The sequence below is a fragment of the Muntiacus reevesi genome, chromosome 3, assembly GCF_963930625.1.
Source record: "Muntiacus reevesi chromosome 3, mMunRee1.1, whole genome shotgun sequence".
In the NCBI taxonomy this organism is placed as follows: domain Eukaryota; kingdom Metazoa; phylum Chordata; class Mammalia; order Artiodactyla; family Cervidae; genus Muntiacus; species Muntiacus reevesi.
This window is the reverse complement of record NC_089251.1, coordinates 10,967,491-11,255,848: the sequence shown is the minus strand read 5'-3', so window position 1 is coordinate 11,255,848 and position 288,358 is coordinate 10,967,491. Positions and strand designations below refer to the sequence as shown.

The 288,358-nt window shown below is 48.0% G+C and overlaps 2 protein-coding genes and 1 non-coding gene across 6 annotated transcripts; 2 read left to right on the top strand and 1 right to left on the bottom strand.

Annotated features, from left to right (window-relative positions):
* Positions 1–131,012: 131,012 nt before the first annotated feature.
* Positions 131,013–215,856, top strand: NEK6 (NIMA related kinase 6). Of its 4 annotated transcripts, none has more exons than XM_065928473.1 (10): positions 131,013–131,034; positions 174,230–174,348; positions 184,310–184,450; positions 185,845–185,907; positions 189,168–189,278; positions 193,169–193,277; positions 194,310–194,417; positions 204,015–204,109; positions 210,944–211,057; positions 214,328–215,856. In XM_065928473.1, exons 1-10 carry the CDS (start codon positions 131,025–131,027, stop codon positions 214,436–214,438), a joined length of 981 nt encoding a protein of 326 aa, XP_065784545.1. In that variant the 5' UTR covers positions 131,013–131,024; the 3' UTR covers positions 214,439–215,856. The 4 variants fall into 4 exon arrangements, with proteins under 4 accessions (XP_065784545.1, XP_065784549.1, XP_065784548.1 ...); XM_065928477.1 differs by lacking the exon at positions 131,013–131,034 and adding an exon at positions 131,304–131,460; XM_065928476.1 differs by lacking the exon at positions 131,013–131,034 and adding an exon at positions 134,541–134,663.
* An 855-nt stretch (positions 215,857–216,711) lies between these two features.
* PSMB7 (proteasome 20S subunit beta 7) lies at positions 216,712–273,102 on the bottom strand. The gene is made up of 8 exons (XM_065928478.1): positions 272,966–273,102; positions 272,432–272,525; positions 271,559–271,656; positions 270,220–270,360; positions 264,591–264,706; positions 245,316–245,374; positions 219,776–219,927; positions 216,712–216,940 (listed from the first exon to the last, which is right to left on the bottom strand). The coding sequence occupies exons 1-8, from the start codon at positions 273,025–273,027 to the stop codon at positions 216,829–216,831; spliced, it is 834 nt and encodes a 277-aa protein (XP_065784550.1). The 5' UTR covers positions 273,028–273,102; the 3' UTR covers positions 216,712–216,828.
* Positions 247,776–247,882, top strand: LOC136165627 (U6 spliceosomal RNA). Its single transcript, XR_010662632.1, has one exon. It is a non-coding gene; the product is annotated as a U6 spliceosomal RNA (small nuclear RNA).
* Positions 273,103–288,358: the final 15,256 nt, after the last annotated feature.

Sequence of the window (288,358 nt, the reverse complement as noted above, 5' to 3'; positions counted from 1 at the left end):
CGAACAGGAAATGGAAGTGTGGGTGAGAGAAGGATGTTGGATTTCTCTCTGTCAAATGCTTTCTTGTCACTTCTAGACACTAAGCATTTTCATGACTCTACTCCAGAGACCTCCAAAGACAAGCCCCCCTTGGGAGCTCTCCTATTTCTCTTGAACCCATTCACCTGGGCCTTTTTTCAGGAGGTGAATCAACCTCCCTCAAAATCATCAAGCAAGGGGCAAGGAATGCCTGAAATCCAGCCTTCATTCTGCCTGCCAAGCTGCATGCCTTGATAAGAGCTTCATCCATCAGTAGGAAGAGGCATTTTCTTTACACACAATGTGTTTCTCCCAGCCAAGTTTGAAGGGCTGTGATGGCTCAGAGGGGTGCCTTTTCCTCATTTAGATGAAGACAACTGTTAGGTAACAGGTGGCTCTGTCTCCCCACTGGTTCTCCCTCTTCTGTCTTAATTCTCTTCCTTTCTTGCTCTTCTCCCTCCTCCCTCTTCCCCCACCCCCCACCCATTTCTTCTCCCTTCTTCACTCTTTCCTTCTACCACATGGCTGGGGAAAAGAGCCAGAACTGGGAATTTAGATCAACTTTGGTTTTAAGCTGCTATATTTTGATCGAGAGCACCTCTCTGAGCCTCAGTTCCCGCATCTGTAGAATGGAGCTAACAGTTCCCAACCATCAGGGTTGTGTGAATTAAATGACATAATGTGTGCAGAGTGTCCCATAACAGGGACAGCAAAATGGTAGCTATTGCTTTTATCAATATGATCATCATCAGCCTCTCTTATATCTATAAAAATATCACACTGGAGACCCAGGTTCCATTTCTGGGTTGGGAAGATCCCCTGGAGAAGAAAATGGCAACCCACTCCAGTATTCTTGCCTAGAGAATCCCATTGACAGAGGAGCCTGGTGGGCTACAGTCCATGGGGGTCACAGGAGTTGGACACGACTTAGCAACTAAACCACCAACCACCACCACCACCAAAAAAAAAAAAAAAGACCTGCCATTTATATATCATGGCATGCTAAACATCCATCTATTGCATTCTTTCTACCCTTTACCTGGAGCTCTTTTCTTTTTAATTGAACCTTTAATCTCTCACAAGTGTGTCTCTTAAATAAAATACCTAGGCACAGGCTCACAGAGGTATCATTTAAATAAATTAATTGATTAAATAAACTCTGCTTCTAAGTGTTTGCTATCCATTCACTCAACCAGTGATCTACTCTTCTAAGTGAAGTACAGTCATGAGAGCCTCCCCAAGTGTAATTTCACGAGGGCGGGGCTCTGGAGCTCTGGTGTGCCAGACAGGACCTGCCACAGAGGAGACTCCTATAAGGATTTGTTGAATGAAGGAATGGACGGTGTGGCTATTGGGCACATGTTGCCAGTGCCTTACCCATGTCCCTTCAGCCAAGATCACCTGCAGGCAGTTCCCTACAAGTTAGGGCCTACTGTATCTCTCCACCTGAGGGTATTCTCTGGCCATGCTCAGCCCACCTGTGGGCGGTCAAAAGTGCCCTAGCAGAAATCCTCAACAAGGAGGGCAGGGAACTAGAGCCCCTCAGCTGGAAACTTTTAAGGCATATCCTCTTTAGGATCCTCAGTGGGATTCAGCTCCAGTTGACCATAGTGATCACCCCTGCCTCGATAGACAATTTATCAGCCTTTTATTTTCCCTATGTCACTTCCCTACTCCCTCACCATCTCTCCTGGGATCATGTCCCAGATAAACTGCTGCTGCTGCTAAGTCACTTCAGTCGTGTCTGACTCTGTGCGACCCCCATAGACGGCAGCCTGCCAGGCTCCCCCGTCCCTCCTTGTGCCCGACTCATTGTCTTGAGGAATCCAAACTAAGACAAACGATATGAGAATTTTGTCTTTCAGCACATGAATCATTCAGTAGGAAAGCTAATTTATCTGAGTAGTTACGAATCAACTCATTATTCTGGAGAACAAAAATAGTTACGGTGTTTTAGCCTTTCTTTTAATTAATGAACTAACCGGCTGTACTGCACAGTGTGTGGGATCTTAAATTTCCCAACCAGGGTTCGAATCTGTGCCCCCTGCCGTAGAAGCACAGCGTCTTAACCACTGGGCAGCCAGAGGAGTCCCAGTAAATACTCTTTGAAAGCTACAAAAGAGGATTCTATATTTGTTGAACGTCAAGACAATAATACAGAGAGCAATGGTGAAGAACATGGGCTTTGAATCAGATGAGTGCAAATCTTGGTTTATCACCGAGTAGTTGGGAGACTGATGAAAAGTCCCAATGCCTTCTTAAACCTCAGTTTCCTCTTTTGTAAGGTGGAGATAATAACTCTATACAGTGGATCTCATTTTGGTCTCTGGATTCCTTTACACTCTTAAAAATTATTTTCTTCCCAAGATTTGGAAATTTCATAGTTGATTGTTTGACACTTTCATTCAATTAACAGATATTTATTGATCATCTTCTATTATTATATTAAAATTATTGCTTTACAAACAAAAAGAGTTTTAATTTATGTTAGTTAGTTGTTGTTGCTGTTTAGTCGCTAAGTCGTGTCTGACTCTTGTGACTGCATGGACTGTAGCCTGCCAGGCATCTCTGCCCATGGATTTCCCATGGAAGAACACTAGAATGGGTTGCCATTTCCTTCTCCAGGGGATCTTCCCAAGCCAGGGACTGAACTCATTTCTCCTACTTTTCAAGGTGCATTCTTTACTGCTGAGTCACCAGAGAAGTCATGTTAGTTATATGTATTGATATTTACTATATTATTAATAATATTAAAAGTAAAAACTTAAGAATATTTATTTATTGAAGAAGAACAGCACTAAATCCATTATCTATTAACATAAATAACATAATTTTGATGAAAAATATGTTTTCCAAAACAAAAATATGTTGAAAATATGGCATTCTTTTACATTTTGCAAATCACTTTAATGTCTGGCTTAATAGGAAAAAACTAGATTCATATTTGCTTTGGTAGTCAATGTGTTGTGATATGTTGTTTTGGTTGAATTATATAAAAAAATCTGATATGCAAATACATAGTTGAAGAGAGGAGTATTTTAATAGCCTTTTTAGATAATTATGGATATTCTTCTTTGTTACTACACCAAAACTTGACAAGTAGTCATTTTCAAAAGGTTAGTTGCAATGTAAACTCTGAATCATATTGATAAATGCTTTATATTCTGTTTTATAAAAGTCTGTTGGCTGGTCTTGCATTTTAAATGGATCTATTACCTACACATGACTTTGTAATATCATGCATCATCATTTGGAAAATATTGGCTGACTGTATTAGGCATATCTTCCAAATAGTGACATAGCTCAATATACAATATCAAAAAGTTATAGTTGACAACATCTCAATAGTCTACAAGTGTAAGGAGGCTATCAAACTCAGCTTTTCATTGAAAGCTCAATTTTATCATTCGCAATAAATGCCAAGAATTGTTGTCCTGGAAGTGACAGGCTCATTTCTTTCATTTTTGAAGAAATGTCTGTCAAATGCCCAAATCTGATTAACTAAAATTTATATATCATGTGAAAGAACTTTCAAGTGAAAATAGTATTCTATGAAAAAATGTGGGTAGTTGAGCTTGCAACTCAAATAGTCATACATTGCTTTTCCTTGTACTGAAGCATGCAGCAGAGGGAATTCCCTGGCGGTCCAGTGGCTAAAACTCAGCACTCCCAATGCAGGGGGCCCAGGTTCAATCCCTGGTCAGGGAATTAGATCCCCCATGCCACAACTAAGAGTTTGTATGCTGCACTAAAAGATCCCACATGCTGCAACTAAGACCTGGCGTAGCTAAATAAATAAATATTAAAAAAAGAAACATGCAGCAGAAGGGTTTCCTGGGTCCTCCCCATTTTTAGTGCTTAGTCACTCAGTAGTGTCTGACTCTCTGTGACCCCACAGACTGTAGCCCATCAGGCTTCTCTGTCCTTAGGGATTCTCTAGGCAAGAGTACTGGAGTGGGTTGCCATGTCTTCCTCCAGGGGATCTTCCCAAACCAGGATCGAACCCAGGTCTCCTACACCGCAGGCAAAGATTCTTTAACGACAGCCACCAGGGAATCCCATCCTGTTTTCTACACAGCAAATTAAAAAGATATTTACTCCAGGGTTGAAACTTAATAATATCAGTAATTTTTACTGATTCATCAGGTTCACTTTTTAAACTGCGGTATCTGGTAGTAAAGAATACAATGATCATTAGTACAGTTTTTGACACGACCTTGATTTACCTTTGCTTGTTCAATGTCAGTGCTAATGTCAAACTGTGGGAAAGAAGTACTTAACTTCTAAGTACTGCTATTAACATATTTGACTTGCAAAATCTCTGAAAGAGTCCTGGGGATGTCTGGGACCTGCAAATCACACCTTGAAAATTGCTGACCCTATTTAGTGAGATGTTGTAATAACTGTGAACATATATATATATATATTTAAATGGCATCATATAGGTTCTCAACTCAAATTGTTTCCTTTTCTTCTCCAGTTACGGCCCAATGACCCCTTCTTTAAGAAGGCTATTCATCAACGCTTTCCTTCACTCTGTTACTTAGAAATAAGGATATCAGTCCTGTCATTCACTCTCCCACATTTGGGAGGCCCAGGGAGACCTGGGAAGACCTAAGTCTGAGACTGTTTGACTCACAGATATATAGAGAATTCATTGATCACATAGTGATCCATGTAATTGGAGCTGGTCAATGTCTGAGTCCTAACCTGATTTTGAGTCCTAACCTAATACTTTGGCAAATATTTTGTAAGTCTCAGCCTTATATTCTTTAATCCTCTCCCAATTCTGCCTTTTTATGACCATGATGAGCTACTTCAAAAGAGGAAGAAGGAGGAACTTCTCTGGTGGTCCAGTGGTTAGGATTTCTCAGGGGTCATGGGTTTGATCTCTGGTTGAGGAATAGGGATCTCACATGCTTTAAAAATGAAAATTAAAAAGGGAGAATGAAAGAAACTCAAAAGAGGCAGGAGGAGAGCTTTCTATTCCTATCTTGTCCAAGGGCATTACCTATGCTATACTCTCAATAAGTTAAAAGAAAAATTAGTAAGATAATAAGTTTTCCATAAGTTAAAGTAAGCACTGTTGAAGATTCCAAGGATTATGTAAACTTTACATATCAAAGAGACTGGTTTCTGTCAGAAGGATGCCAATGACAGTGATATTTTAAAGCAGTCAGATGAGATGATAGAAAGAGTAAAGGAACTATAGAGCATCTATTGTGTAAATTTCTGGCCATTCAAAGCATTTGTAAACAGGAAAGTGCTCCTTCTCTGAGTTCACTTCCAATTCGTTTTTTTGTTAAATCCCTTTATTACTAATATTTCTCACTCCTTTTTTCTTTGCAGAAGATTTCTAAGAAGGATGAACAAAGTCCTACTTCTTCACATATCATTATGAGTCAGGTTGCTTTCCCATCATCCAAGACAATCCATCCCAATGAGAATAATGGAATTTTTCTGGAGGATAAGGGAGAAATAAGTAATTTAAGAACCTTGGGGCACCAAGAAAGAGCAAGCCTGGTGGATGCTTTAGGTATCAGTGAGGTAGCAGGACTGGGTGTGAGTGGAGCTGTCAGACAGTGGGAGGGGTGGCCCAGAAAGGGTAGAGGTAAAATCTTAAAGACACACTTGGCTGAATTGTATGAATTGCTCATGGATAACTTCTTCATTTGGCCTGGAATTCAATGCTATGCCATTCTTTATTTCACTTCTCCCTAGCCTTCTGGGCCAGGGTTTCTGCCATGGCCCATCAGCAAGTCACTGTGTAGGGGCATTCATTCAATAAACATTTCCTCAGAACATTTTTAATTTCAGGCTCTGATTTGGATGTTGGTGTTAGACACTGCTCAGCCTCTGTTCCTGTCTTTGATTGCTCTTCATCTTGTAGGGAAGTCAGACCACTATATTCAACTCATTGTGGTAAGATTTATGACCAAGGGATTTCCAAGAGGTGGTGAGTCCAAGATTAGCTACTCTGCCTGTTCCATGGTATTAGAGTAGGGTCCCGAAGGATGAGTAGAAGTTTGGCAGCAGAGAAAGGTCTTTCTATACAAAAGCATGTGCAAAAACATACAGAGGTGTGAAAGAACATGGCTTTCTCAGGGAGAATGAGAAACTACAGTATTACTGGTTAGTGGGAAGAGATGGGGATGAGCATGGGAAGGTGGAAACAGGCCAGGTGGTGAAAAACCTTGAATGTCACTGGTAAGAGTTTGGACAGGGAGGAGAATCAGGGAAGTGTCAGACTCAAGCCTGGGCTTGCTGAACACTCAAGGCACCAACTTAAAGGAGTGAGACGTTCCCAGCCTGACCAGGAGGATCTTATCTACTTCTTGCTGCAGTAGAAACTAAATCCAGGATGTCACAGACTCCAGAGAAGCTAGATAAGGCACGCACATGATATTCCTGGCTGTGAAAGGCAGAGATGAGAAAATCATTCATTGTATTTCTGAGCCATTGAAAGCAATGTAAATCTCATTAACATGTATTTGTTTAACTCCTAGTGTATGCAAGATAGAGATGATCAGCATCAAAAAAGGGTGTTAGTCATTCAGCCCTGTCCAACTCTTTGCAACCCCATGGACTGTACCCTGCCAGTCTCCTCTGTCCCTGGAATTCTCCAAGCAAGAATACTAGTGTGGGTAGCCATTTCCTTCTCCAGGAGATTCTCCCAATCCAGGGATTGAATCTGAGTCTCCTACATTGCAAGCAGATTCTTTACTGTCTGAGCCAAAGGGGAAGCCTGATCAACATCAAGTCTAAGGTCAAATACCCATGCCTGAGAGCTTGGTTCCAGCCTTAGCTCTGCCATTGATTTGCTGAATGAACTTGGGCAAATTGCTTCTCCTTTCTGGGCCAGTTTCCCCATTGGTATAATGTGGGAGTTAGATTTGAGAACTCTAGCCATGACTTCTAGCTCTTCCGTTCTGTGACTCTGATTTGTTCTCTGATCTTGGGCAAGCCCTTTCCCCCCTTTCTAGGCCTCAATTTCCTCATCTGTAAAATGGGAGGCAGGCCTAGACTTAGCTCAGGATATACAGATCCAGGGCAAATGACACCCAAGTCTCCCCTTCTCCCAGCCCAGGGTCCTAAGCCATCCCTCCAGCACACTTTAGCTTCCTCTACATTTCTCATCAAGATGCAACATACTTTAAATAGCATCTGCATGACTGGCTGGTTTTTTTTCTTCCCAGAGAAGCTCTCTACAAAGTGTGCCAAGTGGCAGCTGTCAGGGCCGAGGTGGCATTTCCCTCAGTGATGCTGACAGCAGCTGTCCCAGCGCAGGCTGAATGGAATGGAAATGACATCATGTTTATTCAGGAAAGATGTTCCCAGACCCAGATCAGTGTCAGCAAGATGCCGGGACGCTCGAGGACGGAAAACATGCCCGAGACCAGTCACTGGATCTCTTCTCCTGGAGACTCCACTCCACTCCACGCACACTCCACTCCCCTCCTCCTCTCTCCCCTCACAGAGGCACTGCACACCATGCCCTGCAGACCCACACCACCCCATGCAAACAGATCTCCACACATGCCACCCACCCCCACACAAAAACACCCACCACACACACTTCCCCCTCACACATCACCCAAACACATATCAACACACGCCACAGTGGCAGCACACACATATGTACCATGTGTTCACGGATACACAAACACCCAGAGGCATACACAGACACACTTGGTCACTCCCAATCTCAATGCAGACAACCACTCCTCACATATACTTTCAGGTAGGGGCAGAGCAGCTGGGATGCAGAAGAAGCTACAGGTGCTAAAGTGTATAATCTGAACTTTCTTCTCTGTTGCTTTTCGACAATGGGTACCATCTAGTCCTTCGCACTATTTCAAGGAATGAACAGCAGAGGCAATATTTTGTGCTAAGAAGACTTTGGAGTTAGGCAGACTTTGAATTTAGTCAGGACCATGAGTTCTGATGCTGAAGCTGAAGCTCCAATACTTTGGCCACCTGATGAGAAGAGCTGACTCTTTGGAAAAGACCCTGATGCTGGGAAAGATTGAAGGCAAAAGGAGAAGGGGGCAGCAGAGGATGAGATGATTAGATAGCATCACCAACTCAGTGGACATGAATTTGCACAAACTCCAGGAGATAGTGAAGGACAGGGAAGCCTGGTTTGTTGCAGTTCATGGGGTTGCAAAGAGTCAGACATGAGTTAGCAACTGAGCAACAACAACATGAGTTCTAACTATGATACTGGGCATGATCTTTAATTACTCTGAGCCTCAGCTTATACATCATGAAAATGGGATATTTAAAATAATCAGGATGTGTAGAAAGCCCTAAAGTTGCCACCAAAAATACTGTTAGAACTAATAAACAAATTCAGTAAAGTTTCAGGATACAAAACCAAAATATCAACACACTAACAATGAGCTATCAGAAAAATAAAGAAAACAATCCCAGTCACAATAACATTAAAAACAATAAAATACTTTAAAATACTTAGGAATAAATTTAACCAAGAAGGTGAAAATAAAAGCTATAAGATGTTGGTGAAAGAAATTGAAAACACCAATGGAAAGATATCCTATGTTCATCAATTGGAAGAATAAATATTGTTAAAATGTTCATAAAGTGAAAGTGAAGTTGCTCAGTTCTGTCCGACTCTGCGACCCCATGGACTGTAGCCTACCAGGCTTCTCCATCCATGAGATTTTCCAGGCAGGGGTACTGGAGTGGGTTGCTATTTCCTTTTCCAGGGAATCTTCCTTACCCAGGAATCGAACCCGAGTTTCCCGTATTGCTGGCAGACGCTTTACCCTCTGAGACAATTTAGAGACACGGTGCAATCTCTACTAAGATTCCAATTGTATTTTTCATAGAAATAGAAAAAAGAATCCTAAAATTTGTATGGAACCATAAAAGATCCCAAATAGCCAAAAGCAATCCTGAGAAAGAGGAACAAAGCTAGAGGCATTATTCTTCCTGATTTCAAACTATATGACAAAGCTATAATCAAAATAACAGAGTCAAAAGCCCAGAAACACACTCACGCATATATGGTCAACTGATGTTTGACAAAGGAGCCGAGAATAATACTTTTCAATGGGGAAAAGATAGTCTCTTCAATAAAAGATGTTGGGGATATTCACATGCAAAAGATTGAAACTAGGGACTTCCCTGGTGTTCCAATGGTTAAGAATTCAGCTGCAAATGCAGGGGCCGTGGGTTTGATCCCTGGCCTGGGAAGATTCCACATACCTCAGGGCAGCTAAGCCTATGAACTGCAACTACTAAAGCCTGAATGCTCCAGGGCCCATGTCCTGCAACTACGGAGCCTGTGCACCCTAGAGCCCATGCTCTGTAACAAGGAAGCCGCTGCAACAAGAAGTCTGCACACCGCAATGAAGAGTAGCCCTTGCTTGCTGCAACTAAAGGCCCAATAAAGTGAAAGGGAAAGTCACTTGGTCGTGTCTGACTCTTTGCGACCCCATGGACTATACTGTCCATGGAATTCTCCAGGCCAGAATACTGGAGTGGGTAGCCTTTCCCTTCTCCAGGGGATCTCCCCAATCCAGGGATTGAACCCAGGTCTCCTGCATTACAGGTGGATTCTTTACCAACTGAGCTATCAGGGAAGCCTAAAGGCCCAGTAAAGTCACAAATAAATTAAAAAAAAAATTTTTTTTTTAAAGAAAGAAACTATACCCCTACCTTCCACCAATCACAAAATTAACTCAAAATACATTAAAGACCTGAAACCGTCAAACTCCAAGAAGAAAACATAGAGGAAAAGTTCCTTGATTTCTACGGAAGTTCCACTCCAACTCTAAAGGACTCCCCTTAGATGGGTTCATCCCTGCTTCCTTTGCTTACCCAACACCACAGCCCCTGAGTTAGATTAACTTGTAGGTTCTACTGCCTACCTTCCTTTCCATATGACTTTTCTATTGCTAAACAAAACAAAACAGAAAAACTGAACAGCTACCAACTGTGGAACACCTGCTATGTGCCGGGCACTTTTGTTATTTGTGTCAGTGAAATCTGACAACAATTCTGTGAGGTAGGGAGTCTTATTCCCATTTGACACGTGAGGAACTTGAGGTCAAGAGAGGGACAGTGACTTACCCAAGGTCACAGAGTCAGTGTTAGCACACCTCCTGCTCCTGACTCTGCTATTTCCACCCTGGCACTGACAGCACTTAGCTTCCCTGAGTCAACACTCATCCCAAGATGGGTGCAGGATGGCAGGAAGCGGTTTAGAAATGGGGGTTGTTTGGGGGGGGGATGGAGACATCCTTCTCCTATTTTACACACAGCTATGGCTAATATAAAACACAACGCCTGGAATCAGATGGCCCTGGGTTCAAATTCTAGCATTGCCACTTCCTTAGACAAGTGACCGCATCTCTCTGAGCCTCAGTTTCCTCATCTAAAAAATGGGGATGATCAGAGTACCTATCTCATGGGTTTGTTGTGAGAATTCAACAAGGTAAATACTATATGTGTAAGTACAGAGTTGAGAACATGCTGGGGAGAGGTGCCTAAATGGAGCTAGAATAGCTCCAAGACATCAATAGCTGTTGAAGTGAGTACATGAATATGTGGGAGTTCATCCTATTTTTGTGTGTGTTTGAAATTTTCTGTCATAAAAAGATTTTGAAAGAGTTTATCTCAGTGCCTGCTACTAATGTTAACTGTTATTATAAGAGGAGGGGTAGGGTGGGAGTAGGTAGGGGGAACTTTCCTAGAATGGGACTACACCCTAGAACACAGGATTACTGTCACCTGAAAGCAGGTACAGCCACCCAAAGGGTCAGGAGTAACTGTTAAAAGAATTCACTGACCTGCCCTGTTTATCTAGTTTCCTCCTGTTCTACTTACCTCCCCACTCATAATAAGGTCCCACTTGGCCCTTCCTCCTCAGCTGGCCTGGATCCTGCCTGCTCCATCCTGGCACTGCACCACAAATGAAATGATGATATTCTGGTTTCATTCCCTCTCTTTTCCCATCTGTTTTTTCTCTTTTTAAAAACAGCTCTATTGAGATACCATTCACATATCAGTCACTGTATATCTTCTTTGAAGAAAAGTCTATGCTCAGTTTGTAATTTTTTATTTGTCTTTTTTATTATTGAGTTGTAAGCATTCTTTATATCTTCTGAATACAAATTGCTTATCCAATATATGATTTGCAAATATTTTCTCCCATTTTTGAGTTCACTCTCTCTTAAGTTGGAGTCTCTCTTTCCAGATGCCATCTGATCTCAGCTTTGTTAAATCCTGGAAACTTCCCTGGGGAATGCTGCTTGCTGACTGTGTGACCATGAGCAAGTAACTCAACCTCTCTGAGCTTCAGTTCTCTCGTCTGCAAAGGGTGGGCCATGATACCTGTTTCACAGGGTCACTGTGAGAAACAACGTGGTGGGGAAATAAAAGCCACATGATAAATGTAGTTCCCACAGCCCTCACAAGTGGAATCTACCTGAAATCTACTTCAAATGCCTAAAGGCATCATCATTTGATGGAGAATCATTTACTTAATGTAAATTGTATGATATTAAATTGTCTTTATTATACAAAATCATTTAACATAAAGCTATTACTATTTAGAACCTGTAAAATGTAGCACTCATCAGTCACTCCTGGTAGAATCCAGGCATTCAGCTCTTCCAGTCCAAGATGTACTGGGTCCATGCCTTTGTCTCCCATCTCCTATCCTGACAAAATAAAAATAGAAGGAGAAAAGTTAAGTTAAACAAAGAAAAGTCCACAAGAGCAACTGTTGAGAGGGGGAGGGTTCACCATCTTTCTCTGGAAACCAGGAATTTCAACAAATGTGTGAAAGGTAGAAAACAGATGGGAGTGGGCCGGCGGGTGGAATGGGCACAGCCTAGAATACTCTCCGAGAGAGTCCCAGGGGAGGTGGCAGTGGAGGGCCAGGGAGAGAATCTGGCCTGGGGTCAAGGCAGGAGGGGCGGCTGAAGGCAACGCCTCACCTGCAGGTCTGCACGCGGGATCACATCTGACGGTCTCTCCAGCCCTGCCCTTTACCTTCTGCAGCATCTATCCCAGGCTGAAAAGCGGAAAGCTCTTTTGTAAAGAGAGTAAACATACTGCCTGGGAAAGCTGAAGCTCCTCCTATGCATTTTGGTGAACTACAGTGAACGTCTCCTCATTCTGACATTTGGGGGGGCTCCAGGTGGCTCTCAACATACTTGCCTTAAAAACCAAGCCCACCAGTCACATAACCCACCTCTCCCCACCAGACCACACAGTCAAAATCTTCCATTGGTGAGAGGGCTCAGAGAAAACTAATCTCTTTGCAAAACAGCAGAGGAAACCCACATGAGCCACCCATTCCATTTATAAATATGAACAGACACCCAAGGAGCAGCAAGCATGTGAAGAGAACCAGTATCATGAAAGAGAAAGATGAAGCTAAACAGTGAAACTGACCTGGAGGAAACAAAACTAATTCAGAGAATGGAGAGAACTTTAAAAGATCCCTTAATTCATATTCAGTTAGAAAATATTACAGCCATAAAATGAAGTCAGGTTGTCGTGAAAAAATGAGCAATCAGGTGACAAGAAATAACTGAAGGATTAAAATTACGATTGCAGAGAAAACTTCATCAAAAAGCCTGGAATGTACGGTTGAAGACACATTCCAGACTATACAGCAAAAAGTCAGAGTTTAATGTATATATTATAAATGTATATTATAAAGACAAGTTCTGTATGGACCACAGAAAACAGGAGAGGAAACAGCCAAAGAAATAGCAGCAGAGGAACCTCCCTGGGGGTCCAGTGGCTCAGAATTTGCCTTTGAATGCAGAAGATAGGAGTTTGATCCTTGTTTGGGGAACTAAGATCCCACAAGTCACAGGGCAACTAAGCCCATGTGCCACAACTAATAGCCAAATAAAAGATAATTAAAATAAAATAAGAAATAGCAGAGAATTTCTCAGAGAGAATCTTTACAATGAATGGACCTAAAAGGTATCCAGCATGGTGAATGAGAAAATTCCCATATCTAATGCACTTCTTCATGAATTATCAAGGTAAAGAAGAAATCCTAAAAAATTTCAGACAGAAAAAGCAGTCCACCAACATAAGAATGGAATCAGACTACCACTAGCCATTCCATCAGCAACATGGGTTCTAAGACAAAATACTTTTAACATTCTGAAAGAAAATTATTTTCAACTTTAGATTCTAAACCCATCCTTATTATCAGTCAAACATGAGGGAGAGAATTTTTTAGACAAGCAATGACTCATCATTCCATGTACCCCCTTTTAGTAAGTATTCTAGCAATAAAAGGCTTCCCTGGTAGCTCAGATGGTAAAGAATCTGCCTGCAATGCAGGAGACCCGGGTTCAATCCCTGGGTTGGGAGGATCCTCTTGAGAAGGAAATGGCTACCTACTCCACTATTCTTGCCTGGGAGATCCCATGTCCATGGGGCCACAACGAGTCGGACATGATTGAGTGACTGTAACTTTCGCTGTCAATTAAAAGGAAGCAAACCCAGGAAGAGAGAGACATGGGATTCAGGAACAGTGGGCCAACCCAAGGTGGAAGGATGACCATAAGGTTGCAGGGTTAGAAAACACCTGAACAGAAGGGAGAGGAGATTGGTTGGGTCAGGAAGGGGAAATGGGGAATTTGATAGACTGGTAGAGTAATAAAAAATTTGGAAAAAAAAAAAAAGGAAGATATGATAAAGTGTAAAAAGTGGGGGGGGAGAAGCAATTAAAAACTCCAGGAAAAGCAAATATTTGTAAGAAAGTCATGTTCCAAATACAAAGCAAACTAAAACATGGCAATATTTTGAGTGTTTGATAGAGCTTAGAATAAAGAATCAGTTTGACTGTGATATTAGGACAAGTCTCCTACCAGTGACATGGGGTCCTGACACTGGATTTTAAGACAAGAAGCGGAATCCGAAGATAGTACTTGACTCATCAGTGAATAATGTTTACATACTCACAATAATATAAATGCTCTTTCTTGAATTTCAGTATTTAGAGTAAAACTGTGGATGAAATACAGAGGTATTGGCTGCAGTTGAAGGATATAAGTACCATATGTGAAGAATATAAGTACTAGCAACCTTGACAACATGAAAATAAAAGTGTATCTGGCAGAAAGGAAGAACAAAGTAGGGGCGCAGAGTTCTCACCTTCAAAGTGGGGAGTCAAGAAACACTCATTTAAAAACCATGGTTTTAGAGTAGTAAGCAAGAAATGGTTTAAAGTAAATTATTTGCATATCATTGAAAGTTTCAAGGTAACAACTGGAAGACTTAAAATAATTACTTAAGAAAACGGGTAAAAAAAGCAAACAAAAAAAAAAGAAAAAGAAAACGGGTAGACTAAGAGAGCTAAATTCCCCTCTTTTAGATCATAGGGTTGATCATGGTATAAAGATAATAAACCAAGAAATAGAAAAAAAAAAAAAGCAAATTAGCTAGATATATCGAGTTACCCACTAGAGAGTCAGAAAGACAGTCTTTTTTTTTTTTTTTCGAAAGTTGCTTTTCCCAGATGAGATGGATGGTTGGGGGTGGGATGGAAAAGGGTAGAAGACTTGTTTGTTATCACAGCCTCTTCTGTACCATTTGTTACTATGTAGGCATAGTGCTGTGATTCAAAAGGGATTGTTTAATAGACAAAAAGAAGTGTTACAGGTATTCTAAAAGGAACGACTCAAATGAGTACAAGACTCTCTGTCTGCCATCTGGCTGCCATTTAAATAATTTCCCTTCTGTTTAAATCCCAGCTTTGCTTCCTGACAGTTCTTTGATTTGGGCATGCCACTTCCCCAGCCTCAGCTTTATCTCCTGTAAAAAGGGAACAGTATCCTTGCCTAGTCAGGCAGTGTAGACACTACATCATGATGTATAAACATCCCAGTGCCTTCTTTTTTCCTCCCCGGCTCCCTACTTTCCCTCTGACATCCTAGGAAGGCTTTTTGGAACCCGAGGTGTAAGACTGTTTTAAAAATTCAATTGAAAAAAAAAAAAGGCCTCAGTCCCTGAGAAACAGCCTTTGCTGCACAGCGGTGAGCGGATGTTTTGCCTTGGTGCTGTTTCTGCCTTCCAAGGAATGGTCGGGACCAGCTGGCGTGTGCTCGTGCCTGTGTGTGTGTGTGTATCACAGCCTAGTGGTCCCTATTTAATACTTGGGAAGGCGGTGTCAGCTGGAGGCTGCCGTGCTGCAAGCTTCTTGCTGAAAACGAAGGGCAAGGGGGTGACTGCTTAATGACTAGATGTTAAATGTTCCAAACAATTTATACATTTAGAATCCTAAGTTTTCAAAACTCAGCCCGCCGCGCGGTTCTGCAGATCTTGTTTATAACACATTCGGCTAAAATTATCTCAGTGCATACTGCACCTCCTATAGCACAGATGCTCCGGAACCTCAGCTCTGTTTTGATCCCAGATATTCGTGCTGAAGCTATTTGTGTTCGCCGTAAATGAAACACGAAACCGAGGAACAGTGGCTCTGGTGGTTTTTATAAATATATGCCTAATCTTCACGGCGGGCACTGGGGTTCAAGTTTTATTTATGTGTGTTTTTGCCTCCTGGTTCCCCCAGGGGCTTGTTTCCCCATGTGCCTACAGGGGCTGCTGCCTGCATGGGGAGAAGAAGGCAGGGTGGAGCTGAGTCTTCTTCCTGAGGACTGTCCTTGTCTTTGTCCTGGGAGGCAGCTTGGAGCAAAGCAAAGATCATAGGCTTCAGATTCAGCCAGTACTCGCGGCATTTCTTCTCCCCTGCCTGACCTTACCTTCCTCATCTATGAAATGGGGACAGTATAATTTCCTATCCACAGGGTGTTGTGAGGATTCTATGAAATGCTCAATAGATGTTAGTTCATTCATTCGAGGGGTATATCCTGAGTAGACCAGGGTTATTCTTAAGCCCTGTGCTTTATTAGACCATGTGAAAAGCTTTAAACACTGCAGATATGTAAGCCCTCCCCTCAGATCAAACATGTATGTCAGAATCTCAGGGCCGGGGAGACCCAGGCATCAGCTTTTAAAATTCCCTAGTGTTTGAGAATCACTGACCTAGATAAGTGCTTCCCAGACTTTCATGTGCACACGAGTTCCCCAGGATTTGTTAAAGTATAGACAGTGGTAGAGTAGGTTAGGGGTTGGGGAAGGGCTAGTGAGAACTGCATCTCCAAGGAGCGCATGGGTGATGCTGATGCTGCCAACTTGAAAGGCAAGGTTCTAGGCACTGTCAGTTCCCATGGGTACCAAGTTACGCTGGGTAGAGGTAGTTACTGCCTACAAAGATCTTACAATTAAACAGGCAATGACCATGATAAAGGTTACAACAAGAGAAGTACAGGGTCCTGCGGGAGTGCATAGGGTACCATCAGATCAGGCTTTGGGAGTGGTGGTGGGAGGGTGTCAGGAATAACTTCCTGGAGCAAGCTAAGTGTTGGCCAGAAGAAAGAGGAGAGATACTGGGGAGACTGATGCTGGCAGATGGAATAACATGTGCAAAGGGTCAGAGGCAAGAGAGCGAAGCAAGGGCAAGTAATTCAGGGTGACTGGAGTTTCCAAGTGAAGCTGGATCTGTAAGCAGGACCTAGATTACAAAGCAGCTTACTGGCCCTTAAGGTTCAAGGGATTGACATTTATCCAAAAAGAATGGGCGGGGAAAGCAGTGAAAAGCTTACGGTAGGGAGAGAATAATCAGGTTTGCCTGGTAAAGTTATCAGTCATCTCCCTTGCTCCATCTTTTCACCAAACCCCATCAACAAAGCATCTCTGCAGAATACAACTCAATACCAGCAATCAATGAGGAGAGCAATCAAGTCCCAACCATGCTTAGAGCTGAGGGCTAGCTGCTGCTGGGCCAGGTGGAGATAACATTGACCTTGTCCCCACCCTTTAAAAGTTCTTGACCTGTGTGTGTTTGGAGTGAGGGTCGGCAGGAGACCGACACCCAGAGAACATGAATAGGCGTTGGAGTCCAGTAGATCTGGGGAGAGGAGTGTGACGTATAATGGGAATTAAAGGGGCAGAGAGGGCTTCTGAGAGGGCTTCTGAGAGGAGGAGGACTTTTGGAGGCTGATACAAGGTCAGAGAAGAAAGGAGAGGCCATTCCAGAGGGACTGCCATGGGACATGCTGACCAGACCAGCAGAACCACAATAAGGAGTAAGGGGGCAGGGCCCAGCTAATGATTCCCAGCAGCTGGCACTCAATAAACATCTGTTGAGTGAATGTTGAAGGTAGTGTGGGGTTATGGACTGAATATTTGTGTCTCCCCAATTTTAACATGTTGAAATACTGACCCCGGTGTATTTGGAGATGGGGCTTTGGGGAGGCAATTGGGGTTAGTTGAGGTCATGAGGGTTTCCCAGGTGGCGCTAGAGGCAAAAGAACCCACCTGCCAATGCCAGAGACATAAGAGATGTGGGTTTGATCCCTGGGTTGGGAAGATCCGCTGGAGAAGGAAATGGCAACCCACTCCAGTATTCTTGCTGGAGAACCCTGTGGACAGAGGAATGTGGCAGGCTACAGTCCATAGGTCGCATAGAGTCAGCCACCACTAAAGCGACTTAGCAAGCAGCATGCACACGCCAGGTCATGAGGGTGGGGCTCTCATGAAGGGATTAGTGTCTTTATAAGAAGAGACACCAGAGGGCTCACTCTCCCTCTCCCCCTCCCACCTGCCCCCCCCCCACCCCCAATCTCTCTCTTTTTTTTTCTCTCCCTCTCCCTTGGCTCTGCAGAGCCACAGTGAGAAGCCCATCTCTAAGCCAGGAGGAGAACTTTCACAAGGACCCAAATCAAATGACACCTTGATCTTAGGCTTCCCAGCCTCCAGAGGAGTGAGAAAATAATTTATGGTCTTTTGTTATGGCCACCCAAGCTGACTAAGACTGGTGCAGTCTGAGTGTGAAGGGTCTGGCTGCACTGATTTCCTTGGTTCTGCTGGCAAATTCTTCAGACACTGTAACACTTCTGCTTGGTTGGTAAACAGTTGCTGGCCCAAATCCCTGGACAGCAACCGCTGCCACCCCTGATACCAGGGCACCCAGCCCTGACGCCAGGCCATCCTGGCTCTCCCTCAAACTGCTGGGTTGTCTCATCCTCAAGACACTAAAGGGTTAATGCCCTGACTACCAGGTGACCTTGGGGACCCTGCTCTAGGGCTAGTGTCACTGCATGGTCCAGCTGTTAAGGATTTGGAATGTCACTTCTGGTTGCTAGCAACAGGAGGCACCTTTGGGAGATTCAAGTCCAAATGCAGGTGAGCTGGAGGACCGGGCTGGCTCCTGAGGCAGGGGTTGGATGCAGACAAAACCAGGGCCTGAAACCCTTAGTATCCAGCCCAGGAAACAAGCTTTGTCTCATGCTGTGTTTCTCTCTGCGCTGCCTGTCTGCTCCCCTCCCTCTCTGACACCTGACTTCCTTCTCCTGGGTCCTCATGACAGGGCACGGCCAAGAAGATCTCCTAAATTTAGGTGTCCTACAGTCCAGCCATCCAAGGAGCCTGACCTCTCGTCAGTTTTCAGGTCTGATTGATCCAGGGATGGCCTCTGATTGAGCCAGCTTGGGTCGCTTGCTCAGGCTGGACTAATCAACTGCAGCTTGGGGCGGGGTCATGCTTCCCAATAAGGTTGCCAGTGCCCTAAGGCTGTGGAAGAAATGCGCTTGTGTTAGGAATCAGAGTTTAAGAGGTAGTTTCCAAAAGAGGACAAAAGTCCCAGAAATGAGAAGAGGCTGGGCAGCCAAATCATAAGCATCCACTAGCTAAACTGGGGAATGTGGACTTTGTAAATAGGCCGTGGGAAGCCAGGGGAGGTTTTGGAGGCATAGGCTGATCTGAATGAGGAAAGATTTTTCTGGTAGGTATGTAAAAGATGAAGGAATAGATAGGGACCAGTGGAGGTCACTACAGTTTTCCAGGACAGAAGTGATGAGGATGCTACCCTGTATTAAGGGTTACAAAGCAGGCAGAAGAGGGGTGGGGATGTAGGAAATCAACAGGGGAATGAGTGACAGGAAGGGGTCAGGGTGAATCCCAACTGTGGTCTTGGTGACTTAGGGCTCCATTCATAATTTCGGAGTCATTCCTATGGAGGGTGATGGGTCAGAACCCTGGAGAAGGCCAACAATTCACATTTGGAATCCACCTGAATCCCTTTCCAGGGTGGCTGAAGAGAGGAGGAGAGCTGAGATTAATCCTCAGTACCAGGAGAAAGAGATTGCTATGATCTTGTTAATCTTGCAAATGTAGGAATATGGGAATATGGGTGGGCCTGGCATTTTCACAACCAGGAGGCTCAAGGAATTTCTCAAAGGCTGAACATCTTTATCAAGAGTCAACAAACTACGCTTGTCTTGAAAATAGTCTTATTTGAACACAGCCCCACTCATTGATTTACAGGTTATTTTCCCTGCAAAGCCCCACATGTTTACTACCTGCCCGTTACAGTGAAAGTTGCCTGACTCCTATTCCATCTCAGTTGCCCCAGCTACCACTCATTGCCACTGTCACCCAGCTCCAGAGACCAAAGACCGCAAGTCTCTTCTTCCGCAGAGTAAGACCCAGACAGCCTCCGGGATGCACAGATTAAAATCTCTGTTTTTAATTCAAAAGTGTGAGTCCTGGTTTATCAGGGCCTACCTGTCAGTTCTGAAGTCATTACCAGGTTGTATCCCTGGAGGCCCGGTGAGTCCTCACCCAAATAGAATGCCTGGGTGTCCCCAGCTGTGCCAGCATCCTGGCAGCACCTGGATCAGACTGCTCCCTGGGCCTTCTCTTCCCCTGGAGAGTGGATGTCAAAGCATTCGCAGGAAGGCTGAGGCTGATTATGAAGCTGTGGAATGAAACAGCAGAGAGGAAATCCTGACAATCCAACTGTGAGGGCCGGGCGAGGTGGGGAGGGGCAGCCAGAGACATCAGCGCAAACACCCCGGGCGTGCTACCCAGCCCAGCCAGGATGGAAGGAGGAGGGTAATTAGGAAGGCTCTGGAGGAGCATGACAGGGTAAGAATGAGGGCTTCCAGGTTTGAAGGTTGGGCCAGGGGGAGTCTGAGCTTGTGAAAAATGTTTAACACAAAAGCAAAAGTGCTTCAGGGTGCGGTCTGGGGAGAGAGATACGAGATAGAGACACTGCTTGGTGCGTATATAATGCTAAGGGAAGACAGAACGTTCTGGTTTCTTCCTGCCCCTCATGAAGGAGAATGGTATTCAAGGAGAAGGAAGAGCTAGTCCTAACAGGAGTGGCTCTTATGTACCAGGCATCCAGCGTCAGTCTTTTGTTATTTTAGAGTATTTTTTTGTGGCTGTAACACATCCATACAGAAAACTGCACAAAGATTAAGTGTACCGCTCAGCAGCTTGTCACAAATTGAACACACCCAGGCAACCTCCCACCACGTGCCTCCCTTCCAGCCACTGTCTCCTCCAAGGGTAGCCACTACCCTGACTTCTAATGCCCTAGACTGGTTCTGCTCCTTTTTGGACTGCCTGTAAATGGAATTACAAAGTATGTTCACTTTTGTGTCAGGCTTCTTTCACTAGATATTATGAGACTCACACACTCCCGAGCCTGCAGTTCTAGACAGGTCTTTTCCATCGCTCTGTTGTATGAATGCAGCACCATGAGTGTGTCCATTCTAGTCTTTATCCTCCCTCTATCCTACAGTCCACGTTCAATTAGGATTAAGTTTTTTTATGTAAGAAAAAGGTATGAAAGAGAATGTCCTTATATTAGTTTGGAAAATTGTGTGTGTGTGTGTGTGTGTGTGTGTGTGTGTGTGTTGAGAAAGAGAAGGAGAAAAGGGGGAGAGAGAGGGAATTCATTCTATTCTGATGGACATTTGTGTAGTTTCCAGTTTGGACTGTTATGAATAGCTCTGCTATGGACATCCTGTAATCATGCTTTGATGGAAACAGGCACGCATTTCTGTGGGATATACTTAGAAGTGGAGTTGCTGGACGTGGAATAGATGTAGATTTAGCTTTAGCTGATACTGATTAGGAAAATTTCTTATTCGCATTTTATAAACAAGGGGGCTAAGGCTCAGGGAGAAGTGATTCTCCCAAGGATGTCCAGGTTCCTGGAGTCTAAAATCTCTGCCATTTCCTCCCAAAGCATCAGCCTTTGGAGAGGTCTATAGGGCTTGCATTGTGTTTTGGGAGAGGGAGTTGTTCGTTTTTGTTTTTTGGGGTTTTTTAAAATTTTTTTGACTGTATGGCATGTGGGATCTTAGTTCCCCAGTCAGGTATCAAACCCATGCCCCTGCTTTTGGAAATGTGGAGTATTAACCACTAGGCCACTAGGGAAGTCCCGGCTCTGCATTTTAATCATCATTTTCAGACAATTGGATAGACTTGTCAAAAAGGCTCCCCAAAATGGATCTGTGCTGATGTGAACCTGGAAGGGATGATGCAAGTGCTGGGACTATAAAGAGTGTCTTTGATTTTACTTGAAAAGGAGTTGCCAGTCACACCGGGTTGTGGCAAGACTAAGGCTGAGGGGAAGAGTCATGAATACCTACCCAGAGGTGGAGTTCAGGGGCCAGGTCTGCATGGATGCTGAGAGTGTAAACAGAAGGTGGAGAAGAGGTGGGACCAGAAGCCAGGAAGCCAGAAAAGGCCACAGGAGGCAGTGACATGGGGAGCAGGTGCCGGGCAGGGGGGTTGCTTCTAGTTTCTGAGGGTGTTTGGGTACCAGGATGGTTTTAGTGTCAAGTGTTCATCTGTCTGACCAGGCTATGTGGAAGCTTCCAGGGTGGCCTGGAGATGGCTGAGTGTGTACAGGGGTTGGTAAGGGGGGTGATGGGTGCTCTTATGTGGTATGTGATCCCTGAGTGCGTATATCCAGGGTGAATAAGTTTATGTGAGCAGGTGAGGTGGGACTTCTGACTTTCTCCTAACCAAAAGAACATGGCAAAGGTGATGGGCTGTCACTCCTGTGATGAGGTACATACACCAACACACACACACACACACACGTACAGACAGCTCCATCTCGCTAGCATGAGCTAGCGAAGTCCTCCATGTTGATGGGTTGAAGTCAGTCAGTCTCTTGAGACAAGGAGCTGCAAGCAGCCTTCAGCCAATGTCCAGCAAACAGCTGGGGCCCTCTGTCATAGGCTGCAAAGAAACACATTCTGCCAACAACCTCAATGAGTTTGGAGAAGGACGTCCCCCGACTTGAGCCTCCAGATGAGGATGCAGTCCAGTGGCCACCTTCTCTGCTGCCTTTGGAGGTGTGGAGCAGAGGACCCAGCTAAGACTCGTCAGACTTCTGACCCACAGAAACTGTAAGATAATAAATATGTGCTGTTTTAGGCCACCGTGTGTGGGTATTTGTTATACAGTGAGAGAACACCAGTATGGTTGGGTGTATCTGAGTGTGTGCAAGGTGTGGGTCACTCCGGGCATTTGTGAGAGTGGGTGTGGATTTGGGTGGCATGTGTTGGAATGTGTGTTTGTGTATTTGAGTGCGCATCTAGATGTGTGAATGTTTGAGTCTGTGTGTGGGAGTGGCAAAGGGATGTGTGTGTGTGCTAGGATATGTATGGGTCTATGAGTGAGCAAGTGTGTGCGTGCACACAGGTGTGTGCTGTGCCTCCTCCCCCCAGACTCTTTGATTACTTCCTCCCTGGGTTTGATGTTGGGGGTGAATAAAATTTAAAGAGCTCTAAAATTTTTAGAAGAGCCCTAAAGGGAGTGGAGCTTTCTGCGCGTGAGTCGTTACCAGGAGCACCTGTGAACTCTTGATTTTAACTGGGCCACAGCTGTCGGGTTGCAAGGGGAGGGACAGGTCCCTTGGCTGGTCTGTCCCAGCCCCCACCTCCTGTCAGATCTTTGGGTAGGTGCAGAAGCAGGAGGGCAAGAGGGCCCCTGGAACCCTTGTCTGGCCAGACTCAGTCCTCCTCCTGGATCAGGGCAGTGGATAAGGGCTCAGTGCTTTGGGGACACGGGCTGAGCCTGGGTCTCGCTGGTGCCTCGCCCAGGTCTCGGGGCTCCTATCCGCCTGTCTCCTGTTTCCCTGTGCCAGGAATCACCACCTGAGACCTGGGCACCCCCACGCCTTCGCATCCACACACCCGCTCACACAGGCAAATGCTCATCTGCGAAGGCAGGCCATACTTGCAGTAAGAGCAGCGAGGGCGGGTAGAGCCCCCACCATGTGCCAGGCCCTCTGCTACATCTCTACGTGTGTTAGATCCTTGAAACAAACTGAGAATGAGCTGCTCACCATCCCCACTTCACCCACCAGGAGACTAAGGCACGGAGGGCTCACGAGTAGTGCATGGTCACCAGTGCACTGACCCGCACACAAGCATTCACACACACACACACACATGTCCACATGCCTGCCCCCCTAATTACATCCCACTTGTTCACACTTAATGATACTCACACGCATTTGATGAAGACATCTAAATACTTGCCTGCCTTCTCAGCCGACAGTCACACGCACACACATGTGATCACACAGGCAAATACGGACCCTCACACACACAGGTGTGTTCACCACCTACATGTCCTCTCCCTCGGATGCAGATACACCACCTCCCCCCTTAAGCAGCCACTCACACTGACCTCAAGCGTGGTTAAACATGATCTCAGCCTCAGAACTCTTCCCTGGCTCCTCTCTTACAATTGTTAACGCAGACCAGTCACGTTCCTTACAGAGCTGAACCCCCCACCCAATCCCTGAGGGCAGGGCTGGGATGGCTTCTTTGTGGGTCTGCGGTGGGGCTGGTGAACTCACAGGTTCTCACAACCGCCCATCTGCAGGGACTGGAGGAGGTGGTGCCTCTCAGGGCCCCCAAGATGGGCAAACCTGCCCACTGTTCACCACCGACCTAGTTCCTTGTCTATTGCTCACGCCAGTGAGACACAAGCTTTTCTCCTCTGTCACAAACATGATGTGTGACATTTGCGTGAGCCACTCACTCCCACCCTGGCACTTGCAGGCACTGGTTGAAATGCCCACCCTTGCTCTCACACTCAAGAAGTCATGACTGTCTGATCTCCTTGACCAAACTGGCCCACAGGATGCTGCCCTAACAAAGGAGCAGAGTTCCCCAAGAAGGACGCCTGCACCGTCCCAGGCCAGCCAGCTCACAGCTTCTGCCACCTTCATAAAAACAGTTTCTGCCATCTCACTGCACCAGGACACAGGACTTGCCACCCGCCACACAACAATGCTGATCTATCTCCCCTGGCTGAGGCCACACCTGAGCTGGAGAAGAAATGGAGGTGTGAACCCACATCCCTTCCTGTGGTGGGGCAAGCAGCTCTGTGTTCAGTGACAGACTCATCTGATTCCGAGGATAATTCACACTGCCAAGGAGAGAAGGACTTGCCTCCTTCTCTCCATCAAAGATTGATTTGTTCAGCAGCCCTCCCGGAGATTCCTCTGGACTGGGAGAAGAGGGTAGAGAAGAATCAGAAGCAGGGAGATGGTGGGTTAGCAACACACCACACAGCCAACCTCAGTGTAGTGAGGGAGAGAGATGAGCAAAGAGGTTTTATGCAAAGTTCCTGCCACAAAATTTTCCTAAAGCCTTTCCTCCTCTTCCCTCCCTCCCCCTCCTTCCTCCCCACACCTCCTCCTTTTGGTCCCACTGTGTGGTCTGCAGAATCTTAGTTCCTGGACCAGGGATCCAGTGTAAGTGCCAGGATCTAACTACTGGACCACCAGAGAAGTCCTGCTTCCTCCTCTTTTGCTCAAGAAACCATTTAGAAGAAAGTGAGAGGGAAGCTTCAATTCAGGCACTCCAGTATCCTATGGCAAAGCAAACTTCTCCACCCACCTGGGTCTCCCACAGCCAACACTGAGTCTGTCGCCCTCCCCAAAGCCTGCTTGTCACGCTGGCTGCCCCATTTCTGAGCAAGGTGTTTTGGGGGTGATGCCAAATGCTGCCATCTTCATGCTTCAGTGAGTCTACCTCCTGGCTCCCTCCCTCCCTTCCCTCTCCCACCCCAGAGGAGGCAGTGACTTTCCTGACTGACAGTTTGGGGAAGGGTCAGCTGGGCTCAGTGTGCCCTTGAATCCTCTGTGAGCAAGCTGCCGACAGAGAGTAGGACTTCTCTGATGCTCTTCTCTGCCCTTGGAGCTTTCTGGGTCAGCTCCCCATGTCAGCACTTCCCAGGGGTACATGGACCTCCTTCTGGGGTTTGGCTTGCAGATATGTTTGGCTCTCACCCATAAACATGCTCCCTCACCTAGCTTTCATCAGGAACCAAGGAGGTATCTGGCTTTCGTCAGACTTGGCCTTATTTCCTAAATTGATCAGAACTCAGATGGGGAAGAAAGTGGTTCTTTATTGAACTTCATCAAGAACTTCAACAAAAGGCACCCCTGTCCAGCTGCCCCTTAAATAAAAGTCCCACCTTGCCTCTTCCCTTGTCTCCATGCCTCAAGTTTAACCAACACTTGTCAATGCAATGCTTACCAGACACTTTCAGACTCAATCACGTTACTTGATTACCAACCTCCTCTTGTCCAAGGTGCCACTGTGTCCCGAGCAATCACAGCTCCCTCACTGGCCTCCCTGCTGGCACCCTCCCTGCCTTCTGTCCTCTTCTCTCCTGGCCATGTGACAGGTGCCCAGTGTCTGCCTCCATCCCATGTCCTCACTCACTACTTGAAACATCCACATCCTATTTAGAGGGGACCATTCCTCATGTCTCCCCCTTTTTTTCTCACTTTCCCTCTGGACAGGGAGTCTATTTTTATTTTATTTCATGGAATTCATCTTTTGAAATAATTAACCACCTTCTTGCAGCAATTTTTCTTCACTCAGGAATGCAAAAATCACATAACACATTGGAATATTTTTTAACACCCACTTTAAATTATGCAGTTGCAATATTGTGATAAATATGTAGATCGGGGGGAGTTGGGGCAATATGTTCTGAGCCTGCAGCTGGACTCCATCCTTCCCAGTCCATGGAAGAGGTCAGTGGAGGGAAGGGGCATCAGGCACTCTCCTTGAACACCCAAAAGCAAGACTCGTCTTCAGCTTTTCCTTCCTCTGCAAACCCAAGATCCAGAACACAGCCCATTCAGCCTCTGTCCCCTTCTCTGATCAAATGCTTTATGTGCCTGACCTCACTTCATGCTCCCGATAACCTTGGAATCAGGACTCCAGTTTAACAGATGTGCAAAGTGAGACTCAAAGTGGCCAAGCAAATTGCCCAGGAGAATGAGCAAGCCCAGCACTGTTGGGCAAGCCAGGGAGCTTCCTGGCCAGGAGGACTCTTTCATGACTCTGAGATGACTGTCACATATCTTTGCCTTTCTCCTCATATCTCTAATGCTCTTCCACCTCCTCATGCTCAGTTCATCACTTTGCCTTCCTGTCTCCCTGAGGAAGTGAGGCAATGTGAAGAGAACTCTCTTTGGATTGGAGATGTTGGAAAATATTAAACAATTGTTCTCTGGTTAAGAAGACATTGGACTTCCCTGGTGGTCCAGGGGTTAAGAATCTGCCTGCCAATGTAGGTGACACGGATTCAATCCCAGGTCTAGGAAGAGTCCACATTCCACAGAGAAACTACGCCCGTGTGCCCCCATAACAGAAGCCACTGCAATGAGAAGCCCACACTCTACAACTAGAGAGTAGCCCCTGCTGGCTGCAGCTAGAGAAAGCCAGCACACAGCAACGAAAACCCAACGTGGCCAAAAAAAAGTTTAAAAAAGAAGACACTGATCTGTAGCACTTGCCAATTTGCATGATTTAAATGTTCCCACTGTAGCCTATTTCAAGCTGCCAATGGTTTACTAACCAATTCACCAAAGGTTCCTGTAAATTTAACCATCAGTTCTTACGTGCCAACTCCAGGAGCACTGCCAGGCTGAATCCACCTGCCCCAGACCCTCCAACCTGCTTGCACCAGTGTATTTGCTCTTTCTCCACTTTCCCCGCTCTCACAAAATGCTCCCCACTGCCCCTGCCTCTTCGTGAGGCTGGTGCCTGCAGGGGAATGCCCCAGAACCCTCCCCTCTCACCCAGCAGGATGGGACCCTTACAAATACTGCCTCTCCCTCCTGATTCAGCCATTTCTTGATGCACTTGATCCATCCATCATCACACAAGCACGTTGTGATGTCTCCTGGAAGAAAAGATTCCCATGACCATATATCCTCCTCTAGGCACCACCCCATCTGGCTGATTTCCTTTGGAGCAAAAAGTCTTGCAAGAGCATCTGGAGCTGCCTTCTCCACCCCTTCCTCTTCCGTTCACTCCTCAGCCTACCTGGTTTGGCCTTCAGCCCCATCACTCCTGAGGATGCTCTGGTCATCTCCGCAGTGCAAGTGCTGCAGTCTTTGGCTCTTTGGCCTCTGCGTTCTGGAAGGGTCGGCAGCAGCTATGAGTCTGCCTGCCACAACTGTTGAGACTTCTGTTCCTACCGTTCCCCCAACCCAGAATACTCTTTCCCCTGATTTCTACGTGATGCAATCCCTCACTTCCTCCAGGTTTCTGCTTCAGTGCTGTTTCCCTGACCACCTGGTTGAAAAAAGTGTCCCTCGTCCCCTCTGTGTCCATTTCCCTGCTTTATTCTCCACACAGTTCTCATCATCACTTGACCTATTACGTATTTGTTGATGAATTTGCTTATTGCAAATGGCAGAATATAAGCTCTCTGAATGCAAGTGCTTCCTATTTTGGTCACTGATTCCCAGTGCTTAGAACACATAGCAGGCGCTCAGTAAAAATACGTGTGAGCCAAGCGGGTTAAACAGTGCACAGACAAAATAGTGGGACTAAAGTTCAAATCCAGGTCTGCTTGACTTCAAAGCCTGTAGGCTTTTCTCTCTGCCACCCGGCCTTCTTTGGAGTTATTTCTATGAGCCAGAAGTCTCAAGAAGCTACTTCTCACTCCTAAGATTTGTTTGTTCTGTCATGGTCTTGTTGGTTTACCCCGCTTTTGGGCACCATAGTTACAGACCCATTTCTAGCTTAAAATTTTTCATGGTACCACATGGCCTTTGGGAAAAATCTAAAATCTTGAGCCTGGCATACACAGCCCCCCTACCCCCATCTCCTGATCCTGACGTCCTTCTCTAGTCTATCCTCCTGACCCCCGCAGGCGCACCCCACAGCCAGCTGAGCACTTGTAGCTCCCATCCGCCCCAGATTCACCCTGTATTCATTTGCTGCCATAACACAGTGCCACAGACTGGATGGCTTCGTCAATCAAGATGTGTTTTCTCACAGCTCTAGCAGCGAGAAGTCCCAGATAAAGTACAGGAGGGTTAAGGGAAGGGTCTGTTCCAGGCCTCTCTTCTCGGTTGCGAGCAGCTGTCTTCTCCCTGTGTCTTCACCTTGCCTTCCCTCTGTACGTGTCTGTGTCCTGATTTCCTCTTCTTATAAGGACACAGTCATACTGGATTAGGGTCCATCCATATGACCTCACTCGACCTGCATTACCTCTTCAAAGGCCCTGTCTCCAAATACAGCCACACTGTGGGGTACTGGGGTCAGGACTTAAACATGAATTCCTGCGGACACAATTCAGCCCCTAACATCTGGCCGGTCTAACTCGATTCCCTACCCCTCCCCTTCTCTGATTCCACACCCTGAAGGGGGCATCTTCTTTCTTCTTCTGCACTCCCTTGAACTGCCTGCCCCACCTCCACAGGGCATGCTATGTTGGAATAACTGCTTTTTATTTATTTTCCTCCCTTTATTTGACTATGAAGTCCTTGAGGCCATCTGAAATACTCACTTGGGAGCCTACTTTTGGCCTTAGCACAAGGCCTGCACACAGTAGGTATTTTGGAGATGACTGAGCACGGGCAGAAAAAAATGGCAGGAGGCAAAGAATAAACAGGTTTTTGAGGCATTTCTTCCTGTTGTTAAAATCTCTTGCTTCTTACTATCTCCTGAAACAATGCCCTGGAGCAGATGAAATAACAAACTGCCAAGAACTATAGCAAACTCCGGGAGATAGTGAAGGACAGGGAAACCTGGCAAACTGCAGTTCATGGGGCAAAGTGCCAGACATGACTTGGTGACTGAAGAACAAGAATGATAACTTTCCTACTACCACGGCCAAGAGTGAGAGTTCCTTCTGACTGTCTCTGGGGTCAACTCCCTGTGTTTTGAGAAGCTGAGGCCACTGAGAGTCCCTGGATTTAATTCTGACTGCTTCACTAGCTGGCTTTGTGAGCTTGGTTTGCAGTTCACTTCACCACTGTGAGCACCTGTTTCCCTCTGACAAATGGGCATCATCACCCCTGACCTGTTATGAGAATCAGAGAAACCAATAGGGGGCTGAATGCTTTGAAAAAATTCAGCTTTGTTCAGATGAAGATGTTATGTTATTGAATTCTAAATGGTGACATAGAAATTATTTCCCTTGAGTATTGTATGTATTTCTGTTAAATAATAGAACTTTCCTGATTTGGAATAACTGGGGGGAGAGGGTGTTTGTGAATTAGAGATGAGTCTGAATTATGGGACACCACAAAATTTTTATTACTTTCAAATTAATGCGAATTAATGACTAACCCTTTATTGTCAAGACATGATCCCTTGGGAGCATTGCTTAATGAACAGATAAGCATCATGGGTAATTGAGCATTCACTATAAATAAGAGGGTGCGAACTGAGTAATTTTTAAAGCACTGGGAAACTTTTCCTTATGAAAGCTAACCATCCTCCAAGTACCCTTGGTGTACTTGGCAAATATTTTCATGATACCCCACTTAGGTCAGATTGTGAAAAATTCTGAGTAAGCAGGATGGTAAGTCACTGAAGCGTGGCTATTCCCAAAACGACAGGCTGGGGATGGTGCTCAGAGTGGCAGGTGCTGGCAACCAGCAACCTTGTGAATTGCCCAGGACCCCTTAAGCCTGCAGATGGCTGAAGAGCTGGCAATACATCCAACAGCTACACCCCCGTCACACACATGCACGTGACCTCACACACAAGTCATTTCTCATTTGCCTGTGTTCTTGCATACCTAATTACATGTGCACTTACATAAAAGTCACACACAATCACATAATACAGCTATTCCTACACTCACAGATATGCACACACCCAATCTTATGTGTACATGAGCACACACACACACAACACAACAAAAGACAATCACAAAGGTTGAGCATGCCACTTAGGATCCCAACCCTGGGTAAGAGATAAAGGGGCCTCTCAGGGGCCTCCATGCATGTCTTTCTTCCAGAGAGGAGGGCACACAAGATGGGCTCACTCTGCTTCCAAAAAGCATGAGGTAGGACTCTTTACTCTCCAACTTGTCAGGGAGAGAGCAGAGCATTCCTAGAAAAGAATGACAGAAATAAAGATCAGGAAACTAAGAAGAACAACAATAATGGTGAATGGATATTGGGCATTTGCCATATGCATCTGTGCTAAGAATTTTAAGGTATTTCTCCCCTACTTCTTGTGAGAATCTCATGAGAAAAGGGATATTATCATCACCATTTTACAGATGGGGAAACTGAGGCTAAAGAGGCTAAGTGACTTGTCTAAAGTACCACAGTTAGCATGTGCTGAGCCAAGAGTCAAACCCAGGTTTGCCTATCTCCAAAAGATATTAACCAAATTCTGTATGAAATTCAGAACAGATGGACTTGAACCAGATAAAAATTGACAAGACAGAGAGTGTGTGTGTGTGTTCAGGGGTCTACACTGAATAGGGGAAGAAGGAGAGAGGAACTGGTGCTCTGGGAGATACAACAGCCCATGGGAGTAGAAGGAAAGCCAAGCCCCCGGGACAACTTCCAGCATTATGGAATCTGAAGCTGACTTCACTGGAAATGACACACGGTGATTCATGTCTCCCCACTGAGAGTCTCAGAGTCAGACACCTGAAGTAATTATAGTCAGCAGTTATGGAGAAACTACTAAACACTTTAGAAACAATATATCCTTCAATTCACTCAATAACCCTACAAAAGAGGTGCAATTACTAACTTCGCTTTAAAGGTGAGAAAACAAGCTCAGAGAAGTTGACAGGGCAGGGAGCTAGTGAGTAACAGAGCTGGGACTCAAACCCAGGTCTGGCTTACTCCAAACCCCATCTCTTTTCTTTCACTGCCTGTACCTGACTCGTCTTGCTGGAAGATGTGCTAAGAATCATCGTGGCTTTGACCACATTCCTGAATGGAGAAATGGGTACTACCAGAGATTCTGGAGCCTTGGCACTTTTTCCTACAGACTACTGGAATTGAAAAGGAAGAAGAGGAGGCAAGAATTATCAGGTGTTGCTGAAAATGTTTGAATTTCTGGACAGTGGTTTAAGAGATTGGAGTAATGAGAAGTCTTGGTTAACAGTCAGTGGTCAACAAACATTACTCTGCTTTGTTCTTGTTTTTATTTTAAGCTGGAGCTCTTGGACCCAACCCAACAGACATTCAGCGGAACGTACGGGAGGAAGAACACACACGTCTGCTCACCATGGGAAAGATAGCTTTCCTTCTACAACTGTATTTTGAACAGAGTGATAATGGTTTGAGAGAAAGTCATGAAAACACTCCCTTTGATCTCAAAGACCTGTGAGGATGTCAGAGGTCAGTGAATGAGGAGCAAGCGGGAGAGAAGGGAAGTGACTGCAATCTTTTATCAGCACCGTGGACAGCAGCCAAGCAGGCAAGGATGGGGAGCTGTCCTGGGTACCAGTGCTAACAGCTGGGAGAAGAGGACATTTATCAAGTCGGCTATGTGCCAGGCACCATTCCAGTGCTGTACAAATGGCATCTCATGTAATATGTCCAACGGGCCTTCAATGTGGATGTCATTTCTCCCATTTTACAGACGCAAATATTGAAGATCAATGAAAGAGGGCATCTTGTCCACATACAGTAGATAATAGAGCTGGGATTTGAACCTACAAATATCTGGCTATTGATCTAGTCCCTCTTCTCTGCTATATCCCACCCTTAAGAACCCCCATCCCCATTCTCACCAGAGTGGGGACTCTACCTCAGATCTCTCTAGGGAAATCATCAAAAACAAGTGATCTTGGACCCAGGCTAGTGAGGGCCTGATTTGTGAGTCTTTTAATACTGGGAGCAGAACCCCTGGGAAATGGAGTATCTTATTCACTCTCAGCCATGCACCTGTCTTTCAACCATGGCCAAAACTTTGATTGGCAAAAGACAGTGGCAGCCCTGGCTGATAAAGGGGACAAGGAGTCATGCAGGCCGCCTGAGATGTAGACACAGAGATCTTCACCACAGGCTCAGGTTCCCCATTTCAGAGCCCTCTCAGATTAGCAGAGGCTATAACACTGCTTCAGCAGTCTCAGCCCCTCTCCCCCCGGGGGTGCTTCCCAACTGACATCTAGCACCTCCTGTTCCCCAAGCCCCAGTTCTGAGCCCTCCTGCTTTCCATGGGAAAGATAAGGCTGAAGGGCTGGGCTGAGCTATTTAGAAGAACTTTGAATTCTGAGCTAAAGAATTTAGATTCTTTGACACAGAAAATGTGGAGCCTCCAAAAAATCACCATCCATTCTTTTAAAAGTCTATATGAAGACCTGGGCATGATGCGTGGCCATTTCCATACATTTTATCATAAAATCTTCACTATAATCCTGTATCCCTGATGGCTCAGTCAGTAAAGAATCTGCCTGCAATGCAGGAGATGGGGATTTGATCCCTGGGTTGGAAAGATCCCCTGGAGAAGGAAATGACAACCCACTCCAGTATTCTTGCCTGGACAACTCCTTGGACAGGGAAGCCTGGTGGGCTAAAGTCATGGGGTCACAAGAGTTGGACACAACTTGGTGGCTAAACCACCACCACAATCTTGTAATAAACTACTGTGAGATAGTTACAATCATCCCATTTTTACAGGTGATGAAACAAGTCCAGAGGTGGGAGGGACTTATCTGAGGACATAGAGCTGATTCTGGGGGCAAAATCAGGATGAAAACTCTGGCCTGTGTAATTCCTAGTTCTGCACTCACTTGCTCATGGCTAGGCAACATTGGCCCCCTGAAGGCCAAGGACCTAGGGCTCAGGAGAAGGCCTGAGTTGGAGGCTGGGACCGAGAGGGCTTAAGGGTCTATCTCATTAGGGGTGGAGTCACCACTGTTGCAGCCATTAACCCACCTTATAGGGAGATTACATGGGAACCATACAAATTAATGGTACTTTCTAGGAAGAAAAGTATATGGGCATGGGGGTGATGGTCTCTGGACTCTCAAGAAGGGGGCTGAAGCTAGGAGATGCTCATGCTAAAGGAGTGCCTTAAAGGTTACTCCAAAGACCAGAGAGCCACTCCCACCAGAGGGAATCCAGCCTCAGTCTTTGAGTCTCTGTTCCCAGGCCTCCCAGCCCCATGAATTCTCTCCCCTTCCTCCCAGATCCAAGCACAGTTCTCCCAGGCCACACCCAGAGGAATCCTTCTCCTCATGATCACCTCTAGACAGATCATTCTCATTTTAAAAAGGATGCCTCTGCAAGACAAGTTTTCCTCACTTGTAAGGAAGGAATAGTAATATCCACCCAGAAGTGTCACTAGCCTGGCTTGTGAGGGTGAAACATGGTCACTGGGTTGCCTGGGCAAGCCCTGGGCCACCAGGTGATCCCAGGACAGTGAGCCAGTACTCTGGGTCTGAGAGCATCAGTGGTCTGGCAGCCACAGAAGGGAGGCTTAAATTAGAGGCTACTCTGGAAGCTGTCCAAGGCCTTTGCAATTCTGAGCTCACCCCCAAAGCACCCCCTAACCCAGGCTTTTGATCACTCTGCATTCCTTTTTGTTCCCCTTCGGTCATGACGAATCAATTGTGAGTCCCTAAAGGTGTTATTTTCTCTCACTTCTGGGACATTGCCAATGCCGCCCTCTGGCTGAAGCTCTCCTCCACTCTGATTCACCAGCTAGTTCCTGCTACACCTTCGGGTGAGGACCTCAGCTTAGAAGCCCTGAGGGAGACTCCCAGCCTGGGCAGGTATCACTGCTCTGTGCTCCCGGGGTGCATGTGCTCTGGGCTGTGGGGTGACTTGGGGGCTGAATGGAAAATGAGGCAGGAGAGGCGAGGGTCACTGCCTCCATAATCGACACCTATTGCTGGAAAGGGAGCCGCAAGCAGCAGGAGGTGTGGGCTGGGGCTGCGGCGCGCCAGTGTGGCGGCCACCTGGAAGGTTTCCTGAGCTCAGCCTCTCCTGGGAGGGGCCCAGGTGTGGCGCTTTGTGAAGCTGGCCCCCAGGGTGGTTCTGCTTACTGGGCGGGTTGGAGTGGGAAGTAGCAGCCGGTCCTCAGAGGATCCGGGCCACCAGCTGGCAGGGCTTGGTGCATCACGCCCAACCCCCAGGCTCTTACCTGCCAAGAGGGGCCAGGGCAGGCAGGAAGGAAGTCTATGTCAGGTCCCAGATCTAAGTCTGGACTTAGCTCTGCACAAACTCAAGTCAGGAAACTTGGCGTGTGACCTTGGACGTGGCCTACATTAAAATGTGTGACTGTAAGTCTTCTGGGAACCGATTATGTGTTTATGTGTCTGTATGTATCTTTGTGCACAAGCGTGCCGTCTGTGGGGGTCCATGTGCATGTGTGTGCCTAGAGGTGTGCACCAGTGTGTGAACACCTGTAGTATGTGTGTGAACTCTTGGGTATGTGACATATGCAGCTGTGTGTTAGCAAACAGTCTAGTGATTGTGAATGTGGCTTTGGACTTTTACCCACTGGGATTCAAATCCCAGTTCAGCCACTTCTAAGTTCTGTGACCTCAAGCAAGTCACTTCGCTTCTCTGAGCCTTGTTTTCCTCATCTGTAAAATGGGGGTGAAAATTATTGCGTGCATCCTCATTTTTGCAAAGGGATTCTGTAAAGCAGTATATGTTAATTACTTAGCACAGTGCTTTGTTAACTGGAAACACTTAATAAATATTGGCAATTAACATTTGTATTATATGTGGTTGTGTATGAATTTGTATATATCTCTCATGTATCTATGAATTTATGCATGTGTTTATGGGTCAGAGTTTAAGCATACAGTATCCTGTGTTTATGTGTAAACACATATGCATGTGTGGGTACGTGCCTATGTTTCACTTTTTAAATAAAACTTTCTATGATTCCCTGGGAGCTCAGGTGCCAGGGCAGCCACTAGGAATGAGATTTATGCTCTTGTGCATGTGTGCTCAGTCGATTCAGTTGTGTTTGACTTTTTGTGACCCTGTGGCTTGGAGCCCACTAGGCTCCTCTGTTCATGGGATTCTCCAGGCAAGAATACTAGAGTGGGTTGCCATTTCCTTCTCCAGGGGATCGTCCCAACCCAGGGGTCAAACCTGCATCTCCTGTACTGGCTGGGGGATTCTTTACCACTGAGCCACCAGAAAAGACCCATACATACATATTAATGTCCATGATTGTCCATGGCTCATCTGTGTAGCCCCGTCTGCAGCTCAGGAGCCAACACAAGGCAGGCAACAACTATTACTGCTTAACTGAGTGATTCCATCTTGACCTTGGAAGGGAGAAGTTCTTGCAAGCAGAAAGTGTCCTGAGCATGACAGCTAGAGTAGGGTAGGCCTTGAACCCTTCCTCAAATTCAGGGCCATTGTCACCGCATGTACCTTACAACAAAGAGCACGGATCTGAAGTCAGACAGATGTGGGTTCAAGCCCTGCTCCCACATTGACCCCGAAAAATAGGAGGATTCAGTTGGCTGCAGTTTCTCTGAGCCTTTTGCCTGGACCCAACCGCAACCCTGGTCACTGCAGATTGAGGAGACTCAGACCTAGTCTTTCCTCAGGAAGTTCCGATCCCCAATAGACCATCTCAGCAGGTGTGAAACACCCAAGGAATTGTGAGGGATGACTGGGGGCTCATGGAAGGTAGAGTTCAGCCAGTCCAAGAACCAAGCAGCTTTGCTACTTGAAAGGCAGATTAGGCAGATGGATAATGAAATTGAGAGTAAGTGCTTAGCAAATATACAGAGTAATTCCAGTTCTGTTGAATCTAATACATTTTAAAATTGAGGTTATATTCATATCCCAGTTGTTGTTTTTTTTAATACTTTGATTATTCACAATATCCAAAATGTGGAAACAACCCAAATGTCCATTAGTGGATGAATGGGTAAACAAAACATGATCATTTTGTGGGTATGAAATATCATTCAGCCTTAAAAGGAAGGAAATTCCAATACAGGCTACAACATGAATGAACCTTGAGGATGTTATGCTAAGTGAAATAAACCAGACACAAGAGGACAATACAGCCTGATTCTGCTTATGTGAGGTACCTAAAATAATTAAAATTGGGCTTCCCTGATAGCTCAGCTGGTAAAGCATCCACCTGCAATGCAGGAGACCCCAGTTTGGTTCCTGGGTCGGGAAGATCCGCTGGAGAAGGGATAGACTACCCACTCCAGTATTCTTGGGCTTCTCCGGTGGCTCAGCTGGTAAAGAATCTGCCTGCAATGCAGGAGACCTGGGTTAATCTCTTGGTTGGGAAGATCCCTGGAGAAGGGAAAGGCTACCCACTCCAGTATTCTGGCCTGGGGAATTCCATGGACTGTATAGTCCATGGGGTCACAAACAGTCAGATATGACCGAACAACTTTCACTTTATAGGAAGTAGTAGAATGGTGCTCACTGGGAAATGGAGGGAGGGGGAAGGGGGAGTTGTTGTTTAATGAGTACAGAGTTTCAGTTTTGCAAGATGAAAAGCATTCTAGAGTACAGCAGAAACCAACCAATATTGTAAAGCAATTATCCTTCAATTAAAAATAAATTTAAAAGCATTCTAGAGATAGACGGTGATGATGGATTACATAGATTTTACCACAATAAAAATGGAATTTATATTTACATTTTTATTTTATTTTTTATTTTTCATTTATTTTTATTAGTTGGAGGCTAATTACTTTACAATATTGTAGTGGTTTTTGTCATACATTGACATGAATCAGCCATGGATTTACATGTGTTCCTCATCCCGATCCCCCCTCCCGCTTCCCTCCCCATCTGATCCCTCTGGGTCTTCCCAGTGTACCAGTCCTGAGCACTTGTCTCATGCATCCAACCTGGGCTGGTTATCTGTTTCATCCTTGATAGTATACTTGTTTCAGTGCTATTCTCTCAGAACATCCCACCCTGTATTTACATATTTAAAAAGTCAGATTTACTGGGGTAAAATTTACACAGTAAAATTCACCCTTCTGATTGTGTAGTTCTACGAATTTTGACAAACAGTGCCACAATCAATATATGGAATATTTCCATCATTCAAAAGTTCCTTCATGCTCCTCTGTCATCAGTGACCCCCAGTTCCCAGCTCAAACACAGCCCGTGGCAAAGATCTCTTTTCTGTCACTATAGTTTTGTTTTCCTTTAATGTCATATAAATGGAATCATACAGAATGCAGTCTTTTGAGTCTGGCTTCTTTCACTTAGCATAATGTATCTGAAATTCCCCATACTGTGGGTATTGACAGTTCTTTCATTTCTATTGGTGAGTAGTATTTCAGTGCATAGATGTACCACAGTTTATCCATTCACCATCAAGTTATTTCCAGTTTAGGATGATTATAAATAAAAATGCTATGAACATTCTCATATAGGTTTTACGTGGATGTATGTTTTCATTTCTTTTGGGCACATACCCAGGAGTAAGATTGCTGAGTCATACAGTAAATGAATATTTAACTTTAAGTGAAACTACTATTTTCCAAGATAGTTATACCTCTCTTTGTTTTTGTTTTTTTTTTCTAGTAGCTTATTTCATTGTGTTTTTACAAAAACACCTCTGCATGATGGAAGTGGGGGAAAACTCTGGCTTGATTCTATCTCAGTGTTAGCTTGAGAAGCTCTAGTTTGGAAGGGGTCAGGAGATGAAGTGCTGAGGTGAAGGTTTTTCGGCAGAGAAGGCTAAGGCCCAGGGGAAGGAGAGGGCTTGGCACACCTAGAGAACTGGGAGCTTGAGAGGGGCAGGGGCAGCTGGTGAGCCCTGGGGCTAAGAATGGGGTCAGCGACCAGCTGGTGCAGGATAGGGCTGAATTGAGACTTTATCTGGAGTGGGGTGAGGAGAACCATTGAAGGATCTTAAACAGAAGAGGAAAACGATTTGATTTACATTTCAAAAAAGTTCCTCTGGCAGCTCCCAGGCCAAAGATAAGGAGACTTAGGGTGTTGGAACAGTGGGGCATAGTGTGATTTGGATTTGGGGGTGAACTAGATGTCGGTGGGGAGTAAGGCTTTAAGGGACTGGGGGCCCCCCAACTTCCCTCCCTTGGGCCAGGTGCCCTCAAGGGAGTCAATGGGAGGATGCTTGTAGAGGCAGTCAGACAGGGGCTTGGAGACCTCCCAGTACTGTGGCTGCAGGGTCTGCCTCCAGGAGGGCCTCCCCAGCCCAATCTGGACCCAATTCAGCTGTCACTCAGGCAAGCCAGGCCTCTGAAAGGCCCCCAGAGAGCGGGTGATTTGTGCGGGCCTGGCCAGCCCATTGTCCCACTGGGACTCGGTCTTTGCCAAGAGTAACAAAGAACTCAGCAAAGAGCTGGCTCTGGGCTTGGTGCAGGGGGAGGCGGAGAGGGGGGAGGGGCGGGACTCACCTCAGGACCAGGCAAGGCAGAAGGAAGGTGTGGCTTTTAGCCTTCTCCGCAGGCTTGTGTGAGTCTGTGGGTGTTGGAGCTTGTGTACACATAGTCCTAAACTGTGTGGAGGCGCAGAAGTGTACACGTGAATAGCTATGTGTCTTGCATCTGTGTGTGTGTATCTAGAGCTCTATGTGACACTCACTGTCTGACCCTTCAGATCCTCTCTCCACTCCACTCTGTGTCCCCTAAGCAGCCCAACCCAGGAACACATCAAGCAGACTCCCGGCTGGCTCCTATTAATAGTTGAGTTCGGCCAACTGTGGCTCAGCTGGTAAAGAGTCCACCTGCAATGCGGGAGACCTGGGTTCGATCCCTGGGTTGGGAAGATCCCCTGGAGAAGGGAAACGGCTACCCACTCCAGTATTCTGCCCTGGAGAATTCCATGGACTGTATAGTCCACGGGGTTGCAAAGAGTCGGACACGATCGGGCAACTTTCACTTTCATGTTTCACTTTCGGCCAACAGGAGGCCCAGCCAGCAGATAGAAGGGCAGGGGGCTGGACAGGTTGGCTCCTCCCTCATCAGGCTGTGGTCCCGTCTGACCACCACAGTTTCTGTTGGGTGGTCTCCTGACAAGCTTCAGCTCTCCCCAGCTCCCACAGTCCCTCCCTTTCCTGACCGACCCTTCAGGCCTGGACTGGTTGGTTCCCGGCTACAGCTAGCTCCCAGTGGTCACCATGGCCTTTCATTTGCCCTTCACCCTTTCCTCACTCTTATAAATAGCCTCGTTGTTAAATTTTTCTCACCTAGTTTGAGTGTTTCTTGCTAGGATCCTGACTGAGACAGCAGGTGCAGACATGGAGGAAGTGATCACGTGTGGATAGCACCTCTCTTGGTAGGGCTGTGCCTGGACAGACCTGCATGCACATCAGTGTGTGTTGTCGTTCCTGTTGTTTAGCTGCTCAGTCATGTCTGACTCTTTGTGACTCCATGGACTGTAGCATACCAGAAATGGAAATTAGACGCACAAAACGTTATCACTACGCAGCTGTTAAATGGCTTAAAAAGAGGAGGGAGGTAAAAAAGGAAGGAAGGAAGGAAAGAAAGGGGAGTGAGGGAGCGAGGAAAGCAAGTGAAATAGAGGAGAAAGAAGGAACTATCCAAGCTGACAACAGTAGGTATGAATGAGGCTGCAGAGCAACTTGACTCTTTGCAACCCCACGAACTGTAGCCTGCCAGGCTCCTCCGTCCATGGAATTCTCCAGGCCAGAATACTGGAGTGGGTTGCCATTTCCTTTTCCAGGGGATCGTTCTGGCCCAGGGTTCAACCCGGGTCTCCCACACTGCAGACAGATTCTTTACCTTCTAAGCCACCAGGGAAGCCCCAGTGTGTATCATGCACATGTACAAATACGCATGGGCTTTGTACATGTGGGCATCCTTCTGTGTGCCCACGTGACCATTGGTGAATAGGGGCAAATGACATAGATGCCTATGTGGGTATGCACATGTGCATTTTTTAAAAATTGTGTTTCTGTATGTCCATGGGTGTGTATGTCAGCTGTTCGGTGTTTTGGAATAGGATGATTGTGAATGGCTATGAATGTGGGCTGGCAGAGTCACAGTGGGAAGGAGACCTGCTAGTGGCAGCCACAGTCTCCTCCTACAGGCTCCCAGGCAGCTGAGGATCACAGAGTGGCTCCTCCCAGGCTCCCCCTTGGGGCCTCTTAAGAAGCCATGCCCTTCCAAAGGGACCTGATCCCAGGAGTTCAGCTTGTTTTGTTCAACAAAGATCGCTGGGGACCCTCACTGCCTCTATAACTACCCTCTGGGATGCCCCCTCCTCTGTTCCAGGCTAGGGGGAGGTAACTTCCTTTAATGGCAGTTTTAGGATCTCAAATCAGGTGCAACATCAGACAATGTTCAGACAGCAAAACCCATTCTTACTGAAAGAGTTAATATCTTTACTCCATAAAAGGCTTATGCAAGAAAGACATGGAACCCAGGAGCTATAAAGAACTCTACAAAAATAAAATATTTTGTGCAGTAAAATGAATCAAAGAAATTTAAAAGACAAACAAACTGGGAATAAATATCTGTAATTTATATTGTAGACAAAGAGTAACATCTACAATATATAAAGAGTTCCCACAAACAAATAAGAAAATAACAGTTATCCAATAGTAAAGTGGGCTAGATATGTGGCCAAGTATTTCATAAAGAAATATCGCAAAAGGTCAGTAAGTAGATGAAGAAAACTTGAGCTCATTAGTAACAAAGAAAATTAAAACATGTGAGGAAACCACTTTTTGCCCAACAGATTTACTAAAGTAAAAACTGGTGATATTCAATGATGAAGTGGGTATGGGGAAATGAGCGCACTCATATGCTGTTAGTATGTGTATGTGCTCAGTCATGTCTGACTCCATGAACTGTAGCCTACTAGGCTCCTCTGTCTATGGAGTTTTCCAGGCAAGAATACTGGAGTGGGTTGTTGTTTCCTTCTCCAGGGTATCAAACCCATGTCTCCCATGTCTCCTGCACTGGCAGGCAAATACTTTACCACTGTGCCACCTGGGAAGCCCCAAGCCGTTAGAGGAAATATAAATTAATTTTACAGTTCAGTTCAGTTGCTCAGTCATGTCCAACTCTTTGCAACTCTATGGACTGCAGCATGCCAGACTTCCCTGTTTATCACCAACTCCCGGAGTTTACTCAAACTCATGTCCATTGAGTCAAGGATGCCATCCAGCCATCCCATCCTTGTTGTCCCCTTCTCCTCCTGCCCCCACTCCTTCCCAGCATCAGGGTCTTTTCCAATGAGTTAACTCTTCCCATCAGGTGACCAAAGTGTTGGAGTTTCAGCTTCAGCATCAGTCCTTCCAATGAACACCCAGGACTGATCTCCTTTAGGATGGACTGGTTGGATCTCCTTGCAGTCCAAGGGACTCTCAAGAGTCTTCTCCAACACCACAGTTCAAAAGCATCAATTCTTCGGTGCTCAGCTTTGTTTATAGTCCAACTCTCACAACCATACATGACCACTGGGAAAACCATAGCCTTGACTAGACGGACCTTTGTTGGCAAAGTAATGTCTCTGCTTTTTAATATGCTGTCTAGGTTGGTCATAATTTTCTTCCAAGGAGTAAGTGTCTTTTAATTTCATGGCTGCAGTCACCATCTGTTGTGATTTTGGAGCCCCCAAAAATTAAGTCAGCCACTGTTTCCACTGTTTTCCCATTTATTTGCCATGAAGGGATAGGACCGGATGTCATGATCTTAGTTTCCTGAATGTTGAGCTTTAAGCCAACTTTTTCACTCTCCTCTTTCACTTTCATCAAAAGGCTCTTTAGTTCTTCTTCACTTTCTGCCATAAGAGTAGTGTCATTTGCATATCTGAGGTTATTGATATTTCTCCTGGCAATCTTGATTCCAGCTTGTGCTTCATCCAGCCCAACGTTTCTCATGATGTACTCTGCATATAAGTTAAATAAGCAGGGTGACAATATATAGCCTTGACGTACTCCTTTTCCTATTTGGAACCAGTCTGTTGTTCTATGTCCAGTTCTAACTGTTGCTTCCTGACCTGCATATAGATTTCTCAAGAGGCAGGTCAGGTGGTCTGGTATTCCCATCTCTTTCAGAATTTTCCACAGTTTATTGTGATCCACACAGTCAAAGGCCTTGGCATAGTCAACAAAGCAGAAATAGATGTTTTTCTGGAATCTCTTGCTTTTTCAATGATCCAACAGATGTTGGCAATTTGATCTCTGGTTCCTCTGCCTTTTCTAAAATCAGCTTGAACATCTGGAAGTTCACGGTTCACGTATTGTTGAAGCCTGGCTTGGAGAATTTTGAGCATTACTTTACTAGCGTGTGAGATGAGTGCAATTGTGTGGTAGTTTGAGCATTCTTTGGCATTGCCTTTCTTAGGGACTGGAATGAAAACTAACCTTTTCCAGTCCTGTGGCCACTGCTGAGTTTTCCAAATTTGCTGGCATATTGAGTGTAGCACTTTCATAGCTTCATCTGTTAGGATTTGAAATAGCTCAACTGGAATTCCATCACCTCCACTAGCTTTGTTCATAGTGATGCATCCTAAGGCCCACTTGGCTTCACATTCCAGGGTGTCTGGTTCTATGTGAGTGATCACACCATTAATTCTATTTAATTTAGGGGGAAGTTTAGTAATATTTATCAAAAAATAAAGTATGTGCATTCTGTTGTTTTTCTGTCGCTAAGTCACATCTGATTCTTGGTGACTCCATGGACTGCAGCATGCCAGGCTTCCCTATACTTTACTATTTCCCAGAGTTTGCTCAGATTCATATCCATTGAGTCAGTGATACTATCTAACCATCTTATCCTTGGTTTCCCCCTTCTTCTTTTGCCTGCAATCTTTTCCAGCATCAGGATTTTTTCCAATGAGTCAGCTCTTCATATTAGATGGCCAAAGCATTGGAGCTTCAGCTTTAGCTTTAGCCCTTCCAGTGAATATTCTGGATTGATTTCCTTTGACATTGACTGGTTTGATCTCCTTGCTGCCCAAGGGATTCTCAAGAGTCTTCTCTATTACCACAATTCAAAGGTATCAATTGTCTGGTGCTCAGCCTTCTTTATGGTCCAACTCTCATATCCATGCATGACAACTGGAAAAAATATAGCTTTGACTATATGAACCTTTGTTGGCAAAGTGATGTCTCTCTCTAGGTTTGTCATAGCTTTTCTCCCAAGGAGCAAGTGTTTCTTAATTTCATGGCTGCACTCACCATCCACAGTCATTTTGGAGCCTGAGAAAATAAAATCTGTCACTGTTTCCACTTTCCCCCCATCTATTTTGTCATGAAATGATGGAAGCATATATTCTATGTGCCAGCAATTCCCCTGTAAAAATTTATCCTACAAAATTACTAGCATATGTATTCAAAAATAAGGTTACTCCCTGCAGCATTGCCAGTAATACAAAAATATTAGAAACAACTTAAATGTCCTTCAGGAGAATCAGGATTGAATAAATTGTGGTATATCTATAACTCTGGACTACTATAGCACTATGGAAAAAGAATGAAGTAGATCTATATTACTGACAGAATTTCAAATATTTATTTATTTACAATTTTATTTTGCTTATTTTTGGTTGTGCTGGGTCTTCATTGCTATGCGCTAGCTTTGTCATTATTGTGGCGAGCGGGGACAACTCTTCGCTGCGGTGCACGGGCCTATTATTGCAGTGGCTTCTCTTGTTGCAGAGCATGGGCTGTAGGTGCATGGGCTTCAGTAGTTTCAGCTCATGGGCTTTAGCTGCCCTGCAGCATGTGGAATCTTCCCAGACCAGGGATTGAACCCATGTCCCCAGCATTGGCAGGAGGATTCTTAGCCACTGTACCACCAGGGAAGTCCTTGAATATTTTTTAAAAACTAGTTTATTCCTACATGGTTTTTTTTGGTTTGGCTGTGTGGCATGTGCAATTTTTCGTTGTAGCTTGCAGGCTCTGTGTTATGGCACGTGGGCTTCTCTCTAGCTGCCAAGTGTAGGCTCTGGAGCACAGGCTCAGTAGTTGTCGCACATGGACTTACTTGCCCCAAGACACATGGCATCTTAGTTCTCTGAGCCCAGATCAAACCCGCATCTCTTGCATTGGCAGCCACTGGAGTACCAGGAAAGTCCCTTGAATGTGTTTTTTATTATGAAAAGCAAAATTTACAACAATACATGTTAGACAGTTCTCCTTGTGCTTCTGAACAATTGGATGTGTAAAAGGAGTTCATAGTGTGAAAATTGTTAATGTGCTGTAAAAATTTTTTTGATCTTTGCAATAGTTGGTCAGGGAATGTCCATCAATCTGGAGGGAATTGGTAACATCTAGAAGAAGGAAAAAGAGAATGGCAAATTCAGCTTCAGACATTCAAAAATAGGATTTTGTAGGGAGACAACAGTCAACTTCGTAGAGTTCCTATTTATCAGTTAAAAATTTGACCGTGTGGTTAGCCTTGGGAGGAAAGATGTGACCTTGAGGAAAGCCTACCCCAAAGATGGAGTGGAGAGAGAAGGGTGGGGAAGGCAGTGGGAGACGGAGACAGGAGGGCTCCAGTTCCTACCCTTTGAGCCTTGGCTTAGGGATGGCAGCTGGTTAAGGGCGTTAGTGAAGGGAAAGTCAAAGTGTTAGTTGCTCAGTCGTGTCCAACTCTTTGCACCCCTGTGACCCGCTAGGCTCCTCTGCCCATGGAATTCTCTAGGTTAGAAAAGTGGAGTGGGTAGCCATTCCCTTCCCCAGAGTATCTTCCCTACCCAGGGATTTCAACTGGGGCTCCCACATTGCAGGCAGATTCTTTACCATCAGAGACACCAGTGAAGCCCATAGTGAAGGGATGTTATCATTAATGACAAAGAAGCCATGGCATCCACTCCCCATTCTCACCTGAGGAAGTGATTGTCTGAGGATGCCACCACAAAACCTGGGCTGTGGTGCCCGGCTTCCTCAATGACCCCCGTGGTCACCTTCTCGGCTAGTCCCTGTTGGGACCAGTTCTCCTGGAGTCTGCTATGGACTGAATTGTGTGTCTTCAAAATCCATATGTTAGCACCCTAACCCCCAATGAGACTGTATGTGGGGACAGGACTTTGGAGGTGGTGTTGTTGTTTAGTAGCTAAGTCATGTCTGACTCTTTGCGACCCCGTGGACTATAGCCCATCAGGTTCCTCTGTCCATGGGATATCCCAGGTGGGAATACTGGAGCAGGTAGCCATTCCCTTCTCCAGGGGATCTTCCCAGACCAGGGATTGAACTCATGTCTCCTGCACTGGCAGGAGGATTCTTTACCTCTGAGCCACCAGGTAATCCTTTGGGGGGGGATGATTAAGGTTAAAGTCATAAGGGTGGGATCCTAATCCCACAGGACTGGTGGCTTTATAGAGTTCTCTTCTAAGAGTTTCTCAGTCTCTCTCTGCCATGTGAGGACACAGTAAGAAGGCGGCCATCTACAAGTCAAGAAGCGAACCCTCACAAGGAACCAAATTGGCTGCACCTTGACCGTGGTCTCTGCAACTGTGAAAACCAAACTTCTGTTGTTTAAGCCTCTCAGTCCACGGTACTGTGTTCTGGAGGCCTAAGCTGACTAAGGCAGAGCTCTGCATTTCGGTAGGACTTGTGAGTAAGGCATGACTGTCGTTTGTTCTGGGCTCTTGTCAAGGATGTGTGTGGGGCAAACTTCCTCGGAAAACAGAAGTGTCTCCCTCTGTGGCAAAGGGCAGGCATGCTCCTGCCCATTATAGAACCTGTGGTTTCCCTCAGCTCAGAGCTCTCTCCTCTAATACAGCCCACTGAGCGAGCAGATGACTTCTAGCTCTCTTTATGCTGATCTGTGGGAACTGGGCACTGGATGAAAAGAAATGCTGACTCTCTGGCTATTGCTCTGTTGCGAGCAGTAAACTGTCCTCTGCGTCTGACCCTGGAGTCACATGTCTTCTGTCAGCATCCAAGAAGTGAGGGCATCTAAGAAGCCTAACTTTTTAGCTCGTAAGTAGGGTAAAGATCACAGACCCCTCACAGTCCCTGACAATCCACCCCTTCACTGAATCAGACCTGACCCTCATGGCCAATAGAATACTGTGGAAGTGATGCTATTTGATGCTTGGACTTCAAGACCAGGTCATAGGAGCTGATACAGCTTCTGCCTGGTTCTCCTGGGAAGCTTACCCTTGGATCCTAGGCACCAGGTGGTGAGGAAGCTCTAGCTGCCCACGTAGACAACACAGCCCTCACTGGCTTGTTAGAAATGTGAGTGAGCCAACCTGAAGTGGATCCTCAGTCCCAGTCAAATTCTGCAGCCCTCCAGCATCTTACTGGAATCTCAGGAATCAGTCAGCTAGACCTGCCCTATCAAAGCCACCCTTAAATTCCTCACTCAGAAAAATCATGAGAGATATTAAATGATGACTGTTATTTTAAGTCAGTGCATCTGGGGATGGTATTTTAATGCAGCACAGGTAACTAATACACGGGACACAGGCTCCATCCTTTTAGTGGCAGGGTTATCCAGCAGAGGGAGATTTTGAGCTTTCCTGAAATCCCACGTGGTGTGGAAGATGAGGTGAGAGCTGCGGACCTGCCTGAGGGCTTCTGAGCCTCACTTTTCCTATCTGTAAAATGGGAGGGGGTGCTGAGAGTTCTCCCTTCCTAGGGTAGCGGTATCCATGTAAAGCATGTAGCACAGAGTACATGTAGACGTGAAGTTACTGTTAACTTTCGTGTATAACAAACTCCATCGTGAGCATGCACTGCTTTTGATGATTTTTCTGAGAGGTTAAAAATTTAGAAAAAACCAAAGAGTAGTACAATAATCACTCATAATCACACAGCCTAGATTAAAAACAAATAGCTTTTTGTTGCATCTGGATAAATCTTTAAAAAATTATTTATTTATTTATTTGGCTGTGCCGGGTCTCTAGCCTGTGGGATCTAATTCCCTGACCAGGGATTGAACCCAGGCCCCCTACTTTGGGAGTGTGGAGTCTTAGCCACTGGACTACCAGGGCTTGAAATCTTTTTAAAATTTCACAGCAATATATAAATATGTTCTTCCTTTGAGCAACTGACCCAAACATTAGGATGAAGCTGGGACCCTCCTGACCACTCCCCAAGTACCACTCTTCCCTTCCTCCCCTGGACCCAGCAGGAGTGTGCTCTGTTCACTTCTGGTGGCCGTTTTTCTCCCAAAGTCACTTAAGGATGTCACTGCACAGTTAGCCCCACCTCCAGTTTCACCTGCAGAGTCTGCCCCATCACCCCAGGTCAAACCAGCACATACCAATGGTGTGTCACGTGTGTGTAGCGAGGTTCACTCACTTACGGTGTCATCTGCGCACAGCCAGGCTCAGTGACGCATAAGCCAGAGTCACCTGCCCACAGTCGGCCACAAACAGCCATTTGCGGTCCCAGACTCCATCCATTGGGGCTTCCCTGGTAGCTCAGACGGTTCCGATTATGCCTGCAATGCAATATTGAACCTGGGTTCAATCTCTGGGTGGAGAAGATGCGCTGGAGAAGGGAATGGCAACCCACTCCCGCATTCTCGCTGGAGCATTCCATGGACAGAGGAGCCGGGCGGGCTACAGTCCACGAGGGTGCCAACAGCCGGACAGGACTGAGCGACTACTACCCCGTCCACGGCGCCATGTGGTATGACATCACACACAATGTCACAGGACACGGGGCCCCGCCCCCCGCGGAGCCCCGCCCCCGCGGAGCCCCGCCCACAGGGCTCACTAGGCCCTGGGCGCGGCCACCGGCCTGGGGCCTGGGTCGTCCCCGCTTGGAGGCCTGGACCCAGGCCCTGCCTCCACCAGCAGGACCACCATTCAGGCTCCATCTCAGTGAGCTGAGGAGGCCCGGGCCGCTGCGGAAGCAAGAGCGAATGCAGAGAAAAGGCTTTGTTCTTTGTGGGCAGGTCATTAAGGGGAGCTGGAGCCCCTCTGCCAGCCCCTCCCCTCCCACAAAGGAACAAAACAGCAGCTATTTTTAGATTCGTGTCAAACTCCCTCAGACCCTGGGGTGGGGAGTCCCGTGAGAGAGGCATTTGTGAGGGCTCTAATGAGCGGCAGCAGCCGTACGGGGCCGACTCTCCAGGCAGCTGGCCCCCATCTCCGCCAGGGGAGGAGCCAGCCCCGGATGTTCCTGAGACAAAGGGAGGCCCGAGACAATGAGAACAATGCCCGGGCTCCGGGTGCCCGCTTGTCGGGGAGCACCCCCACCTATGCCAGCAGGTCCCACTGGGCACAGCGCGTGGGCATGGGGGCGCTCCTTCCCTGGTTGAACCCAGGGGGCACCTCAAAGGCCCCGTTTCCCGGAGGAAGCTACCTGGGACGAGGGGGACTTGTGCCTGACAGCGCCTGGGCTCTTGGTATTACACAGACGTCATGTGATGGGCAGCTTTGCTGTCATCCAGCTAAGAAAGAATCCCAGCTCTGAACCCTTAGAGCTGTGTGGCCTTGGGCCTCAGTTTCCTCACCTGTAGAATGGGAACGATCATTCTCACCTCTCAGGAGTGTTGCGAGGAGTCCAGGACACAATGAGTAGGTCCTCAGCCGACTGAGCTGTGAGCTCCTTGCAGAGCAAGGGCCTCATCTTCAACACAGCTGGAGAGACCAAGACGCTGCCTGGCACACAGTGGGTGATCAGGAAACTTTGTTGAAGAGGTTACTGAACGATCTTTAATAGCCTTCCGCCCTACAGGCTTGCCCCAACTTGGGTCACGCTCTTTCCAAGACTTGCTCCCAGGGTCCTTCCTCTTGGAAAGAAATTTGCCCTCTAAGACCAAATCTCGGTCAGCGGGTGTCACCTCCCCGGGCTGGGAGCCCTATATTGCAATAACAGCGCCTGGCCACCAGGGGGCGCAGTCTCTTAACGTTTCCACACCAGCTTGAGGACTTCCCACCACCACTCAGGAGTCCGGAGGGCTGGAGATTGGGGTATCTGTCCACCTACTCAGCCAGAGATCTTGGGGCCATGCTCCTAAAACGCTGTGGAGGAGCAGTATGACAACCAAGACTCATTTTGCAATGGTTAGAAAGAAGCACTGTTCAGGTCTGACCTGCTTCTCCCGCATTGCAATGTCCTGCCCTTACAGATTATGGTGACCCATTGCTTCCCCAGGCTTACTCCACCAGACTCCAGGATTCCCTGTCCTGTACCCTCCCCTCCGCAGCCAGAGAAGCCCAGACCGTCAGAGCCAGAAGGTCCTCAAGTTGATCTGAGTGTCTCCTGCCCCATTTTACAGACGGGAAAACTAAGGTCCACAGAACAGACCTCAGGAAAACAGTGAGGAGGTAACTGGGCCAAAACCCAAACCTGGGTTCTCTTTTTCAACTTGTGCTGTCTCATGCATGAGCTGTTTCACTGTTGTTCTGTTGTTCTTTAATTGCTAAGTCGTGTCCAACTCTCTTGTGACTCTGTGGACTGTAGCCTGCCAGACTCCTCTGTCCATGGAATTTTCCAGGCAAGAATACTGGAGTGGGTTGTCATTTCCTTCCCCAGGGAATCTTTTCAACCTAGGGATCGAACCCTCGTGTCCTGCATTGGCAGGTGGATTCTTTACCACCGAGCCACCTGGGAAGCCCCACTGTTGTTCTAGGGGAAGGATAAAAGGGGAAAGAAGATTTTCAGGACTTCTTATTCTGTTCTAGATCTTTGCCTAGATCTATACCTGCATTATTTGGTTGAATCCTCTACCAACCCTTTGAATAAGGAGTTATCTCCATTTATGAATGAGGAAAGTGAGGACTGGTGAGGTTGCCTGAAGTTTCACAGCTAAGAAATAGCAGCACTGATATTTGTCCCTGGAGCTGCCTGATTCCCAAATCCACATTCTTTCTGTACCATTAGGTTGAACTGTATAAAACTGCCATTCCCAGAGGTCAAAGTTTTTAAAATATCTGGTGTTATATGCTTAAGCTTAATACTGTGCCAAAGGGACTCTCTTATCCTAGAGGATGAGCCATTAATTGGAATATTGGCAGCAGAGGTGGGTGGGTTGGGGGGAGATTTCTTTAAGAGTAAAACACCCTGAGGAGATGACTGTTGTGGGAGAGATTATTCCCTGCCCCCCAAAGCACAAATAAGGATCCTGGAATGGCTGTTGGCTCTAGAGGCTCAAGTTCACGGACCTCTGACCATAGAGGGGTCCTGCATCTTGGGGAGGAGAAGAATTGGAGGAGGGTCTTGAGGGGAGATGTGGCCTCTCTGGCAATGTCAGGGAGGCCCCTTGGAAGAGAGACAAACCTACATGATATAAATTTAGGATGTCACATAATGCCACAGAATACCGTGGCGAGAATGCCATAGAGTGCTGTTGAATGTCAAGGAATGTCGTAAAATGCTCTGGAATGTCAAAGAATGTCACAGGATATCGTGAATTCTTGTAATTGTCATAAATTGTTGTAAATGTCAAAAGATGTCACAGAATGCTGTAGATGGTTGTAAATGTCATCGAATGTCAAGGACCACCTTCCAATGTCATCATAGAATGCTGTAGATGGCTGTAAATGTCATGGAATGACTTAGAACGTCATCCTAGATCTCCTAGACCGTGGTAGGCTGTTACAGAATGTCAACATCACAGAATGTCATGGAAAGTTCCAGTTCGTTGGAAAAGACTTTGGGTTCCAGGTTTACCTGCTCGTTTTGCAGATGGGAAAACTGAAGCCCAGAGAAGAAAGGGGGCTTGTCTAACGAAGCTCCCCCAGATGGTCACTGGCAGATGTACATTCAGCATCTGGAGCTCTGGACTCCCAGCCCAACCGGCCTCCCTTGGCTGATGCTCATGGGGACTAATTAACCCTGTGATGGAAACAGTGGTGCCCAGTGGGTATTCAGCAAAATTCCCAATTCTGGCTGGCACTAGCCCTATGTCAGGACGGGGAATTAACTCCATGTGTGGGTCTTTCTGGTCTGGAAAGCGAAATAATGAGGTCTTTACACTGAAATCAACAACATTCCTCCTCTGCAGCAGAGAGAGGGTGGGTGTGTTGGGGGAGCCCTCAGAGACCTCTCCAGGCCCTGGGCCAGAAAAGGTGCCCCTGGGCTGTCCCGGGAGCCACTCCTTGACAGCCAGGGACTCAAAGGTCCCTAACTTTGGAGACAACTCTTGACAGAGGCCCTGGGGCCCAGAAGGCTGGGTGTGGGTCTCAGAGATGGGGGAGCAAGGGAGGGACCTTGGAAGGGTCTTTCCAGCCGGATGTCGGGCAGGCAGGAAGGATATCACTTTGGCTGAACTGATTGCTCTGAGGGGAAAGGAAGTCAGCAATAGGAATCCAGAGGCCCACTGTCTCGGCAGGGGGATGGATAAGGAGTCATGAAGGTGGGTGCCAGATGCAAGTGTCTTCAGGAGGTGGTCTCCCCTGGTCTCTGCATCTAGCAGGAGACTCCCCCCATGGTAAGACATGCTCTGCTTTCCTCCTCCTGTCCCCAAACCCCAAATCTCTCCCTCTCCTCCCCGACTCTCTCCTTCCCTCTTGTAAAGATCCCCACCTGAAAATAGCTTGTCCCCGCTCCAGCGTCCTGGGCGGGCCCCTTGGTCCTAGAGCCGTCCTGCAGTTTCCTTGATTTGCACAAATGGGCACAGCCCCGAAGCTCTCTGCCCTGCCAGGGGAAGTGAATTGGGGAGACTCCCAGGGATCTGTTCCATCCTCACCGACACAGAGTCCCCTTCCCCTGACTGCTAGTCTAGGGACCTTTCTAGGCCCAGAGCCAAGCCAGGGTGCCCCCTGCCCCGAGGGGAGAGTTGGTAGTGGCACTGAGCCAGCTCGCCAGGGAAGGTCCCTCTGGCAGACACTGGAGCTGGCCCAGGCTGACCACAGACACCCTCTAGCTTTGCCGGGGGTGGGCAGAGGGAGGGGATTTTGCCCCTCGGGGCTGGGCCGGCAGTGACTCAGAGCCTTAGGCACCTGCCCTCTTAGCAAAGCCTTCCCTTCTCTCAAAGAGTTCGCTCCCTCCAGCTGTAAAAATAACAAGGTCCCAGCAGAGCCTGGTGGCAGAGCTGAGTTCAGGAAGGGGCACGAAGAATGCGCAGGAGGAGTGGGCAGGAGAGGAGCTCAGGCAGGCAAGGCCGTGGCACTGGGGGCCTGCGGGTGACCAAGGGCTGTGCTGGACCCCAGAGGAGCTGCGGGGTTGGCCCCGCTCTTGTCCATGTTAATGAAGCTTTCTAGCAGTGCAAGTGTGTGTGAGCAGTCACTTCAGCCATGTTCTATTTTTTGCAACCCTGTGGACTGTAGCCCATCAGGTTCCTCTGTCCATGGGATTCTCCAGGCGAGAATATTGGAGTGGGTTGCCATTTCCTTCTCCAGGGGATCTTCCCGACCCAGGGATTGAACCCACGTCTCATGCCTTCTGCACTGGCAGGCAGGTTCTTTACCACTAGCTCCACCATGCACATGTGTTTTGGAGACTGTACGTCTGCATGTGAGCACGTGTACCTGAGTGTGTGTCCTCACCCTGGTGGGGTTCTGTGTATATATGCGCTGATGGGTGTCTGCAGGTCATTCTGCATGTTGGAGTATGTTTGTGTAAACCTGGATGTGTTTCCGTGGGGATGGATGTAATTGTGCATATGTGCATCAATATAAAAACGTCTTAGCATCAGCTGTTAGAGGATTTAGTTTAAAGACAATGGAGAGCAGTGTTGAAGAGCCCTACCCTGGACTCAGGAAGATCTGGGTTCAAATCCTGCTGGTGGCACCTTGGGCAGGTGATTTGGCATCTGTGAGTTTTAGTTTTCCATCTGTGAAACGGGAACAATACTAGCAGCACCCCCATAGGGTTAACATGAAGTTCAAGGGAGACAGTGAATGTAAAAGGGATCTGTGAACTGTAAAAGGCTGACAGTGTATGGGAAAAGATAGGTAATATGGCTCGTGGGGAGTCCTGAGGAGAAATATAGTAATACTATGCAAATCACATGTGAGAATTGTAGCAGGAATAAGAGAGTAATAGAAGGAAGTGTCAGGCCCTAATAGGAGGAAGGGCAGATGCTGGGGACAATATTTACCAATGTGCCAATATCAAGGGCATTCCCACCCCCTGCCCTCACCCTCCATCTACTTTTTGCCAGCCTGTTTCCAGGTCTTGAGTCCTAAAGAGTCAGGAGAATGGATATAGGAGACAGGAACAGACAGGTGGAAGGAGAGACGAGAGGCTGAGATGATGCAAATGATAAAGAACTGGGAGGAAGGGAGAAGAAGGAAAGGAAAACAGAGAGGTGATCGTGGAGATTGGATGTGTGAAAGGTGGTAGAACAGGTGCAGGTGTGAGGCTGGGGGAACAGAGGGGTTGGGGAGAAAGTGGTGCTGTGAGTTCTAACCTGGATCCATTTAATGTTCTTGAAATCCGTGTACAGGCTGGAATTCTTAAGATCCTGTTGGGTGGCTGTATCTTGTGACTTTGAACGTGATTCTGGGCTGAGACTGGACCATTTGGGACCACCAAATGGTCTATAGTCTAATTAGCTGCCCTGGTAGCTCAGATGTTAAGAATCCACCTGCAATGAAGGAGACCCCAGTTCAATTCCTCGATTGGGAAGATCTGCTGGAGAAGGGACAGGCTACCCACTCCAGCATTCTTGGGCTTCCCTGATAAAGAATCTGCCTGTAATGCAGGAGACCTGGGTTCAATCCCAGGGTTGGGAAGATCCCCTGGAGAAGGGGAAAGGCTACCCACTTCAGTATTCTGGCCTGGAGAACTCCACAGACTATATAGTCCATAGGGTCCCAAAGAGTCGGACACGACTGAGCAACTTTCATCAATCAGCTGTGTCTAAGGAAACTGGTCTGCCTCTGGATGGGACAGCAGTTTGGAGAGAAGAAGATGATGGTGAGGTAGGCAGATCCCTCCAAAGGCCTCTTCCAACGAAGGGCACTCCTGATCCTTGGTGCCAGAGCATCCTCCCCAGGCAGGTGCTTCTCTGTCCCAACCAGGCAAACAGGTGGAAAAGCTGGAGAGGACCTCAGGATCCTGGGGATAGGGCAACTTGGGACTCTAACCTCCAGTCAGGGTTGGTTCATCTATATACACTCTCTGCCCCAAAGAGCTTGTACTCTAGAAGAAGAGACAGAAACCATAATTCCACGGGACATGATAAGAGTAACAATAAAGGCATTAAAAGGCAGAGCGTAGGGGAAGTGTTGGCTGGTTCACCCATGCAGAGAAAGGGAGCCACAGAGCTGGTGACCTTCAACTTGAGTCTTGAGGTCTGAGCCAGAGAGAGCCAAGAGGACATGGAGGGAATGTGTTCCAGGGAGGCAGGAACAACCTGTGCAGAGGGAGGGTGTGAGAAGCCTGGTCTGTAAGGGAAACACCGGGAGGATGAAGCGTGGGCTGTGACAGGGAGCCTCCAGAGCAGGAGGGGCTGGGGGAGGAGATGCATGGGGGAAGGAACTTAGAGACCACGTCAGGGAGCACTTGAATTTCAGAGTAAGGGGAGAGGATTGTGTCTTGACGCAATGAGAAGCTTTAGAGATGTGGAAGGTTTTAATCAGGGAGAAACGGGATCGAAATGGCATTTGAGAGAGATTACTCAGCCTGCCAGGTGGGACCCAGGAGAGGAGAGGGGAGGCAGGAAGGCAGTCAGTATGAAATAATAGCAAGCACACGGAGCTTTATGTGTGTTATTTCATCTTATCCTTTCCACAACCCAAGGCAAGATCGGCATTCTGATTTTTCTGATTAAGAAATGGACTTGAGAGACAAAGTGAGTTTCCTAAAGTCACACAGCTTGCAGACAGGACCCATCTGATGCCACAGCCCTCAGTCACTGAGTCTGGGGTGAAGTGCATGGGGTTCGAGTTTTCAATGGAATGTGTGACTCTGACATCATGTCGGCAACTGACACAGGGCTCTGGGCCTCAGTCTCCTCATCTGTACAGTGGTGGTAATAAGAGCATCCACCTCATGGGGGCGCGAGAATCAAGAGAGTTGATCCGTGCACACTGCCTGCCAGGCAGTGATCACCCAGTGTCACGTGCTGTCCTTCATGGAACCACAGCCATGAACCATTCAGCCTGAAAATGCAGGGAAAGCAGCTCCGGGCAGGGGAGAAGGGGGAGGACTTGAGAGATGTAAGGGGTGGGATGGGTAGGATGTGGTGGGAGGACAAGGACGGTGAAGACTCAAACCCAGGCAGCCTGGACCCAGACCTCACACCCTTCACCCCAGGCTTGAAGACTGAGGACTGTGGCATAAGACAGGTTTGGTTTGCAAGCTGTGTGACCTTGGGAGATTCACTGACTGTTCTAGGGGGCTCTGGGAGGTCGGCAAGGCTCTTCACTCCCCTGGGGGACTGGAGGCTGAGCAGGTTCAGGGAATGGGGTTACTGACGGATACTGCGCCTCCAGCTTCTGTGAGCATCAGCCAGTCCCCGGCTGCCTCTGCAGTCTGGAGAAGATCTGGGAGCTGCCTCTCGGCCCTGACCCTCACTCGGACAAAGACCTGTGCTCAGCTGACTCTCCCAGGGAAGCCTCAGGACCTTGGCAGAGTCTAGGGATGGACAAGGGTTCACCAAGGCCAGCCAGAGGCGGTCTCCCCACCAGACCTGGGGCCCCCATCCAGCCTCGGTGACACTCCCAGGCCCCTGCTGGACTGCTGGCAAACAGCCCGTGCTGAGCGGACCTGGAGCCTCCGCAGGGCAGGTGTACCAAGAGAACTGGGGTCTTTTTCTTGTGTGATTTTCTCGTGTGAGTCAACATGATACCACTATCAGCAAAGTAAAAGATTCTTTAAAAATGTAGGATTTCCTCCTAATATGTCATTTGGGGACTATTTAGGATGCCCAAGGCCTTTTCAGTGTTTTAGAAAAAATGGATATATTTGTGAAAAATACTGGCCATACACATTCTTTCTTCTGAGCCCTCTACTATAAATGCCATTTAAAAAAAATTAAAGGAAAAAAATAAGGCAAAATGTACCAAACAGCAGTTCCTGTGAGTAGACTGTGTGAATTAGGGATGAAGGACCGCTTTTGAGTTCAGACAGTCCCAGTTATGAATTCCTGTTCAGTCCTTCCACATCTTGAACAACAGGCAAGTTATTTTCATCTGTTGGGGCCTCAGTTTGTTCACCTTTTAAATGGGCATGGAATTTCTGCAGTATTTTCTGACTCCAGCAGCCAGTTCTCCTGACACCCACTGGCGTCCGATAATTTGAAGCCGTTCGGACACTACCTACCTAGAATTAGCTTCGGATCCCGCAAGTTGAAGGTCTGATAAGATAGCCCCCACCTCAGATGCCAGTTGCAGCTGTACTTCTGACCGACTGGCTGTAAATTAGGGCCCCAGGACCCCTACTTCAAGTTCAGTAATTTGCTAGAACAGCTCCCAGAACTCAGAGGAGACGACTTGCCTTTGCTGGCTTATCATAAAGGCTGTAACTCCATACCAGCCAAATGGAAACAATGCACAGGCCCAGAGTTTCCATTCCTTCTCCAGGTATGCCATTTCTCAATACCGTGACACTCCTAACAGTGTAGACAAGAGGAATAAAGAAGCCAATGCCGGAGGGTGAGCCCAGACAGAGGGCTTCAGGAACCTGAGCCACTGTGAAATGCTGGGCGTGGGGCGGGATGTGCGTGCAGGAGCCACAGGTCAGTAGAGGGTAGGGCAGGACGGCAGGGTTGGCTGGGGACAGGTGGCGTGGGGCTGGGCTGGTGACCTGTATGTGGCTTCTTCTCTTCTTTAAATTGTCTTTAAATAAAAGTAGTATTGGAGGAGGGCATGGCAACTCACTCCAATATCCTTGCCTGGAGAGTCCCATGGACACAGGAGCCAAGCGGGCTATAATCCATAGAGTCGCGAAGAGTCAGACACAAATGAAGTGACTGAGCACACACACTCGCAGTATTTATTTAAAAGATCCTTTGGAAACAGATTCACTGGATAAGATTTGGATTGTATAGAAAGGTGAAAGAAAACAAAAGTCAGAAGTCCATGTCCAAACATTAACTAATAAAATTATTTGGTTTATTTTCCTCCCATAGCCATTTCTTTTTTTCCCCAATAATCATTTCTTTTACTCTTATCTATCCATCCAGCCATTTGTCTATTTATCCATTATCTATGATCCATTTTATCTACCAACCTACCTATCTATCCATTTATCATTCATCCACTCATCCACCACACATCTATCAACAAAATGGTGTCATAATATTCTTGATGATTTTCAGTCTGTCTTTACATGTTATGTGTGAGCATTTCCTATGTTATTTAACATTCTCCTATGATACCATTCCCTATTTTAGGGAAATATGGCTTCTTTTTTTTTTTTAAACCCTTTTTATTATAAGATAAAATAGAGAGATAGAAGTCACAAAACATAGTGTATACCTTAATGAGTTATAATAAACAGATGCTCTTGTGACCACTACCTGTTTCAAGAAAGAGAATTCAACCAGCTGACCAAATGCCTCCTGACGCTTGGCCCAGTCACAATTGCTTCCTTCCCTCTAAAAGAACCACTATCCTGGTTTTTATGTCAGTTACTCTTTTGCATTTCTTTGTAGTTTCATCACCCTAGTGGATACACTTAGAGACTGTAGTTTAGTGGGACATTTTAAAAAATTCAGTATGTCTTTTAAGTTCTTTTAATTTACAGATTCCCCCTTCATTCTGTTCTTTTCCTTAAAATCTATATCTTGAGGAAAGCTGCCCATTTGGCCTGTAGGATTTCCACAGTCTGAATTTTGTCCAGAATTCATTGTGTCCTCTGTCTGCTGCGGTTGTTGTTTAGTCAGTCAGTCTTGTCCCACTCTTTTGCAAGACCAAGGACTGTAGCCCCTTAGGCTCCTCTGTCCATGAGATTTTCCAGGCAAGATTACTTGAGTGACTTGCCACCTCCTTCTCTGGGGAATCTTCCTGACCCTGGGATAGAACCCACATCTCTGTGTCTCCTGCATGGCAGGATAGTTCTTTACCACTGAGCTACTGGGGCCAGCCTGTCTGCTGTACTTCTTCTTTTTTTTTTTTTCCCATTTATTTTTACTAGTTGGAGGCTAATTACTTTACAATATTGTAGTGGTTTTTGCCGCACATTGACATGATGCTGTACTTCTTGCAAATTGTCTCATTTTTAATGGTCCTCCCATGATGTGTAACCAATGACTTTGGATTGCCCAACTTATTTTTTTGAATGGCTATAACAAACACCTCTAAGATGAACACTCTCATCTATGTCCCTTTGTGTAGTTGTGGCTACCCTGTCCTGCTGGGGCCTGTCACCCTCCCTGCCCCTAGGCACCTTCCCCTCCCCTGAGTCAGGAACAATGTGGTCTCACCTTTGGGTCAGCCTGACCAGCAGCCTCAGCCCACCTGCAGGCAGGGCTGCAGCCCATCAAGCTGCTTCCCAGAGCCCCATGACACTCTGGGTCCTACCACACCCCATCCCCCCGTCTGAGTTTGGTTCACTCTCCCACTAGGAGACCGCTCCCACTTGGTCCAGTTTCTAGTCCTTCCCCACAAACCCATATTTCTGAGGTCTCAGTAGCGTTGGGAATGATCCCACCCAAAATACAGCTTGTATTTTTTTTCTTTGTATGTGGTTGAAGTATTTACATATTGAAAAAAAATGCACCCTAGCCTATGCTATTTGTGGCCCACACCGTATCCGCTGGGCCACCTCTAATATCACCTGCAGCTGCGGTGGTCACTTAGGGTTTTTCCAAGACAGCTGAAAAGTCGTCTAAGGGAGTTGACAGTCTTTTTGTCAATCTTCTTTCTTTCCTTTTTTTTTTTTTTTTTTTTAAGATTTATTTATTTATTTTTGGCTGCACCGGGTCTTTGTTGCTGCACATGGACTTTCTCTAGTTCCAGTGAGCGGGGGCCACTCTTAGTTGCAGTGCTCGGGCTGCTTATTGCGGTGGCTTCTCTCGTAGTGGAACACAGGCTCTAGGTGTGCAAGCTTCAGTAGTTGTGGCCTGTGGGCTCCGTAGTTGTGGCTCACGGGCTCCAGAGCATAGGCTCTGTAGTTGTGGCTCGTGGGTTGAGTTGCTCTGCAGCATATGCGATCTTCCCGGATCAGGAACTGAACCTGTGTCCCTTGCACTGGCAGGTGAATTCTAACCACCAGACCACCAGGAAAGCCCTTGTTGTCAAGTTTCTATCAGTGGGTATGTTTGGGGAGCCAGTGAACAAAGCCCCTGTTTACTGTCCTTCAGAGAGACAATTTTCCAGTGTATTCTACACCCTTTCTTAGGGATCCCACAGCAGAGAGACCTTCACTTGCCCATCCCAATGTCCACCCTTTCCTGGTGTTCGCTCCTTCCCTGTATCATTCCTCCTTTTCTTGCTTCAGTCTCGTGGTATGACCTCACAATTAAACTTCCAGTCCCCAAGTCCTTGTCTCAGGCTCTGTTTTGAGGGGAACTCTAAGACATTGGAGTAGTATTTTGTGACTCATAGCCTGGTGATTGGGCTAACCAGAATTCTCCAGAAGTAGGCAGCTTGAGACGGTGGAAATAGTGTCAGATTTTATTTTTTTGGGCTCCAAAATCATTGCAGATGGTGACTGCAGCCATGAAATTAAAAGACGCTTACTCCTTGGAAGGAAAGTTATGACCAACCTAGATAGCATATTAAAAAGCAGAGACATTACTTTGCCAACAAAGGTCTGTCTAGTCAAGGCTATGGTTTTTCCAGTGGTCATGTATGGATGTGAGAGTTGGACTGTGAGGAAAGCTGAGCGCCGAAAAATTGATGCTTTTGAACTGTGGTGTTGGAGAAGACTCTTGAGAGTCCCTTGGACTATAAGGAGATCCAACCAGTCCATCCCAAAGGAGATCAGTCCTGGGTGTTCTTTGGAAGGACTGATACTGAAGGTGAAACTCCAATACTTTGGTCACCTCATGAGAAGAGTTGACTCATTAGAAAAGACCCTGATGCTGGGAGGGATTGGGGGCATGAGAAGGGGACGACAGAGGATGACATGACTGGATGGCATCACCGACTTGATGGGCATGAGTTTGAGTAAACTCCAGGAGTTGGTGATGGACAGGGAGGTCTGGTGTGCTGCGATTCATGGGGTCTCGAAGAGTCGGACACGACTGAGTGACTGAACTGAACTGAGACAGCTTGAGAATCCACACCAAGGGGGCCGACACTCACTGATCTCTACGGTGATGATATCTCCTGTGCTTGGGAAACAGGCTGCAAATTAGGTGCCCACCTTCTGCTCGCCTGAATAGGAGATTTGAACCTCATGGCAAAAAAGCCTTGTCATTTCTCCAAGACCATAGCAGTATGTTTCATTTGCCTGTTTCCAAGTAATGGCATGTAAAATTGCCATGTGCAGATCTGAACTAGAGGAGAGAGACAAAGGCAAAGTGCTTGTGAATCACCAGGAGTAAGGAGCCAGACATGGCCACCATGAGGTTCAGTAAAGTTTGTCTATTTTGTGATTTTTATAATTACTTTCTTCACTTCAGTTTTAAATTAGGTTTATTGTTTTTTTAAGTCCCTCTGACAAAAATGAGTTATTATTTTTAAACTTGAAAGAGCTCATTTGACCAATAAGACTCTCTAAAAAGTCAATGGGCAAGAAGACCAAAGGCATGTTAAAATAAAAATAAATCACATTATAAAAAGACAAATGGCCAGTAAAAAGTGAAAACATGACCATCTTTTCTAGTGAGCAAAATAAATGCAAATTAAAATGGCAAGATGCCCTCTTTTGTCTATCAAGCTGGCAATGATTTTAAGATGTTTAAAATGCCTAGACAGTATGACAGGCTGCCATTTATTCCCCCAAACACAACATTTCTTCTACTACAGCAGAGTCATGGGTGGGCACGTGGACACTTGTTAGGTGAAACACACAAACTGAAACTGCCCACCCTGGCCAGGCACTCATTTGCGTGAATTATTTTATAGCAGGAGGTCCTAGAAAGGAACATGGAACTGATAAGCCACCACCAACTGTTCGGAAAAGGTATGTGTCCTACCACTTCCCAGAATTATTCTCTCTGGCATCCACCTTGGCTGAGCAATGGGTGTATTACTAGGAAGGACCCTGAGTCAGAGTGATTGGCCAGAGAAAACCTGGAAACTAATCCCATCACCATAAAACTCAAGACTGCAAGCCACGTGGCAGAGCAATCCTCCTGGGTTCTCTTACTCTCCTGCTCTCTGCCTTGGCACCCCTTCCCAACAGTCTCTTGCTTTGTGAGCATGTGTGTCTCCTTGGACAATTAATTTCCAAGTGCTAGATAAGCCCCCCTTTTGGGCCCTGGAAAGGATCCTCTTTTCTGCAACACACCCAACTAGAAACTATATTTCCAGGCTCCTTTGTGGCTAGGTATGACCATGTGACTAAATTCCTATCAACTGAAGTGCTAGAAGTGTTGTGTTTAATTTTAGTTTCACTTCTGGAATGTGAAGTCAAGTGAGCCTTAGAAAGCATCACTATGAACAAAGCTAGTGGAGGTGATGGAATTCCGGTTGAGCTATTTCAAATCCTAAAAGATGATGCTGTTAAAGTGCTACACTCAATATGCCAGCAAATTTGGAAAACACAGAAGTGGCCACGGGACTGGAAAAGGTCAGTTTTCATTCCAGTCCCTAAGAAAGGCAATCCCAAAGAGTGCTCAAACTACCGCACACTTGCACTCATCTCACATGCTAGTAAAGTAATGCTCAAAATTCTCCAAGCCAGGCTCCAACAATATGTGAACCGTGAACTTCCAGATGTTCAAACTGATTTTAGAAAAGGCAGAGGAACCAGAGATCAAATTGCCAACATCTGCTGGATTATCAAAAAAGCAAGAGAGTTCCAGAAAAACATCTATTTCTGCTTTACTGACTATGCCAAAGCCTTTGACTGTGTGGATCACAATAAACTGGAAAATTCTGAAAGAGTTGGGAATACCAGACCACCTGACCAGCCTCTTGAGAAACCTGTATGCAGGTCAGAAAGCAACAGTTAGAACTGGACATGGAACAACAGACTGGTTCCAAATAGGAAAAGGAGTACGTCAAGGCTGTATATTGTCACCCTGCTTATTTAACTTATATGCAGAGTACATCATGAGAAACACTGGGCTGGAAGAAGCACAAGCTGGAATGAAGATTGCCGGGAGGAATATCAATAACCTCAGATATGCAGATGAAACTACCCTTATGGTGGAAAACGAAGAAGAACTAAAGAGCCTCTTGATGAAAGTGAAAGAGGAGAGTGAAAAAGTTGGCTTAACGCTCAACATTCAGAAAACTAAGATCATGGCATCTGGTCCCATCACTTCATGGCAAATAGATGGGGAAACAGTGGCAGACTTTGTTTTGGGGAGCTCCAAAATCACTGCAGATGGTGATTGCAGCCATGAAATTAAAAGACGCTTACTCCTTGGGAGAAAAGTTATGACCAACCTAGACAGCATATTAAAAAGCAGAGACATTACTTTGCCAACAAAGGTCTGTCTAGTCAAAGCTATGGTTTTTCCAGTAGTCATGTATGGATGTGAGAGTTGGACTATAAAGAAAGCTGAGCACAGAAGAATTGATGCTTTTGAACTGTGGTGTTGGAGAAGGCTCTTGAGAGTCCCTTGGACTGCAAGGAGATCCAAGTAGTCCATCCTAAAGGAGGTCAGTCCTGAATATTCATTGGAAGGACTGATGCTGAAGCTGAAACTCCAATACTTTGGCCACCTGATGCAAAGAACTGACTCATTTGAAAAGACCCTGATGCTGGGAAAGATTGCAACTGGGAGGAGGAGGGGATGACAGAGGATGAGATGGTTGGATGGCATCACCAACTCAGTGGACATGAGTTTGAGTAAACTCTGAGAGTTGGTGATGCACAGTAAGGCCTGGCGTCCTGCAGTCCATGGGGTTGCAAAGAGTTAGACACGACTAAGCGACTGAACTGAACTGAACTGTTGTTCTAGCAGTGTTCTAGCAGGGAAGAGAGCATCCTGAAATTGGCTAAACTGGGGAGAGCTAAACATAGGGACACTTTATGAAGGTATGGGCTGTTTGTAATAAAGAATTTTGCTGGCCTTTGTCTCTGGCTCCTGGGAGGTAACCACCAAACCTTGATATTTCCTGAGTGATAGGAGTGTCTTTGTTATTCATGATGGGCTCCTCAGGCCACATAGGATAGTTTATGCTTATAAGGTGACTTGTGGTGGGCTTTTAGAAAGTTGATGCCGATGAGATGACTCAGGATGGAGGATGACCATGCCAGAAAGTCCAGCCATGTAATTTGAGGGTTAAGACTTTGAGCAACATGATAAAGAAGGTATTCATGAAGAAATAAGTATCAATTAGCCAGCAAGAGTCTGTTCAGTTGAACTTAATCAATGTCCATATAATTATATCTCACTCCCTTTTCCCAGTGCTTGAATTTGGGTCTGATTTCCTGTCTCTGAGACCTGCCCCATCTGCACTCTATCCAGCTGTGTTTTAGCTTGATAACATTGGATTCTTATCCCCTATATACACTTTCACTCGTGATTTGACCACAGCTTCTTTGATTTGACTCCCACAGTTGTCTATCTTGTTAGATCCTACGTAATAACAAATTCTAACACTTCCCTTTCAGAATTGTTTTCTCTCAAATAGTCCTTTTCTCATCTCTTAGCATAGTCTGGGTCCTGTTTATTTACAAGATGCATCTCTGGTAGCTTCAGGAAATTTGGTCCTCATGAACTGTGGTGGCAGTGTGGGAAGTGACAGGATGCACTGTAGGAAAATGCAGACCAAGTTTCAGCACCAAGGAGAGCTCTGAGGGAGCCGGACGATCTCATACCGACGAAAGCTTTTTATCTTGGGAAGCTCATGAATACCCCTATAGGTCACACCCACTGGAAATAATTGTATATCCCTGGGGTGACAAAGGGTTTAACTTATTTTGCTAAGTATAATGGACTGACTGGTTACCCGAAGTGCTCTACTGGAGAGAAGTCTAAAACCTTGTTTTCGTTCAATAGGAAATTGTTCAAAGATTGATTAATGATGTCTGCCACAGGTGGAAAATTAGTAAGTCATGGACTGTTTGTTATTTGTTCGCCAAATCTAGTCTAACTCTTAAGGTACATATAGAAATTTTATGTATGTTTTTGCTATGTCTGTCTATACTTTCCTTTTAGGTACTGTGTACTGTTTTTTGTTTGTTTTTAATGAAGCCTTTCTTGCATTGAGATTATAAAATATTGTTTTATTTTTTCTAAAGCTTTAATATTTATATTTTAAATCTCGTATATTTTGTTGGTCCACTCATATCTTCCTTATCTATACCATAAAGTTTTAATAACTATAACTTTGCATTTGGATAGCTTATAGTGAAGTGAAAATCTTTTTAAGATGTCTTTTTAAAGGTTTCTTGGCTATCCTTATGTTTATTGTCTCCTTCAATGAACTTTAGAATCAGTTTGAAATTTTCCATTAGAATTTTAATTATGATTGCATTGAATTTATAAATTAATTTAAGAAGAACAGAATTTTTGTGATTTAAAATTTTCTTCAGGAACACTATACATCTTTAAGTCTTTCTTTACATATATTAATAATGTTGTATACTTTTCTTTATAGAGGCTATATTCATTTCTTGTTAAATCTATTCCTGAATACTTTACACTTTTTGATACTATTGTGAGTGGCATTTTCCATGTAAAATGTTATAACTGCTTAGTACTAGTGATTTAGAAGGGCTTCCCTGGTAGCTCAACTGGTTAAAAAAAAATCTGCCTGCAGTGAAGGAGACCTTTGTTCAACTCCTGGGTCAGGAAGATCCGCTGGAGAAGGGATAGGCTACCCACTGCAGTATTCTTGGGCTTCCCTGCTAGCTCAGATGGTAATGAATCTGCCTGCAATGTGGGAGACCTGGGTTCGATCCCTGGGTTGGGAGGATCCCCAGGAGGGGGGGGTTGGCAACCCACTCAAGTATTCTAGCCTGGAGAATCCCCATGGACAGAGGAGCTGGGCGGGCTACAGTCCACGGGGCCGCAGAGAGTCGGACATGACCGAGCACCTGAGCGCAGCAGCAGAGGTTTAGAAAGCTGCTGAGTTTCGTGTGTGCTTCCATCCAGACTCTACTAAATTTTCCTGCTAGTTTGTAACAGTTTTTCATTATTTTCTCTTTGGATTTTCTGCACCTATTCCCTTCAAACAGTGATAGTTTCTCTTTGTTTTTCAATATTAACACTAAGTCATCAATATATCTTATATTTATGCCTTTAAAGGTAAGTTTCAGGCATCGGTACACCTCATCCTTAAGCACTTTAGCATGCACATTTTAAATTAGTATTTGATACTTGCTTATGATTCTTTTTTTCTCTTGAATTTATACTGCTTCATGCATAGCATAAGGATCATACAACAGCATATTTCTAATTTTTCTCTCCCATCCATTGTGGTATTTAGTCATACATTTTACTTTTTATATGCTATGAACACAAAATACATTAAATTTTATATTTAATTTGTGCTATTTTCTTTTTTTTTTTTCATATGTTAGTGTAGATACAAGTTGTTTTATGGTGTTTTATTCCTCCTACTTAAAAATATCTTCTAATGCTTTTAGTGTGGATTGGCTGATTATGAGTTTTCTCAGTTTTTATTTGGCTAAAAATTTTTCTTCTAAATTTTTGAAAGATATTCTCATTAGGTAGATGATTCTTAGTTGATGTGATTTTTTTTTTTCCTTTTAAAACCTTAATGATGTCACTTTAAGGGCTTTTGCTTATGTGGTTTCTGTGACAAGTCTGCTATAATTCCCATCTTGGTTCTTCTCTTTGTAATGTGTCTTTTATCTCTGGCACCTATAAGATTTAAGATTTTTTTCTTTATCTTTAATTTTTAGCAGTTTGAGTATGGTTTTTTTGGTTTTTTTTTTTTTTTTAAGTATCCTCCTTGGTGTGCTCTGAGCTTATTGGATCTGTGATTTGTTGTCTTTCATTAATTTGGGGAAATCCTCAGTAGTTATATCTTCAGATATTTTTTCTGACCTGATTTTTCCTCTTTTCAACTTTCGGAATTCCAGTTACATGTTGTTATTGTTTTTCAGTCTCTAAATTATGTCCAACTCTTTGCGACCCCATGGACCACAGCATACCAGGCTTCCCTGTCCTTCACTATCTCCCAGACTTTGCTCAGATTCATGTCCGCTGAGTCAGTAATGCTATCTAACCATCTCATCCTCTGCTGCTCTAGTCTCCTTTTGCCTTCAATCTTTCCCAGCATCAGGGTCTTTTCCAATGAGTTGGTTCTTTGCATCAGGTGGCCAAAGTATTAGAGCCTCAGCATCAGTCCTTCCAATGAATATTCAGGGTTGATTTCCTTCAGGATTAACTGATTTGATCTCCTAGCAGTCCAAGTGAAGTTGCTCAGTCATGTCCGACTCTTTGCGACCCCACGGACTGACTATAGCCCATCAGGCTCCTCCGTCCATGGGATTTTCCAAACAAGAGTACTGGAGTGGGTTGCTATTTCCTTCTCCAAGGGGCTCTCAAAAGTCTTCTCCAGCACCACAATTAAAAAGCATCAATTTTTTGGTGCTAAGCATTCTTTATCATCCAACTCTCACATCCATACATGACTACTGGAAAAACCACAGCTTTGACTATATGGACCTTTGTCTGCAAATGATGTCTCTGCTTTTTAATAGACAGTCTAGATTTATCATAGCTTTCCCTCCAAGCAGCAAGCATCTTTTAACTTCATGGCTGCAGTCACCATCAGCAGTGATTTTGGAACTCAAGAAAATAAAATCTGTCACTGCTTCCACTTTTCCCCTTCTGTTTGTCATTAATTGATGGGACTCAATGCCATGCTCTTAGTTTTGTTTTGTTTTGTTTTGTTTTGTTTTTGAATGCTGAGTTTTAAACCTGCTTTTCCACTCTCCTCTCTCACCCTCATTGAGGGTCTCTTTAGCTTCTCTTCACTTTCTGCCATTAGAGTGGTGTCATCTGCGTAGCTGAGGTTGTTGATATTTCTCCATGCCATCTTGATTCCAGCTTTTGATTCATCCAGTTCAGCACTTCTCATGATGTACTCTGAATATAAGTTTAATAAGCAGGGTGACAATATACAGCTTTGTTGTTCTCCTTTCCCAATTTTGAGCCAGTCCATGTTCCATGTCTGCTTCTAACTGTTGTTCCTTGTCCTGCATACAGGTTTCTCAAGAGACAGGTAAGGTGATCTGGTATTCCCATCTCTTGAAGCATTTTCCACAGTTTGTTGTGATCCACACAGTCAAATTCTTTAGCACAGTCAATGAAGCAGAAGTAGATGTTTTTCTGGAAATCCCTTGCTTTCTCCATAATCCAGCAAATGTTGTTAATTTGATCTCTGGCTCCTCTGCCTTTTCTAAATCTAGCTTGTACATCTGGAAGTTCTTGGTTCGCATACTGCTGAAGCCTAGCTTGAAGGATTTTGAGCATAACCTTACTAATATGTGAAATGAGCACAATTGTATGGTAGTTTGAACATTTTTTGGCATTGCTCTTCTTTGGGATTGGAATGAAAAGTGACATTTTCTATTCCTGTGGCCATTGCTAAGTTTTCCAAATTTGCTGACATATTGAGTGCAGCTCTTTAACAGCGTCATCTTTTAGGATTTGAAATAGCTCAGCTGGAATTCCATTACTCCCATAAGCTTTGTTTGTAGTAATGCTTCCTATGGCCCACCTTGACTTCAGACTCTATGATGTCTGGCACTAGGTGAGTGACCACACCACTGTGATTACATGGGTCATTAAGATTTTTTTTGTATAGTTCTTCTGTGTATTTTTGCCACCTCTTCTTAATTTCTTCTGCTTCTGTTAGGTCCTTATTGTTTCTGTCTTTTATTGTGCCCATCCTTGCATGAAATATTCCAGTTACATGTGTATTAGGCCATTTGATATTGACCCACAGCTGCAAGTCTTAAATCAGTCCTTTTACCATTTTCTAAAAGATGCAAGCATCTTATAGAATTTTAACCCTATTGATCACTTCTAGGGTCTTCCCAGGTGACGCCAGGTGATGCCAATGCAGGACATGGAAGAGACATGAGTTCAGTCCCTGGGTTGGGAAGATCCCCTGGAGGAGAACCCAGCAACCCACTCCAGTACTCTTGCCTGGAGAATCCCACAGACCAAGGACCCTGGCGGGCTATAGTCCATAGCGTCACAAAGAGTCAGATAAGACTGAAGCTACTTAGCACGCATATATCACTTCCATACCTTTGTAGTATTGATGCCATATATTTTACTTTAACATATTTTGTAAGCTCCATAAAACATTTGCATTATTGCTGTTATAAACAGCTTTTATCCTTATATTTATCCATTTTTCATTTTCCATTCTTTCCTGCACTTCCATGTACCCGGCTCATTTTCCTAATCTGAAAAAGCTTTCTGTGGTTTGAATTTTTTTTCTTTAGTATTTCTTAAAATACAAATGTGCTGGCAATGAATTTTTAACCTATATTTATATGAAATGTCATTATGTCACTTTTCATTTTTGAAGGCTATTTTTGTTATGTATAGCATTCTATTTTGCCACATTTTTTCTTTCTACACTTTAATGGTTTCATTCCATTGTCTTCTGGCTTCTATGGTTTCCATTGAAAAGTCAGCTGTAAGTTTTATTGTAATTCTTTGAAGATAATGTGGTAATGTGTCTCTTCCTCTTATATGTCTCTTTTCCCTTTTAAGATGATGTCTTTTGTTTTCATCACTTTGCCTATAAAGCCGTCTCATGTGGTTTTCTTTGGTTCTGTCTGCTTGCAGTGTGCGAAACTCCTTGTATTTTGGGGTTACTGCCCTTCTAACTTTGAGAAATTCTCAGGTGTTTTCTCTCCAAATATCAGAACTACCCCATTTCCTCTCTTCTCCCCTTCTTGAACTACAATTACACAATTTTAATAAAGAGAGGAAGGCTCCCTATTTTCATTGTATCTCATATGTCTTTGTTCTATATATGGCAGTCTTTACCTCTTTCTATGCTGCTGACCTATATGAACATTTTCTTCTGACATATTTTATACTTCACTAATTACCTCTTAAGCTGTGTCTAAACTGCTGTTAAACCAATTTAATGGATTTTAATTTTAGTTTTCATGATTTTGTTTTAGGATGCTTATTTGACTATATTTTTATAAATTTCAAATATCTTGAAATTCTCCATCTTTTCATTCATCTTGTCCATCTTTTCTGTGATTCAATTTAACATATTACTCATAGCTATTAAGTCCTTGTCTGGTAATTCTAGTACTTCATTCATCTGCTTGTTTGCCTCTATTTTTAACTTGGTTATTGGTCATACTTGCCTGCCCTTATACACGTTTAGTAATTAAAAAAAAAAAATATGCCACACATTATATACAAAAGAATTACAGAAGCTCCAGATGAAGATTTTTCTGGCTCTCTGTTACACAAATAGAATGAGGGAACTGATCACTTCAATACAATGAGGGAATGATCTGGGTCAGGGCTGACTTGCACTTTTAGTAAGTCTCAGCCTATTTCTGATTTGTTCTTGTTCTTTGGACGTGCTCTCCCTTCCTCCACCCCCCAGCTTCTAATTGAGAGACTGGAAAGTCTTTGACTCCTCAGCTCTAAGTAATTATGAGAAATTCAGTTTTTCTCTTTGGCGTTTTGAGCTTCTTGATGATGAGAGCACCAATGTTTGTGGCAGGCTCCTCCCTTTAGTGCGATAAAGTACCGTAAAAACAGATTTCACTTCACTTTTTGGAAGTTTTTGGACCAGCTACTGAGTCTCCCACACAGACCCAGAACTCAAAAAATGTTCTCTGGGCACATTGTATTGTGTACTCCTGTAGATTCCAACCACCCCACTGACTCTACAAGGTCACCAAAAGCTTTGCTGTCTTCTTTATATAGATCCTCAGCCTAAGCCAAACAAGATCCTCATACTCAGCCTAGAATTGGAAAATGCTCTCGAGGTTGATTACCAACTCATCTGGGAAGGGCTCTTCCTTCTCTGCATTTTGTCTCATCTAGACCTCATTATCACAGCTCTGTGACATTTTTAATAATATGATTTTACAATTTATCTCTTTTATTCCTATTTAATGTAATCTGGCCTGCCACAGCCTACTATATCCTACTCAGAGAGAAAAGTCTCCTTCCCTTAAATGTTTAAGACATATTTAAACTTACACTTTTCTTTATATGTCTAGAATTTCTCAGCATCTATATTCTCTCTTTGAACAAGTTAAGGACACTTTCACTCCCCTTTCCCACCCTTGAATACATCCCACAATGAGATCATCTGGGGCTTAGTTCCTGAGTGGTGGCTGTCATTGCTACAGCTGCTGTTAGACTTAGCCACAAAATTTTACTATTTTTTTCATAAGTGTTTCCTGTATCCCATGTCTTTTTTAGCCTTGTATTAATTTTTGTTTTCTTTGATGACAGTAATTCTTGAGTAGTTCCTTCAGAGAGTCTGTGAATAATACTTTTTTCAGAGAGTCTGTCCCAAAGTTTTCATTTTGCTCTCTCTTGAAGGCTAGTTGGGTTGGGTATAGGATCTTGAGATCAAAACAATTTTCTCCAGAAATCTGGAGAATTCCATTGTCTTTCAAAGGGAAATTATTTGCCAACCTGATTCTTACTCCTCTGAGGATAAGCAGTTCTCTCTGTCTCTCTCTCTAACTTTATCTTTTAAGACCGTTCTCCCTGATATTTTACCACAATGTGTCCAAGGGGTGAATCTCCCTACTTCCATTTATATGTTTAGCACTTGATTAATCCTTTGAATCTGAAGACTCTTGCCTTTCTTCAGTGGAAATGTTCTCATTGATTAATTATCTTCCTTCCTCCATCTTTCTGCTTTCGAAACACCTACTAAACACTAGATGAATGTTGAAACTTCCCTATTAGTCTCTTTGCTATTTAACTGTGTTTTTTTTTTTCTCCCATTCTCTTCATCTCAGTAATTTTACCCAACAGTTGAGAGAATCCTTTAGCTTATTTTTAACTCATTAATTTGTTCTTTCTTTCTCTATTCTTTTTTTGACCACACTGCACATTTTCCAGGATCTCAGTTGCCCAACAAAGGATTGAACCTGGATCTTAGCAGTAAAAATGTGAAACCTAACCATTAGACCACCAGGAAATTCCCAGTAATTTATTGTTTCAAAATAAATTTTGAAATATTTCAATGATACACAAAAGTATAAAGAATTAATAACACAAAAAACATACTGGCACACATCACCCAATTTTGCCAATTATTACCGTTTCCCTTATTTTCTTCATATTTTTATTTTTAAGAAATAAAACATTATCAATATAATTGAAGCTCTTTTTATGCTCTTACCAATTCTATTCCCTTCCTTCTCACTTCAGGGATAACAGTTATATCAAATTTGGTCTTTATAACCTTAAAAATACCTTTTACAAAAGTGTTTCTATACTATATAATTCATTTAAGGATGCTATGTCATAAATTGTAGCATTTGTGTAAAATTGTGTGACCACATTACAATCAATATATAAAACAATTCCATCACTCATAAAGGTATCTTCGTGCCCCTTTGCAGTTGATCCTCTGCTCTGATCCTGGCCCTAGACAACTGCTTTCTGTCATAACTTTGCCTTTTCAATAATTTCAGATAAATGTAATTGTATAGTGCGTGGTCTCTTAAGTTTGATCTGTTTTACTTATCATAATATTTTTGAGATTCAGTCATGTTTTTACATGCATTACTTAATGTTTTAGTACTTTTTATAGCTGGATAGTATTTCCAAGTATGGCTATACAATAATTCATTTATCTGTTACCAGTTGATAAACATTTAGATTACTTCCAGTTTGAGTCTCTTCTGTGTAATAAAACTAGGAACATTTATGTACAGATCTTTGTGTGGACATATGCTTTAATTTCTTTTGAGTAAATAACTGGAAGTTGAATTGCTGTGTTATGCGCTGTGTGTGTTTAACTTTATAAGATTCTAACGTACTGTTCTCTGAAGTGACTCTGCCATTTTGCACTCCTGCCAGAAACCTGTGAGAATTCCAGTTGCTCTATATCCTTGCCAACACTTGGTATTGCCAGTCTTTTTAACTTTAGTATGTAATGGTACCTCATAATTATTTTAATTTGTATTTCTCTAATGACTAGTGAAGCTGAGAATTTTTTCATGTAACTATTTCTTTTCATATGCTTTCATGGAATCTTTTGCCCATTTGTTCTGTGTTGTTTATCACATCACAAGAGTTCTTTATATATTTTGAATATGTACTTTTTATATATGTTTTCATGTAAATTTTATTGGAGTATAATCATCCATATTACAGTGAATGCATCAAAAGTATATCTATTATTTTCATGTTTTAACTTTATATAGTAGGCATTATACCAATTTATCATTCTGTATAGCCTTTTTTTTTCACTCAGCATTATATTTTTGAAATTTATCCCTTTGGATACGTGTAGCTCTAGATGATTCATTTTGTCTGTTGTATAGGATTCTATAATGTGACCAAACCACAATGTGTTTATCCAATCTGTTGGATTATAGGCTGTTTCCAATTTTTTGCTATTACAAACAGTTTTGCAATGAACACACTTATACATGTTTCCTTACCCACAAACATAAGAGTTTCTCTGAGCATATACCTAGAAGTGGCATGGGAGCTGCATATCTTTAAATTTATTCCAATTTCTCTTTGGCTATATTCATTCTACTATTCAGCCAACCTACTGAGTTTTAAATTTGAACAATTATTTTAAAATTTCAAGATCTCTTAGTGATTCATTTTAGTAACAGCCTGTTCTCAATTTATGGATATGTTATCTTCTCCAGTCTCCCTAGGGATGGTAATCATACTACTTTAAAGACTTCTTTTTTGTGTGCTGTCTCTCTTAAGTCACTTTCTCTTTAGTCTTATGTCTTCTCTTTGTTAAGTTTTATGTCTCTCTTGCACAGTGTTGATTTTCCTCAAATGCTTGGGTGTTCTTGGTTTTCTGCTCACCTTTGCTTTAAGGATCACTTTTTTGCTTGTTTCTGAAAGATGATTTCAATCATAAGATCTTGCCTCTGATCATCATTGTGAAGGAGTTCTGCCAATGGTGTGTGATAGAAGTCAGTCTTCTTCCTACTTCCTAGGGTATCACTGGATTCCTCAGAGCACATTCTTCACTCTCAGACCCAAACATGTTCACTCCCTATGCTGGTTTGTGGGTTAATTCCCTTGACATCAGCTCCTCAGCACAAGGGTCATTGTGGAGGGCAGCTGGGCAGAGATGGGGCAGCCTGGCTGCTCGAAATGCAGCCTCTCAATTGTTCAGTCTCATGATTGCCCCAGGTCCCCCACGCTGCTCTGGGTACCCCCTGATCCCATTGGCTCTGAGCTGGGAGCATTCCTAGAGCCACCCCGACTCCTTGCACAGTGATGCTCTCCTTATGTGTTTTAGGCTATGGGCTCCTCTGTCAATCCAAGCCTATCTACTTTCCATCTTTCAGGAATTCCACAAAGTTTCTGGTCCACTGAGGACTTTCTTCCTTGATTTATACAACTGTTACAATAGAATACATTTACATTAATACATATATTTTTTTCTGTTATAACTAGAGATTTGAGGAGCTAGGACTGGACCCAATCTGTCATTTTAATCCAGTCTCTCATGCTTCTTTTCTTTAAGTCCCAGCTTCTCTGTCTTCCTTGGAACGCTTGGTCCTTGGGTCTCTCTGTCTCTCTTTGTGTCTCTGTCTCCGGCAGTGGTTCTGTTTCTTTGTCTTTCTCTGACTCCAATTCTGATTCTATTTACATCTTTCTCCTTGGCTTCTCTCAGCCTTTCTGCCTCACCATCCCCTGATCTCGGTGGCTGGTCTGCATCAGTGGGAGGCTCTGGCCCCCACGGCTGGCTGGCTCTGGAGCAGTTTGTGGGTGGGGGAGCCCCAGATTGCCGCAACGTGGAACAAGGATTTCCAACACATGCTCCCTCTGGCAGCCTGCCACCACAGCTCACTGCCTGCCAACATCACACTTCAACTTAAAGAGGGAAAACTGCCAGACCAATGTTTTAGCTACAGCCCCGTGTCAGGGTTGCATGGGGGATCTCACCGCAGGCCCTGCCAGCAGTTAGAGCTGTGAGGGGACTGGGGAAGGGGCCCGGGGCTGTTCAGTGTTGGTGGGGGGTCCTGGCTGCCACTCTCTCCCATCTCACTCACACTGAATATCAGTAGGTTTGCTTGGAATGTACTCTGAGTGTCTCCCAGGATGGGGGCTCTTCCTGGTCTTGGTTCACACCTGGGCAGGTAGACAGCTTGTGGTCCTGCTTTCTCTCCTGCCCTATGCCATCCACAGTGTGGTCACCTCCTCCATCTCTGGGCAGAGTAGCTCTGTGCTGTGAACTGAGACACAGTAAGCTCAGGAAATGGTCTGGAACTGATGAAGTCAGTGGAATCACTCTGGTCCTACTGGTCAAGAGTTAGGGAATGTCAGCATTTCCTAACATTTCATTCTCACCAATGAAGACGTTCCCCTCCCTCTCAGTGCAAAAGTTTTTTCTTTTCTAGAAGTGTACCCCTGCCAGCCGAGAAGTGCCTATCCTTGCTAGAACAGACATGCCCATCAATTCTAGCAAACATAGGGATTCCTATTCATATCAGTGTAGAAGCACACATTTCTGCTTGTGAGACGCACCCTTCCCCTCTAGTACAGACTCACCCATTCTTTCTTTCATGAGACTCATTCCCAGTTCAGCCATTTCAGATGCTTCTGTTCTGATCGGTGTAGAAACATCCACAGCTGTGCACTCTATCCTCGCCAATACAGAAGCACCCTATTGCTGACTCCTGCCAGGACTCAATTTAGATGTCTCTTCTTCCAGGCAGCCTTCTCATTCTTTCCTGCATGTGCAGAAGCTCTCACTCAGGGCAAGGGAGAAACATGCTCGTTTCTACAATGTACAAGTTCCTGGTACAGTCAGTGCACTATTTGCTATTTCTTCCAATGTGACTTTGTCCAGTGTTCCAGCAGGGATGAGCCCATTCCAGACCCAGGGATGATGCCTTTTACTTATTTTTTACTATCATTTGCAAAATTGGAGTGTAGTTGCTTTAGACTTTCCAGGTGGCGCTAGGGGTAAAGAACTGGCCTGCCAATGCCAGGAGACATAAGAGTCATGGGTTGGATCCCTGGGTTGGGAAGATCCCCTGGAAGAGGGCATGGCTACCCACTCCAGTATTCTCGCCTGGAGAATCTCATGGATGGAGGGGCCTGGTCCATAGGATTGTAAAGAGCTGGACACGACTGAAGCGACTTAACGCACATGCACACACAGTTCCTCTACAATGGTGGGTTAGTTGCTGCCGTACGACAATGTGAATCAGCTCTTTGTGTACAATATCCCCTTTCTCTTGCTCCTCCCCGCCACCCCAGTCCTCTAGGTCATCACAGAGCACCAAGCTGAGCTTCCTGTGCTACGAAGCAGCGTCCACTAGCTGTCGGTTTTACACACGATAGCGCATATATTCGGAGAAGGCAATGGCAGCCCACTCCAGTACTCTTGCCTGGAAAATCCCAGGGACGGAGCCTGGTGGGCTGCAGTCCATGGGGTCGCTAAGAGTCAGCCACGACTGAGCGACTTCACTTTCGCTTTTCATGTTCATGCATTGGAGAAGGAAATGGCAACCCACTCCAGTGTTCTTGCCTGGAGAATCCCAGGGATGGGGGAGCCTGGTGGGCTGCCGTCTATGGGGTCGCACAGAGTCGGACACGACTGAAGCGACGCGGCAGCAGCAGCACATATATGTCGATGCTGTTCTTTCACTTCATCCCACCCTCTCCTTCTCCACTCTGTGTCCACAAGTCCATTCTCTTTGTCTGTGCCTCTATTCCTGCAGATAGGCTCATCAGTGTCAAATCCTCCTTTTAAGAGTCTAGTGGTTCTCAGAGCTTCAAATATAAAATGAAGCATGCATGTGTGCCAAGTCACTTTAGTTGTGTCCAGCTCTTTGCCACCCTATGGACTGTAGTCTGCCAGGCTCCTCTGTCCATGGGATTCTCCAGGCAAGAATTCTGGAGTGGGCGGCCCTGCCCTCCCTTAGGGGATCTTTCTAACCCAGGGATCCAACCCATGTCTCTTATGTCTCCTGCATTGGCAGGCCGGCTCTTTATCATTAGCACCACCTGAGAGGGCTGCGTGTAAGCACAGCAGTACCCATTCTAATTAGAAACAGTGATTATTGAGAACACAGAGGTTCCCAATCCTATCTGGGCAAAAGTGCCCATGGGTATGGAAGCATCTCCTGGTGGGAGTGTAGAGGCTCCCAGCCCTGCCAATGTGGACACACTCCTCTGCCACTAGAGGCAGGCAGACTCTTTCAGACACCTGGCAGACCCTGAAGGAGTGTGTATCAATGAGGGAGGGCAGCTGGAAAGGCAGGGTGGGGAGCGGGAGCCACTTGATCAAACCGACAGCCTGGCGGAAGTGCCGGCTGCCAATACAAACAGATAAGCACTAATAATCACTCTTTCCTAAAAGCCCCACTTGCGTGTCCCATTTTCCTGAAGACGCCACCTGCACAGCTGCTCCTAATCAAGGACCATTTAATTCATTCCCAGATCATTGTCTGCACTAATTGTCTTAAACAAACCGAAGTTCATTTCACCTTATTCCCCAAGGGCCTGGAGGGCTTCTAATTACCTGTAGGTGCTTCTCCACACAGCCCAGCTTCATTAAGGATCACAATATGTTCCTCTAATAGGTTTCCCATTAAAATCCAATGGGTTCCCATCAAAATGAGTTATGTCCCAAGAAAAAAATCCACTAAAATATATTTTAATTAAAGTGAATTAGATATTGCATATGTCTGCTTCTACCAACAGGTTGCACTTGGGACCAGTGCTGGCAGAAAGCTGAGGGGAGAGGTGTGAGAGAGAGAGGATGGAAAGGGGCAAGAAAGTTCAGTTGTGGGGAGAAGAGGTTGGAATCAGACAGTGGCGAAGCCACAGGCATTGTGACTTTAGGCAGTCACCTTACCTCTTTGAGCTTCAGTCTCCTCATATTTAAAAAGGAGATAATAATTCCTAAGCTTGCAGTTTATTTTTGACTGGAAAAATATCATATATATATATATAGTGCTTCACACAGAAAAAAAATACTCAGTAAATGTCATTATATATAACATTATTAATAAATATTGTATTAGTCAGCCGTGCTGAGTAACAAACAACCCCCCCCCCACTCCAATCTCAAAGGCTTACAACAACAAATCTTTATCTCTCCAAAGAAGGACTGCAGGTTAGCCCTGCCCCTTGTGTCTTCTTGTTCTGCAACCCAGGCAGGAGGATCAGTCCCTCCCTGGGATATGTCATTCTCATGGCAGAGGGCAAAGGGCAAGGGAGCAAGCTGAACTATGCAACTGTGTTCAAGGCTCGTGCTACACATTTGGGTGTCACGTCACTTTCTTTCCAATGGTCAGAGAAACTCACTCATTTGAGTGTGGCCCTTGTGCTGAGAACACTACCCACTTACCAGGAGTCAGGGCAAGGGCGGGGTTTATAATCTTCCTGCAGGAAAGGAATGAATAATTGTCAACAATAAAATAATATGCCACAATCCTATCACTAGTGATTATAGCAGTGTTTCTCAAGTTTGCCTTGCAATAAAAATCTCCTTGGGATCAAAATAGAGAGTCCCAATTCAGAGCTACTAAATCAAATTCTCTGGAGGAAGGTCCTAGGAATATGTATTTTAATGTGTCTCAGATCATCTTTATCATGAATAACATTTTGAGAAACATAGATTTATGGAATAATGGATAAAAACTTTGATTCAGAGAGATCTGAGATTGCAAATTGTCTCCACCATGTATTAGCTGTGTCATCATGGGAAAGATTCTTAACCTCTGAACCTCTTCATTTGTGATAACATGTGCAAACCATATAGCAAGGTGTGGTACAGGGCAATCCTTCAATAGACATTAGCATTTCCTATTTTAAAAATAACAATAATAATGATAATCAATACATTGCAATAAATAGTAACTAAGAACAATAGTATTAAATAATGATAATGCTAATAATAAATATACATAATATAAATATAATAATAATGTACAGGTAAGAATTCAACAGGAAGAGCTATCTACAACCATTGGCTTTTGCTCTGAACTTCTTAGTAACCGTCCTTGACCCCAGCTACACATTCGAATCACCTGTGGAACTTTAAAACATCCCAGTGCCTTGACCCTATCCCTGGAGATTATGATTTAATTAGTCCCAGGGGTGCTCCATGCTGGTCAAGCTCCCCAGGTATTGCTACTATGCAGCCAAATGTGAAAACCATTACCCTAGGGTCTTGCTACTCAAAGTGTGGTCCAAGGACCAGCAGCATCAGCATCCCCTGGAAGCTTGTTAGAAATGTGGAATCTCAAGTACCACTCTGAACGTGAAGAATCAGAATTCAAAGTCTGACAAGACTCCTAGGTGATTTTGCACTTGCAAGATTTGAGAAGCGCTGTCTCCAAGGACCTCATTCCCCACCCCCTGCCCCACCTCTGGCCCAGTGGTTTCACCCTTCATCCTCTCAGTAGCATTCAAAGCTAATGTTCCATCCTTTTTAATTTTTAATTTAATTAATTAATTTATTTTTGGCTGTGCTGGATCTTCATTGCTGAGCAGGATTTTCTCTAGTTGTAGTGAGTGGGGACTACTCTTCATTGCAGGGCACGGGTGTCTTGTTTTTGTGGCTTCTCTTCTTGTGGAACCGGGTTCTAGGTGCACAGGCTTCAGGAGTTGCAATGTGTGGGCTCTAGAGTGCTGGCTCAATAGCTGTGGTGCATGGGCTTAGCTGCTTCATGCTGCATGGGATCTTCCTGAATCAGGGACTGAACCCATGTCTTCTGCATTGGCAGGCAGACTCTCCACCACTCTGAGCCACCAGGGAAGCTCTGATATTCCATCTTGAAAGCCCCTCTCCCCTGTCATCTTCCATCATACCACACACTTCTGGTTTTCCACATTTTTGGCTTCTCATCTTTTCCTTCACAAACACATCTCTGTCTGCCTTTCTCTTCCTTTCATTGTCTTTCTGTCTCATTCTCTCTTCTCTGTCACTTTCCTTGTCTCACTATCCCTCCTTCTGTATGACTGTCTCTCTCTCATCTTTCTTGTCTCTCCCGTAAGCACGTTTCAGTTTCTCTATTGTCTTCTTTTTGCTAAAAATTCATTTTCATAAAAATGAATAAGCAGCTAAATATGGCCCCCCGACCCAGTTTTATGACTCATTTCAAATAAGCAGCCAAAAAGGCAGCCCAGCATTTCTGAATCTGAATACCAAAGTCAGAAGAGAGAAGCTGATTGGCTCCGCTTGAGTCAGCATCCAGCCCTGGTCCAGCCAGCTATGATGAAGGGAGCAGAGAGATGGGGGTACTAACAGGGTCTGTGGAACTCTGCTCTGGGAGAGGGGCTCCCTCTAAGGAGGGAGGTGGGGGCCTGGAGGAGCCCAAAGGATGCTCACCACACCCGCCTGCCCAGGTGGACCCACTTGGTGATTGGTTTTGACTTGAATCAACCTTGACTTGCTCATCCCTTTGGCCACTGTCATCTGAACTTCTGGTGGGTCCCCATTGTCTTCATTCCAGCACAGGCTACTTCTGGTCTTGGAGCCTCAGCTTCCTCATCTATGAAATGGTGACAACAGCCCCTCCCAGCAAGGCAGTTGCAAGATCCTACATGCCATCATGTGGGCAGAGTGCCCAGGGCCCTGTTGTTCAAGGGACCATGACACATTCAAGTTCCCTAAAGTCCCAGAAGTTCCCCTTGTCTTTACCTGCCCACCCCCTCCTCCTCCTTCCTCTCCTGCCATCACCATGCTCCCCCACTGCCAGTGTGGCCCACGGATACATTGTGGTCACACTTGGTTAGACACACCGCCCCCCTCACCACATACGTATCACTAATTTGGAACACACACCAGGGTGCCCACACTTAGCTATTGAAACCACAAGCTCTGATCATCCTTTCAGTCAACTGAGCCTCGTGGCCAGCCTGGCTGGGCTCCTTGCAGACCAGCCATTGCCACCCAGCCCCCCTACTTGAAATCAGGTGGGGGATACCAGATGGTGAAGAAGGGAGGCAGGAAACCCCAGTGTCTATAGGACGTCAAACATTCCAGGTGCCTCTGAGGGCCTCCTGGGGCACTGTCCACATCCTGTGGACAGAAGCAGCTTTTGCTTTATGTTTCTTGTTGTTGGTGTTATTTTCTCATTCATTGAGCGAAAGTTCCCCATCATCGTCTGGGTAGGGGGCTGGGCACTGGAGACTCAGAGATGCTGTCAAACAGGTGCTGAGCTTGGGAACCTCAGCCCACGATCTAAGGCTGGCCAGGTCTCACCCGCCTATGGATGCAAAAAAAATCACCTGCAGATACACGCCCAGTCCCCCAGCCCACCTCCTCGCCCCAGAACTCCAGTCTACCTCAAACCCCCCACCTGCCACCCCCATGAGATAGTTCTGGTTGTCCCCAGTGGAGTCTTGCATGAGCCCATGAACCTGACCGGGTTGTGTTGCTCTCTGTTTCCTCTGCCTCTCTCACTGGGCCATGGTCCTCTCTGGCCCTGAGGGCACTTAGGCTGGCCCCTGACACATTCAGTCTGCAGCACCAGGCTCTGCTCCACCCAGACCCTGCCTCGGCCTCGGCCCAGCCTCAGCCTTCTTGAAGACTCCCATGCCTGAGGCCCAGGCAGCTCCTGGGTCTGTGACAAATCACTTTATGCTCAGTCAGGAGGCCCCTACAGCAGAGATGCTTAAGCCCCAGAGTGATGCAGCTTCATTAGAAACTGCTTTTTCAGTTCAAACCGCACAACAGCTCTCTCCCTTGGGTGTGGCACCAACCTCACTGGGATAGTAGAAGTAGGGGGGCTTCAAATCTGGAATGCTCCTTTTTGCTCAGGCCCTGTTGCATACTCCAGAATCCATGTTTTCTAAAGATTAATTCTCCCTTTGAGGCCCTGCAGCCTCTCCCTGTATCCTGGCTTCCTCTGGCCATCCCCAGCTGCAAGCAGCAGAAACCCCAACCCCACTGGCAAAACGTCCCGTCTCACAGAGGAGAACCCTGCGGGGAGGCAGGGCTCCTCCCAGCTCCACGGCTCTGTGCTGGGTCGGGCGTATCGCTCAGCAGGTGTTCACTGGCCCCCCTCCCCTGGGGGCGGGTGTACATCCCAACCTGCCATGCTGGGCGTTGCCGTGGGGCTCTCTTTGGCCTTTGGAATGTGAGCCAAGTCCCTAAAAGTGCTTGTGTGAGTTAGACTGTCTTCAAGCCCCCGTGATCTCCCAGGAGAGGAGCTCTCTCCCCCTCACTGCGGCTCCTTCAGCCCTGGCCCCAGAATAAATACATGTGGATCAGACCGGAACCCAACCCACAGCTTGCAGCACGGTACCCAGCCCCGCCCGGAGTAGCTGAACCACAGTGAACCTGCTGACCTGTGACCTCAAGCATTCTCAAGAAAGCCTGGTGTCACTTGCTGAGTTTGGGGGATGTTTGTCTTGTGGCATTATCCAGCAACAGCTCGGGCACTCTGGTGGGGGGTCACTTCTGTCGGGCCTGCCTGCTCAGGTCTCAGATGGCTGCTGCGGGGCCAGCAGTCATGTCCTCAGACAGCCACGTGGAGAGGCAGGAGAAGGGAGCAGCTTTTCTGCTGTGTCTCTTGGTTTTCATCGAAAGGGACACATTCCCCAGAAGCCTCCTCCCCCATCAACGTCTCCTTCTGTCTAATGGGCAGAGACACTTGTGTCTAGGGCCTGTTACCTGCGTTCTGATCCGTCACTGGCAAGAAAAATGGGATCACCAAGATTGGGTCACCTTAGAAAACATCTCCTCTTACCTTGTGGTAGGGAAAGGGGCTCCATAAATCATAGCGATGCTTGGCGGTCAACCAGACTGAGCGGGTTCCATTAGCCAGGAAGGAAGTGGGCCACGGCAAGTGAGTGGGAACCCACAGATGCGGCCACAGACTCCTGTGGCCCCAGGAAACCGACAATCAAGAGTACTATTTCTTAATGCATATGTCAAACACATAATGAACAAATGCATATGTTAAAACAGCACCCTTATTTCTTATTGTTTTAAGAAATACTTATAACTTATTTCTCTGTGTTTCCAGCAGGTCCTCTCTCCATTTGTTACCCTTAAGGCAGAGGTGAACTGCCAGATTTTTTGCAGAACCATTAAAAAAAAATGGATGTTGGTATTATTTAAACATAAGACATGTAAGGACAGAACACTCTGGTTTATAGGGGATATGCGTGTGTGGCAGTGGGGGCCAGGGAGAAGGATGAGGGGAGGCCCGACCCCATTTGCTTGGCTTCTCTCTTCAGCCCCTCCCACCCAGGATCACTGAGATACTGTCAGAGAACCTAGGATTCTGCCTAAATCAGTTAGGAAATCATTGTATATCAAAAACAAAAGCCACGTTTATTGAGTAGTTACTGTGTTCTAGGCAATTGTGCATACATTTGCACCTTTAATCTGACAATATCCTTTATGTAGGGCTCCATTCCCTTCCTCCAAAGGGAACTGGCCTCAGGACCATGCCCCTGGCTGGCAGTGAGGTGTTTGGGAAGAGCATTCATTCTGGAAGCCAGTGGAGGCTTTTGGGAAGCCTGGGTTCGAGTTCTAGCTGTGACTTTGACATGCCGTGTGTCCTCGAGCAAGTCTCTTAACCTCTGTTGGTCTCCGTACCCTCATCTGCACCATGACATATTGGGTTCTCATGCTCTGATGCCCCAGGACCTACACTGAGGCCACCTCCGCTAGCCTGGATTGACACGTGCTGGGCGAGCCCTCCCCGCCGAGGAGGCAGAAGCAGCATCGGAGGGCCTGGGCCCCCGAGAGAGGAAGTGGATCTGGAACCTCTGCACCCCCACCCGCCCCCACACGCTGCCACCATCTGACCTGATTAAAACCCAGCCGGTGGGGCCTGCCGGTGACTCAGTCCCTCGCTCTATCTGATCGTCAAAGTCGATTCCTAGAAGTTGAAAGTCACTTCTCCTCTGCCGCAGCCAGTCACCTCCTCCCCCGCGAGGTGAGCGCTAATTCTGTCCCTTCACCACGGAGCCAGGACGCAGGCAGTGACAGTGTAAGGGGCTTTCAGAGGAAAGTCTGGGTTGGAAATCTAGAGGTCAGGCTGTGCTGGAAAGGGTAAGAGAGGCCGGGAACCATCCTGGCTGGGGAGGAAATAGGATGTGTAAGCAGGAGGCAACGCAAGACCTCAGCTCTGTACTCACCAGCTGTGTGACCTCAGACACAGCATGTCATTTCCCTGCCTCAGTTGTATGTAAAATAAACAGGACAACTCTCGCTCCCAGTTTTACTTCTCAGAGATAACCAAGGCTAATGTCTCAGAGTGTGTTCTTCTGGACTCTTCTCTTTGCAGACACAAAGCTAGCAGAGGAAGAGAGAGAAAGATGAAAACAGAGATGAGAAAATTAGAGTGGCCTTGACCATGGTAACCACAACAATGGGATCACACTGGACAAGGAAGCGGTGAGGATACGGGCATGCTAAGAAGACCCGCTTTGGGGAGCGTTTTCTGTCTCCCTCACCCACCTCCAAGAGAATCACAGGCACGACCAGAAGCAGGAACCTGGCCTTTCTTGCCACATCCCGGCACCTGGATTGGCACCAAGAGAGGTGGGAGGCAGAGGAGCCGCAGCAGTGTGCAGGGGCTGCCACCGCATCTCATCCCCTGCACCCACCTTCCGTGGCTGCTGTTCACTTCCACCTTCCAAATCTCCTTCTCCAAGTCCTGAGGACACACCACCCCCGAGTTACACAGTGAAATTCTGGGAAACGCAGTTTCGTTAAGTTGACACAAAGCAAAGCCACCCCCCTCCAGATGCTCAAGATCCCTCGGGACGACATTGTGACAGAGAGCAGGAGAGGGAGGTGACCTGGGGAGCATCAGTGAAAGTGTATGGCCCTCTGCCCAGGTGAGTGTGAACTGCTCTGACTCTTCTGATGAGGATGGAAAGGACCATTCTATGGGTCAACAGTCACACTAGATGCCAGCGTCTATGGCATTCTGATGCAGTATTGGTGATGGGGGCTACCACATACTTCAGTCTGTGGTGGTTCCCCACCATCTCTGATCTACTGGCTTCTTACAGGGGCTCCACTGCTGAACCGAATTTGGATATAATAGAAGCCACCACTCCTGTATCCTTCCCGTCTTTGAGGGTAGTGCTAATCTCTGCCATTTCTCCCAGCAGGTGGCCTACCTCTGGTTTACTATTTTGCCTAGAAAGGGGAGGTGCAGTTTAGAGCCCTCCTCTCCTATTATAAAGTCTTTTATACCATAGGGCAGGAAACCAAGTGAGAGTTCTGCCAGCTATTAAGTAGAGCCATCCCAATGACAAATGCAGGGACTGGAGAGATGACTGTGGGTGAGCCTATGACCCAACAGACCCACTGTGAGATGGACAAAAGCCAGCACTCATCTGTGGCCTCTGTCCACCTCACAATGGCACATGGGTGGTTCTCTGGTCTTACATGACGCATCCATTCTCACATGTTCACCCTCTGAACCTTTTGATACCTTCTCTGCACTCAGCCAAGGCAGTTTTGTTATCTCCAGCTCCCTGTAGACCAACTACGCCTCATGTCTACATGTCCCAGCAGTGTTAGGAGTATCTCAGGGCTCCTGAGTCATTGGACAGTGGTTGTTCAGTTGCTCAGTCATGTCCTATTTTTTGCGACCCCATGAGCTGCAGCACGCCAGGCTTCCCTGTCCTTCACTATCTCCCTAAGTTTGCTCAAACTCACGTCCATTGAGTTGGTGATGCCATCCAACCGTTTCAAACTCTGTTGTCCTCTTCTCCTCCTGTCCTCATCTTCTCTGGCATCAGGGTCTTTTCCATGAATCAGTTCTTTGAATCAGGTAGCCAAGTATTGGAGCTTCAGCATCAGTCCTTCCAATGAATATTCAGGGTTGATTTCCTTTAGGATTGGACATTAGACAGTGCTCCTTGTCAATCCAGCCCTCTATTCTCCCTGCCCTGATAGAAGACTTTTAAGACTTCCTCCCAGGTGTGTTCTGGCTCCTGCAGTTCTTTCAGTAGATAATTTGTTTCCTCCTATTAAAGAGGAAATGTGAACCCCCTCAGACCACATTGAGAACTGATTTTAGTTACTGGTCTGTATAACAAGGGGCTTCCCAGGTGGCTCAATGGTAAAGAATTCACCAGCAATGCAGGAGATGCAGGCTCTATCTCTGAGTCAGGAAGATTCCCTGGAGAAGGAAATGGCAACCCACTCCAGTATTCTTGCCTGGGCAATCCTATAGACAGAGGAGCCTGCCAGGTTACAGTCCACAGGGTCACAAAGAATTAGATACGACTTAGCAACTAAAGTTAAAAATTTCTGCAGAGCAGTAGGAGAGGTGGGGGATGCCATGGAGGAATCCACATCATTTGGAGAGGCAGGCACCCCAGAGTAGACCTTTGCATTGTCTCCCACCACCAGGAGACTCTAGCAAAGAGGAGAGACCATTTCTACCTTCCAGAGGTTCAGGGGACTTTGAGGTTCAGGTTTATCAAGGAATCCAAACAGATGTTCCCATCCCAGTTCTCAGGACCCCAGCTTTCTCTGGCAGTTCTTCTATCAGCCTGAAAGACCCACAGGGGTCTTTCTAACTAACACACCAACTAACACACTATCTAACACACCCAGGGGCTGTGAAATTAGCCCCTGTTCCTCCACTACTCTTTCAGTTAACTCTTGGGTGTGATTTTCAGTACAGCCTGCCCCCTCCAGCTTCAGGAATTAAGGGGCACTGCCCTGGCAGCCTTCTGGCTTTCCAACTGAACCCTACGATGATAGTGGGCTGACATTTTCTTTCTTAAGGGCTGTCATGGCAGTTGACCTCAGCCAAACAAGTCTGCAATCCTTCAAGTTGTGCCCCATCTCTCAAGGGCTAGAGCTACTGGATAAACCAGTGCTTCCCTTCCATATGTATCTCTAATCCAGGAAGATGAGAGTCTCAGCAAAGATGGGGCTAGAGCATCCCAGGCACTTGCTAATGGTGTCATCCCATTTCACTCACCACCATCAATGTGGTACTGGCTGCCCTCTGGCTAGTGATGGATTCCACTCCAGAAGCCCACCCTGAGAGTCTATTCCTAGGACCATCTGCATTACCAGCTGTCTTTGGTTGGGTGCCCCCAGAAGCAGATCCTGAGGCAAGGATGGAGTATAAGCAGCTAGTTTATTTTACATTTCCTCCCATAGAAGGAAAGGCAATAACACGTGTATTAATAAGCAGGTTCCCGCTGTGAGCAGCCAAGGCTCAGGCTCCCTAGGATGCTGACAAAACAGAACATGCTCTAGGTTATCCTGCCCGAAGGGCAAGAAAGTTGGGGTATGTATCCTCCTGCTGCTCTCTACCCGTGGCTGGGTTTTGCCCCTGGGGGTGTTAACAGCCCAGTGCTTCTGGCCTCTGATAACCAACTCTGCAACAAGGTGAAGGGGAAGCACCAGGGCGGACAAGCACAGGTGCCTGCATCTGACACCATCAGCAAGTGCAGAGCGGATACAGGCGGGGCACCCACAAAGGCTGCTGCCACCAATTCGTTGAGAATCAATGTACACAGGCATTGAAACGATTCAGTTTAGTTCAGTTCAGTTCAGTCACTCAGTCGTGTCCGACTCTTTGCAACCCCATGAACCGCAGCATGCCAGGCCTCCCTGTCCATCACCAGCTGCCAGAGTCAGCATATAAAGAACTGAATTACTGACAGTGTACTATACTTAAGACCTGGACATGGTGTTACTCATTTCAATAGCGCTGCTAGATGACTGTTATTAGGATCTCCATTTTACAGATGAGGAACCGAGACACAGATATTGAGCTGCTGGTCCCAGATGGCAGAGCTGTAAATTACTGTATTTCAAGCTCCACCCAGGCTCTAGCTGTGTCTGGTTTTCTTTAATAGTGCATATGAATACATACTTAATATATTACATGAGTGATAAATTAATTTCATATCTGTGTGCACTAAATTCTCTGAGGGTAGGAATAAGATTTTTTTTGGCTTCAGTATTCAGAGTACCTAGCCCCTAGCTGGCATTTGACAGGAACTTATTGAATAAATAAGTGAATGACTTAAGAAGAGATCAAGAACTAGCAGTTTCTTTCTCAGCTACTGATAACTGTGTGACTTTGGATAAGTCTCCTTCCTGGTGTGGCCTCAGTTTCCCACTCTATAAAACACCCCACACTAACCCTTGCCTCCTAGCCATCCAGCCCCTTGCTCCAGAGCCATCCTTACAGAAGTTTCTGGATTCTCGTGGAGCCTAACACTCCGTTAGCCTTCTCACTGCTCTCCTCCAATGACCCCATCCTGGCTTCATTTCTCATCTTGATCAGCTCTGCCATCATATCACCATATTCACCTAGTGACACTGGACACCCATGCAATCTCACACCACTGAATATGGCTGGAAAAAAAATCATATAATCACATCACCAGGTTCCATTCTAAATTCATGACTGCAGGCCTCAAATGGGGACTTCAAGTTGCCCCATGGAGCCCTCTGTGTTTCTCTTCTCTGGAGTGACTACTTCTGGCTTTCTCCCTTTCTTCTCTCTGTCACACTTATCAGCTCCTGGTCACCCCTCTGGCTCTCCGTAGATGACCTCACCCCAGACATCAGTTCAAAGAGCAGGTGCCAGGAGCCATGACAGTCTCCTAGTCTTGCCCTGTCCTGTGGTGGTGGTTTGGTCACTTCAGTCGTGTCCGATTCTTTGTAACCGCATGGACCATAGCCCACAAGACTCCTCTGGCCATGGGATTTTCCTGGCAAGAATACTGCAGTGGGTAGGCATGCCTTCTTCCAAGGGCTCTTCCCAACCCAGGGACTGAACCTGGGTCTCCTGCATTGGCAGGCAGATTCTTGACCGCTGAGCCACCGGAGAAGCCTCCTCCCCCATCCTGTGGTTCTGCTGTATCTGCTTTCGTCTTTGCTTCCTTAGTCCCGACACCCAAAGGCCACGTCCCCTTTCCTCTCAGAGACTGGTCTTGCCACTTGTGCTCTGGGTCCTGTTCTTTTCACCTTTTCAAGGAACTTGAATCCTCATGTTGCCACCTCTCTCCTCCATCATCAGCCTCCTTGCTGGACCTCCTTGCTGGAGCTCCTTGCTGGTCTTTTCCCATCAGCACACAGACCTGCTCCAGGTCCTGACCCAGCCACCCCTCCCTTGGGCGCCATCCCATCCCTCCCTCCTCCCATCTTCTCAGGAGTGTCTCCCCCTCCTCCTCCCCTACCGCCCATCATCCTGTCTGTGGCCCAACCCAAATGGCCTCCAGGGAAGCACTCCAGGGGTGAGGCAGGAGGCAGGGAGGCTGTGTCCACCGCTCTCTCTCCAGCTTCTGTGGCAATGTGCTTATCTGTCTGCCCTGGTCTGATCCAGCTTGAGCCACCCAGACTCCCTGTTTGATCACCCAAATGGAATCTCAGCTTCTCTTCCATTTGGGGCTCTGTTTGGGGACACACCCCTTGACTCTAGATCTAGGCCCAATTTCAGCCAGTTGAGAGAGGTTTGAGCTGGTTCAAGATGAATGCATTCAGCTAGGACCAATTCCAAAAGATTTAAATCAGCTGCACCGGTTTATGTAGCTCAGAAAAATTCCGCTGATCCAGCAGGGCTAAAACAGGCCAACCCGGGGAGCTGTGGACAGGTAGGGTCACGGAGCCCCAGCCCACAGCATGTGGCTTGAGCCAGTCCAAACCTGTTTGCTGATCCCATCCAGTTTGCTCTGGTCATAGTGAGCTTTTTAAGAGGATTGGGGCCCCATGCAATTTTGCTTGGAAAAAAAAAAGCATTTGGAAACCACCAGGGGAACGATTGCTTAAGATGCCTTCCAGCCCTGTTCTTTTTTAAAAAATGATTTTTATTGGAGTATAGTTGATTTACAATGTTGTGTTAGCTTCAGGTGTGTAGCAAAGTAAGTGAGTTATACACATACATACATCCACTCTTTTTTAGCCCTGCCCTTAATGGCATGAAGTGCTAAGGAAAAGGCCAGTACTGACCTCTGCCTAGGCCTTTTTATTATTAATTTTTGGATCTTTTGTTTTAATTTCTTATTTTTAGAGCCCTTGATTTTTGGAGCAGTTTTAGGTTTAAAACAAAACAGAAAATACACAGAATTCTTATATAATCACCCACTGTCCCTATTATTAACATCTTGTGTTACTATGGTATTTTTATTACAACTGATGAACCGATATCAATTCATTATTATTAACAACTAAAGTCCATCGCTCACATTAGGGTTCAGTCTTTATGTTGTGCATTCTGTGGGCTCTGACAAACATGATATGAAACATAGCCATCATTATAGTGTCATGTGGAATAATTTCACTGCCTTAAAAATCATCTGTATTTTATCTATTTATCCCTCCCGCCACCCACTGATCTGTTTACTGTCTCCATTTGTGTTGTTCAGTCACTAAGTCATGTCCAATTCTTTCCAACCCCATGGACTGCAGCACACCAGGTTTCTCTGTCCTTCACTATCTCTCAGAATTTGCTCAAACTCATGTTCGTTGAGTTGGTGAGGCTATATAACCATATCACCCACTGTCGCCCTCTTCTCCTGCTGCCCTCAGTCTTTCCCAGTATGAGAGTCTTTTCCAGTGACTCAGCTCTTCACATCAAGAGGCCAAAGTATTGGAGCTTCAGCTTTAGTCCCTCCAATAGATATTCAGGGTTGATTTCCTTTAGGGTTGACTGGTTTGATCTCCTTGCAGCCCAAGGGACTCTTAAGAGTCTTCTCCAGTACCACAGTTCAAAAGCATCAATTCTTCAGCACTCAGCCTTCTTTATGGCCCAGCTCTTGCAACTATACATGACTACTGGAAAAACCATAGCTTTGGTGGCGAAGTGATGTCTGCTTTTTAATATGCTGTTTAGGGTTGTCATAGCTTTCTTTCCAAGGAGAAAGCCTCTTTTAATTTCATGGCTGCAGTTATTGTCTACATAGTTTTGCGTTTTCCAGAAGGTCATAGAAGGTCATACAGTTGGAATAATACAGTATGTAGCCTTTTCAGACTGGCTTCTTTCATTTAGCAATACACATTTAAGGTTCCTCCATGTCTTCTCATGACTTAATAACTCTTCTCTTTTTTTTTGGTAGTAAAATATACATAACACAAAATTTTCCATTTTAACCACTTTCAAGTGTATAGTTCCATGACCTTCAGTACATTCATAATGATATACAGCTGTCACCAGAACTACCCCTCTCCAGAACTTTTTTCCTTTTCTCAAACTGAAATTCCACTCGCCGTAAACAATAACTCCCCGTTCCTAGTTCATTTCAGTTTATTTATCCATTTTCTTATTGAAAGACATCTTGGTGGCTACCAAGTTTTGACAATGATGAATAAAGTGGCAGTAAACATTTGCATGGGGGTTTTTGTGTGAACCTAAGTTTTCAATTCAACTATGTACCAAGGAGTGTGATTGAAGGACCCCTGTCTAAATTTATTTCATTATCATAATGGAGCACCTGGAGTGTGGCAAGAGTCAATCCCAACTCTCTACAAATGTTGTCCTCTTTAAACGCCACAATAACTCTGAAAATGGGTGCTGTTATCCCCAGTTTGGGGATTTCCCAGGTGGCACAGTGGTATAGAATCTTCCTGCCAATTCAGGAGATGCAAGAGACATGGGTATGATCCCTGGGTCAGGAAGATCCCCTGGAATAGGAAATGGCAACCCTTCCAGTATCCTTGCCTAGGAGAATTGCATGGACAGAGAAGCCTGGCAGGCTACAGTTCGTGTGCCAAGAGTTGCACCTGACTGAGCGACTGCACGGAAACCCTATCCCCAGTTTACAGATGAGCAAACTGAGGCTCAATGAAGTGAAAAAAGAATCCTTGCCCGTGGTCGTGAATCTATGAACTGGCAGAGCTGAGACACCAAGCCAAGCTTTCAGGTTTTGAGAAACACGCAAGATGCAGGGGGAGGGGCAAAGAGATGATGTCTAGGTTTTCATCCCTCCTCATTTGCTCCTTTTTTCTTTTTGACAAAACAAATACATTTGTTTTCTGACCTGATCATTCTTGGAGGTACGTCCTTCCCTTCCCAGTCACTCTGTCATGGGGATAGCTTGCTGATTCAAAGCCAACAACCCACATCCCCATCCACCTACACACCTCACTGCAAATCCCCCTTCCTTGCCCAGCTACAGCTCTGGACTCACTTGGAACCAACATATGCTAGTTGTGGAAAAGCAAACACCTTCAAGTTGATGAATCCCTTTCTCTTAGAGGTCCTTTCTCCCCTCGGTGTCCCGTGACTGTGGACTCCCTGAGAAGACCGGAGGGTGGGGGCAGGCCTATAGGGAGATGTTGCAGGCATTAACTGCTGTGGGTGGTTTTCGCTATGGTCAGTGGTGGACTCTGCAACAGAGCTGAAATTCACGGGGTCATGTCACTCCGGATTCAAAGGATTCTCAACCATCAAAAGGACTGGGCCCATCCACACCCACAGCTCGGCCCCTTGGCTCAGTCGGTACCCGCCAAGTGGCCTTCCTTCTCTTCCCCACACCCTGCCTATTCATGCCATCCCCAAGCCCCCTTAAGTACCAATAATGGAAGTGCTTACTAGGCCCCGCAACAATTCACCCTTATATTTTATTTATAGCTGACAAAGCTCCAAGCAGGAAAAATATAATCACACTTTAAATAATGGAAGTTGTAGGTATTAGAGCTACACGGGCAGTTACTGGAGTTGCCTCCATGTCTCCCTGCAGACCTGACGGGGCGCATGCCGACTGCATTTTTAATTTTTAAAACATATTTCTTTCCAAATTATTCCACGTTACAGAGGAGCCACATTTATGGGGGTGATAAATTACTGTAATAAAGTGCCTCTTCCTCAAATATATAGGACGCAGCCACGCCGAGCACAGCCCAGCAGGGGTGGCCCCGAGAGAGTGGCGGGAAGTCCCAGTGCCTCGCTTCACACTTTAATTATTTGGCCGATGTGTCCTACATTTTTAATACAGTCACAACTTTTCTTTAAGCAAAGAATTCAAACCGGCCACTCATTTGTATCTGTGTGTGTCCTTGTACAGAGGGGCACACCGATATGGGTTCCTGGGTGTGTGCCCATGGGTGGTGAGGCATGCATGGGTGAAAATAAGTGTGTGGGGGTCACGTGTGTGCATCTGTCTGTGAATATTTCACATCTGCAAAAAAAGTGTGTGTGGCAGCAGCTGGGTGCCCTGGTGCACACACCTGTGTATAGACACAGCCCCGAGGGCATAAGGCATGTGTGTATTGGCACACTTACATGGATGCGTTTGCATTGGCTAAACACATACTTTTGTGTGCTTTTCTTGTGTATACACAACACACTGTTGTGGAAGTGTGGGTTCAGGTGTGTTATTCTAAGCTGCCCTGCCTTCTCCTCCCAGACCTTCTTGTGCATTTGAATCATTTCTTCTGCATCAAATCAGATCCCCTCCTTCCTCGAACTGTAAAGCACAGACACCAAGCCACGGGCTCTGAGGTCAGACTGCCTGGATTGAAACGCTCCTTACTAACTGTGGCACTGTGGGCGAGACTCTCAGTACCTCACTTTTCCCATCTGTAAAATGGAGCTTGGATTAAGAGTTCCTACCTCCTAGGACCTCTGGGAGGATGAATGCATCTAATACATGTTAAGCAGCTCACATGGGAGCACAAGCAGTAGCTGTTGTTCTTCCTGCTGGCCATGTCACAGGCTGCTGGAACCATCCTTGGAAAGTTACCTGCAGAAGAAAGCCAAGGGTGGAAACCAAGAGTTGATGAGGAAGTGGCTTAGATCAGCCCTTGCTCTAGTTCGCTTGGTGGGAATAGGGCCTCAGGAGTGCCCCTTGGGAGCCTGTGCCTATCTCCACAAGCTTGTGGGCCCCAAAGGACAAGGCTGTGCCCATTTCATCTCAAAAAGAGTCCAGTGGAGCAGGCCCCGTGAGCATGTGCTGTGTGGGCAAACGCATGAATGGATGAATGGGGTGAGGGATGGGTGCAGGCAGTTTATTTGGGAGGCAGTGATCATGGGAAGTAGGAGTGTGCAAATGAAATGATGACTTGGCGGAAACTTAGGACTCAGTACCCAAGTGGCTGTATGAAATGTACCTGGAGTGCTCTGCCTGGTGACTGGGGCGCTTTGTCTTCATTCCTCCCTGGGTAAGGGCTCTCCTGGGAACTCTTCCAGCCCTGGCATTTTGGGTGCCCTGCGAAAAGCTATCCAGCTCCTGTGGTACCAGAGAAAGTTCCAGACAGGGAAGTAAAGATGTGGGAGCTGGGGTGGGAAGATGCCCTCTGGGGTTAGGATGGTCCCTGCTTGGCAGGGACCTCAGGAATGGATCAAAGGGATACAGGCAGTGCATGCAGAGCATCTGGTCTGAGTCAGCATTACATGTACAGACTCACAGATGGATGTGAGGGTGGACAGACACGTGGATGCCCATGTGAAGGTTGGCAAGCTTTCTCTGAACAAGGAGGAGAGAAGCTGGTTGGTGGGGTGACCGTGAGGCCCACATCCTCCCCTCCAGGACAGACGAAGGCTCCTGAATTGTCAAAGCTAGAAACACAGGAGGGGAGGCAGCCAAGAGGCTGGTGTCAGAGACTGCCTCTGGCAGATGTTCCTGGTCCACTCATGACCGTCACACAGCAGGCCTGCCCCTCACAGACACTTCTCCTGCAAGAGTGAAGCCCCTGCTCGGGGTTGGAACCCAAGAAGAAAAGCAGAAATCAGAAAGCTAATTCTACAGCCTCATCTGTACTATTCCTGGACACACTCACCAGATCCGCAATCTCCTGGCTACTTTCCCTTCCCCGCAAGCACTCTTCTGCCTCCTTGACTTCGCATGTGCTGTTCCCTCTGCCTGGAATGCCTTTCCCATGTGGTCGCCCTGGAAAATTCCTCTAGGAATCCATCAGGGCTCCCTTCAAATGCCATCTTCTGCACTAAACCATCTGGCCCGAAGAAGCCCACCCTCCGCTCTGCTCCCTGAGGACTTCCCTTGGGCCCCAAACCAGGATTGCTCTGGGGTTCTAATAACACACTTGCTGGCACCCCTGTCCCCACCAGCTTTGGGCTCCTCAAGAACAAAACCATGTATGTGTTACAGCTGCATTCCCGGGACCCAACCTGGAGCCTGACTGGCCTCCGGGGCCTCAGTTGCCTCATCTGGAACTGAGGGTGATAATGGTGGTATTATCATGGTGATGATGGGGTGATAATCGCACTTACCTGGTCATATTATTTTGAAGATTAGATGACTGAAGTTTTAAAACGCCGTGCTTAGAACAGCGCCTGGCATGAGGTAAGCACTTGGTAAGTGTTGCTGTCATCAATGTGCTTTGAAATGAATTTACAAAGCCCTGAATGGAACAGGAAACAGAATGGCCAGTGCCCACAACTTCCCTCCATCACCCCACTTTACAGATGAGGACACTGAGGCTCAGGAAGAGCCACACAGCCAGAAAGAGGAGAGCCCGTGTCCTCCCCACACTGGGCTGCCCTGTCTTCCTGTGTCCATGTCTTTCATCCTCTCGGTCTCTCTTTTGTCCTCCCCAATGCCCTCCTCATCCCAGTGGGCTATGAGGGGCAGTCGAGGGGTGTGAGTAAAACATGGGCCCTGATTCATTAACAAATCTGGGATCCCCAGCTGTGTGACCCTGTTGGGCTGGTGGTGCCCCTTCCTTTTCCTCAGTTTCCCCATCGTCTCCTGGGGACTTTGGGGGCCCTCTCCGAGGTCAAGTTTGCCACAATGCTGGAAAAGCTGAAGCTTCATGGCTCTCCAGTTACACAGGCTCTTTCTACATAAAAGCTCACTTTCGTAGGTAAATTTGTATTTGTGATTCTTTTGTTCTTAAAGATGGACTTTCAAAGTACAAGCCTCAGCAACGGCCCCAGCCCGAACCTGATCTTCCCCAAGACGCTCCCTCAGGGCTTTCTAGCTGGATGTCAGCAAGGCTGGCAGTGCATCCACTCCACCCCACCCCATTCTCCCCAGAGGTCAGTTCCTGCCCAGTGTCGGTCCTGTAGCACAAATGGTCACGTGGCCTTGGAGGAGGAACCTGGAGAGCATACAGTAAGTGAGGCTCTGGGCTGGGCTTGAACCCCGGTCTCGCAGCTCCAGGATCAGGCTGGTACAGCTGCGGGGAAGCACGTGGGATGTTCCTCACCCCTGAGTGCTCTGAGCTGTGGCTCAGAGACTGACTGGGTGCCTCTGAAGGGGCTCAGGCGCAGGAGCAGCTGTGGGTGGGGGTGTCCAGGGATGGCTGCTAAAATAAGTAGCAGCTTCCTCTGAAACGCCTCTGCGGTCTGTGCAGGGGAAGGAAGTGGAGGCCCGGAAACAGGAGGAGGCAGAGAGGTGAGAGGCCTGAAGCTGCTGCCAGCACCTCAGAGGCCAAGTTGGGGCAGCCCCCACCCACCCAGATGCCACAGGGGGCCTGGGCCAGGCTGCAGCCTCGGGGCGCGGGGAGCTCAGGCCGAGACTCAACACAGCCCAGGGACTAGAGAAGCCCTCGGGCCACTCTTGGCCTCCCGCAAAGCCTCCCCAGTCCCTGACCGTGTCTGGCCTTTCCTCTACCTGGAATGCTCTTGCTCACCTTTTGCTTTAAGACCCAACACCAATGTCACCTCTTCTAGGAAGCCTTCCCCGATCGCCCCTTAGACACTCACACACACAGGAACAGGTACCCACAGACCTTCACTGTAAACAGTGTATTCACCGTGACAGCGGGCATTGACTGAGTGCCAGGTGCTCTGCCTGGATGAGCTACTGAATTCTTAAAAAACACGATACTACGGTTCTACCAATAGCTTCATGTTACAGATGAATAAAGTGAAGGTCAGAGAAGGTGAGCAACTTCCTTGAGGTCACACTGTCAGACGATGGCCGAGCCGAGAGTGTAACCCAGGTCTGACTCCACAGCTCGGTCATTTCACCGGGCGCCATCCTCTTAGACTAGGATGTGAATGGTTGCCCCCAGAGTAGTATGGCACGCCTGCACCCAGGGGTCTGAGCTGAAATGCTAAGAAAGCCTAAGTTTCAGCCCTGACTTTGCCTGCTCCCTGGAATAGCTGGGAACTATCATGTGTTCTAAGTGGAGAGAGAAGGCCAGGTTGTAATCAGGAAGCATTTCGGTATAAACATTTCTGGTAAACTGTGAAGAGATCTGAGAAATAGGTGCAAGGCTTCTCTATCGAGTTGCGTTTTCTGTTGGTGGATCTGCCCCCCTCAACCACACCCACCACCCTGTCAACTGTGAGCTCCTTGTGGGCAGAGACCAAGCCTTGGTTTCTTTGTCCAATAGAGGTTGCTTGGTACCCAGGAGGCTAGGACAGACTTAACAATTCCCTCATTGTTAAATGAGGGAATAAATGAATGAATGAAAATGGGTCCCTCCAATGCCATCAATAAATAGGAATGGCATCATTCCAGCTTAAAAATGCTAGGTTGACCTCCCTGCGTGTCAGCCTGCATAGGTGCAAGGGGCGACTGACCATTTGGACAGAGTCCAGCTCAGGTCAGTGTCTGGCCAGGAGGCCCAGGAAGACTTCCACCAACTTGCCCTCAGCCAGGGCTGCACTCCAGCCCCTCAGGCCAGGGTCCACGGCCACCCCTCATGGCCTTTCCAGCCTCCAAAGAGAAGGCCTCCTTGCTGCAGCTACAGCAGGTCCAAAGCCTCCTTGAGAGAAGGAGGAAGTGAAAGTGCTGTGTGGGTGAGTCATCGGGGGTCCTGGGAGGGTCCAAGGTCGGCATGGAGGGAAAGGCTGGGCTGGAAGAGACGTCAGAGTGGGAAGCCTTCCCAGGGCCCTGGAGGAAGCCCTTCGAGGGTGCTCCGAGGGGAGGGGCCTGAAATCACCTCCTGCCTCCCTCCCCACCAGACACCAGGATCTTCAGCTTGGAGAAGAGAATGTGCAGGAGACACCATCCCGTGGCATGTCTGAGGGCTGTTGGGGGGCATTTGGGGGCAGACAGGGAATTCACAGAGGTCGTTCCCACCCTAGGGCCGTGCCCTGGTGCAGAGCGGTCTCCTGGCAGCCACAATAGCCGACAGCAAGCCAGGTGGTGCTGGGCAGTGGTCAAGGCGTGGGCTCCGGGTTTGGACCTCCTGACCCGGAGTCCCAGCTCTGCCCCTCACGAGCCACACAGCTTCTCTCCGTCCCCTCAACTTCCTCCTCTCTACAGTGGGGTCACGGTCCCTAACCTAGAGTGACACGATTAAATCCAGTAACACATGGAAAGTGCAGAGGGGCCTGGTCCAAGGAAACACAGTGAAAGGCAACAATTGTATGCATGGTCTCCTCAGGAAAACTGAAACACTCTCAGTTTTGAATAGAGGGAAGATAATCTAGGGGTGGTGACTCAAGCATCGAAGAGCCAAGACACTATCTGAGAGATGCTGCCCCCAGAGACCAGAGACAGTGGGAGGCCTGGAGGCCAGCAGGAGGAGGTGACTTATAAAAGGGGAACATGAGAGAGCAGAGACAATAGACATGACGGTGGGGAGGGGTTATGGCCAAAGAGGGTGAGGAAGGAATCTGCGGGCAGGACAGGCCGAGAATGAAGGGGTACAAGAGAGTGCCACAGATGCAGTATAGACTTCAGTCCATTTTACTTCCTTGTAGTCCCACCTTTGTTCAGAGCCTTAATTTTACTTCTCAGAGCCTTAATTTCCTCACTGATAAAGCAGAAATAGAATAGCATGTAATAGTACCAACCATTTATATGAACTTCAGTTCTCCACAGACCTGAGTAGCAGGTACAACTATCAATATCACTATTATACCCATTTCACAGATGAAGAATGAGGCACAGAGAGATACTGTCACACAGCTGGGAAGTGGCAGAGTAGATGTGACCCAGTCTGTGTCCTACTCTTAACCACTAGTTGCGGTTCACAATTTTACCATCACTAGCTCTCTTCCCAGCTGGTCTCATTCAGCTCAATGCCTCTCTCCATCTCAGAACTTTACCACAGCCCCCCAACTCAGATTGATAAACAGTGTCTGCTCCCAACATCTGACTTATCACTTTCCTCCCAGGCTCGGGTCCCTGGAGTCCCACTGATGTGGGTATGATCCCTGGCTCTGGCATTTTCCACCTCGGGGGCCTGGAAGAAGCCACTTCCCTTCTAAAAGCCTTGGTTTCCTTGTCTCTGGTCCAGGGAGCTTTGTCCTGAGTTTGCTGGGCTGTGGTGGGGACGTCATGAAGCCGCACTCAAGGCACCTGGGACACCGGGAAGGGTGTGCGGTCCATCAGACTCTTATCAGAAGTTAATCATATCCGCAGTCCTGGGGACGAAGCCAAGTATTTCTTTGCTTTTCCCAACAAGTCCTCTGCAGGTGCATCATGGGAAAACACGAAAAGGCATTGCTCGTTTGCTTTCAAGTGCGACTGTTCATCTCCTGCAAACTGCTTTTCCTGGGATCCTTTGCCAGGTTGAGCTAAGGGGAAGTTCTGGGAGGAGATGAGAGGGTGGGAGAAGCCAGGATATCCACCCCACTGCCTCCACCCCCGAGTTCTCTGCTTAAATGAAGGGGGGAGGGTGGAGCACGTCGTTTTTCCAGCACTGGCTGCCGTCTTTTGTGTCTTTAACTCCTAAGGAACCTTTGGTTCCTGCCATGATGCAAACTACCCCTAGGCAGTATCATTCGGCTTTCCTGGTGGCTTAGACCAGGGAAGAATCTGCCTGCAATGCGGGAGACCTGAGTTCAATCCCTGGGTTGGGAAGATCCCCTGGAAGAAGGCATGGCAACTCACTCTAGTATTCTTGCCTGGAGAATCCCCATGGACAGAGGAACCTGGTGGGCTACAGTCCATGGGGTTGCAAAGAGTCGGACATAACTGAGCATCTAAGCACAGCGCAGAAAGTATCATCACCTTCCCCACTTGTCCCTTCTGCCCCTGCCCGAATTGGATTGCCTCACTATTTGCTATTTGACTTTTTGGCCCTTCCCTCTCCCATGTAATCAAGTCCCTGTATTAAACTTCCTCTGTTTGAAATACCAAGAGTGGCATCTGTCTTTCTGTCTGGCTCTGACTCATAGCAGGCATCTAGGATTTTCCTTCCCCTAGAATATCCTCCACTTCTCCAAGCCCAGAGTCTTTATCCTGGAGGGTTGGAGTCAGATCCCTGAGGGCATGTGACTGGGAAGTGGACAGGGCTCTAGCTTCTTCTAGCTCTTTGCAGTGAACCTTCTTTGAGGGGAAGCTTTCTGATGCTAACACTGTCTCCTGTAGCATAAATGATGTATGTCATGTGCAACGAGGCTGTCTCCTTACTGTCCTTTCCCAGAGGTTCTCCAGCACCAAGTCAGGGGAGAGGAGAAAGCAGTGAAGGAGGCAAAGAATGCCCCACCGGGCCACACAAGCAGAGGACTTGGACGGAGCAGGTATTCAGCAAGCCTGTCTCGTCTTCCCCCTTCAGAGTCGTCCCTGGTACTCAAGCCAAAGCCTTGAATTTTAAAACCAGCCCTAAGGAGAATGAGGGCTTCCCAGGTGATGCTAGTGATAAAGAACTTGCCTGCCAATGCAGGAGACTTAAGAGACATGGGTTCGATCTCTGGGTCAGGAAGATCCCCTGGAGGAGGGCATGGCAACCCACTCCAGTATTCTTACCTGGAGAATCCCATGGACAAAGGAGCCTGGCAGGCTACAGTCCATGGGGTCGCAAAGAGTCAGACACACTGAAGCAACTTAGCACAAGGGGAATGAAGGTTTTCTTCAAGCCAGGGCAGCTGCCCCAGGGGCCCACTCCACCAAGAGCAAAGGACCAAGGCACAGACTCTAATGAGTGAATTGAGGGTGTGGTCCTGCCTCCCAGCCAGTACCTCTGGGACTCCCATTGAGGGCTGCTCGCAGAGGTCTCTCCCTTCCTTTCCAGAGCCCTGGATAAAGGTCACTTTAGTCAGCCCCATGACTTTAGACCACTGCAGAAGCTGATCATATGGAAGACTGGCAGATCTCTCAGGTTGTTTTTGATCTCTCCGGGTGTTTTCTGTCTTGGGCTCTGGGTTCCTGGTTTCATCCATCACTTTGAAGCCTCCTTCCCCTCATCCAGGGATCAAAGCAAATCCTAGGATTTCTGTGCTCTCAAATTCTCCCTATTTGGATATTCTTTGGGGCACATGTAAGGCCCCCACAAAGGTAAGAGAAGTCCCGAAACTCCTCCTGTCCAACATTACCCTCCGTGTTAAGTGGGAAATGAGGGCTCAGAATAGAGACCTGCTGGAAGCCTGCAGTCATTGGCAGGTTGTGGGGAGCCATAGGGGTGAAGCAGGTGATAAACTAGACCAAGGCCCCAGGGACACCTGTCCTGCATCAGCATTTGGACAAGCATCCATACTTCATGTCACTCACAAGTACCAGAGGACACACACATCTACACACAGAGACCACAGGCTCAGCAATTTAGGGGCTCACACTTGCATGAACACAAGCAAACATGTGCACTCCAGTGGGCAGACACACCCACCCCTGATGTGTACCCACGTGGGTTTATATTCACATGCACACTCCTTAGCAAACACTCATGTACACATGTCCCTAGGGAATCACACCCACATGCACAATCTCACATGTATGCAATCGGCTACACATCCCATTATAACATGAGTGCATGCAAATAGCTCACACACACACACATAAACACACACACACACATATCAGCTTGCCAAGGTGCCCTCAAACAGGTGGACACGCTTCATAATCTGCAGGCTGGTGAACTTATGTTTGTGCACCCACGTGAGCAGATAGACACCCCTCCAGGATCGCTCCCATGCAGGTGACCCTGGGCATGACCACAGGTGCAGACACAGTGATGCTGCCCATGTGCACACACCTGGCCACACAGAGCCTCCTCCTCCTTCTCCATGGAATGGACCCTTCTTGGTAAGTCTTTCTCAAGGAATCAGCAGCCACACCTGGCTGCCCTTGGGACTAAGAAAACACCCTGCTCCCTCCCCAGCCCTGTCCCCTAAGCTGGGTGGCCTGGGTCCTAGAGGAGGCGGGGAGGACTGCCCAGTTCAAAGTCTGCGGCCAAAGTCTTGTTTGCAGGCGCAGGGCGGAAGTTGCGCAAACTGCCCTTGCGCCCGGAGACCCAGCTCATTGTCTCCAGCTTCCCCTTGGCCGCAGGCCCGGGCCCCGGCCAACCTGTTTCTCTGGGGAGGATGGGGATGGTGGCTCCTCTCTCCTCTGCCTTGGGAACTGCTGACCAAAGGGCACTCCACTGGCCCTCAGCCATATATGCCACTCACTTGAGTTAGAGATGCACAGAACTTAGAACCTGACCTCTCCTCAACCAGTTGGGGAGTTAAAACATAGGACAGGCAGGAGGAAGGCCCAGGGTGACACAGCAAGTTGGAGGCACAACAGGGCTTGCACCAGGCTCAATTTTCTCTCTAAATTTAAGAAAGATCGTGCAGAAGCTCAATAGTTCTATTGCAGATGAGCATCTGGATTTATGCTCAGAGTCTGTGAGTAGGAACAACCCTTCACCCCCAATCCCCACCGTGGCTAAGTTAGTTCATCAGAAGATCAGTTTGCCATATCACCAACTCATTGAGCTAACCAAAGTTACCTCCACTTTAAAATGCTCTTTTTGATTTGTAAAGTTTCTAACAATGTATATGAGATGAATCAGGAAGGCTCTCAAGGGCCATGGAAAGCCAGACCCCTCTTCACCTCTGGGAGCTACAGCTCAGGCTAGGGTGCAACCCCTTCTCCCTCAGTCTTTATTTCCAGTTCCCTCAGCAGCAGGGAGGTGGTTTAGAGATAAAGTGAACAATCTGAAAATCCCAGAAATCTATAGCTATTCAAAACCATCCCATGCCTGCCAGCCTATTTTCTCTCCTTTCTTCCCTCCCTCCCACTTCCCTTCCCTCTATCCATTTTTCCTCCTGCCTTTGTTTTTTCTCATCTCATCCAGTTGAAACTCACAAGGCAGGTCCTAGTAGGCTGGTATGGTAGCCCTTATGGGCAGAGTTAAAGTTGGGTGGGGCAGCAGCCCAGTGGGTCAGAGCCTAGGTCTATACAGGGGATGGAGCAGATGAATAATCCACCATGGATTAAACAAGCCAGGTTTCTCATGGACAGTTCAGTTCAGTCACTCAGTCATGTCCAGCTCTTTGTGATCCCATGGACAGCAGCACACCAGTCCTCCCTCTCCATCACCAATTCCCGGAGCTTACGCAAACTCATGTCATTGAGTCTGTGATGCCATCCAGCCAACTCATCCTCTGTCATCCCCTTCTCCTGCCTTCAATCTTTCCCAGCATCAGGATCTTTCCCAATGAGTCAGTTCTTCGCATCAGGTGGCCAAAGTATTGGAGCTTCAGCTTCAACATCAGTCATTCCAATGAATATTCAGGACTGATTTCCTTTAGGATGGACTGGTTTGATCTCCTTGCAGTCCAAGGGACAAGGACATGGACAAGGGAGGTACAAATATGGAAAGGAGGACCCTGAAGAACCCTGTGGTGTTGGACTGAAGTTGGAGCTATCAGTGAAAGACATGCTTTAAAATGTGTGTGCTTGGGTTTTCTTGGCTCTGTTCACTGAGAAGGTCTGAGAGTAGCAATGCTTCAGTAGCAATGAGCACACTTACCACCAAGATCGTATTTTCAGAATACCATTCTCCCCTAAAAAGGAATTCAGCTCTTTGGAGAAAGAGTTGATTGCCAGACTGATTTAGAGAAAGTACTAGTTGAGTCTGAACATGTTGTTGTGTCAGAAGGTAAAGAATAAGGGGACGTGTCAAAAAGATACAAGAGCCAGATGGAAGGGGCTTTTTCTGGCCAAATCTGGTGTAACTTGAACATCAAAATAAATGATAGCATTGGATCACAGCCCATGGGATGAAACAGAAATCCATGAATCCATACTTCTAAACAAACAAATAAATAAGTACATGGACAGCAGAGAATGCTTTTCCTTATAGCAGAGTGCCAAACAATAAATGAAAAAAGAAATTCACCTTTTGGCAACTATTATGATTGTTATTTTAGGTTGGAAACATCAATGGCTACTAAAACAATAGAAATAAATGGAGTGAGGAATGGGATTTTTACATCTTGCTAAAGTATCCCCACACAAGATACTTATTACTTACAAAAGTAACAAAATATCTTTACAATGGGGAAACTGGGTAAAATGATGAATTAATCAGTTAACATAACCAGTGTCAAAAGATTAAGGTTGTGCAGCACTTGAGAAGGGGCAATGAGAAAGCATAGCTTATTCCTGTGACAGTCACAACGTGTAATCAGGGTATAATCAGGAGGAAACAAACACGAAGTGAGCAACATTCTCCAAAACCATTGTCTTGTTATCTTTAAACACCAAGAGTGTAAAACTCAAGGCAAGAACGGAGGGAGACTGGAGGCACATAGATGGGATGTTAGGTTGGGTCACCCTCTACCCATGGCATCACGGGGGCAACCGGTGAAGCTTGAATGAGTGAAAGGCACATGCCATTCTTTGTACTATTCTTCCATATTTTCCATAATGTGAAGTGTCTTAAAATAAAATTATTTTTAATCCCATACAGCATAACTTTATGAAAGTGTTAAGGGAGACTCCTGGATGGATGTCTCCAAGAAAAAAAGGAAGCAGAAGTGTTGCCTGATGACCTCATCTTCTTAAGGAGGATTTAGGATGAACTGAAATGAGCACCCAGAAAGCGGACAAGCAAAAAACAGGAAAATGAACAATGCTGGGAGAAAGAGAAAGACTTTCAAGAAATAGTTGTAGGGACTTCTCTGGTGGTTCAGTGGTTAAGAATCCACCCTTCAATGCAGGGGATGTGGCTTTGATCCCTGGTCAGGGAACTAAAATCCCACATGCCTTGGAGAAACTGAGCCCACAAGCCTCAACTAGAGAGTCCATGTGCTGCAACGAAAGATCCCACATGATGTAACGACCAGCTGCATGTCACAACTAAGACCTGATGCAGTCAAACAAATATTTTTCAAAAAAAAATAGTCATAATAAAAAAGAAAATGCTCAGTCATGTCTGACTCTTTGCGACCCCATAGACTATACAGTCCATGGAATTCTCCAGGCCAGAATACTGGAGTGGGTAGCCTTTCCCTTCTCCAGGGGATCTTCCCAACCCAGAGATCGAACCCAGGTCTCCTGCATTGCAGGCAGATTCTTTACCAACTGAGATATCAGGGAAGCAAAAAAGAAAACAGTTGTAATCATAATACTCTACATGGCTGGGCTCTCAACTGTATTTACATTGTCACAAAATAAACCCAGAATTTTTATCTTCCCAAAACTTATGATATAAGGAAGATAGACCAGGAGAAGCAGGGAAGGAGATTCTATGGGAAGGAAATTCTTATTGTCCAAAGTAGGAAGATGATAGATTATATTTAAAGTTGAAAATTGAGAAATAACAGTATATTTGTGGTAGAAAAGAACTTTTTCTCATAACTTGTAACTTGTTTAATGGTAATTGTGTATATTATGCATTAATTACCTCTGTGTGTATATATTTATTATATAAGTCAATGAAGAAAATGTCAAAATAAAAAATAAATTTATATAAAATTTTTAAAAAGAAAGAACCATATTAGTCTGCTATTTAGAAGTATAAAGGAAGGAAAAAGAAACTGCTTTGTCTTGCTAAAAGCAGTTGCCTCTGGTGGCTGGGAATTGGGGGCAAAGACAGATTAGACAGGACACAGTATCCAGAACAAAGTGCATGTATAAGTTTAATAAAAGTTGAACTCAAATAGAAAAATATAATTAAAAAAATACATTTTGAGCAAAGCAGTAAATTTGGACAACTGGTGAAGCTTGACTGTTTAGCAAAATCTGCAGAAGAATTCCCCAAATGCTAAAGTACTGATGAAACGTAAAGCTACTTTTTAAGAGATTAAAAAAAAAAAAAAGTCAATAATGAAAATTTCCCATGTGATACTATGGAAAAAATATTCATAGGGGATTATTTAAGAAGAATAAATGAACTAGAAGAGTAAATATTTTATGACCCTTAGCTTTGGCCACATTGAATAGACCTTGAAACGCTACCAGAAAGGAAATATGTTCATTAGAAAAATGTACATTGAACAAAAAAACAATATTACTTAAACAGGCTTTTGGAAAATCAGTCAATTTAGTAATATGGGCTAGTGGTCCTTCACTGAGACTTTGGAGAACTAATTCTGGTCAGATTGACCTTCAGAGGTTTGGCGGTTAACCCTGCGTCCATAGACCTTTCCCAAGACCCAGTCCATTCTCCCCCAGGTCCAGCACCAACGTCATCAGCAGCCTCCCTGGAGGAGAAGGTTCATATTCTTCTACCTACAACCCTCATCTACTACTCTTACAACTCTGTGTAGTGTAAACTTATCACCCTATTTTACAGATGAGAAAATGAAAGCTTGGAGAAATGAATTGACTTGCCTGAAGCCTCATAGTCAAAAAGTAGCTTAACGGGACTTGTCATATTGGTCCATGAACTCTAAGGCCAGGCTTCTTTTGCTCCCTGGCCCCTTGGCTCACCCACCTGCTGGCGCCAGACCTAATTAGAGCCTTGCTGGCCCCCAAGATGGGCTGGGAGGCAGATGTGTCATTAGAGCATGAGATGCTGGGAGCTCGCACCATGTGTCATTATGTTTAATTACATGAGTTGAGGCTTCTGCGTGGGCTGGTGGAGCCAGAGCGTCTCTGTGCCCAGGTGACCAGGGAATTTCTGTAGCTGAGTACTGGGGCAGGGGCTGCCAGAGGTCCTTACTACAGCCCTGGGAGCAAGGCCCATGTTTCCTGTGTCTGCTGGAGAAAGCCTTCCTTCTGAGGCTACGGGGAGGGTCTTGGTGGGAAGGCGCTGTCTTTCACACCTCTCTGGATGTTTTTATCCAGACTCCCACCTGCACAGGCAATGGAGTAGAAGGAGATGGCTACCCAAAGGGAACAGTCCCCAGGTCCCCTCATCCTGTCCCCAGGCAGATACAGGCTCCCCCCACCCCCACACTACATCAAAACATGGTTTTGCAACTTTTATCTGAACCTTTGAGTAAAGAGCTGATAACACATTTATCAACGGCCTTGTGTGCTTGCTTTGGGGGAAGGGCAAGTGAGAAGGAATGTGGAACAGGAAGATGGGGTTTTGTCCTCTCTGGGCAGAGATGCCTGGTACAAGCAACCTTTTGCATATGTTCCACAAATAAACAGGTATTGAGTTGCTTCTGTGGGTCAGGCATGGTTCTAAGCACTGATGTTATAAGGTAAAGTCCCTGATCTTAAGGAGTTTATTTCTAAGGAATAAGGAGCAATAAGCATACAAATAAATATGTAAAGTACCAGATGGTGACAAGTGGTATACAGAAGCAGGGTGAGAGTGAGGAGCACGTGTTCATAGATGATGATTTGGTTGGAGAAACAGTCAAGGCACTCTCCCCTGGTTTGCCCAGCCAAACCTAAAGGATAGATGAGAAAAACATGGGTGGTAGAACAAAGGAACTCATTACTACAACTGCCTCTTCCTCTTCAGACTCTTCCTCCAGTATTTCTTTTCTTTAGAAAATTAAATATTTTAAATATACAGAAATTATAGAAAATTTATGACAACTACTCATGTTTAAAAAATGAAACATTAGATTTATTAAAAAAAAAAAACTTAAAATTGAATTCAAATCTCCCTATACTAGTCAGGAAAGGCTAGATATGTGGTAATAACAAACAACCCCCCAAATCCAGAAGTTTTAAATAATAAAGATCTATTTCTCTCTCATCCTTTGTATCCAAAGAGAGCTGACCAGAGAGAGCTGTATTCATTCAGGAACCCAGGCTGACGAATGCTCCCCATTTTATGATGCTGTGATATCAGCAGAAGACTTCAGGATTCACTATGTAAGAAAAGAAGTATGAAGACCCACACGTTTACTCTTGAATGCTTACAATTGGAAAGGACATATGTCACTTCTGCTCATGTTTTGCTGGCTAAAGCAAGTCATATGTCTGCCCAACTTCAAAAGAGGACTCAAACATAATCTACTTATGTGCTTAGAAGAAGACAAGAGCTGACATGTTGGTGAGCATTGTTATCTACCACCTTCCCCATTCAATTTCCATCTATCCCTCATTCCCAAGTATAAGCCCCATCTGGAAGTTATTGTGTATAATTTTCATTTATGAACTTTTGTTTAACTTTCGATATACCTGTGCATGCATACTAAGTCACTTTAGTTGTGTCCGACTCAAAGGACTATAGCCCACAAGACTCCTCCATCCATGGGATTCTCCAGACAAGCGTACCAGAGTGGGTTGCCATGCCTTCCTCCAGGGGATCTTCCCAACCCAGGGATCGAAGTCACATCAGGTTCTTTACCATAGTGCCACCTGAGAAGCCCTAATATACCGTATGTATCAGTAAATAATGTGTGTATGTGCTCAGTCGCTTAGTCATGTCCAGTTCTTTGTCACCTCATGGTCTATACCGAGTCAGGCCCCTCTGTCCAAGCAAGAATACTAGAATGGGTTGCCATTTCCTTCTCCAGGGGATCTTCCCAACCCAGGGATCAAACCCCTGTCTCCTGCGCTGGCAGATGGATTCTTTACCATTTGAGCCATCTGGGAAGCCCCATCAGTAAATAATACATGGAAAGAAATCACATAGAAAATTAGAAGATAGTTTTAACTGAATGACAATGAAAACATATCAAAGTCTGTGTGATGCAGCTAAAAGTGTAACAGAGGAAAAGTTATAGCATTAAATGGATATATTCAAAAAGATGAATGTTCCAAAACCAACTATCTAAGCTTCTACCTTAAGAAACTAAACAAAGGAGAGCAAATTAAACCCAAAGCAAGCAGAAATTTGAAAATAAAATAGATAAGAGTAGAAACCAGTCAATAGAAAACAGAAAAACAAAAGAGAAAATAAATGAAACCATAAGCTAGGTCTTTGAAAATATCAACAAAATTGATAAATCTCTAGCCAGACTGAACAGAAAAAAAGATACAAAAGTGAAAAGGGGAGTTCCGTGGTGGTCCAGTGGTTAAGATTCCACACTTCCACTGCAGGGGGCGCCAGTTCAATCCCTGGTTAGGGAAGTTCCACGAGCCAGAGGGTGCCACCAAAAAAAAAAAAAACAAGGAACATCCCTGCAGATCCTAGGAACTTTAGAAAGCTGTAAGAAAATGTTTATGACCAACTTTATGACCAAAAATTTGACAACTTCAGTGAAACAAGCAAGGGAATTCCCTGTTGATGCAATGGCTAGGACTTGGTGTGGTCAAGGGCTTCCCTGATAGCTCAGTTTGATTCCTGGGTTGGGAGAATTCACTGGAGAAGGGATAGGCTACCCACTCCAGTATTTTTGGGCTTCCCTCATGGCTCAGCTGATAAAGAATCCGCCTGCAGTGCGGGAGACCTGAGTTCTATCCCTAGGTTGGGAAGATCCCCTGGAGAAGGGAAAGGCTATCCACTCCAGTATTCTGACCTGGAGAATTCCATGGACTGGGTAGTCCATGGGTTGCAAAGAGTCGGACATGACTGAGCGATTTTCACTTACACTTATGAGGAACTAAGATCCCACAAACCATGCAGTGAGGCCATAAAAGAAAAAGAAAAAGAAAAAAAAATGAAACAGGTGAACTCATTGAAGGACACAAACTATCAAAGCTCACTCAGGAAAAAATATACAACCCAAAGAATTCTATATCTATGAAGGAACAAGAACTAATGGCTAATAAGAGGTTTCCCATGAAAATATTTCTAGGGCCAGATGGTTTCACTGGTAAATTCTCCAAGTTAAATTCACTTTTAAAAATGTCATTATACATAAACTCTTTCAGAAAATAGAAGGGGAGGGTACTTCTCAACTAATTATCTGAGTTCAGAATTACTAATACCAAAACATGACAAAGACAGTATAAGAAAAGATAACTATAGACTTACATCCCTCATGAATATAGGTACAAAAATCTTTAACAAAATATTAGATAATAAAATCCAGCAATATCTGAAAAGAATAATGCATTAAGACTAAGTGGGGTTTATCTCAGGGATGTAAGGTTGGTTTAACATTAAATAATCAATCAAGGTAATTCACTATATCAACAGATTTAGATAGAAAAAATATATCATCTTAATAGATGCATGAAAGACATTTGACAAAATTTGAAACACACGCATGATAGAAAAAAGAAATTCTCAGCAAACTAGGAACAGAAGGGAACTTCCACAATCTAATAAGACCAACAGCTAACACCATACTTAATGGTGAAAGACTGAATGAGTTCCTCCTAAGATTGGGAACAATGCAAGGGTATCCACTGCCACCACTTCTATTCAGTACTGTATTGGATATCTCAACCCATCCAGTAAAACAGCAAATAAATAAGTAAATAGCAAACAGGTTGGAAAAAAATAACTAAAACTCTACCTATCCATGGACAACATGATCACCCAAATAGAAAAAACCCCCAAATTAACTAAAAATCTAATAGAAATAATAAGAATATTTAGCAAGACTGCAGCTACAGGACTGATATGCAAAAATCAATTGCATTTCTATGTACTGGGAATAAAATTTTAGAAATGAAAATTAAAATCAATATCACTTACAATAAGGGCAACAAAAACATGAAAAAACTAAGGGATAAATCAAATGAAATGAAATTTTTACACTGAAAACTGAAAATCATTGTCAAGAGAAATCAAAGGGGACATAAATAAATGGAGAAATATACCATGTACGTGGATCAGAAGACTCAATACTTTAAGATATCAGTTCTTCCACAATTACGAATAAACACAATTCCAATCAAAATCCCAGTGGGCTTTTTTTGGTACATGCAGACAAACTGATTCTAAATTTACATATGGAAATACGAAGGACTTGGAATTGCCAAAACAATTTTGAAAAAGAAGGTGAAGCTGGGGGACTCACACTACTTAGTGTAAAGTAACTGTAAGCATGACAGTGTAATAATGGCCTAGGTTTAGACCTATGGATTAGTGCAACAGAATAGAAAGTCCTGAAATAGACCCCTACTTTTATGGTCAGTTGACTTTTGGCAAAGGGACCCAGGTAGTGAAATGGAGAAAGAATAGTCTTTTTGTTTTTCAAGAAATGATGCTGAAACAATCAGATATTTATTTTTAAAAAAAGAACTTAAAAACTTTGCCTTTCACAATACATAAAAATTAACTCAAAATGGATCATAAACTTTGTGTAAAATGTAATCCTATGAAAAGTGTAGATGATAATATAGGAAAATAAATCTGTGACCTTGTTGGAAAAAGATTTGTCAGGAGCCAAATAGTATAAACTGTAAAAAACAAAACAAAAAAAATTGATAAACTGGACTTCCTCAAAGTGAAAAACTTCTGCTTTATGAAAGTCACTGTTAAGAAAACAAAGAGAAAAGCCGAAGACTGCGAGAAAATGTCTGATAAAGAACTAAGATCCAGAATTTAAAACCTTTTAAGTTATTTATCTATTTATACTTTTTGGCAGCACAGCCTAGCTTGTAGGGTCTTAGTTCCCTGACCAGGGATTGAACCCAGCCCCTGAGCAGTGAGCGCACACAATCCTAACCACTGGACCACCAAAGAATTCCCTTAAAGTTCTTTTAAGCTAGACAAATGACCCAATAATAAAATGAGCAACAGCTTTGAAGAGACACTTCAAAGAAGACACATGAATGGATGGCAAATAGGTGCATGAAATACTCAACGCCATTATTCAGTAGTCAATGCAAATTAAAGCCACGGTAAGTTAACACTACACACATACAGAATGGCTAAAATTTTAAATCCTGACAACACCAACTTCTGGTAAGGATGTGGAGCAACTAAAAAGACACTGCTGGCAGGAATGCAAAATTGTACAATCACTCTGGAAAAGAGTTTTGTGGTTTCTTATTTAGTTACCTATATGACTCAATAATCCTACTCTTGGGTATTTACTCAAGAGAAGCGCTAGTGGTAAAGAAATTGCCTGCCAATGCAGGAGACTTAAGAGATGCAGGTTTGATCCCTGGGTCAGAAAGATCCACTGGAGGAGGGCATGGTGACCCACTCCAGTATTCTTGCCTGGAGAATCCCATGGACAGAGGAGCCAGGTGGACTACATCCAAAGGGTCACAAAGATCTGGACACGACTGAAGCGACTTTAGCATGCAGGCAACAAAAACACATGCCCATACAAGAACTTGTAAATGAATATTTATAGCAATAGTCAAAACTTGGAAAGAACCCAAATGCTCAACAACTGGTGGACAGATAAGCAAAATTAGGCCATTTCCACATTGGAATACTACTCAGTAATTAAACACAATAAACTACTGAAACGTGGGACAAACTCAACATGGATAAATCTCAAAAGCATTGTAATGATTAAATACTCAGACACTGAAGTCTCACACAGTATGGTTCCATTTATATAACATTCTGGAAAACACAAAACTATAGGAACTGAAACCAGATCGATAGTTTCCAGTAACTTGAAGTTTGGGTGAGGATTGACTACAAGGGAGCATGAAAAACTTCTGGGATAATGGAAATGTTCCATATCTCAATTGCAGTGGTGGTTACAAGACTATATTCAATTTCTCAGTTCAGTTCAGTTCAGTCACTCAGTTGTGTCTGACTCTTTGTGACCCCATGGACTGCAGCACCCCAGGCCTCCCTGTCTATCACCAACTCCTGGAGTTTATTCAAATTCATGTCCATTGAGTTTGTGATGCCATCCAGCCATCTCATTCTCTGTCATCCCCTTCTCCTCCTGCCTTCAATCTTTCCCAACATCAGGGTCTTTTCAAATGAGTCAGCTCTTCGCATCAGGTGGTCAAAATATTGGAGTTTCAGCTTCAACATCAGTCCTTCCAATGAATATTCAGGACTGATTTCCTTTAGGATGGACTGCTTGGATCTCCTTGAAGTCCAAGGGACTCACATGAGTCTTCTCCAACACCACAGTTCAAAAGCATCAATTCTTCTGTGCTCAGCTTTCTTTATAGTCCAACTCTCACATCCATACATGACTACTGGAAAAACCATAGCCTTGACTAAACGGACCTTTGTTGACAAAGTAATGTCTCTGCTTTTTAATATGCTGTCTAGGTTGGTCATAACTTTTCTTCCAAGGAGTAAGCGTCTTTTAATTTCACGGCTGCAATCACCATCTGCAGTGATTTTGGAGCCCCCCAAAATAAAGTCAGCCACTGTTGCCACTGTTTCTCCATCCATTTGCCAAGAAGTGATGGGACCAGATGCCATGATCTTAGTTTTCTGAATGTTAAGCTTTAAGCCAACTTTTTCACTCTCCTCTTTCACTTTCATCAAGAGGTTTTTTAGTTCCTCTTCACTTTCTGCCATAAGGGTGGTGTCATCTGCATATCTTGAGTTTATTGATATTTCTCCCACAATCTCAATTCCAGCTTGTGCTTCATCTAGCCCAGCATTTCTCATGATGTACTCTGCATATAAGTTAAATAAGCAGGGTGACAATATACAGCCTTGACGTACTCCTTTTCCTATTGGGAACCAGTCTGTTGTTCCATGTCCAGTTCTAACTGCTGCTTCCTGACCTGCATACAGGTTTCTCAGGAGGCAGGTCAGGTGGTCTGGTATTCCCATCTCTTGAAGAATTTTCCACAGTTTATTGTGATCCACACAGTCAAAGGCTTTGGCATAGTCAATAAAGCAGAAATAGATGTTTTTTTGGAACTCTCTTGCTTTTTTGATGATCCAGCAGATGTTGGCAATTTGATCTCTGGTTCCTCTGCCTTTTCTAAAACCAGCTTGAACATCTGGTTTTAGTGAGATTAGACGGGAAGAATGATAAAGCAAACATACATATAAATGTATATATTTATATATAAATACATAAATATATGCATTTTTTTAATATGTGGTAGGGAATGATAAAGCAGATGTGGCAAAATGCTAACATTTGGGGAATCTGAAAGTATACAGATATTCTTTGTTCCATTTTGCAATTCTCTCTAGTCTGGAATTATTTCAAAATAAAACATTAAAAATTATATTTGATTAAGACTTCCCTGTTGGTCCAGTGGCTAAGACTCCACACTCCCAGTGCAGGGTGCATGGGTTTGATCCTTGGTCAGGGAACTAGATCTCACATGCTGCAACTAAGAATTCACACACCACAACGAAGACCAAAGTAAATTAAAATTTTAAGTTATATATGATTGTTTTTGCATGATAAAAATGTGCATATATGGCACTAGGCAACGTCTATGCTTTTACAACTTGATTTTCTTCATATCACATCATGGTTTTGAAACGTATTCATGTTGATACACACATATGTAGTCATCATTTTCACGGTCATAGGACAGCCCACTGTGTGTGTGTTTCACACTATAGTTATCTTTTCCCTGTTGAGGGACACTTAGGTTACATCCTTTTCTCCTCCATTACAAACTGCTGTAGCCAGCACCCTTACTTAGCTTTCTTGTGCACAAATGCAAACGTCTCTCAAGAGTTCAAACCAGGAGTGGAATTGCTGGGTCATTAGACATGTGAATTTTTACCTTCACTAGGGAACATGAGGTTGCTCTCTTCAGAGAGCCAACCAGACAGCCCTCCACCTTGGACTGCACGGGGACTTTTGCTGCCATACTTCATTCTGGTTTAGGCTCATCCCGTCCTTGCAGGGATTCTTCATCCCCGTGGACATAAACATTGACTGACTTCTTGAGGCTTCATGGTCTCTCTTTTGGTGATAAAAATATCCTAAAATTGACTGTACTGATACCATTACATATGTGTGACTATACTAAAAACTAGATTTTTAAATGTGTTTCCTTTCCAGCTTTACTGAAATATGATTGACATACTTCTTGTTCAGTTGACAAACCGTGTCCGACTCTTTGCAACCCTATGGACTGCAGTCCTGTAGGCTCCCCTGTCATCCACTATCTCCCAGACTTTGCTCAAATTCACGTCCATTGAGTTGGTGATGCTATCTAACCATCTCATCTTCGGCTGCCCCTTCTTTTGCCTTCAGTCTTTCCCAGAGTCAGGGTCTTTTCCAATGAGTTGGCTCATTCACATCAGGTGGCCAAAGTATTGGAGCTTCAGCTTCGATATCAGTCCTTCCAATGAATATTAGGGTTGATTTCCTTTCAGTTCAGTTCAGTCGCTCAGTCGTGTCCGACTCTTTGCGACCCCATGAACTGAAGCACGCCAAGCCTCCCTGTCTATCACCAACTCCCGGAGTCCACCCAAACCCATATCCATTGAGTCGGTGATGCCATCCAATCATCTCATTCTCTGTCATCCCCTGCTCCTCTTGCTGTCTATCTTTCCCAGCATCAGGGTCTTTTCAAATGAGTCAGCTCTTCGCATCAGGTGGCCAAAGCATTGGAGTTTCAGCTTCAACATCAGTCCTACCAATGAATATTCAGGACTGATCTCCTTTAGGAGGGACTGGTTGGATCTCCTTGCAGTCCAAGAGACTCTCTAGAGTCTTCTCCAACACCACAGTTCAAAATCATCAATTCTTCGGCACTCAGCTTTCTTTATAGTCTAACTCTCACATCCATACATGACCACTGGAAAAACCTTATGAACTATATAACACTGTGTAAGTATAAAGTACAAACAGATTACTTGATGTATGTATATGTCGTGAAATGATTACCATAATTAGGTTAGTTAACACATCCACCACCTCATCCATTACCATTTGTGTGTGTTTGTGGTGAAAACTTTTAAGATCTATTCTCTTAGCAACCTTCAAGTATGCAACACGGTATTATTAACTATGGGCTTCCCTGGTGGCTCAGCAGAAAAGAATTTGCCTGCCAATGCAAGAGATTCTGGTTCTATCTCTGGGTGAGAAAGATACCCTGAAGAAAATAAATGGCAATCCACTCTAGAATCCTTTCCTGGGAAATCCCATGAACAGAGGATCCTGAAGGGCTACAGTCCACGGGGTTGCAAAAGATTCAGACACAACTCAACAACAACAACAATTATTAACTATAGCCACCATGCTGCACTTTAGTTGCACAGAACTTACTTATCTTAAAACTGGAAGTTTGTACCCTTTGAACACTCCAAACCACTGGCTTGTACACTTTGAATGGATGAGTTGTATGGTCTGAAAATTATGTCTCAATAAATTTGAGATTAAATTAAATTAAAAAATTGAGCCTGGTGCATTTTCCCTCTCCACTTCCTTTCTCTCTATTTTTTTTTTCCTGAAGTAATATTTCATGACCATTCCCAAGCAATCCTTGCTCTTAATTCTCTATCTCTGCCTCTTTTTTTAACCAAATGTCCTCATTATGAATCAGTCCATGAACTAAACTGCCAAAAGAAAGGATGGTACTGGGAGGTGGTGGGCAGAAGAGAAGTTACAAGCAAACACAAAATTCTCTCATCCATGGGGAGGCTGTGGACACCAGGACCAGGATTAGAGTGAGGCAACCAAGGCACAAAACGTGAGAAGACAGTCACCCTCAAGGCATGCAAGTACAGGTTGGCACTTGAGACAGATGCTTCCTTACATACAATTTACCATTAAAACCATTTTAAAGCATAAATCCAGTGGGTTTCAGTACCTTCACAACGTTGTAGAATCATCAACACTATCTAGCTCCAGAACAATCTCAGCGCTCCAAAAGGGAGCCCCATATCCACTAGCACTCCTTCCCCGTTTTCCCCTTGTGTAGTCCCTGGCAACCACTAATTTGCTTTTTGTCTCTATCAATTTGCCTATTCTGGACATTTGACACAAATGGAGCCACACAATATGTGGCCACTGGCTTCTTTTGTTTAGCTAATGTTTTCAAGGTTCACGCACACTGTAGCATATGCCAGTACTCCATTCATTTCAGTCAGTCAGTCAGTCAGTTCAGTCGCTCAGTCGTGTCCCACTCTCTTGCGACCCCATGGACTGCAGCATGCCAGGCTTCCCAGTCCATCACCAATTCCCGCAGCTTGCTTGGACTCACGTCCATTGAGTCGGTGTGATGCCATCCAACCATCTCATCCTCTGTCGTCCCCTTCTCCTCCTGCCTTCAATCTTTTCCAGCATCAGAGTCTTTTCAAATGTGTCAGTTCTTCACATCAGGTGGCCAAAGTATTGGAGTTTCCAGCTTCAGCATCGGTCCTTCCAATGAATATTCAGGACTGATTTCCTCTAGGATTGACTGGTTGGATCTCCTTGCAGTCCAAGAGACTCTCAATAGTCTTCTTCAATACCACAGTTCAAAAACATCAATTCTTTGGCACTCAGCTTTCTTTATGGTCCAGCTCTCACATCCATATATGACTACTGGAAAAACCATAGCCTTGACCAGATGGACCTTGACAGAGTAATGTCTGTGTTTTTTAATATGTTGTCTAAGTTGTTCATAGCTCTTCTTCCAAGGAGCATCTTTTAATTTCATGGCTGCAGTCACCACCTGCAGTGATTTTGGAGCCCCCCAAAATAAAGTCTCTCACTATTTCCATTGTTTCCCCATCTATTTGCCATGAAGTGATGGGACCCAATGCCTTTCAGTAGCCACATAATATTCCATTACATGGATGGATCACATTTTGCCTCCCCGCTCATCTGATGATGAACATTTTATTTCCACCTTTTTGCTATTGTGAATAATGCTGCTGTAAACATTCATGTGCAAGTTTTTATTTGAACCCCTGTTTTCAATTCTTTTGGGTTTACATTTAGGAGTGGAATTGCTGGGCCAAAGGCTTCCCGGGTGCCTCAGTGGTAAAGAATCCGACTGCCCTGCTATCCAAAAGTCTACAAGCAATAAATGCTGGAGAGGGTGTGGAGAAAAGGGAACCCTCCTCTTACACTCTTGTTGGGAATGCAAACTAGTATAGCCACTATGGAGAACAGTGTGGAGATTTCTTAAAAAACTGGAAATAGAACTGCCATAATGACCCAGCAATCCCACTTCTGGGCATACACACCGAGGAAACCAGATCTGAAAGAGACACGTGCACCCCAATGTTCATCGCAGCACTGTTTATAATAGCCAGGACATGGAAGCAACCTAGATGCCCATCAGCAGACAAATGGATAAGGAAGCTGTGGTACATATACACCATGGAATATCATTCAGCCATTAAAAAGAATTCATTTGAATCAGTTCTAATGAGATGGATGAAACTGGAGCCCATTATACAGAGTGAAGTAAGCCAGAAAGATAAAGACCATTACAGCATACTAATACATATATATATGGAATTTAGAAAGATGGTAATGATAACCCTATATGCAAAACAGAAAAAGAGACACAAATGTACAGAATAGACTTTTGGACTCTGTGGGAGAAGGCGAGGGTGGGATGTTTCCAGAGAACAGCATTGAAACATGTATATTATCTATGGTGAAACAGATCACCAGCCCAGGCTGGATGCATGAGATAAGTGCTCGGGCCTGGTGCACTGGGAAGACCCAGAGGGATTGGGTAGAGAGGGAGGTGGGAGGGGGAATTGGGATGGGGAATACATGTAAATTCATGGCTGATTCATGTCAATGTATGACAAAAACCACTACAATATTGTAAAGTAATTAGCCTCCAACTAATAAAAATAAATGAGAAAAAAAAAAATCCGACTGCCAATGCAGGAGACGCAGGAGATACAGGTATGGTCCCTGGGTCAGGAAGATCCCCTGGAGGAGGAAATGACAACCTACTCTAGCACTCTTGCTGGGAGAGTCCCATGGACAGAGGAGCCTGGGGGGCTACAGTCCATAGGGGTACAAAGAGTCGGACACAACTGAGTGATTGAGCACACACACACACAAGTGCTCATCTATGTTTAACTTTTTGAGGAACCAGCTCCTTACACTGGGTTTCCCTGGTAGCTCAGTCAGTAAAGAATCCACCAGCAGCTCAGGAGACCTGGGTTCCATGGATCGGGAAGATCTCCTAGAGAAGGAAATAGCAACCCACACCAGGATTCTTGCTTGGAGAATCCCATGGATGGAAGAGCCTAGCAGGCTACAATCCATGGGGTCACAAGAGTTGGATACAACTTAGTAACTAAACCATCATCACCACCTCCTTACATTGTGTACCTTGGGCATCCAGCTTGCTTCAACCTAGTCCAGCCCTACACACTTGCCCATTTATGACTTTCATCCCCTTGTCCCCACCATCCCTGTCCACTGAAGCAGCTTCGAGGCAGAGGGATTGACATGGGCAACAAATCTAAGTCACATGCAGAGGCCAGAAGGGTGTTCTGTGAAGCCAGAACACGAAGGGAACACAGCAGTGGGGCTGGAGAAGTCAGCGGATGCCAGGTCACCAGGCTCTCACCCTCAGAAGCTGCGACTTCAAACTGCTGGCCGCAGGAAGCCAGGAGGAGAGAAGCCATCGGGGGAGGAAAGGTCACAAAGTCTGCCTTAAGATTCAAGACCTTCCAGAAACATCGGGGGTGGTCATTCTAGTCCTGATCTGCCCTAACTCCACTCGGGAGTTGAGGCGAGCCCCTTCCGTTCCTTGGGCCTCAGTTTCTCAGACTGGGAAATGGACGCAGTAAGCTTCTGTTGTTGATTCCAGGTAAAGAGTCTGGATGTGAGCTGCCTTCATGACCTGTGCAGCGCAGGGCAGAAGCTTCCACTCAAAATGCCTGCCCAGGTGACTTCCAGAACATGGAACAGGTAAACCCTACTTTATTTGGCTCCACAGAAACACCTCAGAAATGTGTAGATTGAAATTCTATCAAGGGAGACTCGTTTACAACATACACGGGGGAGCTGACAACTCAAAGGAACTCAAGAGTGAATCCTCAGGCGTGACTTTTGTGTTCAACAAATTGGGATTTTCATATATTGGGTTCAAGCTCAGCCGAATTCTGAAAAATTAGTTCAAACCACACAGAGGTGGAGGTGGCAGGACTTGGATGTCTATGGTTTTCAGAGCACAGGGACTTTCTCCAGAGCAATAATCTCATCTAAAGGAGGCCCAGGTCTCCCACGTGGGCTGGAGAGGAGAGAGCTCTGGGCAGAAGAGGAAAGGGGGTGCTGTGGTTTCCCCACCCCCGGCGCACGAAGGTCAAACCAGATTATATTAAAGCAGGGGGCGTGCTGATCTTACCTGGGGAATTTGTAGATCACCGAGACTAGCAGGGACTTTCTCTGGAGAGACAGGGATATTTTAAACTCCAATTCAATCCCCACATAAAGAGAGAACTTCAGCCCCATGTTAGGCACTTGGTACTTATTATTCCATCTAATTTTTCCAATCATCCCTTCATTTACAAAGCCAGCAAGGGTCAAAAAGGTCAAGTGGCTTGCCAAGCTCAGCACTGGGGCCAAGATTTGAACCCAGATCGCATGACTCAAGGCTTGGGGCTGGTTCCATCAAGTCACCTTCAAGTCCCCTTGACAGCTGCAAAGAGTCAGACATGGGGTGACATCTGGGGCAGAGAGGACCCACATGGGCAGGGCTAATGTGACCCTGTGGGAGGATCATTTCTGTCTTCTCTTTTTGGTTTGTCCTGGAAAGTCCCACATCTTTTGCAGAACTACTTCCTAGTAACCTTATCTGGAATGGATGTCAAGGGCAGCCAAAGACCAGGCTTGCCTTGGAGGCCTGACAAGGGAGGCCCAGGACAAAGGGTCAGTCCGTCTCACATGGCCCTCCTAGTCAGGGGCCCCGCAGGTGGGTGGAGTAAGTCTATATTCGTCAGCAACCCCCTCACTGTCCTGAGCAGGTGTCTGGCAGGGTAGGACAGAGTCCCCAAGCTAAGGTTGCCCTTTCCCACACAGGGCTGCCTGGGATTCAGAGACTCCATGGAGAGAGCAGGGGCTACAGGTTGAGACCTGGGTTCAAATCCCAGTCTCGTCACAAAATTGACTGTTTCCTCACCTCTCTGTGCCTTGGTTCCTCCGTCTGTAAAGTGGGACCAATACGCATCAGATGGAAGGGGTAAGCCATGGTGAGAGCACGTGCAGTTTGTGAGCCCGTAGCATAAGCCCCAGGGAGATACCTTGATGACCCAGTCACAGTCCCTGCCCTTCAGGAGCTCATGGTCTAGGGAGGAGGCAGAGGGATGCAGAAGACAGCCCAGGAGGTGGGAAGGACAGACTGTATGGGGTAAGGGAAGACTTCACAGAGGGAGAGTCTAAATATTTAACAACACACTTGTCATGGTCACTGACCAGTCAGAAAGGGCACTGACTGTAAGCAATCCCTAAGACCCATCAGTGTGATTATGAATGCCCTGGGAAGGGGTATTTGATTTGGGTCCTGGTGGATGAATAGGAGTTCTTCAGACAGGACAATGGGCCCTCCAGGCAAAGTAAACAGCATGTGCTAAGGCTTGGTGACCAGAAAGGCAGGGTACACCTAGAACCATATGGTTGCAGCAGAAGATGCAAATGGGGAATGGGGAGGAGAAGAGAGGGTCCTGAATACCATACTAAGCTTGGGCGGCACAGTTAGGACACTCCTGATGTGGCATTCCACCCCAGTGGCCCCAATGAACAGGAACAGCAGCGGGAGTTTCCAGGGTGTGGACACTCCTCCCATCCCAGGCCCATGGATTCTACTTGAGGCAGTGGAGTTGCTTGGGATCTGGCTCCATTCTCCCAGAAGAGGGTCCAACAAGGGTGGGCCAGGAAGAAAGGCTCAGCCAAGGGCCCCAGGGTATCAGCAAGGCCCCCTGTCTACTCAGGAAAAACTCAAAGATGCTTGGGGAATAAGGGGCCTCATTCTAGAATAAGCTCTGCTGTTTACGTACTGTGTGATCTTGAGTAAGGCACAAACCCTCTCTGGGTCTCAGGGTCTCCATAGACAGCACAAGGAAGCCTGTTGATTTCTCCCTTGGAAATTAAGAGGGCGCCAAGCTGATCCTCTCCAACCAGCCACACTGTCTGTCCTGGTGGGAAACATAAGGGATTCAGACTCAGGCAGAGCCAAGTGTGGGTCTCAATTTGGGAATGTCCTGGATCTTTGATTTTGAGCAAGTGTTAAACTCTGGGCCTTCGTTTCCTCCTCCCTAGAATGCGGACTTGATTGGCAAGGTCAATATTGTATAGAATAAATGAGAACACTTGGGATGGCTGGGCAAGACAGTAAAAGTGTTAAAAGTCTTGCTCCCTCCTGCCACTTCCATGGGTGTCCTTTGCTTATGAGTCTGCTTGAGCCTGGAGGTCAGCAGGGAGTGGGGAGGAGGGCTGTACCCTTCACTGCTCTCCCAGGACACTTCTGAGTACTGAAGGAGGCACTATTAGTATTAAATAGATATAAGCCAAGTCTGTCCTGAGGAGGCGGGAATCTATGACCCGGGTGATGAGACGAGATACAGAAATCAAGAAAGAGCTAGCTACAGAGGGGAGAGGAGGAGAGGCGGGAACAGGCACTGTGAGAAGAGGGCATCAGGTCTCAAGCTGGCTTTAGGACATTTTTCTGCAGGCTGTGCTGACTAGCCTGTGTTTAGCTCCCCTTGCCAGTGTTCTAGAAGAACTTCAATAAAGAGCTGCTCCACTTTGCAGCAATTTGGGAATTGGTGGATTTGGGCTGGATGATTTTTTTTTTTTAATCTCATGCATTTGCTTGCTGGTTGATTGCTTTGTTTTCTTCTTGGACATGACTCCCTGCTGAGCCTGCTCTTGGGTTTCGGGCAGGAAAACCCGGTTACAGCTGGGCTCTGCAGGTAAAGAGCTTTATGATGCTCAGAAAACACTCACTGCTTAATGCATATCCTTCTCCTTCCCTCTTCAGCAACAGCGCCCTGGCACCGGGTCCCTGGCCATGGTCCTTGCAAACCTCCAGACTCACCCATGCCTGCCTGCCCTGCAAGTGATCTGAGTCCTCCTGACTCTCCCACCCCTCCCCACACAAGAATCCTGAACTCCGAGAGCCGGCTGGATTGCTGTCCTTTCCGCTTCCTTTCTCTTCCTCTCTGGTGGGGGCTGGGCTGGGACGCAGCTGGCGGTGTTGAGGGGGGGGCTCTCCCCCAGACTGCTTCTCTGCACACCCGGGTCTGCATTCCACCATCCTTAATGCCTCCTCTGGGAGCACAGGCTTTCAGAAATCTGAGAAGAGCAACCAGCCGGTGCAAGCCAGAGGGAGGTGGGCCCAGACGGGTTGGGGGGGTGGTGGTGGTCTTGGCTTCTGCCTTCACTGCAAAGAGAAACCTCAGGGCTTCCCATCCCCTTTCAGCTGCTCTAGGCTTCCAGACCAGGGAGAAAAGAGGCTTTGCTTTTGCTCAGTCCACTTGGGGAGATGAGGGCCAGAAAAGAAAGGAAGTTGTGAGAGTTTGTAAAGGTACAGGGACTTTGCCACATCTACTGGTGCAAAGTTTTCCACATCAGGGACCCTTTATTGTCCCTTCGGCTTCCAGAACAATGGGGAAGACTACTTGCGGGACCAACCAGAGAGGCGGAGCTACTAGTCCGTGGTCACACAGCCAGGAAGTGGAGGTGCTGGAGTTCAGATCCAGGCTGATTCTGTAGCACCGCACCGACTCCAAGTGCGTGTGCTCCAGGCACAGCTGGAAATACGCCCTTCCCGTGCACCATCCCCCATCAACCAGCAAAATTCTTCCCTTTAGGTATTTATTCATTCCATTGATGTAAGTCCCCACCTCCATCCCACTGTATTCTTGGACTCTCAAAATGACGACTCAGTCCAGAAAGGATGGTTAGAAATTGACTTGTCCAACTCCTTCTTACAGATGGGGAAACTGAGGCCCAGAAAGGGCCAGGACTTGCTCATGCCAGACCCAGAGCTCCCAAGACACAGTCTGCTTAGGTGGAGTCTTGTCAGGCAGACTGACTTTGAATCCTGACTCTGCCATTTATTCTCTGGGTGACCTTGGCCATGGATGCTACCTTTATGAGCCTCAGTTTTCTCACCTATAAAATGGGTATCATAATACCTTCATTGAAAGGTTGTTGTAAAGATTAAATGGGGTTCTAGGTTCAGACGCAGTGGCAAAGCTCCTGGCACATAGTAGGCACTCAATATAGACCAGCTGCTGCCCTTCTTTCCCAGAGAAGGAAAATGGAACCTTAAAGCACTGAGACTAGGGCTACCCTTTACGGGCCCTAACTGCAGGATAATGGAACCCAGTGATGTATGAGAGCCAGTTTGCATGGGCTGGTGAGAGCTAACTGTTAAATGAGAGCAGGTTGTTAAATATTTGGGAATTGCAGGGCAGTTGTTGATAGGTTTAAATTAGCCGTGCCCGGAGTGCTTTACACCACTGAAATTGGCAAATGCAACATTACAGATTTTACTTTTTTCTAGTAAAAGCATATAAGTATGGGATTTGCCGGAAGTAGGAAGTGACTCATGGTATCATTATGCTTATGTTACAGAAGAGACCCTGGAGCTATTAATAGCTGTGCCAGCAAAACGATTCTGCCTATCACTTATAAATTACAGCCTCACTATTTCCCAACTGTGTGACCTTGAGCAAGTCAATGACCTCCCTGAGCCTGTTTTGTCAGACAGAGAAACCAAAGCAAATAGCTGGCTATATGGGCTTCCCTGGTAGCTCAGTTGATAAAGAAACTGCCTGCAATGCAGGAGAGCCCGGTTTGATTCCTGAGTCAGGAAGATCTGCTGGAGAAGGGATAGACAGCATACTCCAGTATTCTTGGTCTTTCCTTGTGGCTCAGCTGGTAAAGAATCGGCCTGCAATTCTGGAGACCTAGGTTTGATCACTGGGTTGGGAAGATCCCCTGGAGAAGGGAAAGGTTACCCACTCCAGTATTCTGGCCTGGAGAATTCCATGGACTGTATAGTCCATGGGGTTGCAAAGAGTCAGACACGACTGAGCAACTTTCACTTTCAAAGAAAAGTAACCCTGGCACCCACCTTACAGGTTTGTTGGAATTATTAAAAGAAATGACAATTGTAAAAGGTAAAGTGCTAGTTTCTGAGCCTGACAAACAGTTGATACTAATATTCTTTTCAGCCAGGAGCCAGCTTGGTTTCTTCATCTCATCATAATCTGGTGAGGAACTTTCTTCATGAGGAAACTGAGGCTCTGGTTGGTGAGGTGGCTTGTTCAGGGCTGCGCTGCTTGGAGGCGGCAAACCAGACTCTGAAACCTGGTCTGATTGGCTCCAAGGCTGGGTTTCTGCCAAGGGTCTTGGCCCCAGCCCAGTTCTGGGGGGCTGATTGCACAGTTGGGTTGTGGTATTTGGCAACTGGCTGTAGGCAGAATGTGTGAGGTCAAAATGGCTGCCTAGCTCAGGTCGGCCAGAGCAACTCCGGCTCAGAACCCAAAGTCGGCAGCTTTGAGTCGAGCAGCGCCCAAACATGCCTCTTTCTTCAGGGGCTCTGGAGCTCCCCAGAACTTACTGCCTCGCCTCTGGTGCACCTCTCGACCCATACATCTTGGCATGGGGGAAATCACCCTAAAAGAGCAATGGCCACCCCAGACCAAGTCCCTCAGAAAGTCCCTGAATGAGGAAAAATGGATTTTCTTTCCTAAGGATGGTTTAGAGCTTCTCTGCCCCGACTCCTGGCTCAGAGGGCTGCTTTGGGGCTGGGGGTAGGGAGTGGCAGTGCAAGCCGCTCCCCAGAGAAACTTAAACCAGCCTTTCCTGATTCCCGCCCCTCCCCTCGGCCTCTTCACTCCCACTCCTGCTCTACCAGCCTCCAGTCTCCATCTGGTCCCTCCTCTCCATGCCCCCCGAGACAATCCTGGCAGGTCCTGATGCCTGGAAAAATTACACCCATTCCCAGCAAGCCGGGGGCAGGGCTGGGAAACCCAGCAACCAAATGCCCATGTCCTCCTTCAAAGCTTCCCTCACAGAGAGGATTTGGGGTCAATGGATAGATGGTGTCATCAGCCCTAAATTCAGAGGTTCCCTTGCTTCCATCTGCTCTGAGGACAGCCAGCCCTGAGTGGGTCAGGGGAGCCCTCAGGCCCAGAGGAGACTTACCTTAGCCCTATATCCCAGGAGTTTCAGAGAGGGGGAACTGGGCCCCCAAAGTCAAGTGGACACTTGGATGTTTCAGGGAGAAATATGGCCAGCATGAGACCCTGCTGACTCAGTTCAAAGCAGAACTCTGGACCCATGAGATGTTCCCTTAAACTGTGTTTTAGACAAACTGGTTAACTTCCCCATATTAATTTTCTCATCTAAATTTTCTCACCTGGGACATCGACACCAATATGACAGAGCCAATGCTTGGGCTACACCAGGGCGTGGCTCAGTGCCCGACTGAGATGATCAGCTATTTATTTACCTGGTAAGTTACTGTTTTATTTCAGCTGAACAACAGGGTGACCATATCATTTATCGTCCAATCCAAGACACTTCTGAGAGTGAAAGGGGACACTACCATTGATGCCAGGACAACAGGCATAGCCCAGAACCGTCCTGGGCATACAGGAACTTCCTGTCATGCCACGAACCTGAAGGCTTTCTTGTGCCAGGCTCTGGGCACCCGCAGGCAAATCCATCACCACTGCCCCCCCAGGGAAGAGAGAAAAGAAGTCACAGCCAGAGAATCACTCAGCTCAGTATCAGGAGGAACAAGCAACCAGAAAGCCAAGTCCCAGTGTTTTGTGAGCTTATGAAAATCCTTCAGAGGCCCAAGTGACATTTCCAGGTTTCCCCCTCTCCACGTCTGATGCCTCTAGGCAGCCACAAATGTCAAACCTTTTATATAGGTGCGCAGTGGTAGGGACTGACAGAGCACCCACTCCCTTGTTATATTAATATCAACAGTCTCTGAGGGTGTTTCTTCATCTGCAAAGTGGGCAAATGGGCATCACTAGCTCAAAGTGTAGTTGGCGAGGTCAGTCAAGAGACCACACACGAAAGGCACAGTTCTTGGTGATCATTATGTCAGGATTTTAATCTGTTTATTGAAATGCCAATGATGTCGGTGGCGGGAGCTGCAGGGAGGTATAGGGATGTAGTAACATCATCAAGTGCATCTCTGCCTCTTATTATATGACTGCATGGCCTTGAACCAGTCCCATCTGTAAAGTGAGAGTTGAAACGACAGGGTTAGGGTTATCAAAAGGACACCCCCACTCTCGCCCATCTTAAGGATGACAGTTAACTTATATTGTTCCCACATCCCAGGGCCTCCTGAGTGTAGGGTATACCATGTTAAGCCTCTAGCAGACTCAAAGTTGGCGACTGAGGCTGCCAAAGGCTGGAGGAGAGAACCTTTAGCAGGTCCTATCACAGGATCAGCTAAGCTGAAAAGCATGAAAAGCTTACAAGACAGCAAAAGGCAGAAGAGCCCTGACACCCTACACTTACTGTATGGTTCCTTAGAACCTCATCTTAGCCTCCCAAGATCCTCCAGCCCAGGGGGAACAGCACTTAATTCTACAAGCATTTTCAGAAATACAATTTCACGTGACCACTGTCATCCCGTGATAGAAGCTAACTGCCCCCACTTTACAGATAAGCAAACTGAGGCCCAGAATGAAGACATGGGCTGCCTGAACTTGCACAACTGAGTTTTCAACTTTCAGAAGAACCCATGTCTGGGCTCTTTCATTGACCCAACATATCTCTGGAGCTGAGAATAAAAACAACGGAAAAAATTAGCCCCCAAAGCCAAGCCTCACAAATGAACTTGCGTCCACTGGAGAAATGGCCCTTCTAAGCCCCTCCAAATGTTTTCTGTTTTTCTTGTTCCCAAATCAGACTGTAAATTCATGAGGGCAGAGCCCATGGGAGTGTTCTAAACACTCCCACAGTGTTTAGAACAGTACACAGAGCAGCTGCCGGCTAAATGTGGATTAAATGAAAATATTCTAAAATACTATGCAGTCATAAAAAAGGAAATAGCTCTTTGTGGAATGATAGGAAGTTAGCCTCCAAAAATTGAAGGAAATACAAGGGGTATAGCACTGTAGATCAGATGCTATCACTTGTGTGAAAACGAAGAGAAGAAAAAATACAGACACACATGTATACATACACACCCACACAGTGTTGGGGAACAGAGTGTGTTTGGCAACACTTGTTCCCTCTAGGGAAAAGGAGATAACTGGGGACTAGGCTGGAGACTTTCCACCATTTTTTCTGCACCTCTGAACTTTCAACTATGGGCAAGTATTACATATCCAATTAAATAAATAAATATTTAAAAATTCCACTAGCTAAAAATAAAGTTTGTTATTTTGCTATTTTTTTTGCTTTTTAAAACTATTTCAACATAACTATGCTTATAGGAATACACTCATATGGGTTAATAAAAAGCAATTCAAGTTTAACTTATTCTACACAATTTAGACCAAAAACCTGGTACATGATTTGCTTTAAAAAAAAAAAGAAAAGAAAACACGATTTGCAATCTGGTTTATTTTTTATCTATTAGAAATGTATGTAAACAATTCCCCCATCAAATGCTGCTAAAACAAACAAGAACCTTAGAAATTAACCTTTGTCTCTGAAAAATAACGTGTCTTGCACTGTAAATGTTTATAAAACTGGTGCAACAAAACATTGTTGTAAAGGTTTGCTATTTTCATAAGTGAGCCATACAATGTCAAGGAGGGGTGTGATGCTTCCTGCATTCCCGGTCCTTACCAAGAGGTTCGATTGGTTTCCCAGCTTGCGCTGAGCAACGGGAAATCCTAGAAGGTCAAGGTCGCATTTGGCCAGTCAAGAAACTGACATTGGGTCACATAGGGAGTGAAGGGCAGGACTGGGGTGGGACAGAGCCTTGACTCTAGTCCCGACTCCCTCACCAGCCAGCTAGCTGGATTTTGCTGCTCTTGAAAATCCCCGTAAACGCTTGTGAAACGTCTTGGTCAGACACACAGACGTCAGGAGGTGAGAAGAAACCCGGCAGAGAAGTGGCCCCAATTTCATAAGGTACAGCCTGAATCCCCACAAAGCAGGGACCTTTGCAAGTAACCAAGGTGACCCTGAAGTTTATCATCTAAACCAAGACACTTTTGAAGTGAAAATGTGTGCTATTAATAATCGCATTCTCAGAGGACAGCAAGTATAAAGAAAAGTTTCTGGGTAAACCCAGACCATCCCCCACAAGTGTCCACTACTGGGAAGCTGGCAATAGAACACTTTGGACAAAGGGCCTTCAAAGAAGGTGGTCTGATCCTAGTACGTTATGGATCCCTCTTCCCCGACTACCACTCTCCCAAAATAATGACAACGGTATAAGCGTTGGATAAACCCAGAATCCATCTGGGCTGGGTCCAAACCACCTTAGACTTTCTACTCTGAGCTTCAGCTGCTTTATCTGTAAAGCACAAATCCTGACCCCCGCCACCCCCACCCTCCCCACCCCTTGCCTCGAAGGATACAGGGAGGATGCAGAGAAGGATGGAGAAGGTGCCCAACAAGAATAGTTTCTCTTCCCCTAACGCCAAGAGATAATGAAACGACACGGGCTTAATCCTGAAACCCTTGAGGGTGAACAGAGAGCCGGATTCACAAATGCCGTGGGAGGAAGTGTCAGGCACCGTGTGTGGGGAGACGTTGATTCTAATTCTGGGAGTCGTTTTGCAAAGCACCTCTTCACGGTGACTCATCTGGGGACTTGCAAAAAAATCCTTTGCATTAAAAACAAAAGTCGAGTGGGGCTCCGGCTGCACTGTACCCTTTCTACCAATATTTGCCGTGTCTGGGGTAATGAGGCCGAGGCAGGGCATTTGCAGGGTCTCTGGGCAGAGTGTAACCCGATTTCCCCCCCAGCATGTCACCAGGGCCTGGGTCCAGGCCAGAGGGAAGGAAGTAGGAGGTGAGGAAGAGGAAGGACAGGAAAACCGGGTGGAGATGACTCCCCTCCCTGCCCCCAAGTCCTGCTGCTGCATCCTCCTGTCTCTGGAAGCCTACAGCGATGCCCCAGCCCCTCCGGTTCCTGAATGATATGCCCAGATGGAGGGAAGGCAGTGAAGGACTTCTTCAGTCTCCTAACACTCAGCAGCAGCCATCAGCTGGCCTGCAGCCAGACCTATCTCTGCTGCTGGCGGCTGGCTGTGTGACCTATGGGCCCATGTCTTGACCTCTCTGAGCCTCAGCTTCCTAACTGGCAAAAGAGGACATTGGGAGTATCTGTTACAGGGGCTCTGTGAGGATGGGAACAGACTTTACAAATGATAGATTCTTACACAGATTATTTGTGGGGTGCTTCTTTTTCTTTTTAATAAGACTTTTTTTTTTTTTTTTTGGCTGCATCTGGTCTTGGTTGCAGCCCATGGGATCCTCACTGTGGTGTGTGGGCTCAGTAGTGCCTGGCCTCAGCTGCATACAGGATCTCAGTTTCCGGACCAGAGATCAAATCTGTGTCCCGGCATTGAAAGGTGGATTCTTGACCACTGGACCACTAGGGAAGTCCCCTCAGAGCTTCTTTTCTCAGTGGTCTGGTGCTGCTCTCGGTTTCCTTCAAAGAGGAATTTCAGGTTCTTGCTCCATAGCTTACTAGCAGGACCCTTCAGGTCCTTGGAATATGGGGCCTGTCCTACATACAGAAGACCATTTTCCTCACTTCCTCATACAAACCTCCATTCAAATGTCACCTCATCAGAGAGGCCTTCTCCCAGCACTCTCTTTGAGAAAGCACCCCTGGGGGGCTCTCCTCCCTCTTCCTTGCTTTATTTTTTCCACCAAACCTATTTTCCTTGCCATGCCAGACACTTTTCTTTCTTCCCTACCCTTCACCCCTAGATTGAAGCCCTATGACAGTCCAGGTTATATTTTCTTTATCACAGTATTCCAGTACCTAGAATAGCATCTGAGCCATAGAAGGCACTGGGAGATATGTTTTGAGTGAATGAATGAACATTTGCTGCACAAATATAGCCAATATCACTCACCTACTAGTAAGACTGCCGTATATTGTCTCAGAACTTCTAATACTTTCTACTGTTTTATGCAACATTTATTTTTTATATTTAACTCTTTAATCTACCTGACACTTATTGTGAAGTATATCATGTGAGGTGAGGCTGTAGACAGATCCCCAGCTAACGGCTAACCAATTTGTAGATTGGTGTCGGCTTGTGGAAGGGCTGGTTCCTCTGGACCGGACTGACTGCTGTCCCTTCTAGTATCAGCAGCACCGAGGTATGCTGCTAGGTTGGGCACGCAGACACTGGACTCAGACCGTCTACAGTCCAGTTTCCAGCTCAACCACTTATCAGCTGGGTGACTATGGACAAGGGAATTTGCTTCTCTCAGCTTCAGTTCTGATTTCCCAGGTGGCTCAGCGGCAGAGAAACCATCTGCCAGTGCAGGAGACACAAGAAGCATATGTGTGATCCCTGGGTGAGGAAGACCTCCTAGAGTAGGAAGAGGCAACCCACTCCAGTATTCTTGCCTGGAGAATCCCATGGATAGAAGAGCCTGGTGGGCTACAGTCCATGGGGTCACAGAGTCGGACACGACTGGACACACAAACGTAAGCTTCAGTTCCAGGCCTCATTTAATCCATCTGTAAAATGGGCATGAAAGCAGAACAAAGCCTCCTTCAAATAATGGTTGTGGGATTGAATAGCATCAGGCTGGCAGAGTGTGCAGCCCTCAGTCCAGCACACAGTGGGTGTTCAGTTGTTGTCAGAGATTCCAGCCAGTTGAAACATGCTCACTCACTGGGCAAACAGGCCCAGTGGGCATCCCCTGGTGTCCAGCACAGCGACCAAGCTGGGCAGCTGGCAGGCAGCCAGTATCAGGCCTTGGTTCCTGCCCTCCTGGGGGACACAGCACAGTTTTGCATGTGGAGGAAAAGCCCAGAGTGTGGAAACAGGAACTGTTTGGGCCAACTTTGTGGGGTGGGGTCCTCCAAGGAAGTGAAGCAGGGAACTGAGCTGCTGCCCTTGGGCCCCCAGGTGGACTCTTGTCTCCTCAGAGGGAGTGTTAGGCATTCATTAATAGCGTCTCACTTCTTCCAGAAATCTTTGCACACTGGCCTTTACTGGTCTTGGGGTACACAGGAAGTGGGGAGCTACAGATGAGGAGACCTTGGCGCTCTGAGGGCAGAGAGCGGCGTAGTCACCACTTGGAGATACCCTTGGAGCCTCCTTCAGTGCCCGCGTTCAGCAGGCGTGAAATAAGTGCTTGTTGATCAGCCAGTTTCAATAGGACCAGGGCTGTGGCTGAGCAATGTTAAGTGGTGGGTACCCAAAGATGCATGGGAGGGTCCACCGGGCTGACTGACTGCGGACCCTCACCCTAACTGTCTAGAGTCTGAGAAAAAGGGGAGACGCTGGGCCCGACTCACAGTGAGAGTCTGGGCCTCAGTTTCCTCAGCTTTGAAATGGGGAGGGGCTCCTAGGCTAACCCTGCGGTGGAGAGGGCGCCGCCCGGCGCGCCCCCAAGCCTGCGTGGCGGCAGCGCGCACGAGCACAGGGGGCGGCGCGGGCCCGCGGCGGGGAGGGGCGGGAGCGCGCGCGCGGGCCCGCGCAGGAGGCGGCGGAACCCAGCGGACGAGCGTGCGGCCGCGGCGCCGCCAACTCGTGTGGGACCCATCGCTCCCGCCGGCCGCCCGCCGGTCCGCGCGCCGGTCCTCCCGCCAGCAGCCGAGCCCGCCCGCGAGCCGGTGAGTGGCCTGGGGCCCGAGGCCCAGCCGGATCGGGCCGGGGAAGGGGCGGGGGCCGGGCCGCAGGGCCGTCACCCACACGGGCCGAGGGAGGTGCGCGTGCCCGCCCGCGCGCCCGAGACTCCGCGGGGGAGAGCGGGCGGGTGTGCACGCGGGAGGTCGGGGCGAGCGTGAGCGTGCGAGTCTTGAGTGTGTCCCGGGCCGTGCGTCCGAGCGCGCGTGGGCGGCGTGTCCCTGTGCCACTCCGGGTGTGTTCGCGGGAGTGTGCGCGTGCCTGTGCCGAGTTGGTGCCTGTGCACCGCGGAGCGTCGGGGTCGTGGGGTTTGGTGTGAGTGAGTGCGGGGCAAGCGGGCCGGGCTCCCACTTAACCCATTTATTGAGTGTTTACTATGTGCCAGGCGCTTCATGTGAGATCTCATTTTTGTGACCGAGAATGTGTGGATTCTGGGGGCTATGTGCGTGCGCGCACACGTGTGAGTGTTCGCAAGTGATTTGTGTGCGTGTTTATGAGCCTTTGAGGACAAAAGCGTGCATGTGTGGATGTGAGGGTGTAACTTGTGTCCAGGAGTGTGTGAGTATGTTTGCTGTAGAGGCCGAGGCCCCCTTTGCGCCCACCAGGCCTACCGCCCTGATGTGCCCGCCCGCAGGCTCCCATGCCACGGAACCCAAGGAGATAAGTATGCCTGGCCTGGGCGCCCCGTGGGTGCTGGGCCATCGCTGGTAAATGAGAGGAAGGGGTCAGACGTCACAGCCCAGCCCGGCCTGGGCAGGGCCACTGGCAGGACCCTCCATGGGGCTCCAGGTGGAGCTGGAGACTCTTGGCCTGACCCTGGAGGACTTGTGTTCAATTTTCCTAAATACTCTTCTGGGTCCCCTGGCTTTATTCTCACCCCTCTCTGGCCCTGGTGCATTTTAACCCTTTCCCCAGGCCTGGGGTGCAGCTGACCCTGGGGAGACGTGGGGAGACCAGGGGTCCCAGGATACTTGTCTGTGTATGTGGGGGTCTCTCTCTGCCTGCCTTGCGAAGTAGATAGATCTTCATCTAATTTATTTGCATGGAGCCTGGGCTCCAGGAGGGAGCCCCTCAGATGGTGACAAATTGATCAGAGCAGGCTTGGGACACAGTCTTCTGAGATCTGTCCTTGAAGTTTTGATTGACAGGTTTTTTGTGTGTGTGCTTTATAAATGTTGAAAATCTCTGCAGTCGAAAGTCTTAACTGCTTTAAGGCAATCTTTAAAAACTGGAGCTCCCTAGTTCCTCTGGAGTGTCAAAATTCGGCTTGCCTTTCTGAGGGGAACATGTCATCTTAGGAGCTCAGTGTGTGCTCAGGCGAACCTTGGAGGCACATTTAAAAGCCGTGGCGTTAATGGAAGAAGAATTTCATTGAAAGGGATGCAGAGCCGGCCGAAAGCGCCTGTTCCCCACGCAGCAGCTTACCAAGTGAACTTTGGACGTCTTCTTTCAGCAAACAAAACCTGGAAGGAAACAAAAACGACCCACATTCTTTTTCTTTTTTGTTCTAAAAAATGAAAAACAAAACCCACCTCTGGGTGTGCTGGAAAAGCGGCCTCCCCTTCCCCCAGCAAGGCCAGGCCCTCCCCCGATCCCCCACCCCCAAATAAAATATGCCTGTGGGGAGCTGTGGATGAGTCACTCGCTGGCAGAGAGCCCCACGGGCAAACATTTGGGAAGGTTCTTGCCTAACTTCCCAGAAGAAAGGCCCAGGATTTAAAATGGTCCCTGTGGTTTGTCAGTCTCTGCCGTCCCGTCTGCTTCGGAAATGACTAAAAAGTAGTTTCTACCTCCACAAAATAAAGTCTCAGACTTAAGCAGCAGCCCAGGTTGATGTGGGTAGAGGGCCGCTCAGGTTTGAAGAAACAGAGCTCCTGCCGTTGCTAAATGGCACTTCTGGAGGCTTCGAACAAGAAAGCAGGGGAAGGGAAGTCACATTTATGAAGCACCCACTGTGTGCTGGACATGTTCTGGGCACCGTAATCCTTCCACAAGTTAGGCTGTGGAGACAGCTATGGCTTTAAATGCACAAGGAAAGTAAGGCTCTGAGAGCTCAAACCATGTCCTGGGACCACAGAGGAGGTAGAGGCAGAATCCTGTCCCCTGCCTGATTTCAAACCCGTCCTGTTTCTACTGGACCAGGTGCTGAGTGCTTTTGCGTACATACACTTAGTTTTCACTGTGAGGTAGGGGTTATTATCTCCATTTTACAGATGAGAAAACTGAGGCTCAGTGATGAAATGATGTGCATAATTTTATGGAAGTTATGCACTATGGCTAATGGCCACTGTTTGTTAAGGGTATTCCATGTGCTGAGCATGGTACTAAAAGCTTTAAGTGCCTTATTTCGTTCAGTCCACTCACCAACACCGTGAAATGGGAACAATCAATGATGCCTATTTTACAGATGAGCGCACTAGGGCACAGAGAGATTAAACAGCTTACAGAAGATTCCATGCTGATATGCTGTTGACCTTGAATTTGAACCCAAGCTTGACTGAGCAGAGCCCTTCATCTTCCCACTGAACCTGGAAAGTCACAGTGGCTGTGTACCACGTACTGGCGCAGTGTAAAGGTTTGGGGTTGTTATTCTGATCCTACAGAGAGGAAGAGGGAGGTTAAGTAACTTGGGCAAGGTCATTGACTGGCAAATGGCAAAGTCAGGATCCAAACCCACATCTCTGATTGCAGAGTTGAGGTTCTTAATTTTAAACCAGGTCTGTCTGCCTTTGTCCTGCTGTGGTTGCTTGCTGCGCTCCAGACTCCTGGGAGAAGTCTTCCTGAGGGAATTGCCAGCCTTGCTCCTCCCTTCCCGTCCCTCTGGTGCAGGTGACCAACACCCAGGGCCAGTGCTATCAGATAGAAGGGGCCTGTTCACATTTCTTCTTTCCTCTCGAAGTGCCAAAAATTGGTTTCAGAAGGGAAGTGTCAAAACAATTGTCAAAAAGAGAAGAGTATTCCCTTCCCCTTCTCGGGTCTGACCAAGCCAGCGAGCTGGAGGGTGGAGAGTGGAGGGCCCTGGTGAGTCATCCGAGATTAAATATGGGTTGGCACCTCCAGTCTTGTGTGGGGAGGAAGCAAGCTAGGACACTGCCTTCAGGAAGAGCCTGGCATGCTGACCGCTGGTGATGGCGAGTTACCTCTGCGGGGCCTGACCCTCAATTCTGAATATTCGACAACAGCATCATTTGTACGTAGGCTTCTTGTCACTTGCCATTTCAGTCCGTGTCTGTCTCTCTTCCCAGTTCATTTCCAATTTACATCACGGTTTATATGACACTGTACTAGAATGGAATGCTGTGTGCGAAGATCTGTGTGGTTTGGGGGTGTGGGTTGCTCCTGTGCGTGTCCTTTGGTATTGAAAGGAAAAGGTATCTCTCTCCCTTCTGAGTGTGTTCTGCAAATTGATGAACATTTGCAAATTGCCTTGAGATGCGTTAATTTAAGGTGTGAAATAATAGATCTTGTGCGAAGGCCCAGCCACATTTCTGGCATGGTGGATTTCTCTCCCGTCTGGCCTGTGATTTAGGGAGGTAAAAATAGTCCTTCTTTCTACATTTTTATCTCTCTTTTTTTTTTTTTTGCTGATGTCATTCTTAGGAAGTGGTTTTGCCCATGCCACGGGTCTTGCCTTGACCATTGCTTCAGATGGTGGTCAGAACTTGGAGCTCTGGGGAGAGGGTGCTTGTGGAATGAGGGGTTGTCTGAGTGTTTGTGAAATTGGTTTGAAGTGAGCGGGGCGATGGATGGCCCAGCTTGGCCAAAGACCCTCAGTGGCTTTTTGGTACTTGGCCATTTTCTCACTTTTGACTCTTAGGTAGTGACAAGATAGTCTTTGGGAAAATGTTAGTTTAAAGAGGAAAAAATCAGGCCAATGGCTTCATCCACCCTTGCCTGATGTGGGTGACATCCACACAGTCCCTTCCTTTGGCCCAAACTGAATTAAGCCTACGTCCTCCCCTGACTTGACATCCAGACAGAAGCTGACACTGGGGCAAATCGGTTGGTGGTGTAATTTCCTGTGACGTTCAGTTTGGGAACTTGGACTTGCAGAGTGATCTAGCGTTTTGACATCTGTCCCTCTAACAAGACTTGCTTGTGTGGAAACAGACCCTCATACACAACCTCTGCCGTTGTCTCCAGTTCTGGATTTTTCCACAGACCGCTTCTCCGGTGGTCTGGTGGCAAAGGCCGGGACTCCGAGCCACGCCTTCTTGGCGTCCACAGCAGGATCACTGCACCCCAAACCGACTCGGCGCTGTAGCTGGCTCTGTGGGGGTGGTGCGGTGGGGGGCGAGTGACAGGCCTGACGAATTGAAAGGTGGCCAGCTGGGATCTGAAAGGCATTCAGTTCCAACGGCCTTGATCCGCGTGGAGCCGGTCTTTCTCTCTCTTAGACATCTGCATGATGGTGACCTCACAGAAAAGAAAAAGGGGCTTTATGTAGGAATTCCATAGAGTGTGAAGGAATTCGACAAGAGAAGGGGGAGGGAGGCGGCCATTGAGAGCCTGCAGACCCTGTGTTTCCTTGGAGTTGTTTAACCCTCACACTTCAGAATTGGTCTGGGGGAAGGGACGGTGCTCATTTAAGGAGAACTTCTCGAGGCCCCTGAGTTGTAGTTGAGGCCACTAGTGTTTAGTCCCTCTCTGATTCCTGGTTGTCTTCAAAGTCTTGGAAACTGGGGATTGTTGGGAAGAGACCTGCCTCAGTCGTGTCTGACTCTGCGACTCCATGGACTATATAGTCCGTGGAATTCTCCAGGCCAGGGGATCTTCCCAACCCAGGGATTGAACCCAGGTCTCCCGCATTGCAGGCAGATTCTTTACCAGCTGAGCCACAAGGGAAGCCCTGCATGGGGACACTGTTACTTTGTAAACTTGGCTCTCATCAGTCCAGGCTGCACATGAAGAATTCAGTAGGCTTGCCATCCAGAGCAGACCTGTGTGCCCATTTTACAGAATGGAAACTGAGGCCCAGGGAGAGGAGGGCACTCACTCACAACCACATTGAAAATGTGAGCTTTGGCAGTCAATGAGTGGGGTGGGAGGCTCAGACCTGCCACTTGTGAAGTCAGTCACCTCTGGGGGCCTCAGTTTCCTCATCCGGAAAACAGGGATAGTGTTATGACCTCATAAAATGTGAGGGAAGAACTAAAATAATGCGTACAATATGCACGGCATGTGGGTAACATCACGTAAGTGTTTAATGAGAGACTAGGAACTATTTAATTACCAAGGACCTGCCCAGGGTCACAGGGCCGGGAAGGTCATCTCTTTGTCAGAAACATTTTCAGTGCCCCTGTATCTTGAGGCCTGAAACAAGGCTGAAAGGGAGGTTGTCAGGGGGGCCCCTCCAGGTGCCGCTGAAGCAGTTTTCTCTGACCGTGACCCTCAAGATAGATCGTGGGGGAGACAGTGGCAATTTGGAAAGACGCAGGATTTAAATGTCAGGGTGGCCTTGGGCATCTCAGGGAAATGTTTTGAAATCAGTATTTTGCTTTCTTGTCTACCTACCGCCCCTCTGCTGTCCCACCATGGCGAGGAAAGTGAACCTTACAAGTTTTTGTTGTGTCCTCTTGGAGCTGGACGGTCTTGGGAGGCCGGGAGAGCTGTGTCAGCCTCAGTGTGTTGTTAAGCGAGGCATATGTTTTGTTAATTATTTACACAGTGTCAGCCCCGTCAGAGGTCTGTGCGGACGGAGCAGCTGTCATGGACCTGGGCCGGGGCAGGTTGTTCTCGGTTGGAAGTGAGCAGGTGGCCCTCTCTGCCGGCAGGGTCCTCACAGAGGGTCTGCGCAGCGAGGGCTGAGGGAGTCTGTGCATGTTTGGCGCCCCCTCTTAAGCTTCCCTTGTGGTTCAGCTGGTAAAGAATCGGCCTGCAATGCAGGAGACCTGGGTTCAAACCCTGGGTTGGGAAGATCCCCTGGAGAAGGGAAAGGCTACCCACGCCAGTATTCTGGCCCGGAGAATTCCTTGGATTGCATAGCCCATGGGGTCACAAAGAGTTGGACACGACTGAGCAACTTTCACTTCAGTTCAATTAAGCTCCTGGGGTTCCCTCAAGCTGGATTGTCTTCTCTGATAGGAGAGATTTCATCTCTCGGGACTGGCCACCTTCCTGAGGTGGCTTCTGTGGGCCTTGGTCCAGCTCTTCACATCTGAGACGCTGTCATGGTGTTTGTGGGGAGGGAAGGGCCTCAGCGGGCTCTGGAGATCTCTGAATCCCGCACCTCCACAGCAGTCGCCTCAGGCTGGGGCTTCACAGGGGCCCAGCCTCTACTTTCTCATCTGGCAAATGGGCCAGTAACACCAGGAGCAAGGCTCTTGATTCTGGGGCCCTGTTTGGGGTGATTTGCCTTAGAAATCCAAGTTTAGGATTAGAATTCTGAAAAGGAAGGTCTTGGGATCAGAGCTTCCCCTGAGAGGCCGCTAAGGATGAGGGATATTACTTCTCTGAAGGGGGAGGGGGCAACCCGACTCGTCTTAACCTGTTTTATATAAGGAGGTTTTGCTCAGGGGTCATTTTAATAAGAGAAGGTTCTTATATGAAATATTCAGAATCTATAAATCCTTAGAGACAGAAAGCAGATTGTGGTGTGGGGTGTGTGGGGGAGAATGGGGAGAAACTGCTTAATGGATCCCGGGTTTCCTTTTGGGGTGATGAAGGTACTTTGGAGCTAGGTAGAGATTGTGGTTACACAACATTAGGAATGTACTAAATGCCCCTTAAGTTTTAATTTTCAGATGGTTAATTTTATGTGGAAAAACATTTTTGTAAGGAAAGTTTCTGATGCTTAAAAGTAAAAACTTAAAAGCCTCTCATTTTACAGATGGGGAGAATGAGGCCCAGGGAGAGGCTGCGAGCAGCCTAAGGTCACCCACACAGGCTGTGGCGGTTCTGTGGCTGAAATCAGATCATTCTCTCAACTTTCAGGCCACGGCTCTGGTCATGGCACCTGGGCCCAGGCTAGGGTGAAAAGTTCGATACGGAAACAGACCACTCAGTGTTGTGTGGGTTGAGTGGACTCCATTTTGTTAACCAGATACGCCCTTGCTGGCTGCTGTGTGGTCATCCGTCCACTCATTCACTGAAGAAATATGTCCTGACTTTCTGGGTCAAGTGTTAACCCTGGGAGCTGGCATCGAGACCCTCTAACGGCCCCGCCCCTGGGCCTCTCACCACCGGGTAGGGACAGAAGTTGCGTCATGACCCCATTGTGGGTGCTTGTGAACAGTTTGCAGCAGGCACCCTTTGGGACTCACTATCTGGGGAAGTGGGCGGGGGCGGGGGGAGCTTCCAGGAGGGAGGGGCTCCCCAGCCTTGAGAGAGACACGAGGTTTGCCAGGCAGGATGTCCAGGCCTGGAGGCCTGAGAAGGCTGAGATAAAGGGCAGGTAAAACTAAGGGTGAGTGGGTGGGTGTGGCCGTGGCACGGGGAGCTGGGAGCCTGACTGGGGTCCAGGGTTGCGGGCAGACCCCAGGCTGTGCAAAGCCAGGAACTTCCTGCCACTTCCTCAGCCTGTGAGCCCTTCAATAGAGCCTTTGTCCCAGACACTCACTACATGCTGCATTCTGTTGTAACCCTTTATGTGGATTAACTCACTTCATCCTCCTGCGGTTCTGTGACTCAGGTACCGCTATGCCCGTTTGATCGACAAAGAAACAGAGAAGTCAGGCTACGTGGTGCTAATCACCACCAGCCTTCGTGTTGTGAGAAACCTACGTCATGTGCCCTGGTCTGAAGGCTGCCATCTGGGAGTGCCCGTTGTGTGGGTTGTGAGTTAGTGGCCAGGCCCAGGGCATGGGAGAGGGCCTCTGGGCAGCTAGAAGGAATAGTATGAACCAAGAGACAGATAGTAGGAGAGGAGGTCCCCCGGAGCCAAGGCCCCCAGGATCTGTGAGGTTGGGTCTTCATTGCAAGAGCAGGAGGCCCCTGCTACTTCTGCAGCCTTACTGTTCATCAATCTCCCCCTCATTCACTCTGCCCCAGCCACACAGCCTTCCTACTCTTCCTCAAACATGCCAAGCGAACTCCTACCTCAGGGCCTTTGCACTTGCTGTCCTGGCTTCATGAAACCCTTTTCCTCCTAATATTCCCGTGACTTGCTCCTAGCCTTCAGCAGGACACTGAAAAAGTCACTTCTCCAAAGAGACCCACCATCCCCACCCTGTCAGAATTAATCCCACGTCCTTCACTCCCCATTCCCTGGATTGGCTTTATTTTTTTTCAAGGCGCATACCTGTCCCTGATATCGTGTATTTGTCGTGTTTGTGATCTGCCTCCCAGTGTGGACCATGACCTGGCCTGTGGACTGCAGCCAAACCTCAGTGTCCAGCTCTGTGCCTAGCAGTCGTAGGTGCTCAGTTAACGTTTGTTGAATGAATGGAGACTTTTAAGTGGGTGAGTGGCAGAATCCTTCAAGAATGTTTAGGGACTTCCCTGGGGGTGCAGAGCTTAAGAATCTGCCTTCCAATGCAGGGGGCTTGGGTTCGATCCCTGGCTGTGTGGGATCTTATGCCATGGGGCAGCTAAGCCTGCATACCCCCACTCGAGAGCCCACAACTTGAGAGCTTGTGTACCGCAAGGAAGAGCCCACACAGCCCCCCCCAAAAAAAGAATGTTTATATGGAGTTACTGAGCTGGTGGCAAAGTTGACTGACTTTAGGGACCCCCCCGCCGTTCCTCCCAGTGGGCAGCAAAGGGCTGAGTTGTGTGTGACAGCGCCTCCCTGTGCAGAGAGGTTTCTTACAGAAAGACTCGTCCTTGGATTATTCCAAGAAGGAGGAACCTAAACACAGAGGTTCCCTCCCAGAGTTGGGGGGGTGGTTCTCCTTCCTCTACCCCTTTTCTGCAGAGGTGGCTCCCATTCTGCTGGTAGGTAGTCTGTAGAGGAGGGGCTTTGGGTAGGACTGGGTGGGCACCTTGTCTTAAAGCTGTGTTTTCTGTCAGGCACACTGATCTTTTTAGAAGGCATATCTTTTGGGGGCTGCTTGGGGAAGGGGTAGAGATGAACTCTCCCAAGCACCTCAGGCACAGACATTTGCTGTGTAGCAAATGAACAGGAGCTCCAGTTCTGCCCCCCGTCCAGAAAGCAAGGAATCCTGGGTTGAGAAAGGAGACTGTTCCCTAGCTCGGTGCGGCCTTGGTGGGCCACAGGGTGGGTGCCCAGATGGCAGGACCACTGGGCGCCACATGGCAGACAGACTGGAAGCCCACCCCGTGTGTTTGGCGGGTGCAGCCAAGTCTGGCTGGATTTAGTTACACCGCGATCTCAAGCGTGGACTTGGAGTGCCTGACTCAGTGTGTGTGCATTTCCTTTGTTCGTCTCCCCCAGGAATTTTAGTGGCCTTTTGTGTTTGCTTTAAATGCCAACCTCCTCAGCCAACCCAAGAGGAAATGAGGATTGGGTTTTTGTGCCAGAGGCTGGGGACAAAGGTGGGGCCTGCCTGCTCTCGATGGTGACAGCACGACATTTGGAGAACACACAAAGAAAATACTTGTACTCTAAGCCAGCAACTTTCATTTGCGAATATTTTTATGATCTCCTGGGACATCAGACGTCGATCGTCTATAGGTTGGACACGTGACCACTGTTTCCAAACACCCAAGATGGCAGTGGTCTGTAAAAGCATTTTAGTGACATTTGGGGACAGAAGAGGCAGTTTGCAAGAAGGTGTTTGGTTGATGGTGTGTGAGAAGTTCCTGGATGCTCGCATGGCTTAGGGGGTGGCATCTTTGAAACTGCACAGTGCTGAAAATTCCGGGACATATGGTCACTGTGATGTGCTAATGTTAACAATCGAGATATTTAATTACCCAGAAAAACCCCTTTGCCTACCCACTATGAGTTACTGGAGAGCTTTTATTTCTCAGGAGGAGGGTCTTACACAATATAATTCGGACCAGCAGACAGGGAGTCATTATCCCTCATTCATTTATTAGCTAATTAAGTGATTTATCTGGTCATGCATTTATTCCTTCAATTGCTGTTCATCCAGCAACATTCACTGGATCCTACTCCAGGCCAAGCCTGATGCTGGGCACTTGCAGGGGTTGGGGAATGAAACAGGAGAGCAATTATAACTGAATCCCTGCTGGGTGCCAGCCCATTGGGCAGTGCTGTGGGCAGCAGGTGAATTAACTTACATCCCAGTGGACATTTGCTGAACACCTACTATGTGCAGACCTGTGAAGATCCAGAAAGGAACATGAGAGCATCCAAGGGATTTGCACTCTAGGTCCATCTTACGGGGCTTTTTTTCATTCCTGGCCCTCCACTTGCTATGATAAACCTAGTCAGCCACTGTTCACAGGCCGCACAATGACGTCCCCGGAATGAACCAGAAACAATCCAGAGGCCCCAGGAACCGACGTGAGAACAAGGCATCCCCTTCACACGTGACGTCTCAGTTCAGCGTCTTGCCACCACCCAGCGTTCTGAGACAGAATGTGAGATCTCATGGTTGGCTAAATACATAAATATTTTATGTCTCGATATTCTGAAAACGAAGCCCAAATGCGCAGAACTGCAGCACATCAGTGCTATAGATCATATGTTATAATAATCTGATGACATGTTGTTTAAATATTTATGGACTGATGTGACATGACAATGGGGGGAGAGAGCAGTCTCGGAGCAGAGTCGTGGCAGATGCTAGGAAGGAGGGAGCAGACTCGCCCGGTCCCGAGAAGCATGTGCGATGCTCAGATTTCTCATCGGGTGATCTGGGGTTTCACGGCCATGGCACCGGCTATGTGCTGCATCCTGCACTCACGTCACCTCACTTACCCCTCACAGCAACCCCCTCCAGGATGGGACTTTTATTAACCCCAAGTTACAAATGAGAAACTGAGGCCCAGGGTGGGTCAGATCCACCCCAGGGGCACACAGCTGGGGGTGGCCCAACTGTGTGGTCTGAGCTCTTAGTTGCTGTGAGTTCCGCTCTCGCCGTGACGAGAAAAACGTGGTTGACCCCAGGCTTGGTACCAACTGGACTTTACAAACTGCAGAAAGGAAGGGGATGTCTGTAAGATGTCAAGTGGGAATAGAAACCACAGGAATGAATATCTGCCCCAGGAGGGGGCCAGTGGTAAGGTTAGGCCACTGCAGCCAGGAGGGGCTCGGGATATGGCCTCCACCTTGTTTTTGTTTCCCTGTTGGCTTTGCAGTCAGCTGGAGAGCTCACTGACTGGCTGCCCTGCTTCAGGGTCTGCCTGTGCTGTTTCCACTCCCTGCACTGTCCGCGCGGACTGGCCAGGGACACCCCTCCAGCAAGGGAGCCCCTTCAATCTCCAGTAGCCCCAGGCGGTGAGTCAGGGGTCCCTGCCTTACAGATGAGGCGCCCCTTCCCGCCTCCCAGAGCCAACCCCATGCCCCTGCCTTTGGGAGGCAGCCTGCCTATGCCAACTCTTCCCTCCACCCCCTCCCTGCCTCTCTGCTGGACCAGCCCCACCCCCCCACCCCCCCCACCTGGTGGTGCTGCCAGCGGTCCTGCCCTGCGATCTAGCTGATCGTCACCTCCCCGGCCTGGTCCACAAGACAACCATAAGTGACCAATGATGGGACTTCAAAGGACAAGACCGGGAGGCAGGGTGGGTAAGGGGTGGGGGGGCCTTGTTCTAAGAAGCTCCTTAGGCAGTGATGGCCTTAGACTTGGCAGCGGTGTCTTCTAGCTCTGCCGAAGCCCAGGGGTGTCCCCAAGGGTCAGGAAGTAAATGGAAGACAGGGCCAGCTATGTAATTTGGGGGCCCCGTACAGAATGAAAATGTAGGTACCCTTATCCAAAAAGCAGGAAGACAGCTTTTTCCTTCCCTTCTCATTCTCTCTCCCCACCTGTCATGATGTTTTTAATTTGCTATTTAATGCCACGATACCTTGGGCACAGGGACCCTCACAGAGTGAATACAGATCCTAGCAGATGCCCCTGGCCCTGCCCTGTGGCTCGGCAGGAGATGCGCCTGACCCCACCTCCCGCCTACCTGCACCTAGGCCCCTGTCAAGAGTGGAGAACGTCAGAAGTTACTGGGGGCTGGGGGGAGGGAGGATGGGAGCAGGCAGCTGTGACCCTGGGCAAGGCAGGACCACTCCAAGCTCCGCACCCCCAGCACGTGCAGCATTACTTCACTTAGAAAATGCAAGTTCAAAGATAAAGTGGGCTTTCAAGAAAGTGAACACAGAGCGTTGAAACCCCAAGCAAGGGGCTTCCTGCTGAGGACAGGGCCAGATACGACGACGTGGCCATTTGCCTGTGAAGCTGGCCCTGATGGGAGGACTGTAACCTTTCAGAAAGAACACGATCCCTGTGTCAGATCTCGGCTCAGGACTGCGGCCAGTCTTACTGGAAGGGAGAGTTCTGCTGCAGGTACCTTCTGCAGACCGCTGGCCCCGGATGTGACTGCTGTCCGGTGGCCTGCTGGCCTCCCTCCTCACCCTGGGCCTCTCGAGAAGGACACTTCGTGATCATGGGCCCCCTCGGAAATGCCCCCCTCCCTGCTGTAATCCCTTATGTCGTTGCCGGACGTTCCTGCATTGACAGACCCATCCCCTCTAACTTCCTGAGTGACAAGGGTCAGAAATCAAATGATAAGGTTGCTGACCTGCTTCCTCGGGAACAACGCCAAGCAGGTGGTGCCCCGGAGATCAGAGGGGGCTGGGCACCCACGCTGCTCCCAGCCCTGGAATCGGGGGTGGGGTGGGGTGGCGGGGTGCAGCTTCAGGACGTCTGTCTGACCACTCCCAAAAATATGAAGGAGGGAGGCCCAGGAAAGTTAACTAATGCTTAGTATTCAGTACCTACTGTGGACTGGCGATCTGACCAAGTGCTTTATCTGTGATGCCTTAGCTAACCTTTGCAACAACTGTAGGCTCCCCCCATTTTCCTGATGAGGATAACTGAAAGATTCAGAGAACAAAGCCATCAGTACAAAGCCATAAGCCTCTTGGTTTGAAAATCGATTTGCACCCAAGCCCAGCTGACCCCTCAAACCTCTGCTCTGCACACAATCCCAGGCACAGCTGGGTGGCTGGGTCACTGCCTGGCTGGGACACTGCCCCCACCATTTTGTGAGTGGAACGGGCAGGGAGCTGGACCCCAGCAGCTGCTGTCTGCAGGCTCCTGCCTCTGGGAAGTCCCCCTTCTTGGCAGGGAGCTGTCCTGAAGCTGCAGCTCCATCTCTTCTCCTCCAGGATCCAGCCAGCCCTGGGGCTACTCTTAGGATCGGAGAGGGAGGCAGGAGGAGGTAGGTTAGACACACCCGGATGCAAGTCACACCCCTGCCTTTTGCTCACCGTGTCTCCTTGGCTTGTCGCTTCCCACTGGGGCCTCGGTTTTCTCACTGCAAATCAAGGGGTAATTTCAGTTCCTGTCTTGGGGGGGTTTTTGTGATCCCAGAATACAAAACCGGCATTTGGCAGTTGGTGGCTGTTTCCGTATTGGCAATTCATGACACTGTGGGGCGAGGACTGCGTCTCGGTGGCACCTATGAGCCTTGGGAGCACTTTTCCACGTTGGGACACGTTGGAAGTTCCTCAGCCCAGGGCCGCCCTCTCCAGGGAGTTCATCCCTTTCTTGCTTTGCTTGGTCATTCATTGATTCCACAGATCTGGACACTGACCTGAGACACATAATGAGCAAGAGACAGGACGGAGCTGGCACTTCCATGGGGAGAACAGCCAGAAAACAAGAAGTGGGGGAAGTAGGTCACTGACCCAGGGGTTGGAGACAGGTGATCGGGGGCCGTGGGGTCGGGGACTGCCTGGTGGAGTGATGGGTCCCCGAAGTCTCCCGGAGACGGCAGTTGCTGGGGATTTAACATGCTGCCTGCTATTCAAGGTCCCCGCTCTCCCAGGGGGCCTGGGTTGGCCTCTTGGGGTCGTTTTACTTAAGATGTCTTTGAGAATGTTGTTTTCCCAGGTGGGAGGTGGGAGTGTCTCTCAGGCTCCCCCAGGACTCTCACCGGCTCCCTCTCAGGGCTGCTGGTCCCTGGGGCCACCCCGGGCAGGCCCTGACCAGTTATTATCACGGTGACTCCCCTTGGTGACCCCGTGATGCAGGTTCTTTTGGGCCCATTTTACAGATGGGGAGAGGGAGACTGAGTCCTCTGCCTAAGGGCTTCATAGTAGGTCTGTGCCTGAGCCAGGATTTGAACCCAGGCCTTTGACTCACAGAGCACCCACCCTAAACTAGCCGGCTCTAGCAGGAGTGGCCTCCTATGTGTCTGAGCAGTGCTGAGAATAGAAAGACCATCAGCGCTCTCAGTGGACTGAGAAGTGGCCATTTCCCAGTGAGCTGGGTTTGCACTTACTCCTGCTCCCAGGCTCCGGTGGGTGGGGGGAGCCTTGTGTTGGGGATGAGGAAGCTGAGGCCCAGAGAGGTTCATGGCTTGTCGAGGTCACTCAACCCCAGGCAGCCTGACTGCACGACCACTGGCTGTGCCCCTTGTTCACCTTGGCTGTGTCCATCCCAGCTTTGACCTACATACATACTTTACATTTGGACAAACTAAAGCCCCTGGGCTCCCCAGGGAGTACTAGTGGTAAAGAACTTTCCCGCCAATGCAGGAGATATAAAAGATGTCAATTGCATTCCTGGGTCGGGGAGATCCCCTGGAGGAGGGCATGGCAACTCACTCCAGTCTTCTTGCCTGGAGAATCCCATGGACAGAAGGGCCTGGCAAGCTGTGGTCCATAGGGTCGGACATGAATGAAGTGATTTGGTATGCACTTACAAAGCCCCCAAGACAATTCAGCAGTGTGATCCCAAACTAGGGAGAGGGTGAGCCGTTTGGGTCATTGTGAATGGACACCCCTTCCACAGTGAAGTTGCATTTGAGATGCCGCTGGTTCTCAGGGCAGGAGAAGCCAAGAGAGATTGACGGTGGTTATGACGGTCTGTGGGTGTGAATTCCCCTGGGGACTGATGCGAGGGCCGTAGGTATCTGGGACATCAGCCTTTTAAAAGAAAACGTTTCCAAAGCTGTCCCATCCCACCAAAGGCAAGCAGTCCTTAAACGGCAAAGGAATAGCCGTGTTCCGTGTTCACAAAATGGTTGAGCTGGCGTTCAGGCCCATTTATTTAAACCCAGAGTCGACGAGGCTAAAGACTTCAGCTTTGAGTGGCAGCTCGCCGCCTCGCTTGCAGCAGGGGAGCGTAATCTTCAGGGTTTTCTTCCCATTTACGGGTTTTTGTGTTGTTGTATATTTGTAAAATGAGGCTTCTGCTGGCAAAAGCAGGTTTTAGCGAGCGCGGCAGCTCTTTCAAGACCTAATAAGGCCCCAAAGGAGGGTGTGTTCCGGCAACACTTTCCTCCCCCCCGGGGGCAGCCGATTCCAGCTCGCTTCATACACTTTGGGCACCGGGTACCATCCATCTTGCCTCCCATTAACGGAATTACCACCATCACTTCTGCGGGACAAGATGGGCCCTTTGGAACTGCCTTGGGGACAGAGGCAGGAGCAGCCGCCAAGCAGTTTTGCTTAGAGGGGAAAGGAAAAAAAAAAAGATACAGAGAGAAAAAACCAATCTCCTGCACAGATGGATGGTTCCCTGGGTCCTGAGAGCCCGGGCCGAGGTGGAAAGGGCTAACAGGCTGCACTGGGACACCACCCGGAGGAAAGTGGGCAAGCTGGATGACCCCTGTCCCCGACACATGGGGAAAGGGCTGGTCAGCCTGAACTGACACCTTGAGTTCAGATGAAGGCAAGGAGGGGGACCCAGCATTTGGGGGGTCCTTCCGTATGCCTGACCCTGCACCGCTGCTTTGGGCATGTCATGGGAAGCGGGTGTCACTGGCTCCATATACAGATGAAACAGAAGAAGCTCAGAGAGTCCAAGAACTTGCTTCAGATTATTTCATACATGGTGGCCCTGGGTTCGTTCGTTTTCCTGGACCGCCCTCTGGAGAACAGCAGCGCCCCTCCGAGAGGTGACAAAGTAGCAGAGTGAGGACTCCAAGTCCAGACGCCTCTGCTTCACCCCCAACACCCCCAATTCCACCCGGCCGAGCCAGCATCTTGGGGGACTTTGCTGTTATGCAATGATGCTGAACCTGTCTCTTCGTCTTTGTGAAATGAAGTCCCTCGTGGGACTGTGGTGAGGGGTGGCTGAGGAGGTAACAGTTGTGGAACCCAGAGCCCATAGGTGGGCAGACTGGCGTTCAGAACTGTCCATGCCAGCTGCCCACCACTGCCCCCCCCCGCCCCCCGTCCCATGCTTACCAGGCCCCCTCCCTCTGCCATGCTGAACTCAAGGCTCTCTTGGCCTACAGGCCTTGCTTCTCTCTTCTCAAACTTCACCCCCTTCTGGAGGCTCCTTTGACCTCAGGATACTGCGTAGGACTCCGCTTTGGGCCCCACGCCCCCCCTGTGCTTCCCCCCAGGCATGTCCCCTATCCCGTTCAGGCCCACCGACTGGTCAGTCCCTTGACTCGAAGCCTCGCCAGAGCTGAAAGTCCCCTTTCCTCTGTGGTCCCAGGGCCCAACCCAAGGCCTGGGCCGGCGAAGGTCTGGGTGACAGAGAGGAGAAGTGGCGCACCCTCCGTGTGCTCTTCAGGTCCTGCTACCGTGGAGACAGCTGCAACTTGGAGACTGTGTCTAGAATCCAGGCCGCTGTTGGGGGCAGATGGGTTGGCTGGCTGGCTGGAACCTGTCCTTTGGGGAGAAATTTTGTGACTCCTACACCCTGTGGGCCTGCTACAGGTGATTCCTTAAAGAAGGGTTTGATCCTGTGGGTGATCCTCTGGGTCCTGTGATGACCCAGAGTTTGGTCCAATCAGCGATGGATGTTTGGAAGGGTCTTGAATGTGGGACTGGCTCCCTGAAGCCCAGGGGGGTGGGCGCTGTAGAGAGGGGATGGGGGCTGGCCTGGGGGAGCGGGGGAGAGGTGGGCAGCCTGGAGCAGAGATGAAGAGGGGCCTGGTGTCAGCACTCTGGGCTCCTACCCAGAGACCCCTGTGTCAGGGAGCAACAAAGCCAAGGATGCTGGTTCAAAAGAATGTTCTGTTGTGGCTTGAACTGCTTCAGGGCCTTGGGAATGATTCCCGGAGCTCGGGAGTGATTCCTCATGGGCCCGGTCTCAGCGCCCTCCTCAGTGAAGAAGGGGTGATGAACTCTTGGCCCTTGAACCCTATCCCTGGATCTGGGCTGGGGCTGGGGTGAGACCCCGGCCTGCAGGGGGTCAGACGAGAGTGAGGGAGGAGGGGGGAGAATCAGGAAGCAAGAGTGAATTCCTGCCAGAGACTGAAGGGGCTCTTGACTCCCCAGCGGCTTCGTTGTGAGCAGGGGGCCTGCGTGTGGCTGGGGCATGTTTGGAGCGGAAAGGCCCGGCTTGGGTGGAGGCTACATGCCACGTGCCTGGGGCCTCCTCTGCAAATGCCAGTCCTTTTCTCTTAAAAGTATGGGATTATTTACATAGATTTATCAGCTATCTTTTTTAAAAAGCAGCATCTCCTCCTCCTGCTACTGTTTCTTTTAACAGCGTGTCCATCAGGGGTTTACACGTGCTCTCATCTTATAGTCTTCACCTTGTAAATGGCTTCATTTTATAAGTGAACCCAAGGCTCAGAGAGGTAGAGTGACTTAGCCAAAGTCACCCAGCAAGGATCTGAACCCAGATCATCTCCCCTGGAAGCACCTGGGGACCCGTAGGGGTTAACCAGTTTGGGGGTGGAAGGGCTCGATGGAGGACACAGGGTATGCAGGGGCTCGAGGTGTGAAACCTCCAGGTGTCAGGAAATGTTAAGAGGCTCCATGGAGTCCGTGGCTGGGATTAGGATCAGAGGTCAGGAGGCCTTGGATGCTACACTCTGGAATGATGACTTGATCTGGAAGCTTTGAAGGTTGATAGAGGAGGGAGATATAGTCAAGACAGTGTTTCTGGTAGTGTGTGTGGAAAATGGTCTGGTGTTACGGAGGGTGTTGAGGCCAGGAGACTGGGAGGCTGTTGTGGTTGCCCGTATGGGCTCCCCCAGAACCTCTCACCTGCCTGCAGCTGAAATTCCTCCCCAAAAGAACCTTTGGCTCTCTCCCGCCCACCACCGCAGCCCCTCTGCTGGGTGTTGAGGTGGGAGGCCCCCTCACCTCCACAGCCTCAGCCTCTTTCACAGCTTTCCTGTGAAAAACAAGGCCGACGCCTATCAACTTGCTGGGGACAACGTGTGAATAAATGATAAAATATGTAAAGCTCACAGCAGCTGCTTTGGGAAGGGGAGAAAAAGTGCCATGGATGTGTTATTTTCCCTAAATCCGGATTTCTGCATTTTTTTTTTTTTTTCTTTCTTTTCCGAGGATGAGAAGCTGGAGTTAATGGGAGTGCATCCACCCGGGAATACATTTATTTCCCCCGATTTCCAGGCGGTCTCATTAATCTGCTAGAAACGCAGTTTTCTAACGTGCTTCCTGGGAGCCCATCGTATCGTCACTGTGATCGAATTCCGACTCTCTCTTTATTGATTGATTGATTGGTCTGGAGGAGTCAGAGGTGAAGCTGTTCATATGAGCAACTCTGAGCTTTCATGTTTGTCTGCGGCACGTTGTAGGGTTGTGGGGGGAGTGGGCTGGGGTCCGAGGTCCCCCTGACCCTCCTGGTCATCAGCCTGTCTTGCAGGTGCCCTGTGGCACACAGCGAGGAGCCACTGTCAGGTTTGATGTGAGTCTGCGTAGAAGGGTCGGGGGTGCCCCGAGGGTGAGCTGGCTGCTCCCCAGAGCTGTCCGGGCATCGTTTCCACAGAGGGTGAGCCTAGCTTAGCCCGGAAGCCCTTGCACGCCCCCTCTCAGAGCCAGGTAACGCCAGGGTGGTTCCAGAGGAGATGAGTCTGTCCCAAGGGGCTGGGCCACACCCCTCCCACCCTGGTCCCTCACAGGGCCCAGCACTCACTTGGGATGCAATTCAAATATTTTTATCGTGAATGGATGAATGAGGGTGAGTGGACTAACACGTTAGTTACTGTCTGGGTGACTTCATGTGTCCGGGTCGGGTCTCATTTCATCATGACCAGAACCCATTTTTCAGTCAAGGAGGCTGAGACTCAGGTGAGGATCGTGCCCAAGACACCCAGCAGAGAAGCTCGGCCTGCTTTTCGTGAAATGTGTCTGCCCCTCCACTCTGGTTAGAGCACCAGCCCCTCTACTTGTTAGCCTTTCCCTGTTTCTTTAAAAACTAATTATTTATTATTTATTTGGGCTGTGCTGAGTCTTAGCTGTGGCACATGGGATCTAGTTCCCTGACCAGGGATCGAACCCCGGGCCCCTGCACTAGGAGTGCAGAGTCTTAGCCACTGGACCACCAGGGCAGTCCTATAACCTTTCCCTCTTGATGCCAAGCTCCCCAAGGGCTGGACCCAGCTGCCCAGACCAGGTCCATGCTCCGCCCTCCTTCTTCCTTTCCCTCAGCTGTGTTCTCGCAAGGGAAGAGGGGGGAGCCGGGGCAGGTGGGCCTCCTGTGTGCCAGGCACACCCTGAACACTTTGCCTCCACGGTCTCATTAAACCCATCAAGTGAGCTTTTTAAGGAGGGCTCCTTCCCCGTTCTCACCTTATGAAAAGTGAAGCTCAGAGAGGTTATGAAACTTGGCCAAGATTTCCTAGCAGATGGGTGAAGGACCCCAGCTTTAGATTCAGGGAGGACAGTCACCTGCTGAAACAGACCTGCTGGTGGAGAACGGGTGGTTTTTGTGGGCTGACCGGGTGCGTGATAATTTAGAAGGTTTGACTTTTCAGCGGTCTAACCTGGGGCATGATGACGTCAGAGGCTTTCTCACCAAGAAAGAGCAGGGAGTCTGCTCGGGCCAAGCGGGCGGCCGGGGGCTCCCTCAGCCCCCTGGCACACATGGGGCCGTAAGGCCCCCAAACCACACCAGTCCTTTGACCACCCGCTCCAGCCCTTCTCTTTCTGGCTTCGGTTGCCCTACCGATTTATTTGCTAAGCACTTTGCTGCACGATCTGATTTAATTGTCCCAGCGACCCCATGAAGCCTTATTTGTTCCACCCCAGCCCGCTCCTCAGTTGCGTTTCCCCCGTAGCACTTATTGAGTCTGAAATGGCCATGTCTGTTTGCTGCCGTGTCTGGATCCACCTCTTGACCACACACCTCTAGAGGGACAAGGCTCTCTGCCTTGCGCCTCAGACAGCCCTTGGCTCCGTGAGCCTCTCAAGAAAAGCCTGGCAAATGATGACGGAATGAAAGAACCTCGTTTTCTTGGAAAGGAAACAGAGGCCCGCGGAGCACAGCTCTGTGCCCTCGGTCACCCGCCGGGGCAGTATGGACCCCCTGCCCATTGGGAGCCAGCTGGGGCCTCTCTTGCTGACCAGCCTTCAGCCTGGAATTTCAGGTGTGCCTGGGTGCCTGCAGGTTCACGCCGCCCAAAGAAACTTTCAGACTGCGCCTGTGGCTTTGGATCGGCTCAGAAAAAGCGTGTCCTGTGACTGCTCAAGGAATCTGGGCATTTAGCCCAGAAAAGAGTGTGTTTCCTGGCTTCCTGAGAACTGGGGCCCACCCTGCCCCTGGCCTGGGCGTGTAGAAGGGGAGGGAGGGAGAGATGGACGCCAGCCCTGGAAAGGCGAGGACGTCTGGCCTTATCATTTAAGGTTCCTGAGACTATCCAGGCAGGGCCAGCCCGGCATGGTGGGGCAGAAAGTTTCCCCAGCGTTGGGGGCATCTCTAAGATGGGATTAGCGCTCTTGAGTTACTGGAAAAGAAACATTCCTTGAACTCAGACAGCTTGTGATCCTCAGCGGCTCTGCCGGCCACCTCACTGGTCACCACGCGGTAGACGTGGGTGCAGCGGTCACGGAGCTCAGGGTGACTGGCTTCCATTGGGTCATCGGGCCGCCCCCCGGGGCCAGATGTTTCGAAAGCCCCTCCCTGCAGCGCCAGGCATCTGGCCTCTCCCTCCAAGGCTGGGCGCGGGTTTACGAGGTGTCTTTGAGGAAGGCTGGAGTCATCCGGCCCGTGATGTCTGCTCGTTGCATAATTTCACAATTCGGTTTTCCTTTCACAAGAAGGGTCAGTGCTTCTCTCTCCTTCTCCCTCCTCCTTTTTCCTCTTTTATTTTCTTTCCCTCTCCATCCTCCCTCATTGACTGGCCCGGAATGCCTCCACCCTCTGGCTGGGAGATCACCGAGTCCTCAGAGGAGATTAACTGGAATTACCCACAGGTTAACTGGAATATACTTGTCAAGTCTCTGAGATGGAGAAACCTCCTTTTCGTAGTCAGAGGAGATTAGAGGAGGCCAGCCTCCCTTTTCCTCAGCGAGGATTGAAAAAAGTCACCCAGGAGGGGCACAGCGGCTGGAATTTGGTTCCCAAACCCCAGACCCAGGCCAGGTCTGGGGCTATGCGGCTTTCTCATGATCCTTGGTGACATGAGAAACTTAAGGACAGGTCTGGCCTCAGCCACTTTCTTGTGTCGGGTGTCCTTTTATGCAGGATGGTGACGATAGATAGAAATTGCATTTTAGATGTCAGACAACGCTGGCAACCTTATGTCCACCTTCAGAATTTGGGAGAATCTTTATAGTCCTGTGAAATCCCTAGGCCTGTGCTCAGTTGCCCAGTTGTGTCAGACTCTTTGCGACCCCATGGACTGCAGCCCACCAGACTCCTCTGTCCATGGATTTCCCAGGCAAGAATACTGGAGCGGGTTGCTGTTTCCTCCTCCAGGGGGTCTTCCCGACCCAGGGATCCAACCCACATCTCCTGCATCTCCTGCATTGGAGGCAGATTATCTACTGCTGAGCCACGGGGGAAGCCCATCACTAATTAACGTCCTCTGAAGCACCCAAAACAGAAGTTGAGTCTGAGGGAGTCTTTGATGCCTGGAGAACCCGGGAAACCTCGGCTACACGGGGAAGGCCAGCTGTGCTGGGCGGGGGGTGGCGGGGAGCGTGTTCATTTCCTCGAGCTGCTGTGACAAATCCCCGCCAGTGGGGTGGGCTAAAACAACAGAAACTGATTCTCTCACAGTCCTGGAGGCCAGAGGTCCAAAATCAAGGTGTTGGCAGTGGTGGTTCCTTGTCGAGGCTCTGAGGGCGAGTCCTTTAGGTGCCTTGCTCCCGGCTTCTGCCGGTTACCAGCAGTCCTTGGCGTTCCCTGGCGAATACACACACACCTCTCCTACTTCTGCCTCTGTCATCAGAGGCCTTCCCCCTGTGTGTCTCTGAGTTCAGGTTTCCCTCTGCTTATAAAGATGCCAGCCATTGGATCTAGGGCCACCCTAATCCTGTGTGACCTCATCTTAATTCGATTGCGTCTGCAAAGACCCCGTGTGAGTTTTGTAGGGATGCTGTCTGACCTGGTACAGGGGAGAGGGTAGGGCATAGCTGAGCCATAGTCCTCTGGACTGTCCGTGGCTGTTTGCGTGGGGCTAACCAGGGCACCCAGGGGTCCCGCCAGCATTCCCGTGGAGGAGACAGATGTGCACAAGGACCCCAGACCAGGAAGGAGAGTCATAGACCCCGCTGTATAGACTGAGAGACCCAGGAGGTGACCCGGGCAGGACTCGCTGACCCCACTGCTCTGCATCCTGGACTCGCTGGCCGCACGCATGTAGTCCTTCGGTGGCACCAGCCCAGGTAGCTTAGAGCCGAGAGCCGCTCCTTGTCCTGCACGAGCCGCCAGCCACGTCCGGGCTCCCCGGGCGGGAGAGGGGCCCCTCCCAGTGTGACAGGGCCCCGCCACTCTGGGTGGTGCCTGCCAGTGTGGCCTCTGCCTGCTCTGTGGGTAAAGGGCAGCCTGCAGGGCATGAAGGAGGGATCCCAGGCTCTTTTGTTTCCCCCGGGGACTCTTATCTCTTTTGGCAAAGGCCCTGTGACCAGTCGTTTCCGGAGACACGTCCCAGCCTGACACCTCCTGGCCAAGTGATCTTGAGCAAGCAAGTCCCGGGCCTCTCTGCGTCTCTTTTGGCCTCTCCTGGGCAATAGGAGTAGTTTCCAGCCCTGCCCGTTTCTGAATTAGGGGACGCTATACAAGAGTTTGTAACCACCTTTCGTGAATCCTTCTGGTGCCTGGCATGGAGCCTGGCACACAGTCGGTGCTCAGTGAATACTCAGCAAATAGGAGGGCATGTCTTGGAGCCCAGAATGTACACTCCGTGGCCCTCGTGAGCTACAGCCCCAGAAGGGTCTCTCGAGAGGGAGATTCTGTAGGCATTTCCTTCCTCCTGTCTGTGACGGTCACTGGAGATGACCAAGGCAGGGGTGGGGAGGTCAGCGTACGTGTAGTTGGCAGAGGCTTGATGCTACTGAGGTGTGACGGGGGCTGTCATTCATCATGTAACTCATTGAGTAAAATCATACCTCAGCTTGGTACCATGGGTGGTAGAGTATGCAAAAGAACCCAGAAGGGGAGCCTGGAGACCCGAGTTCTGGTGCTGGCTTTGCACGCCTTACTGGCTCTCTGTGCTTATGGTTGCTCCCCCCCACCTCCGCGCCCATTTGCAGAGCTGAGGCCATCGCTGCTGTTAGGGCCTCTGTCCCACACCTAATTCCATGCCCACCCAGCTTCCAGGCCTTTGCACAGGCTGTGCCATCTGCCTGGAGTGCCTTCCTCCTGCTCCTCCACTCAGAGCAGCTTCCTCTTCTGAAGAAACACCGCCACCCCCCCCCACCCCCATTCTTTGGGCAGACTGCAAGACCCTTCCTTGTGTTTCCACACTCTGGGTGTGCAAAGCAGCTGTCACACTGGCTTGTAGGTGTGTTGGCTTGTGAGACTCCTCTCTCTCTCTAAATGGGGAGCCCCACTGAGGATGGACACTGGTTCCAGTACCTGCTGGTCGATTGAACAAATGATTGAAGGTCCTTGGGCCCATCACTTCTCTGCTCCGAGGCTCAGTTTCCTGTCCTTCTGCTTTCAAGCACAGGAAGTGGGCTGGTGGATTCTTTGGGGGGTTATTCTGAGGTCTCTGGTGAGACATGAGACCTCAGATGAGTGGATTCAGGGTTTTTCCTGCTCCCAGGAATAGAGCAGTGGTGTGGTGGCGGCTGGAAGCGTGTTTGTTGAACGACCGCCTGCTGCCGGTGCAGTGGTAGAACACTACGTGGGAGATGTCTGGGTTCTCTGTGCAACATTCCCGCTTAGTGGGTTCCAGTGTCTGGGGAAAGCCTGGACTGCAGCAGCCTCGACAGCGTGGTCCTGACTGCTGTTGCGTCAGCCCTCCCCACCTGTCCCTCTGCAGGGGTTCTTCCCAATTTTAGAGGGAAGTGTGTGTGCTTCCTCTAAAAGTTCTCTGTCCAACGCCTGAGACTCCGTATGCACCCGCCCCGCAGAACTCCCCCTGTGCATCCTTGTCTGGCTGGAGCTCCCCTTCCTGATGTGGACACCAGGCTCCGCCGGGTTCATCCCCAACTCCCCACATTCCAGGCAGGCACAGGATTTCAACCTCCACCTTTCCCAGCTGTGGGAATCGTCACCTCTCTGAGCCTCAGCCTCCCTATCTGCAAAATGGAGATAGTAACGCCCACCCTGGGAATGACCCAGCAGACCCAAACATGTGATACAGCGCATGGCTCGGAGTGGGAGCATGTTCTCATCGTGAGTGCGTCTTCCTGGAGCGACCCGAGTGACACAGACATTAGCAGTCTGTTTGTCGAGGCCAAAAAATGTCTGTTGTCTGAAGAACTCTGTTTTGGAAGACAAGTCCAGGTTTTGGGTCAGAACCTTATTCCCTCAGGAATTTCACGGTTGAGCATCCAGACAGATTTTATAAGCTTGGTGACTACCCAAGCCTTTGAGCCTTCCACGTGGATGTTCCCAGGTCAGGCTTATTCGGGAATCTCTTGCCCAGCTGGGCTGCTTGTCGCGTTGGTAGCATCATTTCCAAAGAGCAGGTTCTGTCTGGCTGTGAATAGATGTTTTTCTCTGTCTTTCTTGGATGTCTGAATGGCAGTCTCCCTCCTGCGGTCCCAGAGGCCGACCTGAGTGTAAAACTCCAAAATGGACATCAGAGCAGGGTCGTCCATGCCTGCTCGGACTCTGGGCCCCCAGTGAGCCTCAAAGAGGTGGGTCGATGGCTGCTGTGACCTGGGAGTTTCCTGGGGGTCTCCCGGGCTGTGGTTATAAAGGCTGCTGAGCAAAGCGAAGGAATCAGAGTTCGTGGACAAGGTAGCAGCTGAGAGCAGCAGGCAAGTTAAGAAGGATGGCTCAGGGTCTCTAGATATCTGCCTTCTGGCATCCAAGACACAGATGCAAAGCCCTTGAAGGCAGATAGGACTCTGGTGATACACTTTCTGCAGGCTGAGGGCTTTGTGGCTCAGTGGTTAGAGCCACACTAGGTGGGTTCATACCCCGGTTCTTCCACTTATGCTAGACAGCACACCTGACCTTTTGTGCCTCAGTTTCCCCCTTGTGTAAAATGGAGCTAATCCTGTAGTATAAGGGGATCAGAAGGTTAACCTCACTTAAGTGCCTTAGAACAAGGCTCAATGCATAGTAAACTGTTGTTCAGTCACCAGGTCGTGTCCAAATCTTCGTGGCCCCATGGACTGCAGCACGCCAGCCCTCCCTGTCCCTCACCACCTCCCAGAGTTTGCCCAAGTTCATGTCCATTGAATCGGCGGTGCTGTGCAACCATCTCATTGTCTGTCTCCCTCTTCTCCTTCTGCCTTCAATCTTTCCCGGCATCAGAGTCTTTTCCAATGAGTATCGGTAAACTGAGGCCCTGAGAGGGCAAGGGGTTCGTCCGTGGTCATCCAGCAAGTCATCAGAGCAGCCAGGCAGAAACTCATGATTCTTCGTCTCGTGGACACTCCCCCCCTCCCTCTGCCCCCTCAGTCAGACTGTTTCAACTCGCCTTCTGCAGAGGAAATCGCGTGACCCCTCAGCCCACAAGAATTCAGACTGTACAGAATTTCGGAAACCTCTTCGGGCTGGCCAGGGGCCTTGTTGCAATTCCATTCAGCTGCTAGTTCTTTTTCCTTCCCTTTTTTTCTTTTGAAAGCTGCAGAAGCTTTCCTTTTCTATCTCCCCAAAGAGAAAAATTAACCTTCTGGCAAAGGAAGTTGAACTTAGGTACCTGCTCTGTGTCTCTGAACCAACCCCTGTCCTCTTTCTGAGCCTCAGTTTCCTCATCTGTAAAATGAGAAGAGTTCCCTCCCTCCACCCCCTGCCTTGACTGGACGGCCCCCACCTGCCAGCCTGTAATTGCCTTGGGGACAAGTGAACTGAGACATGCCACCCAGAGCGCAGATCCGCGTTGACGGTCGGGTGAGCGCTGACTAAACTAAAGCTGGTGACGCATCCTTCTAGGAAGTGAGGTGAAACCCACCAGAAATGCTGCCCACTTCCGCCCACCTCCTAGTTTCAAAGGTTATTTGAGTCATCAAAGTTGCCTGTACTTTTCTTGCTGTCTTGTTTCAGCAAAATGCTCCTCGACCCCTCTGGGCTGAGGCCGGGTGGCCAACTGTCCCATCTGCAGACGTCAGGGCCGAGGGGCTTGGCGGGCACCCCAGCCACAAGCTCTGGAGGCTGCCAGCCTAGGGGGTGAATCCCAGTTCCCAGGCTGGTGACGCCACCCCTCTCTGAGCTTCAGTCTCCTTATCTGCGAAATGGGTGGATGAGCCCCACCAGCAGGGTGAGCTGGCAAGCCCCAAATAAGTGGACGGGAGACCCCACTCATGCTCTCTTCTCTCCTGCTTAAGAGGCTCTTGTTCTTCTGGGCTCCGGCTAGGGCACCAGAGATGTTTATATGCCCGAGTCCTCCCTGACTGTGGGGGACAGAGGGACATTCGGCCAAGCCAGGAAGTCTGGAGGCAGACCCTCACCCATCAGGGCCAACAGCACCCTGAGTGCAGCCCTCTCAGCCTTCCGATGGGGAACCGCAGGCCCAGGTGGGGAAGGACCCAGAGCAGGGAGGCCATGGAACCAAGACTAGAACCCGGATCGTAGACCAGGAGTCCCTTCGCCCTGGCTTCTCCTGGCACCATCAGGAGGCCAGCCTGGCTGAACCTGAGAATTTAGGGATGGGTGCCATCGTGGGCCTGGAGTGGAATTGGGACTGAGCCCTATTTTGATAGGCCCTGGCAGGGGCCTCAGGCAAGTCACCTCCAGCCCTGAGCCCCTATTTCCTCGTTTCAGAAATGGGCATCTCTCCTGCTGTGCCCACCTCTCAAAGTTGTCCTGAGGCTTCATAAGATGGTGTGGGTAAAAATGCATCTGCAGAACAGTCAAGAACTGTCCAGATGTGAAGAATTTTATATTTGTCATCCCGTGGGGCTTTCTATATCCCTGTCACTCAGGGCCTGGTACAGAGTAGGTGCTCAGTAAGTGTGAATCAGTGAATAACAATAGGTATCATTTATTAAGCACCCGCTGTATATACTAAGCATCACCCAGGGAACTTGCTGTGAAGTGCTGTAATCCTTACAACAACCTGGGAGTTCAGGTATGTCCCCATTTTACAAATAAGAAAGCTGAGGCTTAAAAAAGTGAAGTCATTTACCTAAGGTCACACACAAGTGGAGTGTGAGGAAGTCAGGATTCATGCCTGACTCTTAAGTCCGTGTGTCCTTCCTGGTGCTCACAGTGGCCTGCTGGGTCACCCCCTCCCTGAGCTGTGCTGGTGTTTTAACAAATAGGTCCCCAGGCCGAGGGGTGGTGGGGTGGGAGGGAGGGGGATTTGCACAAAGCCTTGATTTGTAGCATTTGCCAATTTCCATGGAATAAATATCCTGCCATGCCTGAGTGCGGGCAACCAAGGTGATAACTGTCTCACAGAATCCCTGAGAAGTTAGCAAGCAGCCCCCCACAGGCCAGGACTCATGGCTCCAGTACCCCGTGCACCCCTCCCATGCCCAAGGAAGGCCACAGTGTTGATGGTGTCCCCTTTGTGGGATGACAGACTGGAACCAAGCAGATGGCTTGGGTGGGCATACCTAGACCCCTCCCCACAACCCTCTCCCTTTAGAACCCCTGGAGCTCCCTGGGGTCTCAGTATCACACAAAGACTTGGGGAGAGGGGGATGGATGAGATGCGAAAGCTGATCTGCAGCACCGAGACTGGAATATTAAGGCCTGCCAGCCCCACCGTGTGTGATATTCCTGCCAGGCCCGGAGCAGAGCCCTGTAAACGCCGGGATATAATGGACAATAAAAGTCGCTGGAAAATAGTGAGTCTCCTAGGACCACTGTCATCCCTGCCACACGCTGCTTGCTGCAACCACGAGCCCTGTGATCATGAGGCACTATCGTCATGTAAATATATAGGGTCTCTCGCCAGCCGTGGGCCAAGATTTATTTTATTGAGACAGTGCGGGGAGGGAGGCGGCTCAGGTTCATCGTCCTGGTAACTTTGTAAAATGCTTTGCCATCACTTCCAGCTTCCTGGAGCACACAGCAGGAGCCAGTGTGGTCTCTCCCATTTCCCCCCAGAAGGGGAGAATCCCCAGAGGCAGAGGTCACCTCCTGCCACGTTCACAGGTCATGAGATCTGGGACCCCTGAGGAATGAGGACCGACCTTATTGTGACGGTTGGTTCACAGACAGAGTTGCTGGAAGTAATTGTGGAAACGTTGCTGTTGAATGAGCGCTGGTTCTTTATGGTGATAATGGTAATCATAATAGTAGCAACAGCCACATTTATTGAACTCTTGTGTATGCTACATCCTGCTTGTCCTGAGCTGCATATCCTCCACTCTGTCCTCATGACAACCCCATGAGATGGGTCCTACCCAGCCCCTGTTCACAGAGGAGGGAGCTGCAGAGAGGTAGCCGAATTCCTGTGGTGGACAGAGGCAAGTGCAGGATTTGAACTTGGGGCTGTCAGAGTCCAGAGTCTGTGCTGGGCTGCCTCACCTCACTTCTGGGCCCTCAGGTCCCAGATCAGATGCCACCTGCAGATCCCTGCAGCCCCCTTGATTGGCCCAAGTTGGCATCGGTGGCCCCTGATTTGATTCTGCAGTGCAGTTAAGCACTTAGGTCTGGTTCCCCCATGACCACAAGGACTCAGGCCCACCTTTCCATCCACGCTCTCTCTCCAGCTGGGACACGTCCGCAAGTCATGTGACCTCACTAGCCTCAGTTTCCTCATCTGTCAAATGGATGCGCTGTCTGCCTTGCAGGGTGGCTTTGTAAGCACACACGCTTCCAACACCCCTCCAGGATCTGGCCTGCACCTCTCATCTGAGGGGCACTCTGTGTGTGGATGCCCCGTGTGCACATTCCACCTCCACGGTGGTGTGTCTGAGAGCCAGGAGGCCTCTGAGCCGTCTCCCCATATGGCTGTGACTTGTTGCGAGGGAGTGTGACTTGTGGGGAGGGCAGTGTGCAGGGCCTGGGGGGCTGACAAAGCCTTCCAAGGCCAGAGAGAGAGAGTCCCTTAGCAATCCCAGACCCAGAAGGTCTGGTTTTCCTCCCAGACCTGAGCCTGGGATTAGATAGAGGCTCCCGGAGCTCAGATACAGTCCGTGCCAGTGAGTCGCAAATCCTCTGTCAGCCTCATAAAAATTGTTGACCCATGAAGAGCCCTCCAAAGACTGCAGAGCCTGACCCACCCGTGTTGAAGGTGGGGAGACTGAGGCCGGGAGATAGGCCATGACTTTCCCAAGGCCATGTGGCTCTTTGAGATTTCCAAACGAGTCCTGATCCACCACGCCACACCCCGAGGCTCAGAGCAGGATTCACCCTCGAGGAGTTAAAAATGGCCACATAACTTCCCAGACCAACTCAGGGACCGCAGGGGTCCTGGGAGTGGAAATGCAACACAGGCAGGTCCAGGGCCTCACCAGAGATTATGTGCTGGCCCAGAACTCCTCCGGGGGTGGCAGGACTAGAGGGAGAAGACACTGTCGCCCATAGACTGAGCCACACTGAGCCGCACGGAGGTCATGCTGGAGGCTCAAGGTGACCCGGGAGGCTCTGAGAGTCTGGGGGCCACTGGGACTCTGCCCCTCAGCACAGCTCCACCCCCTCTTCCGAGTCCCAGGTGGACAGGTGGGGGGTGACGCAGTGCATGTGTGCCCACAGGCATGGAAACTCATCAGAGCCAAGGTAGACTTCTGGAAGGTTCTGGCTACTCCGGTCAGGAGGAAGAGAAAGACTCCCACAATCTGTGTTTCCCCTAGGCGCTAGCATGTCCTAGATGAGCATCCTGGAGGAAATTTGTCTCCAGCAGACAGGACGCCAGAAGCAGGAGAGAAACAATGGTTTGGCAGAAAGTGCCCAACCCGAGGGCCTGACCGGCCTGACTGGAGCCTCTACTGTGGGTGCAGGCAGATGCCTCCCAGCTCGCTGGGTCATGAAGGACAGTCCTCGAAGGGGTGCCCCGTGCACTGGGGCTCCGTCCACCCCCAGACCTGTGGACAGCTGGCCAAGGGCCCAGCCGCAGCCACCCAGGGGGCCGACACCTGGCATATGCCCGACAGTTGGGCCCGGCTGGTGGGGAAGGTGCGCTGGCAGGTGGCCGAGCCCCGGTGCCAGGATCCGGCTCCCTCTGTCCTCCGGGGCCTCAGCTGCCATATGCCCGTGTCAGTCCCAGCGGTGGAGCTGCAGATGGGGCACGGGGGTTGGCTGGCCCAGGGTGGAGCTGGCTCTCATTCTGGAGAAGGAGGCAGGTGTCGGCCATGGGAGCTCTTTTCGGAGATGGAGGGCTGGAGCGGGCCTGGAGGCGTCCCTGCCTTCTCTCATGTGCCCGCAGGTCCGCTGGCCGCCAGGCCTTTGATCCCACTGTGTTCTCCGCCAGACTCGCCTCCCCTCTGGTGCTGACCTTGCTCATCTTTCCAGGCCCCCCACAACCCTGGACTCCACCTCACATAAGGAGCTGGCCGTGACCTTGACTGGGTCACAGAGTGAGGGTCTATCTGGCCTTTTCTTGGGGGCTCTCTTACTGCTCTTTTCTGGCTTGTGGTTATCTGTCCACGGGTTGCTGGGTGCTCTCCTACGATCCCATAAGAGCAAGGGGGTTTCCATCTGTCTGCTCTTGGGGTTACCAGTGGTCAGCACTGGCCCTGGGCAGAGACAGCAGCTAGAAGGACGTGTGGAAGGAAGGGAAGGCGGGAACTCTGAGCTCTCGGTTTCTGGATGCACCCAGCCTGGTTTGGGGGAGCATGGGGCCAGAAAGTAAGGATGTAATGACATTGACTCCATGACTGGGGCTCTGTTGTGTGTCGGGCCCGGGGCTAAGCACTTCTGAGTCCCGTAATGTAGCCCCCCAGAGTCTGGGGCGCTGGGTACTCTTTGTGCATCCCCGTTTTACCCGTGAGGGCCTCGGAGCCCTCTAAGCTGGGGTGCGGCCAGAGCCAGGACTTGAACTCCGTGCTGCTGCCTACCAAGGCTCTCATCTCTTAGGCAACAAATCTTTTTGGCTCAGCTCACAAAAGAGAGATTAGGAAGGGTTCAGCTTTTAATTTGTTTGGCTGCGCCAGGTCTTAGTTATGACACACGGGTCTAGTTCCCTGACCATGGATCCACCCAGACCCATGCACGGAGTCTTAACCACTGGGCCACCAGGGAAGCTCCTAGAAAGGGTTATGCTTTTAAAGAGACAGTAAGAATATTGATGGCTCTTCATATTTGCTGGGCCCCAGGGGGAGTGGGTGAGGATGCAGCCCCGGGGCTGAGGGCAGGACCCCTCATCCCTCCGAGGCTGGTGTAATCTCCGTGTCGGCGGTCCGGTTTCTGGGCTCTGGGTTGGGAGTGAGGGGGTGGTGGAGCCTGCAGGCCAGATTCTGCTGCCTGACCGTGTGGGTGTGTGGAGTGGGTTTAGGAGAGCGGGTCCTGGCCAGGCGCTGCCACTGCTGTGCCCGTGGCCCCGGGCCAGTCTCTTGCCCTCTGGTCTCAATTTCCTGGAGAGTAAAATGGGGGAGCAGGACCGAGCGATCCCAGAGTGGACTCTGGTCGCATCCCAAGCCCGCCCCCCAGCTTCGGGTACACACAGGTGCTCTCTCTTAAGACTGGTGGCTGCTGCCATCAGATTCCAGTCCCTGGTGAGCAGCAGGCTCCCTGGTGGCTGACAAGTTCCTTTCACCACGGAGGTGGCAGCCGGAGCTATTTTTGGAGCAGCTCGTGGTGGGGGAGTTTCCTTTTGGCAGTGGCTGGGGACGGGAGTCTTGGGCAGGGGAAGTCCCGTGCGGAGACCGGGCTGGTCCCTCTTCCTCCACCAGCCCTGGCACAGAGAGGCCACCCAGATCCCCAGAGGTCCCGGGACTGTGTGAGCATCTGCCTTTCAACTTGAGCCGAGACCTTCCCGGAGCTCTGCAGAAGCCACTTTGCAAGGTACTGGCCTTTGCCCTCCCTCCCACTGTCGGGATCCCCTCACCCTCTCCAGCCACCTGGGGCTGCTCTCTTTGCCCTTGAGGGTGTGCCTAGCGAGTGATAGGGAGACAGGACCTAGAGACCTCTGGGGTCTAGACCTTGGCTGCCTCTCTGCCCCTGCCGCCCCCTTGACAACATGCCTGGTGGGGGCTGCCAGTGGGCCAGGGTCATCAGCCTGGCATGGCCTCTGTCACTGCTCAGGTTGGAGGGGTTCACACTGGGTGATCCCGGACTTTCCAGAACTCCCAAGGTTACGAGGGAAGTGGAAAAAGTACTGATAATTCTTCTCTCCCCAGTGTGGGTTTTGGCTTCCTGGGCCCTTCCTGATGCCTGAGCAGTGAGGGCTCCATGGAAGTTTCTCCTGCTGGGAATAGCCATTCTTTCAAACCTTAAAATGAGAGCAGGAGAGAAAATTAGGGGAGGCCAGGGGTTGAAGAACTTCCCCCGTAGAGAGGCCACCTGTGGGATTGCGGATGTCCTCCTGGGGCTCAGGGCGGGCTTTTTACAAGCACTGAGCCTGCGTCTCCCCGAGGGCAGCTCTGCTGGGTTTCCCCCTCAGCTGTTGGTTGGCAGGGCCGTATCTGTGGCCTGAGACAGGACACAGGGCTAGAGGAACTTCTGCTCTCCCAGGCTTCTTCCTCCTGGCCCCCGGTGTTTATGTACTAGATCACCACCCTCTGTGGCCTGCTGGGGCCACAAGGAGAGTGATTTGGTCTCTGCCCTTGAAGAAATTCTCCATTTGAGGGAGAGGAAAATGTGGGAACAGGCAGTGATGGCATAGAGACCAGGCCAGTGGAGACTGGGAGTCACTCACTCACTGTCTGAGGGAGTCCAGGAAGGCTGCCTGGAGGAGGTACCCTAGTTTATGCCCAGAAGGAGGATCCAGATTTGCCAGGAGGCAGTTCATTCCAGGCCAGGGGAAGCGGAACCTACCAAGGCCTTGAGGAGAGACCAAATTCGTTTCCCTGGTGGACTGGGGTCCTTGGGATGGTGGGCCCGCCCAAGGGTCCTGAGGCTCCTTGCAGAGTGAGACCACCAGCTTCCCCCAGCTCCATGGTCTCCAAGGATGGCACTGGGAAAATGAGATTAAAACCCAGACTTCAGAGAGTCGGAGCTGGGTTCTGACACAGGTGCACTCCGTTTACCAGCATCACTGGCTTGGCAGGTCACTTGGCTTTTCCACGCCTCTGTTTCCTCATCTGTAAGAGGGTGGTGCAGACTCGTGGGGGAGCGTGCCAGGGTGCTGCGGTCACTCCCCGGTGCAGAGCATGGGCTGGGCAGATCTTCCTTCACCAGGTCCTGGCGCCAAAGGCCCTCCCGGGGAAGAAACCAAATGCCCATTGCTCTGAGAGATGCTGAAGGTTCCTACATTTTCTTTTGCTCACAGAACTGGGTTTTATTACCCACGGAGGAGAAAGTAAAAGGTGATCCGGAGCCTCCTTGATTTTAAAAAGGCTCAGGAAATCCCCGCAGTGCAGGCGTGGTATGTTTTCAATTGCCTGGTGACCTCTGCCTGATCTGAGACCTCGGGGAATCTGAGCGTGGAGGCAGGTGTTTCTTGCTTGGGGCATCAGGAGGATGCGAGGAGCCCCATCTCCACTGACTGATCAGAATTTTACTCAGCCAGCTCCCACTGGACACCCGTTCTGTGCCTGGCCCTGGGCAAGGCCCTGACAGTTTAGAGATGACTTCTGAACTCAGTCCCTGCCTTGAAAGGCCGGCAGAGGAGGAGGGCAGAGTGACAGAGGGAGCAGTTTGTACCCAAACAACCAGACTTCAGGGGAGAAGCCTGTGTGAACGCCGTCAGATGGGGAGGGGGGCCTGGTATACCTGACTGCCCCTGGGTACCCACCCCACGGGGTCCAGCTGTGTCCACTTCATGGATGCGGGAGGGGGTGGAGCTTTCCTAGGGTCCCACGAGAAGTCTGAACCTGATTAGGGCCCGGAACCCGGTCCTGATGCAGGAGACGGACTTTGCCTCATGGGTGGTCCTACGTTCCGGGCAGAGGCTGAAGTGTGGAAGGACCTGGAAGGTTCAGGGTGCTGTGTGGTTGGGATGAGAAGGTCCTTAACGTGCAGGGGCCTGGGGCAGGGTAGGCTTGCAGGACAGCAGGCCGGCGCCAGCTGGACAGAGTTTGGGATGCCTCGCTCAGGCGTGTGGGCCTCTTTCTGGGGAGTTTTTTTTTGGGGGGGTGCGGAGCGGTAGGTTGGGATTTGTATCATGTTGAGGGGGGGAACCTCCCTTGATGGGAGGTTGGGTCATCAGGCAGAGCCAACTCCAGGGACCCCACTGAGAAGGGCCCAGGCCAGCAGAGGGCAGGGTCTGTGGGTGAGTGCAGACTTGTTTGGGCAAAGAACCGGCAGCCTAGATGAAGCCCCAGTGTGGGTTGTCAGGGAGGGCGAGGCGTCCGTGGGCTGCGCCTGCATTCCTGCTGGCTTCCTGGGCAGACAGGAGACCCCATCGCCGACATGGGGACCCAGGGAAGGGCAGGTGAGTCCTCAGTGCCTGGGACTTTGGGTGGTTGGGGTCTGGAGCTCTGGCAGAGAGGCCCCGGGCTGGAGAGAAATGGGGGTGGCTGGTGGGTGAGGAGATGGCAAGCTACAGGAGAAGGATGGGATAGGGGTGCCGGAAGGGAGGTGAGCTGAGTGGGCAGAAAGACCCCCTTGCTGGGTGGGCACTGCGTTGTCCCCTCAGCCGCTGGCCTCCAGGGTCTGCAGGCCCACCCTGTGGGGGAACCCTGCTACCCTGAGGAGGGGGCTCAGGGACCTCTCTGCACAGGCTGCACCGCCCTTCCAGGGGCCGCAAGTGGTCCCAGGTCTCAGAGAAGCCAGCCTCCTACTGGTCGTGGAGCCATGGAATCTGAGTAGTGAGTGTGACTTTGGGGGTGGGATGAGGGGACCCAGGACCAGTCGGGAAGCCAGACACCATCTGTGGTTCTTTCCCTGCAGCTCCCCGGCCCCTGTAACTCTGGCCTGAGATTGAGCTGCTTCCTGTCAAGTGATGAATGGGCAACGTCTCCTTATCTCAACCCCAGAAGGGAAGGGGGGCCAGGATGGGGGAAGCAGCAGCCAGAACCACACTCCTGGGCCGGAATTCATTCATTCCCTCCCTCCCTGTCAGAGGAAGTATGGACCAGAGGAGGCAGGCACACTTGGTTTCAAATGTCAATTCTGCCCACTGCCTACTGTGTGGCCGTGGGCCTGTCACTTAACCAGCCTGAACTTTCGTTTCCTCCTCTGCACTATGTGGATTGTAGCAGCCCCCGCACAAAGTGGCTGTGGGGTGGAACCAGGCGTGCACAGCCCTTGGCACGTCCCTGGCGCACACAGTGAGGGCTCCACCAGCGTGGGCTGTCGTTAGGACTGGTCCGTGTCAGGGGGCGATCCTTACTGCCCAGGCCCCATGCGAGGATGCCAGGTCATCAGTGGTATCTCTTTCCCTCGTCGGTCACAGCCTCCCTGGTCTGAGGAGCAAATGGCAGACTACACCCAAGCATCCCTCTCCTTAGGGTCGTGCCCCACTTTAGTAAGAGCCCTGCTGAAGGCCCGGGCGGGAGGAACTTGTCAGGGGGCTTTGCAAAGGCACCCCAGTTCTCAGAAACACTGAGGAGGGTGTTTGCTTTGGCAAGTCACGTTTTCCCTTGGAGCCTTGGTTTCCTCATCTGCAAAATGGACTTGATGGCACCACTTGGGTTTCCTGGAAGATGTCAAATTACTCAGCCTGGGGCGGCATTGCTGTGGGTGCCGGCTGATGCTGAAGCTGGTCTGGCCTTGACCTCCCCAGTGGCCAGCCTGTGAACCGCCTGTCTCCTGCTGGGCCTCAGACCTCCGTCTGTGTAGGGGTGTGTTGGGCCATGCCGGCCTGTGGCACCTCTCCTCCCCCTGCCACCCCAGCCGTGGGCACCTTTCCTAAGCTTCTGTGGCCAGGAGCTTGCTGGACCAGCAGAACTAGGCCCTTGTGCCCGTTCTGGTGTCGGGCCACTCGTTCTGTGTATGTAGGAGGCTGGGGAGTCACCAGGTTGGTTTCCTACTTTGGAAAAACAAATTGTGAAGCTTTTCACTCAGCTGGCAGGAATAGAGGGGCCTTCCCCAGAGAATGGGCAGAGGGTACGGCGTCCAGCTGAGACCGAGCCTCCGGGGTTGCCGGTGAGGTCCTTCTAAGGGTGTGGCAGCCTCTCAGCCTGGGAGCCACACAGGCCTTCACCAGCTTCACCCCCAAAGCTGGGGTAGTGACGACCCTGCCCCAGTGGACAGGCCGAGAATGTGGCTCTGCTTAAAGCCTGTGACCTGATCATATACGTACACACGTGCCCATGCACACACGCTTGCAGAGAAGGGCAAGTGGACACTCGCTGTTCCCACTTCAGGGTTGAGGAGCATGGTGCGGTGTAGACAGATACCTGCACCCCCACGACCCTCGCACACTCAGGCCTCCATTCCTGGCCCAAGCTGGGTCTGGCCTGAGCCTTCCTGGTGTCCTGGGTCATTTTTCCTGGGAGGATAAGGCCTCAGTGAGCCGCCATCCTCCACCAAGTGTGGTATTTGGCAGGAGGCAATGGAAGGTCGTGACTTTGCCCTAGAGGAAGTTCTAGAAATTAGGAGACAGCGCCAGGCGACAGTGGTGATCAGAAAGGCCTCTTGGGGAGCCTCGGAGCCCAGTGTGGGAGCCGATCCCTTCCAGGAAATGCCCAGACTAAACCCACGCACCCACCTCCTCAGGGTCACGCCCCACATTAGTAAGAGCCCTGCCAAAGGCCAGGGCCAGAGGAGCTTGTCAGGGGCTTTGCAGAAGCAGCTCCAGGTCTTGTAAACGCTGAGGAGGGTGTTTGCTGCAGAGTCACCCCAAAGAAGCCGTGCAGTGAAGAGCATGATCTGGGGTCCGGCAGCCCAGCCCTGTCCTACTGGCTCTGTGACCCTGGGCAAATCCCCGCCCCTCTCTGAGCCCCGGTTCCCGTGTCTGTCGCATGGAGTCAGGCCCTCCTCCCTTGTCCAGGGGTGGTTAGTGGAAACGACACTGGTAGCAGCTAAAGCCTCAGCGGACCCTCCTCTGTCCTGAGGAGTTTACATCTGTTAGCGCTTTTAATTCTCAGTGACCCTCAAAGGTAGATCTTAGCCCCATTTTCCAAATGAAGGAGTAAAGGCAACCAAGCCAGGGTTTGAACCCAAAGCAGGTCGGGCTCCCAAACAGGCCCTGGGCCTTCCTCACCGGGCTTGTCCATCCAGTCCCCATGCACTTGGGGGACAGACATGTGTGAACCCCGGGCTGGGGAGCCCTGGAAATGCAGGGCTCTCACTCCCTGCAGAAGAAAGGCCCTCTGTGAGGTGGCGCTCAGTGTGGCCTGCGGCTCCGGGTCTCACATTCCACAGATTTTTGGCCCCTGACTTGGGCTTGGCAGCCTGGGCCCCATTGTTCTGTGACTTGGCAGGAGCCATGAGACAGGCAGCTCCCGGAGATGCCCTGTGTGCAGACTCTACCCTGCTCTTCGCATCTCATCCCTCCACGTCCCTTTGCCTTGGTCTTTCTGCAGCTGAACCCCCTAACGAGGGGTTTCTGGCAGGAATTTCCAGGGGTGTGAAAAAAAGTGAAAGTCGCTCAGTCGTGTCCGACTCTGCGACCCCGTAGACTGTAGCCCACCAGGCTTCTCTGTCCATGGAATGTTCCAGGCGAGAACACTGGAGTGGGCCTCCATTCCCTTCTTCGGGGGATCTTCCCGACCCAGGGATTGAACCCCGCTCTCCTGCAATGCAGGTGGACTCTTTACCATCTGAGCCACCAGGGAAGCCCCGAGATAGAGCCAGACAGAATGTAAATCCACTGAAATCCAACACCCTAGAGAGCCTCAAGAGGCAAAGGCTGTCTTAAGCCTGGGTGGCACGTTGGAGTCAGAGTGGGGTTCAGAGCGTCCCTCTGTAGCTTATTCCCAACATGACATTTTGTGTTCCCTCTCTGAGCCTGAGACTCCGTCTGTAAAATCGGTCTTTCGACAGCCCAGGCTGAGTGGAAGAGATCTGGCCACTGGATGCCTCGGAGAGAACCTTCACTTCCTTCCTTCCTCCCCATCCCTCCCCCTCTGCCTCATCCTCTCTGTTGTGGTTCTCTGGCACTTGGGGGTGCTATGACTTGCAGACTCCTTTCCTGGAACAAAGGCCCTTCCTCGTCACAGGGACATGAGCTGCAGCCAGTTCTATTAGGTTCTGGGCAGAACCGCTCTTAGGAACAGGAAGTTACCCCAAGGGCTTGGCAGACCAGGCATGCAGATGGCAGTACCGCATCCACTTGGTGCCATTCCGAAGAGAGAGAGCTCTGGGGTCCCTGTGGGGGAATGACCCCTCATGGCCCACCGCCCCTGGGATCACCCCTGCCCACGCAGCACTGCCCCGTTCGTGAGCCCTGTTCGTGAATTGGGGGGCAGGGGTTGTTTCGTGGGTACTGCTGAAAAGGAAGATGATGTTCTGCTGGTAAGAGCCTTGGGGGTGCTCTTACCAGCACCAGGGGTTTGGGGCAAAGATGCTGTCACAGGTCTGCACCCTGGCTCCGCTACCTATGATCTGGGCAAATCTCATAACCTCCCCGGGCCTCAGCTTCCTTGTCTGTTAAGTGGAACAGTAACAGAATCTGTCTCGTGGAGGAGGTGTTAAGAGGCTAACAGAGGTGAAGGGTATGTGGGGCCCAGCATGATAAGGACACTCTTCAGTTCAGTTGCTCAGTCATGTCCAACTCTTTGTGACCCCATGGACTGCAGCACGCCAGGCTTCCCTGTCCATCACCAACTCCCTGAGTTTACTCAACATCATGTCCATCGCGTCAGAGATGCCATCGAACCACCTCATTTCTGGTGCCCCCCTCTCCTCCCGCCTTCAGTCTTTCCCAGCCTCAGGGTCTTTTTCAATGAGTCGGTTCTTTGCATCAGGTTGCTGAAATATTGGAGTTTCAGCTTCAGCATCAGTCCTTCCAGTGAATATTCAGGACTGATTTCCCTTAGGATGGACTAGTTGGATCTCCATACAGTCCAAGGGACTCTCCAGAGTCTTCTCCAATGCCACAGTTCAAAAGCATCAATTCTTCGGTGCTCAGCTTTCTTTATTTTTAATTTTTTTTAATTTATGTTTTTACCTGCACTGGGTCTTCGTTGCTGCACATGGGCTTTCTCTAGTTGTGGCAAGTGGGGGCTACTCTCTGGCTGTGGTGGGCAGGCTTCTCATTGCAGTGGCTTCTCGTTGTGGGAGCAGGGGCACAGGCTCAGGCTCAGTAGATGTGGCACGTGGGCTCAGTTGCCCCTCAGCATGTCGAATCTTCTCGGACCAGGGATCGAACACATGCCCCCTGCATTGGCAGGCGGATTCTTAACCACTGGACCAGTAGGGAATTCCTATTACTGTTATTTTTGATAAGACCAGGGCCCCTTACTGTTGGGGCCTGTGTGAGAAACGGGGTGAATTCCTGAGAGCCTGCAGACCACCTCTGGGTACAGATATTAGATGATCGCTACATGGGGACGTGGGAGATGACGTTGCCAGATACCTCCTAGCTCTCTGCCCAGTGTGACTTGCCCAAAGTCCCAACTGGGGAGTGACAGAGCCAAGCTATAAACCCAGGCCTCCTGGCCCCAGGAGGCTGGGTGAGGCGGGACGTGGAAACTAGAGATGGCTTCATTGTGGTTTCTAACCCACATCGTCTCTGAGCGCCAGTCACGCACGGACCTGGCCTGTGGGCCGCGCCTGGTGCCTTCTGAGATAAAGACAGAACCTTCTTGCTGAAGACAGTTCTCCTCCAGCCTACCCCCGGAGGTCTCCCTAAGGGCGGAGGACGGTGAACATGTCACCCCGAGGGGTCTAGGGGTGCAGCCCGAAGCAGCTGCAGAGCCTGCAGGAGTCTCCGGTTTTATCTTAAAATTCATGCGCATTTTACATTTCGTTCCCTCTGTATCCGGCTTATTGTTGCACACATTTCCCTCCTGAGTAACAGCACTGCCTGGGGAAGCCGCTCATGTTTATTGTTTATCCCGGGGCTTTTCGTACCCAGGTCCTCAGTGTGTCACCCGGGGCGAGGGGGTGGGGGTGTGTGCACTCCAGTGCAGAAGCCCAGGCACAGATGGTTGGGAGGTGCTGAGAGGCTGGGGGCCCATCTGGACTTGAGGAATCCTCCTCGGAGGCCCTTGTGGAGGAGGTAACCCAGAGGTCCAGGCAGAGGGTGGCCTGGGCTGTATCAGAGGCGGGGGGGATGGGGTGGCAGAGACTTCAGATGTACAGGCACACCCCGTAATACCCTCCAAGGGACTCACATCAAGAGATGAGCAGAGAGCGATATCGAGAGATCCATCTCTTTATCTACACACACACATTAGGATGAAGATCATAAAATGCCATGAAAATGAAAAATGAAAATGTCTGTCGCTCAGTCGTGTCCATCTCTTTGTGACCGTGTGGACTCTAGCCTGCCAGGCTTCTCTGTCCTTGGAATTCTCCAGGCAAGAATACTGGAGTGGGTTGCCATTCCCTCCTCCAGGGAAATCTTCCCGACCCAGGGATCAAGCCCAGGTCTACCTCATCGCAGGCAGAATCTTTACCGTCTGAGCCACCAGGGAAGCCCCAAAATGCCATGAGCGGGGGTCGCAGGCAGGAGAACATTGGGCCGGGCCATGCTGGGCCGGTGCTCTTGGCCCCGAGCCTTCCTGCTTGGCTGAGGCAGGCACCACCTGCGGACAGTGCCATGCCCCACGCGGCCTCACTTTCTGCCATCTACCTAGAGAGGGGTGCGAGGGAGGAGCTGGGCCTGCCCGGGGGACACAGGAAGGTCGGGCGCTGGACGCCAGTGTGCACATTCTAGGGAGGCTCTTGGAGGGCAGAGCCATGGAGGCCAAGGGTCCGGGTTAGCGGGTGATTCAGGGCTTGGTGGCGACCCTTTGACAGGTGTTATAGACATCTCGGAGCCTGGGAGGGCTGGCCTGTTGACTGCCAGAAAAAACTACAGTGGGGAGAAAGGAAGAGCAACGTGTGACCAGGTCTGCTGGGCTCTGACCATGCCAACTCCAGTTGTGAAGGGGGTGGGTTCGGTGTGGGTTCCTTCCCGCGGCCCACCACCCTCTTCACGTGGGGCACGTGTGCACTCAGGAGACATGTGCAGCCAGGCTTGCCGACCCTCTGGACCAGGAGAAGCCTGTCTGCTTGTGGTTTGGCTCGTGGGGATGGCCGGGGATGACCAAGTTACTCATAGGTGGTGAGAGGCAGAGTCTGTTCAGAGAGAACGATGGTGTCCAGGCTCGGGTTCTCCAGAAGTGGATGCTGAGACGAGGCCGTGTGGGCAAAACCATGAAGGGGTAGGGGAGCAGACAAGCAGGGGGTGTGATCTTGACCAGCTCACCCCGCTTGGGCATCTGCACCTCAGAGTTGTCCTGCCCAGGGGCTGGGGACTGGGGTGTACACTCATCCCCCAGGCCACTGCTTCCTGGGGATGGTGACTCTAGCACTTTATAGGGTGTAGACAGTGCTGCTCCAGTAGCCTGGCCAGTCCTTCCGGGTTCTCTTTGGGGTGGGTCAAGAGAGAGGTGCCCACGGGAATGCCAGGGGCACGCCAGGTGGAAGGAGCAGCAGCCTCATTGGGGGTGCTTGTCACTTGCCTGCTCTGCACCCCATCTTCCAGGTGTCCCGTGGGAGCCCGAGCCTGGCCCTCAAGACCGCTGTTTAGGTGCTGCAGAAATGCTGGTGCGTGAGTGGAGGGCTTTCCTCCTGAGGAGGAAAAGGGGCTGTACAGCCTCTTCTGTGTGCCTGGGCCTGGGTCCTGCCCAGGCCATGCCTGTCTGCTGGGAGTGATGCTGAGATGGCCTTCAGCTCAGGCCTGGGCACATGACAGGTGCTTCATCTGGGACCGCTACTGTGGTTACTATAGCAACCAGTGGCTGGCATCCTTGCCTGTCCTCTCTGGGGGGGGCCTCTGATGTGGCAGCGCAAGCCCTGGATGTTGAGGGGTCTGCTCCCGTGTGCCAAGGGCTCTGCCCCTGCCCGGAGGTTTGTACAGGACTGTGAGTGGGACCCTCGCCCTTCCCAGTGTCTGGTGCGCCAGGACCCAGCAAGGGCGGGGCGGGTGGTCCTTCTTGATCTGAGACTTGCAGTCTGACTCAGGGTCAGTCTCTCCTGGCCACTAGGCTGCCAACCTGGGATTGTTTGGGATGAGGACAGGGGGTCAGGCATGGGGGACAGTGATGTGGAAAGAACAGGCTGTGGAGTCTGGCCCACTTGGCGTCGAATGTGGCGCCTCTCTTGCCGGCTGGGAGGCCACCTTCGGGCTTTTCCCGGCACAGAGCCTGCTTCTACCTCTCTCCAGCGGGGCTAGTCCTAGGAGCCTGGTCAGGAGAGCGTAATGGATGGAGGTGTGTCACGTGAGCTGTCGAGCCCCAGTGCTGCCACTTCCGAGACACATCACCATGCCGACGGCTCGGCACCTCAGCCTGCACGTCTGTAAAAGGGGGCAAGTGAAAGTGCACAGGCCTGTGTGTAAGAAAGCCCTCATTTTCTGTTGCAGCCCGTGCCCTCGCGAGGCTGGCATGCAGGATGGCAGGACAGCCCAGCCACATGCCCCACGGAGGGAACCCGAACAACCTCTGCCACACCCTGGGGCCCGCACACCCTCCTGACCCACAGGTAAGCCCTTCTTCTTCATCTGCAGTGCGTTGGAGAGTCTCAGAGGATCACTGATCCCTGAGGCTGCTTCATCCCTGCCATAGGAGGAAGCCCCTCGGCAGCCCCCAGACACCTTGAAGGCTTCCTGTAATGGGGGCAGAGTCACCACCTGACCATTCGGCCCTCCACCTGTCAGCCACACTCACAGATGCCCTCTGGGCTGGGAGGCCAGGCGCTGGACCTGCCCCTGGGGTTTCCATGTGAATGGAAGGGCTTTATTTCAGAGGGATCAGTGCTGGTTAGAAGGACAGACGGAGAGGGAGTCCTGGAGGCCTGGGCAGAGTGAGGGGCGCAGGGGAGCAGGCAGGGTGCACCTGGGGTCAGAACGTGCTCCCTGACTCTGAGCCGGGCTCCTCCTTTCTGGTCTCAGCTGTGCTCTGGCCCTCCCTGTAGCCTCTTTGTCTGGAGGCAGCAGAGTTTCAGGGCCACTGGGTCCCTTCTACCTGTCCCACCCTCCCTCTGTGTCAAACCTTGGAGAGCCAGGCAATCTTTCGCAGCTTTTTAGGAAGTGGCTTCTGGGATTCTGGGCTGCTCGTACACCCCACACCTTTCACTTTGCACCTTTCCCTGTGGCTGGGGTGCCCTCCTCGACTCTTCCAGGCCTCAGCCCAAATGCCGCTGCCCCTGAGGAGCGTTCCCCTTCCCCCCCCCCGCTCTGTGCCGCGCCCAGACCTGTGCACAGGTGTTGGGTCAGGGCCACGATCGCATGCGCTGGGACACTGCCTCCCGGGTCTGCCTCCCTTCCTAAACAGAATCTGCTGGGTGGGGCTTCACCTGCCAAGTTCGTGAGCTACAGATGTGTGGCGTGCATCCACCCAGGACACGGTCGTGTGCTAACAGAGCCAGGTCTGCTTTTAGGGAGCACACTGCCTCACGGGAGAGAAAGACAAGAAAGAAAGCAGAAGAAACTGGGGGCCATGGAACTCCAACAAGGCACGTGGTCTGAACTAGGGGACCAGAGAGGCCTCCTGGAGGAAGTGGCTTTGTCCCACCTGGAGGGGGACAAAGAGCTTGGCAGGACAGATTGGCCAGTGCCAGATGCTGTTGGGTGCTGTGGGCAGCTAGGAGTAATGAAAAGTAATGGTTGAGGGTTGGCTTTTGTCCCAGGCCTCTGAGACCTAAATCAGGAGGAGACTCAGAGAGAGCCACCGTCCTGAGCCTTGTTAGGATTGTCACAGTTTCTAACTGCCTAGCTATGTTGGAAGACTTCAGGTGGACTCGTGTTTGACCTGCTTGGGGGCAGGGTTGCCATGTACAGTTGTACAGGTTCTACACTGCCCAAAGACCAGGCAAGATGAGTCTGAAATCCTTCTCCTGTACCTGAGCTCTCATTCAGCTGTGCTTCCTGGTGTGAGACTGCATCAGCCCAAGGAAGGGGGCACCTCTGTAGATTCACACAGAGGTGATGTGTGAAGTATAAACTGCATATGTGTGTGCACACAGGAGGTTCACAGACAATCATGCTGTTCATCCTCCCCATCCCAGTCACTGGCTGGGATGTAGAGGCCCATTTCCTCAGTGAAATGTGGGGAGGCAGGTCCTAGAAAGCTGGGAAGCCAGTAGACACTGCTGGTCCAGGGTCCACCAGGACACCTCCCCAATGGCTGGGGGCAGCGGGCCTCCTCGGGTAATGTAGCAATTTGTCATATTAAGTCATTCACTAACAATTGAGTCCCCCTTGATTAATCTCCCAGAATTAGCCAGTTGCATTTTGAGCAATTAGGGTTAATTACAGCCTCATTTGGCAGAGCAGAGAGGCCCGTAATTATTTCATGAACAAGGCGAGGAGGTGGTGGGCTGCGATGGCAGCACCATCCGGGTGTCTTTTTGCACATGTTGGAGTAGGTAATGACGTAGTTAAGTGTAATTAGATACGATTACTCAGCGTTGGCAAGCGGCTGGCGGCGAAGATGCCCCCGGTCCACCAGTATCTGGCCGGGTCTGCGGAACCGGGGCACAGCCACGTTGATGCTGGGGCTACTGCAGGCTGGGGCTGGAATGAAAAGAGTCAAGTGCTTTCTCTCCCCTCTTCTCAGGGAGCACTGGTATTTAAACACCGTCTGGGGAGAGATCATGGCTCGAATCTTGTCTGTTTCAGGACATAGAAACACCTCAAATTGATGGCACAGGCATTTTCCTTTATGGCAGGAGGCACTGCTGTTTCCCTGAAGTCATCCTTAGAGAAAAGAGCCAGGCTGCATGATGGCAAGGATGCTGTGCTCTGGACCAGGCAGGAGGTAGTTCTTCACTCCATTCCCTCACGAGCCAGGTGACATTGAGTAAATGACCTCTCTGAGCCTCAGTTTCTTCTTCTGTAAAATGGGGCCACAAAGAGAGTGAGATGGTATGTTTTAAACACCCAACATAGTATCCAGCATTGTGGGTGTTAAGGAAATGGTATGTGATTGATCTTACTCTTATATCCTAAAAATCATTTTGGTTTTCACAACTCAAGAGCCCAGGGCTGGAAATATCCCCAGTGCAGAAAAAACAATTTAGTGAACATGCAAACTCTGACTTTTGTTAACCTTCTGTGTCCAAGGCTAGTGGTTTGTTCATCTCAAGGAGCTTTCTAGCTCTGGATGCTGTCAGCCTAAGAAAATAAGCTTGCTGAACTGGGTAGAATTGTATGTGAAATTCACATAGACTTGGAGAAACTGAACATGCTTGCTTTTATGGAGGTTTTGAATGAATGAATGAATGAATGGGGTTGAGAAACAGAGCTTAAAATGCCCCTTTGGTTTATGAGTTTTACTGGTTTGCTTCACAGTATTTTCATCAGGAAAGAAATGCAAGGCTGAGCTGACCCACTAAGAACCATATGAATTTCCAAGAAGGAGAAAGGTGTTCTTGTCTGAGAAAGCCCCAGTTAATGTGTCTTCCATTCTGGAAAGTCTTTGCTTGGGACATGCCAAGTTCAGTTATATTCGTCACTGTTCCGAGAGAGGAACGTGCGTATGTTCAGGGGATGGGGACAGCTGTCACTAGTTCTGCATGGTACCGCAGTCTTCATGAAAATCTTCCTAAAGCAATAATGGTAGATAAAATTTAATGATCAAATATTAATGACCATTAAAATTGAAGAAGTGTTTGCCAAGTGTTATAAATTCAGCAAATGCCCGTCTCCTTTCTGCCTTGGGTCTGCCGGGGAGCCCTACACATAAGTAGACAAAGGCCATGTAGAGGTAAGCCTCCCAGGGAGGGAGGAGCTGATGCAGAGAGAGCCTGGAGAATGGGGTGGCTTGTTCTGCCCCAGGGATCAGGGTTGATAAGGAAAGCTCTAGAAAGGAGATGACATGTGAGCTGATGGTGATCAGAAGTGTGGGGTATGACAGAGAGAGGCGATGTTCAGGAAGAGGAAAGAACCAAAGCTGAAGGTGCAGGATCAGTCAGGTTAGGGAAGCATTTAAATACCTGTGCTTAGTTAAGGTGATGGGCTTCCCTGGTGGCTCAAGACGGTAAAGTGTCTGCCTACAATGTGGTAGACCTGGGTTCAATCCCTGCGTCGGGAAGATCCCCTGGAGAAGGAAATGGCAACCCACTCCAGTACTCTTGCCTGGAAAATCCCATGGACGGAGGAGCCTGGTAGGCTACAGTCCATGGGGTCGCAAAGAGTCAGACACAACTGAGCGACTTCACTTTCACTTTAGGTTAGATAGCACAGCAGGTGTTTATGAAAGGTCTGGAATCCACGCTGTTGTTGGTTTTGAACCTGCAGCAAATGGGAAACCCATTACAGATTTAAACTGACAAGGGGTTGGGGTTTTAGGTCCCTGGTAGCTGGTCACAAGTCAGGTGAAAATAGGAGGTCACATGATGCTTTGACCTTAAATGGGCTGGACATGAAGAGGGAATATTCCCAAGACTTCCAGGAGGGAGAAACCAACTGCCCTCAGTAACTGAACGGATGAGGGGGAGAGGGAGGCCAGGGACGTGGCCAGCCTGCTGGCGTGGGAGCTGATGCTCTTCATGGTTTGTTTCCCTTCAAGTCTTTGCTTGTTAGTCGTTGGAGCCGGTTCCAAATTCTCTCATCCGTGTGTTTAAGCTCAGCCTTCCCAGAGCTTGGTTCGTGAGGCTCGTCCTGGGGGTGCCGCCACAGCCAAGATGATGTTAGGTTTTGTCATCAGGCGTCTAGATGTTCAGGCGTCTTGCTCACCGTTCCAGTGAACCCATGGCACAGAGCTGAGTGTAGACAGACTTCCAAGTTGAGACAGTCATGGTGGTGGTTGTACCTACATTGCAATGCCTGGCACTTACCTCATTCCATCCTGCTACCAAGCCAGAGGAGGAGATCTTATTTAAAACTCCTCTCTGCAGGGGAGGAAATCGAGATGCGTGGTAAGTTGTCCATCTTGCTATCGAGGGGAAAGCCAGCAGGGCTCCAAGTCTGGTGGCCACACAGCCCTTATTGCCACTTGGGCTGCAGGAAGGGAGGCTGGCTTCAGGTACGAAATTAGCCAGATCGTGAAGAGCTGAGTGGGTCTGGCCTCGTAAAGCGTCTGACAATATGGACTCTGTAAATTGCACCCTTCTTTTCTGCCACGCAGGTTTAAAACACATCGCTGTATACACATACACCGAATCCATTAGAAGTTCCCGGCACACAATGTCAGATGTCTTTAAAGGTGAAGTTCGTTTACAGGAAATGTCATTCTGATGAAGTGTGCTTTTTAAAATCGTAGAAGCGGTTGCCTTAAAATTAATGATGCATTGCAAATATCAGGGAAAAAAGACCCATCCAGTGTAAAGATGATTAAAATTCAGGTCAGAAGTCTGACTTAGTCAGGCTAAATTTTTTAATGAGATTTCAGAAAATTAATTGGGCGGATGCATTTTTATTCTTTTAACATGTAATTTTATGCCCCTGTTTTTTTTGTTTTTTTTTTAAGGATTTGTCGATGGCTGAGGATTACTGTGGTTCAAACATTTTAAACTCAAATTAACGCAGGGTGAAGGGTGTTTGTGGCCTAATTTGATCTGACTTGGGGAAGAGAACTGGGTTTCACCGAGCTTTCTGGGGTGGCGGTATCCTGGGGTGGTCCAAGACACCGGGTTCCCCTGCTGTTTGTCTGGTGTTGTCCTCCTATCTCTTGGGAGAGTGGGGTCAGGGCTAGAAGTGACTCAGGACCTTGGCCATGTCCTTGACTCCTGACCCCACCAGATTCCTCCTGCTGCCCAAGGAGTTGTTCCCAGGGGCTCCTCCTCTCTGAGATCATGGGCCCTCTCAGGCCCACTGCCACCTCCCTGTCCCTCCACCCCATCTCTTCTACCTTTAGGGGAAAACTAAGGGGCTCCCACCACGGGGAAGGGGGATGAGTAGTCAGAAATGGCCTCTGGTGCCCATAGCACAGCCTAGAAAAGGGGGCAAGCCCGTCATCTCGTTCTTTGTCCTTGGCAAACAGCCCTGGGTGACTGATGGAAGGACAGTCAAGTCAGAGGCTGCAGGTACATCCACCTCACCCCTTAACTGTAGCCAGAGGATGTTGGGCAAATGACCTGTCTGAGCCTCAGTTTCCTCATCTGTGAAATGGGGCTATGAAGACTTATTTAAGTGAGATGGTGTACTTTAAACACCCAGCACCATGGGTTAAGGAAATGGGATGTCGTTGATCTTAGTCTTGCATTTTAAAATTCATTTTAGTTTTTATAGCTAGAGAACCCAGAGCTAGAAATACGCTCAGCGCAGACCCTCGGTGGGATGGGAACGCAAGTGGTATTGATAACACTAGCCGTTCATTCCCTGTGTTTATTCCCTGGGCCAGGCTCCCACCTGGCTGGGCGCTTGGTGAGCTGGGCACACCCTGCTTTTGTTTCTCCCCACCCCTGGGAGGTACATGCTGCATTCTCCAGACATTCTGGCAATGCCAAACCAACAGTAATAATAACAACAAACATGATAATAACACCAAATATGCAGTATTTCCTAAATATTGGGCCCTCTTCTAAGTGTTCACTCATTAACTTATTTAACCCCCAGCAACCCTTCGGAGGGTTGTTGGACAACCCTCATCTCACTTAAATAGGTCTTCATAGCCCCATATTCACAGATGAGGAAACTGAGGCTCAGACAGGTCATTTACCCAACATCCTCTGGCTACAGTTAAGGGGTGAGGTGGATGTACCTGCAGCCTCTGACTTGACTATCCTTCCATCAGTCACCCAGGGCTGTTTGCCAAGGACAAAGAACTAGATGATGGTTGAATAGATGACGGTTGTCCAACAGATCCCAGTTGGACAGATGAGGAAACTGAGGCCCAGAGGGCTCACTGGGAAGTGGCAGAGTCAAGACTTGAACCCAGGCCTCCAGGTCCCAGTGTCAGCATTTCAGTAGACTGGGCCAGAGTGGCAGTCACCTCTCTGTCACCCTGGGCCCTGGGGTTGTGTGTATTTTTCCTAGGAGGCAGAGTGGGGTCCCCGACGTAACGGGACAGTAAGTGTTAGATGAGCTGTTTTCAGAAAGGCCGCCAGGAGGGGTAACTCTTGGCTCCACCATCGTGTGGGCTGTTTGGGGCCATCTCCACGTTTGCCCAGCAGCTTAGAGCTCCCAGACCATCTTCTCCTGGAGGTCCTGGGGCTGGTTTCTGACAGCCCCCATCATGGACTGCCTCTCTCCCCTGCAGGAACTTGCCAGGGGCCCACCCCGGTGGTGGTGGGTGGCAGGGAGAGGTCTGGCCTTTGGGGGCAAAAACTCGGTTCAACTTTTCCTTTTCTGCTCCGAGTCCCTGAGTTAAATTGGGGTCAGGACTCTGCTGGCTCAGGCAGCTGCACCCCCAGGAGCCCTGTGTCCCATAGTGACCCCCACCTGAGTAGGGGTCCCCTCAGGGACAGAGCCCTCTCCTGACCCCGGTGAGGGTGGCAGCAACCCCTGAGCGCCCTCACCGCTGCACTGCCCCCTGGGGAACCTGCCCCCTCCTCAGAGCCTTCCTCTAATTAGGTTGGATGGGTTGTGATAGGAAATGCAAATCTGGGTCATCGCATATTCAGAAGTGCAGGGCGGTCAGCCAGGCTGGCTGGGAGGTCCCCATCCTTTGGGAGCTCTCAGTTGTGGAGCTGGACCACATGGCCTCTGGGGAATGTCCTTGAGGTGGGTGGGAAGTGCCAGGGACTCTGGCCACTCATCACTCCACATTGGCAGAAGCAGGACCCTTAGAGAGCACACCCTCCAGACCCTCACTGTCCCCAAGGAAACAGGTGAGGCGGAGAGACCCTGCCTCATGTCGCCGGGCAGCAGGCCTGGCTTTCCGTCATTCGGGAGTTCAAGTCCCAGCTCCCATTGCCTGGCTGTGCCTCAGTGTCCGTAATCATAAAGTGGGATTGATAAGCCTTGTTTTATAAGCTGTTAGGGGACTTCAGTCATTAAACCTGTCTGATCAGGGACTTCCCTGGTGGTCCAGTGGCTAAGACTCTGAGCTCCCAGTGCAGGGGGCCCAGGTTCGATCCCTGGTCAGGGAGCTAGATCCCACATGCTACAACTAAGACCCAGAGCAGCCAAATAAATAAATAAAATTAAAAAAAAAAAAAAAAAAAACTTGTCTGATCACCTAGGACACCAGCAGATGCATGGTCAGTGCCTAACACACAAGAGACGGCATGGCATTATTATGCTGACCACGTGTGGTTCCTCCAGGGGCCGAGAGCGTTGCCTTCTTCTGGGTGTGTGGTTTCAGCTGCACCCACAGAAGTGACAGTGGCCGGGTCGCAGAGTCCCTTGTGCTCCCAGCTGTTTTGAGCGCATTTCATTGTGTCCTTTGACACACATGCCCTGAGCACTTGCTTGGCAGGTCAGAGCCTCAGTTCAGGGGACACAGAGAGGACTAGGGCAGAGGCCCATGGTGGGGGCACAGGTGGGGCTCAGGAGGCTGAAGCTGGAAGGCCTGACTAGTCACAGGGTCTTGACGGGAAAGCAGAGCTGGGTGATAACATGTACAGGGCAAAGGGATATCCCATCCTGGTTCAGATCCCCGGTATTACTCACGGTGGGGTCTGGAGCCTCCCCCTGAGCCTCAGGTTCCTGAAATGGAATTGCAGTGATGTCTGCTCACAAGGTCCTGGGAAGCTACCTGCACGGTGCCTGGCACATAGTACATGCTCAGTAAATGCATGCTTGCTCCTCTTAGGTGGACACTGGGTGTGCATGTAGGTCCGTTGCTGAGACTAAAGAACTTACCTGGCAGAGACTGGCAGGTGGTGGGCAAGAGCACCATCTTCCTCCTCCACCAGCCCAACCACCTGCTCAGGTCCCCAGGCAGAGTGTCTTCAAATCTCCCATCACGGGGGTAATTATGTCTGGAGACTTGAGTCAGGGTGGGCCCAGCGATTGCGAGCTGCAAAGCTGAGTTCCATCTCTCAGTCCTGGCAAGAAGGTGCCTGTTAGGTTTTCCTTGGTGCAGAGCTGGGCCTTGGCAGATGCAGAGGTGGGGAGTAGCCGCTCAGGCCCCAACCTTCCAGTTCCGACCTCCTCATTCCTGCCCCGCCCAAGCCTGTCTGTAACATGGCTGCAACCGCTAAGTACTGACTGTGTGCACAGCTTAGCAATCTTGCCCAATTCTCGGAGCCACCCTACCTCCACCCTACGGACAGGAAACCGAGGCTCAGGGTAGCTTGTGTAACCACCAAGGTCATCAGCCAGTGACCCAGGCTGACGGGCTCCTCAGCCAGTCATCCGGGGGTTCCCAGGGCTCTCCAGGAGTGACCTGTCTGCTCTTGGCATTCCTGGTGGGGAGAGTTCCAGAACACAGCACAGGGGAACTCCTGACCTTCGGCTTCTCAGAGGCTCTGGCCAAACTCTGGAAGAGGCATTTCTACTTCCGAAAATACAGCGGCTTGCCCTGCTGCGGGGGGTGGGGGTGGGGGGACGAGGCTGGGTAGGGGGGGCCCCTCAAGGTTTCTTGCCTCACCCCTGTTCTCCTGAAGGAACACTGCACACATTTCTGTACACCTACTGTGTGCAAGTCATCCAGCAGCAGCAGAGACCGTCTTCATGTCAGCACCCAGTGGGGAGGGTCCCCAGTAGGGGCGATCCCCCACCTGTGAGTGGGCTATAGCAGAAGGGAGGGCCCACCCTGCCAGGCTGTCGTGGGGCCTCCTCTGCCCCCCCCACCCCGCCCTGTGGGGGCCCAGCAGTGGCTCCCCCTCCTCTCCTCTTCCCAAGACCACCTTTGCAGGTGTGTTTTGGGCAGAGGGTGAACCTAGCCACTGTGCCTCACCCGTTTGGCTCCATCCTGGGCAGGTCCTGCAGCTTAATCCTTGCCTTCAACGCTGACCCCTGGAGAGTCATCACGGTGCCGAGATTCTTCATGTTGCCATAAAGGGGACAGTTTATCCAAAGAATGGGCTCCGAATGTCAGGCTGCAGGTTTAACCTGCATGTTCCCATAGCTGCAGTGGGAATGCTACCCTGGGAGGGGAGGTGGCCACTTCGTGGGATGACTTGAAGGGTAAGGGTTGGGGGTGCGTCTGGGGAGCCCTGAGGCTGACAGGACCCCACAGGGCCCCCCTCCCCTCGGCGCTGTGAGTTTGCTAGTTGCTGCCTTAGATGTTGATTGCACCTGCTCTGCTGGCCGGCTCTAGCAGGGACAGAAAGGGTTCAGGAGTGACCAAGGCAGACAAGGCCCTGGCCCACGAGAGTGGAGACAGAAATGAACAAAGTACAAGTGATCCGATGCTGAGGGATGGAGACAAGTGTGTGGAGAAGCCCAGATCTGCAAAAGGGGCGTCGTCAGGACCAAAGAGAGCTGGTGTGGACAGCGCCAAGGGGAGAGGGGGTCTCTGATAGTGAGGGGGTGATCAGGGTCCCTCCTTCACCCTGAAGAGGTGTTGCCGGGGCTGGGGAAGGGGTAGCGTCACCCCCGAAACCCCACCCCAGGTCTCGGGCCTCCACTTCGCCTGGCTGGTCACTGACGCCCTCTGTCCTTCCCCTCCAGAGGCACCCGACTGCCCTGTCTTTTCGCTGCTCGCTGGCCGACTTCCAGATCGAGAAGAAGATCGGCCGAGGGCAGTTCAGTGAGGTGTACAAGGCCACCTGCTTGCTGGACAGGAAGACAGTGGCTCTGAAGAAGGTGCAGGTGAGCCAACAGCGCCGTGGGGTCAAAACCACGTGGCAGGAGCTGGCAGTGTCTAAACATTGTGGCCCTGGGCTAGTCCTGCCTCTCCCCTGCAAAAAAAAAAAAAACCGGGAAACTGGTACTCTCCTCACTCTCAGGGCTGTGGGAGAATCAGGTGGCCTTGTCTTTGCAAAAACTCCCTGTGAACCGTAAAGGAAAACAAGGACGAGCACATGCTGAGTGCCTGCTGTATACTGGGTCATGCTGGAGCTCACAGAATCTTGACAGCGGCTCTGTGGGTGGGAATTATGACCGCATTTTTTGGAGGAGGAAAACTGCAGGCACGTGAATAATTTACCAGGGCTGGTGGGTGGTGCTAAGTGGGATCTAAGGTTCAGATCTGCAGCTGACTGACCCTCTTTGGTAGCTCTGGGCTGGAGTGCCCTGCCCGGCCTCCGAGTCCCTCCTAATCGGGGGAGTGGGGTCAGGCACGTGTATTCTATGCAGCAAAGCCCAAGGAGGAAGCTGCTCGTGAGAGCCTTTGGGCCCCTCTGAATGGCTCTTTTCTGCAGGAAGTGACCTTGAGTCCTTCAGCAGGGCTTCCACAGCCCCTCAACTTGCTCATTTACCCTAAAGAATGAGATTAACCGGCTGGCAGAGGAGGCCCAGGAGAGGGAAGGGAGTTCAGATATAGTCACGAGGTGGGGAGACAGGCGAAGAAGCCCCGCCTGGACCCGAACAGTGTGATTCTGTCCTTGTAGATCTGGGTGCTGCGCACGTGGCCTGGGATGGCCGGAGGGGACACGGGCTCCTCGGTTCAGAAAGGGCCCGTGTTCTGCCCTTTGTCTGCCAGGGACAGACTCACCTGGGTTCTCTCTGTTGATTTTTAGTGCCGGGATGGGTTCTGTGGTGGAGCAGCTATGTCACCCTCCTGTTTGTTCCTGTAAGTCAGGAGGTGCTGGAAGGACCCACATGGAGTGAACACAGGGCCTGGGGGGCATCAGGGGGCACATGCTGTACCCCTTTTTCTATCTTGGTCCACATGACTGCCCAGTGAGGTTGGGCTGTTGGCCCCATTTATAGACGTGAAGACTGAGGCTCCAAGGGTGTTTCCTATCCTACCCCTTACCGGTGCATGACCTTAGCAAGTCACAGGATTTCTCTGTACCTCAGTCTCCTCCTCTGTAAGTTGGCCGGCAGTAACCCCTGCCTCATGGGAGCTGCTGAGGTGATTCGGTGGGAATCAGTCAGCATAGTGCCTGGCACGTGGTGGGCACCCAGTTATCTGAACCATTGTCCTTACACGGTTCCCTCAGCAAAGGCGTGAGAACCCAGGCTGGGGTCCCAGGCCTTGTGCTTCCTCTGGAGCTCTGGGTGCTGGTTTTAACTACTTTTTCTGTCTTCTCTCACCCAAGATATTTGAGATGATGGACGCCAAGGCCAGGCAGGACTGTGTCAAGGAGATTGGCCTCCTGAAGGTGAGTGCCCTGGGCCGAGCAGGAGCCCCATGCTTCCTTGGGCCAGGCCAGGCCACGTCGTGACCATCATAGCCCCTCAGCCCTTTAAATTCAGAAACGACGTACTTTGGAGGAGGTCAGCGACTGGTTTGTCCTCTGTGGCTGAGTGGGGACCCCGCCTCACCTCTGCCCAGTCCTCACGGTGCCCCCAGACCGGCTCTCCTTGTCCCGTGTGGATCCTGGATGTGGCAGCCGTGGACCAGGCTGTTGGGGAAGGAGCGAGGGTGGGCGTTGGGTCAGACTGCGGTTTGTCTGTCTCTGTCTCCCTGTCGGTCTCATCCCATCTTTGTTCTCAGCCTTGTGCTCTTGTATTTCCATGTGGTGGTACACACATCTGAATATTCAGTCATGATGTATTCTCTTCTTTTCTCTCTGATTCTCGTGCTCCCTCCAGCAGATGCTCTATGCCAGGGAGACAGAGTCGAGCCAGCCTGGGGCTCTGGGCAGAATTAACAGCTAGGCATGAGGCCCCGGGTTCTGGGAGCTGGAGGGGCTCGGTGCCCCTGAGTTGTCAGCCTGTTGGAGTCTTGCCAGGCCTCCAACAGGGAGGAGGCAGGATGCACAACTGGGGATGGCTCCCTGCCCCCCATGGGTAGCTGATGTGCCTGTCCCATGTGGGGAGAAGTCCTTGGTTCCACCAGAGCTGGACAGGGTCGTGTGTAGGACAGACCTGCAGGGCCTGTCTAGGGTAAGGGATGGCGGTGGTGGATGGTGTCTATGGTCATCCTTTCCCCCTTCCTGCTGGCTTCCCCTCTGGTCTCCTAAGAGTTAGAGATGGCAGAACTTTCTGGACTAGACATATATCCCTGGTCTAGGGGTTGCTCTCCCTGGGGCTCTGCCCTCCTCCCCAGGTTCAGGATTCCACCTGAGAATTAGGAGGTGATGGAGGAGAAAAAAAGGGATGAGCGTTGGAGGCCCAGGATCCTGGGTTCAAATGCTGATGTCTTCGTTTACAAGATGTGCGACCTTAAGCATATGACTTAACCTCCCTGAGCCTCAGTTTGCCCATCGGATCAATGGTGAGAATGCTGGCCTAGTGGTTAGGATCCCAGTATTTCATTTCCATGGTCTGGATTCAGTCTCTGGTTGAGGAACTGAGATCCTGCAAGCAGTGTGGCATGGCCAAAAAATAAATAAATGAAAATGTTTTAAAAATAAAATAGTGTCTGAAGAGGACCTGGCATAGGAGAGCACGCAGTCTACACTGATTTGGTGTCCTCTGTCCCCACATAGAGAGAGCTTGGTTGGCAGCTTCCTGTAAAGTGGGGCTACTGGTACAGTCAACCATGGCATCCCCCACCATCACCCCACTGTCCAGGGATTCCCAGGCAAGAGGGGGAATAGACAGGCAGCAGATGGTGATTGTCGGGTAATGCTAGCAGACCCAAAGACCCCCGAGAGCCTGTGCAGGGCCCAGGGCCTGGTCTCAGAATCTGGAAGGCTGAGACGAGCCTGCTGCAGGAGCCCCGACAGCGTGGATGGGAGTGCAGATCATGGTGGACTTGAATGCCACATTCAGGATATGAGACTTGAACGTGGGGACAAGAGAGGGGGCCCCGTAGTGGCTGAGAGCGAGGTGCCGTGGCCATATGGGAGTTGTGGATGCCTGCTGGGGTGGCCCGTGGCTGTGATGGGTCTCCAGGGGGACGCTAGAGGCTTGTAGGGAGGTATCCTTAACTCCAGCCATCACAGGTCCTAAAATACTCTTCAGGTAACATTTTCAAAGTTTTACTAAATGGTCAACTTTGGACCCAGTTGTGATCCCTGAAACTCTGGTTCCCCAGCCCTGGGGAGCGGCTGTCTGGATCACACACCCCTGTCTCCCTTCTTGTGGCCAAGAACACACATGTGCTACTCACATGAGTAAGGGATTGTACATGTGTGCACACTGAGCCAGCCTGTTTGGTTCCTGGGCTCAGAACTGTGTGACTATGCATAGCCTCTTTGGTGAGGCCGCCCCAGGTTGCATGACCCGGACCTGCCTGGAGTGGGGGCTCTGACCATCCCCCAGGCTGCAGTGCCACTGAGCGCAGTCAGCTGTGGGCTTCGCAGGCAGATACACCCCTTGCTCACTAGCTTTGGGGCCATGGGTAAGCTGCTGACCACTTGGGGTCTTTATGTTCTCATCTGGCTTAGGGGTTGATGATGAGAGTGCTGTCTTCAGAGGTGTTGTCATGGAACTAGTGAGAAGATGCATTGGAAGGACTCGGTGTAGCATCTGGTCAGAGGCAGCCCTCATTGCCATGCTTATAACCTCTGCTGCCAGGCCAGCCCCTTTGCAGAACGTGACCCACCTCTCCAGCTTGCCCGTGGGAAGTCAACAGGATGTGCCAGGGCACGGGGTGTTTCCTACAAAACAGAAAGAAGCACGGTCCTCAGAGGGGCCACTGGGCGGCATCATTCATGCCAGGACCAGTCAGAGGCTGCCAGGCGGGGGTGGGACAGTGATACACAGCATAGATACACGCCCCTCACGCAGCACCGTCCAGGCCTTTGGGAAAATGTGCTTTCAAGTCGCCTCTGGATGGGACCCCCCCCTGGATGGGCTGACCATACTGTGGCAGAATATTTGAGTCCCTCTGCCTTCCCTAGATCCTGGAGTCATTTTGGTACAGACTCAGTCATAAGGAATGCCAGGATCTCCTGTCAGCCAAGCAGGGGCTGACTTCCAGCCAGTGGGGCGCAGTCCTGATCACCTGGGCCACGGTGATCAGGCCAGAATCAGGGCTTCATTACTGAGCACCGTGCTCAGGGCAGCTCTCACACCAGGAATGATGTTTTCTCAAGATTTCACAAAGGGTGGGTCAGAAACTGAGAAAGTGGGAAAGAAGAAGGAAGGAGGTAGACACTTCTAAGTACTCCAGGACCACTGAGTGCAGAGGTGGAGTGGTGGAGGCCTGGCCCTGCCCTGGAGGGGCCTGGGTGGTGGTGATGATGAAGAGGAGGAGGGAGAGGAGGGTCATTTCCACAGTGTCTGTTGAGTCTTAGCTGCGAGCAGTCACCATGTAGACATTTCAGAGGTATTAATAGCCCATGTAATCTTCACAGCTTCTCTCCAAAAGATTATGCCCATTTTACAGAGGGGGACACTGAGGCTCAGGGATGCAAAATGACTTTCCCGGTGTCACCTAGTTCTGCAGGCCATTCCCCCCAGATACTTGCCTCTCCAACTGTATCATCTCTCACTGGCTCCATTTCCCTCTTTTTCTCTCTTCGGGCAGCAACTGAACCATCCGAACATCATCAAGTATCTGGACTCCTTCATTGAGGACAATGAACTGAACATTGTGCTGGAGCTGGCGGACGCGGGCGATCTATCACAGATGATCAAGGTGAGGGTACCTGGCGGGAGAGCTGGGTCTGGGGGACCTGCCCAGGTCAGGTGCTCCCCAACCTCAGCTCAGATTCCCCAGTGCTCTGGCCTCAGGCAGAGGCAGCCACTCAAGGACACTTGCCCCCTGTCCACCCTTGCTGATGCCCAGAGGCCTCAGCTACAGTCCCATCCACACTTGCTGGGACAGGGTCAGCCATGGGCAGAAAAGACCCATCTGCAGTCCCTCACCACCCCAGCCCACCCACAGCCTCGTGGCCACTTTTGCCTTGCAGAAGGGATGGAGCATAATCCCCTATAGGTCAAACCCCGGGTTTCAGAATCTGGGAAAGTATCTTCTGCCTCATTTTATAGATGGGAAAACTAAGCCCAGAGAGGCTGGAAGAGTTACCTGAGGATCCCCAGCAACATGGGGACAGACCCATGCCTGTGGCCCAGGTCTCTGCTTCCAGTGGCCCTCCGGTGGCATCATCCCCAAGGGACCTTCCTGAGCCCCTCAGCCCTTGAGAGACATCTTCCTTTCCATATAATTGTCAAGGTCAGGGATCTCAGAGATTTTGAGCGACCTATCAAGTCCCATAGGCAGCCCCCAGACTGCCCGCTCACCCCCGCATCCTTGGACCCAGGACCGGGTGCACCTGAGCCTGGACACGGGGACCAGCACAGCTCCACTGATGAGGCACCCACTGCAGGCCACAACCGTGCTGAGCATACGCCTCACTCCCTGAGTCCACACTGTCCTTAAATAGCGAGGCCCAAAGAGGTTTTGTCACCTGCCTGCGGTAGCACAGTCCCTTAAGTGGGATTCCTGGGCCAGCGCTCTCAGCTCCACTCGCCCCTCCTCCCTCAACGTCCTCACTCCCCGGCGGGCTGGACCCTCATCCACAGACCGTGTCGGTGGGCCTGCATCGCTCCTCCCCCGAGCCCAGTCTGTCCCTGAGCTGGGCTGGGCCATGCTCGAGCCCCCGCCTGATCCCAGCCACACTTGCAGACAGTCATAGACGCTCTGTCTCTCCCACCACGCACTGGGGATTGAGTCATTGCTCGGTGTCTGCTTTTCTGAAATTTGGCTCCTAGGAATACGGACGTCTTTGGGAAGCAGCATTGCTTGAGCTGTTATCACCTGCTTTTATACTTTCGTTGACATATTAATGCGTTTGCAGGGATGTTAATCTCCACATAGATCCCTGGTGGAAACAGATGTGCTATATCACGTCTCACTTCTCCCTCGCTCCCCCCACTCTTTTTTTCCTTCCTCTGTCATTCCCTCACTGAACACCATGCATCCAGACCCGCTCTGTGCCCACCCCCATGCTGCTGGCCTAGGCACAGCCCTCAGGGAGCTCGCCTCTGATGGGAGAGCAGAGCTGTGAATGAACAGTCATGAGTGGCCGTGAACAAGCCAAGTTCAGGGTCTGTGGGAGCCAGGGAAGGCTTCCTGGAGGAGGTGACATGTTAGCAGGGAAGGCTTCCTGGAGGAGGTGACACGTTAGTAGAGACCTGAGGGGAGACCCGCAGCCTAGAGGCAGAACAGCTTGTGCCAGAGCCCAGAGGGATGGAAGCCCAGGATCCACAAAACACTTTGTCTGGTCAGGGTGCTGCACCCTGTCAGCCCCTGTGGCCCTCAGACCCCCTCACAGCCTCTCAGCTCATGGAGGGGGCTGGAGTCAGATTGTGGGGAGTTGAGGGTGCTGGGCAAGTTATAGATCCCTCCCCTTCCTGAACCTCAGTTTCCACTGCTGTCCTGGGGGCCTCATCAGGGAGGGCTGCGCGGGAGCTGCAGGGCCCGGATGCAAGCTCCTTCCAGCCAGAAGAGACAAGAGCGAGGCATGGTGGCATCCAGCACTCTCAGTGCCTGGCCTGGGGTGGTGCCTCCCCTCACCCCGGCTTCCCCCGGGCCAACCCTGACCCAGGGTTCAAGTCGGTTACTCACCCCCTTGGTTTCTGGGGCAGTGGCCCAGCTTCCAGGTGCTTCAGGCCCTCCTGTCTCAGGAGCCCTCCTCCTCACATGGCCTGGCACCTCCCTGCCTCTGTCACGGGCCCCTCAGCCTCCCCTTCCCCTGCTGAGCCTGTGGCCCTGCAGGCAGAGCAGCTCAGACAGGCAGGCAGGGCAGTAGGAAGACCCTGGGCCCAAGGTCAGACACACCTGTGGGATGACCTGGCCAGCTCCCTGTGCCTCAGTTTCCCATCTGTAATGCACCCAGCACAGTGCTCGGGGCCTGGGAGCAGCAGTTTCTCTGGCCTTTACTGCTCTCTAGCTGCCTGCGACTTTTGGAGGGATCGGGGACCTAGGCAGGGCTCAGCCTGGGGGCCACACTGAGTCCTGACCTGACAGGGAGGCGGCTGGCCAGCAGACCCTCCATCCCAAAGGCCCCCAGCCTCCGGAGCCAAGCAGCACCGCCAGGGCCACGTGCCGGCATTATTTACGATGGATGGTGAAGCCGGGAGCTGCTGCCACCCCAGAACCCACCAGAGACTCTACGCCTTCTTGCTAAATGTCACCCGCACCGATAGGACGTGACATTTAGAAAATCACCACGCACAGCCGCGCACGTCCCCGTTTAAATGCTGTAATGAGGATTAGCTAACATCAGGGCACAAATAATACTGCAGCGTGACCCACTACGGAGGCCTGAGGTGGTCCTTGGCGGGGGGGGTCTGTGCCGGGAGCCAGGGGCAGCTGATGTGTGAGGTCCCTTCCCAGAATGGAGCCTTAGAAGAGCCTCATGGGGCTTTAGAGCCAGTCCAGGGGCTTCCCGCTGTGACTGTCCCAAGGTTGGAGGTGCCCGCGTCTGATCCCAGCTCTGCTGCCCCTGCTGGGTGACCCTGGGCAAGTTCCCGAACCTCTCTGACCTTGGGCCTTTATCAGGTGGTGACTGGTACCATTAGAAGTGGGTTAAGAGCTTGGGCTTCCCAGGTGGACAGCCTGGGGTTGAGCTGTTGACTCTGCCCCTTACTGCTCCCGTGTGGCCCTCAGTTTCCCCATCTGTGAGCTGGGTACAGCCGTCACTGTAGGGCCCAGCACAGAGGCTGTACATGGCAGGTGCTTAGCAGAGGTTAGCTCGGGTCCCACTTCCTACCTCAGGCCACAAGTGTGTCCTGGGTCTTGTGCCAGTGCAGCTGCCCTGACATGTGGGTCAAGCCTTCATCTCTGGCTGCTTCAGGAAAAGAAGATTGCTCTGAAGTGAACAAAAACTAGATTTCAAGTGATGGGTGTGAGTTACGCGCTCCCCCCATCCTGAACCCCACAGGCCTGGCTCACAGGATCCCCTCCCAGAGGGATGGTGATCTGAACAGTGGTCGGAGGCATGTTCCTGGTTGAGCTCTTCTAGAACCTTTGGTTACTTACAGATCACTCAGCGCATCCTGGGTAGGTTTTGGGCTTTTTTTTTTCTGGAGCATTAAGTTTGATTTTCCAGGCAACAGAGTAGGTTGTGCCTGTTGAAACTGGAAGGTCTATTTGAGAACGTCAAGTCCGCTTCCTGGAGGTCCTTGCCACGCTCGTTGATGGTTATATGTGCTGGCTCCCAGGAAGGGAGCTGGGATTTAACCACTAAGCAGGTCTTGGGTGCCCCCATGCTGGGCCAGGCCCAGGGCAGAGAGCCTACACCAGTCACTCCTGCAAGGAACTAATCCCTGTTGGGCAGTGGGAGGAGATGGATGTGTGTCCAGGAGACTCCGGGTAAAGGGTCATAGAGAACAGCCCTCAAGATGTGGTCCCAGCATCCCTTTAGTGAAGCCGTCAGGACACCCCTTTTGGCCAGGCTGGCCCCGCCTTCAGGGAGCCCCCTGCTGCTGCTGGGGGGTGGACACGTGACCCCTGGAGCCGGGACAGCGGCCCTCCCAGGCCCGTCACCCAAGCCGATCCGTGTGTCTGTCTCCCCCCCGCAGTACTTCAAGAAGCAGAAGCGGCTCATCCCGGAGAGGACCGTGTGGAAGTACTTCGTGCAGCTCTGCAGCGCCGTGGAGCACATGCACTCGCGCCGGGTCATGCACCGCGGTACGTGCCAGGGGCTGCCTGGGGGCTTCGGGGCCCAGGACACAGCCTTCCCCTTGGCTCCTCCCGGCTCCTCGGGACAGCCTGAGGAGGGGCGACTGCCTCGCATCCCCATCCGGTGGGTGGCCAGCATCTCGCCTGTCCTTACAGGGTCAGAGAATGGGAGCGAGAGGCCTCAGGCTTGATGGCACCCCGGGCCTTGTGCCCCTGTCAGGGGCCTCCCCAAGGTGAGAGCACCAAGTGCCATGTAGTTACAGGGACCCCAGGAACAGGGGCCGTGCTCGACACATAATCTCCAGCCCCCCAAACCACCCCGGAGCCAGCAAGAGGGGGCTGCAGTGAGGTTAGGGTGGGTGGGGAGGCTGGCAGGGAGGAGGCCCAGTCATAGCTAGTTCCAGTACTGCCACCAGCTCTGCCTGGGAGCGCAGGGAAATCATCCCGGAAAAGGGAACTTTTCATCTGGGCTTTGAAGTCTTAGTAGGAGTTGGCTAGACAGAGGAGATGAGTGTTTCTGAGAGCTGACATCATCCTAAACTGAGGGAAGAGCCCAGTGGGTGCCAGGCAGGGTGCTGTGTGCTTTAGCTAGATGACTTCACCGATTCCTCCATTTGTTCATTTTGTCTGCATTTATCAGTGTCCGCTGTGTGTGAGGCACTGCCCTGGTGAGTGGGGAACAGCATAGGTTACCTCCCTGAGCACCCCCTTCGTCTATTACACAGACCTGCATAGAGTACCCACTCTGCTGTAAAAGAAGAAACAAGAGCACAAAAATCCCTGCACTCCTAGACCTCACAGCAGCCCTGAGCTGTAGACCCATTTTACAGATGAAGAAACTGAGGTCACATTTCTCAAAGTCCCACACCTGGGCAGAGACAAGGCCAGGGCCTTGGCCTGAGAGAGCAGGACTGGGGACTAAATGCCCATCACCTGAAGGGCCCCACTCTGCCCACACCCAGGCCTCCTCCCTTCTTTCCCCCCGCCACCAGTCAACTTCACCTCAGACCCCACACCAACCCCCCTGTCCTTCCCCTGCAGACATCAAGCCTGCCAACGTGTTCATCACGGCCACGGGCATCGTGAAGCTGGGTGACCTCGGCCTGGGCCGCTTCTTCAGCTCAGAGACCACTGCGGCCCACTCCCTAGGTAAGGACGGCCTGTTCACACCCGAGCGACCCCCAAGGTCCTAGATGACATGGGGAGATGCGAACCCTGTCCCCAGGGTGCCTTTGGTTAGACCCTCAGACGTTCTTCTTCAGAACAATGACCAGAGGGGAGTAAACCAAGGGCCGGAGGAGCCCAGGATGGGACCACCTGCGTTCTCACAAGGTCATGTTTTAGGGGTAGGGAGGGGTGGCTCCGTGGTTGCAGAGACCACCACGCTGTTTTTCTCATTGCTTCATGGTGTCCCATTGTGTGTGGGTGAGTGAGTGTGTGTGTGTGTATGTGAAGCTCTCGTCCCCATCTGACCCCGGAGCACCCCTGGCCCGGCCTCCCTAGCAGCTGGTGCACCGTGGCTCTTCTCTTAGGTCAGAACAAAAGGATGTTCAAGGACCCGCCAACATGTGAGATCGTGACACTTCATTCATTCATCTACATTCAGCCCGTTCCTCCTGCTGGGGATGTTTGGGCTGTTTACAGCTTTTGACTTTTAAACCGGCAGTTTCAAAGCTGCAGGGGCCCAGTGCTCGCATGGTGGAGGTGACTTTGTAGCTGAAGTGTGGGGAGTGACTAGGAGCCGGTGAGGTTTGGAGGAAAGGATGGCATGGGGAGGGTGGAGGGCCTGTGGGTGGCAAGGAAGGCAGGCGGGGCCTTGAAGGCTGAGCTCAGTGGGAACACCATCCCAGGAGTACGGGGGCGCTGAGGGCCGGATGCCAGAGGAGACTTGGAGGTCAGATGTGTGTTTCGGGTCATGTTAAGCACTGTCCAGCTTCAGAATCCAGATAAGTGAGTGAGTGAGTAAAGTCACTCAGCTGTGTCTGACTCTTGCGATCCTGTGGACTGTAGCCTACCAGTCTCCTCTGTCCATGGGATTTTCCAGGCAAGAGTGGGCTGGAGTGGGTTGCCATTTCCTTCTCCAGATATGTGAGCAAATGTGAAACTTGGACTGCTGGAGAATTTTACATTTGATTAGAAACCGGCGAAGTCCCCAGTGTGTGTGTAACACAGAAGTAGGGTCCCCTGGGTGCTGACCAGGGCTGCGTGGAAACGTTTCAGGCCAGGGCAGGGTGCAGGGGCATTTCCCCCACCCCCAGCAGTTCCTGGCTCGTTGCGGTGGCGTCTGCAGGGGACGGTGCCTGAGACTCACCTCCCCCATTGGGTGCCGCATCCACAGGGAGGGAGCTGGTCCTGTGCACAGGTCTGACCCTCGAACACCGCTCTGTTGTCCGCTCGTATCCTCCGCCCTCTGTGGCCCAGCCAGTGCATCTCCAGTCTTTCTGTGCGCTACATCCCTGAGAGCCTGCGGCGTGCCAAGAGACACACAGCGGCCTTCTGGAAGACACACTTTCCTGGTGGAAACTGTCACTGTTCATACAGGTCCTGATGGCTCGAGGCTCTCAGGGTATATAGCACACAGTCTGGAGAAACAGGCTAACTCAGAGATCAACAGCTCCCAGCTGGGAACTGGAGAGACTGTGTGTGTGACTGTGTAAGTGCTTGTGTGTATGTGATTGTTTTGAAACCGTCGTCCCCGTCTGACCTCAGAGGACCCCTGGCCCGGCCTCCTTAGCAGCTGGTGTGCACTGTGGCTCTTCCGTTAGGTCAGAATGGAAGGATGTTTAAGGACCCGCCAACCCTTGAGTTGGCGATGCTTCATTCATGCCTCAAGCAGATGTCAGGGTCCGTAGGCTCCTTCCTCTGTGCTGATGAGGAATCTGAGACCCAGGGAGCTTGAGGGACTCCTCCGAGTTCTGTGGTGGCGGAGCCGGGCCCCGATGTGGCCCTCCTGGTGCAGTGCCCGGTTCTTCCAGGAACCCAGGGTCGGGGGCCCCAGAAGGATCTGCCTCCAGAGCTCAGCCACTGACTCCCCGTACCTGGGAGGAAGCCGTCTCTTTCTCGCTCCCCCACATCCTTCTCTTTGGGAAAATCATTGTGTCTTGTCAGCTTGGGACTGTTTACCTCTCTGGTGCAAGGCCTTCAGAAAGGCCAGAAATTCAAGGGAAACCGTCAAAGAGCAGAGTTAAAGCCACTGCCTCCTGTCCCCTGTCAGTCAGGTCCCAACCCTCCTCCGTCCCGCCGGGGAAAAGACTGCGGCACAAGTCAGAGCCGGTTAAGATCACATCATTAGGAGCGGGCAGAAATGCGGGCTCGTCCGACAGTGTGAGTTTATTGACTTGGACTGGTGCACTTATTATATTAATGAGAAGGAATTGGAACTTGGGAAGAGGCTGCCCGGGTAAGCCAGGCTCTTCCCACAGCCTCTGAGCGGCTGTCGGGCTTCGTGGTGGGTGGAAGGAGCCCTCCTGGGGCCGCGTGCCCACCAAGCTGAGAGGCCCTCACGGGCTCAGCAAGGCCCTGTGACCAAAACCAAGGGCCAGGCCCCATGAAGGGGACAGTACCAAGCCAGAGCCCAGGTCTGAAGTCTCGGAGACCAGGAGAAAGACCCCCCTTCCATAGCGAGGTTCCGCAAACAGATGTCTCGCACACACATTCGGCGGGGCAGAAGACTGCACTAATTGCAGTTGCCTCGTGACTCAGGAAGGACTTGGGGGGCAGAGCCTCCCTCATACCCCATGCATGGGTATGAATTATGCATCTGTTGCCTCTCTGTGCACCTACTATGTGGGGGATGTTCCAAGGCAGCCACGTTGCCCCAGCAACCACCTTGTCTCCAGAGGCTGCTGACCCAGGGTAGGGCTTATGCAAATCCCATCTCCTCCAGCCGCCTCCTCCCCTAGCCCCCTCCCCGCCTCCATATTTGCTAACACGAGACTGGCATGAAAGGGCATTAGTCATGCCATGGCCGGGCTGACAGGTGCGGTACCCAGCGGTGGCAGAGCGGCTGCCTCGGTGTCAGGAATAGGAGCCGTAATTAGAGCGCGGAACAGAATGAGCGTCAGACGAATTACCAGGCAGCAGATCATATTTGTCAGGAAGGATTGCATACATAAAAATTAAGTGACAGTACACGCCGGCATAATGAAAGAAAAATGAAAGATTTGCCTACACACAGCTCACAAGCTACAAGCAAGTGTCTCGCTCCGAGCAACGGCAGCAGCTGCAAGACAAATTGTGGGGCTGGGAGAGCAGGCCCTGCCCACTCTGCCACAGACCTGACGGCCTCGGGCTGGAATCAGGGTGGGAGCTGAGGCAGGCTCACATCCAGGCCAGTGCCGCGCCCCACCGCACCTTTCAGGAGGCTGGAGAAGACAGGTCTGGTTGGGGGTGACCCTTGTCAGGTACCCACAGTCAGGGCATGCCGTTTTCCAGGTCGCCGACCCCTGGCCTGGCTGCGGGGCATACAAATCCTTCCTTCTCCTTTCCCCAGGCCAAGTGCCCTGGTCCTGGGCTGGGCGGGAGACGTGAGGTTATGGGAACATGAGGTGATACAGCCTTCCCTGCTCTCGGGGTTCCCAGACATACCCAGGGTGACACTGTGTGGGGGGCAGGCAGAATGGTACCCGGCAGGCCCACTGTGTGCAGGCACAGTGCTGGGCTCTCTGATTCAGCTGCGCCTGAGGAGCAAGGGTCCACTGGGGATCTAGAGCTGCCTGGGCCCCTCCCAGGGGCTTTATTTCCGTTTCCTGAAGTCACTAAACTGACCAAGGAGGTAAAGAAGACAAGGTTTAAAGGATGTTTGAAAAACATGTTGCTTCTTAAAAATGTGGACCAGTGACAGATGAGGAACCGGGTCACAGAGCGATGCCGCCATATCCCTGTGGTCCGGGGCAAGCAGGGGCTGGAGGCCTTGCAGGGCTGGAAAATGTGTTTAGCATCTTCACCACCAGCCAAAGCATCATCATGTCCCAGGTGGTACCTTGCTTAGTGCTCCAGGCGCCCAGCGGGTGGGAATCCTCAGAACTGGTTAGTAGGGGAGGAAGCCCAGGTGCAGTGAGGCGAGCATCTTCGCGTCGCTGGGTGGTGCTCCAACCAGAGCCACGTGGCAGGCGGGGGCGGGGGGCGTGGCCACGTGGCAGGTGGGGCGTGGCCACGTGGCAGGTGGGGGCGTGGCCACAGGAGAGTTTCCGTCCAAGGGTTCCTGCTCCATCTTGGGATGAGCCCCTGATACCTGGGAAGGCGGGGTGCCGTGTAGCCTGGCCGAGTCGTGCTCGCTGACTCTTCGATCTGTTAGCGGTCCTCCATGCGGGAACTACCAGTAGGCAGATATTTGTAGGGATGTAAACAGTCTGGAATCAAGTCGACGCTGATAGAAGTACAGTGTTTCGGCAACATGGCTGCTTCTCGGGAGGGCTGAGTGTGGCCTGGCCTCGGGTCGGCTGGTAACTTAGGAGGACTTGGTGACAAACGGTGGCACACGGACAGGGTATTCGTGTGTTGCGGTCCCGGTGTTGGGCGCAGCGGGGAGAGTCTGGAGAGGCCCCGGGAGCGCGGTCTGGGGAGTCGAGCCTTCCCAGAGCTGTTGCTTCCTCCTCTCCGTGTGCCAGGACACTGACTGTCCCCCATTTTTCTGAGACGGAGACAGGGTTCCAGAGTGTGGCGGGGAGGACCCCACAGGCCATTGAGTTCACCCCGTGTTCCGCTGGAGGCAGAGAGAGAGGGTCCGGTTCTCTGCTCGCCAGTGGCTGCAGCGGGTCCAGGCCTGGCTGGGGTGCCGCTCTGGGGATGCGTGTCAGCGCCCCCACCCCCTTTCCCAGCCGTTTTCAAAACCACCATCCGGGGAAGAAGTGCAGCCCACAGATCCCAGCCTCCGCTTCATGTGAAATCTTTGCCTTTTTCATATCTAATGAACATGTTTCAAACACCGTGAGCATTTCAAAACACGGCAAAGTTTGTTTTGACAGGACTGGCGCATCTCGGGAAGCGGGGCCCTTTAATCAGCCTCCGCTTTGAGGTCCCGCGTTCTCCTCTGATATCTGCGGGGTTTGAAATCTGGGAGTTCTAGGTGAAGATGCGGGGAAGGTCAGGGTTTGTTGGGCTCCTCTTTCATATGCAGAGCTCCGTCCCCGGAGGGGAGGGTGGGGGCAGGGCTGGGGGCTGCAGGGCTGATGGGGAGATTGCTGGCAGGGGATTTGAGGCCCTGGCCGTGGCTTTCTGCATCTGAGCGTCTCTGCGAAGGCTGTGTCGCCGCTCTGCCGCTGGAAGTGCCCACGGAGGTCCCTGCCTGGCGTTTAGGGCCCCTGTCTGCGGAGGCTCCTCCCCCTGCCAGCTTCTCCCTCTCGCCTCCAGAACTCCTGGGGGTCGGGGTCACTTCTTCCAGGGCCTGCTGCAAGTTTGGAAGTCTCTCATTTTATCTTTAATAAAACTCAATGAAGTTGTGCGTTATCTTTCATAATATCCGAGCACTTACTGTTGGCATGAAAGTAGAGTTTTACAGGCTTCATTCCCTGGAAAAGCTGGCTCAACAGGAAGAGGTGCTGTGTTCATCCCCTGCAGCTTTGTAGTTTGAGGAGGAGGCAGAGCACTCCAACTTTAAGATGCAGAGTCCCCTCCCCTGGATCAGGGGACAGGCCACACTTCCCTCGGTTAGCACTTGGTGGATTCATGGCTCCACAACGTTTCTGAGCCGCTGAAAGGAGGGCAGGTGTGGGAGGCTGCCGAGCTCCTCTCAGTTGTATGATACTCTCCAGCTTGTGGGAGATGGCAGGGGCCCAAACTCCAGCCCTGGAGCTTCTGGTCCCACAGGCCTGGAGTTGGGCCAGGGGTCCAGATTTTTAGCAACCTCTTTCAGGTGATCTGGTTACAGCCATTGGTCAGTCGACTCTTTGCTTGTTCAGCTGCCTCCTCCTGGACACTTGCTGGGACAGGCAACTCACTGCCTACTGATAGACCCACACCTGGGAGGGTCGAGCAGAGTGTCAGGGCTCAGTTAACACTGGATGCTGATGGATGGATGGATGGACAGACGGAGGGATGATGCACGAATGGAAAGACAGATGAATGGATGGAGTATGTAGCCCTGGCATTTTAGAAGAAAGTACAAATCTCTTTAGGACATATTTGCCTTGTCCCCCTTACACCTGGTGGAAACGAGTAAAAGCTGAAGGAGCAATAAAGAGGTAGAAGGTTGAGAGGAGAGTGGAAGGTGATGCCCCCAGCTTTCTCTCCCCGGTGCCTCCAGGCTTTCACCCCCAGCAGGGCCGAGACAGGCATCTGGAACCTCAGCAGAGGGACAGGGAGATAAAGGAAAGGCCCCGACTCCACTGAGCAGCTGACCCTCCCTGGCCAGGGGAGGGGGCACTTTAAATGACCTCGAGAAGCCCACCAGGAAGCAGAGGCACAGACTGAACTGGAGGGCAGGCCGGGGTGGCCAGCAGGGGAACTCGAGCAGGGGGACCAGCTACTCAGAGTCTTCACTTGCAGATGGGCCTGGCAAGGCAGACCCACGCGGGCCAAAGCCTGATCCTTCAGCAGGTCTTCTCTCCCCCAAGTCCCTCCTGTGGGGGCCCAGGAGGATCTGGAATAAGCGAAGGGTAAGACAGGGTGGTAAGAGGTGTCAGGGCCAGCCAGCACTTGTGGCTCGGGGGTGGGGTGGGGGGTGGTTGGCCAGCGGTCTTGGTGCAGTGCAGCCAGACAGTGGACCTGCTGTCCCTCACTGAGGACAGGGCCTGTGACCGCCGCCATCTGAGTGCACCCCATCAGCCCTGTGTGGTGGTTCTGTGTGGGAGACGGTCCTCACCTGGTAAGCATGTCCAGCACAGCATCCTGAGTGCTGGATCGCTTGCCATTTGGTCTGAGGTTCCCACTGTTACGTGAGAACTGTTTGGATTTCATCCTGTGGTTTGGATATGACAAGTCATCCATTTCACACTTCCCTGTTCATTTTCATTTTGCTCCCTTGTGACCAAAATATACAAGGGGTTGCTACTAGAAGTGCAGTTTGCTTATAGAATCCCACTTGGGTTCATTTGCTAACTGACAGCTCTTTCTGCTGAGTAGCAATTAGCCCCCTGATTTCAGCCATGAAGTATGCATATAGGATGACACAGTTCTTAAAACTATTTAAGTGATAGCTGCTGTCCTGGTTTAAAGATTATTGCCATCAAACAGTGTTTGGTAACCCAGTAAAGCAATAATCAGCTAGTCCCTCTTGGACAGACATGAGTTAAGTAAATAGTGCATTAGACTGTGAGAAAAACAAGTGTTATCTGATATATACTGTCTGATACCATGCAGATGGGTTCATTGACTTGGTGACTAGATGCTTAGAGGGCACCCGCTGTGACCAGTGCCTCCCCAGGAGGCACTGAGACACTTTGGTAACAAGATCCCACTCCTAAAGCAGAATTCATCATCATCTGCTTATTTTATATAATTTTGTTATTAAATTAGAATAAAATTATGATAAACTTAAAAAAAAAAGATCCCGCTCCTAGGGTGCTCAGGCCAGGAGCAGGAGTTTCCAACACTGTTCATGGCCTCCACAAGACGGGCATGACAGAATTTCTCACCCATCTCCAAAGAGAGGAGAAAAGCAAGAAGATGATAAGTTTCAAACAGCTAAAGTTTTTCAATGTAAGGTACTGTCCTTGATCTTGAGTTTTCTTCTTGTTTTAGTGTTAAACTGAGAAGTAGTGACATGGAGTGGTAGTTGAGATTTTGTGTTTAAACACCTTTACTTGTCAAAAATAAGTTGCCTTGAAACGCCTTTGGCCAATGGCAGCCTGAAGTCTGGGCCCCTGCCTTGGGGCAGCCATCACTTTCCTGATCCAGGTCATCGACAGGCCTCTTCTCCCCCCGGGTCCCCTGTGTTCCCACATGTGGTACTGGACACCCCTCCTTCCTGGGGTCATCAGTCCACATCTCAGTCTCAGCCTCTGCCACACTGGACTGTGGCTGCCTTCATAGACTCTGTCCAGAACAGCCCCAGCCACCGTCACATTCACATGGCCAGTGTAAATGTCCTCTGTGTAACAGTCTTTAAAATCTGACCTCCTGAACAGCTGTCCTTCAAATGGACTGATAGAAGAATTTCAGATTATAAATCTGTGGTTACAAATCCAAGTTCCTACACCCCTGCTCAGCCCTGCCAAATCAGCCCCTCTGCTGCAACTTGCATGCCTCTGGTGATGGGGAGCTCACTACCCACCAGGAAATCCGTCCATGCTTGCCCAACTCCAGTCTTTAGGTGTGCCTCCTCTGCTTTTTATCTGAGATGGGATATGCATACAGGAAAGCTCTCTCAAGCCCTTTCCTGATCATCATCCCCATAAAGTAATTTTTCCTGTTTTGGATAAAAATGAAATCAGATAGTGGTATTTTTGTTCCTGGCTTCTTTCCCTCGACATTGCATCTGTGAAAATGATCCCTTTTGTGGCATGTACCTGATATTTGCTCTTGTTCATTGCTGTTTAGTGTTCCTTTGTGTGAATAGACCACATTATCAATCTATCCTTTCTACTGGTGATTACCACTTGTTTCCAGTTTGGGGCTATTACAAATAAAGCCATTCTGCAGATTCTTGATCATGTCTCTTGATGGACGGAGTACTCTTCTCTCAGGCATGTACCTGGGAGCAGACTTGCTGGATTTTAACATTGGCAGTGTGCAACTGTAGGACAGTAGACAGTGCCACATGGTTTCCCAGGGTGGTTGTGTTATTTTATGGCCCCATCAGCAATGCATGAGGGTTCCAGTTGCTCTGCACACCACCACCTTAGTCATCTCAGTCTTTTAGCTTAAACCATTCTGGTGGGTGGGTGGTAGGTAGTACCTCACTGTACTTTTAATTTGCATTGCCCTACTCAGTAATGAGAAATATAGCTTCGTTTCATGTGCTTATTGGTGACTTGGATGGATAGTCTCCTCTGGAAATGACCCTTCAAATATTTTGCTAATTTGAGGGAGGGTGGATGTTTGTCTTTTATGTGTTGATTTATAGAAGTTTAAAAATATATTCTGTCTATGAGATCATTGTTGGGACAATTTTCTTCCTGTCTGTGGCTTGCCTTTTAACTCTCAGTGGTCTTTCATGAACTGAAGTTCCTAATTTTAATGAAATCCAGTTAATTAGTCTTTTCTTTTATGGTTAGTATCTTTTCTGTTCTGGTTGAGAAATCTCAGGCAGGACATGTTGATTGGTGCTAGTAGCCAAGGGTCATGGCTAAGAGTTCAGTTTCTGGAGCCTGAAGATCTGGGTTTAAACCTCAGTCCTGCCATTTTTCTGAGCCTCAGTTTCTCCATCTGTAAAATGGGCTCACATGCCATGGTTGGTCAGCAGTCACCGTGGTGGTTTTCACTGCTGAGAACCTTATCTGAACTCTTCTGGGATTTAAGCAGTCACTTTTAGAGGATACTTGTTCAGTTGCTTCCCAGAGCCTGGCCTCTGTGTCCCCCTACCCTGGGTAATTAGAAGGAACACCAGTCCTCCGCCACCCAACCCCAAAATGGATTCTCAGGTCTGGGTGGGTCCCTGTTTCCAGGAACTTTTAGGGCCCTACGAGCATGGGACCCTTCAGTCTGACCCAGCCCTCTCACTTGTCAGAGGAAGGGGCAGGAAGAGAGGGCGAGGGGGCTGCCCAGGATCCCAGTGAGGCTGAGGTCAGGCCTCCCCCCTCCCCATACCCTCCCCCCTCACCCCTGCTCAGAGCATGAGCACCTACCTGACCCTTTGCTGTGTTTCAGTGGGAACGCCATATTACATGTCACCGGAGAGGATCCATGAGAACGGCTACAACTTCAAGTCTGACATCTGGTCTCTGGGCTGTTTGCTGTATGAGGTGAGTGTATGGCCCGCGACCCAGCGGCATTTGGAGGGGTAAGCGTAGTGGGCAGCCGGCTAGGGCAGGGCTCACCTCACAGCTCGGTGGAAATCTGGGATGCACATCTGCCTGTGGCATTGGTACCATCTGGGTCTGGTCCTTCACCAGTCCGCTCTGCCCAACGTCAGCCTGATTAGCACTGTTGGACAGGAAGGGGTTAGAGGGATGGCCAGTGGCAGGCTGGGTGCCATCTCGCCCCTGGGCTGCTCAGATCTGGGAAGGGAGACAGACTGGAACCAGACAGAGTGTCCAGTGTCTGCTTGTTGATGGAGGGAGCACAGGCAGGGGGATCTGGTTGCCCGGTTTCCCTGGTAACCAGGGTAATTCTGTTCAGTGTCTGTCCTTTACCCGTAGGCCGGACCCCACACAGGCCCCCTGTCAGTGCAGGCCCATGCCTCTGAAATGCTCCCCACGAAGGGGTGGCCATGATCTTCTAGGTTCAGACTGTGGGTCTGTGAGAGAGACCACCACCCTCTCTCCTAAGCTGTGAGATGGAGCCACCAGATGGCCATTGAGATCTGGTGGCCAACCTGGATGGAGGGACAGGAATGTTTCTGAGTCTTGTTAGGCTCAGACATGAGACAGCTTGAACTTTTGCAGCTGCTGGGGGAGGCGGGGTACTCTAGTATCTGCAAGTTGGCAGCCACACCCTCCTGCTGCTGTGGCCCGCCCTCTGCTGGGCAGGTCTCCTGTCTGTAAAATGGCAATAGTAGCATCCTGCGTTGTCACAGGCCAGGTAAATGAAATAACATATCATTTCATTTCAGGCTTTGAAGGGCTTTGAAGACCCTCCAGGGCTGAGAGACACCAAACATGCTTTGGGTTTAGAGTTGGAACCTTGATTATTTTTCTTCTTTCCTTGGGGTGGATTTGAGCATGCCTGAAAGCTGGCTTAGAACTGATAAGCTGAAGTGTCTCCCGGGGCAGCGATGTGTTGGGGTAGTGTCAAGGGGCCACAAGGAGTGTTTTGGAGTTGCAGAGACTTCTTTGTTTTCTCGGGAGTGCTGGCCCTGGGAGTTGACCTCATGGCCCGTGGGTATAGACTTCAGGAGTCAGCGGCCCACTGCTGAAGCACCAGGATGGGGGTGGCTATGCCATTGGAGTCTCCCGGTGCTGACATACCTGCTCGCTGCATTACAGATTAAGGCTATGAGATCCAAACGCTGATCCCTTTACAAGGTTTAAACTTCACAGCGTCTTTCTTTTTAAGCCGGTGGCCTGCTGTTAATAGCTGACATTTCATTTTGAAGAGCGGCCTTGTGGTTGAAGATGAGGCCAAGTGGAACTGTGGCCGTGGTGGCGTTTGTGCCTGAGTCCCTTCCCCTGGAGGTGTGCCGTGTGGGTGTCCCACTGAGCCCTCCTGACGGTCTGTGGCTGAGCCACGCCCTGGCAATCAGGTGGGGAGCAGACCGTGTTTCCTGGGCCTCAAAGGGGCATCTGTTGTAGGTGGAATTTTTTATAAGCACCAAACAGGAGTACCCCATCGAGGTGGTGCCCCCGGGAGCTGCAGTGTACCAGGGTGTCGGGGCTTCTGGCCTCGCCCCAGGGATGAGGAGGGCTGAGCTGGACTGCTTCCCACGTGGGGAGCTGTGGTGGTGATTGGGTGAGAGAGACTCGGGGCCCTGACCTCAGTCTTCGCCCCTGAGGGCCCAGGAGCTGCAGGTGCCCACGTGTAACGGGCTCACACCTGGCTCATGAGGTGTGGACGGCACCTGACTCGGAAGGCCCTGGGTGGTCGGGGGACAGGTCAAGGAAGCGCTCTCACTGCCCCCCTTGCTGCCTCTGAGCCCCTGAGCCAGTGCACGTGAGCAGCTGGCCACATTTCCCTTTGCACTTTGGCCAGCAGGGAGCCAGAGTCCAATTGTCACGTGTCCCCATGGAGATGTGGCTTTGTCCTCCTGCCCTCATGGATACTCACCTAGTCCAGGTGGTTCTTTCCTTCTCTGTGCTGCGTTCAGGATTTCTGTAAGCCCCTTCCTGCCTCTGAACCACGCGAGTCTCCAGATGTAAACAAACAGGCACGCAGGTGGCCCTAGGGATATAACGGCCCTACTTCTGTCCTCGGGGCTCCCGAGCTGGTGCCAAGCCATCCGCACCGGTGCTCGCTCCCTAGAGGCAGACGCTGTCCTCGAGGCCATGCCTTGGGTGCGTGAATACATGTGTAAAGAGGCAGCATCCGTAGCGCCTCCCCAGTCTGGAGGGGCTGGTTTGTTTTAGTATTGATTTGCTGGCACTGTGTGGGGCTGTGTGACTCGAAGCCAGGCATGGGAAGTCAATGAAATCAGACGAGTCCTGCGTGCAAGGGGACAGCTGACCTAAACCCAATAGCCCCGGGTCTCCGACAAAGGAGGACTGGTGTGGTTGGCGTGGCGGCCCCTCTGAGGGCAGAGGGCAGTGGGGTCTCTTCCCCAGGCTGCCACCCCCAAGCCCTGTGGGAAAATAGAACTGGATGTTTTCCCAGCAGATGGGGAGGGAGATGCACCTGAGCCCAGGGCCATGAACCCCCAGTGCACAGCCTGTGGGGCACCCCGAGGGCACCAGCCTGTAGATCTGCGACAGGCTCTCCCACCCCCATTGTCCCCCCCTCCCCCACACCCGCAGATCACTTCCAAGGCTTCTGAGCGGACCCAGTGGAGCACCCCTGGGCCAGGGCGGCAGGCGGCAGCACAGAGCCAGAGGAAACCTGCGCGCAGTGGAGACAGGCTTGCCCTTCCCTCCGAGCCCCAGTGTGGACTGGGAGTATCAGGAGTCCCCGTGACAGATTATTGGTTGGCCTGATTCAACATAAAATTACTGTCTTCCCCTTTGGAAGCCAGAAGTCCACAGTCTATTTCCCTGGACTCAAGGCAGGAAAAGGAAAAGGCCACCTGCATTCCTTGGCTTGTGACCTCTTCCTTGTATCACTTAAGTCAACAGACCTCTTCTGTACTCCAGTCTCTCTCTGCTCCTTATAAAGAAACTGTGTTTACATGTAGTAGGGCCGACCTGGATCACGTAGGACACTCCGCCTATCTGGGATCCTTAATTTCATAACATCTGCCAAATTTATTTTGCCATACAGGCAACACATTTGCCAATTCCAAGGATTAGGATGTGAACATCTTTGGGGACCTTTATTCAGCCCACCACCATCACCTTCCACCTGGGCATCCAGATGTCCGCTGAAAACCTCCTGAGGTCACCTTAAGATGCTGATGTCACCCCATGGCTAGTGAGGAACCACCACAAAACAATACACCTGGCCTGCACCCCTCTGGTGGGTGCCAAGTGGGATCTGTCCTGAAGGGGTCAGCATGGGACAAACAGGCCAAACAGCCCAGCAGCTGGGAGCCACACTGCTGTGGACATTGGAGTGGATCCCAAGAATGACACCAGGCCAGTCCCAGCTTTGCTGCAAGGGAGGAAGCGGGCTGAGAGGAGGGGAGAGACCTTCCAGGGTCACAGAGCTAGGAAGTGGCCTACATGGGCAGTGGTGCCCGGGCATAGATACCCGCCCTTCTGTGAACGGGGGCCAGGGAGGCGGTCCTTGTGGAGCCAGGGCCTCATGCCTTCTCCCCAGCCAGCAGGGGAGGTGGAGAAAGTGGAGAAAGAGATGCAGGACCTCGACTCAGAGCCCCTTTCCGGGGGAAGGACTGGCTGTGAGGCGCCCCCAGCAACCGCAGTGGCCCCTCCAGGAGCTCCCAGCAGGGATGCCTGAGCTTGGCCTGTCGGAAGGCCTGGTGCTTTGTTTTCATTACCCGGCACGCCCGTGGAGGCGCTCAGCAGGCTGCCTGGGCTCTCTGCAGAATTTACTTATTTACATGGGAGCTCAGCTCTGAGCGTGGAGCTGAAGGAATCAGGGTCCGCAGTGGGGGGCCTTCTCACAGCAGCCTCGAGGCTGAGACCAGCAGGAAAGTGGGCCGGAGGGGGAGCAAGGGAAGACCAGGGTGGAGCTGTGCCTTGTGTGGAATCTGCTTTATTCTGGCTTGACCCAGAGAAGGGTTTGGGGAAGCAGGGCTGCAAACTGCTTGGCAGCTAGCCCCTGGGGTCAGCCTTCACTCCCAGACGAGCTTGGGAGAAACTGGTGATGAGATGGATGTCTGAGGCCCTGAAAGGGCCGGAGTCAAAGGCAGTTGCTGTCCCCTCTGAGTCAGAGACCACTTCTCCTTCTGACATCTCAAATCACATACCAGTTTCCCTGAGCCCTCCCGGCGGGGGCAAGTGCCCATACTTGCCCATCTCTCTGGCCATGTGTCATCCCAATGATGCCAGGGAGGAAAAGTTCTGCCTCTGAGAAGCAGCGCTGAGAGCTGAGGCATTGGCAGTTCTAACGAGGCAACCAGTGTCAGCCCCAGCCAGCCAATCCTCCTCTGCTTCGACCAGTCAGAGGTGGGTGGTCGCCGGTATGAGATCTCGACATCCGGGCTAATCGTTCTAATCCCAGTGTCTCCAGCAACCCCAGAGGTTCCTTCACAGCGCGATGCTCTGATCCGGGTGGAAGGCCCGTGGCCAGCAGCTGGAGGGGGAGCGGCCTGGGGAGGGGGGCAGGGGGATGCTGCTTCCACTAGAATCTGCATGTATGGATGTAGAAGTGTCTGTGAGCCGGGGAGGCTGAGAGGGCTCCTCTGGCAGAGCTCACTGCTGACCCTTTTCAGAAAGTGTTTCTCTAACTGGGGAAGGCGCTGGAAGGGATGGAAAGGTTATCCGCAGGGGACGGCATGTACGGGACTCAGGCCTCACCATTCGGGGGCCCTTCTTTGCAAATCAGATCAGGCTGGCTGGTTGAAAGGATCACCCAGTCCCTCTCCCAGGTCAGACACATGAAAAACCAGAGCCCCGTGTTAGTGGGGCCAGCATTTAAGCGTCCTTTCTACTTTGGACAGAAACACTTTCCTGGAAAATCCGTCTTAATCCACCTGCCTTGACTTGAAGGGCACCAGATCACTCTGAGTGACCACCCTGGAGCCTCAGCTGCTCTCTGCCGTGGCAACAGATGTCCCTTTGAAACTGCCCAATTAACCCTTTGCACCTGAGGTTCTCGTTTTAATTACTGGAAATACATCACCCAAGCGATGCCATTTTGCACGCTGGTTGGTAAAGCCAGTTCCCGGCTTCTGCACACCCCTCCTGCTCTACCAAGTGCACGGCCACTCCCTGCAGCCTTCCCACGGGGGGTTTCACAGTCCAGGTGGTCCACAGCCCTCAGAGGCCCACGCCCCTGGTCAGGTGGAAGAGAGCAGTAAGGCTCAGCACCCCTCTGAAATCACTCAGTGCAGGCGCTGGGCCCACAGGTGCTGCTCTGGGGAGACTCCTGATCTGGGTCAGAGGAAACCCCAGGTCTCCAGGCCACACCGTCTCTCCAAAGGCCATTTGGAAGCCCAATGACACTGTGTGGGGTCTGAAAACTCCTGTGTCCCCTGAAGGAGGCAAGCTGTGCTCTCAGGGTCAGCTGACCTATTCACAGGGCTGAACAGAACACGGGGGCAGGCCAGGAAACTAAAGCTGATGGGCCACCTACCACGTTCTGCCCTGAGACGGGGTTCACTGGCCCACCCCCCGGGGCCTGACGGGGAGCACGGATTCCTCAGGTGTCCCGGAGGCCCTGGCTGAGGCGCGTGTACAGAGCGGCCCTGGCACCAGCTCCTTGAGGGGAACCAGGGCTGAATGGCCAGGCGGGCACAGGTAGCTGACGGCGCTTGAGTAGCAAGAGGAGTTGGGCCGTCAACTGGAGGCAGGAGTGACAGGCGGCACTTTAATCTCATTACAGCTTCATCAGCAGATGGGGCCAGCGGGGGCCTCACTGGGCCGCCTAACACGGCCACTCCTCGGTTCCTGTGTCCCCTTTGAAGACACCCCCAAGGGTGCTGAGTGGTGGGGTGGGAAGCTCCACTAGTTCCCTGATGTGGCAAGAACCCGCCAGGGCCTCCACAGCCCCCAGGAGAGGGCCTGCTTCCAGAGTGGAGCCAGAGGATGACAGCGCGGGTCGGGACCCTCTTCCTGGGCTGGCCAAGGCTCACCGCAGCCTTGCAGGGGGAGCTGTGTCCATCTCAGATGACGAGACCAGGGGCAGGCCCGCAGCAAGTGAGTGCGGAGCTGGGTGGGATTCAGGAAGCTTCTGTCTGGAGCGTCGTCGGTGAAGCCCAGGGTCCCAGGCCCCGCCTTTACGGGCAGCCAAACAGCCCTGCGCCCCCTCCTGATGATGTCTGGGCGTGCAGCGGCCAGGCGGCAGCGGCCACTGCCCTGAACCCTGGGCTTCCACAGCATCTCTGTGACGGGCTGGAGCATGGCCAGAATGAAAGTAAAAAATGCCTCTCCATCCCCTCCACCCAACACTTCACAAACGTTAGTCCTTAGGTAAGTAGTTTCCTAAATTTACTTCTCAAATAGACATCCTCCCATGAGTGTCAGAATTGCTCTTTAGAAATATAAGACCACATGACAAGAGGAACCCACCAGTCCCAAGCACAGCTCCTCCTGAGCAGGGCCAGTCTCCCCATGCCCTGTGTACTTAGGACCAAAATCAGAGCTGTGGGCAGGCAGGCGTCTGCACATGGCTGGCCCTCAGGATGCAGATGCGCCTTCTTTGTTGCCCTTAGTTTTGTCACTGAAACCTTTGTCCCATTTAACTTGCTTATGTAACAAGGGTCGTGTTAAAACTGCCTCTTGCTGTTGTACCCCAGCTTCCTCAGGATGTGGGGGAGCCTTGCTGGACGGCCGCTGCAGTGAGGACCCGGAAGCACCACCCCCCACAGGAGCAGCCCCCTCTCCCCTGGACCTCAGGGCTAAAAACTCCTCTCACCCCTCTCCTTGCAGATGGCAGCTCTTCAGAGCCCCTTCTATGGAGACAAAATGAATCTCTTCTCCCTCTGCCAGAAGATCGAGCAGTGTGACTACCCGCCTCTCCCCGGGGAACATTACTCTGAAAAGGTGGGTCTGCTGCCGCCAGGGTTAGGCCTGGTGAGCTCCAGCGAGGCTCCAGGAGGGGCTGGGCCTGGGTTCACTTAACAGGGTGCAGAAGGAAGTGACTGCCCCACTCCCTGAGTGAGCGACTCAGGGTGGGGGGGCGGATTAAGAGGCAGGTCAGGTCTCAGGGACCTGGTGTGGCCTCCAGCAGCAGGGCTGCAGCCCACCCGCCGGATAGGAACTGGCGGGAGCTGCCCCGTCGGCCCCCTTCTGACCCTTTGGCTCCCAGCCCGGGGCTAGAGTGAGGCTCTCTGCTCTGGGACCCCGAGACGGGCGCAGAACGAGGGGTGGCAGGGCCTCACTGGCCCCACGCTACCATTGGCAGCCAACTTGCTCCCATGACGGGAAACCACAGCAAGTAGACCGGTCCCCTTGCTGTCACAGGCCTGCGTCAGACCCTTTGGTGGTCTTATTTCCAACATTGTACACTGAGGGCAGGGGCTCTGGATACAGACTCTGACAAGTCTGGCGGTCAGGCTGTGATGGATAAAGCTGTGAGAGAGCGTCTTCTGCCTCAGGTCCCTCTTCTTAAAAGCAGGGTTGATGTTTTGCCTTCATGGATAAAAGGTGAGGAGGAGAGGACAGATTTACAGCCCAGAGTGCTTAAGAGTGTAACATGCTCACCTCACTATTCTTGGGCGAGTCACTGAACTAAGTCTGTTTCCTTATCTGTAAAATAGGGGTAATCCTGGAATCTCCCTCAGAGGATTGAGGTAATGCAGGGGGACGTGCTCAGTCCAGCACCAGGCTGATGCTTACCACCATCATCAGCCAGAGTAGCCACTGGCTGTAGCAAAGCCTGGCTCAAAGGAAACGCTCCACGGGTTGTGTTCAGGGTCAGCACTAGGGGGTGTGACAGGGAGTCTGATCTCCCTGGGCCCAGCCTGCAGGCCATCGCCTCACAATAACAACAGCTCACATTTATGACTGTTGAATCCCCCTGCCCCTAATGCCATTTTACCAGGAAGGTTAAATGACTCAGAGGGGTTAAGGACCTTGCTTGTGACGAATGCAGGGTTTGACCCAGATGACCCTGCACCTAGCTGCCGTGCCAGCCTGTTTCCTGAGGGTGTAGCCCTCTTCCACAGCCAGTCGTCCAGCCAAGGCGAGGCGGCATCCGGGCTGCTCACTTCACCATTGTGAAGGTTCTGGAAGGCGCAGTCCTTGCCCACCAGGCTATAGCGACCAAGTGTCCCAGTGTGTGCTAACCCTGCATCCAGGCCGGCTGACCAGAAGGGGCCTCGGCCACCCTTCTCCGGCAGCCTTTGTTCCCATGCCTGCTGGCTCTGTGGACTTCCGGCGGCAGAGTGAGGGCAGGAATGCACATCCCTAGAGCTGCTCACTGCACTCTGTCTTGTGGCTGTTGCTTCACTGGCTTGCAGAGTTCTCCTGTGTACCTTTGGAGGAAGTACTTACCGTCTGGGGTGGAAGTTGGTAGGAGAGGAGAAACTAGTTGAGTTGTTCGCCAACTTAATAGTCGCATTGGTTTTTCTTCCCGTTTTGTTTGGATTTTTAAATTTATTTATCCATAGGTATTTTGGCTGTGCTGGGTCTTGGTTACTGCAAGGGCATTTCTCTACTTGTGGTGAGCGGGGGCTTCTCCTTGCGGTGGCTTCTCTTGTTGCAGAGCGGGGGCTTCTCCTTGCGGTGGCTTCTCTTGTTGCAGAGCGTGGGCTCTAGGGCAACCAGGACATTGTAGGCTCAGCAGTTGTGGCTCTCGAGCACAGGAGCAGTACTTGTGGTGCAGGGGCTTAACTGCTCTGCAGTATGTGGGATCTTCTAGATCAGGGATCAAACCCGTGTCTCCCTGTGTTGCCAGGCGGATTCTTTCCCCCTGTGCCACCAGGAAAGCCCTGTTTGTTGGACATTGTTGAGAAGGTTGGAGTCATACCACCTGGAGCAAATGACAACTTTTCTGGGCCTCAGTTTGCCAGTTTGTCAATGGGAACTGTCAACTCTGCCTCGTGGTTATGAAGCTGGAATGAAGGAATTCTCATAAAGCCTTTGGCCCTCTTCCCTCCCAAGTCAGTCCTTCCACCATCCAGAGCGCCTCCACCCCAGAGCACCTGGCTTTCACCAGCTGTGTGCAGCTCCTGGAAGTGTTAATTCTCAGCACTGGAGCTCTTCTGCACACTTCATTTTTGAAGTTATATCTCCTTTTAGGAATAAGACATTGTTTCTCTTTTGAAATTTTCAGGCAGGCACTTATTGCCAACTGTGTGGTCTACTCACAGACTACCTTAATGTGGTTTTCTTGGGCACTTTCACACATCAGAGGCCAGCCACAGCCCCCAAACACTGTAAGGTTATGGAATTTGGTCTTGCAGGCTCGGCTGCATCTGGCCAGGAGCTTCCCAGTATTTATAAAGCAGTGAAATCCCCAGCAAGGCAGCACACAGGCTGGAACCTCTCCCAGGGGAGGAACCCCAGATCCCTCAGCCTGGAACAGCTCAGGAGTGAAGCAGGAAGTTGCAGCACCACCACATGACCCGTGTGCCCACCACCAGACCCGCTGGGCCTGGCCCGGAGTCCGTGTGAGCCCCCTTAGTCAGGATCTCCCTTCTCCCTGCTGTGTCTGGCCAGCCCTTCCAGCAGCAGGTATTTAAATGAAAAAGAAAAAACTGCAGTGAGCCCAGTGATGCAAGTTAAGATGTAGGCTTTCTAAGGTCATTACTTTAATTACCATTAAAATAATTGGCACTCTGGCTATCAGAAGAATGGAGGTGATCAGAGGCTCAAGGTACCCCTCCCCCACCCGGAGGCAGGAGCAGCCTTCAGTGTCTGTATAATTAAAAGCTCCGTCTTTCATGAGCACAATAAAGAGGCCAGGGGGTGGGCAGACTGCAGCTCTGCTGCATGTTAATGCATTTATTATGATCAATAAGCCCTTGCCTTGAGTTTTGTCCTCTGCTTTGGGCATCTGCATGACTGACAGCAGACACACACACACACACACACACACACACACACACACACACACACACACACACACAGTACACAGATTTACCCAGTAGTGGAGACAGCGTAAGTTCAAAATTCTTTGGAGGCAGCACTCTCAGGGTCTCCAAGACCTGGTCCTTGGGACCGGACAGGCCAAACACTGGCCCTGCTCGCCCACCACTCACCCGTCTTGAGTGTCTTTGCTCATCATGTAGGTACCGAGAGGGTTAATGAGTTAATGCAGAACCTCAACAAGGCTGCTTAGGAGTAATACGCATCATCTGTCTTTTGCAGTTACGAGAACTGGTCAGCATGTGTATCCACCCTGACCCCAACCAGAGACCCGACATCAGCTATGTGCACCAGATTGCCAAACAGATGCACGTGTGGACTTCGAGCACCTGAGCGTGGATGCAGCGTGCCTTCTCAGAAGCCACACCTTACCTGCCTTACCTGAGTCTTCTCCAAAGTGGCCACCTGGTAGCTGGGACCAACTAAGACTAGAGAGTTCAGCAGGTTCCCCAAAGAGGGGCCCGGGCTTCATAGCAGATGCTGAATACAGGGCTGCTGGGGGGAGGGGCACTGGTCATGTGTTACTGGTGGTCACATTCGAAACTCCTTTCTTTAAACTGTTGTGAACACTCTCAGCTGGGTCGCAAGGGGTGGATGATTCAGTGAGCCACTGACATACCCCTTATATCTGGACTGTAATGTGAATCTTTCGGATAATTCCTTCAGTGACCTGTTAAGGTTTGTAGTAACAGGAGAATACAGGAGACTCTCTGATTTGTAGTGAGCCTTTTTAAATGGATAGTGGCAAGTTTAGCTCTTAGAATCTTTTCAAACAATCAAGCTGTGTGCTTAACTTACTCTGTTGTAAGGGAAGAAAGTGGAAATCCTTTTTTTTTTTAAGTAGAGTGGAGATTTTCCTAATATTTTTCTCTATGTTTATAACTTGATAAATGACGATGAGGTGAACCCAGCATCTGACATCGAGGTAAACAGTATTTGAAAGCCATGAGTGTTCTCTGTGCAGTCAGCTCAGGCCGCTTCTGAACACCTGCCAGCACCAGGCCCTTGTCACCGGCTTGAAAGCTGGCAGTTCACTGAATGACCAGTGTCAAGTGTTTTCGTCCCTGAGGAGGCATAGGAAATAAAAACATACAGGCTTTGCGCTGGTTCTGCACCTTCCTGGCATGACCCTGGGCAAGCTTCTTAACCTGAGACTGTTGCCTCATCTATCAAATGGACTTAATAACATCTCTCTTCAGGGTTGCTCACAGAATTTGAGATAAAATATGTAAGTTATCTAGCTCATGGCAGATGATCCAAAATGATAGCTACTCACCCCTTCACAAAGCTGAAATCCACAGACCATGCAAGTCAAGAGTTAACGTACAACTGTATTATTTGTAGAAAACCAGAAGTGTGTTCACTTATTTCTTGCTCCCAAATAGGATTAACTGTGAAGACTAATTTATAAATGTGAACTTAAGGAAAACTGAAGCTCTGAAGGAAGTGGTTTGAATTTTGTTTTTACACTCAAGTTAATCCTCAAATGGTCTACATGGTCGCCCACTGACTTGGTGACAGTTCAGCCCTCAGACAGAGAGCACATACGTCCGCTCCACTGGTGTCCTGGTCAGGCCTCCCTGGGGACAGAGGATTTGGGTCGGGCCAGTGTGCCGATTTCTCGTGTGAACTCTGTTCTACTGTAATACTGTCGCGTTTGAGAGATTTTCTTCAGATGCAGCCTCTGCTTTGTACTCATCCTCCATGGTTGAAATAAAATGGGTAAGAGGGGTTCCTTCTGTGAATGAGTATGATTCGTGAGTTCTTTTAAACAGCTTCACACTGCAGCACAATCTCTAAAGCTGCTTTTAAAAACACAATTTCTCAGGCCCCAGACACTGAGTAATCTGGGAATTTTTTTAAGTTCCCCAGATAATTTTGATAAATCGTCAGCCAAGTTGCTATCCTAAATAATTGCATTGTTCTCCCCACCCGACTCCTGGCAGTTTAACCAGGACGACTTGCCCAAGAGTGGGTTCACTCTGGGAGACCATGGCACCGAGCCTCTTTCTCATGTCCCCCAGATGAGCATGCCCTAGAGGACAGTCAGACTCTTCTGTCTGTCTGGCACTTAGCACTGGAAGTTTTTCTGATTCCAGGCAGACTTTTTGCAAATATTCTCCTCATGGCTCTCAGAATCCCTACTGTTGTCTGTCTCCTTTGGCAATATCAGCTTTGGACACAGATGAACTTGCTTTCTGCATGCCACCAACTTTCGACCCCTTGAGAACAATTCTGCTTAGTATGAGGACCCTCTGGAGGTACACAATTTCAACCATTCAGCAGGCCTGAGTACTGGAGAAACAGTCATTACCTAATTATTACAGATAGTAAGTCCCAAGCGTTCTTGGGACGTCTGTGAAACTGGGCAAAGCAGAGCTCACCCAGGGTCACGCACCTAGAGCAAAGCAGCGCTGCCCACCTCCCCGCTCCTTCTTGGGGCTGAGAACTGACCAGCGCTTCTCTCCTACTTGGCTGTTAGGGTAAAAGGCTGTGCTGCACTCATCCTAAACAGTAAAGAAAAAGAAGAAACCTGGGACTACCCTGAACAAAGAGAAAAGTAAGTTAGCAAAGGGGTGGGAAACCACAGCTCCAACTTCAGCCACTTCATTTTGTTTTGTTTTATTGGGTTCATTCAGCAAACACCGGCTGAATGTCTTACAGGGGGAGCCTCCATTGTCCCTAGTCTGCCAGAGCAGCAGCCAGCCATCCACTGACACCATTCAGGACGTGTCCATTGTTTGGACTGTTTCTTCCAGCACCTCAATTTCCAGGGTCGTGACTTTTTCAGTGAGGACAGCAGTGGTCCCTTTCTCACACCTGTACCGGCCAAACCTAGTGAGAGAAAGACAAAAGCAGAGAGTTAGAATCCCCGAGGGGCCTGATGGAGGGCTGGAGAGAGGGACAAGTACTTAGGCGGCAAGCCGGCCTAGACTGGAGCCCTGGCTCTCCTAACCCCCAGTTCTTCAAAGTTGGGGGGATTCGGCCCCCACAAGGGTCACTTTCCTCAGCTCTCAAGTGCTACAAAATGGGGCTACAGGAAGACAGGATGCACACGGAAAGAGGTAAGATCGAGCACCTGGCACTGAGTGGACACTCAGATTTCCTTCCCAACCTCCCCATCCCCAGGAGACACATTTGTTTCTCTGCCTTCAAGCTTCAACCTCCCTAAAGCATTAATACCCTTTGGTAACCAGCAGGAAGCCAATCCTTTCATTAAGATGCCACTGCCCCGGATGACATAAATGTAACCTTCAGTTCAGTCCCTCAGTTGTGTCCGACTCTTTGCGACCCCATGAATCGCAGCACACCAGGCCTCCCTGTCCATCACCAACTCCCGGAGTTTACTCAAACTCGTCCACAGAGTCGGTGATGCCATCCAGCCATCTCATCCTCTGCCGTCCCCTTTTCCTGCCCCCAATCCCTCCCAGCATCAGGGTCTTTCCCAATGAATCAACTCTTTGCATGAAGTGGCCAAAGTATTGGAGTTTCAGCTTCAGCATCAGTCCTTCCAATGAACACCCAGGACTGATCTCCTTTAGAATGGACTGGTTGGATCTCCTTGCAGTCCAAGGGACTCTCAAGTCTTCTCCAACACCAAAGTTCAAAAGCATCAATTCTTTGATGCTCAGCTTTCTTTATAGTCCAACTCTCACATCCACACATGACCACTGGAAAAACCATAGCCTTGACTGTACGGACCTTTGTTGGCAATGTAATGTCTCTGCTTTTTAATATGCTATCTGGGTTGGTCATAACTTTCCTTCCAAGGAGTAAGCTTAAACATGGTAAAAATATCTGGAAGCATTAACAGTACAAAACTGACCCGCAGCCAGACTCTGGGCTTCTCACTGTTGACCACACTCGAGACTCAGGAAGGGAGAGTTAACTGTCCCCAAAGGGACACAGTATATCACCACTAAGGCCCACCCAACACTGCTTTTCTTAGGTGAATCTGAAAGGTTTCTCTGAGCATGGCAGCCTATAAGATAAAATCTGAATTGCTAATTTCACAGTGGGGCCAAGAAGACAACACTGTCAAAGCAGCACCAGCCCAACTGTTCCTCTCGTCTGTCCGCAGCTGAGACACTTTCTGTCCACCTGACGTGGACTAAGGAGGCTGTTGGCTGTGCCATGACCATGTGGCTCCTTGAAAAGCCATCCTCTCACGTGGGAGCTTGTGCTCAAAGAGGGCAGGAGACAGAAGAAGGTGACATAACAGAGCTCTGTACAAAACCAGGAGTTTGCGCAGCCAAGAGCAGTGGGGCCTTCAGTTCTGTGAAGCCTTCCCACAGTCCCCACCATGCTCTTAAAGGACCGGAGCAGCAGCACCTCCTCCAGGTGTGCCCCGACCCCGGTACTGGTGTGGAGATGCTGCTCCTTCCCCGACCTGGATGGACCCTTGGCGGCTTGTGGCTTTGGAGCCAGAGCCCCATGTGACTCCTGTCTGCTGGACTCCTCTGAACCACAAAGTCTGTGGGAGGAATGGAGAGCCTCCTCCCCACCCTGGGTTACGGCACCTGGTTTCAGCAGCACAAGGGGAGCACTTCTACCTGAGGCAACAGTGGGCTGCAATACGCACCGCAGAGGAGCCAATGCGCATGTGCAAGGCCAAGTCCAACACAGCCCAGGCCTGAAAGGTTGCTTCCCTTCCCACTCGGGGCCCAAGGGATCCCACGGGCTCAATAGAGATCATCTTGTCCAGCCCCAAAGTGATCCAAGACAGGTGCCCAGAGTCCCCACCCCAAGCCAGAGCTCTTCTCTGCTGTGCTGTCCTACCCTCTCAAACACCCCGCGGGTCCACGATGCTGAGCACACACTGCGCTGAATACCTGCTACTTCTCAATGTTCTTTCCTTTCCTCGTGAATTACCCAACTTGGAGTTGAGTACATGTGGTGGGAGTGGAAGCAGCACTGAGGAAGGAGGTGTGCGTGCTCTCCTCTGGCCAAACCTGGGGCTGAGTTTCTAACTGCTCCTGCGTACATTCAGATGAAGGCTGCTGGAGCAGAGGTCAGGAGCCACGTTTTGAGTGGCTCAGCCTCCAGGAAGAGTTAGGCAGCTGGACCGCCACTCGAGACTGCTGCTGAGCGGCTCACCTGCCACCAGGGCTGGCCACTTTCCAGTTACATAATCAATGTGCGCCTCGCCCGCCCCCCTCGCCCCCCTCACCCACTCTGAGCTGGGCTGTGCGCAGGCTCAGCACACACCACAGGCTCAGGAGGTAGCACGGCTCCCTCCACAACAGGAAGAAGCACCAGTTAGCTCCCAAAGGCTAACTTCTGGCTGATAACCATTTCAGACTCTTGGACCACTCTGAGAAAAAGCTATGGGTTGGCTGCCCTGGAAAATGTACCTTCTCACTGAACTTCATACAGAATTCAGAGGCATCTTTAAGAAACCAGAGGAAGGCCAGCATATGCTGAATTCAAACCTCTCCCCATAATCCGCAGTCTAGGAATCTGTCCACTCAACATCTCCCATCAACATTTTACAGATTACATCACTTTCCTATACTTGACAGCAGCTCACAGTCACAAATAGTGATTCAAAGGTCTGTTGAGCAAAGCTGGCCTGGGTACACTGGCTTAACATGGGTATGAATCAAAGAAAGCCCTGTTCAGATGCCATGAATATAACAAGGGTGGCCACAGGGAGAGGGCTTCACTTACCTGGTCCCCTTCTTATTGGGCACTGAGTACGGACGGAGAAAATCCAGCTTGCTCTTGCTGATGACACACAGGTCAATGTTACTTCCCGACCCCAGGTCATTGAAGATCCCGGCTGCTATGGCTTCACTCACCAGCTGCTTAGCTTCCTCCTCCTAAGAAAGAAAATAGCAACAACAGTGTTCCCAGATGAATGGAGGGCCTGCTCTGATGTCCAGAGTGCTGTCACAAGCAGTAAGAGAAAGGGGGAGGAGAAAAGGCCAGCCTGTGAGGTAGGCATTATTTTTAGTGCCCATTTTATTAATGAAGGAAAGGTGTCAAAAGTACCTCAATGATCTGCCCAAGGTTCTGCAGCTGGTAAGCAAGAGAACCAGGCCTTTCAAACCCTTCATGCACACACGCCCTCTTCACAAACTTTCACGTCAGACACACCACGTAACAGGACTGTGGGCTGACAGCAGTTTTTTCATCTAAAACAGGGGTCGGTAACCTTTTCTAACAAAGGGCCAGGTAGTAAATATTCTGGGTTTGTGGATATAGTCTCCATCATAACTACTCAGTCACGGTAGCACAAAACAGCTACAGAATATGTAAACAAGTGGGTGTGGCTATGCGCCAATACACCTTCATCAAACAAAAACGGGCGCTGGGCCACAGTTGGCCCATGTGCTGTAGTTTGCAGACCCTTGATCAAAAATGTCAAAAATGGTTGGAATCTGCTTCCTGGTAACGTTAACAGAGAGTCAACATCATGGTGAAAAAATGAACACTAAAACACAGTTCTGGGGAAATGCTAGCAGAGCCAAGGCCGAGACCTCCTGCACTAGAGAACCTTTCCCCTCCCACTAATAAGTCTTCATGTTCACTGAAGTGATTCCTTTCTGGGAGTCACTCTCTTGCTTTTCCTTTAGAGCAAGTCTTAAGTCTTGAATAATTACTGGTTAAAAAAAAAAACAAAAAAACATAGATTAATTTATTTCTTATTCAAGAAGCACCAGATTCAAGTAACTACAACAAGAACATCAAGGCTAACAGCTAACTGAGAAGGAGCTGTGAGAACACTGGCTGGGTCAGCAAAACTTCGAGGAGGGCCTGCACCAGGCTCTCAGAAAACAGAGGGCAGGTGCCACAGGCAGCGGGGCAGGACCTGGGGAACACCAAGTCCAATCTCTTTACACAAAGACAAAAAAAAATGCACCAATCTTGCAAAGAAGAGACTTTAACTTGAGCTTCAGCCCCCTTCCCCATACATGAGGGCATGGAGTCCATAAACTGGCAAGCTGAAAAAAAAAGCTCATCCAAGCAACATCCTTGGAGAAACTCGCGATGCCTGACCCAAATTCCAGCCTGAGATCAAAGAGAGCAAGTTCACGCTCTTCAAGTCCTGAGAAGAGGGCTCCTGCTCCTCAACCTGCCCAAAGCCAGTAAGTAGGATTCCAGTGACATGAGCGCCCTCTACAGACTCAGAGAAGGCCCTGCTGGAAGTGGGATCCTCAGCAACCCAGTAGCAGGGGCTGGGGTATTCTGATCTTTATCCCACCAGGTTTTCCCACTTCCTGAGTGGCACCTATGTGGGCTCAGTAAAATGAGTTATTCTCTTGTGCGTATTCAGCCCCACAGAATTCATTCAAACAGGATCCTCTTATCAGAAGTTCTCTCCTGGGATTCCCAAGTCTATGGAGGTCAAAAGCCTTACCAGAAAATCAGTGAAGGTGGGAGCAAAGAAAGCATTTTAGAGGGGGAGGTGGCTGCTGCTACCATAGAAACAGCAAAAACCAACCACTAACTTAACAAATGCAAAACCATTCCAACTTGTTTGGGGGGGATGCCTGGCGGGGGGTGAGGGGTGTGGGGTCTGTATATCAAAGCACCTTGCTTATTTATACCTCTGCTCCTAACCTACCACCCCATCTCCTCTCCTCTGCTGTTTCATTTCACTGCTGTTCTCATCACTGATCCTGGTGCCCTGAGCCTGAACAGAGCTTTCTTTGATTCATACCCATGTTAAGCCAGTGTACCCAGGCCAGCTTTGCTCAACAGACCTTTGAATCACTATTTGTGACTGTGAGCTGCTGTCAAGTATAGGAAAGTGATGTAATCTGTAAAATGTTGATGGGAGATGTTGAGTGGACAGATTCCTAGACTGCGGATTATGGGGAGAGGTTTGAATTCTGCACTTAGGTCTTCAGATTTAAATTTCTCAAATTATTTAATACTTGAGGATGGGGATGGAGAAGACTTACAGAACCTGAAATATACACAATATGAGGCATGTACATCTAACACCAATCCATTACAATCCGCTGATGCCAAGGTGCCAACAGTGCTGAGATTACAGGTGAGACTTCCTCTAGTTTACAAATATTCTTTAATGTGAGTAGATCAACTTACAAAACTTAAAAATGTGCAAAATAAATTACATACAACCTGAGTTACTCATAAAATTAGTTACTCATAAAATGCTTTTAAAAATTGGGGAAATAAACCTTTCAAATTCCTCCCACTACCACCCCTTCAAATTCGAGGGAAGACAATTCATTATAAAAGGAAATATCACAAGTCTCTGATTTTGTTTTTTTCTTTCTGTAGTCCTACCCACCTCTCATATACACAAGACTGAAAATGTTAAAGCACCTACTATAGCGTGTCAAGTACTGAGGTGGACTTTGATGATCATCGTTGTTTCTACCCCTGCCCTCAACTATCTTCTGAGGTTGATATTGTCAGAAACTAAGGCAGAGAGAGTCAATGACCTGCCCAAGGTCACACAGATAATTAAAACAGGACCCTGGGCTCCAGGGCCAGAAGGCCACACCACCACACAGCTCATAGGTAACCTGTTTCAGCTGTGAGCTGGGGGCTCCTGAGCAAGTTGGGAACAGACAGCAGCCCCTTGATTCAGGGGGTCATTCCTCATCAGCAAAGATCTTCAGAAGCTAAGCAAGTATAAAAGAAAGAAGAAAAGTAAAAGTTGCTCAGCTGTGTCTGACTCTTGGCAATCCCGTAGACTATACAATCCATGGAATTCTCTAGGCCAGAATACTGGAGTGGGTAGCCTTTCCCTTCTCCAGGGGGTCTTCCCAAGCCAGGAATCAAACCAGGGTCTCCTGCATTGCAGGCAGATTCTTTACCAGCTGAGCTACCAAGGAAGCCCAAGAGAAAAATGGTGGTTGCCAATTTCTCGTTGAGCCAACTCGCAGACCCTCTGATGGTCACTTGCACGGCGAGGAAAGCACTGCCCACACACCACCACCTAAACATTTCTACAAGGTGACATGGCAGAGATGAACATTAAGAGCCAAAGTCTTATTTCACATGTTCCTCACCTCCACCAAAAACCCTCAAAAGACAAATAGGGTGAAAATTACCAAGGCTCTTCTGTCTGCCCATTACTTACATAGTTAATGCCTTCAACAAATATTTGCAGACACCTACTATGTTCCAGGAACTGTATCTTATGACAAATATGGTCCTTTACCATGGTATCTCCATACGCAGAATCCTAGACACATATGCAAATATGCTACTGGGCATATGCATACCGTGTTTTCTTTATAGTGGAATATCACTATTAAACAAGTCTTGTCTTTAACATGTACTACCAAATATTTAGGAAAAACTATTGAGAAAAACCACAGAATAAAAGCAAGAGGTAGGGAAAACACATTTTTATCTGTCTCTGGGTCACAGTAAGTGCAGAAGCATTGTTTCTTCCCTTAGGATTCATTCTTCATAGGGAAACCACCTCACTTTTCTGGAAGAGGCGAAGGGACCAGAGTTCTAGGCAGCATCCACCTGGGGACAGCTGCTACACACGGGCTGTGACCCCAGCTGGTAAGGCCCAGTGTGAGACGCTCTCCCACTGCCGGGCCAGCAGCCTCCCCTGCCCAGCTGCTTGTGGATTTACGTTGCTAGTCACAAGGGAACTTGGATTCAATGTGTACACAGAGCAGCCAGACTCATCCAGGCTACCTCCCCGTCTCACCCAAAAAAAAAAAGCTCTGCAGGCCAATGGCAGCTTCCTTTTACTTTGAGCTGCTCAGCCAAAAGATCACCATCATGATCCCAGTGCTCAAAAGTTAGTTGAGCAACCAAGGTTCAAGGTCAGATATCTAGCAGAGTTGGACGCAGACACAATGCATTTCAGTCTCCAGCTTCCTACTTACTTATTGCTGTGCACCCTTGATCAAGTTATTTCACCTCTCTGAGTTCACTCTGCTCCTCTGTAATATAGTGATGATAACTTAAGATTTATCACACAACTACTGAAAGAATCATAGGTCTGGCACATGGCTATTGCTTAAAAACTGGTAGCTTATTTAATCCAGCAAGCCAGAGGGCTCCAAGGGGCATAATTTATCTCTAAGGGGTGATTGCCTGTACCAAAGGAGGCCAGGCCAGGAGGAGGTCCAAACAAACTTGCTGACAAACCTTCACATAGTGCAGTGGAGAAGTTCCTATAATAATTAATCCAAGCAGAGAGCACACTCCCTAAAAGTTCAGAGAATATAAAAGGAGCACTTCCTGCTTTATGGCTACAAAGACCAAACTAACTGGGAATATCAGTCCCCCGGGCCACCCCTGCTTCTTAAATGAGATTACAATAAGAGTGATGTACTGTACTACAAGTCAGCTGTGACAAGCAGCGCTTTATAGAGCTATCTGTTTGTCTCCATCACTGCATCGCACAATGTGTCCCTGGGCTCCAATGTGCAGCTCCATTTACCGCTACATGACAAATGGGCAGCACTTGTAAAAGGCACAAAGAGGTCCGCATCGGCCATGTAATGGTCACCACAGCTGCACTCGAGTGCTTGAGGGGACAAAACAGACCCCCAAGTTCATTAAACTGACCAGTAATGGATCTTTCAAAAAGTGCCTTAGGAATCATACAGAAAAGGCTAAAATAAATAACTCAGCATGGAAGGCTAATCTGAAATGGTGTTTGATAAATTATTTATAACACAGGCGATTGTCTGCATTTAATATTGGAGCTACTAGTAGCATCTTTAAAAGATGATTTATGGGTTGTAATGCTATTAAACTTTATATTGGCCCACTGCTAGCTATAAAGTCTGCTGAGATTTAGAGAATGAGTTTTAAACTGTCACTGCAACATCAGAGGAGATGGAGACTGTATTAAATCTTTACTTTAAACCTGTTATCTAGAGAGTTGCCTTTTGTAGACACTCACAAACTGATAGATTACCTCGGCATCCGCAGTGGTGCAGGTCCAAAATAGTACTGCAAAGAAACTTTTCCACATTATTCTTGTCTACAGCAACAGTCAGATCTCTCTTCTCACTTAAGTGATTTTTAGATTGAGAATGTCACCAGATTTTTAGACTGAGAATGTCACCAGAGTAGGGGATCTAGCCAGTGGGCACCCTGAACAGTTCAGCATCAAATTAATACTCTTTAAATAAACCCTCGACAGGCTACTGCTCAGTTGTGCATTATGAACAGTGCTTTACTTATGTTGGGGGCAGGCAAAATACTAAATATGCATCTGACTGAAAACCTAACTTACTATTTTAGATACAGTTGCAGAATCTGGAAACACACATATACGGCAAGTCATTTGAAACAACAGATTCGTAACTAAAAATTTTTAAAGAAGTTAAAATAAAACTGGTTATTTCCTGGAAAATACATTCCATTTATGTGGCTGAGGTGCGAATGTTAAGCAGGTTGAAAAAAAAAGAAACACTCAGCCTTTTTCATAACGAAGGGCACTCCCTGGCGCCCTTGTTTTCTAGGGCATTTCAGAGGCACCCCCTTGCTTTCTGTGCCACTGCCATACCAAGAGCCGGGGGCAGTGGCTCTCCTGCCTCTGCTTGAGGGGAATAAGGATGTAGGTGGCATCACAGCTGAACTCTCCCACAATTTTCATCGATTTTCCTATTAAATCTACAAGGACCATTTAGTTCATAACAGTTTGCTCCTTTACTAAAAACTAACGATTTTACTCAATAAGAACTGAAGCAGTCCAAACTCCATCTTGGAAAATCTGCATAATCTTTTGTCGCTCTGACTTGATAACAGTAAAAAATGTTATTTCTCTGATGATTGCAGCAGAACAGATAAAAGTCTAGGTATGACAAGAGTCTGGACTCTAAAAAGAGGACCAAAATCATGCCGTTTCAATCCCAGCAGCTAGCACAACACTTGGTGTGAATATAAACAAATGAAAAAATGAAACACTGACTTCAAATGCATTCACAGCTCTGCCAAAACTAAAACATGAAACTGATTATGAAACAAAGATCAATTTAAAAAAATCAATACAAAATGGGGGAATTCCCTAACTGCGTAAGTCCAAACTGGGGACCAGGGAGCAAGAGCGTTCAAAGACAGTCACACACACAAGAGGAAGAGGTCTGGGCAGGACATTCTGCAGTGGCCCACTGGGAAGCTGAGGCTCTGACTGTGCCACTGACGTGGCCTGAAGGAGGCACTCATGGCTGATGGTTGAATAAAAGTTAAAGAGCTCAAAAAAGTGTTTAAAACAGGTCCCCCAAAAGCCGTGTGCTTCCTGTACCTGCAACAGGCCTGATGTATCCCCCTGTATAGCCGCATACTTTACAGTGGAAAAGGTTAATTTTTTTCAGACTGGACTGTGTGATAAAAGCAAAAGTGTCCGAGTTTCTGTTTTCGGCTTGAGCTGTTCGGGTAAACACGGTCTGCCTGTGTAAACATCTGAACTGTTTGGCGTAACTGAGTTCAGCTGGTGCTGAGGGTGCCCAGAGTGGGGACTGATTTAGTGACCATGTCTTTAAGGTCTAGATGGTGCCATTTCTTTCCTCATGGCGTCCAAGAACTGTGTGACGCAAACAATGAAGGGCAAGCCGCTGGGGATTCACGAGTGATTAAAAAGGATTTTGCCTGAGATGGGAAGGGGAGTTCATGTTCAAGGAACTGCCAGCCAAGTCCCTGCCAACTTGGTCTGTCCCAGATCACTGAATGGTGCAGAAGTCTGAGCACGGCTCAGGCTAGGAGAGATGCGCAAGGCTGCACAGCTACAATGGGCCAAGAAAAGACGAGAGAAGCCTGGGAGAACTGGGTTACTAATGAAGACAGCACTCAACTCTCTCTGAGCTACAAGGGCTGTCAGAAGAATAGGGACAATGCCTCTGCCCAAAAGCTGCTGGGAGAAATAAAAGGGATGGGAATGCCCTGACATACAGACTTTATAAATCAGAACTGGCACCAAATTCAAGGGCAGAAGGAAAAAGACGAGGTTGTGAGAGAACTAACATGGGCACCCACCACATCCCTGGGTCTTAGCCAAACACTTATGTTACCTTATTTGATCCTCATCATTTCCGCCTGTACTGCAGAGGAAACGGAGGCACAAGGAAGGGTGGCTGGTGCATTCAAAGCACACATGCATGCCAAGTTGTGTCCGACTCTCTTAGACCCCATGGACTGCAGCTCACCAGGGTCTTCTGTCCATGGGATTTCTCCAGGCAAGAATGCTGGAGTGGTTTGCCATTTCCTTCTCTAGGGGATCTTCCCGACCCAGGGATTGAACCCACGTCTCCTGCATCTCCTGCACTGCAGGTAGATTCTTTACCACTGAGCCACCTGGATGGCCACTGAAGGCACACAGCTCTGTATAAGTGGGACTCAGGGATCCGTGCCAAGTTAGTGCCTGGCATCACCAAAGCCTCTGTCTTCCTATCCCACCACAGGAAAAAAGATGGTGGGCAGGAGGCTCTGCTGGATTCTGAGACAGCGAATGGAAGGAAAAATACGTAGGCTTCCAGAGGGAAAAGGACCAAGAGAGATGGGAACATACTGCTTTCCACAAGGAGAGGAAATCGGCATCCACAGCATATAAGTACACAAATATATATTTCCAAGGCTGCACTGAATCAAATATAATCAGGGGAATGGGGGGGAAGACTAGGTTTAAAGAAAGAGTGAGAAATATGTTTAACAATCCTTCAAATGAAAACCAAGTTGCCCCAGGTAGTAATAAGATCTCTCTCCATAAAACAGTGTGGTCAGTGATAACTCTGCCAATAAATTCCTGCAGATGCTTCAAGGGCTATCACCAGAAAAGCGGGGAGGCAGGGATCAGAGTGGGTTTGTTTCTTGGGTCTCAACAAAGGTAAAAAGGAGCCACATTCACATCGAGCCTATCTACCTCGAAAGTCTGGAGAGTGGGAAACCAGTGCAGAGTGTAAAGTGCGTGGGAAGGCTATGGGCACTGTTACACTACCAGATGCTGCTTCTACAGCCTAACAGGGATTAGGAAGGACTAGAAGGAGGTCCAAGCAAGCTCAGAGCACTCTTGTTGAGAACATTTAAAGATGACCACAAATGAAGCAAATTTCAAATGATGCAAAACCCCTGAAAGAAAGGTACAGGTTAGCTTAGTTCAGGCACACATTTACTAATGCTCTGCTCTGATACTAATATACTCCAGGGACAGAGTGCCAAACACTGGGCATAAGGCCTGAACAGATCAGATCCTGCCCAAGAAGACTGTAGAGTCCAGAGAGGAAACAAGTACAAGATGGTAAGAGTTTTTAAGAGACAAGGCTGACAATGGAACTATGAGAAGGGTACAGAGGTCTCGCAGGACGCAGGTGATAAAAGACTGGGCTGAGGCTTCACACACATGAAAACGGCAGCCAAGCCAAGGGGCAGACATGATGGCAGGGGTAAAGCCATGAAAACGGGACGGACATAGGTGTAGGCAGGTAGCTAGTTCCACGTGGCTGAATCCCAGAGAGCCTCATGGGCCACACAGAGAGCTGACCCTTCATTCCAGTGGGAAGAAGAGGAAAATTTTAAGCTGGCAAATGACATAGTTAGATCTGTGCTTTTTGAAACTGCAGCCTGGAAGCAGTGGGGGAGGAGAGGCCAAAGGCAGGCAACAGGAAAGCAGGTGATTGGAGGGCCTGAGAAGACACCAGGGAGGATCAACAGCAGAAGTGGGAGGCAGATGAGGGGGAGGAAGAAGGAGCAGCCAGGTGGGAGCACAGGAGAGGGAGAAGCAGAGAGTGCCACCTGGACTTTCAGCATCAGTCATGGACCAGTGACCAAACTACACAAACTCGGCCTTCACAGAAAGGCCTCTGTAACTTCCTGGAAGCTATTTTTCTGGTGGGTTGATAGGAGACAATGATTAAGTTAATTACATATCCTGTGGCAGGAATTCTAAAGGGTGTCACCATAAAGGGACAAGATAAAAGGCAGAGCCAGTGAAGTATACTGAGGTTGTTTTGGAAAAAAATAGCCTGGGCTAGAACCAACCTGTAAATGCCACTTCATTGGTGGTAGGGGCTCCCAAAATACTCCTGCCTGGCCCCTGGAATGTAGTAGAAAGAGTAGAAGGGATTGGTTGACAATGGGGGCAAGAGCAGAAAGACTGTAAAGAAGGAAGCTCTAACAGAGATGTATGGTCATGAGGGTTTGGCCATGTTTGAGGAGCAGCTCTGAAGCAGCAGAAATGGACAGGCAGAGAGCAAGCAGACAGGGCAGGTGAGTCCGATCGAGGCCCATGCCCATCACCTTTTCCCGGGACCCCAGGCACAAACATTCTGCTGATACACTGTTTCTTATGTATCTTGGGGAAGGGAAGCCTTCCAAAAGGGCATAAGGAGACTTCTGGAGCCATTGCATATATTTGCTATATTGATCATGGTGATAGAGATGGGAGGAGGGGGAGGGACGAGGCAGAGGCAAAGAATCTGAGAATGAAGATTCAGGAGGTTCAGCTATGAATCAAGTCCTCTTACTTACAAGCTACGTAGAGTCACTCAACACTTTTTTTAAGTCCCAATTTCCTCATCTGCAAAAGAGGCCTAAAACCACCAGCAGCAGGGTAGCTGTGAGGATTCAAAGACTCCACGCACAGAAGCTGCGAGCACAGTGTCTGGTATGCAGGAAACCCATGATGACAGCTAACTTGGTTCGATTCTACCCTCTTTCTTAGTACACACGAGTGGTTATCAAAAGCTTAACCCTAACCCTTTCAGAACTACCAATGCAGTGGGCAACCGAAAATAACTTAGTACTTTTATAACTTCTAGTTATAAAGCAAATCAATTATGAAAGAAGCAATTACACTGTAAATGAAATTCAAAATGATACAGTAAGACTTTGCTCACATGCACAACTTCCACACAGACTTACTGCATGTCAATAAGAAGTGTACTAAATAGCACATTTTCACTTGTTATATGTCACTAAGAATTTTATTCTAAAAGGAGAAAAGAGAACTTTACATTTACTGTTTGCAGGCACTGTGCCAAGTACATTCTTCCACTTATTCTTCCAAATAACCCTTTAGGATAGGTACTACCCTTTCGCCATTTTACAAATCCAGGAAACCAAGGCTCAGGGAGGGAAAATGATGAACCCAAAAACATACAGCCAACAACTGGAAGGTCTGAGATTCAACATAGTTTTGTCTGACTTCAGAGCCCATGGATTTTTGACTCAAGACAGTAGATCCTCCAACAATTAGCATCCAAAAACAGCAATGACGCTCGTTTAGTCCTTAGATATAACTGATTACTCACTCGTGGGTTTATCTTTTTAAAGTACTTTACCTCTAAAATTCTTCAAAGTTGCAAAGATATTGCTTAAATAATGCTACTTATCATTCCATTATTCATCTGGCTTTAAGAACATCCTGATGAATTTTTATAAAAAATTCATACATTAAAAAAAAATTCACACATTCATCAAATTCTAAAGCAAAAGCCTATCAAATTCACTGCATCCAGCACTACATTTAAAGGTTGATATCTCCCTAAAATATCTTCTCAGATATTTTATAAAATATAAAATAAAAACTTCTCAGCAAACAGAATGAATCAAACTACTCTTTAAACCACCGTGTACGTCAATAAAAAAAAAAAGATAACCATTTAAAGTTCATTTTCCCATCAGGCCATTTGTTGACTGTAAATCTTAATTAAAACAGGGACTTCACTGGTGGTCTAGTGGTTAAGACTTCACCCTCCAATGCAGGGGGTGCAGGTTTGATCCCTGGTCAAGGAACTAAGATCCCATATGCCTCATGGTTAAAAAAAAAAAACAAAAAAAACCCACACATAAAACAGAAACAATACTGTAACAAACTCAATAAAGACTTTAAAACAGTCCACATTAAAAAAAAATTCTCTAAAATAAAAACAGAGTAGGCATGTCAATTATACCTCGATCTTCACTAAAACAGACTGAGAAAAGGCACTTTAATTTTCTTTTAACATTCTGGGATATGAAGTAGTCAGGGTAAGAGAGCAAACTTTTGTTAAGCCTGACTGTAATTTACAAATATCATCCTCCTACAAATATAATCCCTTCAGGTGCTGACTTAAGCCCATTTTACAAATGAGTTTTCTCTCTTACAAACTGGGGTTACAGAAGAGGCAAAAACCAATCTTAAACCTAGACCTCTTCAAAGTTCATACATACACTTTCTACCATGCCCTGTTCTTACTCCTGTCACTCTAATTTATCTTCATTGAGAGACACCAATCTATTTGTCAAGGAATTGAAGTTAATGGGTCCTTAAGTCTTTTCAGCATTCCAGTATCACCACAGTTCTGATTTTAGGGAAAAAAACTACACTGCAACATTTATGACAGTGTGACAACTCTGAGTGTGACTGTGGTCTACAGACACAATGTTCATTGCAAATATTTTCAAAAACCTGGACTACTAGGTGGAATTTAAAAATATCTATTTAGCACAATTTCATATTTAAAAAATTTTCTGTTTGTGCACAATTTCAGGGTTAGGGGAGAGTGGTATAAATTACCTCACAGAAACCCACAAGTAACATTATCTGCTAAGGTTAAAACTTTAACTACCTTCCTGAGGTATGCTGCTGGGGTCTCATTACAGCAGGTAATCTCACATTCTGCCATGCACAACACACTAAGTACCAGCATCTCCCAATTACACTGCAACGTAAATCTCAAAGGACATTTGAAAAGTCTACACAGCTCCTGCACCCACTGCCGAAACACAACAACCCCTAATGGAACGTGGCAGCTTTCTAAACTAAATATTCACACGCAGGGACAGGGCTGCTTAAGCTCAGCCCTCTCCTACACTGAAAAACGGATGCTAATTAAAAGGCCACACTGACTCGGGAAATGACCGCTCAGACAACTTGAGACACTGTCTGGAGTTTTGTTTTCCTATTTCCAAACATGTTCAGCTCCCTAAACTTCCAGGGTTACACCACTGACAGAAAGTTAGAGCAGGAGTCCGCACAACTCTGTACATGGTGATGCCCCTCTCCTGGAATAGTTTCCTCTCCTCTTCAGACTCCCCACTCCACCCCTTCCCTAATCCCCAAGACAAAAACAATCTCAAGTGAGGAGTTACATGCTCTTTGAGGCCACCTTAAAAGGCCCTCAGACAGACCTTAACAATTCCTCTTCTGCATCAATCCTATGCCCCACTTATAAGCACCATTCTCGTACTTTCAATACTCTTTGTGGGCCTGTCCACCCCAGGAGGCTGTAAATGTCACTAAGAAAGAGACTCTGCCTCATAAGCAGGCACAGAGCTTGGTGCCTGGTTGAAGAGAAGTAAGACTCAGGTGAATGGAACTCAAGGCCACTCTTCACATCTCAGAATGACCATCACCCTCAAGAGTTTACAGAAGCCTAACGGCAACTCTAATGGGGACAGAGATGTGCTGGTGGTGTAGGTACCAAGAAATTTCTGGTTTCTTTGCCCACTGCTCTTCTGCCTTTGCCAACTTTTACGTGTCTGAGAAGTTTTTGAGAAAGCACTTTAAAAAAAAAAAGCCTTTATAATAGCAGAGGTATCCAAGGTACATTTGTTCTTACCGTAATCATTTGGCTATTTTTGGAACCGTCTTTACTTCAGCTAGCAAAACCTAGACTTGATATAGGCTGTGATGCAAGAAAAATAACTGTCATAAGAGTAGTAATGGCTTTGAAATATCTCATCTAAGCCAACTTTCTCATGCCTCTTAAGAACTGCCAATCCCTTCAAATATTGGCAGTTCCATTTATTCAGATCTTCCGATATATAAAATTTGCTGACTTTCCCCCCCTTAAGTTGATGCAAATATACGAAAACCATAAAGCTTTTTTCTTTTTTGGCTAGAAACGAAACTTCTCTGCCTGTGCAAATTATAGGGGCATTTTAAAATTACCATATGTTTTAGATCAGAAGGTAAAAACAGTACAGCAGCCCATGAAAACTTTCCAGCCCACGAAAGCTTACAATTAACTCATTAAAATACAGTTCAAGCCCTCAAGTTCCCTTACTCTTGTAGGTAGTGGTCCCATTTAACATTTAAATATCCTGTGTCAGTAAGTATACCATTCTTGTGTTCATTTATGTGTACAATGTAAACACGCATCGGTACCTCATTTAAATATTTAGCTCCAAATGTTATTTTAAACTTAATTTTTCCACAGAGCTATTTGATTTTTTAAAAACAAGAAGATGAAACTTCCCCCAAATTCTTAATCATACTTCAGTGTACATTAACGAATGTGTAATGTGTAGCTGCTTTGCACGCCCACATGCCCACCACCTCCCCCTTTCTGATACCGCACACCACACAAGTATAATAAACCATGTTAATATTTCATACCACCGTGAAATATGCTGGAGTATCAATTCAACATCTGCTGTCTTTAGGGTCCAGGAGTCCCGCAGAGACACTTTCAATTTGTAATTGAGTTCTATGCTGAATTAATCAGCAGTTTATCTTTTTTACTAAAATAACGTCTTCACCACTAACCCAGATTTACATTAACAATTTATGCCAAATTACCTGCCAAGGCAAAACTTATAAGATTCTAAGCTACCATCTAGTAACACTCAGTCCTATATTTCATTTCTTATATTTCTCTAACCTGTACACAAGAAAAGTAGAAATCCATTGTTTAAGAGCTTGCAAGCCTCCACCACAGATGACCTCTTGGATTTGTGACAAGAGAGCTTCACTTCTGACAGTGAAATACAACCAGGAGCAGTAGAAGGTGTGCATTCGCATCTTCTCCTTTATGATTCAAAATTTTTATGAAATAAGATTTCTAGAATGGCATGAAATCAGTAAGAAATAAAAGAGCTTCTTGCATGTTTTTTCCCAAGGAGCTGTGACATTCCAAATCCTGGCTTGGCTTAAGTAACAGAAAGAGACAACCCACATAAAGGGAGCATTTTTAGTACCGTAAATTATATCCTTGAGACCCAAGTCAGCAAAGGCAATTCAATTTGATAAAGAGATGGATAAAGAAGTCCATTTTCTCTTTGACACCATGATGCCGAATATATAAGCAATAGCATCTTCCTTTTAATTCCACCTGTGTAGTTAAAAGTCACCAAACATTAATTTCTACTCAACATTCCCATAGCTCTTGCCTCTCTCTGGTTCAAGAGACTCTGGTCACAGAGAAGTTACATTCTGTCTGCTGGATCTTTGCCACAGGTGTGGCAAGCAACACACTTTGTGAAATATTTCTCCTATGTAGTATATGTTCCCCCAGCTTTCACAGTTACAGGAAATACGTAAAGTGAAAACATCTCAAACGGAACACTTGCTCCAAAGAAATGCATCATAAATAACTACCTATCTACTACCAAGTAAACTAATCCCTTGTTTTCAATCTACTTTGCCAATAACTGTTTGAAGAATTTCCACCATCATACAGAGCAGCCTCTTTCAATTCAACCCCTGGACTATAGCACCAAGTGTATGCATTCAGCTGGTACCCAAATAGCACCTGCTGATTGATTACATATTATTGATTATTTAAGAAAATGAAATTCAGTGTATATACAGTAGAGTAGAAGACATGGAAAAATTTTTACACAGAAATATTTTTGGTGGAAAAATCAACAATGAATTCTGAAATCAATAACTACGGAAGTACACCATCTGCAGTGTTTTCATTACTCTTCAAAGAATCAGAAATGGAGACCTTCAAATTTTACACAGGGTCACTTCCCTAAGACTTGTTGATTCTTGAATTCCTGCGGCCTGGCCCCAAGTGTCCATTTCTCTCTCGCTCTAATATTCTGTGTTTTACTGCTTTTACTGCATCCCATTCTCATTTCAAGAATTTTATGAATCTATATATTATTTTAAGAAACAGATTAAACTGAAAGGACTGAAAGAATAGACTTTACTGATGCTTTATTAAGCAGGACTCATAGCCAAGTGGCCATTTCTAAATCAAGGAAGACTAGGAATCCTAGAGAATCAAAGGGAGAGAAGTCATATGCATCAGCAACACCCCAAACTCTGCATGTGTGTGTGTATGAAAGTCGTTCAGTCGTGTCTGACTCTTTGCGACCCCATGGACTGTAGCCTGCCAGATTTCTCTGTCCATGGAATTCTCCAGGCAAGAATACTGGAGTGGGTTGCCATCCCCTTTTCCCAAACTCTGCATGGTGAAGAGCAAAGCCCTGCTCTTGAATCATCATGTGAAAGACCAAAGAAAACTTCCATGTGCCTTGCAAAACACCATACAATGAAAATGTGAGCAAGAAGATTCAAAGGAATAGCCTTAACTCAAGAAGCCCTCTTTTGCCTCTCCAAAACTGGCCCACCAGTGTTCTCAAATTCAGGAAAAAAGGAAAACTCACTTTTTAGAAGGGGATCAACTCAAAATACCTGATTCTGGTGAGAAGTTTAAACCATCAACAGTGCCTCCTCATTATTTATTCCAAAGGTTTGAACAGTAATTCTCCAAATCACTCACTGAACTGTAAGGCCAAATTTGAATCTGTTTACTTCTAAAATTAAGTCTTTAACTCTACTACAAATAATTCTATACAGGGCCCCAGGGATTGTATCTTCAGATTCTAACATCTCTTAAAACTTTTTTCTTTCACATTAAATACAATGAGAGAAAACTATTGGGGAAAATTAATATATTTTTGATCTAACAACAAAGACACAATTTACTATGTCTAATGCTTCAGGTCTTAAGGAAAGCCAATAAGCAGGAGTTATGACCAAAAGCAAATGACAGAACAGTCTCAGGGAAAGAAAGCCTCTAAAAGGGAACTTTGAATAGTTAAACAAATACACAACCATCCCAATTACTGCCCAAATCCAGTGCATAAAAAAGTGTGTCAAGTGTTTCAATAGTTACATTTCAACATATCCATAGCTGCACTAGTTGTTAACCAATAAGGAATCCATCAAAACAATGAGACACCAACTCACATCCACTGGGATGGCTGTAATCAAAAAGCCAAATAATAAATATTGGCAAGGATGTCCAGAAACTGAAATCTTTACACACTAACCCAGCCACACTGTAAACCAGTCTGGCTCAAAAGGCAAAACACAGAGAGTTACCACATGACTCAGCAATTCTACTCTTAGGCATACAGCCAAGAGAAATGACAATATATGTTCACACAAGAACTTGTACACAAATGTTCATACCAGCACTATTCTTAATGGCCAGAAAGTGAAAACAATCCAAATATCCATTAACTAATGAATGGGTAAATAAAATGTGATATATCCATATAATGGAATACTATTCAACCACAAAAAGAATGAAGTATCAATCCATGCTACAAAGATGAAATACTACAAAAATACTTTAAGTTAAAGAAGCCAGTCACAAGACATACGAAATGATTCCTACCATAGAAAATGTCCAGAATATGCATGTCTGTAGAGACAGAAAGTAGGTTAGCTGTTACCTACGGCTGGGGAGGCTGAGGGGAGATGGGGAGTGACTGCTAATGAATATGGCATTTCTTTTGAGGGTGATGAAATTGTTCTAAAACTGATTATGGTGATAGCTGTACAACTCTGAACTAAACACCACTAAACTGTGCACTTATGGTAGGTGAATTGTATGCATGTAAATATTATCTCAATGAAGCTGTTATTAAAATAATAAGGCATCCAACATTTTTATACTAGAGAACCTAAAAACAAAAAGTCAAAACACTAGTGACATGTCACCCATCAATCAAAGAACTCACATTCTGATAGTAATTTTTTTTACAGACAGAGATCATAAGAGACAAAAATGTCAGCATAGATTCTTAGGGACATATTGTAAGAAAGAATTCTGGCTTTAAGTATTTTTTGTTTCCCCCAGATACACAAGACACCTAAACAGATATAGCAGTACCCAGACAAACAAAAGCTTAAAATCTAAAAACCTGGAAAAGTGAGTCAAGTACAGCTTATCAAGCTGACATCTATTAAACTGCTAAAAGTAAAACAGTCTTAAACACTATCAATATCAATACAGAACCCCCCCTAAAAACCATCGTTTAAGACAGCTATCGAGGGTCAGTGTATTTTTTTTTAATTCTGCATTTACTTAAAACTCTGTCTGATGCTAGCAGGGTTCAAGTCACACAGGAAGGTGCTTCGGCTAAACACTGATCGTCTTCCTTGATCTCCATTGTCTGCTGTGTGGGTCCCGCCAGCAAACCTCCCAGCGAGTGGTCACCTTCCTATGGAGTCATTAAACCTCTGACTGTCAGCTGGTGGGATTAGCCAGCAGCTCCCACACCTGAGCCCCCGTGGCAGGGACAGAGGCATGTGGATCAAGCCCACTAATGAACACAGATTCACCAGCCGCTTGTCAGGGCTCCTGCGCCCCTAGCCGCACAGACGCAACCTGAATAAGACGGGGGACAGAACAATTGTTGACGAAGATTAAAAGTTTTGGCAGTTGGGGTAAAAAGAACACCTCATTATTCAAATATGATAGTCTTGCTTATTTTTTATATTTTTGGTTCAAGCTGTTGATGATTTGCCTCAAATGGACAAATGCCATTCACCAATATTTAAAGGCTTTTTGGTCTCATCATTAAATCTGAAGAAGACTATGCCATCTGAACATTAGCTATATAGAGAAAAGCAGCCCCTCTGTAAATACTTGAAAACTTTGGGGAAAAAAACAATCTCAGGATATTTCCAGGAGAGAACAATTAAAAGGTGAAAATAAATTCTGATAAAGTCAAAGAGAAAAAAAATCTTCCACAGCCAAATGACTTACTTATATTTCCCAGTATCTCTATATTTCTAACTTTGTCTCTTTCTATCCCTGGGGTCCTTCCACTGGCTGAGCTCACCAAAGAGGTTAATACACCTCCTCTGACACTCATCTGGCTTCCTGCCATCTTCACAAGACCTCATCAGAGAAAAGGAATAGCCCAAGCAGCCCACACCTCTGCCCACCTGGAGTAAGATGTCTTCCCTACTCTGTTGTCAAAGAATTACAGGCCTACGAAGAGGCAGAAGAGCATGGTGACCGATCTCATCGGAGGGCCAGACTAACCAGGGTTCAAACCATGATTCTGTCACTGCCTGCCTGTGGGGCTTCAGGTGAGATATTTCACCTCCCTACATCCTATTTTTCTTCTCAACAAAACAAGGATAACAAAGTACAGACCCCACCCAATTGCGGAAAAGTAAATGAGACAATGCAGAGAAAGCTGTTAGAAAGAGCATGGCACAGCATAAGCACTCAAAAAGCATCAGTTATTATGACTGCTGTGTTTTCAATACCTTCTTCCTATAGCAAAAAGGTGAACACTTCCACAGCCTGTGTTGTGTGTTAAAGAGGCTTCTTCTACTGCCATTATGACCACTAGCTAAGCCTGGCTCCGATTTTAAGCTTTCAGGTGAAAAAGAAGAATCAAATCTATCTACACCATGTTATAAATCATCAACCCTGACATGAGTACAAATAATCATGTTAGTCATTGCTATGTGATGTTTGTATCTGACTACTGAATTACTTTAAAAAAAAAAAAAAAAGAAAAGAAAAGAAGAAATAGAAGCAGCTGACATATTTTAGAGGCAATTTTGTGTGACCCATCATCTGAAGTGTTTTACAGACCACACCTAATCCCGACAGCAACCCACAGACAGGTCTCTGGGTCCCCAACATCTGGATGAAGAGTGCCGGCCATGGCTGGTCCAGAGTCATGTGGTGAGCAGGGCGGAAACACACTCACAGCCCAATCCTCCAGCTCCTAAGCTCCCGTGACCCTGTCCACGTGACCACACTGAACTCATGCTCTGTGTTTCCCTTCGGGATTAGTCTATGTGTCAAACTGAACAGACCTTTTTTTTAAATCAAAATAATGAAGCTCTCTTACACCACTGTCCATCTGCAAAATACAAATAAACCCAAAACTTCGGTATCTTTCTACTATTAGACTTAAACACACAAAAAAAGCATTTACTTCTACAATTTGCTATCAGAATACCATATTGGTATCAACTGTTTCATTAAAGTGGATCTATAGCTGCCTGCAATGACAGATTAATTCTGTTTCCTCTGTAGCTAGGTGTTTGGCATCACATTTGTGAGGTAACCACAAGCCTTTAGGGCGATAGCAGCTCACATCTTTAGCAATCTATAAGGGCTTCTCCAGAGGCCAGAGCTTGCCGAGTGATGAAATATGACTCCATAAATCAGATGGCTGAAGTGGCACTTGTATACGTCACCATCTATCTTTGCAGCCTCCCTCTGAAGGGTACAGGGTAAGAGTTTATCCCTCGGTATTGCGACCAGAGAAAGCACCATCACAGTTGGCACTGACTAAGCATGTGCTACTTAAAACTGAAGACACACTAAGACTGGAGGGGGAAAAAAAAAGATCCTGCTGGTGTTAGCACGCCTCAGGCAGTGGTAGAAGCTTCAGCAACTCATCTTCAAAAGGCAGAGAGCCAGAGCTCTAGAAACCTGCAAAAATTGGCTAAGCCTGCAGTCTTCATTTCTTTAAGTTGAGCATCTTCAAAGTCTAGAATTCTAACTGTAGGGCACAGCAGCTGCCACTGCAGATCTGATCCTCTCAGCTTTTGGCAGCTCTCAACTTGAGATTCTAGCAAAAGAATTTTTCAAGTTGCTATTATTGCCTGTCACGGATTTATAAATATTGTGCACTATCTGCTGTGGCACGGCTCTCATGGGACGCCGGAGCATGCCAAATGCATAACAGAATGAAAAACAGTTTCTATTCTTCAAATAAATGCTAATTTTTTTTAACTGTGCTCACATGATGTGTTTGGTGACCAACTTCAATAGTACAGAATATGTATCAGAGAGGGGGAAAAAAGCTGATTGTCTTTTCCAGCAGCATTCAGCTGCTACTTTCATTAAGCTTGTTTAATTAGATTCCAGATGCTAATTTGCAAGTCGATACCAGAGGGTGCAGGACAGTTTGCCTTTGAATCATCTCCCTGTGATGTGAGGGTCCTGCCGCACCACCACTACCCTTCAGCGGCCCTCGCTCGCTTTCTGACAATTAGCGCAAAGAGGGGACAGTATTGATCTTGACAGACTAAATATTCATCTTCTACCCATTTTAATGAATTATAATCTTCAAGAGTTTAAATTTCTCACTGGGCCAAATGAAAACATCCCTTCTTACAAAGAAACAGGATGGAAGGAAAATGAACCTAAGTTATCAGATTCATTTCCTTAATTCTTTCCCCAACCTAAAGTAAAATATTTTATTTCAGCAATTTTCAAGATACAGATTCGCAAGAAGCCAATCTCATATTTCCAGGTACAGTGATCAAATTCCTTACACTTAACTGGAAAGTGGACTCAGAAGGCCATGTTTATCACTAATTTCCTGTCTAGCTAGTCTGTGGATAATAACCAGGATAAGGGGCTCAGTTCTTATGCCAGCCTTAACAATAGGGGGAAAAAAATCCTATGGCAATGGCTCCACGGAATGCATCATCACCTAAAAAAAAACCAAAAAAAAACACTCTAATACAACTGACCCACTTCTCCGCTAATGCAGAGGTACAATGTCTGAATAAGCACCTTTGCAGATAAAAACAAAGCATGAGATTTATCAGTAGTAATGTAATTTTTAAAGCCTTCATTTTTATCAGCCTGGTAACACTAAAGGTGAAGTTATCAAACTGTTTCAAAGGAAGGTAAATCTGGGACCACCTAAGTTAAGTTGCTTCTGATGCCTTTTTACCCACTCATTCAACAACTACTGGCAGACTACCTACTACACATCAGTTAACATACTATGCGTGAGGAAACAGCAAACAGTAAGCACAGCTCCTGCCCTCAGAGAACTTCCAGGCTAACAGCAAGGAGAAAAACAAGAAGACAAGCATCCCAGGACCAGGAAAGGCAGTGTCAGGGTCACAACTGGACAATAATCTTAAAAGGTTTTTCATGGGCCTTAAATGCACACAGTCACCAAAAGTTTATCTAAAACCTTGAGTCAGGGCTTTTGCCCACGAAGTCATTGGTTTAGACTACTTCAAACAGCAGAGGTCCATCCTAGACGATTATGAACCTCAGCTGGGCTTCACTGTTCTGGTTTTTGGCCTGTAATTTCCCAATGAGCATCTGTCCTTTGCCCCATGTTCACCTCACCTGTGTACTTAAGAGGGTGTCTGCTTTGTTGACTCTGCCCTCAATATGTTACTTGAAAAATATACTCGTTATCTTCTGTTATCTCAAAAAAAAAAAAAAAAAAAAAAACCCACACACAAAGGTTCAGCACTTTCCAGATGGGAAGAAGAAAAAGTCCCCTCCATTTTCCAGGTGGTTTCTGATGACTCAGACTTTGCCTTAGCTCCAGGTTATCCTGTCTCAACTCTACAAACGTGTACTGAACATAAGGAGCTGAAGAAGAGAGATGATTTAATGACCCTGCCCTCAAGGGTCACCCTTTCTTGGTCAGTAGGGAAGATGGCCCTGAAAACAGCCATAAAACAACGGGACGGGTGTGTACCATGCAGCCCAGGAACACAAATGAGGAAACAGGTGACAGCATGGCTGGCAGACACCAGCAGTGAGAAGGATTCGTCCGCAAGCAAGTCCACACTGTATTCAAAGACGACAAGGCAGGCGAGAAGGGCTGAAGTGGAACAGGAATGCAGACCTGTGTTTCCTAAAGTTTAATATTCATACCCCTGGGCTTACTCATGATGGTGATACGTGAATACATTTTTTATTTATATTAATAGTATGCACTCATTTTCATGTGTCTTGGGGGGAAAAATAACCAGCACATCAAACCCAAGATTTCATGGATATAAACTGTATTTTAAAAATAAATTTAAATTAAAAAGGTGAACTAGAGTGGCTGGAGGGAAGCGAGGAAAGTGAAGTGACAGGAAAGGAGCGCTTCTGCAGTGAAGGCAATGCTCTGTCTTGATCTGACTGATGGTTACTTGGGTAATTACAAACGCCAACATCTATCGTACTGCATACTTCATCTCTGTGCATTTTCTTACGTGTAAATGATAACTCAATTTATAGAACAGTGAGCTGATGAAAAAGAAAATTTTCAAGAGAAGTTAACAGTACAGGTGGCCCCCAGACACGGCAGAACTGTTAACTGCAATGTGCAAATGACAAGTTCAAGACCAGCCCTGTCCAATGAAAATATGTGAACCATATATGTAGTTTACAATTTTCTAGTAGCTACATTTAAAAAAGCAAAAATAGGTGAAAAAATGGATATTTTTACTTAACCCAATATACTTAAAATAGTACTGTTTCAACATATAACCGTATTACTAACAAGATATATTTTAAAATTTTTGTTCCAAGTCTCTGAAATCTGGGATGTGTTTTCTACTTGCCGCACCTCTTACTCCAGACGAGCTACCCTTAAGTGTTCAACAGCCACGTGTAGTTGGTGGCTACTGTACCAGACCGTGCAGCTGAAGACAATGAGAAAATATTAAAAGTTTTCAAGGAAAGAGGAACTTCCAGTCCATAAATACTATAGTTGAGACCCAGCACTGTCTAAGGCACAGGTCTGTAGTCTAAATTAAAAAAAAAAAAAAAAGACTATTGGCTTTTTCTAATTTGTTTTAACAATAAAGCCAAGAGTTTGCTTCATGAGTTTGGCCTAAAAATCACTGTTTGGCAAACAACTGGTAATTATGATAGCCTAAAACTGACCCCTCCCAACGCAATTCTCTGTGAAGTGAGCAGCAGTTACTGTCCTGGCAATCCATGCAAGACTTGAGAGGCAGAAACTCTCTCCTGGGTTTCTGTTTGAGACACGTCCAGAATCCTCTCCCCTACTGAAGGGAAATAAGCAGACTTAGTCATCCAATCCTGCAGTCTCAAAATAGGCAAGAAAGAAAAGTTATGGAGGGCTTCTTGCCACAGAAAGCAAGCCTCCCTGGAAAGAAGGAAAATAAAAAGTTTGGAAATTTGAAACCAAACGTTTCCACAAGTTCTATGCAAAACAGAGCCAGGAAAGATACCCTGGCCGAGCTCTCTTTCACAACAGAGTCACTAAAACAGGGTCTTCTCAACCTCTGTAAGCAGTCTCAGCTTTCACTGAAACTACATCACCTAATCTTCACCAAAAGAAAGCAGAGTGACCAGTTAGATGCTTGGTCTTCACAATAATTTCAGTTTCTATTAACATCCTTTTAGATTTGTAAAGTACATTATTGTCTCTGCCTTCTATTTACTTTTAAACTCACTTCACTGGAGAAGCAAGTATTACTACCTTCTCCTTAATAAACGTGTTTTTTTGTTGACTGTCGGTCTGTGTCAAGTTCCAACAACTTCAGGGAATAAAAACCACTCACTTGAAATCATAAATTTAATTAACAATATGAAATGGGAACTTGGTCAACCTGTTTCAAAGTCTCACAGCTAATACAGAAGCGGTCTGAACTACAGATAAAATTGATCTAAGAAACACTCTTCAGATTGATAATATCAGAAATTTTACTGAAGGGATGATTCACATTTCCCTTCACAGAAATATTATATTTATGGCCTTTGAATCACTTCAACTCCAAACTCTAAATAAATGACATAAAATTACTTTAGCAGAGTGTTAAAGCCACTTTTAATATACCTCATGCTTTCAACTTTTTCTGCAATTCTCATTTTTCTTTAACATATGGAAGTCCCAATCAATTGGAAAAAGACACAGCTATCAAGAACATTTGAAAAGATGAATGTGGTTTAAAGGAGGGCCTGACATTACTGAGGTGACTTTCTAAACGAAAATCATCAGAGCCTTTCTCCCTGTACCTGTGCTAATTCTAACGGATTTGTGGAGACACAGGAATTCCTCTCCTTTAGTTTGAGATCATTTTTAGATCATTTTTTCTTTTTAAGTGACCGAGTAAACCTTATTTTTCCTCTGTACTTAAGAACCCCAAACAGAAAATAATGCTGATATGGGAATAAATGTTCACATTGAGAAATGAGAAAGGAATTCTAATTTCATTTAGAGTTGATACCTGGACCTGTTTACTATTCTTAATTGGAGCAAGACTATTGTTTCTAGAACAAAATACCTAGCTGAATTCTATCTTTAATCACAAGCTTTAATTCCTGCAGATATCTAAGGAAGGAAAGAAAACCAGCCATGAGTGACCACGTCACTTATGTGTGCTCTCCTCAACACACCAAGGGTGTGGTTGGCAGCTTCTGGCAGGAGACCCTGTCCTGGCTGGTCAGCATCCACGGCCCTACATCCTCCACTCTCCTGGCACGTGGCCCAAACCTGAGATGAGGGACCAAGGACACTCGACACTGATGCCAGTGAGCCAGAGAAGGACAGAAGTTTTAAACGTGCAACCTTCTCCAAAGATGATTCGGCAAAAAGCAGTGTCAAAAGTAATTCCCAGGAACACCCTCTGGGGTCTATAGAAAACACTACTGCAAAAGCAGGAACAGCAGAAACCTACACATTAAGGAACAATGTAAACCACTCATAAAACAGCCTAATAATTGTTGAAAACAAGTTGATACTCTCCATGAAAAAATTTAACAGCTATCAAAAAAACCAAGGGCAGATAATGAGGGTTGCCTTCAGAATGTAACGTGGCTGCGAGCTGGTTCAGCAGCGAGGATAAAGCACTGCAGAGGAGTAATGTGGGACCACAAAGTATCCAAGCACATGGAACACTCCCTCAAAACTGACAGTGAAAGACCGGTGGCTTGTTCCTGGAGATCTGGGGGGGCTGCTGAGTGGGGGGTACATCTACCATTAAAGCAGACACAGGTGGAATGTCATTCAGAAGATACCACCCTCCCCATCACCCAAGAAAATAAAAGCATCTCTTTATATGCGAGACATGAGACACACCACGCTCTGAGAATAGACCCTACATACAGGGTACTGTCCTCATCCTCTGCCAGATGCAGAACACTCTAAGAGGTTTTTCAAACTGTCCCCATTTCCAGGCCAGGTGTGTGCAACAGGATGTACAGACACACATAGTTACTCTATTCTTAGTGAGAAAACCTGTTTTGAGACATTGTGAGAGTGCATAAGAAAACATCCTACATCACCACACATTTACAATCAAGAAGATGCCCAGACAGCCCAAAGGCCAGCAGAAAAAAGTGCAGCCTCCCTGAGCCTGAGGGGCCACTCCAAAGTGAGGCTTTCTCGAGTAACCAGTTTTCTTAGCCAACACAGTACCTGTGACAAAGAGCATTCCAACTAACAGCAGCAGTGCTGTTCAAACTTTGGAGGAATCAGTGATCAATTCGTAAATGTCCAACATACAAGAAAGATCATCTGAAAGAGAACAGAACTGTAGGGACTTACATACCTCCATGTCTGGCCTAAATTTATCTTCAAACACGGCCATCGCTGCCAAGGAGCCAGAACCTATAGGAAAGAAAAGATGCATGTTTATTTAGCATATTTACCAACTCTCAGCTTCTCCATCTCAAGTTTACTGTGGGGCAGCGAAAATGGCAAAACATATCCAATGTCATGTTCAAACACAGTATAAACATTAATATGACAGGGCCACAAAAATCAGACAAACACTGCTCTTCAAAAGCCTGAGGTCTCACTTACCACTATCTCAGGTAAACCTGCAACTGGCCCCACTTCTAACCTACTCACAGGAGTAACTGTAAATTATTCACAGTAAAGTTGTATTTGTTCAAAAAAGTGAATGCCATTTAATTTCATATATCCTGTGCTGCGACTCTTGTGCTCCACAACTGTGCCTTGGCAGGCTGCTGGGTATAGTGCTAAATACCAAGCCAGTTAGAAAGAAGAGATTGTTTTAATGAGCTGGCCCTGGTAGAGTCACCCTGACACACGGGGAAAAAACTACAGCACCAGCAATGGTAATAGGACTGCACGTTGCAGCCACCAGGTTATTCGAGCTACATCTGTAAAACACTTTATTATGTGGCATTTATTTAGAGCTATTATTTTTAGTTTGTACTTTGAAGAGTAACAGCTGAGTAGACAAAATGACAGACAAAGAAACAAAAATTTATTATCACAATAGCAAATGGCTGAAAGGTTATGCTGCATAGATATTAACAGATAGCAAATTTCTCCCTACAAAAGCAGGATGTAAAGGCATTACAAATAAGGATGGGCTTCCTTTGAAGGGATGCAAAAGGCAGCTCAGCACCACTGGAAAATTTAAACTTGCTTTGTTCAGAAACCAGAGAATCTTTAGAAAACCATCATCTTGTCTTTACAGGGTTCTGGCAATATTTCAGGATACTCTACTTTTGGAGAGAGGCTAGAGTTGCCCACAATTTTTTACTCCAATTAGAAGATTTTTTTGGCATTTATTACTTTTTAACTTGTTTTGCATAACACTATCTATTTAGCTGGGTCACAGAGAAAACCATATTTTCTATTTAAAATGATTTGTGTACACCGCTTGACCACCTCAATGGTTTAGCAAAGGAAAAAGGCAGCGATTAAACAGTTTCAAATGAGGTGTCCTGCTGATTTTATCAAGTCTGCTGAATGTATAATGAAAAAGGAGAAGCTGACAGCATCGCTGCATTGAGAAAATACAGACTAGCTTATCTGAACCATTTAAGGAGGTCCAATTATAGATCAAATTTAAAGGGTAGAAACAGCAGATTTACAGACACAAATCAATGAACATGGTAATCCCGATGAATATGACAGATGCTCCTGTTAGGGAATATTGCTGCGGTTGAGGATCATTACCTTCACAGCACCGGATACATCACATCTGAAGCAGTGGGAAGCGACGAGTATAGACGGCATTACAGGCAATGACTATTCATTTAGGCTTTGGGAGCAAAAGGCAACCCCATTTTCCCTCTCACAATTTTTTTCTCCTCAAAAGAGAAGGAAAAAAAAAGGAACCTAAAGAGATATTAAAAGCCCTTTGGAAAGGAAACAGGAATTAGATATAAAACTAGTGTGCTCAAATAAAACTAGATATATCTACACAAATTTACCAAAATCAAGCCTTGGAATTTCATAGTATATGTGTCCTGGAAAACCTGGAAACAAAGTCCACCAGTGCTTTAAGACGTATACATTTACTCTAAGTTTCAAGGATCAAGGGGGAAAAGTAAGCTAAGCTTCTGTTTTAAGGCATGAGTGAGAACCAATCTCGAACTCCACAGTAAAAAATAAGCTGGTTTTGTGTGGAAAACAAAGGACAACTATCACGAAGAAACGAGAAAACTGCAAATAAGGAAACCACAGGGAAAAAAAATATTTCGTTCCCAGCCTGGTCCAAGAATATCTCTGCAAAGAGCCCAAGGATACACGCACCAGAGGCCAGAAATACATGTTGGAAAAAGACAGGGGAAAGATGGCTATTTACTAAGAGCTAACACATTTGTGGGAAACTGTAATCAATTACTATAAAAGGAAAAACTCAACTTACCTTAAAGGCATCTTTCCCTAAAGGCTACAAGCTCTGTATTTTCTCCTGGGCCACCCTCTCTTTGACAGTTTCACAGTAAATTAATTTTACTCTTAGTTTTCCTGAGCACATATATTTCCTTCTGTTTAGCTTCATCTAAAATTTTAAGACATGAAAAATATTTCCCTCCCAATACAGTAATTCTTCCTTTATCGAAAGCTTTTTTTTTCTTGAGAAACAACACTGAAGACAAAATTTCTCTAAGTGGAAGTACATACTAAATCTAAACTCATAGAAAAGAAAATGTCTATCAAGGTAGTTGATGCTTCTCACATTATCAGAGACCCTGATTTTTAGAGCTGGAAGGTGTAATAAGAGAGGTAAATACAGAAGGGACATAGGGTGCTCGCTTCGGCAGCACATATACTAAAATTGGAACGATATAGAGAAGATCAGCATGGCCCCTGCGCAAGGATGACACGCAAATTCGTGAAGTGTTCCATATTTTTTTAAAAAGAATTCATTTGAATCAGTTCTAATGAGGTGGATGAAACTGGAGCCCATTATACAGAGTGAAGTAAGCCAGGAAGAAAAACACCAATACAGTATACTAATGCATATATATGGAATTTAGAAAGATGGTAACGATAACCCTACATGCAAGACAGAAAAAGAGACACAGATGTATAGAACGGACTTTTGGGACTCTATGGGAGAAGGCGAGGGTGGGATGATCTGAGAGAACAGCATCGAAACATGTATATTATCAAGTGTGAAACAGATCGCCAGTCCAGGTTGGATGCATGAGACAAGTGCTCGGGGCTGGTGCACTGAGATGACCCAGAGGGATGGGATGGGGAGGGAGGTGGGAGGGGGGTTCAAGATGGGGAACACATGTAAATTGAGTGATCGTTAAGCAAATCTGTACACAAAAATAAAACTATTAAAAAAAAAAGTAGAAGGGACATAGGGGTCCTTATTACGTTGTACTTCTGCTTCTCCATTTATATTACACTCCCCAACACACACACACACCAACTTACACGCACACACACAGGTGACACACACATGTGCACAGAGTTGAGAAGTTTTCAGGAAAACAAGAGCTTGATAAACTGCCTGATGCTGTTTCCTCTGAGATCAAAGATAAGCAGACTCCAAATATATCTGAAAAGAAAGGGAAATTCAACACTAAAACAATTTCTAAATCACTTGCAAATTAGCTCATGCTCCTAGCATCTTAGGAAAAGAAGACTTTGGCGCCCCCTTTTCAGAAATACACAGAAGTGCTAGGAAGTGTAGTGCACTGACTTGGTCAACAGGTTTCTAGGAAACTCTGAATGTGTGTCTGCTATGCAGAAGAAAGAAGACAGAATTACAAACATGACTGCAATCACCCAAAATGGCATGAGAACAACATGCAAACCCTCACATAATTTTAAGGCAATACATCCAGGGGAAGGAACAAGGAGCTGGCCATTAAAAAGAAAAAAGATGGTAAGCTCAATGAGACTTGTCTTTTTAAATATAATTTCATTCAAGTTTCCTAGATTTTATTTCAACGCTACTTAAAACTATATACGATAAACCATCAAGACAAATTTCATGTTAATAAGGCAGCCATCTGACTCACAAAATGCTTAAATATTTTATCCCATTTTTCCTATAAACCATTATAACGTCTGTAGACATTCTAATTATTTCAGCATCAAACCTACTAACCTCTTATTCTCATACCCAAAACCAAGGCAAAAATCCCTCTGAAGGAAAAAATCCTCTCATTTTTTAACTCCAAAAGCAAGGCCACCTTAGACAACTAGTCACAACGGCCTGGTTTCCCATCAAGGAATAAATCAACAGAAAAGCCAGGGGGCAGCGGACCAGGTACAGGGGCCGCTGCTTTAGACAGCAGGCCTTGTCAGGTGAAGGAAACCGATGTCAGAGGGCGTGTGCTTTCCACAAACGCAGGATGGGCTCTAGAAGCAAGGGACGAAAGGCCTGCCCTCAACTCCTCTAATAGGAGAGAGGAGGCAGCCAAGGAGAGGAAACAAGAGCCTTCTGCTTGAGCGCCCACCATGGGCCACACATCCTATGTTGTCATTTTGTCATCCTCATAACAAACCAGTGAGGTGATAAAGCTTCCTGCCTAGCATTACAGGACCAACAAGCACAGGCCAGGATTCCTGTCTCAGGTGTGACCCTACGTCATTCTCTCAAACAGAAAGTTCTCCAGGCCACAATACAGTTCAAAGCAGGCACGCGTGACCTTCCATGACCAGGTCTCTGGCTCCCTCGGCCACCCCCACGTCTCCAGTATCCACACACACTTGACACTCCACCAACACTAAGCTGACAATAATTTCCTAAATGCCCAGACCACTTCAAGTCTACATTTGATACGTGCTTCTCCCTCTGCCCCCTCACAATCCACAGAACTCAGAGACACCTGTCCAACCTCAGCTGAGACATGACTTTTTCCCAGAAGCATTTCTTCAGCACCACACCACATCTTAAGTGATGAGAGTTGATCACTTTCATCTTTGCCAACTTGTCCATCCCTTCACAGCTGCATCCCCCAGACCTAGTAGTTCCTGGCACATAGTGAGCACTAAAAAAATAAAAAATAAAAAAAACCCAAAAACTGCTGAATTAGGCTGGGCTGATTTCAGTACAACTGTTCAAATGGAGGAGCTGGGGAAATAGTGGGCCCTGAAAGAGTGACTACAGCAGTAAATGTCTTGATAAAGTGAAAAGGAACATTTATTACCTAATTTACCATACTAAAACGAACATAAGACAAATTCAAAAGTAAAGCAAGTCAATTTTCAAAAGGAAAAAAATGCTTTAAACCCACAAAACCATGTCCTATTCTAGGTCCCAGTCAGGTCTGAGCTCTATGATATTCACAGAAGAGAAATGCCCTCCCTGGATTTCTGCCTTCTTCCACCGGAGCTCTGTCTTCTCAGTAGTTTCCAGGTAGCTGCTCCTTAGCAACCTCCACCAAGTCTGCCTTTGTCAGCCCACCCACAGTTACTCAGTGGCCAGTGTTGCTTCCAGAACAAAGCTCTTTAAAAAATCAGAAAAACCAGGTACAATTCAGGGACTGGCATTTCGAGAGGGTGTGCACAATGCTGAGATGGCCACCTAGTTACTCACTGACTTATCTCTGCATCCTCTGTCCCTTCCCAAGCTCTTCCATGCCATCCACACACACCCACCTGCTCAACCACCACCTCCCAAACCACTCGGCAGCCAGCTGTAGGGAGAGACCGGGAGGGAGGTCAGGGTACCCAATGCCACCCTGTCGTCCACGGGGGACAGAGACAGCTGGCTCTGCACTGCCAGATCCACTGCGGCAGGGGGTGGCACCGCCTTACCCTGGCTGTCCGGGTTTGGTGTTCATCAGAAAGAACTCAAGAGATGCCCTGGAAAGCACGGTCTGCTCCCCAACCTCTGCCAGGGCCTGACTCTCCCACAGACCTTCAAGGTGACTCCATGGGGCACCCAGACTCAGACCTCCAGGAAAAGGGGGCTCAGGCACAAACGCCACAAGGGTCACATCTCCAGCCACTCTTTCAAAATGAAGTATCTGTCTTATTAGTAACATTTAGGCCGCTGGCTTTAAAAGAAAAAAAGACTAGCATCTGTAAACAATGTAAAATGTAAGTCCTGAAACTCAGAGATAAGTGCAACACAAAGGGCATTAAAAATTAAAGAGTTCACAGATAAATACTATCAATACACCAACAGAGAAGATGACACAGCAGTTTACAAAGAAGAAAAAAAGAGGTCTATATACATTTAGAGACATTGTTCAAGCTCAACAGTCATCAAATAAATAAATACAAATGGAAACTAAATAGTCTTTTTTTTTACTTCTAGATTAGCAAACATTAGAAAGAGTAACACCCAGTGCTGACAAAGATGTAGTAGAAAGGGCAATCTAACATATTCCTGTAGAAGCACAAATGGAACTTTTTTAACCCACAATTTAGAAGCATGAATCAGAAAGCACAGAGCTACAGGTATCCACCAGACCAACAATTCTACTGCTGGAGATATAACCAAAAGAAATAAGCAGTTACAACCCAAATGACACTGTGATCAGTTTAGATGACAAAAAAACAAAAAAATAAGAGCAAAGACTGGAGGTAAACGTAAAGGTCCTGTACCAGCAATCACGAGATAGGGGAAACAAACAAATTCATATACATGGTGATTAAACACAACAATGATTTTTGGCAATGTCCATAATACAGTATTACTGAGGGAAAAATGTTCTGAAGCAAAATTAACAGATATGCTTATACAATACATGTTATACACACGTGGAAGAAAAGTTTTTTAAATTATGTTTATTTCTGAGTGGCGCTATATTCTTTTTGCTTACTTGCATTTTCTTATTTTCCTTCAAAGACAATGTATTACTTACAATTTTTTAAGATACACACTTGAAGAATTCGACATCATGAAGGGATGAAAAAAGACATCCCAGAAGACCGAGACCTTGCCGCTGTCACAGTCCTGCTGTGCAGCAGAGCAGGTAGCTCGGTCCTGAAATCTGCAGAGAGCGGCCTGCAGGTCAACCCACGCAGGAGTCACCAGTCCCAATGAACAACAGCAATCAACTGTCACAGATAAATAAATACATGTCTCTCTACCAGTCCTTAGGAGGGCTTCCTTAGGACAGGCACCAACATCTTTTAAAAAGAGGTAAAATCATCTTAACAATGAAGTCCTCTGAGCATACCAGCACCAAGCCAGATCTCACTTATCCAGAAGTCTGCCATGTGACAACCAACTTACTAAACGGACCCCAACAGACACAGTCGACCTGGTGTTTATTAAACTTCAAAGCACATTCACAAGAGTTTTTTATGCTCCTCAGACATGGCAGGTAAGTGCAGCCCCGTTTCGCAAAAAGGAAAACTGAATCCCCAAAACAAGGAACTTGCCCAGATCACAGAGCAGATGATTAGCAAATCTGGGAACATGAGCCCAATCGTCTGAATCTAAAGTGTCCAACACGGCTTCTGTTTCCCATGCTGTCTCTCAGACTGCAAACCCAAATGCCTGAAATTAAGATTAGCAAGTAAGTATGAAAACAGCTCTAGTTTTCTTAACTCCCTTAGCCCCCAAATCATGCTTTCTAACTTTTTGCTTAGATTTCAGCAGAACAATTAACACACATCTGGATATAGTTAATTTGTGTATTGCTTGGAAATTCAAATGAGACTAGGATTTTAGTTAAATGTTTTAAATGATTAAACAGATGCCATTCACTATTTACCAATACTACTCAAGTACCGAAGTATTTAGCCCCATTCAAAAAAATTAAATAAGACAGTGAAGTTACTCTTCATTTTGTAAACCCTCTGAGGGTGTCTCTGATCTTAGTTTATCAACATTACTATAGTAGTTCAATTTGAACCTGTTTCTAAGAGAACAATCCATCTCAGGACAAAACTCAAAATGCATCAAGAAAATTTTACTGAGATACTGCTTTTACCTGTTCTATACGTTTAAAAAACATCCACATTAATATGGCTTAAGGACAGTGGGATTAAAAAAAAAACAAACATGAAATTTCACTTTTATACATGTCAGGGTTAACTAAAAGTACGAAATCAAACCCAGCAATTGTAGAATCTATTAGACATGCTGAAGAAACTATAAAAGACAATTTTCTAAAACCTGCCGCTCTCTCAAGTCAAACCCTCAGAAAGTCGGCAGGTAGAAATCTGCTTTTTCTAATTATGCCTAGGCTCATAAATTTTCACATTGAGGAAGGGGAAATAATTACCAAGGGTTTTTCTGTCCCTGACCCTAAACTCATGTGGTATAAGTAATTCCTCATTTTACAGACAAGGAAACTGAGGCTCAGCTAATTTAAAGGCAATAAGGGTAGCCAAGATTCAAACCTAGGTCTGGTGGCTCTCCCTTGTGGCTCAGCTGGTAAAGAATCCAGCTGCAATGCAGGAGACCTGGGTTAGATCCCTGGATTGGGAAGATCCCCTGGAGAAAGAAAAGGCTACCCACTCCAGTATTCTGGCCTGGAGAATTCCATGAACTGTATAGTCCATGGGGTTGCAGAGAGTCAAGACATAACTGAGCAACCTTCACTGGCGGCTCTAGCCCATCCACTTTTCAGAAGGTGAAACTCCCCACTCATTGTTTCAAACCAACCATCCCAGGTGCCCACTGGGCGGCAGGCTCTGGGAGACACAGATGCACAGGACGTGCATAGCTCTGCGCTTCCTCCCTGCTTTCCCCCAGCACCTCACTGAGGCCCTCCAAGCCCTGCAGGGCTGCCAAACTGCTCCAGGAGGCACCACCTCATCAAGACAAGGTGAATGATGCCCCAGAAACGACAGGACAGAGGCCCTACTGCCCTGGCTGCCTCCCCAACACAAAGGGGAGGATGACACAATGTGTCTTCTCATAGGTTGGCTGAGACCTGAACGAGATGGCACATGTAAGACAGGATGCCTGGCACACAGTAAAAAGCTCAGTGTAAGAGCTAGCTGTTACAAATACTCTAGGACAAGGTTCCTGTCCTCTAGGGGCTCTTTTAGACAATCATTCTCAACAAGTCTCAGGGTTGGCAGCTTTAACAGAAATGAAGGTCTTTAAAATTTCTTCCCATGAAGTTCCAAGAGGAGCAGGAAATGGATTTCTACTGCTTTCCCTCCAAATCAATTTAACCAGATCTTTTCAGGAAGAAAGTTGCTCCTTTTGCTAAGCAGCAGTCCATTTTAAGCACCCAAGGACCTGTTTGCCACTGTGGCCTGCCAGGGCGTAAGATGTATGCAGCAACAAAAGAGCAACGCAGAGAACTTTCTCATCCATCAGTGTCAGCTCTCCCTGACAGAGCGCTTACTCACACCTGCTCATTGTTAGTCAACTGGCCACTCACCCTGGACAAAATCTAGTGCTTTCACAGACCCGTGGACTGGGATCATTTTTCACTGTGCTCTGGTCTACAAGGCCTGGTCTCCTGGCATTGGTGCCTGCTTTGCAGGCCAACACCAACAAAGTGTGAAGAGCTGACTTGTGAAAATAAAACAATGATGGTGCTGGGGGAACACATTCAGCCACTAGAGAGCAGTGGAACTCCTCTCAGTGCCTGGGAAAACTCACTGACTTGAAATGGTTTAATTGTATGCATGCATTTCATTATAAGTCTTGGCCAAAGCTTCGTGGAGAGGCAGGCCAAGCAATCAGACAATCTTGCATGGGTTGCGGAAATCCAGAATCGTCCTTTGTCAGCATAAACAGTTTAATTTGATGTTTTCACTCCTGAGTAAGCACTGAGTATTACATTTAAACCCCTCGTGAGGGGAAAGAATGCTTCCTTTTCATCAGCAAATGAACCTCAATGTCAGAGTCTATCTTTTATCCCCAATGAATAAAATATATATATATATAGTATTTAATATGCTAGAAAATAGATTTTAAAGCATCTAATGTTTTCACTCAGAGAAAGTAATTTCCCAAGAAATGCAGTTCCTTTTCTAAATGTAATGTAGTAAAAAAGGAGTTAAATTTTATTCTAAGTAAATCATTTTAAACACCACTTAAAGGGAACAGGGATTTTTCTTATAACTGCAACTGCCAACATCTCATTGACCTGACAGGCTATAAACCCTTATTCTTAAGAAAAGACTAACATTTGGGGCATTCAGGCCTAAAATGTGAAGGTTGTGTTTTATTAATGTATTTCAATGAAATACCACAAGGTGTTAAGGCCAGAAAACTCGGAGTCAACTAACCCTATGTTGAAAGGATAAGATGGAGGATGAAAATTACCTTAAAATTATACTACCTCTCCTAACCAGGCTCCCACCCTCATCAGGCCCTGTCAGGAAACAAGCTGCCCTCCGCACGGCCGACCGCAGGGCGCACACGTCACTCTCCCGCTACGGGAGCTTGAGGTAGTCGGAGCTGACAGTTCTTCAAAGGCACCTTGGCACCTTTACACAGGTCCACACTTCAAAACAGCTTCCCAAATTGCAAGTTAATCCCTTTGCAGGCTTTTTCCAAGTTTCCCTGTCCCTCAGAACCCTGAAGGACAAAGGGCCACAGGCTTTAATAATTGATAAAAACACACTTAGTCTTAAGTGTTAAGTAAAGGTTTACCTTGTCCACAGAGTCTTGGGCAAATAATAAATCCTATATACTGGGAAAAATGTGTAAAGGCACTGTTGCATGTATTTTTTCACTTTATTCACCTGTATTATCTCCATTTTATAGATGAAAAACAAACAAAAAATTAAGATCATGGAGGTAAAGGAACCTAACCAAAACCTCACAGCTAGTAATAATAGATCTGGTTGCCAGCAAGTCCCTAGCTATACGACCTCCACATGAAAAGTCTTCTGATATATAAAATGACTTTCCCCTTGGTCTGTCCAATAAAGAAGTAAGATGACCAAGCACTAGGCTATATTAGCAAGAATAAGAAAGTACTTTTTGTAGTAGGACCAATTTTGAAACAAGAACAGGTAAAGATGAACTAATTAATAATTAACCTCACTCTCTCTGAAGTAGCATTTAAAGCAAAGGACTCAAAACTGTGCGCACTGCATTTCACTCCTGAAATGTACTCCTGGCAAGGGCTTATTTTTGGCTGTAAACTAAGGACTAAATTCAAACTACAAAAGATTTCATGGTAAAATGTCAAGAGCAGAAAAAAACAAGAGGAAGAGCACCCTAATATTAATTCAATACCTCACTACTTAACCTACAAAAAGAAAATATTTAATATTTTTTTCACAGAATCAAGAATAAAGTCCACACTAATTAGAACAGATGAAGAACCAGCAAGGACTGGCTCTGTTACACTCCCTGAAGCAACATGATGAATTGTAGAAGTAAATATTTTCTCATTTCCTAACATAACGGCACCATCTATTGGCTTAGTACCACCTTTGCAACAACCAGGAAATCAAGATGCATAATCCAACTTTCATGGGCTTTTGGTTCTCAGTTACTTAATTCCTGGCATCCCATAGTGGTATAAACTTTAAGACATAAAATCCATGCATCACACATTTTAAATCTTCTGAAATTCATCTTATTTAATCAAAGCAAAAAAAACTGCCAGGAAAATCTTAGTACACAGAACTGTACATAGAGAATGTGTTAGCACTAAAATTATCAAAACACCATGCACCAAACATCAATGATGTTCCACACACAAAGATTTTTACATGTGGTATCTTGCTTAATCCTCACACATTTCCCATGGAACAGACCTTAGAACCTCCATTTTCCTGAAGGAGAAATCAATGCTCAACAGATAATAAACGTCGCACTTGGATCTGAACCCAGTCTGACTGCAAAGACCAGCTCTTTTCACAACCCCACCCTACACTGAAAAATTAAAAACGATGCCACAGCACATGTGCAGGGGAAAGCACACAGTGCTTTACAGAGCGTGTTCACACGTGATACTGCAGCCTCCCAGTGACCCAGTGACATCAAGTAAAAAAAGTCAGTCAGCTTCTTTTTAGAAACGAGGGGTTTGAGGTTCAGAGGGGTTAGATGACTAGCTCTGGTCAAGCATGTGCCCTCTGAGGCGGCTTTTACACGGGCCACTGAACTAAATACAGTGCTAAACCAGAGTTCACATCTGATTGCAGAGTTGAAAATTAATGTGGAAGAAATATTCGCCATCTTGTAGTGCACTGGTCTGATATACATAGCACAAGAAATTTTTTCAAATCAAGTCATGTGGAGGTAATAAAATACCTGCACGAAGGTTGTACTTCAGTGTAAAAATATGGAGAAAAACGGCAAGTCTGAATTCCCTACTGATGTTCCTAAGTTCCAACTTAATTCTAAGACTCTTTTTTGCCCACAAGGTGAGACATCTGGTATGTTTACTCTGTCCCGGATCTTTTTAATTGCTAGGGGGCTCTGTAAACTGGGACTTAAGAGGTACATTCCAGTAATTAGGAAATTGCATAGCCAGTTCATCTGGAGAGAGAATTTTACCTGGACGGCCCTGGCAGTGACCCAAAGCCTTCCCTAATGGTGCATATCAATGTTTATTCCTTAAGTTAGTATTCCTAAATTGTCCAAGGGCCTCATTTCCAGAAATGTCATGCTTTAAATTTCATTCATATTAATTCTCTATGTGAATAAGTGGGCAAAATAAAAATTTTATATACGCTGCCAATGCAGTTACAAGGAGCACTGCCAAACTAATAGCAAAAGATGGTCCCCAAGCTTCTCCTGACACTACTTCAGTTTGCTTAATAAAGAAAAGCTGGCAAGTTAAAAGAATAAGCTAATTAATCGGAGAATGAAAAGAACCCACATTTTGTCTATTAAAAAAAAGAACAACAACAAAACCATTTTCCCTTTCTTAATAAAGAAAAGTCAAAAAATCTTGATCTGTTTTCCACAATCCCACTAATCGATCACCTGCAGTCTCCAGCAAATTATGTTCTTAAAGAAGAAAATAATTAAATGAAACCTAAGGAGTGCATTCTTCTTTTTTTGAGAATGGATCAAATCACAGTTGGTCTGAACCACTTGCCACACACCACTCAGCAACAACCAAGCCAAGGGGGAGAAGCCACAGAGACCCGGGGTTCTCAAGCCAGACCACGCACCTCCAGGCTGTGTGACCTTGGCGCACCTCTCTGAGCCTCAACGTCCTCATTCGTAAGACAGGGATGATGGCAACGCCTCAGAGCAGTGCGAAGATTCTATCAGCAAAGGATCTCACAGTCGCCGGCACTGCAAGCTGGAGAGCTGCCAGATGAACGCGGCTATCCTCATGGTCAGCATCCTCCTAAGATAGGTTTTAGGACAGAAGCTGTCCGAGGGCCACACTATGAGGCGTTTGATACCTTCCTCTCTTAAGCAAACCCTCAGGAAGGTGAGCCCTCAGCGAGGAGGCTCCTGGACCCGATGCTCAAGGAGCTGTGCCAGAACGTTAAGAGACGTTCAAGACAAGACAGGTGTCTTCTGTTCCATGTAAACTAAGAGTAGCCTTCAGGCGCCTGGCTAGTCACCAACACAGGCCCATGAGTAGACAAAATTTAGACACCCCTGTCTTATGGGTAACTTGTAGCTTCCAGCTTTTACTGTCAAATAACTCAGGAAAAAAAAAAAGATCCATTACAAAGTTGTATTTTTATTTTTCATAATAAAAAGCTCGGTAATTTCACTAAAACATGAGGATTTACAGGAAACACTCATTTGCTCACAGCACACTTAAGGAGAGCCTCAGCTGCACGGGGAAGGTCAACGCTCAGTGGGCACGTTTCAGTCAGGAGGGCCCGCGATTTCATCTGTAGCTGGAGGTTTGCTTTGTAGCTCACCCAAAGTCAGTCACTGAATTAAGACAAAAATCACCACATTTTGGCATTTCTGGGGTTCTCTCTCAATATCGAACTCCCCATCCCCTCAAAAAAAAAAAAAAAAAAGAGAGAGAGAGAGAAAAGAAAGGAAAACAACAACCACCTCCATGGGAAGCCAGAACAACTCCTTCATCAGGAAGAAAGGCGGCCCAGCACAGCTCCCACCACAGGGAAAGAGGCGTCAAGCCCTGCTCAAAAGTGAACAATGGCTGAAAGAAAGGAAGAGAATGACAAAGACAAAACCAGGACAGCACAAAAACTGTTATTTTATTTCACATTCTCTGATAAAAGGCTGCTCTTCACAATGGACTTGGATTAGAGAGAAACAAAATGTAAAATTCATGTTGTCTTCGGGTGGTAGAATTGTGTATAATTTTGAAAAGTTTCCTTTGATACTATAAAGCTGTTTCAGTAAATACTGTTTTTAATATGCAGGATAGAAAATCTTCACAAAGAGCAGTCAAAAATATGCCAAACAAATAAATGCCCCTGGGAATTTGTGTAAATATTTTTAGTATTCAGAAGCAAGGCTTAATAGCTTAATGAAGAAACATCTGTAAGATGATAAAATCAAAGCAGCTGTGGTAAGCTCAGGCTTGCCTGGGCTGAAGGACAAGGGTTCAAATCTCAGCTTTGCTGCTCCCAGGCAGGGTGGTAACGGGCAGGCCAGTAAATCTAAGTTTCATGTTTCTCATCAGTAAGAAGGCAACGACAGCATCCCCTGCATGGAATTAGAGCTAAAAATAATGTGACAGCAGCAGCAGACACTGGCACAGAGACACCTCCAAATAAGCTTTAAATTTAAAATAATACAAAACTGAAAAAAAAGGACCTATTGTATATGCAATGCTTTGTACTGTTCTCTTACGGCTCAACTGGGGCCACACAAAGGAACACAATCTAAACCAACTCTCCCCCAGGGGTTCTATAACCTGTTCACAGACAATAAACAGCAGTTAAGCCTTCTTACACTAGGTTTCATACATATACAACCAAGTTAGAGAATCCGAAAATTAATGCACCATCTCATAGTCATTGAATCACACAGACTCTGGGAGTAAGACCGATTCTACTGACAGAGATCTCAGACTCTTGCAGGGGCAGGAAGGACAAGGGCTGGGACAGTAGACGATGGACAAGGTTGAATCGTGGAATCAAGTCTCACACCAAGTGCCTGGGGAGGGACTTGCTAACAGCCTGAGGCAGTCACGAGGAAAAGGCTTCTGGGCGAGGCCCTGGATGACGAGTAGGAACACTGGGCAGAAAAGGCATTTCTGAAAGGAGGCAGCACAGCAGTAGTGAGGAGTGAGGGCAGCTCACAGGAGGGCGAGGGGCCTGTTGCCACAAACATCTGAGGTATGAGGGGAGGAGGAAGAGGAAATGAAACAGGAAAACGGGTCCAGAGCAGGAGTGGAAGGGAGGTGACCCCAGCGGAGGAGTTACTGCAGCACTGAGGTCGAGAGCTGGGAAGGAACTGGCGCTGAGGAGGGCAGGAGAGGATGGTCAGAGGCCGCAACGGGGCCAAGCGGCTGGTTTCTGAGCGGTCTCCAGGACGGCCATGGTCACTCCTAGACCCATCCACACTCTCAACATTTCCGGCCAGATGTGACCTCCCTCTCAGCCTCCAGACTTCTTCATGCCAATCCTCCTTCCCACAGCTGTCAGCCTGCTCCAATGAGGAATCTTATCCTATCATCCCCTGCTTGAAAACAGGGACGTCCACGACACAGACAACTCAGCCTGTACGATGGGACTCTCCTCCACCCTCCTGAAAGCCCAGACATCCTCATCCCTCCCTGTCTTTGCTTCTGCTGTGCCCCCCGCATGGAGCACTCCACTCACCCACTGCACTCACTTCACCCATCCAGCTAAACTCTGGCCTTTGACCATACTGATCCCTTGTGCACCACAAGGCCTGAAAAATCTTTCTCTGGCAGGTAGGGAGCAGGGTGGCAAATTCCTGGCTAATTCCTACTGACCATTCAGGTCTCAGTTTAAGAGCTACTTTTCCCCATCTTTCACCTACCAGACTGGCAAGAAGACCCAAAGTAGGAAAGCTTATAAGAGAAAGGCATTCTCACATTCTCCTGGTGGAATACAAATTAGTGCAATCTTTTTGGAGGGCAGTTTGGCAACAGCTCTCAAAATGTAAGATGCACTGTACAGTCATCTGTCACTTTTACGGGCTGCCCAGCTATACTTCCTGTGTCTAGGGGGCCCCACCACTTCAAGAACAGATGACTGAACTTTACCCACCATCAGCAATCTAGCACCCACCCTTTCCTGGAAGGAGCTCTCTGACAGTGAATGAGATGGCAGGAAGCCTCAGTTCTGGACAAGGCAGCCGGGGCAGCAGAGTGAGGAGTGAGCCAGGCCTGCGCCAGCCAGGCCAGCAAAGCTGTCTTGCAGCATCCTACCTTTGCTTACAATGGCCCATGCGGCAGCATTCTTTCTGATACTGTTCTCAGCCCCAAACCCAGTTCTTGCCGTCCCAGCTATTCTGTGAGTCATCTACTATCGTTTAAAAAAAAAAAAAGAAAGAAAGAAAGAAATTCCTCCTTTCCTAAATCATCCGGTGATTCTAATGCTTTCAACAGAGAATTCTGAGCAATACACGTGCCCACCCAGAAACTCCATTACTGGGAATTTATCAGATGTATTTATACAAGTTCACCACGACACATAGTCATCAACAGGACAAATGGTCACTTAAGTCCTGGTACAGACATACAGTACAATTCTAGGACAGTGCTATTATAGATTTGATATTGATCTAGAGGCATTGATACAACATTTTCTTTGAAACAAGTTAATAGGAATGGAACAATATTTACAGCATGACTTCAGCAATGTTTTTTTTTAATAGGAATACACAGGTAGATGACAGATGATAAGGATATAAAAAGGTGGATCATAAAATGCTTCCTGAGAAAAAACACAGTAAACTCTTAACAGTGGTTACTATGAAAGAGGGACTTAACTTTCACATAGTTTTCCGCACTTGAATGTTTTGTCATGTTCATAAATTACTTTTCATTTGAAAATGTTTTCCTGTCACTTGTCCAAGAAGGACTTTCCAAACATCCATTATTCACATACTCCTTCCTGTTAGAAATCCTCCCTTATAATTGTTCTTTTCCTCCAGGGCACTTAGCACAATGCATTCTTTCAGATTAACGTGTGTCTATTAATGTGTACCAGATTAGCTGTCTAATTCCTGTCTCACACCCAAGGCTACAACCCCTGAGGGTAAGCGCTGTGCTGACCACTACATCCCCAGTGCCCAGCACATGCATGTTCAGTGGCTCAATCGCATCCGGCGCTCAGAGACCCCAAGGACTGTGGCCCGCCAGGCTCCCCTGTCCATGAGATTTCCCAAGAAAGAATACTAGAGCGGCTGGCCATTTCCCTCTCCACGGGATCTTTCCGACCCAGGGAGTGAACCAATGTCTCCTGCATCTCCTTCAAGGGCAGACAGATTTTCAACCACTTCGCCACCTGGGAAGCCCCCCAAGCACATAGTAGAGGCTAAATAAATTTCTAATAAATGAGTGAAAGTAACTTATCCTTCTTTTAAGATTCAGCTCAAGTGAAGTGACGCTCTCCCTGAAATCTTCCAGTTTAGAAGTGACCCTTTCTCCCTTGGGCCTCCACTGGCAGTACCTACTGCCCTCGTCAGTTTATACATCTATCTCCCCCATGACACTGAGAGTATGTTGAGGGCAAGGATCCAGACATTCACCGCTCTGTGAAGCCTGCTACAGTGCTGTTACACAGAAGGCACTCAATAAAGTGTTGATAAATCAATGAACAGATGGGAACAAACACACTGAACCTCAAAAGTAACAACTTACTTGTGTATCTAAAATCGGATGTTACTGGTATCTTGCTCTTCTTAATCTTCTATGAAAGCAAAGCCAGACTATGGAGAGTAATGATTTCTAAGCAGAAGTGTGGAGCCATCACCGTGGACTCACACTGGACTAGGAAGGAAGCAAGATCACTGTTGGCCAGGACAGAGCACAAAGTGGACTTACAGGAATGAAATGAGCAGACACAAATCTGCTTTACTCACTTTCAACAACCTTTTCTAAGTTCGGAATGATGCTCTTAAGACAAATTACTACAGTTCAAAAGCAACAGAAACCAACTCAATTTTCCCATCTTAAAAATGAAAAGGCCTTGTATCAATGTTAAATTTTCTGATTTTGATGATGTCATCAAGGTGATGTAAGGGAACATTCTAAAGGATTTTGAGGTAGAGGGTTATAATGTTCACGATTTACTCTCGAATGGTTACACACACACACACACACACACAAATAGCAAAAATGCACCAGAGAGTGAGCAATAATGTGGTAAAATGTTAAGTGACAAAAATGAGTAAAGGGTATAGATGACTATTCATTGTACATTCTTGTTACCTTCTTGCAAGTGTGAAAATTCTTTTAATTAAAGAAAGAAGAAACAAAACTACTTAATAGAAAAGACTATTCCACCTTTACTACCATTTAAAGGCATCAGATGGGGAGAAATAAAAACAGTCTCTTGATGGAGATAACAAATAAAATGGAACAAAGAATTCAAAACAATTCTAAAATTACTGTATTTTCATTTTAAAATAATTATTCCATATGGTATCTGGGGGCAAATCATTCTTCTCACAAACAGGGAACATCTGTTGTATACAAACCTCATAAGAGGCTTGAGTATTAAATGCGATGAAATAGCAAAGTCTCACACTAACAATTTTCAGACTATTCAAGGCAGCAGTTATCCCTGGCTCTACAGAGCCAAGATACCAAGACAAAAAAATGTAACAGGTAAACAACATCTAGAAAAACGCCAGTTACACAAGGCCTGTTCAAATTTCTGGACATATGCAATTTCACTCAGAAATTTAGCATGAGAGTTAAATTCAAAAATCCCAACTCTTCTAAAGTAATTTTATCATTTTTTTTTTTAGTTATTAAAAAAAATGTACTCATCTAGCATTTAGAGCTAAAATACAAATGTACAAAGTTGACCTAAAAAGTGTAGCTACTATTTATAGACCAGGCACTGGGTCAGATGGTTTATATACATTGTTTTTAATCATCATAACCTGGTACACATGGTAGGTATTACTGACACCATTTCAGAGTGAGGAAATCAAGGTTCAGAGAGGAACCCTAAATGTCCAGGATCCCTCAGAGATTAAATGGCAAACAGAGACTCTGGTCACTTAAAAAAATCTCTGCATGTACCACGCCTGTTCCCCCAGTGAGGCCTCCAGTCCAGCCCTCCTTCCGCCTGGAAGCCCCTTTCACTCAAACCTCACCTTCACGAACCTATGTAACCTTCCGGTTTAACACTACTATCTGGCTTCCACCCCAACACTCTCAAGTCCCCTTATACTGCATTAATTTTTTTTTAACTTTCTGTTTTGAGATAATTGTCAATTCACAGGCAGATGAGAGAAATAATAAACCAAGTTTTTGTACACGGTTAACTCAGTTTCCCCCAAAGGTAGTATCTTGCATAACTGTGGTATAATATCACTTACATTATGTTTTTTTCTCCTGGTATTTACCACTTTCTAACATAAAGCTGTTGTTACTGTCTGTCCACCCCCACTAAAATATAACCTCCTTGAAGGCAAGACATTTGGTCTAAATTTTGTTCACTGCTATATCCCAAGCACACAAAACAGGCCTAATCTCCAGGAGGAACTCAACAGATATTTGTAGAAGGAATCAAAGCACACTGTGCTGCCTCCTCTATCAGGAAATAAACCAGCTCTTTTAGAGACTACTTTGGTAAATAAGAGGATTCTGAAACATTAGAGAAACATTACACTCACCCATGGTGACATAAGGCAACTTATCAGTTGATCCATGAGGATAGATGCTGTAGAGGTGAGGTCCAGTAACATCTACTCCCCCCAAAACTAGGGCTGCACCAATGTAACCTTGATACCTGGGGATCAGAGCATGCATAAGAAAAAAAATGAGTCTACATTGCATCACTATAACTTATTCAAAAGCTGTATGGGAAGTCAGACAACAAAAAGTCTCTCTTTCACTACTATCGTTTCGTTAAATAGCTACTGTTCTGATGGGGAAAAAACAGGGAAGGGAGCAAACATACTTGAACATCTATCAGTCAAAAAAAACTGTACATTGTAGGAAGCACTCCATGTGCATTACGTCATCTCTGCCTCCCAGTCCCCTTCAAAAGAAGACACTACAATTCTTATTGTAGAAAAGAAAAACCAGCCCAAAGACATTAGGAAGTCTCAGAGTCAAGCGTGGCTTACTCCGAAGATCACCAACACCCCTCCCATCAGACCTCTCTGTGATTAGCAAATAAGCTCCCTTCCAAGTCAATGGTGAATTGTCACTAAACTGAATTGTTTAAGTTATCAACTTCACTAGAGGAAAATGACTTGTGTCAAAATACCTTTCCCTTGAATAAATACACAAAATTATGGCAGCTAAGAGCTCATACTGAGTAAAAGAAAAAAGTATTTCATTATGCAGGGAAGTGAACCATGAAATAACTCCATGACAGTTTATAAGCCCATTGCTACTGTCCACAATTTAAAGTCATCTCTCTCAGGAACGTGGGAGAGACATTTTCCACCTGACCCCAGCTGTTTAATTCTGCACATATTTGCTCCTTTGGACTCTCTACTTGGTTGGTTTTACACTTCTATAGATTTCTTTCTCTATATATAGTTCAATTTTTTTTACCATTAGAACTGCTATATTGGACAAACATGCTGGATTTAAAGTTCTCCAATGTAAGCCTTTAGCTCTTTGGGAAGAAAAATGACACTAAAACATGCTGAATTTGCCTGATGATACAATCATTAAAATTGATACAAATAAATTAACACAAAAGCCAAAGTCCTAATTTTTTATTGTCTGAGACACAGTTACCCATCAGGAAGTGCTCTAGGTCAAGTCCAATACTTCCTGCGTCCCTGGATTACCAACTGATTACTTCAAATCTTCCATTTATAAGTGAAAAAATAAAGAGCAGGGAAGGATTTTAGAAGCAGTCTCAAGAGAAGAGAGGCCCAGACAGGGGAAAAAAATGGTCCTAAGCCACATGAGCTGGCAGCAGGTTCAAGAGTAGATCTAAGAACTCTGGGGTGAGAAGCCAGAGAATCACTAGACCCACTACTCCCACCCCAGCCCAGTACTTGATCCACTATATATATCCTATATATATATATATAAATATCCTGCCAAACAGACTGTTTAGTTAAAGTCAATAATAACCAGCTAGTTCCCTTCCAAGCTAAAACATAATCTGCTTCATGCCTTTAAAAGAGTCTAAGCTATTTTGGCAAGTCAATGATATCCCTAAAAATTGAACCAGAAATTCTATTTCCAGGAATCTAATTCTAAAGATATAAAAGGACAAATATGCAGAAATGAATCATAAGAATGTTTACTGCAGTAACTGTTTATCATGCTAGAAAAGTGGAAACAGTCAGAATTACCTAAACTAATATAGCTAGCTATACAACAGAACACTACACAATCATTAAAAATCAGGCCACGTTTTTCATAAACAACTGATGGTAGTACAACTCAGAACAATCTTTCTCGGCTACAATTTTGGCAATATGTATTAAAATGTTAAATGTTCCTATCTTTGACCCAGCAATTCCACTTCTAGGAATTTATTTTAGAATATAGCCTAAAGAGTTAATAACACAAGCACCTAAAGATTCTACACTCCAAAGGATCCACAGAATACCTTATAATTAAACATCTTAAAACAAGCAATATTGCTACTTTTTAAAAACGGGTTAATAATATAGATTACTGTAAGCCAACAAAAATTAAGATGTTGATCAATGGCTCTTAAATTTTTATGGGGCACAGACCCTTCTAAAAGAGTGATTAAAACTGTAGAATCCTCGCCCATAACAAGTGTACACACACAAATTTTTCACTCTTTCAGGAGAGTTACAGATCTATAGAACTCCTCCACAGGCTCAAGGTAAAATCCCTAGATGCTGGGCTAGCTCATCTACTGGTAGGAACAATACCACAATACACTATTATGTGAACAAGGTCAGTTACAAAACAACACAGAGCAGTATTCCACTTTTGCAAACACATATAAGAGTATGTATACATGCAGAGTATAAAAGGTCTCAAAAAACAGATCTCAAAGTTTCATACTACATGTGCTTCAGTGGCAGAATGTCAGTTGAAATCTACTTCCTTCCTGTCACATTTCTGTAGTGTCTGAATTTTTATAATGACTACTTTTATAATAACTTATAAAAAGAGATTATTTTCTTTTTGAAATATTCCAACATGGAAACTACTCAAGATGCACTGGTAGGTGAAAAAATTAGGTTATATTACCTAATATAACCTATAGATAGAAAGCACAACTAGCATCCCATTCTTATAGAACAAAACATGTATTATTAAACACAGGAAAAACCCCAAAGAGTGTACATTAACCAGTTAGCATCAACTGCTTATGGGTGGTAGAAATTCAGATAATTTCTATATTTTTTTATCTATCTAAACATATATTAGTTTTTTTACTGTGAACATGCACTTATGGAAAGAAAGGCAGAAGGAAGGATCAAATGAATGGACAAACAAATAAAAAGATTAGAAGTATCAATGTATATACAAAGCCAAAATGTGATTCTCCCTAAACGGCAAAGTTTCAATTTTTTCTTTGGGCTTTTCAGTATTTTCAAAATTTTCTACAATGAATACACATATCTTTTGTTAAGGGGGGAAAAAAGTACAATATAATAAAATAAATTTTTAAAGCCTCTGCATATTCAAATAGTTTCCAGAATATAGACTAGTATATCAAACATTTCTGATAGACTCAATAAGAAGGTTCCATGTTCAGAAGGAATAAGCATCATTTACATCTTCTACATCTAGTCAAAGAAGAAAAATCAAAATACTGTTTAAATAAGGAAAAAGATGCTCACTTCTGTTTATCAAACCCTCTTTTCTCACTGATTCACATACAAGAAAATGGATTATTTAGGAGGAAAAAAAATAGCAATAAGTACACCCTGTACTCTATTTCAGCCTCTGAATGAGTATCTAACTGTGTATCAGGCCCTGTACAAGGCACTGCATAAGCTTGGTTCTTTATTCATTTCCTCCCAAAAGTTAGAGAAACAGAACTGTTATCCACATTTTATTTTTTTTTTTTTAATCCACATTTTATTGAGGTAGAAACTGAGGCTAAGAAGAGTGAACAGGCTAATGTCATACAATGTAGACAAGATCTGAAGCAAAGTTCTAACGTCAAAATCTACGCCTTTTTCCCCTTATGCTAGTGACTCACTTTATGTAACTAACAAAAATGTCAAAAGACAGAACCATAATGATCCTGGCATAAATTTTTAAGTTTTCTTCTCAAAACTTTGATAAAATTCAACTTTTACACAGTATGTTACAGTATGTTAACCAAAAGATAAAATACTGAAACAAGAGATTTTAGAATTTCTGAAACATTCTAAAGAGATCAACAGAAACATCTGCTAGATTTAGCTAAATGCTTTAAAAGACATTGCAAGCAATCTTGAAATAGGCTATTTACTGCAATTTTACAAGCGTAAAAATTGTTTTAAATGTAATGCACCACACAAACCACGAGAGGGAGCTTTGCATTTAAAATCAAATCACAAGTGTCCAGTTATCCTGACAACAGTACTTTAACAAGCTCTCACACTGTCCTGGAAGAATCTGATAGGTGATAATTCTCTAGTATTAGGATGATGATTACATACATAAATAAATGGAAATTGCCGACATAAAGACTCAGTACAGTCAGGGTAGGAACTGGATAAGTATGACTAGGCTTCCTGCCATATGACTCATAAACCCTGGTATCTTCCACTGTGCAAAGGGGAAATTATTCCACTGGCCTTGCCGCATAGCTACGTTAAACCTCATATCCACCTACCGAGGGCCCAGGGCCATGAAGATGAAAACCTGCAAGTTCACGGGAAGGCACAGGCAGACAGGAAACAGGGAAGTGAACCACAAGGACTGCCACACCAGAACACATGCTCTCACTTCCAAAGGCAACAAAAGCCACTGAGTCCCAGATTATAGCCCACTTTATATGAGTTTTTATCAAAAAAAAAGGCTGGAAATCCATATTTTAAATTCAAAGCTTCCAACTTATAATTATTTGCCACTACTTTTTAAATACACTCTGTGACCCAAATGAAATTTCTCTATAAGCTGAATATGGCCTGTGAGCTTAGAATCTTTGCTCTCTGTTCCTGCTCCCCTTTTAACTCTCATAGGACTGGCTGCAGCTGCTACCAGTTGGGGCAGAGAAAAAGAAAATGTCTTGTGTAGGTTGCTTAATGAATGATGAGGACCAAAATAAAGGCCTCTGATCAACTTTTCAAAAAAATTTTAAAAAGATACCATGGTGTCCATTCTATAAAGCAGCAAAGAGGAGAGAATTTGTTAAAGGTAAGGCAGTCACAAAAGGAGAAACCAGTTGTTACAACTCAGGATTAAATGCCTAGGCTATTTCCACTATACCACACTGCCTCTCTTCTCTTTATGAGCAAATGAAAAATGGACTTAAAGGGACTTCCCTGGTGGTCCAGTGGCTAAGACTCCATGCTCCCAATGCAGGGGACCTGGGTTCAATCCCTGGTCAGGGAACTAAATCCCATATGCCGCAACTAAGGCCCAGTGCAGCCAAATAAATAAATTTAAAAAAAAAAAAGAAAAGAAAAATGAACTTAAAATATGAAAACTGTTAAGACCTATACAAACACCAAGTGATGGTGTGACCATTAAGGACGAAAGAGAAACAAAACCACTAAGAGGAACTCTCTGTGGGAGTCAGCAGGGAGTAAAGGTAAGGGCAGGCAAATGACTGCACCTCTTTAAAACCTCAGTTTGTTCACTTATAATTAGAGATGTTAACAGCCCCATCGCAAGGCTAAAATGATAAAGTGAGATCATGCATAAAGCACTTAGCACACAGCCTAGCACAAACAAATAAATGTTGGTTGATATTAACACTATTATACCGACTCACAGCCAACTACAAATTATCACTTTTCATTTCATTGTTATCTTGCCCCTAAAAGAGGGAGAGGAAACAATCATTTGTGCGTGTTCACAAGATGAACTTAAAGGTTCCTTCCACTTCCAGCTCTAACTTTCTAACTAAGAACAAAAAAGGTTTTTGTATCTAGAAATACCCTAAGCTTCAGGAAATTACTCAATTGATCACATGTGATTCATTTATGGGGAAAAAAAAACAGACCCCATAAATCCAAATACATTATCAAAAGCCTTATGAAATTAAAGTAGCTTTTCAGTAACAACTGATTTCTGGATTAAATGTGTATTTCTGAATGCTTTTTCTCTAGCTTCCAGGGTTCCCTTGGCTGAAAATCCAAGACATGAGAGAAAGATGCTATAGAAATCCCCATCCTGAAACCTCACCTGAAAAGCATCTGCTTCAGCATCCGATTAGCCGTCACAACTCTGGGAAGGCGGCCAGTGGAAAGGGAGTGGAGCTCCAAGTTGGAAGAAATAAGCTGGGTTGTCATGTCTGTGTCCGCAGCTGTCCCAGCACCACAACAACTAAAAAATACAATTAGAAGTGTAGCTGAAATTTAATTACCAAAGGGCTCAATTAGAAGTGAAGCTTCTTGGAAAACATCCACAAAGGTGAGGGAGAGAGATGTTTTTGAGTATACATGCACTGTAACTACTCGTAACCAATCTTAAGTAAACATAAAATTAAGAATGCACATCTAATTACATGTAAATATATTTCTGAAGTGCAACGGAACCTTGCAAATCATTAGTTTCTATGTTTGTAACAGAGTGTGCATTTCATGATCCGAGAAAACACTCAAGTTGTACAGAAGAGCAAGGAAATGTTAAAAGTCTTGCAATTTACATCTACCAAGTATCTACTACTAGGTACCAGTCATTCCTAAGTGCTGAGGATAAAGAAAATACGACACAGTAATAACACTTGATTTCAAAGGTGAGTATAAGAGACATATACTACAATATAGTAGCACAGGTAGAAAATGCTACAGGAAATTGGAGGAAAGAGCAATTCACTCTGATCTTCGAGGTTTCATTTGAGCTGGATTTGGAAGCAAAGAATAAAAACATTATACAAACAGAGAAGAAAGGGCATTTCTAAGCAGAGGGGCTCCAAAAGCAAGGGTGAAACAGCTTGGACATGAGAGGAACAGGGACATGAAGGAGACAGAGACAGTCCAGGTACAACTGGAACATAGGGTGACATCAGCTAAATAGGATGAAAAGATAATCTTTTTGTGAAATTGTACATGACTTTAAATATCATACTAGAGTTTCAATTTTATCCTGAAAGCAGTGTGGAAATGTGAAAAATCTCTTGAAAAAATTTTAAAGAGGAAAGGGAGATCTATGAGATCTGTGTTTTACAAAACCCAACATACCAGAAAAGTGAACAATAGAGATAAAGAAAAGACCAAAAGCAGAGGGACCATTTAAATGACAACTGCAATAGTCCAGCTGAGAAAAAAGAATTCAAACCAACGCCTCAGTAGAAGGATAGGAGGGATTGGATTCAAAATGCACACAAAAGGCAGAACTGGGTCAAAACTGAACTAAAGCAAAAAGAGGACTGGAGGATAGCTACTTTATGTCGATGGAAATGCCATTTAAAGGAGACAGAAAGAAAATACAGACTGAACAACAGGGTTTATTGAGAAACAGTAAATGCAATTTTACCCCTGATATGTTTAAAAATGAGTTATTTGAACTAATCAATACTTACTAAATGTTAGGAGATATGAAGTGTATTTTTGAACAGTTCTTGTCAGCAACAACCATCCCTTCAGTTGCCCTTGTATCTGCTCCAAGAACTATGCCATCCTGTTTTTAAAAAATAAGTACCTTTAAACAACTTCACATATATAAACAGAACTCTAGTTCAGTTAAAAAAAAAAAAAAAAATAGTGACCACACCCTGTTCCCCGAACCACTCCCCCACCCACTAAATATTGTGCTATACTTTCAGCATTCAAGAAAAGGCTTATTAATAAACATTACTGGCTGAACCCTCAGTAGACAGTGGGAAATATCACTCCTGTTTTTAAATGAGGCTCAGAGATTTAGTAAATTCCTTACAGATCACAGAGCCAATATGAAAAAAGTCTGGATTAAGACGCAGAAATCCTTCCATTAAATTAGCCAGGTCTGTCCATTTCTTTTTTAAAGATGTCGCTCTAAACCTCTCACAACGACAACAACCAGTTATCTCTTTTGACCCTTACAACAATTTAGATCAGGAGTTATTATGTCCACCTGGACGGGAAAGTGTGGTTGTGAGAATGAAAATGACCTGTAAGTGAGAAGCAACAAAAAAAAAAGCTAAACGGTTAAACAAACCCCGTTTTCTCCCAGTACATCATTCTGTTTCATCAAGTAGTAACGTTAAGACAGAAAACTGGCTTCCTATCGAAAACTGCAAAGCGAGGTAAGAAATAAACTGTCGATAAGTGCACAAAAAACTGACACACACAGTCTCTCCTAAAAGACCTCTTCTTGATGTAGTACGCTGTAAGATGTGTCTTTCCTCACACAGCCCAGAGAAGTAAAAGAGACCAGGTGGCCTGCTTCCTCCTGCTCTCAGCCAGCTCCGGCTTACCTTATAGACCACACCTGCGATGGTCGTCCCAGTTTTCCGGGCCGTGGGAAGCTTGTACCCTTTCTTTGCAAAATCGGCTTCCAAGACGGCATTTCTGAGAGCAAATGAGAGAATAAAGCATTGAAGGCCAAGGCCACATTGTGCCGCACTGGCAGGAAGAGTATCTTAATAGGGAACTCAGAAAAAGGAAAAACAACTAGCATTTGCTTTCACGCCCATATGTTGACTGGTTCCTCCCCAAAAGAGGACGACTGTCCCGTTTTCATGCGAATAGAGCGTCTGAGAGGACCCGCACCACGCTAAGGAGACGGAGATGGAGGGTGTCCCGGTGCCCTGGGAAAGTGGACGAGCGGACCCGGCCTCAGGAGAAAGCCACGCTCAGGCCCAGATTCCCCTGAGTCACAGGGGCCGCGAGCCGCGGGCCCCCTCTGTCCACCCTTCTTTGGGACGTCCTGGCCCAGACCGCAGCCCAGCTGCGACCCCGACACCGCACTCCGACTTCCGCCCTGAACCCGGCCCCGGGCAAGGCCACACCTTCGGCAGTTATCGAAAGAGAAACCTCCAACTGGTGCCTCATACACTGACACAGCCGCCATCTTCCCGAAAAAGTACTTCCAGGCCGGGGGCGGGAGCCAAGAAAATGAAAAAACCACTTCCGGCGCCACCGGCGAGCTAGGGCTGCACTGGCGGAGCAAACTCCGGGCTTGAGCGATTGATCTTAGAGTAACGGGCTCCTAGAGGAGCCTGGAGATGTTTGGAGTAGAGTGCCTCAAGTGGAGTGGAGGAGAAACTGACTTCCGGAGTAGGGGGAAAGGACTTTTTATCTAAGGTGGTCACGCCACAAACCCGGCATCCTGCGGTGTCTACTGCAAATTCGACTACATGGGGATTCAGAGATAAGCTCATCCAATTTCTAGGCACAGCCCCACCGCCTCCTTGCAACTCTGAATTTGTTTCCTCTGCTGCCAAATGGGGAAAACAGCTGCCTCAAAAGGCTACTGTGAAATAAAAAAGAAGCCTGGGGAAAAAAAAAAAAAACTGCTTAACATCATTAGTCATTAGAAATCACAGTGCGATACCATTGCACACCCACTAAGATGTCAATAATCAGAAAGACAGAAAATAACAAGTGTTGACAGGGATGAGGAAAAACTGGAACCCTCATATGTGCCTGGTGCAGCTGTCCAGAAAACAATTTGGCAGTTTCCCCCCCACCCCCCCACACAGAATTAAACATAGACCTAGCAATTGTCTCTTAGGTATATATCCAAGAGAATTGGAAACAGATGTTCACAAAAACTTGTACACAAATGTTTATAGCAGCATTATTCATAATAGTCAAATAATGGAAACAATCCAAATGTCCATCAACTTGATGAATGGATAAGCAAAATGGGTACATCAGTGCAACAGAATATTATTCATCCGTTAAAAGGAATGAAGCATTGACACAGGCTACAACAGAGATGAACTGAGAAAACATGGTACTAAATGAAAAAAGCCAGGCACAAAAAGCCACATATAATGGGTTCCATTGCTATGAAACGTCCTCACTAGACAAATTTATACAGCCAGGAAGTAGGTTAGTGGTCACTGGGAGATGGGGTGGGGCTCCCCAGGTGGCTCGGTGGTAAAGAATCTGTCTATTCAGGAGACACAGGAGACTCGGGTTCGATCCCTGGGTGGAGGAGAGCCCCTGGAGAAGGAAATGGCAACCCACTCCTGTATTCTTGCCTGAAAAACCCCATGGACAGAGGAGCCTGGCAGGCTACACTCCCTGGGATCGCAGAGTCCGACACGACCGAGCATAAGCACAAGGAGATGATGCAGGAGGAGAAAATGGGAGTGACTGTCTGATGGATGCTGAGTCTCTTTTGGGATGGTGACAATGTTCTGAAAATAGATACTTGTAACGGTCACACAACATTGTGAATTATGAAAGCCACTGTGCTGCACATTTTAAAATGGTGACATTTTTGTTATGTTGATATTATTTCAGTTTTTAAAAAGCTCCTGTGAAAATTGAAAGCTGTACATAGAGAGCATTTATCCTGGCATGTAGCAACTTCTCCATAAATTGCTATCTTTGTTAACACATACATTTCACCCTGCCAACAAGCCTCAAAAGTAGCTATGTAATTCAACTCATTTTATTGATGGAAATTAAGATTCATTAAAGTAAAGTAACTTGCTCAAGTTTACATAGAAATAGATCACAGCCCCAATAATTGTGAGATGAATTAATTTATTCATTCAGCAAATATTTAAATGATTCAACTATGTAATTAAATTATTCACTCAGCACCTACTATGTGTAAAGCTTGTTTCTAGGAATGAATAAATGAATGAATGGCATCTCAGTCACCCAGAACCATGCCTATCACAACTATATGTTCAATAAATATTTGTCAAAGGTTAAGTTCCTTTTTATTACTTCTCTGGGTCTTTTGTGTGACATTAGGAAAATGACAAACCTAGACAGCATATTAAAAAGCACAGACATCACTTTGCCAATAAGGTCTGTATAGTCAAAGTTGGTTTTTCCAGTAGTCATGTACAGATGTGCGAGGTGGACCATAAAGAAGGACGAGTGCTTTCAAATTGTGGTGCTAGAGAAGACCCTTAAAAGTCCCTTGGACTGCAAGGAGATCAAACCAGTCAATCCTAAAGGAAAACAACCCTGAATATTCACTGGAAGGACTGATGGTGAAGCTGAAGCTCCAATACTTTGGCCACCTGATGCAAAGAGCCAACTCAGTGAAAAAGACCTTGATGCTGGGAAAGATTGAGGGCAGGAGGAGAAGGGAACGACAGAGGATAAGATGGTTGGATGGCATCACCGACTCAGTGGACATGAGTTTGAGCAAACTCCAGGAGACAGTGAAGGACAGGGAAGCCTGGCATGCTACAGTCCATGGGGTCACAAAGAGTCACGACTTAGTGACTGAACAAGAACAGAGGAAAATGAAGCCTCACTCACCTGCCTCCATGGGAATCTACTGATGAAAAAGCATGAGTATCTCCTGGCTCACCAAGTTTCTGCTTTGTTGAATGTGAAAAGTAAAAGGACAGGCTTTGTTCTAGAGATGTCCCCCTCCTGATGAGAGAGGCTCACTCCATAAGACCTGGATAGGACAGGTCATAATTCAACATGCCCCAGATGCCATAGGGTCAGTAAGTAGAAATAGTAATAGAATTTAGGACCACTTTCACAATGTTCGTCACACTCTCTCACACCTGCTCTGGACTCAGCCCTGTGATAATGAACACAAAGGAATCCAATGGAGTTCCTCTCCTTCTTATTATGGATTGAATTGTTTCCTCTCTCCAAAATTGACACACTGATGTCTCAAATCCCAGTACATCAGAATGTGATCTTATTTGGAGATAGGAGGTAGTCAAGTAAAAATGAGGTCATTGGAGTAGATCTTAATCTAGGACTGAAGTCCTTTTCAAAGGGGCAATTTAGAGACAGGCCTTCAAACATGGAGAACGCCATGTGAGCATGAAAACCACCAGAAGCTATGTAAGAGGCCTGGAATGGCCATCAGAAGGACCATACCTTGCCAGTACCTTACTTTCAGACTCAGACTTGTAGCCTTCAAAACTGTGAGACAATAAGTTTCTTTTTTTTCTTTTTCTTTTTCTTTTCTTTTTTTGGCCACACCTGTGGCTTGCAGGATCTTAGCTCCCCAACCAGGGGTTTAACCTGGGTCCTCACAGTGAGAGTCTGAGTCCTAACTGCTGGACCACCAGGGAATTCCTGACAATGCCTTTCTGTTTTATCTGTTATGTAAGCCACCCAGTTTGTGGTACTGTTACAGCAGTCCTAGGAAACGAACACACCTCACGAGTTCACTGTCCAAGGGAGGAGAGACGGCCCCAGAGAGACTCACAGCCCGCTGTGCTAAGGGTTGGGTGGAGGACGGATGCTGCGGAAGCCAAGAGGCTCAGAAGGACAGAGCAGGAGCTCGTGGGGTGAGAAGGCAGGAGGGACAGACACGCGAGTGAAGGCCTGGGGTATGCGACACACAGAACCAAACGAAAGCCCCGGCACGCTTTGTTTTCAGGAAACAGTGATGAGGCTGCCACGGCTGCAGCAAGAAGAAGCAGAGCCCCTACCCCCACCCCCCCGAGAATGGTGGCGGGGCATCTGTGTCCAGCCCTGGGGTCGAGCGGGAGCTGGAGGAGCCTGGGAAGGATGTGGAAATGACCTGTGATCTCAGTTTGTCCTGGGGCATTTCTCTTCCTAACTGGGTCTCTTTGGTATGGTTTTCACACCCAGACGAGCTGAAGAGGTTGCATTGTCTTCCGTCTTCTGGAAGTGGCTCAGCAGAGGCAGCCGGAACCCAGCAGAGGGCGACAGAGAGCCTCCAGGCAGCCTGCACCGGCCCCTGAGACAGCCAGCCCTAGGCCCTGAAAACTCCACTCCGCCTGGGGCAGGGCCGTGGGGAGGGCAGTTCTAGAGAGATCCCTGGCACCCAGAGACCCTGCGCCAGCCTCCCTGTCCAGTATGACTGCTGCGCCCTGGGGCACAGCCCAGTCCTGAACCTGGGCCTGGACACAGTCCCAGCTTAATCCCTGGCAGTGCCACCAAACCTGACTGACTAGTAGAGCTACCACTTCTGCTCTGGATTTGGCTGTGTGACCTCAGGGAAGCCATCAGACTCTCTGTGCCTGTTCCCAAACAATATAGTAACAGCCAACATTCCCTGTGTGCCTCCCACGACCTGTTCTAACCACTTTGTGTACCAGGTCTCATGGTCATCCTAGAATATGCCAACACAGGAAAGAGATGATCCAGAGACAGACACAGTGCCTGCCTTCTGGGAGCTGGCAGTCCCTAAGGGCCAGGCATCACTGCCCCACTTTACAGGTGAGCAAACTGAGAACCCAGAGAAGTGAAGTCGTGGGCTCAAGATGATAAGTGGCACACAGCTAAGTATAGAGCCACAGTTTGAACCACATGCCTCCCAGCCCCAGACCAGACACAACACCGCTTCCCTGACCCTTGGCAATTACAGTCCAGCTGGAACCCAAGCTTCCCTCAGGGTTTTGCTAGAACAAAAGCAAGCCAAGCTCAGCTCGTTCCCAGCCGTGTGATTGGAGGCTGGTCTCTTCATTGCTCATCTGTTTCCACGTATATAAAATGAGAGCACATTACAATGTTTCTCTTGCCTTGTGCATAACAAGTAAGAACATGAAGTGTGAAGTGTAAAGCACTTCATTCATTCACTCAGTCATTCATTCACAATTTATTAAACCCTTCCTTAGTGCCTGGCTCTGTGCCACATGATAGCCTCAAAGTGCTCTGGTCTGGGAACTGCACCTCCCGTTCACCGAGCTACACGCCCTGAGTGCCAGAGCATGGCCAGGAAATGGCTCCCAAGAGGGCCCGAGGCAGCAGGGTGGGCACCCAGAGGACAGGAGTGAGCACTGAGGCCAGGAGACCAGAGGAGGGTTCAGCTGTGCATGGCCCCTGCGCCCGCCCAGATTTTCCAAGGGCCTGGCGAGAACCCTTCCCCAGCCTGCAGGCTGCTAGGAGCCCAGCGTGGGATGGGCCCTGGAAGGCTCACCCCCATCCTCTATCAGGATACACACACATCCGGGGGTGCCCTCCACGAGGAGACTTGGCCATCTTCCCATCGCAGGGAAAGCAGCCCATGATGCTCCCGGTTGCTAAGGCAACTGGGAGCTTGTTTTTCCTTCTTCATAAATAAGCTATAAATAGACAGGGCAAACCTGGGCGCCTTCCTTTGCATGAATTAGAGCAGCTGCTCCCGGCTCCAGGGTCCTGGCACAGCATCCAAGTGCCAAGTCTTGCTGCACAGGCCACAGAAACACAGCTCTGGTGGGAGGGCACAGTGGCATCGGATGTGAATTCCGCCCACCCTCTCCAGACTCTTCTGGGGCACTTAGCAGATGCTGGGGCCCTGCCAAGACCCACAGAATCCCAATCATTGCAAGTGAGGTCTGAGATGAGCATTTAACTACTTAGCCCCAGCAGATGAGAAGAGCCATGAGTTTGCCGACCCAGCTGATGGTGAGCAGGAATGGGCATCCTCCCTTCTTCCCATCAAGGGTCTGCGCAAGTCACAAGGAAGTCATGAAAATACATCCCATTTGGAAGGGCTTCGCAGGCTGGCTCAGAAGCTGGGCCTGTCCCGAGGGCACTGGGGAGCCACGGGAAGTGTGCAAGCAGAGAAGCACTGCGACTTCTCTTGGAAGAATGGGATTTCCACTTGACAAAGAAAGTTTGAGCAGGGTGTGTCACCCAGAGACAGGGTATCCTGACGGTTGCTGGGCCACAGTGACAGACGCTTCGTCAAACCAAGCCTCCCAGGAACATCTAGTTCCCCATCTTCACCATGGTCTGGACATGCCATGCCCTCCCACAGCAAAGCAAATGCCACCTCATTCATTCATTCATTTAGACATCCCTTAAACTCCAGTTCTGTGTGTGGCACTGTGCAAGGCTTGGGAACACAAAGACTCTGCCCTCAAGGGAAATGGATACAAGAATAAATGTAAGAAGCTTAAAGGGCCAGAAAGTTCTGATAGAAATTGCACAGGGTACAAAAAGGTTCGAAATAGAGAGGACAGTTCCCCTGGGGGAGGAAAAGTAAGTGCATCACAGAGAACATGGGACTGTAAACAAAATTGAAAAGATGAGTAGGAGTTGGCTAGCTGGGGGTGCAGGAAAGAGAATGGGAGCTCCAGGAGGCAGAGAGTCTGAGCAGACACGTGGAGGCACGTTGGAGGGCATTCAATGAGAGGGAGTGAGCAGCCGGAAACTCAGCAGGGACCTAGGCCGGCAGGACCTCACGTCGTCGGTGTATCGTGCAAATCAACTTGGCAGCTGGTCAAAGGGTGGGGTAGACAGGGAAACTCTGGAAATAGGCCATCCGGGAGGAAACTACAGTCATCCGCCAGGGAGGAGGTGAAGATGATCTGAATAAGGGTGGTAGCAGTGATGATGGCAAGAAGGGAACAGTCTCAAGAAATATTACAGAAGGTCAAACAGGAGGTGGTCAGAAGTGAGAAGGGAGGAGCAGAAGAAATGGAAGAGTTGATGTTCTCCAGGGGTCTGACTTGGGTGGCAGGATGGGTGGTGGCAGGAAGGTCCACGTGGGTCCCTTTGGGATGTATTGCATTGGAGGTCTGGGCTGGGGAGGGAGGTGCAGGACAGCAGAGAGAAGGCCATGCAAGTCCTGAGTATGAATGAGATGCTTCAGGAGAGTGGGCAGAGGCAGAGAAGGGAGCCAAGGACAGAGGCCAGGGACGGTATTGCTTGTCATGCAGGTGAGGATGAGGAGCAGGCAAAGGGTGGAGAGAAGAAGCAGGCAAGGAGGCATGCAGGGCCCAGGGGAGAATGATGTCACAGCCACCAAGATGGGGGAGGGGGCTGGAGACAGGGAGAATGGCCAAGTGCCAACAGTCCAGCGAGAGAAGGATGAAAACACATCCGTGGGAACGTTCTCATCAATTAAGCTACTGTCATCACATCGATCAAAGAATTTTTTCTAATAATAATCTTCAGTGTTAGCGATGATGTGACAAAATGAGCACTTTTGCCATTTGCTCATGAGCACAACCTTTCTGGAAAGCCACTGGCCAAAATAGTTCAAGATCCCATACAACAAGTACCTGAATTAGCAACATCGTATTGTGCCCTTCAAAATTTGTTAAGAGGGCAGCTCTCATGCTAAGCAGTGCAACTTTTTGTATATCAACTATACTGCAATAAAACAGTTCCCTTTCTCTCTCCCTCTCTCCCCGCTGAATCAACTGAAAAATCGCGCAACACTCCACCCTAAATTCTAGAGGAGAATCTCCCGAAAACAAAGGACATTCTTTTATATAAACACAATACCACTACACAGATTTAGTTTTACTTAAGGATTCAGTTCACTGATTCCTAGAATGTTGACATTCACTCTTGCAATTTGCCTTGATTCATGGACCTAACATTCCAGGTTCCTATGCAATATTGCTCTTTACAGCATCGGACCTTGCTTCTATCACCAGTCACATCCACAACTGGGTTAGTCAATGACATCAGATATGCAGATGACACCACCCTTAGGGCAGAAAGTGAAGAGTAACTAAAAAGCCTCTTGATGAAAGTGAAAGAAGAGAGTGAAAAAGTTGGCTTAAACTCAACATTCAGAATACTAAGATCATGGCATCTTGTCCCATCACTTCATGGGAAATAGATGGGGAAACAGTGGAAGTATTTGGGGGGCTCCAAAATCACTGCAGATGGTGATTGCAGCCATGAAATCAAAAGACACTTACTCCTTGGAAGGAAAGTTATGACCAGCCTAGATAGCATATTAAAAAGCAGAGACAAAAAAAAAAAAAAAAAAAAAAAAAGCAGAGACATTACATTGCCAACAAAGGTCCATCTAGTCAAGGCTATGGTTTTTCCAGTGGTCATGTATGGATATGAGAGTTGGACTGTGAAGAAAGCTGAGCTCCAAAGAATTGATGCTTTTGAACTGTAGTGTTGGAGAAGACTCTTGAGAGTCCCTTGGACTGCAAGGAGATCCAACCAGTCCATCCTAAAGAAAATCAGTCGTGGGTGTTCATTGGAAGGACTGATGCTGAAGCTGAAACTCCAATACTTTGGCCACCTCATGCGAAGAGTTGACTCGTTGGAGAAGATCTTGATGTTGGGAGGGATTGGGGGCACTAAGAAAAGGGGACGACAGAGGATGAGATGGGTGGATGGCATCACCAACTCGATGGACATCAGTTTGGGTAAACTCCAGGAGTTGGTGATGGACAGGGAGACCTGGCGTGCTGCAATTCATGGGGTCGCAAAGAGTCGGACATGACTGAGTGACTGAACTGAACTGAGCTGAGCTGAAGGATTCAGTATTACTATTTAATATTCAATCCACTTTCAAATTCCCCCAGTTATCCCACTAAAATCTCAATGATTTTTATGATCCAGGATCCCATCAAGTTCTCACACTGAATTCAGTTGTCAGATAAATACTCCAGCAAAGTCTCCTAATAACTAGGGCTTTCTCCTACAAAACCACAATACCATTGTCACATTCTAGAAATGTGATATGGGCTCAGGATTATTATCTAATATCCTGTCTACCTTAAAAAAAATAGTTCAGAATCCTTAAAAAAGTTTGGAACATTTAACTCAGAAATTCCCTCTATAACTCTATCCTCAGACAAAGACAGGGGTGTGAAGCTGTGCATTGTGACATTATTTATGATGGCCCATATTGGATGTCATAGTGGATTATATATTGGGTCTATATTGAACAATATATTATATACGTTGGATATATGTTGGCTAATGGATTACATACATTGGATATTATAATAGATTATCATAATAAAAATCTAGAAACCACTTTAATGTCAAGTAACAGGTGAATGGCTAAATAATTTATGATGGAATATACAAAGCCATTAAAAATTATGCTTTCAAAAAAAATTATGCTTTCAATGTATGTTTAATTGACACAGGAGAAAGAATGAGAAACAGGAAAGAATATATATGGTTCCAACTTTATAATGTATATGGATGTACATTATATATGTAAAAAATCATATTACAGTCATAATGTCGTGATAGCAGGATATCAAGTCATTCTTTTTTTTATGTTTTTAGAGAACACTGTTTTACTTATTTATTTTTGGCTGAAGCACACAGAAGCATGCCTCCTGCAGTGGAGGCACAGACAGTTAACCACTGGACCACAAGGAAAGTCCTCAAGTTATTCTTATTTTCCCCTTTGAGCCTCTCCCTTTTTTTCCTCAAATTCTCTCTCCCTATGCATTATTTTTTCTCAACTTTTTTATTTTGAAGTTTTTCAAGCCTTCAGAAAGTTGCAAGAGTAGTACAATAAACCATTCTCTCTCAACTTTCTCTCCCTGCTGAATCAAATTGAAAATCCCACAATGCTCTATCCTAAATGCTACAGGACAAATCTACTGAAAACAAGGACATTCTCTTACACAAACACAATACCACTATAAGGACTTAGTATTAGTATCTAATATTCAGTTCACTTTCAAACATCCCCAATTATCCCAATAAAACCTCTATGACTTTTATGATCCAGGATCCCATCAATTGTCCTAGCCCAGTTTCCTAATAAGCAGGGCATTCTCTACAAAACCACGATACCATTGTTACATTCCAGAAATGTGGTATGTGTTCAGGATTATACCCTAAAATCCTGTCTACCTGCAGTTTCTCTGATATCATGATTTTTGTGACCAGGATCCAATCAGGGAGCTCCACTGAATTCAGTCTCCGTGACTCTTTAACCTCCTTCAATCTGGAACAGTCTCCGGGCTTGCTTTTTGTCGATCATGAAAAGGCCAGGCTAGTTCGAAAGAATTTTCTTCAGCGTGGACTTGTCCAGTGATTTTGGCAGGTAAGCATTTTTGACAGGAGGTCCTCATAAGTGGTGTGTCTTTTTTCCGGGCACCACATCAGGGGGCATTGATATTGGCTTGCCCCCAAATTGGTGGTAAGTTTAATCACTTGGGTAAGGTGGGGTCCACCAGGTTTCTCCATTTGTACAGTTAATTTTCCTCTTTATAATTAAAAAGTAATTTGTAGGTGATGCTTTAAGACTGAGTGCATAGCCTATTCCCAGTGGTCTTTGACCCAATGGCTATGGCACTCATTGATGATTTCTACCCAAATCCATTTTTATGGATTTATGTTGATTATAAGATTTCATTTTCTGTTTGCATCACTCCTCCTCAGTTAGCAATCTACTAAGAAAGAGCTTTGCCTTACCCTGGCTTCTCCGGGTCTTTTTTTTTTTAATTCAAGAATTTTTTTTCACTTTTATGCATTATGATCCATTCTTGTTATTAATCATTTTGATCTCCAGTTGTCCCAAATGTAGCCCTTGGAGTCTTTTCAAATGAGTTCCCCACCACTTTGAGATCTCCTGGGTGTTCTGGCATGATGATATATTCCAGGTGTGGAATGGAGAGCTTGCTGGGTTCAACCAGCCCTCTCAGCCATGGAAGCAGCCACTTACCTCTGAACCCATAGGCAACTCGAAGGAGATCAGCGGGCAGCAAGGGATGCATCAGGGGCTGGGTGGACATGCAGGGTTCTTTCTCTCAGAGCAACAGCTGCTGGGGCTTTAATTAATGGCCCCACTCTGGGGACCCAAGGCCAGGTGCCTTGAGCTTAGGAACAAGACACCAGCCCACTCAGGTATCTGATTTCACATCCCACCCATGTACTCCTTCCATGTGGAAGGGTATCAGTCATAGTACAAAGATGAACAAAACCTGTGTGTTCTTTTGCAACTTCACCAAGGAAAGGAAAAGATAAGGAATAAATGTCCTGATTTTAGAAGGGAAACATGTATGTGTCTGTCTGTCTGTCTGTCCCCAGTTCTCCAGGCCTCTGCATCCCCTTTCTTACCCTTTATCCTCTCTTGTTGAGGTAGAGTTTGCATACAGTAAAATGGACAGCTTTGAAGGACACAGTTGGATGGGTTTTGACAAATGTGTAATCAGCACCCAACCAAGATACATAGCATTTCCACCAACCCCAGAAAGATCCCTCATGCTTCCTCAGGTCCGTCCCTCATAAAGGCAATCACTTGCTAATATCTCAAAATTCCACAGCTTCACACGAAATCATGCACCGAGCACATGTCCTTTAACTGCTAAATAAAACGGTGGTGGAAAGCCTGGCAGCACCACCATTTCCCCCCAAATATTTCCGAGGCTTTTGGAGAGAGAGAAAAAAGTCAGGACACTGGTGATCCTCAGTGGGCTCTTTCCCCAAACCCCTGCTCCCAGGCTGGTGACCGAGAAAGGGACGCAGACCAGGCTCATCCCCCCACCCAGAAAAAAAACATCTTCCATGGCCCAGAAATGATGGCTGAGAAACCCCAATGGACGCGGCTGGAGGCTCTGTACTCAGAGTGAGGCTCAGACACGCTGATGGCCCCCGGCCCCCCGACTGTGGGGACCCCCAGGGGACTGCGGTCCTGTCCATCTGCCCGCAGGAGTGGTGAGCAGTACCAGTGGCCAGGCGGCCCCCTGCATTTCTGCTGTCAATCTGCCCACTGCCCTGGGTTGTTTACTGGAAGCTGGCCTCCCTGCCAGGGTTCAAAGCCCTGGCCCTGGGCGCGTCCGCGGCAGGAAGCAGGCCGGGCGGTAATTGGCAGCGCGGCTGATCTCGGCGGCCAGCACTGACCCGCATCCTCCCCCAGCATTGCCTTTGAGTCGCTTCATACTGACCTTCCAGGCCTGCAGGGACTTCCTGCTGAACACTGAGCCCGAACCAGCAACAAATTACTCGTTCCCCAAGAAATCTATTAAAAGGTGACAGCAGTTCGGGGGCCGGGGGCCCCCCGCACGGGAAGCCTAATGTCTTCTGTTCCCAAGAGCCACCGGCCGACTCCTGCTGAACTTGGAGGGAACTGAGCTAGAACTTGAAATTTGGGGGCCAGGGAAAAAGAATGCAGACATGAGGAGACGCTGCCACCCTTGAGGCCTGTCTATGGCTTTACTGAGGGGTAAGGGTCGGGATCTGGAGTACCCTGGACCTCAGGTCCAATCTGCCACTTCCACTTTTTGTGACCTCGAGCAAGCCATGTGGCCTCTCTGAGCCTTCCATGCCCATAAAGGAGACGGAAGCCCACTCTGTGGGTCAGCAAAGAGCCAGTGAAGTGCCAGACACGGAGCAGATGCTGTGCTCTGAGTGTGGCTGGCTCAGAAGCAGAGTGATTTATTGCATTCTGCAGCCAGAGAGAAATAAGCCTAGAGTGACCCACATGTGTCTGCCCACGTCCTAAGTCAGGCAGTGGCCAAACCACGAGATCATGTGGAGAGGATCACATACAGCTGGAGGGTCTAGGGGTGGAGGCAGGACCACCAGGAGGATGGGGGCTCTTACCACCTCCAGCAAGGTTCCAGCTGATCGATCACCAAGTCATTGTATGGAGGAAAGGGATCAATGGGTGAATGCCCACATCATTGGTAGGTGCCGTAGGCTGAATAATGCCCACCCCCAAAGATGCTGATGGCCCAGTCCCTGCAACCTGTGAAGATGTTACCTTACATGGTAAAAGGGACTTTGCAGATACCATTTAAGTTAAGGACCTTGAAATGAGAAGATTATCCTGGATTATCCAGGTGGGCCCAGAGTGATCACAGGGGCCCTTGTAAGAGGGAGGCAGCACGCTCAGGCATTTCACTGGTGTCACACAGTACTGGTTTTTAGCAAAATTGTTCAGGGCTGGCTGGATTCCAGTACACAAAGATGCCCTGGAGAGGGGAATGACAACCCATTCCAGTATTCTTCCTGGAGATCCCACGGACAGAGGAGCCTGGCAGGCTACCGTCCATGGGGTCACAAAGAGTCGATACGACTGAGCGACTAACACTTGCACTTTTTTTTTCTCTGCTGTCTGAGCCACCACATAAAAGATGGCCTAAAGATGGCCTCCAGAACTCTGTCCTGGTTGTGAATTTGCTCTTTTCTGGGCTGGCTTTGCTTTCACTTGATTTTTCTCTAAATTGTGGCAGAGATGGCCACCACTCCTCTGGTTTGGCTGTCCCAGTTAGAAGAGCACAGGAAAGTTTCCCAGAAATTCTAGTAGGAGACCCAGTGGGCCCCTGTCTTGTGTGCTCATCCTAGGGTGACTAGCCTTGGCCAGGAGCATGGATACCCCAACTGGGGTATCCTGGTAACCTGGGCTACATGCCCACGTGGTGTAGGGAAAATTATAAAGACGTCCCCTCTCCTGATTTTCATTCTTGGTTATTCAACGAAATACTAACCTAAGCACTGTGTGATATTGCTTTTATGTGTCAACTTGGCTGTGCCACCGTGCCCAGATGTTTGGTTAAACATTATTCTGTTTAAAGATGTTTTTAGATGAGATTAACATTTAAATTGGTGGACTTTGAGTAAAGCAGGAACTTCCTTGGTGGTCCAGTGATTAAGACTCTGCCCTTCCACTGCAGAGGGCACAGGATCAATTCCTGGTTGAGGAACTAAGATCCTGTATGCCACCCAAAAGGGGAAGGGAGCCAAAAAACTCTGATTACCCTCTGTCACATGCGTGGATCTCATACAATCAGGTGAAGACTTTAATAGAACAAAAGACTGACCTCCCCAGAGCAAGAAGGAATTCCCACCCCAGATTTCAGACCCACTTAGGTCAGGGGTCTAAGCTCCTCTGCTTGTGCCCATGGCCACAGCCCCTTATGACAAGGTGGCAGCTGTTTTTTCTGTTCCAGGAATTTCTCCAGCTCTCCCTCTATTCATCTCTTCATTTGGGGGCTTCTTCTGTTTCCATCCAACTACTCAGGTGACTTCCTTGAAGCTCAGATGGTAAAGAATCTGCCTGCAATGCAGGAGACCCAGGATCAATCCCTGGGTCAGGAAGATCCCCTGGAGAAGGAAATGGCAACCCACTCCAGTATTCTTGCCTGGAGAATTCCATGAACAGAGGAGCCTGGCAGGCTACAGTCCATGTGGTCACAAAGAGCTGGGACATGACTAAGCAACTAACACACACACACTCAGGTGTTTGAAAAACTGCCCCGAGTCTAGCCAGCCCCCCCGGGTCAGACGTGGAGTTGGCTTCATGTAAACCCCCAGCAATCGTGGAGCAGAATCCCTGGAGCTGGACAGGAGGAAATAATTGGACGAAGAGCAGGGCCTTCAGGTCACCACGCTGGGCTCCCTACCTGGAGCCGGGCAGGTATCATCACAATTAGTCTTTGTCACAGCGCCACCTGGTGAGCAATAGGATCCTCACTTCTTGGAAGGAAAAATCAAGGCTCAAAGAAGCAAATCCTTGTCCAAGTTCAGCACCCTCTTCCAGTTACAAGTGACAGAAACCTAATTCATCCTGGCTGGAGAAAAGGAAGTGCTTGCTGATCCACTCAACCTGGAGGTTGAGGGGTGAGGCTGGCTTCAGTCACCCTTCTGCATGGGAGGTTTGGTGAGGTCCTCATCTCCCCCTGCCTCTCTGTCCTTGCATCTCTTCCTGTCTCCCACTCTTTTTCTTTCTCCTTCCACCCCCCACCCCATTCTCCTTCATTCTGTCTCCTATCTCATGAATGCTTTGCTCTCAACTGACTTTATTCCCTCCCACTTCATATGGATAGAACAGAAAAGTAGCCTGTGACAGAGACAGAAGCCCAGTTATAAATATTTGAAGCAACAAAGCACCCAGGTGATAAATGAGCTTTTTCAAACTCCCTTGCAACCAGTGATACACAAATAGAAATATTATATAGTAATTCTGGAAACGCTGCCCAAGGGAAGGCAAGCTGATTCAGCTGGAAGAAGTACCTGTTTTGCTTTTCTCCCCTTTCTTCCTTCCTATTGCTTAAAATGTGGGTGTAATGGCTGGAGCTCTGGCAGCTGTTTTGGGCCATGGGGTGAGGCTGGATGCCAGTGCCTGTCATATGAGCCCTGAACTGGCCACCATAAGTCTTCTTTTACATGCAAAAAATCCCCAAATAATTGTATGTTTAAACCACTTTTATTTCGAATTTTTTGTTATATGCAGCCAAACTTAACCCCATGATATGTGACCACAAGCAATTCCAGGTTCACATCTTTCCAACTCTGAAACTCCAGAGTCAGGACCCCTGCTCTTCTCACTCTCAAGGCATCTAGTGAGCTCTGAATGGCACAGCTAGGGTCACACATGACTAGAGGAATGGCCAAACCATGTCCCAGGCCCATTCTTGGTGTGCTTATGTTGCCTATTTGCTTTTGAGGAGAGACAGCTGGAGTGGAATCAGAGGAATGGTGGGCAGAGGGGCATTCCCCAAAAAAAGTGGGTGTGTTGGACCCCTAGGAAGTGACAAGTGTCCACTACAGCTAGTGTATGGTGAACCCTAGTTTGCCTGACTCCCAAGCTGGACACTCTCCACCCTACTCTCAGT

Coding starts and splice junctions, on each gene's coding strand:
- PSMB7 (XM_065928478.1), bottom strand. CDS start 273,027: ATGGCGGCTGTGTCAGTGTATGAGGCACCAGTTGGAGGTTTCTCTTTC. Junction 272,526..272,965: donor TCTTTCGATAACTGCCGAAG/GTGTGGCCTTGC, acceptor ATTTGCTCTCAG/AAATGCCGTCTTGGAAGCCG. Junction 270,361..271,558: donor TTCATATCTCCTAACATTTA/GTAAGTATTGAT, acceptor TGTATTTTTTAG/TTGTTGTGGTGCTGGGACAG.
- NEK6 (XM_065928473.1), top strand. Junction 194,418..204,014: donor CACTGCGGCCCACTCCCTAG/GTAAGGACGGCC, acceptor GCTGTGTTTCAG/TGGGAACGCCATATTACATG. Junction 211,058..214,327: donor GGGAACATTACTCTGAAAAG/GTGGGTCTGCTG, acceptor TGTCTTTTGCAG/TTACGAGAACTGGTCAGCAT.